Source organism: Pseudopipra pipra, chromosome 4 (genome assembly GCF_036250125.1).
Source record: "Pseudopipra pipra isolate bDixPip1 chromosome 4, bDixPip1.hap1, whole genome shotgun sequence".
NCBI classification, from domain to species: domain Eukaryota; kingdom Metazoa; phylum Chordata; class Aves; order Passeriformes; family Pipridae; genus Pseudopipra; species Pseudopipra pipra.
The window spans coordinates 43,325,506-43,536,762 of NC_087552.1; the positions used below are offsets into that span (position 1 = coordinate 43,325,506).

The 211,257-nt window shown below is 36.8% G+C and overlaps 2 protein-coding genes and 1 long non-coding RNA gene across 14 annotated transcripts; 1 reads left to right on the forward strand and 2 right to left on the reverse strand.

Annotated features, from left to right (window-relative positions):
• Positions 1-13,670: 13,670 nt before the first annotated feature.
• PDLIM3 (PDZ and LIM domain 3) lies at positions 13,671-38,476 on the reverse strand. Of its 3 annotated transcripts, XM_064652698.1 has the most exons (8): positions 38,126-38,464; positions 32,404-32,555; positions 30,770-30,854; positions 23,943-24,010; positions 20,424-20,687; positions 17,648-17,775; positions 16,429-16,540; positions 13,671-15,607 (listed from the first exon to the last, which is right to left on the reverse strand). In XM_064652698.1, the coding sequence occupies exons 1-8, from the start codon at positions 38,216-38,218 to the stop codon at positions 15,418-15,420; spliced, it is 1,092 nt and encodes a 363-aa protein (XP_064508768.1). In that variant the 5' UTR covers positions 38,219-38,464; the 3' UTR covers positions 13,671-15,417. The 3 variants fall into 3 exon arrangements, with proteins under 3 accessions (XP_064508768.1, XP_064508769.1, XP_064508770.1); XM_064652699.1 differs by lacking the exons at positions 20,424-20,687; positions 23,943-24,010 and adding an exon at positions 24,454-24,641 and having other exon boundaries at positions 38,126-38,476; XM_064652700.1 differs by lacking the exon at positions 20,424-20,687 and having other exon boundaries at positions 38,126-38,456.
• A 13,500-nt stretch (positions 38,477-51,976) lies between these two features.
• On the reverse strand, positions 51,977-208,083 carry SORBS2 (sorbin and SH3 domain containing 2). 10 transcript variants are annotated; one of them, XM_064652658.1, is made up of 28 exons: positions 140,154-140,222; positions 132,239-132,288; positions 125,445-125,537; positions 124,832-124,858; positions 123,712-123,836; positions 122,176-122,778; positions 114,460-114,939; positions 109,571-109,715; positions 107,089-107,264; positions 101,138-101,204; positions 100,014-100,058; positions 98,637-98,823; positions 95,520-95,634; positions 89,013-89,096; positions 86,865-86,921; positions 82,694-82,746; positions 81,839-82,026; positions 78,082-79,641; positions 75,069-75,160; positions 72,398-72,444; positions 70,991-71,105; positions 70,766-70,894; positions 68,824-69,027; positions 63,506-63,700; positions 60,799-60,906; positions 57,290-57,339; positions 54,797-54,873; positions 51,977-54,005 (listed from the first exon to the last, which is right to left on the reverse strand). In XM_064652658.1, the coding sequence occupies exons 1-28, from the start codon at positions 140,198-140,200 to the stop codon at positions 53,944-53,946; spliced, it is 5,181 nt and encodes a 1,726-aa protein (XP_064508728.1). In that variant the 5' UTR covers positions 140,201-140,222; the 3' UTR covers positions 51,977-53,943. The 10 variants fall into 10 exon arrangements, with proteins under 10 accessions (XP_064508728.1, XP_064508729.1, XP_064508737.1 ...); XM_064652659.1 differs by lacking the exons at positions 60,799-60,906; positions 63,506-63,700; positions 86,865-86,921; positions 89,013-89,096 and having other exon boundaries at positions 54,797-54,903; positions 75,069-75,157; positions 140,154-140,172; XM_064652667.1 differs by lacking the exons at positions 60,799-60,906; positions 63,506-63,700; positions 114,460-114,939; positions 122,176-122,778 and having other exon boundaries at positions 54,797-54,903; positions 75,069-75,157; positions 140,154-140,169.
• On the forward strand, positions 58,187-59,211 carry LOC135413259 (uncharacterized). Its single transcript, XR_010430152.1, has 2 exons — positions 58,187-58,473; positions 58,970-59,211. It is a non-coding gene; the product is annotated as an uncharacterized LOC135413259 (long non-coding RNA).
• Positions 208,084-211,257: the final 3,174 nt, after the last annotated feature.

Sequence of the window (211,257 nt, forward strand, 5' to 3'; positions counted from 1 at the left end):
GTTGTCTGCATACCCCACAAAAAGATACAAAGCAGAATGTAATGCAATAAAAGACAGTAAGGCCAGATTACTGTAACAAAGTGCAATGCTCTTCTCTTTTGTACTTTGTCAGTCACCCTAATAATTTTTGAACCTGCTAATTACTCTTAGCCTATAGAGACAAGATATATCTAAAAGATAATTCCTTTAAGTGTCATGGGAATGGATAGCTGGAAGGAAAGGAAGAACTCAGGTTAATCCCTCTGCTCAGGGAAAGGTTGCAGAATAAACAGAATAAACAGGAGTTATTTGTTGCTTGTCCTTCAGCAGACACGCTGCTTTAGAATTTACCAATTCATCAGTGTTTAGGAGAAAAGGAAGACAAGGATGAAAAGGATAGGAATAAATACATGTGGATGGGCTTAGAGGGCATAAGAAATAAAGCCTGGAATTAGTATTAGGTATATATAAAAACATAGTCCATTAGTTGCTTAGTGTCATTATTTCTTAAAATCTAAATGAATGTTTTTCCTTTCCACAAAGCATTCCATCTTGATACAGTTTTTTGAGATGAGATACTAAATGGATGCCATTGCCCTTAGACTAAACTTTAATTTCACTTTGAAGTGGATTTACAATGTATAAATATCTCTCTATTAAGTGATTCCTGGTAAGTAATACAGTGATACCCTTTAATCTGTCACTCTTCAGCTTTTCAGTTTGGAGTTCTGTCATTATTCATTTAATACCGTGCTGTGCTAACCACTATTTTCCTTTTATTATGTCCTTCACCCTTGACTTATTTGACTGACACTGATTCATCTGAGGAAGATGATGATAGCAAGGAAAATGTAACTATTCTGAAAGAGAAAGCAAAAATACTTACACACTAATATTGGTGTTGGGTGGTTGGCCTCGTAGATGAGGCAGCTGAGATCTTTCAGAATGGAAATCTGTTCAGAAAAGTTAGCTGCTAGAAAGTCAGCACCTTGTCTGGCTGAAGTACCGGTGATGCCATGGCTCCCACAGGAAGCTCCAGGATCCCTGTCCTTCACACCATATATGCTTTTTCTGAATATTTAAATTACATGTTCTTCCTGAGCTACTGCACACTTTCCTTCTCTGCCATGTGAGTTGTTACAAGAAAAATCGCTTTATTGTTGATTGAATTGCTTACTGCTGCATTATTCAGGAATGCAGCCTCAGCAGACTAGGGGGTCTAGCTGTACTTGGGATTGCAAAGAATTAATTAGGTCTCTGCATGTTTTTTAACTAAAATTTGCCACTCTTGTAGTATTAGTGGACATACTATTTCAGGAAAAGCCAAAACTGCATTCAATCCTGTATGTCAGGAAGCTTATTGATGATAATGCTGAAACTCTGCTGTCTGTAACAATCCCTATACCGGTACTGGATATAGAGGTGTACTAGTAAACTAACACAGGAATTTCCTTTTTTTTTTTTTTTTTTTCCTCAACACATCTCATTTGAGTGAGTTATGTTTTTACTTTTTCTGTCACATTTTTAAGATCCTTTCCTCAAAATCCAGACTTACAAAAGAACATTTAAAACTAGCGATTCATCAAAATAGCGACTAAAATTTTCCTTAACTTTTACATTGCAAATTTAAGGAATATTTGGGGTTTTTTAAAATATATATAATATAATGCAGTCTGCTATTAAGTATTCTTACTTGCTTTTGCATGAAAAATATTTTGATTAACTCAGTTATATTATAAATGGGCAGTTCAAAAAGGTCTTTTTTTTCAGTCGGGTGGTATGAAAGGAGGCACATTTGATCCTAACCTAAGGCATTCTGCTGATCTTTGCTGATCAAAATCTAAAACTGGCATAAAAAATTAAGAACAAGTGATTTTTCATCATCTTTCTGGATCTAAAAGCAGATCTGCTACAATCATAATAACTTTGAATGTGACAAAGTAAGCTGCTTTAATTGGAGTTCTTGTTTTGTGTGTGCTGTCTATCAAAAGTGATTAGCACAGCTGTTTATTGCTGTATAAAATAATTGAATAAATGAAGAAATGAATTATTGAAAAAAGGGTAAGAAATGTATGAGGAATCTGGCTTTCAAATTCATTCCTACTCTCTTCTGCAAATTCAGGTTACTTTATAGGGCTATATGGATCACAGAGATCTTCGAAATCATGCTATACAGATGTCACTGAAAAACTATTGGGTTTTATTAATTTCTGACTTGAAAAATGTAAAAAGACCAGGAATGTTCCTGTTAAAAAACATCTGGTTTTCCTTTATGTTTATGGAATAAAATTGGCTCCCTCTGCTGGCAGACATAACATGAGGTAATTTAAGCCTGTGAAGCTTTTGAACAATGGCACTCAAAAAGGATCCTGAACTATGAACATGTCACTGTGCAATGTTAGGAGAGATTTGTAGAACACAGTGCATGTATATAGGTAGATAAGCATATTGCTTTACAGTTGTGGTGGGCGCACCTTGGCTGGACACTGAGTGTCCACCAAAGCCTCTCTGTCATTCCTGTCCTCCATGAACTTCTCCAACATGAGTCCTTCCCACAGGCTACAGTTCTTCATGAACTCTTCTAGCATGGGTCTCTTCCCATGGGATGCAGTCCTTCAGGAACAGACTGCTCCAGTGTGAGTCCCCCACGGGGTCACAAGTCCTGCCAGCAAAGCTACTCCAGCATGGGCTCTTCTCTCCATGCGTCCACAGGTCCCTGCCAGGAGTCTGCTCTGGTGTGGGCTTTCCACAGGGTCACAGCCTCCTTTGGGCATCCAGCCGTTCAAATGTGGGGTCCTTCATAGGCTGCAGGTTGATACCTGGTACAGCATGGACCTCCATGGGCTGCAGGGGAACCTCTGCTCTGGCACTTGGAGCGCCTCCTCCTCCTCCTTCTGCACTGACCTTGGTGTCTGCAGAGCTGTTGCTCTCACATATTCTCACTTCTCTCTCCACTTGCTGAAATTGGTCCTGCACCATAACTTTTTTCCCCTCTTAACTTTGTTAGCCCTGAGGCCTTACTGCCGTTGCTGATGGGCTCAGTCTTGGAGCTGGCTGGCATTGGCTCCATTAGACATTGGGGAAGCTTCTGGCAGCTTTCACAGAAGCCATCACTTGTTGCCCCCTCCTCCACCAAAACCTAATCATGTAAATCCAATACATCATTACTAATGGAAAGTAAGAAAGAACCAAAACTAATTTTTTGGTACACCAAAACTACCAGCACTGATGGAAGGAAGTATGACCTGCCATTTATACACTTGTGTAAAAGGGAAAAAGAATGGTATATTGGTCTGAGCAACCTTCTTATCAGTGTAATTGTTTGTATTATTGTTTTATCAACAGAATAAAAATTCATGTTCCAAACTAAATACTTTTATTGGAAAAAAACCCACAACTGTGTGGGAAGTAGGTTTCAAAATTGAAAGGCAGGTACTGATTGTCCATTATCACTCTGTGCTCACACATGCAGTTACGATGGATTCGTTAAAAATATCCAACATAAATTCCATGGAGAGAAATTAGAACTAGTATGTAAAATTCTCCACTACTATTTCCCTCCTAAGAATTTTAAAGACTATATTCATTTTTGGTTCATTATTCCTAGGGTTAACAGAATGGGAATTGTAAACTGAATTTGTTACAAATATGAAGCTCATAGGTCATAGATTTTAAGAAATGTGGTAAGACATTTTGCAAAGCATATATAATGGCCAGTCTTCGCAAGCGAAGATTTGGGAAAGGTCATAAACCCTTCGAGCCTGCGCAATGGATTTTTTTAGGTGAGACACAGCGTGCGCTGAACTGAGCCCACCCTTTAATCCTGAGGTTCATCTGCCGGGGCCGAGCAAAGCTTGGACAGTGGCAGTGAGGTCCCCAGGACGTAGCTGGATTGCCATACAAGGCTGACGAGCTCCAGCTGCCCAGGGGGCCGGGAATTGAACCCGGGTCGCAGCGGTGCGAGTCCTGCACTCTAACCACTAGACCACCAGAAGCAAAGCATATACTTCCCCGCTGAATTACAGTACTTTATGTAGCTTCCAATGGAAAGCTTATCTTCTGATATTTGGACTATAATCCTATAATTGGATTTGCTAGTGTAGATTCTTGCTCTCACCCAGAGCTCTATTGAAATCAATTTGACTTTACAAGGATGCAAGTTCTTAAACTAAAACTGGACAGGGTGTACCACATTTTTTTTCATTTTTGCAAAAAGTCTAGTAATTTTTACAGTGATATTCTACAAAAATCCAGTAAGTTTCTCTTAATTTTCATTTCACATAATTGAATGTAAAGAACCCCAAGACTATACAGCTGACATCTTATTAGGTGCCATGAAGGGTATACTTTTTTAGATTCTAAACTGTTAACAAAGCAAATAAAATATGAAAAGTGAAATTCAACTATAAAGGGCAATCCAATCTCTTTAATTTTTGAAATGTCAATATAAAGCTATAATAAATAGTTTATTTATTGAGTCTGATGTTGTATTTTTATTTACATTTTCATCTTATCGCTTAGCTGGAATTTTAAAAGATATGTTTAGAAAGCATACCTTCTAATGAGCAATTTGGCTTGCAAATTGACTATATATTGCAGTGGTAGGAAGTGCATCTGCTCTAAAGTGAATGTCAGTGTATGTGTTATCCAAGTTATGCCACATGTGGCCAACAGTGAAACGGCTGTGATTGTTTCCGTTTAGTAGAATTACAACTTGTGCTTTATTTCATCTATGTTGTCTAAGAACAGTTTTAAAAATATGTAATTTTTAGTTTTGTTGACCTCAAAATGACCAATATCAAGCACTGTTCAAAGCCAGGCCACAAGCAGACTGTTAGGAAGTGAGTCACCTGTATTTACCAGCACGTCATCTCTATTTACCCCTCTTCCCCAGTTTCCTGACAGCCATAACTGCTGCCATGTTCTCCAAGAGGATATCCTATGAATTCAGCCTTGCTGTTCTGCCTGAGGAAGCACATAATTGCTTCTTTCTGCTGCTCTGGATTGAGTCCTGCTGCAGTTCCTGGCACGGGACAGGATCATCAAGAGAAGCATTAGTGTTGGGAAGGTCCCTGAGGAAGGCGGGACAGCCCTTCTCCGTCATCTTTTTTTCCCATCGAGGCCGGTCCCCACCGGAGCCTGCTGTGGATCACTAGCCCGAGAGCCCGCAGGGTGGCGGAGGAAGGCCGGGAAGGGAAAGCACGGAAAGGCTTTGCTGCCCCGCCGCCGTCAGTGCTGGAGGCAGCCCCTGAGCATGGCCCGCTCGGCCCTCTGAGGGCCTTATCTATCTTTCTCTTTCTTTCTTTCTTTTTTTTTTTTTTTCTTCTTTCTTTCTCTCTCTCTTTCTTTCTTTCTCTTTATTTCCTTCTTCCTTCCTTCCTTTCTTTCTTTTTCTTTCTTTCCTTTTCTTTCTTTCTTTCTCTTTCTCTCTCTTTCTTTCTTTCTTTTTCTTTCTTTCCTTCTTCCTTCCTTCCTTTTTTTTTCTTTCTTTCTCTTTCTCTCTCTTTCTTTCTTTCTTTTTTTTTCTTTTTCTTTCTTTCCTTCTTCCTTCCTTCCTTTCTTTCTTTTTTCTTTCTTTCTTTCTTTCTCTTTCTCTCTCTCTCTTTCTTTCCCTCTTTCTCTCTTTCTCTCTCTTTCTTTCTTTCTCTCCCTTCCTTCCTTCCTTCCTTCCTTTTTAAAGCTTGTATGACAGTTGATTGGTTGACGTTAGAGATATTTCTTGAACCCTATACTGCATAAAAGCTAAAGATCTGGCAGGATTTGTTGGTGGATGAACAAATTCAAACTCAACCTTTTTCTTTCACATTCAAATTAAAAATCTGTAACATAATGACCTGGGACGTTCCTTCTTCCACCAAGGCAGGAACAGGGAAGAGATCTCTCAGGAGAACCCTTGTTGCACAGTCTCGGGCTTCTGTAATATAATTCGTTAACATGTTTAGTGATGAGAGATGTTGAAGAAATTTGACCTTTTTAATATTCAGTCATGGGACTTGTCATTCAGTGCTTATGCTGAAAGTTTACACGTGTTTATAGCATCAGAGGATCATAGTTTCGCAGACTGACAAAGGCATTGATAATTGCCTATTTAAACATCATTTTTGGCAGGTAGTTTGCAGTTATGTAGGTAAGAGAGTTAAGGTGTGGTCATGACTCTCAGTCTGTAAAAATGGCATGGCTGTAATACTCAAGGTCGTCAGGATCTCTGAATAGTTCTAACGTGTTTTTGCAGAAGTACAAAGTTAGTGAAACCACTTTACACCTGTCAAGGACAGCTGAGGAGTTTAGTGTCTGGAATTAGGCCAGCAGTATTACACAACACCAAGAAACACAAATCTTATATTTAGCTGCTTACCAACTGAGAAATAAATTTATTTTTCTTTTTTAATTTTTGTGGCATCATAAGGGGAAAAACAAATTTTGGGTTATGTGTGCAATCCATAATTAATAGAGCATAAAATCTGTCACTGTAATAGGTCCCGTTTACAATTTCAGAAAGTTTTATGGATCCTATTCTAAGATTAGTGGCAACATTGTCTCCAGAGTTTTTTTTTCAGTGCTTTTCCATGAACAGTTTTGGGAATGGCTATTTAATAGTTAATGGTTTTGATCTTTGTTTCAGGCATTTCAAATTGTCATTAAGCTATGCTAGCAAATCAAGTAGGATTTTTTTTTACATTGGGCTGTTTAGTCAAAAATAACTTACAAAATGTTTGTTAAGTTGTAAAAAACCATACAGTACCATGAAAGATCTGGGAGACAGCAGAAGGCTTTGCTTTGCTTCCAAGCAATTCAGTAGGAAGAAGAATGAACTAGTGATGCAAGAAAGATTCACCATTTGAATTGAATAAATGTAAAATTAATTTATCAGTGCCTGATATAAGCCATCCAAATTGTGGAAATTTCTCAGAATATTGCATCTTCTTTTTTAGTGAAGATACAGCCATTACGACCAGTGAGTTCTGCCACTGATACATGCAGGAACTGAGATACACATCAAGTTAGTATTACTGGAAGTATGTGTGTGAATCTCAGTCAGAGAGAGTTAATCCTGTTGTATGCTAGCAGTTTAAAGACTTTCAGAGAGCTTGCTGGACCAGGACTTTTCTGGCCACCAAGGCCGGAACAAGGAAGAAATCTCTCAGCAGAACCCTTGTGACATAATCCCAGGCTTTGTGTACAAGTGGTGGGTATCCCATGTGTGCCCCAGGAGATGGTTTCAATGTTAGTTTCTGAATGGGACAATGCAGATGCCATTGTGCTTGTGTGGTACCTAGGGTCCCACTTGTCTCATTCCCCACCATTTGCCTTAAGAGCTGAGGGCTGCCGGATCACTTCTAAGCCGGGAAGTGCTGTAGCAGGTGAGTGTGGAACCTAATGTTAAAGGTTTTGGTGAAAAAAAAGAAAAAGTTGTGGGATGGAAGTGTATAATTGCTTGGTCACTTCATAGAAAATAATTTCTGCTTTATGGATAAGTGAATTGGATGTGGAGCTAAAACTTGAATAGATAAAGTCAGTAACTTTTTTTTTTTTTTTAATAAAGATTATTTATTCCTGGCCTCAGCAAGAATATATAAACTGTAGAACAAGTTCTGATAAAAGAGAAATTTCAATGTATTTTTTTTTTATAAATCTGTAAGTTAATACTTTCCCTTACTTCTTACAAGTAGTCATTTTAAAGGGGAAGAGACATTCTCTGAAGATGAAGGTAAGTTGTTTTTTTCTTGAAGATCAGAGGGGAATTGTCCTTTTCCCCCTTCTTTTCTTTTTTTTTAATTTTCTTTTTTATGATGATTCCAATAAGCTGATATGATTAGAGGCTAATAGTTTTAATAAAATCAGAATTGGTATCTATTTAAAAAGACGCTGAATACATTCTCCACCCTTATAAATATTACGAAGCTACTATTTATTTTACAAAACCCTTCAACATCATCTAATGAGAAGCTTTAGAAAAATGGCAGGCATTACTCTTTCAGTATGAAGGTGCAAGAAGTGCCAAGGATTACTAGTATTTTCCTTAATTGGTGTTTGACACTGATTGTCTCTTCCCTAAAAATAACTTTCACAAAAAGAGTCAGCAACAGTTATTCACTAACTGGTTTTAAAAAAAAGGAAAAAGAAAGAAAAGAGGAGAGATGTATCCGGAAACAGTCCGTCATTCTCATATCTTTGATATCAGATGTCAGTCTGTCTTGAGAGTACATGACTCAGGTCTTTATAGCCCCGTGAATCTTCTTATGAAAATATGGGCTAAATATGAACAGCTAATGGAATTTGTCTGTGTCCCTCATTATGATAGAAATGTTAGCATCAGCTACAGGGACAGCTGTCACTTCTTGATTATTGTGAGGCGACGAGTAGACATGTTCCCAACCTTTGAACAGGTGCAAGCTAGACAGGTTTATTGAAACATGATAACCATGATTATACAAGTATGTGGGGCATTGGGATCTGACCACGTGATCATAGAGAGAAAATCTGCTAAATATTTGGAAATGTCAGTTTGGTTTCTAACTTGAAAAGCAACGTATGAGTCAGAGCTGTCAGTTTAAGTAAATTGACCTCTTTGGGGATGTCTGAAGTATGAAGGGCAGGGGCATTTAAGATATAAATTCAAAAGAGGATTCTGTTATCACAACTGCTGCAAACTTACCCACTTTCGTGTAGGAATCTGTATGAGTGTAATTATTCATATTGTTCTTCTCTATGAATGAATTTTTACCATGTATCCAGTATCCTCTGTTATTGGTGAGTTAAATATAAGGTCAGACATTTAGCATTTTTGTCTGACCTTGGAATGTTGGGAAAAAAGAGATTGTCCTACTTTCAGATCACTGTATTATCTTTTGTATTGTGGTGAGAACATGAGTTTGAGCCCTTTCAGCATTCAGGAGGCGGCCTTGTTTCCACGAAATTTAATTGCCATGAAAAGCCTTTTGGCAATAAGCAGTGAGATCCAGCGCAGCACTGCGTTCTGAATGCCTTGAAGGTTTTGCCTTTTTTCCTTACATGCCAGAGTAGAGCCATGATTGATTTGACAGCCTGTTATTGGCCCAGATGCTACCAGTGTAAAACATATTTTACTCAGTCCTTTCTTCTGCCTAGAGCAGGACAATAACTGTTACAAATTTTGCTAACAGACATCAAAATCCCCATCTGTGTTTAGGTGTGTTTTTCAAAGAACAATGTCAACAAGGTCATTAAAACTCCACGTTTAATAAGGGAACTGACCTCTTTGGCATTTTTATGGACTTGTAAGGAAAAACAGCACTGTGCATCAGTGCACCATTTCTGAAGCACTACACTTTCATACTCTGTCAAGGGTGAAAGTAGCTTTGGATTCAAAAAGGCCAGTAGTTCGTAAGCAAAGAGGAAGTATGTCAAGAAGGCAATTATCAGAGCCAGGTGGTGTGTGTGCTCATAGAGAAGAATCTCATAATGAGCCAGAGTGAGAATGGAAAAGGTTAGATGAATTATGAGTCAGAGAAGAAACAACTGATCATTTTTAGAATTATAATCCTGTGTTAGGATCAAAGAATCTCTCGACATCCCTGAGATTGTGTAGTCAAGCAGAAGTTTAAAGAACTAGCCCTGTTAACACAGTGCAGGATCCTTACCTGGTTTCTCATTTTTCCAATTCATTTGAGTTTAGGGAAGAGAGAAATTGTTATGAGCCAGCAAATAGATCAGCTGATAAAAGATTTTACTGGTGTCTTGGTGTGTAACTAGTTTTCACAAGTTTTGCTCTGTGTGTTCTTTCTTTCTGATGATTGGTTATTTATACATTTTCTTTCACTTTGTGATTCTTAGAGCTTCTTTATTTCAACCTCCATCAACTTTGTGTGGAAAAATGTTTATAAGGCATCATGCCACTTTCCCTTTCATACTGTAACTGCCTTGCCTGCTGAGTCTGAATTTTAGACTGTGTGCTACCAATTATTTTTTTATTCTCAGTACAGTGGCTGGTATAGTTGTACCACCTCTGCTTCTGAGTGTTCTTGTAAGATATGCTTTTCTTATAGGAAGAGTTAAGGTAGACAGTGGGAGAATTTAATTTTGAAACAATTATAGTTTTCACCTCCTACATCCTACTTCTATAAGGTTTTGAACTGGCTTGCTCAAACAGGTGCAAGAGATCCAGAGCAGTGAACAGGGGCTCTCTGTAAAACTGACCATGATTTGGAAGGTAGGGGTATTCTTGCAGTAAAAGGAAAATTAAATTGAGGCAATTTGCAACAGTAAAGCAGCAGAAATGAATGCAATTCTTGGAAAATATTAGAAAACCAAAATAGAAGTGTCTTAGTTAACTGTCTCATATTTGGCAGTTTTATCCCACTCTCAACTTTCTTAAATCTGCAAGATGTAAAAGTAAAAATGTTAGAAGTCCAAACTCCACAGGATAGAGCAGTGGTGAGAATTATTTGTGACACTACTAATGAGAGATATTTCATTCCAAAATATGATTACTAAATAGATAGCATTCATTTATAATTGCTGAATTGAATGAGTTCAATATATAAAAAGGTTATTTTGCCCATAAGTGGAGCAAAAGACTGTGATTTGTTCAATCACAGATTCTCTTTGGGATCTATTCCTTCTCACAGAAAACTACCTATGCCTGTGCTTTCTGTATCTGCACAGTCTGCAAGCACCTTGTAATTACCCTGGCTGCAAAGCTAGTGCTGGGGCACTTAGATTCCTTTCTCTATGCAAACAGACTGAATATTTTTGTGCCTTGTGACTGAATATTTCTGTGCCTTGTGCTGCTTGTCAAATACTTACACCCTATAGGCTTTGCATAAAATCAGAATATTGCTCTTTTTTGTGATACAGAAACTTGATTTTGGCCTGAATGTGTAGAGACAATTTGGCTGCATGTATTACCTGTTGTTTTTCTTTTCTTTTTTTTTTGTTACCATTGAACATATTGTTCCAGTCATATCTCTTTAGTATATCTGGTGTAATTATTATTTAACTATTTAACTTTATATAACTGCTGGTTTAGCAGGATAATTAAAAACCTCTTAAATCAAATATATACTAAAAAGATTAAAAAAAACAAACCAGAGAATGAGACATCTGTATAAATCTGGTTTTGAACAGTGTCATGAAAAGAAAAACTGTGAAAACCTTGCAAAATATTTTTCCCCTCAGAATCCTATTGGTATTTAGTGAATATTTTGTTTTCTGAGTAATAAATAATAATCTTTAACTATTCTACAGTTTCTGTGTTTTGTGATTTGTCACTCTAGCACTCCTGTAATTTTGTCAGCATGTGAACTGTATGAAACAGTGTTTCTTTCAAGTTTTATTTTGGACAACTGTTCTAGCCTGTGCCAAAGAGAGCATTTTTTCCAGAGTAATGTAATATAGTCTTTCTAGACTCTCCTAAAAGCTCTACTGGTCTTTGCCCTGGTGTGCCAAGAGAGGGAGGATTAGGTAGGGTGCGTGTAACTAAAACCACTCACTGAGTATGCTGAAACAAATGTGTGCTTTACCATATATAGAAACAAAATCCTTTGTGAACTCAGACATTGTGTAAATCATATTATTTATCCAGCATATGCTGTGGAGGCAAAGATTTTAGTTGGTGCCACTGACCATAAACTGAAGACTTGTATGCATTTTATTTCAAAACTTCATGCATTAAAAAAAAAGGAATAATCTGCGGAAATTTCTTGTTAACAATTTCAAAAGAAGCTATCTGAATAGCTTTCTTGGATGACAGAAGTTAAAAAAAAGAAACAGAAACAGGCAAATCTGCAGAGTACGTTGCCTTTAGAGATAAAATTTGCTGGATACAGGCCAACACATGTGTTCTATTTCCCACCATTTTATTTATAAATGAATGAATGCACTAGGTAAATAATGGTCTTGTCCTTGTGTAAAAGCCCCCTAAAATGGAGTTTAAATCAAGTGCATGTGTTTTACAAGCAAGTCAGATCTGCACAGCTGCACAGTTGTTCCCTTTGATATGGTTTATAGAAATTTGAACCAGAAGTCTTGATCAAACAACTCTGAGCATTGAAACCTCTGAAACCGGTTCAAATTCTGAGGTTGGATAAACAATTGGTGATTTAATTTCTGTTAAGAAACCTTTCCTCTACAAAACTTGCAAGCAATGCTTCAAGCTTTGTGTGCTTTAGGAGGCATCGTGATGCAGTAGAAGGAGATCAGTTGGTACTGAGGACCTGACATCTTTGTTTATACATGTTTCAGGGATGGTCTGTTCAGTTCTATTTTGATTCTATGGATTGAGTTCCCATTACTGGTTGATATGCATTAGCAGTGCTCCCAGTAAACAAATTCTGGTAGAATTTCATCCTAAATGAAACCACTTTGTGCACTCTGAAGTTGTTGTGTGATGTGAACCAAAACACAGTCAGTGGAAATAACACAGAGTTTATTTCAATAGCATACTTCTGAACTGAACAAAAGTGCTAGTCTAATTTTTTAAGTGATGAAATGTGGTTGAAAAAAATGAAAGAAGCTATTTAATTGATGGAAACAGTGTAGTTTCTTTTAACTGCTTTAGAGAACTTTTTTAGGTTCCAGATTGTTGGCAACACTGAATTACTTGAAAGACCAAAAAACCAAATTTGTCATGTAACAAGTGATACAAAAGTACCATATAAATTAATATGTGTGTTTTCAGAAGCAATTCTTGGCTTTTTCATGTGGAGTATTACAGTTTCATATAAGTTTTTAGCATCTCCCAGAACAGCCCTGCTGTTTATGCAGCAGTAGCATAGCTGAGGAAAGCTTTTCACACCTGTTGATCAATATCTGAAAAGTCGAGATAACAAGCATATGAGGTCACACTTCCTACCTCTCTCTCCATCTAAAAATAAATGCCATGTCTGCCTTTGGCTTGTAATATGTATAAGAAAAGTCCAGATGCAGCTGAGAGGCATAGTAGCATCGAGCTATCATGATTGAATGGCTGTGTCATTCCGAAGCCAGAGGATAAAGTGGGTTGTTCTTCAGCTGGACACTTTGTTAAGGATTTGTGCCATGAATCACTGAAACCCTACTGAGATAAAGAATTCGGCCTTGAACATGCCATAGAAAGAATTCTATCTTCCTCTCACATTTAAAACTCTATATTCAGTTCTCCCAGACTGAAGTGACTGTAGGATGAGATTTCCTATTTTTCTCTTCTATCAGGATCAAGGATTTCAGAATCTGCATTAACTGAAAATTGTAGTTTCCTTTATGTTACATTGGTGTAAAGGTTTTCTTATAGGTCAGTACTTGCAATTAGATAGGCTTACCTTCTAATTCTATCAAAGTCACATCCAACTTCAAACACTGTGTCATGATGCAATACCACTGAACTTCCCCCAAAGTTTTAGGATCAGGTCACATTCTGTGACTTCCTTGTAACATAACAGTCCTTGTATCTGCATTTCCAAGAGTTTTCCCACATTTGTAACTGGCATGTTTGGCGTGTTAGAGCAGTTTTAGGTGTTTAGTTTTGAAGGCACCTGATCTCATTCTGTTTTAGAAAGCCCAGGTTATATACTCAAATGCCTAATACAAAAATTGCCTTTTGTTCTTGCCAGGGGTTTGATAAGTCTGAAGCAAACTGCTCTGTCAGGGTGAAATGCCAAACTTCTGTTATTGTCAAGTCACTTGACACTCACACTTTCTCATTTTCCATACCATTTGAAAAGAAACACAGAATATTTATCATATGTAATAGATTTATTTTTACCTTTAGTTACATACAAAGACAGAAACATTAAACAAACATTTTAAAACACCAATGACATTTTAAGTTTGTAAAAATAGACATTATGTGCACTCTCACTTCCAAAAGGATTTTCATATTTGTGTGCTTTATTAGTGGGAAAATATTAATATTATACATAGCCTCCATGATACCTGAAGAGCAGAATTATGTTTTGTGCCCAAAAATATTTCAGGAACTAACCTTGGAAAGGGTGCAACACTTTTTTGTCTGCTTATGATATACAAATGTAAATAATAAAGTCAGTGACACACTCATTTTTAAAACTTTTAAATTCTGAAATAATACTTTAAGCTATTTTGAAAAGTCTTTGAATATGTGGACGTTATATTTCAATCTTTGGGACTTGTGAATTTTTAAAATAAATTTAAAGTATGGACAGCTTCTTATTTTGATTTCATATTCTACTTACATTTTAAGCTTCTTATATTGTAGAATGGGAAAAGTATATGAAGTTATTTTTTGTTAGTCTTGTAGACTTGATAAAAATTTTGTAGATTATTCTACTTTAAATTGGGTTCAAAATACCCCAATAAATAATTTCTGACTTGTGTTGGTATTATCTGTAAACGCTAAGGTTTGGTTTGCCAGTTAGGTGTGTTTATGTAGCTGGCAGCTACCTGAAAGCAGTGTAGCCCTTGACAAATTCCAGGAATTGATGACAAAAATGTATTCTTTCAGCCTTTTTTTTTCCTTAGGACTTCACTGGTTTTTTTTGTAAGAGATCTTTCCTTTGTATATTTTAATTAACAATTGTTTTTAAAGTTGTCCAAGCTTTGATTTTCCAGCAACAAAGATATTATGATGATGTTTCCTCTTTTTTTTTCTATTATGGAAATTAAAAGATGGAGATGCAAAAATCCAGTATAATTTTCTGCAGAAACGTTTTAAAATTTACTTTCAAACTCAATTTGCAGTGAGTTTCTATTAGAGTGTGGGTTTTTTTTTCCAGAAAACAATGTATGTGTGTTCATGCCTCAGAACAATTTTTTTGCTAAGTTATGTGAAAGATGGTACCATTGCAAATCATTAAGACAACATAGAATTTTTGTTTTGCTTCATACTAACCAGTCTTTATTATACTAGCCATTTTATTATGTGACTTGACATTTATTCTTTATCACAGTTGCTGAATCAGAAAATTAAGGCACTATAACCCCAAATTCAAAGCAAAGTAAGCAAAATCTATCTGGGGTGCACATTAATGCTGGTTGAATAATAGACATGAAGCAGACATGAACAACTGCTTGTTTTGTACTATCCATGTAAAATAGCTGCTTTTTTAATGACCTGTCAAGCCTCTACATTTGCAGACTCTAAGACTTTGATGGTGTTGGTGTTTGCATAGATATTTAATTTATGTTAGAAATAATGTCTTGTTTACAGCACTTATGTATATGTTGTAGCATTCATGTTTCACTTTTTGTATTCCAGGACAGCTGTTTCATTTTATACTTCCTTGACTTATATTGACAACTTCAAAGACAATATTTTAGCAGAATTTTTCTGGTATAATATGCTACTGCTAGCTAATAGGGGCTTCCACCTCCCCCAGAATCCCTCAAGGGAAGGTTTAAAAGATGCTACTTTGGATTTAGTCAGAAGTCCTGACACTTGTACTGCAGTTCTAAGCTGGAAATGGCTTTTTGTGTGCATGCATATAATTGTGTGTTAACCTAAGACTAGCATTTTGGGTAAACGGTGACTGTTTCATATCCCTCTGGTGGCCTCATGCGAGCTCGGGCGTGAGCTTCACAGTACAGTTGGCCCTCCACAAAGAAGTAACCTTTTTGTTTCAGGTTGAGATTGCAGTCAGAGCACACAAAACATTCTGGGTGCCGGTATTTATCACGTGCCTTCACCACTGTTCCTCTGTATGGAAACAACGAAAAGAAAAAAACCTGAATTAATTCATATGAATTTTAAAGTGAGAAGAAACTGAAACAAACTGGTCAAGGGACCATCCCTGCCCATGCCAGGGAGGTTGGAACTAGATGATCTTTAAGGTCCCTTCCAACTCAAACCATTCTATGACTATGATTATGATACAGTATTACACAAAGAATGTTCTATGTATTTATTTTAAGGTTGTTCATCTGATGGTTTTAGAAACTACTATATTATTTAAGTTTGGATGCTGAGTTTGAGTAAGTGACATAAAATGCTGTAGAGTTGATCACATAGTTTATTAGTGCATTGGAAAATTAAGAGTTTAAAGAAACATGTTAGTTTGGTTACAAGACAGAAAGTACATCCTAACCTATCAAAATAGTGACAAAATGAGTTTCAAAACCACATTCCATTCTTTAGTGATAGTGTTCTCTGAGTTCATAATTATCTGTCTTCTTTGCTGAAGTTAGAACTTTCAGGTAGAAATCTCGTATTTTTAAAATAAGTTCACAGAGCTTTCTGGATACTCCCAGTGGATTGGGAGAAGGGTGCTTTGCACTACCAAGAAACTTTTGAGAATTCACAGCATGAGATAACACAGCACAGATAACTGCTAGTTACGTTATGTGTGTGTTAATGGTTGACTTGCAAAAGGTCCTGGGAAATCTCAATTAAAAACTTTGACAGTACATTTTCAAAACTGAAATAATCTGTATCGAAATTGTTGAAGGTATAGGTTAACAATTACAGATTTAGAAATTTCTTGAGCTAGAGATTTCTAAAACTAAAAAGAAAGAACTTACAGAATCCCATTCCCACACTTGTCACACAGTGGCACTTTCTGGACACCAGGCATGGCAGTAGGTGCCTTTGTTACAGGGGCTTTCACACTCCTTGTACCCACAGGGCGCCCATCTGAGAAACAAAACAACCCAGTTATGTATAGGCTGATATAAAAGCGTCTGATGCAGTAAGTACTTTTCCTGTAAATATACTACTGGATGTATTTACAGGCTTTCACTTATATCAACAAACAATGCTGTTTCACTGTAGAACTTTTGTGGGCCACATTCCACCTCTCTGGAATCAGGAAAAGTGTTGTGTAGCCGTAGCCAAAAAGCAAGTACAAAAGAGATCGTATATGCAGTGCTCCCCGTCTCATGGACATCATCTATTTCTCTGGTAGTAGGTCTTGAATATAGCAGGAGAGGGAGGAGGCTTTACATAGCAACATAACAAAATCAACACCTATTGTTAGAAAGCTTCTTATTTATATAAATCACCATACAAAAATAGGAATTATTAGTAGCATGATATGAATACAAAATAATAACAAAATACAAGAGAATGCCAAGCAAAATCCCACAATTATATATATAGACAATTAGACGTATTTATCCCTTCTCTGGTAAATATTGAGACATAAACATTAAAATTGTAAATATTTATCTCTTAGGTTAATTATGGTTTTATTTTACTCTTTATGCTTATCGTAAATATAACAAACTTGCAGTTTTTAGGGATTTTATTTTCAAAATGTCTTCATTTAAAGGAAATATGACTGTAAATTATATTATCCTCTTCAATTTTTATTTAGAATGAAGACAGAATTGGTTTTAGGGGGATTTTAAGAGTTTGTTTTAATTCCTCTTTTCCTGGATGTGGAAGAGAGCGTTTTCTTTCTTGGTGTCATGAATATAAGGAGCTTGTCTCAAAAATCCTCTCATATAAAACTTTTTATCATTCAGTTAAAGTCAACTGTACATTAATGATCTTAAAATATGAGAAAAGATTCTGAAAAAGGTGATTAACACCTCCATTGTATTCACAGAGGAGATTGCTAGCCATTCAAGCAAGGAGGCAAAATAACAGGAGACCTGTGTGATAATTATAAGATACAGAATGATTAAGGCTTTCAGCAATGCTTATATCTCTGATATCTCTCACTTTATTCTTAGATTCCCCCTTCCCACAAACATTTTAAAACTATTTGAACAGGTAGAATATGTCATTATTAACCACCTTCCTCGGAGACTAAATTCTGGAGCACCTTAAAGGAGCCAGATTGGCGCGGCTGACTGGGCTCCTCCTGGTTGGCATGGAGCATCTTGTACACGTCAGACTGAGTCACTGAGTTGGGAGATGGGTCACTGTAGCAAAGGGAGGAAGAGCAGATAAAGCAGTTTAACAAATATAATTTTAAAGCAATAGTTCTACCAGGCATAAGTCTGATTCAGGAAACAAACATAAAGACTGTGTTTCAACAACTACTGAAGGACTTTCTTCCTGGTAACATTGCTTTATATAGCCTCCTTCTTATCTAAAGGAAAAAAATTAAATCAGTGCAATTGTTACAAAAATAAATCTACAAAGTCATGAAAGTATTTCCATAATTACAGTTCTGGCTCTACTGACATTTGGAAATAGGCCATTTAACTTCAAAATAGTTTCATTCCTGTAGTCATCTGCTGTATTACCAGGTGCTCTTTGGTAGGGTAGCCAGAAGTTCCCTTTTCACATCACCTGGCCTCAAGAATGTTGTTAAAATCACAGCTTATACCTTTACATAAGATCAGCCAAAACCTAGGCAGACAAATCTTTTGGGAAGATATGACTTCTAAGTTGGCTCGATCACTAGATAATACAGTGATTATTTTGTTAAGAAAATTGTTATTTATTTAACTTATGGAGATGACAAAAAAGAGAGAAAGAGGTATTGTACAGTAGGAAGCATTGTAAGGTGAATACTGACAAATGGAAGTTCCATTTCTTGATTTAATAAAAATGAGACATGGCTTACTTTAGTAATGACAATTTTATGCTGAAAAGATAAAGTAATTTATTGTCCAAACAATAGTTGATGGTTAAATCTCAAATGACCTGTAAGATGAAGATTTTACTAAGAATACCTCATGTGATTTTAAACTGTGCTGAATGTCTTGAATTGTTCATGATAAATGACATCCTAAGTAGTTGAGAGGAAAGGTAGATGACTCTATGCACTGGCAGGAATTAGACTGAATGTGCGGCATCTGTAAATTTCAAACTACTACTGGGGCTAATTAGGAAGGTCCAAATTTACTTTGATGAAGTCTATTATCTTACTGCTATACACACAAATATTTAAATATTTTGTTTAAATTTCCTTTTGCAACTGACCTTCTACTGTCTGCTAAATCTTAGGTAAGTTGACACTTGAACTAAGCAACTAAGTCCACGAAGAATTAGACTGAGTTTTGCTTTAAATAGTTTATTTGTTTACCAGGGTAGCATCGAAGCTGCCAAATGGCCCAGTAAGAGCAGCAGCAGTTGGGTAGTGACCCCCCTGTTGCTTATGTGAATTGTTTGCATCTTCATCCATCAGTAGATTTCTTTGAGCTGTCTTTAAGCTGTTGAAGAAACTGCTATTTTCTTTTCTTGCCAGATGCTTTTAATGAATAAAAGTAGTTTCGTTTTTACATTTCTTGGCAATGGTTAATTAAACTCTTGAATTGTCTCCTCTTAACTAAAATATTTCTAAACATCAAACAAGTGATAATGCAATTACATACAGAAGGCAAACAATAAAAAAAACGGACACAAATGTGTGAGATTACATTTCTAAATGCGTACATAGTGAAAACCAATCCCACAACAAAAGAGACATTTCAAATGTGTAGAGAGTCAGTTCTCAAACTGTCAGTGTCACAGGCAGTGTGAAATCTGATTACTTTGGGTTTAATCCATTATTTCAGAATAAAAAAGGAGCAAATTTTTCTTTTATTGTTCTCTAATTGTTCTGATTGAGGTTAAATATTCAGGCACTAGAGTAACTTCACTCTGCAAAGACTTCATGAACTATAGTTTTATTTTCATCAGATAGGGTGAACTTAAATACTTCTATATAAATATGGCTTTTTTGGTTAGTAGCAGCCAAATTCTTCGAGGTGTGAAAGAAGGCTCATTGGTGCCAATGATTATTGCTTATTTAAAATATTAGTAACTAGCTTTAGTTTACACCATAAATATTATGAATTATTAACTTAAGTACCATTGTAAAACAGAAAAATAATTTACTATTATGCAAAAGTAAAGATAAAGCAATGTGACTGGTGAATGATCCCTTGGAAAAAATGAAAGTGCCTTAAACCTTGTATTGTATAATCATAATTGTTATCCATATACATAAGGTTCCTACCTGACTTTTAGTCATGCAATGCATAAAATTCGTAAGTCAGACATGGATTAGTAGGCCTAGAGTAAATTCTGTCTCTTTTTGTGTGAGAGCTAGTTGTACTGAATGAGTTGTCCTGAATGAGAATTAAATATCTGGAACACTATAAACATCTACAAGATTTCCTAATCTTCCTAACCTGAAATTAAACAGTTGAAATAAATTTTATTTAATTATATTTTATTACTTATTAATAAGAGAAAATTATTAAATTGTTATCAGATAAGTAATTATAATAGTAATAAACAGTTTTGATTTTTGGAGGAAATCAAAATCTTGATTTGGAGTGGTCAGCCAGCTAATAGTCCAGGTAGTATAATCAGTTTTTATTTATTAGCCACAATTCAAAGATTATTACCTATGAAATATTTATTTGTAAATTCTGAAGGACTCCTTTAATACTTTGGGTTAGAAAATAGAAATTACTAATATTTTAATGAAAATATTGTATGTTTTTAAATAACTTAGTTTCTCTCTAACCCTTTCGCCCTTTTTCATAGAAAGAGTGATATTATTAAACCTTGTGATTTTTGGCATATTTTAAATTTGTATATTCATAAATATGAAAGATACTGCTCTAATTACCTTATGACAGGTGATTCCCCCAGAGCTGTAGAAACTTGGCCTTGCAGTGTTTCCATGATATTGTCATCTGAGTACAACTGCATAGGTGTGTTAAACTGAGCATGTACAATCTTGACACCGGGAAGCTCCATTTCCAAGGGAATGTTAGGGGCCATCTTAGACACTGCTTTCAGCTCTGTGGGGCAGATAGAGCTAACGGTGCTAATTGAAGAGGGGGTACTGCGTCCACTGCCACAGTCCATCCCTGAAGGAGTGCTGCATCCGCTGTGTTAATAGGCACATTACAGAAGAGTGTGCAGTGTGCATTGGATTATAGAGAATAAAGACAAAAGTACAGAAATACAGTGATGTTAACAGGCCTGAAAAGCATAAATGGAACAGACGCAGAAAAGCAAAAGTATAGAAAGCAGAGAAAAGCAAAAGTATGCGTAGTCATTGAAAAGAGTTTTCCTGCAAAAATTATCAATGCCAGTTATAAAGCAGTCCTTGAAATTCTGGCATGCGTGTGTTCTTTAAAGATAGTAAAAATCCATGGATAGATTGAATAATTCAGAACATAATATCACTTTACATTTGTAATGCTAGGTTTTATCGAGAATTAATTAAGCTCCCTAAAATGCTTTGTTCTAGGTGAGTCATTCTTAACATCTATAAAACGGTAGCATACAAAGGTTGTGTGAGTTGTCCATGCAGTGATAGAACAAACACCAGCAGCACTGAAATCCCAGGCACATCATTTCAATTCTATACCTCACAACTATCTTAGTCCACAGCTGAAAAGACTACTATAAATTAGTGTAAAATAATGGGTGTGGCATTTTTTAGATTTCCTTGAATTCTACAATAAGATATTTATTAATATTTTTAAATTAGTTTAATAATTAAAAAAATAATTTGTTAATAATTACAAAGAAGAAGAGATACTAAAGCATCCAGGCTTACTTTTGCTTTTCTAAATCACAGTGTTTCCAGTAAAATGTAAAGTGGTCCTTCACAAGAACAATGGGCATGTATTCAGAGAATTATTTTTTCCTACTTTTGAAGTAGATTTTATAATTAATTTATATATAAAAAATAAGATGTACATTTTTAGAAATATTAATTTTGCTTGACATTACTGAAGTGAAGTTACTGTGCAATTCAACATACCTGGAAAAATATTAGCAAAAAAAATGTGGACATTAGGCCTGAAGTCTTTCTGAGTGTCACTGTTTCATACAGTTCAGTCTTCTTTCCATAGTACCTCAGAGGCTTTGTTTGTTACAGGGTATTTCTTTGCTGTTGCTATGTAACAGCACGTAACCAAGGCTTTTACACAGTCATTGTTTATCATTTATGTGATATTTGGAGCTGTGAGACAATAAATGCTTCAAATACATCCTCCAACCTTCCTATCAGAGTTGTGGTTAGTTTTTCCAAGCTGATGATTCTGTGTAAACCTGGAAGAATGCTCTATTTCCCTGTTTAATAGTACAGTACTCTGCTCAGTAGCTTCTCTCGGGTGGAGAAGACAAACCAAAATTCTGCCTTTGATTCAGAGGGGAATTTGTGCAGGACCACTTTCTTAAAATTTTAAAGGTAAATACACACTTTACTATCGAAGACAAGTCAAAAAAAAGTTTATTCTAGAAATGGTAGGCAAGCCTTAAGGCAAACTGTAATTGTGCATCATCACCTAGCATGAGCCAGCCAAAAAATCCACACAGGGCAACATACAAATTTACAGTATTTTCTTTTAGAAGAATCAGGATCACCTTTAGATCCTACCATAGAGTAAGTTTTGTCAGTGCCGATAGTGTTAATAAATGGAAAGCAGCAGGAAAAGACTAGGAAAACCACAACTCTTGCTATGAGCAGCCAAAGTAATGTTAAACCATGATAAATTATAGGTAAATAATAAATAAAATATAGTTATGTATTAAATGTAATCTCCAGTTAGTTTTGCCAGAATAAAGTCAAAAATTTTGGCCAATGTCCAACCCATTAGTTCAAACCCCAGTCCACAATCAGGTTTTCTTTTAATCAAAGTCCTATTTAGCCTCAGCTATCTGTCCTAAAAGCGTGTTTAGCAGTGGGTATGTATTGAGCCAAACTGATGAAATAGTAGCACCCAAATGTTGTGACAATAAGGTTTCACAGATGTAACACCCTGTGTCAGAGATTCTGCAGTTTGCAAGTGCAGACCTCTCCAGTGCTGACAGACCTTGCCCAACTGCAGTTCTGAAACTTGTTGCATCGCTGTCAGGGTAGTTTTTGCAGTTTATTTTCCTCATCTGACATGCTGGAAAATGGCTGTTTACTTCAGTATTTTCATGTAAAACAGTGTGTAATTGAGGTTTCTGAATTAAGAGATTAGGCTCTTGATACCTTCATTTGAATTTTCATAAATCCAGTAGGCACATGTAAAACCTTTTGGGACCTAGTGGTCCCAAAGTCTGTTTTGGTACAGTCTGTAAGCGCTACCTACAGTGAGAAGCTATGGATGTTTGCTAAGGACTGTTTTGTCCTTGGGAACCTTTTCTCCACTGTGGTGGTGTTCTACATTGATAGTTCTTGTTAGCAGGATGGGACCATCTCCTACAGTCAGGTAACTGAAAAATTTAAGACATCTCTCAAAACGGATGATCAATATGAGATTGCCCTTTGTACACTGGAATCATTTGCCATCCTGTTCTTCTGGTGTAGTTTGTCAGACTTAAATTAGTATAATTAAAATGCGGGCATTATAATTTTTCAGAATTAAAGGTAGAACACTATTTCCACTAGTAAAAACTGCTATTGCTAGCAAGGATAAAGGGTCACATTGCAATATATTGCAGCCCTCATGCCCTTATGAGCTTCCTTGTGCTTTTAGCCACACAGTTTGAATTGGCTTTTCCTCCTCTATATTTAATAATGTAAACAATAGTTGGAAATTTCATCACCAGTTATGACAGAGGATTATTACATCAAAATGATGGATGTAAATGTGTAAGATTTTCTGCATTGGAGTTTTATATGTCTGTGACATCAGTTTTCCTATTTTAGCTCAGCATTAGATTGTTTTCTGGAAAGAGATCTGCTGAAATGCAAATTTAAAATCTCTGAATGGCCTAGATTATAATCTGTATGAGTAGCTATCTTTTGTTTAGCAAGCTAACAAATTATATGTTTTTGCATTTGGACAGAAAAAGTTCACAATGCCAAAGATCTGTAAATATACAATATCTGGTGCTATGCTGTAAACTGAATCAGGTTCATGGATACAGTTATTTCAGACTCTTATCAGTATAACTGAGATGGAAGTGTAGACCCACTTTCTTTTGGAAATAGAAATTTGAATGCTAAGCCTGAGCTCTGTGAGTCAACCATTTCATTTTTTTTTGTCTGTTTGTTTTTAGTTTTGGTATTAGGTTATCTAGTACTATAAGTAAATTTCAAATGTATCTGTATGCTTTATTAATGTCAGTGGTGAGTATCCATCCATTAAAAAAAATAACACCATGCATCAAATCCAGCACAGCACTCAAAGTTTATAACCTGCTTTGGCCTGAGATTATGAAAGGTTTGGGCCGAATATTATGCTTGTGTTCGAAGTAGTTCATATCCTGTAAAGAAAAAAGGGTTAAAATAACTTTCTTTGGCCTACAAATGCTGATTTCTAGTTAAAATGAAGCTAAAAATGTTTTAAAGGTTTAACCATGAAATAGCCGCGTTTCGTTTGTTCATTCCTGGTACTCAAAATGCAAACGCTGTAGTGTTCAGGAACATTCAGAGTAAAGTGCAGTTACAAGAGGGAAGGTCAGAGGGTAGTGTTGCAGCCCAACGTAGAGTCCAAATGCTGGCTACCTGCAAACATTGCTACAACAGAGCTGAATGGATAGTTCTCTGTGTTGGAAAAAATTGTTTTACTGATCACCGTTTTTTAAATTAATGAATAAACTCCTGATTCCCAGAAAAAACAGCAAGAGCTGGACTTTTAAATTGAAAATGGAACAGATAATGAAATACCACAAATGACCATGTATTATAAGTAAATGTTAGTACTCACTTTTGTGATGAGTTAGGAATGAGACCCCTCAGTTGTCCATGAAGCGCGTCTTGAATATTGCCAGATGAATAGAGCCCAATTGGAGAATTATAGGAGGAGCTCACTACCTGTCTTTTGTCATCAATATTTGCTGCTGCAACAAAAGGCTGGGCCCTTCTGTTGTGAGCTGTACCAATAGGCTTGAATTCCTGTACATGATAGGCAGACAAAATACACAGAGCTACAATGCACACCAAAGCTAGTAATGAGTAAAACTGACAACACACGTATTGTTAATCTGCATTTTTTACTTTTGCAACTCTGTTATTTTTTAACTGGTGCAAGCATCCTATATTTTTCCATGAATTTTGTATATGCTACTTAAGCTATATGCATTATTTTCCTGCCTCCGGGCAAACAGAAGACTTAGAATAAATGGGAGGAATGAATATTATAGTGACTTTTCGTATTGTTCTTGAGATTTTTCACTGTTTACATTCTGTCAGAAACATTTCATGGATAGTTAGCTTGACTGCTTTGCTTTAGTGCTAATCTCTAGATTCTGCATTTTCATCACATACTGATAGAGGGATTCCCAAAAGTATGACTTTTATTGTAAGTGTCTTGCCTAGAAAACACATGATTTTAAACACTTCTTTTAACAGAAATAGTCTTGAATGTACCTCAGACTGAGAATGTTTTTCTGAACAAATTTCATCTTTGAAGTGTACTCGTGCATCAAAAATTGTGATGCTGGTATAATTAAAACGTAATGTGAAATCATCATAAATAAGTAAAACCCAGAAATGGATAAATTTGAAATCATTCTTCCTATGTTTGTTTATTTCTGGAGTACTATTTTTTTTTTTTAATTGTTGGCCAGGATAATTTACTTCAGTTGTGGAATCCATAAGGGATAAGATCTGGAAGTAAAATCTCTGATGACCTTTCAGATACTTAAAATCTTCTTCTGTAGTGGTTGGCCAAGAATGATAAAGGCTACCGACTGTGTGAAAATTCACTTATTTGTATTGTGCATATTTAGTACAGTCTCTTTTGAGTCCCTTTCAGCTCAGGTCCACCCCTAAGCCTCAGAAGTAGACTTCGAAAAAGTTAGCCTTGTCATCTGCTAAGAGGTTATTTTCATACTACCTTAGTGGGTGAAGAACATTAGCTGCTGCAGTCTGTCCAGCTGCTGTGGCCCTGATGTCCTGCAGCACTCTTTGGAAACGGTGCTGTGAGAGCACTTGAACTTCCATGCATATGGAATAAAAAGCTTTTGTTACTAACAAATAGGTGTCTACAGCCTGAATTGATATTTTCTGGACCTTGCAATGTTAAGATAGCACAGGTCATTAATACTTCAATTTCCATTTAAATCTCTGCTGGTTCTCTGATTTGGCTTTGGTTTTGAGTGTGATTGTGTACAGCAGTTTCAGAAATATATTTAGGATCAGAATAAGGAAAACTCATGGATATGTAGAATGTGCAACCAGAAAATGCAAACAGTAAAAAGCAGTTTTATTAAATGAAAATGTTTAGCAGCATTGCACTGTAAGAGGCTACTGAAAGCAGCAATCAGATAAATGACCACAAAGATTTTACTGGCAATTCCTTCTTTCTGTCTGATAGAACTGAGTTGCAGTTAACAAAATGTATTAGTAAATGGAAAGAATAGTGTTTAGGATCATGGCTACTTAATGAAAGATATTAATGTCAAAGTATTTAAAATTGATTTAAATCCGTATATGATTCAAAATGAACAAAACCGACTGATAACATTGTAATTTCATCCCCCTTTTTCATTTCCTATTGAGAAATGAATAGAAGATGAGGTACCATAATAGCATATTAACAATGTAACAGTTGTGAAACAAGTATTTGCAGTTAGTCAGACTTACATACTATTTTCTTTATAGCTCATCTAATCACATAAAAGGTCAGTGACAGAACATACAGCAGCAAAAATAGTCCAGCTCTTGTGTTTGCTATATCTCATCGAATCTGCAAAAAGTCCTCTTTTAGTTCAAAAGCTAAATGAGAACTGAAAGTTGTTGAAATTCCTAATCAGGAGTGTTTGAGATTTACGGTACTTAATTTCTTAAATTTTTTTCCAACTGACTGATGTCCTTTTTGCATTGATATAGGTATCAGGAATAGAATTAATGTAGCTCCCAAAGTCTGTAGAAAGGCATCCAACACAGACCATATGATGGCATTCATTGGGGTAATTGCTGTAGCAGAACACAAATGTGTACATTTTGGAGGTATCATGTGGCTAAAACCTTGATCTTTTAAATGCTGTTAAAAAGAGGGGGTAGGTCCTCAAAACTAGCTAGGACAATTATATTGTTTCAAAAGTTGATTTTCAGTGGTAATAGACTATAAAGTTACTTTTTAGAAGAGTGGCTTGTATTTTTCTTAGACTTTTATCTATATGCATAGTGTGTCTCACAGGAATGTATAATGTCCTTCAGGGCCAAAAGTCTAGTCTCACTGAATAAAATGTTCAAAGGCAAAGATAGATGCAAATGAGAAAAGCTCAAATAAAAACAATTCAAGATATTGTGGTAAGGAATATAAAATAATTTTCAATCAGGTTAAAGGGATTGTAACAGAAAACATTTACAGGTCATCATGTTATTTTACATTGACAATATAGGATTTAAAAAATAATTTTATAATTATAAAAATAATTTTATAATTTGCCATTTGTGAAAGATTATCTTTCTAATTATATTCATTGAGAACTGCATGTACTAAGTCACTTTTATACAGAATACAATGTGATTGTATTAGTAATTCTTCAAGTGGTCTGTTATTTCCTATTATTTATCCATCACACTATATGTTGCTCCAGACTAACAAAGTTAATGTGGCTGTTTTTTATGTGGGAACATGTAGCTTTCAAGAGTCACTTTCAGTCAGCCACTTATTGCTGTAAGTTGGAATTGTTGCCTCAGTTTCCTCTTCTAAGGGTTTAAAAATAGTGAGAGCTTTCATTGGGCTCTGACAATTGCCTCTGTCAGTCTCCAAATGACTCTTGGGAGATGTTCAGCATGATACAGAAGTTTGCTACTGTATAAAGGTTCCTTGGTCCATAGCTGTAAGTAGGAACAATTTTTAGTTGTCTATCAGTTTTCACAAAACCATCTCCAAGCATCTGTAGAAAAATTTTCATCCACTGAAGATACAGTAAGTGTTCTTTGGCCAAATAGTTGGCCAAATTGCTGAAAAATTTAAAAGAGGTTTTACACTCATTTTAACTATCTTTCATTAGCCTACAAACAGAAACTAGATACTTATTAAGAATATTGGTTAAGTCTTCATCTGGTTTTGCTATTTAGTTGGCTTATAATGCATTTTAAATGACTGACATCTCTTAACTTTCTTAGTGAATTTTAAAATGTCTATCTGGCAAGAGTTAAAAAGATCTGATTACATTTATAAGATCTATGACCTTTTGAGCAATTTTAATTTTTATAGAAATGGAGGAAATGTAATTCAGTGGTTTTCCATTTCTGTACATCAGTCACAGAATCACAGAATCAACTAGGTTGGATTCAACCTATGACCTTGTCAACTAGACCATGGCACTAAGTGTCACGTCCAGTCTTTTCCTAAACTCCTCTAGGGATGGTGCCTTCACCACCTCCCTGGGCAGCTCATTCCAATGTCCAATCATGCTTTCTGTGAAGAACTTCTTCCTAATGCCCAACATAAATCTCCCCCAGCACAGCTTAAGACCATGTCCTCTTGCCCTATTGCTGGTTGTCTGGGAAAAGAAACCAACCCCCACCCGCCTACAGCCTCCTTACAGGGAGTTGTAGAGAGTGATGAGGTCTCCCCTGAACCTCCTACACTCCAGGCTAAACAATCCCAGCTCCCTCAGCTGCTCCTCATAGGACTTGTGCTCCAGGCCCTTCACTTGTTGCTCTTCTCTGGACCTGCTCCAGCACCTCAACATCCTTCCTAAACTGAAGGGCCCAGAAATGGACACAGTACTCAATATGTGTCTTCACTAGTGCCAAATACAGAGGCAGAATCACTTCCCTGGACCTGTTGGCCACACTGTTCCTGCTACAGGCCAGGATGCCATTGGCCTTCTTGGCAGCCTTGGCACACTGCTGGCTCATGTTCAGTCTGCTGTTGATTAGAACCCCCAGGTCCCTTTCTGCCTGGTCACTCTCCAGCCACTCTGTGCCCAGCCTGTAGCGCTGCAGGGGGTTGTCATGGCCAAAGTGCAGGATGCGGCACTTGGCCTTGTTGAACCTCATCCTGTTGGATTCAGCCCATATATCCAGCCTGTCCAGCTCCCTCTGTAGAGCCCTCCTACCCTCCAGCAGATAGACACTCCCTCCAACTTGGTGTCATCTGCAAATTTGCTAATGTAAGACTCAATCCCCTCATCCAGATCATCAATAAAGATATTAAACAGAACTGGGCCCAACACTGATCCCTGGGGGACACCACTGGTGACCGGCCGCCAACTGGATGCAGCACCGTTCACCACCACTCTCTGGGCCTGGTCCTCCAGCCAGTTCTTAACCCAGCAGAGAGTGCCCCTGTCCAAGCCATGGGCTGCAGCTTTTCCAGGAGTATGTTATGGAGAAGGTGTCAAAGGCTTTGCTCTTACATGACCTAGACAGCACAGGTTATGCAAATATTTGTCATCTGGAATTAAAGAAACTTTGTACTGTTTTCCTTACTGATATACAGTGCTGCTGGGACTCCCGTTGTGACTAAATATGTGATAAAATTTAATTTAAAATTACAGCAATTGTAGAACAAAAGGCTATATTTATTTTTTTTCCACAGGGAGGTCAGAGTGATGGATGCTCTTGGATGGAAGAATTTAATCTAAAATGGAAATCATCCCAGGAATGGTATAGCATATTTGCTTGCAAGCATTTCTACTTGTCTGGTGCGTACTATTTATTAAATATACTCAGTGCTCCTGATTTTTCTAGGAAGGAAAGAGAGATATACTAAAATGAAAAGGCTGGTTTTAATCTAGGAGAAACAGTTTTTCTAATTGCCAAATGGAAACTGCTTTTCAGTAGTCTGCCAAGTAGCACTCAGTGAAATCTTGTGATCTATTTTAAAGTAACTGTCCTTTTTAGGAATGCAGCTTTCATGCAGAGGGATTACTCTTCTGTCATACATGCCTGCATGGTTTTCTCTATAGCTTTTTTAGTGCATTTGTTCCATTGCTATTCATTTAATGTGTATCCTACTATTCCACAAAAATAGGCATTTAAAATAGTTTTGTTTCTTCATTATAGTATCTCCTGCTGCTGAAGAGACTATGTTATTTCTGAATAAGTTTGCTGTATCACTTAATGCAAGTTTTTAGATTGGAAAGAAGAGAGAGAAATGAAACACTGAAATGCCATGTTTGGAAGTGTCTCTGGGAAAACTTTGGATTGGTGGGAGTACTTATTGCACAGGATTTATTGACATGGAGTCTGCACTTACATTTTCTAGGATAACACAGAATAAATACTTTGACATACTTGCTTTGAACCTGGAGTTTTAGGATCAGCAGAATGCTCTTCCCTCCCCCCTCTTGGGAGAACACCAGATGTTCGTGTATGTTAAAAAGGAATGACAAATAAATAAAGGACTAGGTGTAGGCAGTAGCTAGCTAATTAGCTATTAATGGTACAGAGACTCTGACTCATAGTAGCTCTTCTTTTTGAGCTTGAAGAGAGAGGAGGATGTCAATTGAGTGGATTTGCTTTGGTCATATACAAGGATCTAGACTTTGTTGGTCAGAAGTGGTGAATTTGCTTGTACAAGACCTGTACATGGATCTTGTACAGATTCATAAACTTCAGTTCTCTGGTATAGTATAAAAATGTATGGAAATAAAGAGATCCAGCATTAATAGATCTCTCTATTTAACCATTACATCAAATTGAATTATGTGGTCTGATGAGTTCATCTCTTAGGTACTTGGCATTTATTTCTGATTGAAGCATTTCCTCAAATGATGAAGAATCTCTAAAAGAGTTAAAGCAACTTAAACTGTATCAGAATAAAAGAACATATTTTATTTCCATAATAGAATGATGGTGATAAGTACAGTCTTAAAGAAATATGATAATGTATTGTAGATTGTTAATGTTTTGTTTCAGTTATAGCTGAAAAATCAAAAACATTCTGTCAGATATAATGGTGTTCACATATGTCATATTCATGGTGGTCTGTATTAGCTTAAACTGGCAGATAATGGATGAAGTTCTATTCAAAGAATTTTAATGACCACAAGGGAGATAATTTATAATGTAAAATGGCAAATGGAAATGGTTAGGTAACTTTTCACAATTCATACCTGTGGTTCAGCTTCCAAATTTATCTTGAAGGGATGTGCTCTGCCATCTTCTGAAACTTGTGGGGACCATAATTTAGTTCCTGCCCTAGAAAGAGAGAAATGCAGAATTTAAATATTTTGAATTCCTATAGGGTTGTATATGTCCCTATGAAATATAATGCAGCTTGGAAATGTGCAGGTTTTTCTATGCTTTTTTAATGTTTTGACGTAAAAAAACTTTGATGATATGTAATCAATATATATAAAGAGTATTTACTTTTTTAAAAATTATGTATGCTATGAACAATGGGAAGCAAATTGTTAATAGTTTCCAAATACAAAGGGAAAGGGAAAGTACTGCCTTTCTGACCTGAGCTGACCAAACTTTTTAAAATTTTACTTTTTTAATGGTTGATAGAATGAATGTTGGGTCCTCAGAATATTTTGCACAAGTAAGTGAATATGATAGCAATAATCCTAAACCAGGAACTTCAATTTTTTTTTGTGATAACAATATCCATGCAAAGCCTGCTTTTAAATGTAGAAGTGCAATCTAAGTATGCAAAGTATGTGCAAGTGTAAATCAAAGTGGCACAGAAGATTCTTTCAGTCATGTAGGCAGGGATAACAAACACAAAAATACCAGTCACAATTCTGTTTTCACTGACAAAGTGAAATATGGCAACTAATTTTATAGTAGCATAATAGTAATGTTAAATACTAATCTAGTACTGTTTGTTATATATACACTTATCACATCTTGAAAATGGCTTCCCAAGATAGTTGTTAAATGGCATATATCAGTCTGTAACAGAACCTAGAACTAGCTGTGGGAGTTTTTAACCATAGTGTGTGCTCTAGTAATTAGACAATGATCCTTTCAAAAACAACTCCACCTTCTGTAGTTGGAAACAAATATTGTGCTCAGCTGTAATAAAGAGCTGTGCTTCCTTGAAGGCCTCAGGTCAATCAGGGCCATCCTAATTTGGAGAGAGCTGAAAGAGTGTGCTAAATGATTCTGATAAAAGGCTGAGCAAACTCAGCTGGAGATGTGAAGCTGCAGGTTGTTTCTCTTCCTGGCTCTAGCTGAGAGAAATGAACACAAAAGTTTCTGGACTCCTGCAGTTTAGGTAGGAGAGTGTTTCTTAGTTTTGTTTTGAATGTTGATTTGCGAATCCTGTATCTGGCTTAATATGTTGTGACCAAAAGGATTTGCTTTAAACTTGCTCTTTTGTCACCCTTTACGAATGCCTGACGTGATGTTTTCCCTAACTGGGAGGATATACTAGCAACTTTGTGCTTGGGAGCAGGAGGCAATGATAAGCACCTGCAGCTGAGGAAATATTGGAGTAGAGTGGTCACTGAACAAGTGACAGCTAGATGCTTACTGATGGTTCACATAGGATTTATGGAGTCAGCAGAGTCATGTGGCAAGTAACCTGAGAGAAACAATTTTTTTTGTACCTATGAAGATGAGTTCTGGGGAGTCTTGCTTGGCCTGGAGCTTGTGGGGTGGGTCTGGTTGCTTGTAATTTTAAAGACATAATGAAATTCTTCAAACTATTTTAAATAGTTACACCATATAATAATTGTAATGTATAATCAGTTGGTTGAATAGTATATTCTTTCAGAAATAAGCAGACATGTACACATACCTCTCTATTTTCAAACAAAGCTGATGTGTAGCTGCTTTAATTCTCTCCTGGGCATCATTATGTGTCATGTTCTCTGTGCCTAGACCATCAATAGCTATAATAACATCACCAGGGCACAGGTTGGCAGCTGAAGCCTTGCTTCCAGGTGTAATCTGAAAAGACCAAAATGTAACTGCTTAATCACCAGGCATGCCTGAAAATTGATAGAGAAAATAAACTTCACCATGCTTCCCTATTTTCTGTTGGATGAGGAAGGCAGGAAGTGGGCCTGTAAACAACTATATGATTGCCTACAAAGAAAGTGAATTCTTAATTTTGCCAGACCCTCTGTAGTTCTTTTGAAAGATCATCAAATAAATGTTTTATTTATCATAACTTCAAATTAGATGGAAATTATCTTTACACTTCTGCATAAGTTTCCACTCTGACTTCTGTAGTTACTGTAGGTCATCTTTGAATCTTCTTTCTTAACTGCCATATATAACTTGCTTGAAAAAAAGTTATATTTTCCCCTTAACACCACTAGCAGAAGAAAAGAGCCGTTAAGAAATTGTGTTACTTAATGTTCATGGGTATGACGTGCCACTGGACTGAATAATATAGAAAGCAATGTTTAAGACAAGTACAGCAGTTCACGGTTTCTGTTAGCCTGGCCTTTCATGTTGTATTGCCAAATAATCAGAAATATGCTAATAATACTAAAATAATATTTTTCTCTTTATTCATGTCTAATTCAGACCCTGAACTCCTTAAAGTGCTTATCTTTCAGTCCCATTGCATTTAAGTAACAGTGTCCCTGATCCTCCAGGGTGATCCATGTGGTGCAATTCATATCTTATGTAAATGTACCACCATTCGTAGAAATAGCCCTCAGCTTATCTTTCTATGCTTGCCTTTTTTTTTAATCTACTTGATAATCTTCTGCATGACTGTTAAAATAGTTGAAATGCAACATAATTTTGCTTTAAAATAACTCTTGTAGAGAGGCTATGACCTTAGACATTACTGAAGCTTGTTCTAGAATTGCAGGTCTCTATGTACAAAAGGGGACTTCTCATACCACCACAACACTTACACATACCACATACACAGCAGGTCTTAGGTCACTGAGTGGGATTTAGGTCCCTTAGTTGTGTATTGCCATTTTAGGTGACTTTTGATTATCTAGACAACAACATGAAATTAATGGATGTAGCATGTAACTCTTCTGAAATAGCAGAACAAAGGGGACAGACCGATTCATCCAAAGTAACATTAGTTGCTTATTTGTAAGTAAATGAATCCCAGTGTGAAGGACAAAAATGTCAACATAGTGTGACTTACGAGAGCAGTTCTTTTATCTGTGGCACATATTAAGTAAAAAAGCTATTGGAGAGAATTTTTCTCACTGTAGGATCTGCTACAGCAAAAGCAAGTGTTATCTCGATTATTAAAAGTGATTAAGGAGGACTGGAAAACATGCTGTGGAGACATTCTGTAGTTCTGGTGTTTCACAATTTTCCAGGAAATGAGGAGATTAAGCTGCCCAGTGTACCTCCAGCATGTTCTGAACCCCAGCTTTGGTGAAGCTGGCAGACTTGTCTCTGAAGGTGACAGTACTATCAACGTAAAAGCCAAGTAGAAACATTCTTTTTGATGAGAGTTTGCTTTGTGGGCTTTTTTTCTGCATTCCAGCACGTAAACTTATTTTTGATGTCACTGTAACAAACTGCAATGCATATGTTATTATCAAGTCAAGGCAGACTTTCCAAATAGGTATTTGTGGCCAGCTGGAAGCTTTTCCACCCTCACCCTTCAAAAGAATGGACTAATATATTGTGGGCTTAACAAAGTGTTAAGGTGCCTGAATAATCTGTTTGAATATGAATCAAGGAAGTTGCTTATAAATTCTAAGTCTGAAATCTCCAAAATTGTCTGTTTCTCAAACTTCAACAGCTGTAAGTGTAAATGAACGGCATCGGGACCCCTTACATCACTGTAATAAGGCAGGGGATTTAGAAGAATGATCATGCTTCTCCTTTACACTGGGAATTGTTCCTGACTTTGCTTGGCATGTTGTGAAAATGTCTGCAATGACAAACTGCAGCGGAATTCCTAGTGTTCCAATGTGACTGTTGATGCTCTAATACCCAAAATGGGCAAACCCAGCCATTCTTGGTTCCCTCTCAAGGGTAAGGTAACTTGTATAAACCTTATATAGGTTACTCAGTAGATTATGCTTTTTACATGTCACAACAAATCATCTGCTGTATCTGTGACACACTGCAGCAATGTACTGAGATAATGATCCTGCCTTATAAAGCAGCATATCTGTAACAGCTGTGCTGCTAGTAGGACCTAACCTACTCTGCGTTGATGGTAAATCCCCTGGATCTTATAAGTTGTCACTAGCTGCATATATACCATTTATATGTTTGAATGGGATTGCCAGTTGGTGGGAGCAAGGAGGAGAAGGGCCAGGAGTCTGTATTTCCTATTATTTGGCTGAATTGTGTCTCTTGGGCCTTAACACCTTGATGGGGGTGCTGAGCATTACCTGCCCAAGACTGCTTGCGTGCAGAGCTACCTGCCCTCATATAATCTTTTCCCTCATCTGATCTTCCCGGGTTTGGCAGAAAGAGCCAGTGTTCTGCTGCTAGAATTGAGCAGGAGGAATATGGCTGGGTGTCACTCAATATGTTGAGGGGGGGAAATCTTGACTGTTGCTCATAGGGAAGCGGGACTGACAAAAGTACAGTGGCCTACATTTTATAGAAAGAGGCCGTGTTATTCATTGCAAGATTCCACCATATCATGGGTATAATATTGATATTGTGGGTACCTCAATAATGTAAGTGTTATTAAGGGCTTATTAGTTACATATTAAGTGTGTGTTGTGAACACTTAGAATTGTGTTATGACTAGTGTTTGTTGCTTGCTCACCTGGGCAGGTGAGGTAGATTCTACTGTTGCTTTGGGAAAATTTTTGTCTTGCTCTTCAGGACATGCCTGTATGGCATGCCTGTTACTCCTGTATCTTAGGTAGCTTGGATTTGGATATATATAAGGATATGTGTTGATCACTCAGATGTTGTCACAGACTATTTAACCACATATGGGTCAATGTCTCCTACGAAACTGAAGACAACCTTTCTGCATCTGATAATAGATTTGCAAAGCTTATCAGGTTACAGCATCATAAATTTTCAGGCTTTGTGTTTTCTGAAGAGAGCTATGAATGTCTGCAGAGCGAATAAATATAAAATTGAGTTAATATGAATACTAGCATTGTGATTGGTAAAGGTCTATATTAAAATAGAACTTAAATCTCGAGTTGATAATATTTCACCATTCCCTCCAAACTTTAAAAGTCTCAGTTGTTCTTGCAATGCTTTATGCAATAGAACTTAAATTCTAGGATTGCATTCCTCTAAATGCTTAACCCAAAATTTTACATTATTCTGGTTAGAATAAACCAAAACTATTCAGTTTGATTAAGCTAAGGTTTTGATCAGTTTCAATAATGCAATTTCTTTGCATCTGTGCAAAGTTCCAAGTATTTCAATAAATGTTTCCACTATTCTTAGTTCATTTGTTGTTTCTGACCATAATAGAATTTAAATATGTCTATTATAGTCCCCTCTTGTTCTTTCTCTTTTCAGGTGATCATGGTCTGTGGTTTTTGCATTTGCTTGAAACAGTCAAATTTGCAGATGAGCTATTGAGGTGACATCTGTTCTTTAGACAGGTGGATAGTCTCTTATGTTGTCTGTCTCTCTTGACAAGTCCTGCTAAAAGCTTTCCTTGTTGAACAAGGACTATAGCCAACCAAACATAACACCTGTCCAATTATTTTATTCAAAATGTATTTGAAAATAATTTCTATTTATTGTTTAATGGCAAATATTTTTAATTGTTTTTCTTGTCAGGACAGTTAAGCCAAACGTGAACAGGTTGCTGGTGATATCTTTTACAAACAGAACACTTATGCCCCAAGAAGCAAGACTTACGAATCTTATGAAATGTTCTCTATTTCTTAAGGGGTATTGTATGAATACTTATTTAGGCACTCTTTTAAATGTATGCTGTGGCAACAAAAATATTAATTTTAAACAATTCTACCATGGATATACTTGAATTTGAGCTAAGTAAACTTAACCATGTCGGTTTTTTCCTATGCATAATTTCATTGTTCTACTTGAAATGTGATTTTGAACATTTCTGTAGTATGCCAGAAACCAATGGCTTTTGTCTTGTAAGGCATTTGGTAGGTATGAGTCAACTGCAAAGTAATTTATTCCTTAAAAAGTGACATTTATAGTAACATCCTTTGTTATTGCAGTTTTAAACTTCATTGTACTTAATCTAAACACAAAGAAAATACAAACCAGACACAGCTAAAATATTTTTCATTGGAGATAATGGAAACTATTTTTCTTTTAGAGGACCATAAAAGGCAATGAAGGCCTCAAAACATTCAGAGATTTTTTTTTATTAATCAATGTTTTTATCTCCTTTTTCTCCAAAGGCTTTGCTATGTCCTATGACATGTAACTACATTCAGTCAAATATAATAGCATTCTGATTTACTTCTGTTCAAAATACATAAAATGTTTTATGCTTTAACTTAATTTAATCATTTATTCCAGATTTATAAATTTTTACTAGTTAATATGTGAGAAGTTGATCCTTAAACTTTCTACAGACTATTGTTTGGAAGCATTTTTACTGCAAGGCATCACCAGTAGTATCCATCCATCTTCAAGGTTCTTGACGCTTGCTCAATACCAGGCATAGTGTATATAGTGAGTCATAGTGCAGGGATTTATTTAAAAAAAAAAAAAAAAGCAATTTGGATGCTCGTGGAACACATACTTGGTGTGTCTAAGGTCCTGAAAAGCAGCAAAAATATAGGGAGAACTAATTCTGGTCTGATGTGCACTGAACACAATTTTCAAAACTATCAAAATATGTATCCTGTCTTTTGAGTAGATCCATGTCTGTAGATGCAGGGCAGCTGACAGTGTGTTGTATACTACATTCATTGAGTAACTAGTTTCTTAAATTTGAGATATTAGTTAATATATTGAAATCCATGAAAAAAATGAAGGATCAGATTCTTGCTCTTAACTGGGGGGGAGTGAGAGAGGTAGGTAAACTTTCATTTTCTAAATATGACAGAAAACACCAAATAACTACCTCTTTCATATTCAGGACTGGACAACTTCCTCATAATTCACTGATTTAATGTTTATGGGAGTGAAAAGCTTCACATATGTAAAAACAGGTGCTGTTGCCTTTGCTGGCAATAATCAGAACTTGATTTAATTAGATAAGAGTCAGATTAATTTGCAAAGCACAAACTTCCAGACATGAGGAGCTGCTGCCAAGCAGCCTTCACCTCCAGTGATCTGAAAGGCTAGTCGTGAAAAGGATAAAAGTGAGGTCTTGTCTTTAAACAGCTTTGAATGCCTGGGAAATCATGCCAACCTTTTTCTGCTGCCAAGGCACTTGAATTTAATTTTTGAGGCATAAGTAGAAGTGCAGTTAAAGTATCTTAGGCGAATTACAGAAGCCTGTCACACAAAACTTGTAAAAACTGTTAGCATTTCAGCTGGCTCTCTTCAGAATTAGCAGCCACTCGTTAATCTACTCACAGTTTTGTCTGAACTCCAGAAAAGGGCAAAAATCTACAGCAACTATTAAATGGAATTAATAGAAAGGAAATGGAAAGAGTACATACCCTGGTTATGATTAAGGGTTGATTAAAATCTATTCCTCCCGAGAGCCTGAATCCCCAGGGTGACGGTCCTTGGAGAATAACGTTTTGTGGCATTGTGGACAGTTTTTTCTTGGTTAGTCTTCTTTTTTCCTTAGGTCTTTGTGAGGAGCCGAGCTGTAGGAGGAAGGTTGCTGTCAGCAGAGCACCTGCGTACAGGGCAGCCGACCTTTTATACCTCTTAAGAAGTTTTACTCATTCCAAAGCTGTGGGCACTGCACTTTATCCCTTCGGATGACGTCAGCCAGTCCCTCTGCTTCTCCACCCACAGAGGGGAGTATCACACTCAGACAAATAAAGTTTGAGTGCTGGAAAGTTTACAACAAATACATCAGCTTTATCTGCTGTTTCAACGTCCTCCTCAGCCAGACAATCAGTAAGCTTCAGGATGCAGAGTCTTTCTGGTTTCTTAAAGCTACCCTATTGCTCATTTGATATCATGCTGATTACGTTGCTGGTGCTTGATTCAGCCATGCAATGCAGTGCTTTGACTTTGTACGTGACTCTGTTTCATGTAAACAGAAATTCTGATAAGGAAATTTCCCTTTCAAAGTCTTGTTTTACATCTTCTTTGTAATGTAATAGTTTGTTGCACTAAAAAGTCCTTCCAGCCCTCCAGCTGCATTTTTTTAGATAGTCACTTGAGACCATGGCATGCACCAGTCCTAATGCCTTGAAAAATCTGGACTGATGTCATGCATATTTCTCATACTGAGGAAGAGAAATGCAGTATTAGGTGATGATGTCTTTTTTTGCTTTAGAGAAATGTTAGCTTTTTAAGGTAGTTGTCCTTTACTTGTGGCTTGCTAGTAGATAGTAGTGTTCATCATGGGTTTTTGTAATTGTGTTCTTGTCCAGAATATTTCAAAGACCTTCTCTATTTTCAGTGTATTATTTCATTTCCGGATTAGAACAAAACCAATGGTAGTGACTATTCCAAAGTAAACTATCAGAAAGGATATCTGTGTCACAAAAAGTTTGCAGTGTGACAGTCGTCGTCAGCTTGTGGGGGTACAGCCTGCATTAGGAATGTGAAGGCAGATAGGCACATTTAAAGAAAGAAGGCAGGTGTTTAGGTCAGTGGTATCTCAGTCTCGGTAGCTCAAATATTTTTGTATATTTTGAAGTTCAGGAAAAAAATCCACTAATTCCTTGTGAGTACTGTATAAACTCTGGTATGTCCTAACATGTTTTGAGATTGGTTCAGTATATGCCTTCAATATATTGACACTATGCGGTTTATCCTGATGGATTACATTGTGTGTGTTCAAGGTCAGAATTTATTACCAAGTAGTACTTCAGTTTCTTTTCTCCTCCTCCTTGATAACTGTTTCAAGTGAAAATCCCTCTTATATTTGCTACTCCTTTTTTTATTCCTCTTTTGCTAGTAAATCCTGTAATGTGTTTTGATTTGTAGCTGGGAATGAAGAACATATTAGATGTTTTCATTTAAAGAGTTCTTTTGTGTGTAATTTGCATTTTCTTTTTCTTTGAGTATTGGCAATTTCAAATAGTCAATCCTGCAATGCACTTCAGTAGAAAATGATTGGAAATGTAAGAATTTCAGTATCAGGTCAAACTCAGATCATAATCAGGCTCTGAGTTTCCAGTGTCAAAAATTATAATTGTATAATAACTTGTTCACTGCAAAGATTCCTTTCAAGTTCCCATGATTAAGTTATTGATTTATTTCTTAATATGCAGACTTTTTTTTTTTTTTTTTTTTTAATTTTTATTTTAAGAAACTCAAGTTTGGGGTTGCTTAAGTGTCTGTAAAGTTTGTTCATGTTTCTTTACTATACTGAGATTTGCTCATATGTCCCTTTTAAACTTCTTAGATTCATGTAAGAGGAGGACATGTTTAACCTTTTTCTGGACAGGTGATTGCTCTTAATTTCAGTGGAAATAGTACGCATATATGAAACTGAGCTCTTGCTCAATTTCTTTTTTTTCCCCCCTGCCTGGTTTAATGGAAGGGTGACTTGCTCTCCAAGGTGCTGTTGCTCTGGAGAGCAATTGTTAGATCTTGTTTTATTTATGTTTCACAGATTCAGTTTTTTTTTTTTCCTTTCTTTTTAGAATTACCGAGGGGAAGAAAAATAAAAGATTTGAAAGGCGATACTGAATTGATGCTTCTGATATAGGGCTGTTTCCTACTTTCTTTTCAGTGACTGCCTTTAAGAAAGTCCCTTTACCCATTTACATAGTATGTGTACATTTTTTTTGGTTTATCTACCTAGAGCACTTCTGTTCTTTCATATTGTACCAAAATGATCAGCTGAGCTGGACTGAAGCCAGAGTCTTTTATCCGCTTAAAAGCATATTCCTTTCAGTAAAATAAAAGCTATTTTCTTTTCTTCTGCCTGGTTTTAGGGCATCATATCTTCTTTCATAATAGTTGTAGGTATGAAAATAGATTTTTTGTAAATATGTAGCAGTGTGACATTTTTCTTTTCCTTTTTTTTTTTTTGTGTGCCATTGAAACTTCCATATAAGAAAACAAGTATTTATTTCATTGTACTATAGGATCATTGGTGTTACAACTTTTTTACCTGCAGATATACATCCTCTGAATTTAATGGACATTCTATGAATGTATGTATAAAGTAGCTTCCTCAGAATCATAATGGAGTCTTTTGGTTTGTAGTATGACTACCCAAATGTTTGAAGTAGACTTTTGCTCTTTAGGTTGATATTTTGTTTGACTTTTTGCCAAATATTATTTTCTATCCAATGCAATGGAAAAAGTATAACCACTGTTTTCCATCCTCCCTCCTCCCCTGAAAACTGGGGGCAGGGAGGGAAGCTGTGTCAGATTTCTTCATGTCATTAAACTTTTTGGGATTTGGGAGCTGGGGTCACAAATTAGGCATTGGAATAGTAGCACTGTACACTAATCCACCATTGCATATGATGCCACCTCATTATCTTTGGACAATCAAACTCCTGTGCCCATGGCATGATGTCGTTTTCCATGTCGCTAGCAAGAGGCATTCTTCCTAACTCACATCAGATTATTTTTGGATGTCAGTTTCCTATTTTCTCTCTTAGTATTGCCCTGCCTCGATGGAAGGAAATGTTGTTTTCCTGTCAATTTGGCAGACCAAGAGTTGAAAAAAAAAGTTGTAAGGAGCAAATGTTTTAAACCAATTCATCCTTGTGACTTATGGAGTGCTCTGTTTCAGGCTGCAGAATTAGAATAAACCCTGGTACAGGAAGAAACAAACAAACAAACACGCAAACCCTCTTCAATGTCTGTATTTTAAGCCATAAACCTCCTGTCTTATTTCAGAACTTAGTCTATAACATAATAAACTAGTGGACTAATAATCTATAACATAATAAAATATTGGTCTAGGCCATTGTTTGGGAAGGTTACACAGTAACAGCCTAGGATACTAAATGGAGCCTGAAAATCACTTGCACATGTGGAACAACATGTACTGAAACTGGATTTCCAGAGGTGAAAGGTCAATGTTCCAAACTGCACAGCCTGTTTTCTATTTCAAAACTCATGGGTATATGGGAAGTTTTCTTATAATAAACACTACTTATTTTAAAACAGTTTCCCAAAGCAATAAGACTGTTTATGTACAGACTGTAGTTTTTCCTAATCGCATTGTTAGGGAGCAGGAATGGTTAATAATTTGGATCCCAGTGAATTTTCATGTCAGCTTTTGGTTGGATGCCTGATAAATTAGCAGTACCCTTAGTTTTTCCTGGCAAAGAAGAAATCCTCTCTCCTTTTCCTTGTAAGTGATATGACAAGCAGCTCTGTTATTCGTCTCTTGCATCTGGCAAAGAAAGGAGAAGTGGGACTCTAGTACTGCACTCCTCTCCCAGGCATTAAAAATTTCCAGGCTGTAAATACATGTGAGGTGGAGAAGGACATTCTTACAAATCCTTCCCACCTGCCCCAGCTTTGAAGCAGTAATTTAGGTCAACTGCCCTCTCATTGATAACATTTGGTTATCATTTTCACATCGCTCTGGTACTTTTCTCTGCTATTTAGGTTCTGAGTAGCAAACTGCAACTGATAGGCATTTTCTTAAACTTTTCTGTATGCAGGTCAAGAAGCCAGTAATGTCCTGTTTGTTTGGTTTTGGGGTTGTTTGTTTGTTTGTTTTTGTCCCCTCCCCCCAATTTTTCATCTGTCAAAGGTTCATTTGTTCTGAGAATACTATAGAAACTGAAGACTTAAACCTCACTTTTTTTCAAGAAGCTTCCTACTTGACAAGTGGGAAGTAGGTGTCTTAGAGCCCTTTGAAGCCTACATTAAGGATCTGTTCTAAACTAACAAACCAGTAAGTGGAAAGTAAATATTTCTGAAATGTGCCATTTCAGAACTGTTTCATAAACTTCTAAGCAAATTTCAAAACTTGTTTAATTACAGATGTGCTTGGTTTTCATTTCTGCTTTCATCTTCTCTGTTATTTGTGCATTACATGTGTGATTTTTTTTTTCTTGTTTTTCTTTTAATTTTCAAAAAATCTAAAGGAGCAGTGGAGGACACATAAAATAATGAATAGTGTTCAAAAAAAAAAAATCCAAAGAATATGTTGAATGGAATGAGATGCTGATCTCATATTAAGGCATTGAAGTACTGTTCACCTTAATTTTGAAAACTCATGTCTATAATCTATATTTGCAACTCTGTGTTTGCAAACTGACATATACATGTATTGACTTTCAGTCTATGTTGCTAAGATTCTGATAACTGCACTGGTTTCCTGAAGTGTTGCTTCTGTCATACTAATTCTACTTTGCCAGTTTTACAGGTGATTACATATTATTGTGACTAGGAACGAAATTTGTTGTCCTTCATTGGTTTGCTTGTGAGCCTGATGAAATGTCAGCTCATATTTTAATTATGGTTCCTGGCAAAAAAGGTATAAAGCACTTCTCAAATTTTGTGCTTTATTGATGCACTTATCTAATTTCACAATTAATTTTATGAGAGTTGAATGTTTTCTGAAAGGATATGTTTTCCTGCTGTGTATGAAAAAAGGTTTTCCCTTTTGTTCTGACAGCCTGTAGAAGTTCTGATGGAGAATCTTAAAGGTGACTGAGGAAGGAGTTGTTTTTCTTTTCAGCTCATTCACTCATCAGTGGTCCTGCTCCTTTTAATAGCTACAGTCAAACATCACCTCCAAATTTGGCAAGCTGATGCGTTTTTGAATTTAACGTTAAAGCCCATTTTGGCACTGGAAATGAAGTAAGCTCATTCCAAAGGAGTAAAGTTGGAGTGAAGTTAGCAAGGCTCTGTGCCAGCAGGTAAGTCCAGTATGCTTCATAAATTAATATGCTGGCACTTACATATTTTTTTTAACAATATAAGCTCTCTGATGTGCTTGCCATTCAACATTACCTGAACAAATAATGCACAGAAGTTGTTAGATTTCTCAAATCTCTTTCATGATGCATATTATAGAGCGACATTCAGGAAAGAGTCAAAATACTTCATTAGATGTGTAATGACATGTACCTACAAGAATGAAAATATACTTCTTCAGACACCCAGCAAAGTCTTATTTTGTATTTCTACAATAATTAGTCCTATTTCTTGATTTCATCTGTGATTTTATGCATTTAACTATTTAATCTTTAATGCTACGTGGAAACTTTAACCTTGTCTTTTCAGGAGAAAAGCTTATCATATTTACTAAAGGAATAGTGAAGGGATCAAGTGGGATCAAGACACTTGTTCTTTCTAAATTTTAGAGGTAAAAGGTAGCCATTTACCACTAGATTATTATCAATGGCTGGTGATAATTTTATGAAATGAGTTTTTCTCTGGTAGTGGCTATGAACAGGCATGAATGTGTGTTCTGACAGCTTATTGCCCCATAGACCACTGACAAGCAGATGTTGCTACCTTGCTTTTCAGCCCTGTTAGAAGCAGACGGGAATGCTTTTTGGTGGTTTTAGTAGTTTGTCTGAGATGCTTTGCACCAGTTGGTGTTGTTTCTCCACCCCAGGCATCTTGGGAGGGCAGAGACCGTAGAGCATTGACTATTGTTATGCTTTTCTTGGTGTGTGAGCTGAAAATGGGAGGTGTGCTTTTGTCCGTGTAGGCCAAAATACACGTATGAAAGCTTTTAGTATACCAGTGGTAGCTAACCATACATCTTTTCTTGTGCTGGATTGCATGATCCAAGTCAAGTATTAGCAATGCACAGAAGAGAAGAGGCTATCTGACAGTCTTTCTGGAGGAAGTAAGGTGATGAGGATCACGGAAATGGGCAGTGGAAGTGATGGAGATAACATCAGCTCTTTCAAAGTGGTATGTTATATTGTAATTCAGAAAATAGCAGTATTTTCAGATACTTAGAAGCTGTTGGCTGACTGTGTTTCAGGTATGACCCACTCAGCTTCTGGTGTGTACATCTTGTTTAGACATTGCATTCTTTCTTTTCAGACATGTATTTTGTAATTGCTATTCAAGTCTCATTTGTGGGATGTGAATTACTGCATCCACACTATTCTAAAGCTGACCCAAAATGCTGTGGTATGTTCCTTCTAAATTAGTTACAATTAACCTTTTTCTGTTCCTCAACTAACCAAGATAAAAGGTTACAGGAAAATAAATGTGTTGAGATTACCTATGCTGCTACTGGAGAAGGAGCTGATTCTATTCAGTAGCATTTTTTGTGACAAAAATTTCAGAGAATTTTGAAAACCTCAAGATTTTAAAAACAGATCCATAGTATAACCTGTGTGACTAGAGCAACCCATTGGACAGGAGGTAGTAGCAGTGCTTTTTGAATAGATTAGCGTTTTATCTAATAATTATTGGGTGACAAGAGAAAGTTTGTTCTTGGAGTGGTAGAACTGCCAGCTCAAGATCCTATCTATGTCCCCCCCATGGAAATACTTGTGTGTATGTTTTCTCCCTTCTTCTAGTTTATTTTGGTCAACTAAAGTTTATCTGGAAAAAGACCGGAATTGAAATGTCAAGAAAATAATAGTGATTTCTTGGTTAAAAAGAAAATGCATATGCCTGTACGGTTGTGATTTGCACTTTATTCCTGTTCTAAAACTTTAAAACTTTTTTCCCTGTCTATATTTTTAAATTATTATCTTCTGACTTATTGAGAATGTCTTACATTATATATAACAGATAATAAAAGTCTGGGAATGCTGTAACTATCTACAAAGTACCATTATGGAAGGGGGAAGAAAGGTGGGAGACAAAGCTGCTCATCATGTCTGGGGCTTCTTCTGAAGTTTTGCCCAGTTTTCATTCTGAGCAGTTCTTTTTAGTCCATGTCTTTATCCTGGGCTGTAAAATAGAGCTCTTTGATAGGGCTCCTCGGATATAAGAGAGCAGAGCAAAGTGCTTATATGCAACTGTACTCCAACAGTGTGAATGCTGTTGAGAATGTGTCTGGTGTTTCCCTTGGGCTTGCTACAGGTTTTTGGAGGGATGTAGGCAACAGAAGACTGTAAGGATTTGGACTATAGTCCATGGTGGTTCATCCTGTATCACTGTAGTTAACAGGATTTTCCATCAAACACTGTTTGTGAGCTTGTGTGCATTTGTGCGTGTGAGAGAAAGATATCTTTAGTAATAAGTATTTACAATTTTTCCATATCAGTCTACTGACCCAAGACCTCTATCTGGGAAGCTTAGAAGGAAGGGAAAACAAAAAAAAGGTCATTCTGCCTTAAGCCTGAAAGAATACATGGATTCTTTTTTCTAAATACAGAGCAGTCAAGTGTTTCTTCAAAGCATGTGTCAAACTTTTAGATCAATACCTTGACCTATTTTGTGGTTCCCAAGAGATGAGACTTCATACACAAACAAATGAGGAGATCACATGTGAGATCACATGTAAGGCCACAGTCATTTGTAGTTCTAGTGCCAAGCCTTCTGAGTACTTTTCTTTTAGAAACGGGTATCAGAATTTTTTTTAATATACAATTGTTGTTTTACATTCCATAAAGTACTGTGTTCAACATCTATTTTTCATTCAACTTGTGGCTGGGGTTTAGCATTTTAACAGCAGTTGCTATGGAAGAGTTAGCCATGTTTATTGGGTAATGACAAACAGCAACAGCTGAAAGACAAATATTGTATTCTGTTTTAAGTATAAGGTGGGCCCTGAGCCAGAGATTAGCAGCTTCAGAATGTAGACAGCCACAAAGCTGGATCCTTGGTCCTGACACACGCTGTAGTTACTCAGGCGTAAGGCTTAAATGTAGCTTATACTGTAAGTATTTCCACATTAAAATTTTGATTTCTTTCTGCTTGTTGAAAGGACACTGGTGGCTTGTCCAAGTCCATGTTTCTTAACAGCAAAAGCAAATACCAAATGGAAGCAAATAATTATGTGTTTTACACTTTGTCCTGATTAGAGTTTTTGCTTGCTTTTGTTCAGTGAATGTAGGGGTAAGTGCACAAGATTAAGAAAACATTTACAAAAAGTGGCTGTATCATGAGAAAGGATAAACTGCAGCAGGGACAAAACCAGCAAAAGCTTAACTAGGGCAAACTTCACATTTTATCAACATGTAATTAGTGGATCTGAAATGGTAGATGTGACAACTGTCAGATATGCATATCTAGTCTTAAAACTGGTATTCCTGCATCCCCTATTGCTATAATCCAGTATGTGGGGAGTTAATATAATTCATAACATAGCTGAGAATTTTTGCTTTTGAAGTTTGCTGGTATTGTAGAAATCCAGGCCAGAATTTGAGTGTAATTCCTCCATGGCTTTTCAAAGGGTAATCTCACTCTAGAAGGTGAAGACAGGTAAATCATGGTATTTACAGGTAATGCTTTGAAATGTAAGCAAATTCTCCTAACGAAATCCTCTGGAAATAAAGACTTGGAAACTGTCTTGCTTACAATCCTTGCTACCAACTCCCTCCCGCCAAAAAATGCCTGACGAACCAAACACCAAAAAAGCTGAAAACTAAAAGCCATTCAGAAATGCAAGATAAGTCTCTCTGAAGGCTGTTTTTTTTTTTCCTTTCTTGCTTGTTTGCCTCTGGGGCTGACAGGGAGAGAAGGTGGTAGAACAGGAGGGAAAAGTAGGATAGGTCGCCCTTCAGGGAGGGCATTTAGGAGGCCCATACATCTTGGAGGATTTCAGAAATTGCTTGACTTCTGTCAGGCTTGCCATAGATGTTTGTATCTTCCTCTGTTGATCTTACTCTTTTCCTAGTCTGGTCTGACTGTAATAGTTGCCTTTCTAAGGCTTTCCTGGGGAGTTATCATTTGTGGAAGCACAGGATGTGTGTGACAGAGGAAGAAGGTTGACAAGGTTGACTCCACAAAATAGGCCAGGTATCCTTTTTCCAGGGTCTGAAACAGCTCTCCCTGGTCTTGTCTGCCTCTAACATCCCAAACATCTCCCCTCTTTTTCCTCTAGTAACCACCCACCTCTCTGGTTTTGGTGTTTGGGTGTGGGTTTTTTTGTTTGTTTGTTTGTTTTTTGGTTTGGTTTGAGTTTTTTTTTTTTTTTTTTTTTTTTTGAGAGGAGGTGGTTGAAACATCTGCTATTTCTGTATCTGAGGGACAGGATGTGCCTATGAATGTATGTTTATAAGTGACATAATTTATTTTAATCTAGTGGGTTTTTTTCCCCCGCACTAAAGCAATGGTTAACACCTTAAAGGATCAAGGACCTCTTAGCACAAGGCTTTCTGTCTTGAAGATTCCTGTCTCAAAGACTGCACTGTTTGTGTCCCTGAAATGAAATAGATAAACAAAGAAAGTGTGTGCTGCAAAAAAAGAAAAAAGTTTGGATAGTTAGCAGTAATTTCAGGATGCTGTGCATGGAATTTATCAGTGATGCGTGCAACTGAAAAGTCAGTTTTCTGTAACAGTTTAAATACCAGCAGTTTTGTAATTAAAGCTGTGACAATCAGAAATTATTATCTGATACTGACATAAGTTTGGCTCAATTGCTTTCTCTGACTACTCTTCTTTAAAACTCCTTTTGACTTAAATGGTAGGTACAAAAATTATGCACCCCTCTGTAGCAGTATGCTTGCTTGAGAACATAAGTATGGATTGGTGGCTAGAAGCAAGTTTTTCTATGTGTCCTAGATGATTCCCTGTGGTTTTGATGGCATATGGCTTTCATACTTTCTGCTTCAGATGGTGTGTAGTGCTGCTTTGTGTCCTGTACCTTAGAATTGGCTGCAGGAGCAGATTAAGCGAATCTATAAATAGTTTCTTGAACTCTTCCATGGCATAAGTATTGCTCTTTACTACCCCAGACATACTGGGCACATTAATGTGTCTTCTTTTATGGTGTAAGGAGGGAGGGGTTCATTCTCACCTGTTCAAATGCTTCTAGTTACGTGTGAAAAAAATCCCTATCTATAACAGATGAAATTGTGGTAGTGTAAGGAAAGCCTCTGGTGGGTATTAAACCAGCTGGTATTTGTACATGTTTCACATTACAGTTTGAAGTATCAACCCGGGGAAGCATGAGTTGGGTCATTGCATGCTTGGGGTTTATCTAGCAAATCACAGCGACAGAAGCAGTGTGATGACCCACTTAGAATGACATGTTCGATCTCTTCAGTGTTCCCCATCTGCAGTGCCGGTTCCAGTTGTATGCTTAGCTCAGTGTTGAGAAAAAAAATCTCGATGCAAGTGACTGAAGGTTTGATAATTTTAATATAGCAGTCTATATCTTTGGTTCTTAAGTGGCACTTGTAGAAAGTCTTGAAATAAAATTACTCCATTTTATTTTAATGTAAGACAGCCAAAAAGTCTTGCTATTTAAACAGCAAACTACTGTTCCAGTCACTCGGAGCTAGAGCTCTGCACCTAAAGTGGACACACATGAATACAGGACCCTCTTGCAAAGGGAAACAGTGGCTCGTGACAGAAAGGTGAATCCCCTCCTTTTCTGAGGGAAGTATAAAGAGTCACTGTGTGTAACTCTCTGGTAATTCTTCACTGGTAGGAATAAATAATTACATTATTCTTGGGATGTTTTTAAAGTGGTTTACTGATTTATCTGATGAATGGAAAATGTAGGAGGATTACTTTGCTATTCGTTTATGTGGGTGATGAAATAATGGTTTCCAAGTTTGTTATGTGTTGGCAGCAGGAAAGATAAATTGTTGAGATGTGAGCGTCTGTACTGAGGATAAACCTAGCAACGCATTTCTGGTTGTCAGTCAACACTTCCCTCCCCTACCCTGGTGTCACTTGTGATGTAATGCCATCCTGCTGTAGCAGAACCCTCTGTGCTCCTGATCTGTAATTAACTGTGATGTCACTATACAAAGGCTGCTTAAAAAATTGCTATAGGATAGTTGTTATAGGCATTAAAGCTATTTTAGTGAGAATGCTTTCTACTTTCTGGAAATGTAAAATAGTCTGTTACCACAAAACTTTGCTCCTTTGTGACCCCTGAGGAAACAGAAGTTAAATACTCAAAGGCATAATTCTTAATACATTACACATGGGATTTGCATTGATGCAAATGAAACAGGAGCTGGGAGTCCCAGGTGCAGGTGCACAGTGTAACCAACCAGCACTTGCCAGTTAGGTACTAGAGAATGGAACTGTCTGCTCTGCTCTGTCATGGGAGCTGTTAAAGAAGTAGTTTCTGCTCTCTGCCTGCACTCATACTTTTCAATATAACAAAACCAACCCAAACTGGACATTCAGTTGGCTCAGGGCTTCTCTCTTGTTCAGCTTTAGTTTCAAGCTAACACATAAACTATTACCACTACTGTGGGATCTGACTTCAAAGGAGTTTGCTGTTAACTGGAGCGAAGGCAGGATTTCACCATGTAACTATTAATGCTGTAAGGGATTATACTTAGCAATGACCTAAGGTCCTTCTAGAGCTACTGACTTCATGCTTCCAGCTTCCCCATGGGCTCACACACTGCTTTTTCAAATGCACAGGAAGCACCTCGTGTTCCTGTCCTGGTTCTGTATATCAGCATTTAAAAGGCAACTAGTAAATGCCAGACATTGCAGAATGACAACATGCTTTGCTTTGGTGTGGGTGACAGAATGTGAGACCTGCTAGGGTGACCCTTTGCTTAGAGACATAGATCACTACCCTGAACTGCTCATGCATTAGTCTCCCTGGCTTGTTGGTATGTTATGGGCTTTCTTGTTTTAAGAAGCCTTTACCTCAACAGCAAATACACAGCTCACTGCAGAGTAGGCACTGAGACGAACTGGTTTTTAGGGATGCTGTGGTTTTGTTACCTATTCATCTGTTATGTAGCACGACTCTGTAACAGGCTTGATTTTATTGGACTGGCACTGACTTTTCTTAGTCTGCTAGCACAGCTGCTATGTCATAGCATTAAAAAAAAAAAATCCTAATAGAAATTAAGATGCAGGCTACATGGGCTGACAAGCGAAGAAGAAATTGGTTTGATCTCTAATTTTCAAAAAAAATCTGTGAATATCTGAGACTTTTAATTCATTTATTCTGGTCTCTTCCTAAATATTAAATTGGCTGGCCTCTAATTCCCCAGGTCTCTCTACCTCTGGCCTTAAGGACAAAGCACCACCTAGTCCTGTAGGGTCTCCTTCATGAGTTTATAAGGGCCTATACAAGGAAACTCAAAAATCCTTCAGTTTGTTCCTTAAATAGTGTAGTTGGGATTTCAGCAGACACAGTAGAATTGAATATATTGGTTTGTGTGGATATAACTTAAATATTTCTCTACTTTTTGTCCTGAAGCCCACGCTGGGTCACCGAGCAAACAGAAAGGACAAACCACACAATGTTTGATTGGTATTTGCTTGTCAGGCTGCAAGAGGAGATGCATGTGGTGACTTTAAGCAAACTTAGCATAGGAAGAACACATTTACTTCAGTGATACTAAATTAGGCCTCATCCAGATTGAAAGTGCTCTCAACATTGACGCTTCTTATACTGACGAAGGAGTTCCTGCTGGAGTTTTAACAGCAGTCCCACTTTCAGCTACACACAATTTATTTAGAGGTGTTGATGGTTTTCCATTTTCCAGCCCAGCAATCGTAAAGACAAAACTGAGCATGAATTGGACTCAAGGAAATGGGTTATTCCTGTCCAAATGCAGGTTGCTGTTGTACTGGATTTGTCAGTGGTAGAAACACACCACACACAGCATTTCAGAGGGGACAGCCTGGCAAGGGCAGCCAGTGTGGCATGGTGAAGCAGGACCAAAGAGCTACTCTGAGGCACTGGCAGTAACTGTGTTACCAGTCAGTGAAAAAAAAAAACAAGAACAACAAAACCCAAACAACACCACACCACCCTTCCCCCCAACACACAATCCCTAGAAGCTGCTACTTGCATATTTTGCCTCTTGTTGAGGGTTTTTTTTGACAATTGTTCCTTGACAGACAGATATTCCAAGTGTAAGATGTTCCCCCAATATCAGTGTTTTCCTTAAATCTTGTTCCTATGCTGTCACTTTACATGGGAGTTCTTGTTTTGCTTTTGTTGAAGGATTAGGATGTGGGAACTTTCACCAGGCATAATGAGTTTAACATAATGGGTTACCATTGTGTATTTTACCTTTGTGCTTCTGGAGTGAAGGGTTGTTCTGGCAACAGAAGAATTATCTCAAGTTATCACACGCCACGCAGAAAGTCCATAACAATGCTTTTGCACTCAAGTTGCCTTGGGGATAATGACATAGAAGTGGACCAACTGAGAGCCCTGAGGCCAATGCTAGTTGCCCATATATATAATTGGTGTATGCTTGATGGTGGGGTGAAAAAAAAATACAAGGAGAAACTATTTGCATACAAGCTTGAAGAGTTAAGCACTTTGCAATACTTAAGTAATGTATTACATGTATTTTGAGAAATGATGGGGGAAACAGTTGTGTACTCCAAGCAAAATTTATTAGAAGTCTATTCAAGAAAAGAAAAACCACAGAGACCTTTTGCTTGTAGGAATTCAAAGTCAGTTACCTGAAAGTCAGGTATGAAAAACCTGCATTTTTCTAAAATCAGATACAGAGTAGAAACAGTACTTTTTAAATATCACAGGCAACAGATATTTAAGTCTTCAATCATAAATGGCATCAAAGATAGGTATTAATTTCACAGCAAAGCTGCATGCAGATCTAGTTTAAAATTGAAAGCCTTTGAATATAAAGCTTTTGCCATGAAATCTGCAATAATAAAGGTATGCTGCACAAAGATGTTTCTTTACCTTTGTCTTAATGACATTTCTCAGTAATAAAGACATATGTACATTTAGATTTGGCTGGTAAACCATATTTTAATTAATAAAATTTTGCATAAAATGCTATCTTACAGAATTGCACTATCCAGATGTACTTATGGTAAACAGAGCAAGAAAAGAAAAATGCATTGAAATGTTCTGTATGTAAAGAGGGCAAAGATCAAATAAGGAACTTTTTTTTTTTAAAAATCAACAACCAAATGGCTCTGTACAAAAAAGCAAACATATGTACAAAATGCTACAGAGACTACATACATTTTGATAATTTCGATCCTTTACCCATGAGAAATGCAGCAGAAGCTTTTGCCATCTATAAGGTGCTGAAGAAACCAAATCTGAATTTTTATTTTATAAAGCCATAGCCATTATCGTCCTGTGCCTTAATTTTATTTGCTAATTTTATGCTTACCTTTGCTTATGGAAAATGTATGTTTTCAAATACTTTGTTTCATTCAGGAAAAAAAAAGAAAAAAAACACCTCTAAAATGTATCGGTTTTAATACTTGTGACTTTTTTTCCTGTCTAAATTCCTAAAAAGAATGTGTAACTTGGGTTTCATTAATATACATATACAAATATAGTGAAGTAAATCAGTACATGATACTTGTGAATATTTTTCAGGTGGCTATGTTAGGAAAAAAACCCCAAACCCAACAACCCATTGCACTAACACTGTTTACTTTCTGCTTATTAAAATTCCTGATATGTAAAAACACTAACCTCTCACATTTCATGTTGCTTACTATCACAACATTTTGATTGCAACCATTTAGTATCAGACATCAGTAGCAGGTTATTATTGTCTATGCTTATACCACTGTCTGTCTCTTCCTTAAATCCTCTTTCCCAAGTCTTATTGCCTTTTTCACTTCTCACCTTTTAACAGAAAACACTACAGGTTTGTTAGGGGAAAAAAAGAAAAAAAGATTTAGCCAATACCATTGCACCCGTTCAGAACACTTGCAGTTCTTCCATTTTTCACTATGCTTGCTTGAGATTTTACAATCACTGTGCATATGTTACAGCATACAAGTGCAGGCAAACAATCTATATTATAGTTTGTCATACATTGTAAACCAGTACAATAGGCAAACCCGTGATACAGCAAGTGGAAGCAAAAAATGCTGCCAAGCTAGTAAGAATGTGGAAACTCAAACAATTTTTTTAAAAATAGTAAACAGCAACTTTCCCCTGTATTACATGCATGCTGAAAAAATCCCACCAGACTTCACGGTAGTACCACAAATGTTCTAACCAAGCATAGTTTTTCCCCCCTTCCCCCCACCCCCCATGGCAATTCCTCTGGGTACCTGTCATCAGGCTTTTCCTATTGTGTTTCACATAAAAAGACTTTAAAGCAGGGAGTGTTTAAATGCTGAAATGATTCCTCTTGTCTCAGAAAAGCTTAGTTATTCACTCTGTGGTCGTTGCTGTAATACTGCTGGAACGGTTTGGCGGGTGGGATGGGATGAGGATGAACTAGATGGCCTCTATTTGAGACTGCAAGCAAGAAAACAGAAGGCCAGCGTAGCATGTTTTCTAGCAGCTTTATGCAGATGTGTTGCAGAGATGCAGCATAAATAAGTAGAAAAAAAAATTTCACAGCCTCTTGACATAGTTTCCAGGGAAAGTACCAAAGAATTTGGTTCTTCTCGAGGTTCCTGAAATTAGAAGCAATAAATGAAAGATGGGAATAACAAAAGAAATTCACTATGTAAGCATGGCCTTAAAATTTTTATGTTTAATATTGCACAAACAGAAATATCTACAGTTTCTTATGATATAACTTCAAAAAATTATTTTTAATTTCATTTGTGAGTTGTGAGTTTTAACAAAGTATAAATGCAGGGAGTGACAAGCAAATGAAGAGGCATATTTGATTAAATTGTTAGGTCTTGATTAAAAGCTGTTCTAAAATTCTTGGTACACAGAAATAATTTAATTTCAACAACATCAAGTCTATTTAAATAATTTGAATTTTTTTAAATGCAAAGGACTAGTCAGATGATTAAGTTAGCTACATGTATATGAGCGTTTATGAAATGATTAAGCTACTTTACCTAGGCCTGGTTATGAAATCTTTGTTTGTTCAGTAATACATGGTTCTCACAAGTAGTCAATTCTTTAGATGTATTCATGTGAGCAAGATTTAAATTACCTGGTCTTTATGAAGAGAACAGTAATACATAGGCCATTTTGTGTCATAAATGACAACAATGCTGTACAACAAACTGGAGACGTGTCAATTTGTGTCCACCAATTTCAAAAGATGAAAGGACAAAGTCACCCACTAATTTCAGTGGATTTTGGTTGGGATTTCTCCTGATAAAGCCAGGTTTAGGTTTATTACACTGAATAACAAAAATTAAGTTGTTTAAAAGCCACTTAACAAAGAGGGTAGCAAAGGTTAGGGGGAAAAAAAAAAGAAAAAAGCAACCAAATTAAAACATACCCACAAACCATCCATCATCACATTTTTCCATCACATCAATGACATCTCCCTCTCTGAGCTCCAATTCATCTTCATTCCTAGGAGTATAGTTATATAGAGCCTGAAACCTTAAATAGGACAAATGATGCATTTTAAAAAGAAGTAAGAGTTCCTTGCACCTTTGCTGAAGTAAAGGAGCTGGCTTAAACATTAACTAACAACTAACACTTCTTGCAAATAGACGGGAAAAGGATTTATTTTGCCTGATGGACTTGAGAGTTAAGAATTTACAGTAAATTAAGAAAAACTTCATTGGAAAGATCTGACACTAAAGACTGGGTTTGCTCCTCAACCAGTGGCTTTGAAAATAGATTTATTTCTTTAGCATTATTTTACAGTTGAGTCACCAAAACTGAGGACTATTAGAGGGGAGCCTACAGACATATTGGCACTGTAACCCTCCATGATCAGCATCTGAAACTGTGGCTCTGACCTTAAGCTCTCTGAAGCAAGTACCACCAGCACAAGTGAGGTGTCTGTGGAGGAGGGTGCCCAAGACAGCAGCTCACACACAGTCACTGTAACTGAGGGACCTCCCTGAGCTCCTCAGCTGCAAGTGGTGTGGCAAGCCTTTGCTCTGATATAAAAGAGGTGCTCTCCTCTATGGAGAAGGTGGAGCATAATTGCTATTTGGAAACATACAGGGGTAACCTGTTCCCTGGTTAAAGAGGTTTGAATCAAATCAGGGGACAAATGCATGGAAACTCAAACAGTATTCAGACACCGACCTGTGTCTCCACCTCGGCCAGGAGCTGCAGTTTGCAGATGTTAGTGGATAAATGGAAAGAGGTATGAGATTTTTTGACAGCTTTTAATTGAGGTTTTTTGAATTGAAAGAATGGCAATAAACTCTCACTAGGGGGAACTGAAGGCACTTGGGCTGACAGCCCACAGAAAGATTGCTGCATAAGCCCCTGAGTCCTGCAGAGTCAGAATCTGCTTTTTTTTTTTTTTTTTGTAAGCAACTGTGCCCCATATATGACTGACTGCATATAAAGAAGCAGGGTATAACTGCAGAAATTGTACAAAGGAAATAGTTTTAATTTCAAAATACTGAAGCAAAACATAATCATATCCATTCCTTCCCTCTTAATAACAGTTCACTGAGTTTTAAACCTTAATGCCATTACACTTCCCCCAATAAAAACAAAATAGCTTGCCAGTTGATGTATTGGTACTGAGTATTTCATTTAGCTCTGTATCATTCCAGCAGTTTTCATGGCTTAAATGAGATGTTTATTTTAGTAAAAAATTGATGTTCCTGAAAGTCCAACTTGAAAATCCTACATATAGAGTGGTGCTAATCTAAGACTTTCTTAAGTATGAAAACTCTACTATCATTAACAACACTGACAGAATACATATTCAAAGCAAAGAATGGTTCGTTGGCAATTTAATATATATAAATATAAATCTATATATTTAAATATATTTCTGTTTTTAATTTTAGGAATAAATAACTTTAGTCATGAACTACTTAAACAATATCAAACAAAATGAAATAGAAAATTATTGCTTACAAAACTGAGTTAGGTGCTTCAGTATGCTCAACAATACTAACATGAGCTTGTAGTTTCAGTGAGATTAAAACTAAAACGTCCTATTTTAATTATATATTGTCTGTGGCACAGCTGTTTGGTAACTTTTTGCCACTCTCTTCTGTCTTCAAGTGACTAATAGGTAAACTTTAAAATATTTTTAGATGTTAAGCCTTAGCTACATTTTTGAGAAATTATCTAATAGGGCATATGCTGAAGTGCTCTGATGCTAGAGGAAGAATGGCTACTGGTTTCAATGATCCTTGAAACAGGACCCAAATGCAAGACTTGAGGAAAAAAAAATATCTTGAAACAATCTTGCACTGAACTTGCATTTTAACAGTCAGCACTGAAGTATCCCAAGCATTTAAATTGTTTGTGAAAATGACTTGAGATCTAGGGTCTTCTTCAGTTTTCAGAAACACTTTCCTGTATCTCATATTTGAATTGCACTTGCAAATCACACCAAAAAGTGTGAGCCTGTGTTCCTGTGATCAATATATCGAGGTTTTTTTTTTTTCTCTATTCACATCCAGAACTGTTTCTGAATAATTTGCTTCAAGTCAGTAAAGCAGATGAATCAATGTTAAATCTTAAACTGTCATTCTGCTGAGATGTAAAAATGGAGAGAATAAAGAAGAGTCAAATTTTACTTTTACAAAATTATTACTCCTTTTAAGTATAGATGATGGGAAACTGTAAGTTGTCATGTCTGTCTGCATTTGATGTAAATTAAACAATTAAGGCTTTGCCCTCTGAGACCTTCTTCGATATCTTCTTACATCATCCATTTTTCTGTAAGCAATCTCCAAAATCTCTTCATAATTGTACTTGGCAAGTTAACAAATTATCTGATGATGTGCTGGCTATTGCTTAAATGCTAGGTTTTGGTTTAATAGATAATAAGTATACTTACGGTTCCCCCCCACTGTGTATGTTTTCATGAGAAAGCACAGGGCGCTGTGGCTGAAATGAAATGATTTGAAATGTAATAAAGATTTGTAGTTTAAGGTCCAAATAATTGGATAGGGGTGTGACACACAGTTGCTCAAGAGTTCATATTCTACCTTGTGTAAAACAACGGCCCATTCTGTTCCCCCTCCAATAAATTCCTAAGAGACATGACAAACAACTAAATCTTGGCAGGTTTAAAGATCTGATTTTTGGAAGCCATAATAACAACTAAACAAACTGTGAACTTTATCAGTCCATTCTATTTATAGTACAGTATAAAGTTGGAGTAGAACCTTTCAGCCTCTTCACTGTGAAACAGAAATAACATTAGAAAAATCAGATGCAATGGCTGAACATCATACATTCTTTGCATGAAGTATATTTTTAGATAAGCGGAAAAAATCTCCTATACTTAATGGCAGAATCCAGAATATTGATAGACAAAAACCATACCGATTTACATTACACACACACAGAGTACTAAGTTGGCAGGCATAACATGCTAGGCTTTAATTACTTCTGTTTCATCTCAAGCCATGCAGGCTGTTGGGAGTCGAAGAACAAAAAAAATACATTTAATTGTGTGAAAATAACAATTAACACTTTTACTTCAGCAGAAAAAGTAGTTTGTATTTCCAGTGCAAAGCTTTATGAAAGGAACTATGTTCCTTCTTAACGGAGCATTACCCACCACTAATATTCAATAAATCTGGATGCAATGGAAATGAAAAATATTAACCTCCTACAGAAACCATATCCTGCTCAGAAAGTTATTGACTTATACTGATTAGAATCTGGCTGGGGCCAGAAACAACACAGGAGCAGGTGCTTGGGAAAGCTCTTGATGTGAGCGGGGATCATATTTGCTGATGACTGAGGATGCCTTAAGGTCATGATGTAGAGACAAGTCCGGGAACCATATCTGTTTTAGAAGTGTGGATATCAAATATTGCTCATAGCACTTTCTTTCATGAATTGAGCAAACTGTAACCTGATCTTTAAGCCACGGAATTTGTCTTATTGCCCCATGATTCTCTCTTGATTTGCTTATTTCAGTTCACTCTTGAAGATGATAGAGTCTTCAATGAGAGAAGGCAGCAGTAAACAGCCCAGAGTCTGATAAAAGAAACTGAATAGAAGAACACTGTACATAGTTTGTTTTTTGTTTGTTTGTTTTTCTCCCTTTTCCCTCTCAACATCTCCAGAAGACATTAAAGAAGTTAAATTTCTTTTCATCAGTTTGTATGTGTACATGCAGAAAGTATTGTGAACAGTCTACACTTTATCTTTACAGTCTATAGAGTGCAACTTTTAAAAGGTTCCTAAAAATGCAGGCAGGAGAATTACAGACTTTTAATTTGTATTATTGAATGCTAAATGGGAAAGAGGTTTTCAAAGTAAAAAAAAGAATTTTCTATACTCTTTACTGTCTTCTCTCCCTCATTTAACTCTCCTCTGCTGGTGTACAAAAAGTTGTGTAATTTTTATCAAAGAATCCAACAGTAAAGATCGTAAATTAAATAGTTCTTAGTTAACCTCTTTCAATGGCTGGCTTGTCAAACAAGAAGAAAATAGTCCATTGGGCAGAATGCTTTGTATTTAGACTGGAATCTGACCTTATTTTCTGCTAATCTTTCATCAGGTCTGTAACTGAGCTGACTGCCACAGATAGTCAGAGATGCAAAAGAACTCAACTAAGGTTAAGGATTTTTCCTAAAATGAAAATCAACATCCTAAAGAATGCTACAAATGATACAATGCTTTGAACATAATACCGAGACAGGAAGAAACTGGGTAGGTCAGTATTATCTTCTTTTTCTGCATATGCTTCATAAAATGAATTAACTACTGTAGAAAAAGATAATAAAAATCAAGGTGACTAAAGATTTTCAACTGTATGTTACTGCCACAGAGAAAACTTTGACAAAATGACAATCTTGTGAAAATAGGGTGAAGTAAATGGTGGTATGTCTGAAGAGAGGGACCTTGGAGTTCACTCACTATTTGAATACATTCCACAATAATACCCCAGCCAACATCCAGAAGCTTTCAACCTGTTTTCTTTCCCTAAGATCTCATTCCCATATACAGTTACATTAGCTAGATAGGGGACTGTTGCAAAGACTATTTCTAGTTTTCAACTACTCCTCAGTTTACTAGAATATCCTGTTTCCTGGAAAATACTGCAGGATCTAATCCCAAAAACATTAAATGTGCAATCAAGTCAATGGTCCCAGTTGTATCCCTGATTTTCATGCATGATTAATACACCCTTGCATACAATAGTTCCGTACAGTCCTGAGCATGCAAATTAGGTGCATGATTTGTGCTCTTGTAGTTTTGGAATTAAAGTAATAAATACATTAACACATTGACCAATACACTTCTCTTAACATACTGGTTACATGTCATTAATCTGGAGGAACATGCAAAATTAATATAGGGCTTAATCCCTTTTTTATGGATCTCACTCCTAGTTGGACATTCTGTGAGATGATGTTGGTCCACTACTACAAGAATCCTGGCCTTCCTATCTATGATTGAACTGTCTTTCTTCATTGATGAGGAAAGCACTGTCCCTTCATACCTGGTAGTAAACACAGGCTTGCCAAAAAGCCAAGCTTTGAAAGTTACATAAACCTACATATCTTAAACTAAAATTCAAATTTTAAAAAGGGAGCCACCAGAAAGATGATCACCTAAAATCAGCAGGAACAGTGTGGAAAACAGTTCATCCTATTAACTGCTTTAAGAGCCATATGTTAAGAAAACAATGCAAAGAATAATTCAGTCCTAAATGAAAGTAAACTATAACCCATAAATTCTCATTCTCACAATAGTTTAGGTTGTGTAAGTTTTTTTTTTCCTTTCCATAGTGCAGATCACCTTTTTGAGGAAAGTCCATGCAAACTCTAAACAACCTGACTTTCTGGCTAGGTAAAATTGTTACAGTTATGTTACAGATAGGAAGGGAAAGGCTAAAGGGTATAAAAGGCTGGAATGACACTGCTTGGATAAAGAGAACAGTATTGAGTGAACATCATACCACAGCAAAAAAGCATTTTGAAAAATAAGGACATGGATTCAAACCTAAGAATTCAGTCCATATACATGCAATAAATTTTTGACTCTTGGAAGCTGTAATTTTAATAAACTAGGAATGCTTTGAAAGAGAGGAGTAATTTTAATAAAATCAGGCTAAATATAAAGAGCTTTGATCTCTTACATCTTGTAGCACTGGAAATACCATGCAGTACTGCAGAGATACAATACACTAATGGATTTATATAATGAGTTTTGGCACACACAGACCTGTTGCCTTTACTCAGACATAGCACAGAAGCACAACAGAAAGAAAACAGAGCATACTGATAGTATTGAGACACTTGGGCAAAAGCAAAATACTGCTAGACACTGAGCTCCTTGTCCATGGAAATGCTGTTATTGCACACTGGGCATCCAGTACCATACCCTGTGTGAATAGCTGTGACCTCTGACAGGTGAGCTGCAGGATCTCTTAGTCATCACTGGGCTACGAGGAGGTTTACCCATAACAAATCTCTCTCTCTTTAAATTAGCCTAGAAGAACCACAAAAACTATGTCAAGTGAGAGTTTAAGAATGAAGCATCATGGGATTTTTGTTCCTTCATTCATACATGCAAACCCAACATGCTTTTCTTGATAACAAAAAGCAATGAGTTACAGGTAGAAATAGGTACTATTAGTACACAGTATTTCTATTGTTGCTACTGTATCTTTTTTCCAAGTTTTGCTACTCTGGCACATGCCCTTACATGTAACAGTTATTCCACATGTACCCCTGAAACAGCTCAGTTGGTAACACAGAAAAGCTCAACAGTATACAACAAATGTTGTAATTCCTTCTTGTTAAACAGAACACTTCCCTTAAATTTGCATTGAGAAAGCAAGTAAATACTTGGTGGAATGTACTTCAAGAAAATATCCTCGTTTTGTTAGCATTGCTATAAATCAGAAAAATATTTGTCAGAATTCAGTTCTTAAGGGGTGTGTGTTCAGCAAATGTGAATTCTCAGGGGCAGGGGTGAGCTGGGGGGAATGTGAGGGGAGTGGAGTGATGACACTGAAAACCTCTTCTATGGTATTTGTGACTGTTTGTCAGTAGAGTGTGACAAGATAGAAAAACAGCCTCCTCTTAGAGGGGTGAATAACAATACCAGCAACAACAATAACAACAATAAAGGATACCAAGAGAGACCAAGGAGCTAGAAAAATGTCAGCATTTCTCCTTGGGACATGTTTTCAGAATTCTTCTTTTGGAGGACACCCTCCCACCAACATGGTGCAAAGTGACATTTCCCACCCATAGCTCCTTGTATTCCACTGTCCAAATCCCTGGTCATGCTTTAGATTTGAGCCACATTCCAAATATATCTATGTACGCACATATACGTATGTATATGCATGCATTTTTACATCAACAAAAATTACAAAAGTATCAGTTTACAGCTTCAAGAACTCTCTGAAGAACCTCCCTTCACGTATGAAATTTGAGTCCTCAAAATATCTTGTGTTCTTTCTGCTGTGTCAGTAGAGAGCAGACCTTAATGATGGGCAACATGCATAAAGAGAAGAGGATAGGAACTGTCCTGTCTTCTCAAGCCCAGCCTGGCGACTAAGCAGCAAGAAATGATGCCAGCCAAAACCTGCTTCACTTATTTTAATCCAACTCTCTATCTTGGCAATGTAGTCAGTGTTGACTGCTGTGTTGCTTACCCTTGGGAGGAAAAGATTTATCTCATTTTAGAAATACTGTACAAAAAAATCTGTCACTGGTAAGAGTGCATCTAATAATTTTGAAAATTTTCAAATAGGTAAGTATATACTGATTAAGTTTATAAAGGAATCTGTTCCTGAGATTTAAAAAATAATCCAGATTTGAAATGGTTTGAAAACAATAATTAAGACTGAGAACTCTCTAACAAAACACCAGACCTTCCATTCTTCTGGGTACTCGGGTTCTTGTGTCTGTAAGATGGAATCATCCCCCTTGGTTAATTAATGTCTTGCCTCCTGCCTTGTCCATTTAAGAGCAATACACTGCCTAGGAGGTTCCCTGGGGCAGATATTTTAACTCTCAAAACAGATATTCCTTCTGTTTATTTTCAGCTGGGATTAACATACCTTGCTCAAACAAGAGCAAAGAATAAGAGGGTCACCTAAAAAGAATTTCAGTGTAGGTGAGGAATTTTCTGAATTTTGCTCCTTAGGCTAAGCAAAAGCATCAAAAGCACTGCGCCAACTGATAAATTATTAAAAGTTGCAAAAACAAGTGCAGTACTCTGTTTTACTCTTTCTTTGAGGTGGAATGTACCTAAGCCCATGACAGATTCATGCCCAGGAAAGAAGCCTTATGTCTCTTCCCTGTATCCAAAAAATCCCAACAGATGTGGTGGATCTTAAGATTTCCTTAAGTCCATTATGTCTGTGTTTTCTGTGAATGCACGTTGTAAGACAGGACAGAGTAAAAAAAAAAAAAAAAAAGGCAGGATTTCTGGCATAGATGTAATGATCAGCCTTCTAGGATAGCTTCTTTTTGCATGACATTTTCCCCTTTTTATGAGCAAATGAATTCCCTGGAAGTCAGCACTGGAAATTAACTTTGTCTACCTAGAGCGACTCAGTTTTCATATTTCTGCCACAGAGCTGCAATGATGACACAAACTGTAATCCTGAAGAGGGAATAATCTTTGTCCAGTCCTTGACTAACAGAATTGGTATTTAGAACACGACTCTGCAGTGATGCTTTACTGTGAAATTTATGACTGTTCTTCCAGGCATTGCCTTGAAATTGAAAACACAAACAGAAATGTTACCTAGTTTCTGCATACTTGAATACAATTCTGTTCTGTTCAATTAAATGAGTTACTCTGTTGTCCTGGTATTGACTAGAAATTGAGTTGAAGCTTTCTGCTTCCCTGTCAGTGGTATCTCCTTAAGCCATTTCATTGTATCATAATAGTTACAGTTTTACCTTGTTTCATTTGAAGAAGGCTTATTTTAATACTCCATGTGTTATGTTATTTAATATTAGTAAACAAAACAGTACATTTGAAAAGATCAAACTCAGTGTTAGCCTTGCAGTTATTTAATATACATGAAGATTTGCAACAATCCATAATCAAGAGGTGCAGTTACCTTTAACTGTGGTGAGTCTTTCTCTTGCTGATGTAACGGTTTAGAGAGGAGGGGAGGTGGGAGGGAAGCAATAGACAGGTATGTTGGAGGAACGGAGTGGAAAGTAGGTGCCTTGGCAGAGTGAAGTGGAAGATTAGAAGAAAGGTGGAAAGGAGGATCAGAGTCTTCTGATGTTCCCACAAAATGTAGAGCTGGCTTAAATGTTTAAGAAAAATGAGAAGTTGTGCTATAAAACCAGCTGTAAAGGATGTCAAATGCTCAATAAGGAGACATGTAACTAATCTGAACAATCACAAATGTCATGCTAATTTTACTATTATTCAGTCTACATTTCTGGAAGAGATTTCTCAGAAATCACAAAAATGTTGCCATTTGTGGCCACGGATTTCACCTCTATTCTTACGTTTTTCTCCTGTGTTTTTCAGGTCAAATAAGGGTACAGGTAGTCTGCAAAATCTTTCTAATTAACTAGTTTTACACTTGGCCAAAAACATACTGTCCTAAGCATCTGATTTGCATGTTGACAGCCAAAGCACCTGCCTGAACAGTCTGTTGAAGTGCTGGACAGGAAAAAAGTCTCTTCTAAAACTTTGCCTAGAAACCACACAAATAGCGGTATTGTGGCATTTAATGGCCAGCACACATTTGGGATAGTTCAGTGATGTGCTGTCCCAAAGAGGAACTGGGGAGGGTTTCAGGAGGAAGCATTTGTCTAACTGCCAAACATAATCTGATTCGTTATTATTAGTCATGTTCTCGTAACAGAGCCTGCTATAAATATATCAGCTGGTGAAGTGACACATGTGAAGCACAAACCGCAGGATCTCTGCAGGAGGCACGTCCCTCCCTCTGGAGAACTGGGGCCTTCTGGCTCAAAAGGGGCAGCATGTAATGGGACAGTGAGGAAAATCGTTCACTGGCTTTTTACATCAGAAGCTCAATGGCAACCAACAAGGACAGAAGGACCAGCACAACTGATACATTACAGAATTTACAGCAGTGCATATGCTTGCTTCTGAGAAGGGACTATCCCTTAACACTGACAATTTTTAATCATAGAATGGTTTGGGTTCAAAGGGACCTTAGTGTCTAGTTCCAACCTCCCTGCCATGGGCTGAGACACCTTTCACCAGATCAGGTTGCTCAGAGCTCAGATTTGTCGAATGCAATTGCACAAAGCTGTGCCTGTGCACGATACAAACATGTAAATATAAGAAAAGGCAGAGAATACTTATACTAAGTTATCTGAATAGAGAACCCAGGTATTTCAGAAATTAAAATACCTTATCAATATTTGGTGAATTGTATCCTTCATAATAATCCATAGAACCTCCTCCACTTGCTACTGGGAATTCTAAACTGTCATGTACCAGATCCTCCTCTATATAGAGTCTTGTCAGTTCTTCTGTTGTGTCTTGTTCTCCTTCGTAGAAATCTGATTCTTGAGGCTTTGACTGATCCCCTATATTAAGTGACAGATCTGCAGTAAAGATTTCCTCTTCATTTTCAGCATTTGTAGCTAGCACTCTGGACATGGAACCACCTTCATATGGTGAAGGGATGTTACGGATAGCGCCAACATGTTCACCTTCTCTTGTAGTATCTAACAAGTCTCTAGGTACTTCAATAACTAAAGGGTCAATTATACCTCTCAAGTCTTTATCTTTTCCTGATTTGGTATTGTTGCTGCCATGCTTATATGCTATGTCATGAGATGAGTTGGCTGAAGATGATACAGAGGTAGATACAAAAAAGGACAGAGGAAGAGCTGTAGAAGAGCTGAGAGACACTTCTGTATTTGGAATAACATGACCATCCTTAACTTGGTGAATGCTATTACCTGGGGATATTGCTACAGTTTGAGAGGTTGACAATGCCAAAGAATTGAGTTCTTCTAAGTCACAAAGAAAACTGTCTGGAACTGATGGAGAAGTTAAGTTGCATGTGCTTGAAGGCGAAACACCAACAGTCCTTGAAAACAAGTCACTAGTGGCAGCCTGGAGAATCTTTTGATCAATGTGTGACCAAGAGGAGGAAAGTTGTCTGGAAAGTGAGGACAGTGCTTGGGAAGGCAACTTCAAAAATAAGAACAACATGGGAATTCAAATAAATAAGCATGACAGAGAATTAGGATATATGTAAACTGAAAAAGAAAAATGTCTGTGTGATCATCTGGATTACAGGGTACAATTTCAGTGACCATGGGTGTCTGAAATCACTACTACATGAATCAGAACAGCAGGAAAGACATTTGAAACATGAAACTGTATCAGGTTTTGGCTTGAGGCATAAATGTCAGGCATTAAGACAGAACTGAATCATTACATTCATGAAGGCAACTTGCATTTGATCTGCTAAAGTTATGTTATTTATGGTGCTCTGTTAGTGAGCCTGTCACAGGTTATTAAATCATACAATTAATATTAACAAATTTTTCCCCGAACTATTACTATTATTTTGAGAATAGCACTTGCAGAAGTACATTTCAGGTGTCATTAAGTATTTCTTTTAAAGTATAAAAACTGAAGTGATTTCCAATTATTCAAATTTAATACTTCTACTTTTTCTTAATACTTCCAGGTAAATGTTTAAGAAACATCTTTAATATATTGCATACTTTTATTAAGGCATGAACAGCTACAGAATGCATTTTTTTTTCAAAAGTAACCTTAGTTCCAAAATGACATCAACATTTGTGAAAGGTACATTCAATTCAAACTGAATGTAGGCAGTCAACAATGCTTTTAAAATAGTGACAGCACAGTATGCAGCAGTATATTTTGAGTATCTGTACACAATATTGATTGAAGTATCCTTCTGGTAAAAGAAACGTCCTTTTCTAAGAATGAGAGACTGGTGAGTCATACGTACACAGCATCAGTAGATATCCATTGCTTCAGTAAATACTGAAAATGCATTTTTGTTACTATTAACCCTCAAAATTAAAACTGAGTGAAAAATATTTTTATCTCATTGTTACAACTATCCAGAATAATTAGATGTAATCTCCAAGTTATCTGGACTACTGGAGACTTTAAGTATTAATGTGCTATTTCAAAAGTCTAAATTAATGTGGCAGAATAGGAAGGTTAATTTACTTACCTCCTGCTTGAGTTTTCTTGAGGCAAATAGCTTTATTTTATAGTTAGACAACCTTTGTTACAGAGTCTTCTGTAACAAAGTAAACAGTATAGACTGATAACAACACAGCCTGCTAAAACAGAGCTAGGCTGTTACAAGCAATACTCAGTCTCTTTACCTCATCTTTCCTCTCAAACAAGAGCCTCTAACATATGGTATTAAGGTCAATAATAATGCAGAAGAGACATTGCCATTTTTTAGTTTCCCATGGCTACAAGCTTGCACTAGGTCTAAAGATACAGATGGACCAGGCAAAGCCAAGGACAGCAAAACTTGCTCCTGACTTGTATTGCTTATTTATTTTATTGCCATTAGGCCAGAGAACTTTAGTGCAATTGCTCTAGCAATCTAGTGATATGTGGTAAGAAACTCCAAAGGAATAGGAAAAGTGGTATCAGTAAGTGTGGTGAACTCCAGAACACTTTCAGGGCTCCTGTAGTTCTTCAGGAACAACATGTCTTCTTACATGGTATTGCCATTTCTGAATACAGTTTAATTCAGAAACAAGATGTCTGTCTAAGAGTTTCAGTAGAAGTTTGGAGGTTTTTTTTTAAACTTATGCTAGAACCCAGTGATGGCATGTTACAAGGAAGGCTTCTTCCAATTTAGTCCCCTACAGAACTAATTTAGTAATAACTAAATAATAGTGGCAGCACGGTTTTGTAATATGGATATAAATGCTCTAAAGCATCACCTGTGCTCAACAAGGGTTATGGGGGTTACACAAACACCAGCTTTAGCTGCAGGACACCTTAGAGACAAGCCTGCTCTGTAGAAAACGGGGAGAAGCACCTCTGAACACAGAGAGACATCTCTGGAATATGGAGCACCTAAGCTGCCTCCTACTCTTGATTTGCCCTCAGGTACCTCTGGGTTCCTATAACAATAAGGGGCCCTAGCTTATCAATACCTCAGCTGGCAGTTTTGTTGGAATGGAAGAGAGAGGATCTAGTTCTCTGTTGTGAGATGTTCTGGAAAACCAGAAGAGACCTGTTCTAGCAACTGTCCCAAACCAGCTAATATTGTTTACTCATAAGCAATATTTTCAGAGGCCACTGTTGCCTATAAATGACATTTTTGGTAGCTTTTTACAACCCCAAAGTTGTAAATAAGTGTGGAACTTATTTCAAAGTTGAAGCATGTAAATGAGCACCAGTATTCAAATATAGGAAAGTAGAAAAGGGGACAAAATCAACTGAAACAGAGATTAATAGCAGGATAAGATATTTATAATTACACACAAACCCCACTGTCCAGTGCTGAAGAGATAAAGAACAAAGGTAAAGAGGAAGATTTAGAAAATTTTCCATCTCGAGCTTTCAAAATCATTGATACTATGTTAATGCTAATCACATTTGTATGCAGAAACTGTCTTAGTTTCTGTCACTGCCAAAGATGTTATGCTCCCTGCACAGGTGACTGTGAAATCTCACAAGTGAATGATAAACAGTAGCACAGGAATCTCTCTGCAACATTCTGTAGTACAACTTGTGGTGGTTATCTAGACTAGGAAGGAAAACGATTCAGAACCTATGACACACATTTGGTGTGAAAAACTAAAACTTTAAAGGTCTGAATCCAAGTTCATTGGCAATGTGAAGACAATCACCTTACTCCTAAATGAAACAATACTGTCACTGTTGTCCCACCTCAAAGAATGTAACAACAGCCTCCTTGTTGACTGTAAATGGCGAAAGGAGGAAGGTTTTAGTACAGAATCACTAATAATTTTTTTGACTTTGAAAGGCACAGAACTGATCTTGGCAAGCTGTGTCCTGCATGCTTATGTGACCGTAGGCTTCTAGTACAGCTGTTTTATGGGAATGTCTTCACACTGCACTAGGAAAAGTCTACTAGATATATACTTAATGCTCAAATTCTTGCTAAAATTCCCGAATAAATTTTTTCTGTTGACTTGATTTTTCTGCCTAAATTTTGCCTAGCCCTACTCTCAGTAACATAATAGCTAATGAAGAAAAGGCCATAAATCCTGGCACAATGTAAGACACACACGTGGCTATTAAAATACTTTATTAATAAGATAGTAATGCAATTCTACCTATGCAGGAAAGAAAATATACTATGTTTAATGTCTAAGTTATGTATTGTATTAAAAAAAAATTACAAGTCCTTTTAAACCCACTCTAGGGGTGACAGCAAAGAAAAAAAATCCTTACCTTAGCTGAACTTAAATGGTGTATTCTGTCACTAGAATAGCTTTGGGGGATCGGAGGATCAGGATAGTCATCAACACTTTTTGATGCATTCTTTTTGATGACTTCTACATAGGAAACAGGGAAGATGCCTTGTCTGTTGGTTCCTGGTATTTTACCTTCATACCAGTTTTGATCAACTCGCTTGAGAAGAATTACTCTGTCTCCCTGAAATGCATTATGAAAATGAGTTATCAGCACATACACTGTAAGTATATTTTGTGAATAGCAGGTATTATTTTAACACACAGTATCATTTTCCCTGCAGTGCAGTTTCCCATCAGTCTTGAGCATCATCTCCATTTCCACATTTCTACTCCCATTTATAATAACCACGTATAAAACTACCAGCAAAATTCCAGCAAAATGAGGGGCTAGTCACGGACTAAAATGCTTTTCTTTTATCATAGGGGAATCTCATGTAGTCTCCTACTCTTGGTTGGGAGAATAACATTAACACTTTTCTTTGGAGCATAATCTATTTTAATTCCTGGCAAAACTACCAGCTAACACCCTAACTATAATATGTAACAGTGACTGTTATGCCCATTTTTCCTTCCAAGTGATAAAAGTTAAACAATAAAACCCATGCAAGCGCTTTGTTATCAGTAAAACTGAAATAAGTGGAGGTAGAAAGCTAAAAAATGAGTCCATGGGAAATATGAGAGAAAGAAGTGTTTTTCCTGGGCAGTGGCTCAGTTACTGGTTTTAGAGAGCTCAGCAATTGAAATGGAAAACATCAACTTTCTACTCAATCTTTCTCTGTAGTGAAACTCCATGAGCTACCCCCTTCTTTGTTTCACATGATGTGCCTTTTATCACGTGCCTTTTTTTAACAAATCCTTCCCTATTAATTTTGCATTCTCTTGGGTTTCTTTAATTTTGTTTCTGTAGCTGATAGAGATTCACTAAAACTATCTTTAGTGAGATGGAACAAAAGAAAACCAGTGCAAGTTCACTTTTCAAAAAAACCCCAGATTTGACTGTCAAGATTATGACCACCACAATAAACATGGAAGGTAATTTTAAAAAGAAATAAATCACTAAATTACCCTCAACCCATAATTTCTCTAAGTTCCTATTCCTGATTGTTTTTTAGACCTCTTTGACATTTATGAATTTCTAATGAGTAAAAAACACTCATTTTCAATAGTGCTGGATTAAGCTCTAGGTCAGCAACAACTAACCATATTCTTACTTTTATTTCAAAAGAAAAACAAACCACTGAAAAGCTTTTATGAACTCTAATTCTTTAAAAAACCCAAATGTATGAGGCAGAACTTCCCAGTGGATAAGAAGTACATACTACTTACACATGAGTATTTAATATCTGCAATAATAAAGTTTCTCTATAGTGGTGATATTCCAGTGTCTCACAAACTTCAGAAATTAAACAGTTATTTTACTTATGTGCAATACAGTATAACTACCAGGATGTGCATAGGAATGGCAATAAAATGTTATAAAAAGCAGACTGTTATTAAATGAAATATTTGCAAAAACTGATACATTCACAAAAAATCTCTGAGCCTTTTTTCTGTATCTTTTATCTTCTGTAATTTTCTATTTATTCTAGATTCCTAATAATAGTGACAGCTAGGAATAATTATTAAAAAAAAGGAATGGATAATTAAGGAGAAAACTTGATATTTACGTGGGCAGTTAACAGATGATTGCATATGCTAATCTACCACAATCCAATTTACATGCACAACACATTTATGCTATTTTCAGGTAGCTGAGAAAGACTGCTAGCCAACAAGCTATTATGTTAGTAGTCTCTTACCATGACATTGCTTTGTGCATGGCAAATTATGAATGCTGCATGCACCAAAGCACAGTATTGATTTGGTATAGCAGTAGACACTTTCATGGTGTTTTGATGGAAGATAGTTCTAAACTGTACCTTTTTAAGTGATAACTCCACATTTGTGTCTGCACTGAAATTGTATTTGGCAACAGCTTCTCCAATCTCTCCAATCTGTGCAGGGGGAGGTGGCCTGGCAGGCTGTGCTTTTTCTGGAGGAGAAAGTTTCTAAGGAAAAAGAAAACCCACAGATTTTCATCATTTTCATGTGGTTTGTGGACTTATTACCCAAATTAATTAAAGGAATTAAAACAGAGAACAAACCTCAACATAAGAAATAGGGAATATTCCAACTCTTCCATGGTGCTCACCCTCATACCAGTTTTGATCAATTTTCCTGAGGATATAGACAGTATCTCCTTTCTTAAAGGACAGCTCTCTGTAACAAATTTATTTATATCAGATGTTTATAGCTTTACATTTAATTCTTCTACCTGCATAGTTCCTGAGATCTTTACAGTTTGGAACCGAAACAGAATGTAACAAACATTTGAAGAAAAAGTATCATGGTTGTGATCATTTACCAGTTGATCATTCCATATAAAATCAAGTGATTCACATTTATAGCTTTACATTTAGTACCTGTAAGTTATACAGGCCTGTTTTACACTTTGATTCCAAGGAAGTATTGCTAGTTACTACCAGAGCACTTAGTATAGCGTCTGCATGCAAGTATGATGTCTTTTGGATCACCTGTTTAAGTACTGCTTTTATGACAGGCATCAGAGGGATGTTCTTTATGAAATCAGTAGAGAAAACCAGAAAGTATATCCCATGTCTCTATGGCCTATCACTACCTTTTCATAGCAGAGAATGGTGTGCTTCTGCTCTTAAGAGTTTTCTTTCAAGACAGCTATTCAGAAGCCTGAAGAACACAGGATCATGCTCTCACCATTTCTGATATTCAGAGCCTGTGATACATTTAATGTTGAATACCAAAAAAGGGGAATAATTGAAATCACTAAAAATATTTTCAGATCCTGGCCTGGGAGATATTTGCTGCATCATCCATTTGGCTTTTCAAAAGCTAAGCTGCTGTTTGGATAATTCAGGTTCTGAGTTTTCTCCCAGACACAGCTAATGTAATTCTAGTGTCAATGTTGGGCCATATCTGATTATTGTTTAAATGCCCTGGATCATTGGAACAACAGCAGGAATGAAATACAGGCACTCCAACTCTCTCATATCCTAAAATTAGTGGTTCCTGATCTTGTCTTTCTTATGGACCACTGTTGTCTTGGTATGGGACTTGTCACATCCTGCAGAGAGCCTGTGTATGTTAAGACAGACAGGAAGGTGTTGAAGCATTATACAGAATTTTTATAACCCCATTATCTGTGACAGTATTTTAAGCACTTTACCTTGTGTAACCTGAATAGAATTCACAACAAATGAAAAGCATTCAGTGGGTGACCCTCAGGACCCGTGCTCTAGAAGGCTGAAGATGCACAGCCATTCATGTGTTCTAATAGATACAATGGAGGATATAATAATTTAAGACATTTTTACTACAACATAACTTCTCACACAGTTTGCTAATGCAGAGACTACCTGTGCAAGCAGGGTCCTCATTTCCACGGCATTTGCTGTTGAAACTGGCTTAAACATCAGTTAAGCTGCTACAAGTTCCAGAATCATGAATTCTTAAATGAACAAAAGTCTAGTACTTACTTAGAAGTCTGAGCTTTAAAGTCATATACAGCTCTAGCTGGCAGTTTCTGAAAAGCAGGCAAAGTGATTAATACATTCAGGTAGTATTACTATATGATAAACATGTTTCAACTTTTAAAAAGGTGACCAAGACTCAAAGTGAAAAGGATGTGCTTTACAGTGGTTCTTGCAGAAATAGGCAATTAAATATATGGCTTTCATTTTTTTTAAGGCAGTTATGTGTCTGAGACTTAGTTTTCTAAAAACAGAAATAGCAGCTAAATTTTAATACAGACTGCTTTTCAATTTTATGTGTAACAGAACTACCAAAGTAAATAAAAAAGTTAACTACGCCAATGTAACTTGTAGGCAACTAGCTTTTTAGGTACAATGTAAATTCACACATCTAATATTCTGTAGTATTCTAGATGCTTTCTCTGTTAAACTTGTTACCTTTAGGCTAATTTCAATTGCAAATACTGTATCACTTATATATACGTATATATGAGAAATTACTCTGACAGCTGGAAATTATTGGGAATATTTTGAATTTCTATAATCACATTCATAGTTTTAAGAAAGTCTGAGAAACACAGGACTGGAGTTGATCTCCTGAGTCATATGCGCAGCTCTCTTGCTATTACAGGCAATCACATTATATCACTCCTATCATATATTTATCAAGTTCTATCACAAAGTACATGCAAGCTCAATATTGTTTCAAAAACAAAGCTGTTAAACAGCCCTACCTCTCCTCACCTGTGCAGCTGAAACTTAAACTTTCACTGTTTTCAAAGCTCTGCTGAAAACACGAACTGTGATCCGGCCCAACAGCCTCCCTCATCTAGTGTCTGCAGCTGACAAGTAACCGTCACCAGATACTTCAGAGGAAGGTGCCAGAAGCGATAAACAGTATTACATGAGGGTATTTGGTGAAATTCTTCAGTGTTTCTCTGCAAGTACTTGCACAGATAAGATTGCTACATTTAAAAAAATTTCTCTCTAGGATATACTAGTGACTAGCATGAGCTGATTATGCTATTTCTGAGAGATGCTTCTTGTAAGGATGTAAAGGTGTGCATCTTTTTATGAGAGGAATAAAAAGGGACACTTGTAAATTTTGCATTTTTCTTTTATTCCACATGTTCTTGACAGGGTTCTCTCCCTACTTGTAATTTAATGGCTAGCAAATTTAGCATACCTAGAGCATTGTCTTCACTATAACAAAAAAGTCCCTAAAGTTATTGCAGGGGTCCTGCCTATTTGAATTTTGTAATACTAATACAATTTTCCATTACAGGTCTAAGCCTACATTTAAAAGCATTTTCCTGTTCCTTGCTGTTGTTAAAAACAGTCTTTTAGACAGGAGGTGATAGTCATATCAACTGTAGCAAAGCCCTTTTCACTCTTCCTTGATTTTGGTACAGCTGGTACTGTAACTACTAAAGCAAATAACAGAAGAAAGAGGATAGTATTAAAAGAACAGTGGAGCTGATTAAATACAAAATACTTCGCACTTTACAAAACATACTGGAAATAGAGAAGCCTTTCTTTCATCTTTTTAAATTACAGTGATCTTAAAAATGGCTTGTAATTTAAGTATTTTATGTATTTTCAAATTGAAAAATGACTCTCTGTGTCATGAGATTCTTTAAAAGGAACACATAACTCAGCTCCTGGAACATTTTTTACCTCTATTTTGTAATAAGCAGGTTTTTTTTCTTTTTTTTTGTTGAAATCAGACTCTTAATCAAATTGCAGCAATAAAAACATGTCAGTGGACTGTAAATGGATCTGAATTCAGTTCTAACTGTACCACCATTTAGCAAGGTAGATAGCCCAGAGCAAACCCTTAAATATTAGCAATTAAAATATAGTACCCTCTTATGCTGCCATTATTTTGTGCAATATTTTAATAAAAAACAATAAAAAATGTTAACAATTCATGGTCTGTAGATGTTGGTTAATTTAAATGTACTTTATGATTGAATAAAATCCCTGAAGCCTGTTTGGAGTGCATTTACAGTTACATCTATAAGTATTCTTAAGATACTAAATAATACATTTCATTTGTTAAAGTGTAGTTTTCAGTGATACTTTGTGTTACTTTAACGGTGGTATGCCTGCTTCCAAAACCTTTTCCAAAGCACTAATATGAGTAACCAGTATATAATTACCATCACCAACTGTTACAAACGTTAGTGTTTGCTCTTAGGAGAAGTGGTTTTGTCTAACACACCAACGACAGTGGTTTTCCTTTTCCAAACAAAAATAATGGTGAAATATAGATGTTTTGTATCAGTTTTAAACTACCAAGGCAGTTTCTTTGTGTGATGCTTTGGATCTCAAAAGAGCCTTTCCCCAGTCACATCTGCTCTTCTCTGTTCCAAACACCCTCTCTGGTCAACTTTGACAGAATCTATCGATAACTAGTAAATTTATGTTCATATCTATTTAATAGTAAATGGAAGTCCACAGCTTATTTTACAAAGCTTGATATTATTTTAATTTCTTGAAGTACTAATCCTCCTTAATGAAAAAGGAAGATGCTGTCCCATCTGATGACATGATAAGTAACTGTTCCTTTGGTCTGCATTATTACAGTGTCTTAAAACCAACAGAAATCTTGTCTCAAATATGTTACCGATTTCCCATATGGACATTGCTGTGTTATTCATTGTTGTTTCACTACCTCTTTGTCTGTAGTTCCTCTTCTCTCCCTTGGAGTAAATCGGCCCACATCAGTGAAAGCAGAAGAATAGCTTCCAGGAGACTCCTGGTCTACTGAAAACAGAAATGATGTGAAGTTACGGTAAACAAAACCATTCAAATGTGTAATGCTTCTTGGTTTCATTAGGGAGGTGAAAAGATATTGAAATCTATTATTTTACCTTTAATAGAAAGAAAAGCACATGATATGATGGTTAAGTGCACCTTCAAAGAAAAAAAAAAAGATACTAACTCTTAAGCAAAGGCAATGGCTGTCCTCTGATCCACAGTAGAAGAAAAGATATGAGAGAGGATCAAGAGAGCAAAATTATGCCTCACTGTACAAAGGGATGGACCCCCACTGGGCCAAGTGGAAGACATGACAGCAGTACTGGGACTTCATCAGGTTGCATGACACTGTTTCGGAATGCCAACAATATAAACACATAATTACATGCACAAAACATGATTCAAGCATGCTTCAATGAGAAAATAGTGAAGTAACATTGTTTCCTCCTAAGTGATCTAAGATGCATTTCTACTTTACCAGGGGCACATGTTAGGCAGCACAAGGGAATTTAAAAAGAAGTTATTTCATAAAAACAACTCTGTTTTAAGAGATGGAATACAAATCATTACTCACCAATCTATGTGGCAGACTTCTCTAAAATACAGTTTACCAATGTTTATTACGGGATGGTATCTTTTAATGTTTTAATAAGAATAAAATGAAAATCTTACACATTCTATAGCTCTGCAAGTTGCCAATGTGAAATGAAAATATAATAGAACTATTTCAGATCAGAGGATGAAATGAATTGCCTCTCAACTTCTGAGAACTACTGTTTTAGTCTCCTACTGTCACAGTGATATTTGCTAGTGAAAACGTGATAGATGTTTGTCTTCTTTGACTTCATTCCCACAATCTGTTCTTACCAAGTTCATACATTTCCAAAGGAGTACAAGTGGTTAAAAAGAAAGGAACTGAAAGCAGGTCATCCATTATATTTGGGTCTTACAGAAAAAAGATGTAAATGGTCTCTAGTGGGCTATAGGCTAAACCAAAAAAATTGAAGCTATTGATAAATACATTGGAGGCAAAAAATGAGATAATTGTATTATTTATGCCATTGGCTGCAAGCATGTCACTCCCAGCAAGTATATCACAGTCCCAGTTCTGGACAGGTTTCTTGATATGGCATGTGTTCCTGAATGAGGATCTATCTATACTCACTGCACAAACCTAAAGATACAATGCCTCCAAACATATCTATTATTTTTTTTCTTTATTCTCTAGCAGAAAGAGAAGGACATGGAAAAAGAGTGAAAATGCAGAAGCTTTAGGAAAAACAATTTCCTTTATTTCTCTACAGCTCTTTATGCAGCCAATATTGGTAGTTTTCAGTGGTTTTTTGCTATGACCTTGGCATCTCTGTGTGATGGTGGCTGTAAGAGACACACACAGATCCAACAAACAGGAAACTTGATTTGAAGTAGAGCTCAGCCATGACTGGTGCTGATGGAAATCAACGGAATATTCTGCTTTACTCATTCTCCACGCCACTTTAAGGATATTAATGTTGACAGAGTGCATTGCTTTCCTTATGCCAGGCTCCTTCACAGCTGAAGAAGCTATCAGAAGTCCACTGTAATACGTGACCAGTGCAATTCCAACAACCTTAGTCTCATCATGTAGTACTGTCAGCCAGGGTTAATCATGACCAGGCCTCATGGATGCGTTTTATAGCCCTTTTTTTACCAAATCTTTTATTCTAAATATGTCTGTTATAACTAGTTAAGAAGAGATGGTAACAGCTTGAATTCTGAGTTCTCTTGAGATACATATTTACTATTGTACTGCTTGCAAAAGTTACACAAAAAGATGTGAGAATAAAGGTAAGATAGGTCTGATCAAATATTGCTTAATTTACATATTAAAGACATTTTCTCTAACAGCCATTTGTGATTTCAAGAATAGCTTTGTAATTTCATTAAATTCTCAAAGATACTCTGTCAAAGGACTCTATGTCTAGAAGCAGAATTCTTAAACTAAGAAATGGTAGCATTGAAAAAGAGAAATAAACTACAGACTTGCCAAAGATATTAATCTAAATCATCTAGCATACAGTTTGTGCATTCCTGCTATGGATCTAGTTTGTTTCTTTTAATATTAAAAGGTTAAACTTTAAAAACACTTTAGGCTTGAGCAAATGTTTTTGAGAAAAAAAAGATGCAGCACAGCAACAAACAGCTCAAAGCAGTAACTTAAACTACAGACTGGTCATACTCACCCTGACAATTTCATTCAAGTTTTGATTATTGAGAACTTCCCTTTTAAGAGGATAGGAAATTTCTCAAAACTTCACAGATATATTAAAATTCTATGAAAAGAACTAGTTTTGCTGCCACAGAAATTGGAAATTTATTGTTTGAACAGTGGAAATGGAAACTTCCTAAAATGACCTTAACATCTATTCACAAAAAGTAATATAAAGCATTAGATTCATAAGAAAACAGAATCAACTTTCTGTGATACTGGCAGAATTAGCAGCATTTTAATCGCTTACATTTAACAAAATAACAACACATTTTAGATGCAAATTTTTTTCTTAATTAATAAAGGAAGGATTATCTCCATATTGTTTTCAGTTTGACCAGCATCTGCATCTTATGATGCATGAATTCCCTTTCTGTAAGATATTTTTCTTGGGGAAAAACCCCCACAATACTTAATAACATTACTGTAATTTATAGAACCAATAATCAATTAGTTGAAATGCACTGTTACTTCAGTTGTTCTGATTGCTGTAGTTTGTGAATAGATAGCAAATTTGTCTATCCTCAACACCTATGTGAAAATGACATTCTTCATTAAGAATTTTGTGGGATGAAAGCTTCTTATAGACAACACAAAAATGGAATGAGAAAGGGTGGGAAACACAGGGAGTAAGGCTGGATAAGTCAATCACAAGGATAGAGGAAGAAAGTTAATCCACCTTGGAAACACAGTGCACTATCGTTGTTGTTAGTTGCATCCATGTCTGGAAAAGAGGCACTAAGAGGTAATCTTCCACAATCATTCTGGTACAGTGGACAATGGATAGCACCATCTTGAGGCAGTGGATGAAAAGGCTGGTGCATGGGACTCTTTTTCAGAGCTTTAAGAGATGAATTCCTTTCTGGAATGTCTGGAAGCAGCTCAGTAATAAGTCTGTGTAATATACTGTTGTCAGGCAAGCTTCCCCGTCTTTTTTCAGCTTTAATTTGGTCACAGATGTCTTTAAGTGCAGAATCTAGTGCTTCAAATACAGATGACTTGCATTTTTTCTTTTCGGTTTGTTTTTTAGGAGCTGCACTTTTTTTCCTCCGGAAAGGCACTGGACTGACCAGGAATGCTATCTTAGAGAGGCCAGATTCTGCTTCCTGTCTCCTTGGATCTTCAGTGGTTTCTTGCTTAGCCCTTTCATGTTTTAGCATGGTGGTGAAGCGAGTGTAGGATGCTGGGCATCGCCCTTTGCAGGAGCTAATGAGATGCCTGTGGTGGTGGTGATGGTGGTGGTGGTGATGGCCTGATCCATAAAAGCTTTCAGATGATGTGAAGGAAAAGTGATCGAAGTCACTTTCACTACAAAAGGATGAACCCTCTATCTGGATAAAGTCACTGAGATCAGAAACCACTCCATCTTGATCACTGTCTGAAAAATCTATATGTGATCGTTGTGGCTCATCACTGGTCACTTCAATATGAATTGGCACCAGGGTTTTAGACTTGTAGCTCTGTTGTACCTGAGAGGGATGTCTGACTGGAGTTTCTTCTTCCAGCAAGGACTCGATAGAAAATCGCCTCTTTGGACACAAGCCATTTTTAGGAGGCTCTAATGTAGCAGTTGACAACATTTCATCACCAAGATTCGGCATTGATTTTGACTTCTGAATTAATTTTTCAAATTCAGATATTCTGGTTGGCACCATGTCTCTGGGCACCTCTTCAGTAGAAGACTCTCTCCAGCCTTGAAGAATACCTTTGTGCTGTTCTTTTTCATACTGCAGTATTCTGGACTTCACAGAACAAATCACCTCAGAATTCATTAAGTCCTTGCGATTGATGCGGTGCATCTTTTTGTACATTTTCAGGAAACCTGGAGCATCATGTGCAGATCTGTGACGAACTCTCGACCTACCACTACCACGGCCCTCAACATATGGGGAGTTCCAGTTCATTGAGCAAATTTCTTTGGAATCCTCCTCACATAACAGAGAGCCCATGCTTTCAGCCTTGGCCTGTGCATCAGGAAAGCTATCACGATCATCTGTTAACAGATCATCACAGCTACGAGATTTTCTCTTTGGAGAAGCATTTTCTTCTGTGCTGCTCCAGACTTCTGCATTTTGGCGAGTCATTTGCCAGCCATTCTTGTAGCTAATTGCCCTTCTTGAATCATTTGGAACAGCTAAATGTTGCCTGTAAGTGCTACAGTAATCTAATTCATTTGAGGTGTTTTGGTTGTGCACTGAATAACTTAAAAGGGATGGATATACTTTGCTAATATCCCCACCTTTATAATCCACAGAGCAGCATGGTAAAAAAGAGACATTGCCAGAAATTAAAAGATTCAGAAAGTTGGAATTAGCATCAGTAAGCATTAGAAAGACTAGAAAAGAAATAGCAATTAGTGCATCTATCAGTTTAGGTCAGTACATAGTCTCCTACAGCCTGGGACTGCAGAGCTAATAATTAAGTTACTTTACAGCTATAAAAATGCACTCATGAAAATTTGAACAATAAAAAGAATTCCTTATGAATTATGGTGATGTTATCCCCTCTGCAACCACCCCCCCCCCACCAGAGCAACAAAGAAAACAAGCACTAATACCAATTTTTAAGCAGGTCAACAGAAAATAAAAGCTGCAAAGGATTTAAAGATGAAGCCAAACAACAAATATAGACCTCAGTCAAATATTGACTTTTCCAGCATTCCGAAAGAAGCTGCTCAGAATTTTTAAGCTCTATAATGCTCAGAGAGTTTGCAGCATCTGTATTCTAACATAGTTAAGATAAAGATAAATCTTTATATAAGATCAATTAGGAAATTGCTCCCAGTTTTTCATAGCCCACTCTTTCCCTATGTGATAGCACTGAAGGGAGTGGTGCTTTCTACAGCTTATTGAGGTCAGAACAAGGCAGCTCAGGAATTGGATTACAGGTGTAAAGGAAGATGTATCAGTTTACTTAGCCTAACCAGCATGTAGAAAAAACAATAACCCTTAGATGGACTTCCATAACAAAGCCCAAGTTTTCAAGCAAGTTTTAAGATATATTTCTATGCGCATGCTAGATGCAGAAATCATGATGAGACAAATTTGGAACTGTGGTCTTTCATAATTGCACTGAACTTTCAAACACAGTCTCAAATGACATTCAGTTCAGGAAGGATGCTTCAAACAGCTCAATCTGCTTTCTAGAGAAAACTGAATCTGGATCAGAAATCAAAACACTTGACTTCAAAATTCATGCTGATCAAACAGTTTTTAGCGTGCTCTTTCTTTAAAAAATTTGTTAATTTCAAGAAAAAATAACATTCTACAGGTGTCATAATGCTGGGAGAGAATGGAGTGACACAGTTAGGACACCTTCTGAAAGTTAATTAGCTATGGTAGATATTCTGAACTGAAGGATTTTCAAACACAGAAAGTGTTTAAGTGGAGTCAAATGTACATGCAGGTAAACGGAGTTTATAAACTTTTTACTCCCTGGCCTGGTAACCAAAATGGATAAGTTTTTATCCACTTCTAAAATTACTGCTGTAACATCGGGTTTAAAATACATTTGCTTTCCACCACTTCTCTCTTACTATTCCTCACTGCTTTTCTTTGTCTCATACTGCTTTTGTCTCATTCTGTTGCAGACCGGATATTATGTTCTTTTCAATGGGAATTTACTTTTACAGAGGTTTGCTGATTTATATAGCTATAAAATAGAGCAATTAAGTGAATAATAATAATAATAATTTCAGCAGAAGGAGACACATTGTATTCAGTGTTACTCCATATATGACTTCCATCATATGTTTTACTGAAAGCCTATTGTCTTTCTAAAAAAATCTACCGAAATTGCCAAACCCAAATGAACAACTGATTCTGTGATCTCTTTTCTGAAGAGATGTGAAAACCAGTAGTAGAATGGTGAGTTATTTACAAAAAAAGAAGCTAATTAGGTTGTATCAGCTGTACTAAGTACTTCCAAGGATTTACAAAATAAAAAATCAGACTATGGATGTTTGCTTGATTAACTTAGGCCCTGATAACTGACAATGTCTAAGACATCAGCTATAGATTTAAAAAGCCTACTATCCCGGAAACACATCTTTAGTCTTAAAGGTCATTTGTCTTGTACTTTCTCAATATACTAAAACTAGTTTTAAAATCACAATAACCTAATAAGACAGTAGTGGAGTTAATAAAAAATTATAGGTTTATATATTGTGGTAGAATTCACAGTCTTCATTTATTCAATTTTCTTTTGTTAGAATAAGCAGTTGAAACTGTTACTTATTACAAATCCAGCTTTTCATCTTAAAATGACACACATAAGAATAAACAAGTTAGCCTTTCATGAAAGGCCCAAAGTTGTTGCTTCATATCACATCTCCTGAGGAAATGCACTGAACAACAGCGGGCAGTTGCATTTGCTACCCATGTATTGTACAACACATCATCAGAAGTTTTCTGCTAACAAACACAGCCTCCTCTTACCTTTTGCTCTGGACGGGGAAGAAGGAGATGAGCTAGTTAAAGGCTTTCTAAGGGTGGTACATGGGCCTTGTATGTCTGTACGGCCCAGGTTAGATCTGTTTGCATTCTGATCACTGTGTGCCCTCTGATGACTTACAGCAGGTTCTGACTTCCTTCGCTTTCTGAAGTCACTCGCAGTACTTGCAGAACTACAGAAAAAAGCAGTATAAGTAGCAGTCTAATTCTGAGATCACAATTTAGGATTTTAAAAAGTAAGCTCATAATTATATTATTGGTTCATAAATTAAAAAATGCCAGAACAAATACATCAAAACCACGTAAAGTGATGAAACACTGGTCTCACACATCTTACAGCCTATTTCACAGAGAAATGATAATTCGTTCGTCACCTGACTGTTTTAAAGTTTTATGCAAAAATACGATGCCATTTTCTTTGAAATAAATGCATCAAGTTTTTTTAGACTATTTGCTGGAACTAGAACTTTAGTGCAAAGATAGGGAAAAGAGACTGAGAACAGTTGGGGCAGCATGCTCAGGGAAACAGCACTGAGGGTCCTGCAGGCAGTAAGGTTAAATGATAAACTGCTGTTGAGACAGAAGCTCAGGAATGTTAGTGGAAAGACCCAGAACACAGTATAGTTTACTCTGAATGTAAAGAGTAAGTCCTTGCAAAACTAAAAATCTACACATCAGTATCAAAATACGAATACTTTCTCCATGCATCTCTATTTTGTCAGTAGCTCACAAGGTGAGTGTTACAATCTGACTCTTCACATCTGCTGATTTCAGGGCCCAGAGAAGACCCTTAAGGCTGGATAATCTGTGACTGCTGAAATAATGTATAGTATTTCTTACCTACAGGGCCTGTCCAGGCCTCTGTCTGTTGAATAGTGATGATATAAGGAAGCCTGTGAAAACAAATACATGGACCAGTTATATGTTTGTATTTGAAAAAAAGAGTGGCAATTTTTGCTTATCATGTTTGATTACTCTTTGTTACTCTGTGACAAATCCTATAAAAATGGACCATGATGGTTAACATCCTGGGCACTCTGGCATAGATACAGCGATATTTCATGAGAACAGTTATGCAGCTTTCAAAAAGCACTGTTAGATTTCATTTCCTATTCTACTTCGGTAATGTTTTTTCCGTTAAAGCACCGCTAAATAGTGATCCAAAATCATAGTTTTCCATGCACTTTTCAAAAACAGATACAGAACAGCTGAAACAAACCTTTACTATAGAAACATAAAAATCTGAAAATAATTCCTTCATGTGCAAGTGAGGTCTGCAAAGCTTCTCCTCCCCTTGCAAAGTTACTCACCAAAATCTCACAATCAATTACAGCCAGAAACTTTTAATTCCTATTATGTTTGTAGCCACACCTTATAATCCTGGTAAAAACAGTTCTTATCATAGAACATTAGTCACTGCTCATGGAGTTACGGAAGTAGCTACTGCACGAACCCTGGAAGATGGAATGGAGTACTGCTCCATAATTTTATAATCAGTATAAAGTCAACCATACATGACTACAAATTTTAAATCAACCATTTCAAGCCTTCAGTCAGAATACTACACTCTGGTAACTAGGTATGAATCTAGAACAAACTGCACAATCCCTGAGGTATTTCTTCTAGCAGTGAGGTTCAAGAGTTAAACTTATTTCAAGCTCCTGGCATGTCATTTCAGAGCTAACCCAATGGACTAAAACAGAACTATCATATAGATTTCTAAGCTGCAGGAAATATTTTTCCCTTTATAAAGAGCCTTCTTGACTTTTTCTCTGTATGGAAAAAACTTTGTATTCAAGGACTGCAGAGGTAATAGCACTCATGGCCTGTACAAGTGCTTTCTTTTGTTAGTATAGTTTTTTTTTTTCCCTCAGTGATTTGAATTGCAAGTTCATGAATTGCAACTTCACCCGGACTTGCTGACTGACACTTTGGTATACCTCTAGAAGTCACTCGTAGTCTAAGAATACTTGGGAACAGATTTCATAAGACCGTATACTTAAATGACATTCAAGAGTAACTGTTTAAACTACTTTTACAGGTGGGAGACTATAAAAACAATAGTTGTTCAGTTAGAGTTGTCAGTCGGCTTTGTTATTTAAGACCTGCATCACATACCAAGTGATCCCATTAAGACACTAACTGAAGCTTTAATTTCTGTATTACACTAAAATTTATTATACTGTGGGATGGGGAGAACCACATGAACACAGCACAATATGAAACAAATGTTATCTAAAACTTGAGATAAGATAATTCCAATTTTCTCAGTACTTTTAAACCCTAATTTAAATCACATCCAAACCAGGTAAGAAACCTTTCAACTTTTGGAAAGAATGGCAGCTGAGGTGTAAACAGTTAAAAGATGCTAATAATTCAAAGACTTCCTGTTTTATTTCTCAATATTTGGAATGTGTATGGGGTTCATGACGAGTGCACTACTGATCACCTCTTCTGTCCAAACTAAGTATCATGCTATTTGGTTTTTTTTCAAATACATTCTGAGGAAGGTATTTATTCCTGAGTCTTTAGTGTTCATACAGTTCATATTTTCAAGCTTTTCTTTACATCTTCTGAAATCTGAAAAGTACTTTGTGACAACTCTCCCACCACTATTGAAATTCAATAATTTTAAGATATATAGCCAATATTATGAGGTCTGTCTACTATAAAACCATAGAAGTCAGACGCAGAGTTGCTCACACCAACAGCCAGTATAACCACAGTGAAGCAAAGGCCTCAGGCCAGTGTGCTTCCCTACGCTTCCCATAAAACATTGAGCCTGTTCTGGAAAACATCAGAGTCTTATTTCAAAACTGACCACAACTATCTTCATCTTGATCAGTCACTGCCATGGTCTGGAACCAGTAGAGGAAGGTGATCTCTGTTAGGACTGTTGCATGAAGAGGCATAAACATTGCAGGTAGATTGTCATTGTGCGTTTTTTTTGTGCAGGTGCCAACCACTTCCACTATAGCGGCCAAATGGTCATGAGGCAGGGATTACTTTCCACCATTTGTAGTGGCTTCAGGGCTATAAAGACCATGATGTAACTCCCAGGGGTGGAACAGATCCCCACTGCCTCCTATGGAAGGCAGTGGGTAAATCACACAATGGAAACCACACCAGAGGGAACTTCTTTATCCACAGCATTCTCCAGGCCATAAACAGTGTGTTAGTGATCAGCCTAAGATGTCTAGAAATGTGTGTCACGCCGAAATTGACTGCTGGGTTACTGTATGGCTTTTGCTTTTCATCCTTTAAGACTCTCCTATCACCTTGAATATAACTTGCCCTTTTACCCTTATTTGACGCCACCTTTGAAGTTTTTACTATATGAAAGACACTGTATGTTGCACATTCTACAATACTAATTTTTACCACGGGCATATGTAATTTTTTTATAGAGTGTGTGGAGCTTATACGTTCTACTCCCAGGTAGAGTTTCACGGATATGGCAGGTAGGGAAAGGTGAAAGTAAACAGTGGATATGATTGTTTTTTACTGCTTGTTTTACTGCTTGTAGCTGTCCTATCAGCTCTTAGGTATTTACTTACCCACTTTCAGGTGGTTCAACTGAACACATCTCCCCTACTTCCCCATCTCCAAAGCTAATTAGTCATCTCCCAGAATATTCAACACTGCCCTACATGAATAAAAGCCACCTGACAAAAATAATTTAATATTGGAGATGACAACTCCAAACTACCAAATACAGACTTCTTTGAGTAGCTTGATTTGGTTTTACTAAAAAAATGAGATATACATTTAAATGTAAGCCTATATTTTAGCCATTTTCAGGCATCAAGGCTTTAACAATGACCAAAAGTGAAGTTAGAAAAAGAAGCCAAAAGTTGTAAATAACAAACATGATTGTTTGCCTAATGGCTCTAATACTTTATCAAGTTATTTTGAATATTGTCCTCCCGCCCTACCCCCCCAAGAAATACTAAGTTGCTGTAGACTTTGAACATGATTTATAATATTCAAAGATTATTAAAGTTTCAAAATTAAAGACAGAAGTTTTTGTAAGTTAATTAAAAAGAAAACCAATATTACTTAATAGCCATTTTACCCAGACCTACTGAACATGGGAATATTTCAAACAGTCATGTTAGGGCTTTTAAATTGTCTTCCTTGATATACAGAGGACTAAAAAGAACTAGCAAAGGCCTAGAAGCTTATTGTTTCAGAGAACTGAACCCAAATTTCCCAACTATGAGTTTTTTCTAAATATATAGAGAGCTTAAAACCAAACCAGAGTAATTTGCAAACAATTAACAGTTTAAGACCACAATTCGAGGTTAAGTTTTGGAGAGACTACAGAAGATGAGAGTGAATCACGAATACAAGCCACCACATGAAGCAGAGTTGCCATTATAGGAGTCACTGACTTTTGCCCTAATGCTGTAAAAATGGGGAGGGAGTGGAGAAGGAATGAAAGCCTGAATCTCTCCCACTCAGAGTAGGGCAACGACAGCCCACTAACTGATCTTGATGAATTTTATTTGGAGTAGCAACATTCTAAATTACAAGAGGATTATTAATTGCGGTTTTTACCTGATTAGCTCCGTAGCCATAAATACTTAATTGGAGAAATGACAGCTTAGCCACAAAGGCTTTCACTTGACATACAGAATTTGAAGTCAGATATTTTAATTAAAAAATACTACTGTAGTGATGGATTAATTGTGCAATGCACCTGCCCAACTCTGAAAAGTGGGAATTTGTCAAAGAGTTAGAGACGTATGGACTGTTGTGTAATTCTGAGTGTTAATCTCTGAGAAGTTTTGGGGATAAGGACTCACAGTTCCTAGGATAATAAGATCAACATCCAACTGCACTAGTGATCTGGAAAGATATGAAGACAAAGATACAATGATTGTGAATTAAAAATGTCTCATAGCTATCAGAAGGAAACCACTAAATTTTAACAGACTTAAGACATAAATGGTGAGCATTCCAACCCTTCTTCCCAAGAGAATCATCCGAAAAAGAATCATTCATTTACCTCATTGGAAACACCAGAAGAACTCTCTTGAAAATAGTCCAAAATCTTTTTAGGTGGCTGCATCATAAAAGCAGAAGTGTAGAGATGAAATGGAGTAGAAACAATGGCAGCAAGGAATGAAACATATGGAAAAGGTGACACAGTTAGAAACTAAGTGTTGACAGCATCAGATACAAAGAGTGACACACACGGGGAGAATGGAAGGATGAATGTGTTATATTTCTTAAATTATCTTAAATGTTAGTAACATTAGGTGGTAAAATTTACAACTGGGATAGTTGAATAAATACCAGCAGTTTTTAATACTGATGAGACAGAAGAGTGTAAAGCACTAGAGTTACATTCTGCTGGAGAAATCTCAATCTATTTTATCTTAACGGTTATCATTATCAATAAATTATTGTTGACATATTGTTCATCAGAACAATGTATCTGGACTGTTTCTGCCCACCTAGAGGGAGGAATGACAATAGGGCTTGAATGGCTGGATAAAGGGAGATAAAAAGTAATCAGTGAAAATGTGATACATTATAGACCACTAGACAACAAAGTAAACCCAGATACATTTAACTTTTTTTTTTTAAATTTTCGGATGGTATTCAATTGGTATTTTTTTTAAAATGTTACAGTTAAAAAATTAAATTTTTAAAAGAGTGTATGCAGTTTTGCTTTCTATTCTGGTCTCACTGAAGTAGCTGGGAGTTCTGATTTTGGCCTATGGCTAGCTACAAAAAGTGACTAAGGTATCTGGTTCCAGAGTGCCCTCCATGGCCCTGTGTCAACTGCTTAGGCTCCTCATGTAGCCTGGCATGTCACTAATTAGAATTCTGAGGGGCCTCCAGAGAATTGTTGGCTAACAGGGAAAGAAAAGAATGGGAATATTTTAAATTCTGACACTCTCAAGTTCATGTCTATTTGGAATTTTCTGCCTGTGGGCAGATGCTTTTGGTTTTTTAAGTAAAAAATCACAGTGAGAATCCTGGGGAACTAACAGAATACTTAAAAAGACTGAGCGAATGATTGGGTTTACTTCCCTCCTTCTAAGGGGATTTGAACTCCTGTTTTCCACCTGTCTGGATACTCTAACTGTCCCCTTAGACAGTCTTCTGGGATGAAGGCATTTGTTATCCTATTCCTAAAGATGTTAGAGTGTACAGGAAAGAATTTGATCTTTGTGGAGTGAGAGAGGGTGTGTGCAAAAGGAAGAGCAGGTGCATCTTCAACCTAGTTCTTGAGACACTGTGCAGGGAGGAAGTGAAACCTAGTTCTCAGTCTTGCTTCGAGGCAATGCTACTGTTTTACCCTTGTAAAAAATACACAAACAGCCTTTGGTGCTTAGATACAATTAAGCCTGTGGTATTTGCAGATTTGCAAGTGCCTAGGAAATCAAAGGTGAAAAATGGAGATATTTCTGATTTTTAGGTGTTTCAACCAGATGGAACTCTTCAGGTTTATAATTTTAAACACAAATGTTTGCAGTAGGACTAAGGTAGCATCTGTTTGCCCAAGTCCTTTTATCAATACTAGCTATTTGTGAAAATTGGAGCAGAACTGAACTCTGTCAGTACAAGCAGGTGTCCAGCCTGAAAACAGAGCAAACCAATATCTCTGTGTTCAAGTGTAAAATATGTATTCTGCATGTATGCATATAAGAGAGGAAAATAGGGAAAAAAAATATCAGCATTTACTGCCATAAGAAATTTGTATATGGCTTCCTACATTTAAATGTAGATACATTCCTTCAAGTAAAATACATTACTTGTAACTTAGTATCCCTAAAGCAAACTGACATGTTTTTCTGTTCTAAAAGATTGTTCAAAACTAATCCAGTCAAATGCAAAAGATTTAAGGAGACTAGAAAAGTCTAGACTAGAAAGTACTCCTGTTTATCATGCAATTTATCTTGTTATTACATATTTACACATACTCTATATTAAAGCTACTAATGCCACTGCTCTGGCAAATTAAGAGTCTATTTGAAAAAAATATTATTTCAAAAAATAAATGTGATGAATTTATTGCCCTTTCTAAAAAACCACCTCATATTAATTTTACTGCCATATACTTGCTGAATTTGGTAATTTAAATTCCTCATCATAAAAATATTTTTTCCTAATGTGTAAACATTAATATTCTGTCCTCACTTACCGGACGTCCAAACTCCAGTTCTGAAAAGAATTTATACCAGGGTTCGTTTTCTAAATCTATGTCATCAGGGTTTATGCGATCAGTCTGGAGCAGTTGTGAAGGAAAAGGGAAGGAAAAGGTACACACTGAGCAAAGTGCCAGAAATGCCATGTCACTTTAACAACAAACAGACAAAGACAAAACAAATATGGGGAAAGAAATGGAATAAAATCAAAGAATGAAGATGGTATTTAAGACAGGGAATATTCTTGTTCAAGAGCTGACATTGACCGGTAGCTTTAAAACTTTTATTTTTGTTGATGTTCTTCCAAGCGCTGGAACTTGTTAAACATTTTAAAATTACACTTTTAAAGCTAAGAGGACTCTTTGACTTTTCTTTAAAAATAATTGCATTAGTTAAGTAGATTTAATTCTACTAAAGATTCCTAGTTAAGAAGATGGTTTAAGTGATTTTCATCTCCAGCATAGGCAAGAAATTGCCCATCTGATCAGCAATAAAGACATAACTTTATCTGCATTGTTTTTGGTCATTCCTCGTCTTCTCACAAAGCATGTTAATTCTGGATCTTGCTGTCTTGAAGCAAGCGCTGAGCAGAGATAAGGAATATGCATCATGCAAGCATCATCACTATGTTAAAAAGCCACTTCAGCATATGAAAAAGGAACTTGTATATTTTAAATTGTATAGTCAAAACTTAGGGAACAAAAAAATTATGCATTCCGTACTATTTGTTGCAGCAGTACTGTGTAATACTTTATCTCATATAGCCTTGTTGACTCAATGAAGCATTTTTTTCCCACAGTGAAAAACATTGTTTTCATCTGAAAATTCTCCCAGCTAAGGGATAAAGTAGCAATTGATAGCATTAAGGAAAGTCTTCAGTGAACAGAATAATAATTGACAGATTTATTCAAGTAGCATGAAAACATGACAGTGCAAAACAGTTCAGCTCTCAATGGGATATCTAATCAACTGTAAACCTGGCTGCATTAATTACTTTCTAAATAGCTCCAGTTTCTTTGCAGGAACCGATGTAGGCTTTCATGCAGCACAGAATTACAGTGAACTGTTGGCTTAAAGATCTCTGAAACAGAGAAATTCTCTTGTTAAAGACATTTCTGAATTTAAAGTTGGATTCTCCATAACTGTAATTATCAGAACTCAGACACTAATTATTGTGGGACCTAGAAGGCAGTCGTCAAAGAAGACAGGGCGCAGCATACAGAATAACACTGGTAATCAAATCTGTAACACTTTTTCCTCCGGAGCCAAGCTGTCACCAACACGCTAAAACAATCACATACAGCTATTTCTGTTTTCTGCAACAGATAACATTGTGCTCTTGATCATTTCAGACAATTAAATATCTTACAGCACTTTACTTGCTGACTTTGATGTTACTGGGACAAACTCTCCACTCTTCTCTATTGAAAGGCCAACAACCCTTCAGAACTACCTTGGTGCTCACATATCTATGAGCTGTTCATGCAATATCTGGACCCTAACTGTTGTTCTACACACTTATCTTCAAAATATCCTTTCAAGAAAGGGAAGTAGTGGGAGTGTGAATGGAGTGGGAAGTGAATGAAGCTGATGAAAAACTTGCTGTGCTCCACAGCAGGGTTAGGAAGTGAAGCTCCTCTGGAGTTTTGCCCTTTTATTTCCACCATCCACAGCTGTAACTCAGCAGTATTAATGACAACTGTTTGAACTCAACTACAGACACCTAAGTCTTTAGTGGAGAAATACCACTGAAATTAGTTCCATGAACTGACCACTAAAAATTTGTGAATTTAATAGAGACTATGATTACTTTAAGAAAAACACCAAGATTCTCTTCTACAGAGATATGAAGGCATGAGAGCAAAACATGACAGACTCACAATGCAGAAGATAACTTTGTTATATATCAATTTGATTCCCATTACAGAGTAATTGTATTCAGTTGAATTGAATTCTTGGCGTATTCAAAGGTTTTTCGCTTACCTTAAAAAAAAAAAGTCCACAATTTAGATCTGAATAATCTGAGAAAACAGTACTAAACAATTCTTTTCCATCCATTCTCCAATCTAAGGTACAGTATGTTGAAATATGGCATGTTTTTATCTTTCTATTCTATCAATAAATTAATTTTCACAGAAATGTTAATATCAACAAATGGGTGCATCTACATTAAATAAATAAAAAAATCCCTTGAAATACATACAGGGTTGAAATTGTGGAGCATTTGGCACTACAAATCCAGGCCTATTGGCATTACTTTCTTGGATAGCAAGCATCAGCCCTGTGGGCCTCAAGGTGCCCAGAAGAGCAGCAGCCCCGCACCCACACACTGATGAACTGGTGTCTCTCCTTGCAGGGAGGCAGAACGGACTGTCAGATCTGTTGGGCTTCCACCCAGCTAGCCAAGGAGACAAAAAGGAGTATGGGAGTTGGCTCCCTTTTCATATTCAAATACTCTCACAATTAACTGCAAGCCTTAAAAGCCTCGTATAAAGCTAGAAATAGTGTATTTTAACTAGTTTCTAAGTTCTTCAGTTCCTCTCGTGTGGTATTCTGCAAATAAAATGAGATTGTAAGGAAGTGTGTAAAACTAACTCCATGCACGCAAGTCCTAATTTAATTCACAGCTTAAACCGCAGAGGGCAGCAAACAAAAAGAAACTGAGCACTAAAGTCTGCAAATTCCCTGCTGCCTGGCAGTTCTAGAAAGGACTCTGCATTCCCTGTTCTACTCAGATCAATACACAGGCAATTGATTTCGTTTGGCTTTTGGATTCAGTTTTGCTGATGGACCTTTTTCTATTATCTCCTCTTCTAAGAGACTTGAATCCCTTTGCCTTAAAAACTGCAGTTGGCTTAGTCTCACAAAATATCTCCCAAACTACTGGAATAGCAGGCAAAAGCAATAAAGGAAAATCCATTTTTATGACTTGTCAGTCAAACCAAGTCATGTTCCAACACTATCCTTCATCTAGTCATTTAGTAATGTTTTGATTACTTGTTGAAAATATGCTACCTAAGACCACCAAGTAACTTCACTCCTTTTGCATAAGATGGTCAACACAACACTGCATCAGCATACTCGAGCATAGAAGAATATGGTCCTTGAAAAAAATTACATCTGCAGTGTCACATGAAGCTTTGCTTGTGCTTGATTTGATACGCACAAATAGACATTCACAGGTAACAACCGAAAGTGTGCATTTAAACTTGTGAGTTAAATGGTTCTTATATGCATGGTCAAATCAATATTTTGCATTTGCAAATTCAGACACCACACTGAAGCCCATTTAGAACAATGGGCTGAGATGCCTATTGTCAATCTGGTTTTGTCATTTTATTACCTCTAAAGAGTTTGCTTTTGCCTTTTTTTTTGGACTACTTTTAAATAGCTCCAAGTCTACTCCTAGACTGACTTAGTCTCTCCATATTTTTATGAGGAGAAATATTTTTTAAATGACATATTAAAACTTACCAAGCAGAATATTCTGATAACCAGCTTAAGATGTCAAAAGCAATCAAACTCACATATTATAAAGAAAATGTTGAATTTTTCACTACTGGAAAAACCAAACCAAACTAAAACCCAACAGAAGTACAGGCCAAGTCTATTTTTTGGTCTTTGACAAAACATTAATTTTTTTTAATTTATTCTGATCAGTAGAAAATTTGTATACTGAACAAACATTAAAAAATCTAGAACTAAAATTTAACCTTTCAGTTTTATCTGACTAGCACGTGTACTTCTATGCTTAGACTAAAACACCTGATGAAAACAGAGGCAACTATTGCTTGTATCAATTTTATGAAGTCTTTTTTTACAGCAACACTATGATTCTTCCTTACATGCTCTACTGCGGAAATAGAGAAATGTACATATATGAAGGAATTCTTCTCAGATACAAGGTAAAAACTAATAAATACTAAAATTTAACTTCATGTTCATGGGAGTAGAATTAAGTTATTATACCACCATACACTTATTTACAGAAGTTAAACATGCATTTTAGGAAACAAATCCATGGTTTGGATGACATTGGAGAAAAAGAACATTTAATTGAATTGCAGACATTGGAGATGGAAATATACATCAAAACAAGTTATGTACCACCTTACCAGTGTTATAATATTAGAAGAAATAGTAATGTTTTCTGGGTTTATTGAAATAGGAAAAAAAGGAGCTTCGTCACCATGTCTTGTAAGACTATTTAATGCCTTAATATCACTTATTTTTACCTGTAATCTCAAAAGACTAATCCCAAGCTTTTACTTTTTATTGCTGTTTTATACTCTTACATACACAAGTATAAAAGTTCAAATTATGGAAGAAAACACATTAACTTCCTGTTTCATGGCAGAAGGTTGCTACATGGTACAGCAGTTTGAAATTACACTCATCCTTTTTTACCCATAACGAAATTAGTGAGTTATCCCCAATCAGTCTATCCATTTAATGTTTATTACTAGGTCAATTTTTTAGATTTATTATTTCTCACATTCTTTTGATCAATGAGGATCTGCTGAATAATATTTCCCACTAAATTTTGCATTGAATCTCAATTTCTTATATTGTTCCCATGTTTCTAATCTCCACATTAATTACAACTGATTCTAATCTAGTACCTACATCCAAAAAGGGATCTTTCAAACCTCACCCGTCTTGTTTATTATGATATAAGCTAGCTGTAAATATTTTATGTTTCAATAGATTATTTTGACATCAAAACTACAATGTTGTGGACGTGGAAATTAACTTATTTCAGAAAAAAACCCTTAGGATTTGGAGTGTTATAAAAACTCCCTTTGATTTTTTGTTTTTGACAAAACTAATAAAGTATGAATTTTCAGTTCAGATACTATAAATGTCCATCTTGTGCAATACTAATGAACTGTATTTATTTGACATTTCATGTTTTTCTTAATACTTTCAGTATCATCAGAACAAATTTTTAGACATTAGAAATCAAATCTTTTGAGATTATCAAGATGGAAGACTTAAGTAATCCTGACACAGTTGAGAATTTGGAGTTTTCATCTGAATTTGGAACCAATGCACTGTTTTGAGATGTTAGCTTTTCCTACACAGACAGAGAAAAAAACTTCTGACCTGCTCTGCTGATCATCTTGTAAGTTGTTAGTTTTGCTTTCTATATCCCATTCAACGAACACAAGGGAAGCAAGTGCTTTAGTGAAATCAAGTATTTTGTTTTTGTAACATGGTTCAAAGAAAGTATCTAAATACATAAAGCATCTTTATCAACAGTGGAAATTCCATACTGATAAAACTGCCTGATAAAATGCCTTTTAAATAAAATTATTTGTTAAGTTCATCTGCACAACAGATATTAAACCCCATTTAATTATATTGATTCATTAGCAGTTCCTACAGAAATGCCAGTTTCCTCTGAAAAATGTATCAGTTCTTCGAGAACTTAATTTCACAGAAAAAGAGCTTGGTGTTTTTATGGCTAACAAAAATCAGACTACTGCAAAGACCACAAAAAGAGAGGAAAAGGTGTTTCTCACTGTTGACATACTACATATTCTGAAATTCAATTATTTCCCTAATTTAATTTAAACTGGCAAAATAAATTCAGTGAACAAGCATGTAATACCTAAGCAAATAATAATCAGTACCGATTACATAAACCTCTTCTTTAAAACTGGACTCTCTCAACCACTTCAACCTCAGAGTAAAAGACAAAGAAAAGAAAATATTGCCATTGATACATAACAGTTTTCCTAAAATAAGAAAGTCTTAAGACAGAATAAAGGTAAATTGGAAGGGCTGGGTGAATGTATCTTTCAGGAAATGAAAACCTCCGTTGTTATTTTGCAAGCATTAAGCATAGCTTTATCAGACATGCCTGTGAAAAATTCTGTAATTGCAATCATTATTCAGAAAGCAGGAATAAAGTCTTCTAATTATATCTTAATGTACACTCAGTAATCAGAGAGTAATTGAGGTTGGAAAGGACCTCCAGAGGTCATCTAGCCCAACCTGCTGTCAAAAGTAGGTCTGATCAGATCATGTTGCTCAGGGCTGTGTTCAGGTGAGTCCTCTCTCGGCAACCTTGACCAGTATTTGACCAAAATCTCCTTAGATGTACAATTAGGCATACCCTGAAAATGCAAATACTTTATTTTTATGCATTAATTAATCAGTAGTATGTGCGGATAATACTACTGAAAATAAGTGCTGGAGATGCATACCAATTTGAAAAAGCAGTTTCCATTAATTCACACTTCTGTTCATTATCCATGAGGTTTGCACAGTGGTGGTTTGTTTTCTTGGAAACACCAGAAGATATAAGTTTAGCAACTAAGCCAAACCCACATTTTCAACACAACCATCAGATAACAGCAAAGATAAATTGCTGCAAAACTGTATTTGAAAAAGGACCTTCAATATTCCTTAAGTAGTTATTATTAGTAGTAAATAATAAAAAGACAACCTCTCACCAAATCTCTTACTGTATTACCCATTTCACTTATATGTCTTACCGGTCTTTCATGTTCAAGGATTGATGACTTTCCTGGCTCATATTCAAAAATACTTCTTGGTTCAGAACGGAACTTGCGAGTATCTACCTTTCTGTCAGGAGGATCCCAGTCATTTCTAAACAACAAACACAAGCAATTGAGCTAATTTACTGTCATCACCATCTACTTTACAAGTTTGTGCAACAGACACCTGCAAAGCCCAATGAGCTTCAGAATGGTTACTCTTTCCAGATTTCACTAGTGAAATGTCTAGTATCCCAATCATCTTAACCAGTTTACACCAGGTATACTCAGTACAAGAGGAAAAATACTAGAGATGTCTGGCCTTTGTGATCACTCACATTTTTGTTATAACTAGTAGATCAATTTAAAAACTTCCCTGACATACTGTAACAAAATATCACAGCATTGCATACCACTGCAAATAGCTATACTTGTTTTGTGCACTATACTAATATAGGCAAGTGGTAGATATTTTTGGCATCACATAATATGATAATAATTCCATATTGAAAAAAAATATAACATTTTCTGAGACCAAAAGACAGTGTGAAAATCTATTAGATGGTCATTATCCTGATCTGTAGTAGAACTGCTCCTGAATATCCTTGCAAGCAGTGTACTGTTTCCCGAGAAACTTGAATAGATAAGCACGAGGAAGAATTTGGCAGTTGACTTTGGAACAGAAATGTATCAATTTTCTCTATAATTACAAATTTGCTTTCAATTTAATAGTGCTAGGCAAAGAATAAAAAGTAACCCATGCTCCAATATTTTTTTCAATCATTTACTATCTTATATTACTAGATACCTATACATTTTTGGGGAGTAGTTAGGTAATTACAGTGAGAGTTACCTTTTCATGGCAGTTTTTGTCATACCTACCTACATTGTATTTGGAAAACTGTAGCTTACATGTACTTTTATTTAGCTCTGAGTAAAATGACCCACTAGTAACTCAAAGGATGGAGTAAAAGGAAGGGGAAAAATTACCAGCTATTGTCTTATTTACTGTAAGACAGAGCACATACTGATTAAATTTTATCAGTTCTACTGGCCTTTCTGATGTGACCTGACATAATGTGACCTGCCTTAAAAAAATCTATGGGGTAGCTTTTGTTTATAGCATACATGCAAGTGCAATTTCTGGGACACGGACACCTCTATTTATAAAGAACCCTATATTTCAAGGGAAGTAGATCTACATGGCTCTGTTGTTTACATTCACAGAGGAAAAAAATTACTATCAGAGCAGAAAAGGTATTTTTTGAGAATGAACAGGAAAATGGAAATGTTCTGATCAAGTTGCATTGTACTGCAAGTCACTGAAGAAAAAAGGATGCTACTGAAATTGATTGAAACTCAGTTCACCTAATTTACAGTGTTCAGCCTGTAATCCCGAATAGATTGTATTTTTGAGCCCAAATGTTAATACAAACCATATCTTTGCTCTCAGCTATACATATGCGATACATATGGACCTAAGCCTCTTATGTGAGATTTCAAATACTCAGGCTTTATAGGCAATTAAAAACTGAATCTACCAATGGCAGGAAAAGAGTGATGAGCTACAGCTTTTGACAGTGGACAAAGCATAACTAACGTGTTTGGAATCCTCTTGCCTGGAGAACAGAGATTTCCACTGCCTTTCTTATCATGCAGGGAAAGACCAAAGGAAGGCTAAAGAGCAAAATTCAGTGCTGAGCAGTTATTTTCAATCTTGACAAAAGGAACTTCAACAGGCCTCAGTTTCTGTGAGCAAGGCATTTGGCCTAGCACAGGACAATGACTCATATAACTTCAGAGTTCAAAGTTAAGTAGATTCACATTTTGGTGCCTTGCTAAAAAATCTACACTTCTCCTATGAACTGCTAAGAAAATTCAAACGTCATGGCCTTTGGGAGGCAGCTCAACTCTAACCTTTAGCATTTCCTCTTGACAATCTGCCCTTGGCAACAGGGTAGCCAAAATCAGTAACCATCAAGCAATCTCATCTTCCTCTGCAATATATCTGCTGAATTACATTTTGAATTGCCACTACCTACAAAGTTTTCAAAAAGCCATAGTTATGGTCTTAATTTTAGACACCTAGTATGGTCTTTCCTCATAATATTTTATCCAAACTACTTACTATTTGAAGATGCTTAATATAATTAAATTTCTACATATAAATACGTTTATAATGTTTGAGCTGAAAAAAATGGGCAAATTCTGTTCTGTTGCTTGAGTGTAACCAAGACAGGTGGGCTTGTAGGCATAAATTGAAGAAAAAAAATTGACCCTTTTAATATATATATATATTTATATACACACACATGCACACACACACGTAAATGTATAATAACAATGTTGTATTAACATTCAGTATTAATGAATGTAAACACTAAAGAAAAAGGTTTTTGCTTGAGCTAGTATCCAGAGATATGCTGAAATCTACAGTTTGTGTACAGGTCACTTGCATGGTTTTAGCAAAAGGATAAGCACTTATTTCCTGAATTATTAATTATTAACTTTTTCCAGATTGGACTCTAACCACAGGGATCTGGCTTTGTGCAACACATTTGGAGCTGGAAAGCCATGAGAGACCTGAAATACACTTTTAATCTGTCTACACTATCTTGGTCTACCAAAATGGAGGTTGAAAAAAATGCAGATATAAAGTACTTCTGAGCTGTGGGGAAACGTGTGTTGACTGCTACACTCTTACAGTTTTGCTCTTCCTGGACTTTCAATTTATATCATCTTTTCGATCCTTTGTTTTGCTGCTGGATACACTAAATGGCGTTTCCTACTCAGAAACTAACTATTGAAGACAGCTGCTAGAGCACAGACTAAATCAAAACAAACAAGACAATCCCATTAATAATAATAAAAGTGTTAAATGCTCATGGTCATACCACTCGTAAGAATAAGCACTTCTTCAGCACTCTGAAGAAATGACAGCACCATGCATGATGCCCAGACTACGGGTGAAGATTACCCCTCATCACTTGACTGTCCCCTGAATAAAGCCCTTGAAGTCATATTATTCTATAGCTGCTATTTTATCCTTTGTTACATTCTGTAATTGGAATACCATACATACCAAGAACACATTTTGAAAATATGCTAACTTACTTTTCTGGTGTAGACCTTTGCCTCAGACGATGTGGTGGTACTGGAGGTGGCACATGTGGGGGTGGTAAAGGGGACGAGACCTTAAAGGCATCGGAGCTACTGTCAGAAGCACTTTTAGACAAGGGTCTGTACGTCTGTGTCTTTGCAGCTGGATGTGCCTGAGCAGAGAAGGATGGACTGTAGCTACCTAATATAAAACAAACCCAGAACAGTCATAGCATGAGAATGTGTTCTAAAAAAACGCAACATAGAATGCGTTACAAGAACCCACAATAACTCAATAAAGCTGCAAGGTTACAAAATGTGTAAATGCACCTTCAAAAGTACATTGTTGTGTACTATGTAGCCCATTAGAAAACTCTGTACATATTTCTATATAAAACTACAAACACACAGACAAAGTGCAGTATAGTTAAAATAAATTCATTATTAATTTGACTGGAAGAGAAGTTAATGGGTGTATATATCCGTCCATCCATCCAGGCTGTTAATGACAGCCTGTAATTAATCCCCAGGTTCATCCTGTCAGGAAGAGAAGAGGCAGGAAACACACCTTTTTTTCATTGTTTTAATAATTAGTTAGTCTGGGACAATGAGGCAATAGCATATCTTGAAGAGGAACACAAGAATACAAAGAGATGTCAAGCCACTGACTCATAACAAGTGCTCTCAACAGCACGGAAAAAGGCACTACAGAGAGCATGTCAAAAATTGAACTGGAAAAATTCTGAATGGCATTTTTGCAGAAGGCACTATGGATTTTTTGCACATAGTCTATTCATGCTTTCATTTTTGTTTATATTTGTAAATAATTTTACCACATGCTTATAATCCTCTGAAAGACACAATGATTTTATATCTTAGATGAATGTCTTTTCTTGAGGCTAAATAACATCCATGCCAGCGCCTATAGCAAAAATGGTCAAGATCATGAAACAGAATCAATTTTATTAGGCACTCTTACTGCATATTTTTAAGGTGTTTCCATTATGTCCTTTTTATCCTTTCATGTCAGTAATTAGCGTTTGCATTTTCACACAGTAGTTCCCTTTCCATTTTCATAAGGAAAGGCCGTGTTACTCACAATCACTAGTGAAAAATAAATGCAATGTAATCAAGAAACTACAGTATTACAGTGTTTTCCATCTGCAGTGAGAGGCCCACAGCTGCAATTCATTTCTGTGGTAAGAATTAAACTAGAATTAAACTAAAATTAAACTTGTTTCATTTGCGGGAAAAAGGCATGAACAACTGAGATCAAACAAGACAATAAAATGTGTTTCTACAAGCATTATAAAAGCAAGCATGAAGAGTTATCTACCCCATTACTTGCTGACATTAACAAAAGACTAATTTTGAACAGGGAATAATTCCTACCAGTACCGTATGCATATGCAGTATTATAAAAGTCTGCGTCGTCATCTACAAAAAGAAATACATACATTACAGTAGTGCCATACACGCCAGTTTATCCCAGAAATGCAGCTTTGTTTTTGCAAAAACAGACAGAAGATCAGAGGCACTGAAGCACTGTATTTCTTTTCCTCATCTCATAAGTGTTTTCGGAAGACTCTCTCTCTCCCCATTTTACTTACCATAGGCTGTTTTTACCATCTTATTGCTAGAATGGCATCTTCTGGTCATGTTACCCACATTGGATACTTACTAAGTTAAAACCAAATTGCAAATTATAGATTTTTATTTGTTCTTTTTCCTTCCCCAAGCTCAATTTCTTCCTTTTGTCAGCTTTCCTCTGCTAGTGACTGTTAATTGTCGTTCGTATCACAAAAATCAAGCCCAAATATCTACGATGTGACTAGTGTTCAAAATAGGTCTTGTAAGCCAACATTTTCCTGCCTACATTTCTTATTCTCCCACTAACAGTCTGTGTAACCATACTGAATGTTAATTCTACCTCAGACAAACGAAGTCTCCTTCCTTCTGGAGGTGTAATAAGCACTGTTGGCATTTATATAGTTTCTTGGCATCCTTGGTGACAACCATGATAAAGGACATTAACTTTAAAGATACCAATGTCACCAAAGTTCCATTTCAGCAAAACCAAGTAAGATATTCTAGGAAAACAATTAAATTCAAGCCCAAAATTTATCCCCAAACCAGCCTGTGCTGTTCTAGCACTGGAGCTCTCCAAAAGGAGATTTACAGTGGCCAACTTCTCATCCCTAAAACTGGACATGAGGATCACTTCACTGAGCTCCCCAGTGAGATGGTAATCATGCTGGTTGCATACCTATCCTAATAACTTTAATTTTATTTAGGTCTAGGAATAAAATAAACCCATTAGAAATTGTCAGCCTACACCAGAGGAAAATAGCTCTCTCCACAGTAAAAACTATCACTGAATTTATGAATTAGATTTGATTCATTATCTGACACTTGGTGAACTCTTGTATTTTCACATAGCAGAAATTCAAAATGCAGAAAAATGCATATTTTAATATGAATGAAAAACCATCTAGACAAAACAAAAACATACTCACCAGGTTTATGAACCATATGGATTTGCTTGAACATTGTCTTGTACCAATCCTTTGGCCTGTCAACTGTCTAAAGAAAACACAGTTTTAACAATTAACAACAAAATCAAAATACCTGTGTGTACAGATATGAGCAGACATTTAATGCTATTCTGGACAGAAAGTCTATTATATTTTGTTCTCTATTTATTATAATCATTTTCATACCATGTATTTCAAATGGTGTATTTATGCTTTTCATCTAGGAATTCCTGTAACAAATTCTGGAAGACACTGAAGACCAAGTTAGTCTTGGACTCTGACCTTGGGAGGGTACAATGGTTAGGAACACAGGAATTAATATAACATCAACAGTCTTAGTGCCCTATATGTGACAAGGATGAATGCTAGATTCTTTACAGGAAAATAAAAACACCTCAGCAATTACGATTACAAGCATGTAAGAAGGGCTTCTTTTGAGCTCCTGGCAATTTTCAGCTTAAATCATCTTCAAAATCTAATTGTTAAATAATGCAGAAAGACTCTGGAATGCTACTGAAAAAAGAATTAAGATCACACTACATTTAAGAGTTAATGTTTGGATTGTAATTGAACAGTAGTCCTTTTATCAGTTTTAAATGCCCTTTCCAGACAACTTCTTTTTAATTTATTTTTCTGTTTCAATAATCACTCATTAAATGATACTTATCCTTACTTTTGCAAACTAAGTAATTCCGAAGTTCCCAAATTCTGCTCATATCAACACCTGCTTGTGCTTCTTTTCATCTCTCACCCTTCTGCATTTTCTCTTTTGCAGTCATTTTCTTTGAGGTAGGATGATAATATTTCAGAAAAGAATTAACTCAAAGGCAAATATGTTTTCAGTATTTTTCTCCTTAAGTTTTACTTGTCTCTCAGTAGTCAGAAAAGCAAGTACTTTAATGCAGAGAATCAGAGAATGCTTTGGGTTGGACAGGACCTTAAAGGTCATCTAGTTCCAACCCCCCTGCCATGGGCAGGGACGCCTTTCACTAGACCAGGTTGGTCAGAGCTCCATCCAGCCTGACCTTGAACACCTTCAGGGATGGGGCATCCACAACTTCTTTGGGCAACAAAAAACCCTCAACTCCCCCGAAAACCAACCAAACGAAAAATAAAAAATTATTTTCAAACCTCATGGTGCACAGAGATAATTCGAAAGACCTCTCTCGAAGTGCATTATCTTGCAGTAGCTAACACTAAATCTGCAATCACTTTGCTCACTCCTTTTTGCCTTGAAAAGCGAAAATCTACAAATTCTTTCCTACAGAGTACTGGACAGATCTGAGAGTGATCACCTGGCTCCATGTCATCTTTACTAAATCACACTTTTACCCTAAATACTTGTTACAGCTACTATACATAATGCATCTGTTTTGTTAACAATGGTGAGCTCTTACTATTAAGGGACTAGCAAAAATGCTCCCATATCTTGAGGACTCAATATAAGTTCTCATAAAATTGCTATTAAATAACATTTTAGAAGTGTTTAAAACAAGAGGTGACAGTCAGTTGAAGAACTGGGAAATCTGCTGGGTAAGAAAAAATTTAAGCAGGGGATTATGCTTTTTATCTAGACCTGCTTGCAAGATAGAGATGAAGGAGATACAGCTTTGTCTCAAGATAGGTCCCTTCCTCACCAATACTGCTGAGTTCTGCCAAGAGTAAGATATTCAGAAGTGGATTTGGACCATTTTAACATTGTTTCCCTAAAGATATTAAACATCTATACTAGTGGAACTCTGGTAAGAGTAATTTAGCTGGATTTGAAACAAGTATGCTGTTTGGTGCTCCAGGATCATATATACTCAAAAGTTTACAAGGAAGTCCAGGAGGTCTGAAGGAATTCACACTGATAGGCATAACCTCCATGCTACTCCTCATTTCCCACAGCAACAGAAACCTGCAACAAACAGTCCCACGACATTGCAACTGCCTTTCTGATTGTATTGGGCCAAGAAGAGTCTTTCAATCAGTGGTAGGTGAATAGATAGCAAATAGTGCATAAATACTACTACTATGCTCCTACTGTTTGTCAAGTCACAAAGGTGCATCGATATCTCTTTGCTGGATCCTTGTCATGTCCTCCATAAATATACAAGAGGCTCCCACATAGCGATCAGGTATGGAGAAGCTCCCACATGACCAGAGAAGAAGGTGTCCCAACACCTTTCTGGATGAATATTTCTTTCTCTCATCATCTCCCTCCCATCCCTCTCCTTGGGGTTCCAAGCCGCAGCCAATAATCTGTCTTTAAATTATAAGGCAGATATGATTACTTAAGAAATACATTAATTTTGAAGTATATTTTCTCAATTTATATTCACTAATCCCGCACACCAACATTGTTTGAGAAATTAACAGTATTCGCAATGCACCAAGCCATTCAGATGCCATCATGCTTTGCATACATTATAGCTGATGCAATTAAATATTGGAACATGGTACCATCATATATGAAAAAACAATCAGCCAAATAGCATGAAGAGGAGATCAGGAGTAACTGCAGTTGGTTCTTAGGAGAGTCTGTAATTACTGTAGTGTTGTAATTATCCATCAGGAAATATGCAATTAAAGGAGGCATTTATGACTTTCACTGGAACTTTGGTGGTTTTTTTTGGTTTGGTTTGGTTTGTTTTTTTCCCAAGCTGAAATACTACATCACTAAGTATCAAAAAGAAACGTGGTAGGACTTTATTCTTTTTTTTTTTTTTTTTCATTCTTAGTAAATAGAGGCCTTTTCAGTCTACAGATTAATTTTGACAGTTCACAGAATCACAGAATGACAGAATATGGTGAGCTGGAAGGGACCCACAAAGCAATCATTTTGGATAAACTAAAACAGCATAGTCTTACTGCTTTCCATGAATCTGTTTTTCCCTTAACCTAGGACCCTGTTGGTAGTAAACTCTGGTGGTGTGTGAGGTCTTAAAGAGCACAGTTGCCTGTCTCAAACATTGCCAAGGCCACAGAAGGAACTTGCCATAAGATAAGCCACCACAGTAGGAACTTGAGATAAACACAGAAAGGAGGTGCTAATCCCAGGCCCGGCAGAGGTGAGGTCTGGTTAGCACATCCTGGTTAACCCATCAGGAGAAAAATTCCCACTGTGGCAAACTGTGGGAAAGGAAGCAACAGCTCATACACATATCACCTCAAGTCATGGGAACAGCATGTGTGACCATCCTGTGGATACCCAGAACTTGGACTGTATAAAGGTGGTACCCCCAGAGGAACAACTCTGGGACTCCACCACCAAGAAGCCCAGGGTAAAGAAGGACCAACAGGATGCCGCTGGATCCATGGGTGGTGACTGTGCTGCGCTTGATCTCTCTCTCTCTCTCTCTTTCTCTCTCTTATTCCCTTCCCCCTCCCACTCTTTTCTATTTCTTTCTATCTCTCTACCTCACATTTACTGTTACATATAATCCGTAATATTGATTTCAGCATATGGTCTTGTTTGCACCTTAATTCATGCAGAGACATCTCTCACTAATTGGATCATAACATGGGGTCATTTGACCGCTTTTCTGAGCGAAGAGCATCTTACCCTCTCTTTTCTGAAGACTTCATTTTTAATTTTACCTTCTCTGGGGCAGGGCTTGGCACAGCAGCAGAACTTAACAATGATCTGAATTTTCAGATTTGTACTTCCCAGACCTGGCAGGAGCTGAAGTGGTATAGAAGGAACATGCTAACATGGGATGAGCATTCTGAGAGAATGGAAAGCTCTCATTTCTCTCTCAGCAGCTTTGGAGGTTCGGAGAGGTTTGGAGAGGAGATCACTCTGTTTTCCTTGGCTAAACAGCTGTCACAAACTATGTTCCGAGAGTAGAAACAGACTTGTAGGAGATAACCACAGCTTGAAAAACTGCTCTGCTTCTGAAAAGCCATCAAAGTCTGGAATACAGATTCTCTTGAGTTCTTATTTACATGCTTAACTTTGAGCAGCATACCATTTAGGAACACACTGTGTGTGTGTTACCTATCACCCTGATTCTGCATTTACTGCCTTTTTTGATACACTGTTGCCATTTTTGCAAGGATCGAAGAATAAGAAACTTAAACCGCATGAAATGATAAATCCAACTAATTTGAAAACTTATTTCTCTCTCCAGATGGAGTGAGGCTAAACTTTCTGGGAGAAGACTCCTATTTGGATTACTCACTGACCTCGGAGAAAGAGAGGGTGATTTATCCTACCTTCTCCTGTTCATGGAAAACGCAGTTTTAGCATTTTGCAAGGCACAGCATATTTGAGTCTTTTGCTGACAGCTATACCAACTTTGTTCTTGCATGATTGGGGTACACAGGGCTCAAATACACTTGTCCACATTTAAAAAGTAATCTCAAATCAGTATCTTGAAAACAATTTTACTACCAGCTAAGTCTTAAGGAAGTAGAATAAGGACACAAAATGGCATAACACACACACACACACACACACACACATGCCAGCATAATCTTTTAATTTATATCTCACTGTGAGAATTATTTCTATAACACTGAGATTACAGGCTATAAGATATTTTGAAATTGAAACATAACAAAACCCAGCAAATACAGTGGAAAAATGTCGTACTTCAAATTGCATTATATTTTCAGGAGAAAATCTGAGAGACTCAGATCATACAACCTGAAAGTTAAATATAGGTTGGAAGAATGCTAACTCGGTTAGGCACACTTAAGGGGGACTTCTGTTATAATCTCATATAATCTATATGCACTCTATTAGAAAAATCTACTATTTAAAAAGTACAAAACCAATTACTATATCCATTATAAATCATAGGGACTATTTACTTAAAAAGGGGGCAGGAAGCTAGAGCATTTTGGAAAGAAATTTCTTCATTTTTAAAAGATTCTGATCTTATTACCTTTTTATGCCAAAATAAAGCAAGAAATGCCAGAATTTCCCCCACATTCTTAAAAAAATTGTCCCGATCTTACCACTTATTCTGATTTTTTCCTATTGCTTTTCTCCATCAATTCCTGATTTCCCCCCTAATTTTTCAATCCAGTGAAGCAGTTCTTGGCAATACAGCACAGCCCCATATGTCAGAATTGGCAGAGAGGACATATCCAACAGCTGCTACATCCTTGCACCTCACAAAGACTTCACCTGCAAGGGCTCTGCTGCTTTCATCCTGGCTCCCACTCTTCTTACTCTTTCTCCGTACAGCAGTTCTTCTCTGGCTGGGAAGGCCAGTAAGCACTTCCTTCACAGACCTAGTGCAGCTGCCACTGTGCTCTCTGGAGCAGCCAGAAGAGGCTGCCCTGACAGCAGAGTGGAAAGAATGCTTCAGCATAGTGAAAACAAAACTCTTCAGTTTGACATCCTGGGACCACTCAAGCAGTGACTAGCGGCAGATGATCAAATTGGGCTAGTTACAATGAAAGGGCTTCCACGCTATTTGTTTATGTGCCACTCAAGGGCACAATGATTATTTATTGCACTCCCACGAAAATGCTACTCAGATTACTTTCAGAACAAAACTATTCATTTCTGTGCTATCCTGATGACACAAGAACCACTGCCCAAGAAATGCAGAAGCATAATATTTTTACATACACACACATATGAATATATGAATACTTGCATACACATACACATAAATATATACAGTATCTATAAACTTTATTTTAGAAATAACAAAACAAATGCAATCATTATGTATCTCCAAAAGGCAAGAACTGAAACAGAAGAAAGACACAAAATTTTGGCTACTTCTAATTAAAACTAGAAACATGAGGTTGTCTAATTATGCTCCCATCAGCATTCTCCTTTTCTGTCAACACACAATATTATATTCATGAGCTCGCTGATTACGCACACTGTATTCCACATTATATAAGAGTGGAAGAATGTGAAAAACCCATTACCAACAATCAGTTCATTGTATGAGTTCATACACAGATTTCCCAGAATTTCCTACCGTTCTAATTGCTGTAGGGATTCCAGATTCATCTACCGGGCCAATCCCTGCATAATGTGGAGCTTTAATTACTGTAATTTTTTTTTCTTCTTCTGAGGTTCTACAGATTGGTATTGTACTGGTGGTGGTGCTGCTGCCAACATTCTGAACATGCTGTGAGTATGTCTCTGTGGACTCTGTAAAGATAACATGACAGAATATCATGTGATGACACAATAATCATATTTGGCAGTTAAAACACATTTGCCCATTTCAGTATGCTGTACAAAGACTGACAACCTTTATCACATACATATACAACATTTTTAAAAGACATATCATCTTAACTAGGGCTTTGCCCTACTTAGTATTACATTAATAAAATTATAAATTTATATAATGACCAGACAGGCTACTCAACTCAGATCTTATTAGATTAGGAGTACTTTTTCACAACATCTTGCTCACAAAAAAGAGAAATCCCCCCACAAATGCAGCAGAATCTATTGAGAAAGGCACAACAGCCTTTCTCTTATAAATCAAACTCTTGCACCTTTCCTACTCATTCCTTGGAAACTAGTGACATAATTTCAAAACTTCCACTCCCTCACGTTTAGCAAACTATAGAAAATAGCTGCCCTGCAAGCATATCAAACAGCCCTGCACAAGAAGTTATGCGATATGTGCTTAGAAACATTAAGTTTTGATGCGTGAATATTTGTAAGAAATAAATTTATGTTGAAATGTTTATGTGCCTCTACATATAATCCATAAAAATGGACTTGAGTAAATTGGCACCTGTAGAGCAATCTGATGATCCACCTACAGTGATTCAGGTGAACTGTGCAGGCTGCTACTGGTTTGTAGTGACTTGCAATATTTCTACCCTTCTCCTTCAAATCTACCCTTATAATTAATGAAATTAATATCTCACTATTACCATTTCCTTCTAAAATTCAGAGTAATTTATTTGACAAAAAACACCTCAGTGCTGGGATGTGATATGAAAATTTGTACTGCTGCAGATTATGCACTTCTTTCCTGTATACAGGAAGAAGAGCCCTACTCCTCAGGCAGCAGGTTTCAGTAAATTAGTGGGCTGATGTGACAAAGCCTCTACTCTGCAAGAGCAGGTACAATGAGACATTTCCACTGCAGGATAAATGAATGCACGGAGTAAAAATATACATTCTAACACCAGTGGTAACAACTACAATTGCCTTTCACATGACATTAACATCCACTGATTATTCTAAAGAAAAATAAATTAATTGTAATATGAATCAACAAAAGGAGGTCTGGTTACTGAAAGCTCTAACTTTAAACTGAGTATTTCTGCTCACTCCCACTGCAGAGCTGGATTTGGCATGGCTGTTTCAGCTACTTACTCAAGTCTGAAATCCTGTAAATAATCCAGTGCTCCACATATATGGCGAGGGGCAACTCCGTGTGGCAAACAGATATTCAGAACTTTTTCCCAAAAAGCATGATGTTAAATTTAGAAAACATTTTGGATTTGATCCTTCATTCTTCATAGGTCTCAAACTGAGGCCATCAGGGGGATTTTTACATGAGTAAGGAGAATTAAATCAGGCTGTTACTGTGCTGTTACTGAACTTCAGCATCATGCAAGAGTGAAAGTCATGGGAAAATACACATTTCATGTATATCCAACCACACCGATAAGGCCTTATATCGTTAGACTGGGAGTAGTCAAAAAATCTAGAATTCTGGGATGTGGAGAAACCCATGTATACAGTTTTTGTACTTATCATGATGATGATAGCAGCATTTGTCTAAGCTGTAAATCTCAGAGTGAGACCTGTCACCTAATTTTCCTGCAAGCACAACAAAAAAATAAACTCTAGGATCACATTCAAATTATTTTGCATGTATAATCTTATCTGAATACGCAAAACACTGGTAGAAAAAGCAGCAAGCAAATGACTCTTCTGGCAAAACTCGATTATACTGGCAAAGAGCCTTTAAACCTTTCTAAGGCTGATAATATTTGGTTTGGCTTTTTTTGTTTAGTCTTTTTTTAAAATAACAATGTCCTAAAAAAATACACAAACAAATTTTAGATTGACATGGCTTTAGGTATTCAAAAGCCCAGAGCCCCACCTTTATTGGCAGTATTTCTACTGGAGTTTATGGAAGTTGTGGGGAGGACCAATGTACAAAGCTGGCCCTCGGGTTTCTTAAGGCAAAATCTGAAGGGGCTGTACAGGCTGAGCTATTTTGATAGATTTCCTTTCCTCAGTAAAGCTAGCAGAAAGCTGGCAAGAGGTTACACTCACACACCTAATAGCAACCCCAGTTCAGGATCACTACTGTATCTAACAATAAATGCTATTATTTTTTGCATTTATTTCCCAAGGTAGATGAATAGACAATACCTTCATTATGGACGTGAAGCACTCCACAATTGTTTGCAGTCTTTGCCACATGAATTGGAATATGCTGTGTAATGTATAAAGCAAATATTCTGTGTGAGGCTTACCCATCATCCTGCCATGCTGCATGATAACAATGTTGGAATTGAGCGAAGCTGGTGGAGGGTAAGCTGAAGAAGGGGAAAAAGGCCTTTGAAAGTGACTCACTGGGCTGGCAGCAGTGCCAGAATTCCCATTCACTGTGATCTGAGCCTGAGAGAGACAAAATAATAACCCATTAAACTACACACAAAGCCCTCCGACTGCCATCCCAAAGAAAGAGTGATGCAAGACTGTCGTCCACGCAACAATTACCAGTTGTCAGGTACATAGCCATAATGGCATCTGCATTCACTGAAACACAAAACTTATCACAAAGGGAGCAGAATGTGTTCCTTATATACCTTGTACCACCCCTCTTCTCTCCTTGTATGTGCTGTCTGTGACACATGCTGTCATAGGAAGGTGACAGAAAGATCACAGTCAGGGCAATGAAGATGGCACAAACAAAGTTTGCAGGGGTTTGAGAGCAATATAAAATGAAGATGGCAGTAAAAGTTCCTCTCGTGTGAACAAAGGCTGTCTGCCAGAGATCCTCACACCAAGAGACATACTCCCTTAATGCATATGCTCAAGCACTATTGATATTAATGGGAACTTCTGTGCAGATCGAAGGGAAAAGGCCCATTAGGACTAGCTAAAAAGAGTGAGAGAAAGTTACTTTAAACAATGGAATTCAGCCACAAAACAACAGAACAAAATCAAATACATAAAATGGGAAAGCTAAGCAAACTGGCAATAAAGCAGCAAGCACCAAAAGCCGTTTAGGCTTTAGTCACAAGAGGTACCTCAGAATCCCTACATCTGGTCTGTAGCACTTTTATGAGGAGTATTGCAAGAATTAAAACTGAGATATTGAGAAAGCATTGAATGAAATAAGAGGGTAGTGAATATTTCAGCAGAAGGAGGAAAGCTCTCTGTAACATCTCTGTTAATGCAGAACTCTTATTTAAATCTGAATAAATTTAGAACTATGTAGCAGCCGGCAGCCAAACTGCTCAATTTTATGTAACAAAGGAACTGAAAATGTAAACAAGAGACTATCTGAAGCAGCAAAGCATAAGGATAAAATGTATCAAAAGGCATTTTTTTTTAATATATGAAAATAAAATGGTTCATGACCTTTTGTATACATTTGTATTTTGGAGATTACTGATTTGAAATTTTTAACATCTTGTCCTCCCATAGCTAAGAAAGCAAAACAATTTCTGGGTCATATGCAGACATGTGAACTCCTAGATACATTCAGGGATTTTAAGGATGCCTTTTTTCAGAAGTGACCTGGAAAGTTTCTGTTGTGGTGATGTCTCCATTGAAACTTTTGTGTTTACATGTTTCTTCTCTTAATGAAGTCTAGAACCGAAATGTAAACTAAGTTGTCTTTTCTCACACAATTCTCCCCTCAAAAAAACCCCTTGAAGCTGTTAGAAAAGCTACATAACCTCAAAGATAGCATTTCAAGAGGTATAAAGGCATGTTTTCAGACCAGGTTTCAAGATGAGGCCAGTCATCTCTCTCCTGCTGCAGGGGTTCACCCATTTTCTTTTCCTATATACTGTCTTTTTGAGAAAGCTTGTTTCTAGGAAAGGCAGGGCACAACTATGTGCAGAGCCTTATGCCTTCTCAGTCATTTACTATGGCTTTTGTTTTTCTGAGCAGAACTAGTGCAAGTTCTTTATAGATTGGAAATTTACTCCTACGAATTTCTGTAATTAAAATTCGAGATATTCCTGTGAAGGACTTTACCAAATAGCTCAGTTAGACAGTAAGGCTCACTAAGTAGTACACAATATCACGAAAACAGGATCCACAAAAGCAGTTGACGGACAACAGTCATAAATGTGGCATGTTCATATATAATATTTTTGGGTTTGCTTTTAAAGGCTTTAGAGAGGATCTCAGCTCAGCTATGACTTCTTAGTTCCTAAGGACTTTCTCTCTGAGGAAAGTTTCTGTGAAGGTAGCTATTCAATTTATCTGATGCATCTTGCATTGTTGATAGGGTTAGCTACAAAAGATAGTTTTGCAAAGTTTCAAAGGCTTTTCCTTCTGTTGGAATCATTTGGAAGTTACTGACATTTCAGTCTGAGAATGTGATGCTTTAGTTCCAGGTGACAGAGCTTATTCCCAGATTTTGAAAGGAAGTGAAATCCTTTAAGATGCCTATTCATGAATTAGACCTTTTACTTTCCTAGGTAATCTACTTTGTGGGAAAATAAGACAATACAGAAAAAAACCTACTTCACCAAAATGCACCTATTTTCCAATTTTCTGGGAAGATAATCCTAATGTTTCATGATGTTCCTTTCCCTAGGCACCTCCATTAATTTTTTCTCTAGTATACATAACCTGTTCTTCACTGCTAGTAGAGAGCCACCTACTTCTGCTAGATAATCAAGCTCTTGTAAAGATTCCTCCTAGGTATGAGGTTTAAAATTCCTGTAGGCTGCCTGAGCATTAGAAAGAGCAGCTCTCTGGATTTCTGAATTAGAACAGAGAAAAGCATCCATCTGGGACTGGATCTGCTTTCTAACTTTCCCTCTGCTGAGACAGGTAACAAGGAGAAAGAGGTCCCATTACGGATGTCTGAGGAGTTCTGTGCAAGAATGCTACACAGCACACCACTGACTTCAAGACATTGAATTAGGCTAAAATCCTCAGGATCAATTCTTGAAGATCAAAACAGCTACAGAAGAAGAGGCAAAGATCTAATGTGTACAAGTTTCCATTAGATTCCATAATTTCAAACTACATAAACAAAAAGAACCCATGAAAAGTACAGGGAAAATGTCCATAACTGGAACAGAATCAGAAAAAATAGTTTCCAAAACCAGCTGTTCTCTCATTTTAACTCCAATTCTAAGCACAAGTCCAAATAAGAATTGCAATTCTCATACTTCAGGTTTTCAAAGAATCTGTGACTAAAGGTATTGCAAATTAACCACAGATTTATGTTTGGCTCTGCCTTTTCCTTGGAATATTTTGCAATTTTGCTCTTCCTGATACTGCTTCTTCTTCTTAGAAGAGTTGGTTTAAGACTTTTTTGCCTAAGCTCTCATTAAGAAACTCAAGAGTAAAGAAACATCCCCAGTGTGGACAGAAAAGTCTTTGAAAGTGGGTACAGTGCTGGATGGTCCAATCCTATATTACTTTTATCATTCTCTCAGTGGTTTTCATCTAAAAAATCAACAACAATCTCCTTGGAGAATGAAGATCATTACAGGAGCAGAGCCACTAGCAACATATATGTGTGTGCCACCAGCTTCCCCATCATTTTGTCATTTCATGAATGCACTTATAGCCATCTGGCCCTCCTCTACAGAGGATGGGAGATGAAGACTTTCTATACTGCAGAGTTGGGTCTTGCCAGCAGTTTAATTTCTGTGGGGCTCTTAGGATGTAGGGCTTTTTGGGGATTTGGTGGGAGACTCATCCTTTCAGTTTGTCCATCAGTGGTGAACAACTGTTCCGCTCATCCCTGCCATGTCTACAAGAGAAAGCGGTGGTCAGATCTGAGTATTACATAGCCTTCTATGTAATAGTCTACACAAAAAAGGAAAGAAGAACCAAGTGTTTGCTTTAGCTTGCAAAAAATGGTGCTCAAAGAAAACAAATAGAGGTAGCTATTTTAGAAGTAGGTTAGAAGAAAATATAAATGTTCCATGCTTCCCATAGCTCGTAAATGGTCATGCTGTGACCGTGTCTGACCAGTCTGTACTAATAATGGTATCTTTGGTTACAACTACTGGGTTGTATGCAGAATCATAGTACCGATACTAAAAAAAAAAAAATGGTTTCAGAGCTGTATTACAAGAGTTGGGAATTACAGCTTTTACATGCCTCCTATCAATATTACTTTTTTAGCAGCATCCAGAGCACTGAAAACAGATCATTGACTTTCCAGGTGACTACGTGAAAGGTTGGGCTCAAAATACTTTTTGTAAAATATATATGAAGCTTTAAAAATATATGCACTGTTTGTTCTTTTCAGACTTGAAAATTACAGTATGCTGAAGCATTTGTACAAAGTTTGAACACTGGTGTGACCCGATAAAACTTTGGATTCAGAACATCTCTCTGTTTTGCAATTCAGCAACAAATTGCTCAATTTAAATGAAGGCTTTGTTCTGACTCATTTTAATCATGTGGATAATCTCAAAAGAAATCAGAAGTGATCTGGATTTGACCCAAATTCCATATCTTCTTTCTACACATATAAGAGTGTACTGAGATACAGAAAAGGGAATGTACGTGAGGTGTCTAACTGCATACTGTTTGTTTTCCTTGACTTAACAAAGAGAAGAGGACAACTGGGTAATACAAGACTATTTATGAAGTTCAGTCCTATAAGAAACTGTGCTTAGGAGAGTAAAAGGTTAGTTAGAGGAGAGAAAACCAGTTTCATGCACTCGGTGGTCACAGCTGGGGAAAAAACTGCATTAAATGTTGCCAACATTTACTATGAATTTACAAATTACATTACTGATATCTGTATCTCAGTATAAACCAAAAATGGTGGTAGCCCAAAGGCTACAAACATACAAATATACAAGCCAGTATATTGCTAACAGTATTTTAAATAAATCTCTTCAAACTGTACTTGCTTGCTTTTGATGCATTTGGAACAGATATTTATTGAACTTATCTTCTTTTACTTTAAGCAATGTGTTTGATACACACAAGTGTGTGACAACTTAATATCATTTCCTACTGCCAAATCTGATACGCCAATGATTTTTTTTAAACAACTGTTGCAAAACACTGTCAGACTGCATACATGGAAAACTACTAACAAAACACTTGTATGTGTAACAGGATAACAGACAAGTTCGAATTCTGTTCCCCTTTGACAACCTGTTTGAACAAAATGGATGAGGAAAAAAGGAAGCATAATTACATGAGAAGTGGCAGCAGTGTTGGTTAAGGTGGTGCCATCTGACACAGCAGACATCTGGCTCAAGGTTGGGGAAGGTGTTTCAGAGCAGTCAGTAGTATCATAGCTACAAGTCTGCAGCTCATCTAGAATGGCTGTGGAGGACTCACTCACTGTGCGGGAGGAGCACTCACTCATGGCAGAATCTGTGCTTACAGAGGCTGTTTCATTCCTGTGGATAATACTTTCAGAAGCTAGGTATGGGCATTTATATGAAAATTGTGAAAGGGCTGGGGTTTTATAAAAATGTGAAGGCAAAAAATCATCAAGCGTTGGCAAAGAATATGGTACTAGATGGGTGCTACTGTCTGGTGAGAAAGAGGCTCTGTTAACTGGTACCACAGGAGAAGGAAGAGGCAGTGGAGAAGCTTCTGTTGCTGTTTGTCTGTGTGTCTGTGAAGCATTTACCTCCATCACAGGGGCAGTTACTTTCTGGTTTCCAAGCTGAGATTCGAGGAAAAAAAAATAAGAAAAGAAACAGATTACTAAATGAATAAAAACCTTTTCCCTTTGGCTCTTGCTGGGTGTAGGAGAATTACAAAAGCGTAAGTTTTTCAGCCACCCGAGGAAGTTCACATTCACATGGATTAGGAAATAAATCAACCACGCTCTATATTAGACTAGGAAAACATAAAAGAAATGAATGCATAAAATAATAGTGGAAGCAATGCCAGAAACCATAGTGTGCTGAGTATGAATAATCATAATGTACTGCAAATATTAATGATCTCCATTGTGTATAGAGAAGGTTCACACTATTTTATACTTCACATAAATATGAGGCTAGAGAATGTCATGTCCATTTTGTTTTCAAAACGAAAAATGTATCTGGAACTCTGATTTCCATAAATTACTCCATAAGTTACTCTGTTTTTTTTTTTTTTGTCTAAGACAGGTATTATTTTGAAATTAACCATAATATAAAGATAAGCAGGACTGCAAGCTAAAAGAAACACTACTAATGAATGTTCCTATGATCTGAAAGCAATAGGCGGTGGAATTTTTTGCCTCTTGTGACTGAATACATCTTCTCCACTGCCTCTCTAATAAAAATATTTGGATGATTTTAGAATTTCCAAGCACCCTGGAAGCACCCTGTCAACCTACTCTATAAGGTGTATGCATAGGAGCCTTTTCAACATTAGAGGATACAAGGATTGTTAGGGTAACTGGTATAAATCTGAGAAACAACAAAGACTGGGATCAGAAGGACAGGGATGACTTCATACTGGAACAAAACATGCTAGTTGTTTGGATTCAGCATAGTTCCTTAAAAGTGTAAGGGAACAGCCTCATGAGTGCTTCTGAGAGCTGCCACACAATGTATGAGTTTTCTGTTATTTCAAATGAGCCACAGGGCACTGAGTTTAAACTAGTCCTGCAACTGGTTTTTTGCATCTGCAAATCTTTTTTGAATTAAAGATACATGAAAAGCATGTTGGCATCTAATATTTGTTAAACAGCTGCACAAATCCTTCTATACTGCCTATTAACTACAAGCTTTCAATCAATTCCTGAATTATGTCAAAATACTGCCTACTTCAGCACTAATGGTTTCACTTTTGATAGGGCTGAGGAAGTCTGGAATAGCTGCTGCGAAAGAGTGTTTGGGAATTTAAATTTATGTAAAATAGAGGACAATAAGATACCATGTGTAGTAATTACTACTTGAAAAGCAACATTTAGTCATAGATATCACATTGTTACCAGTAATATAGTTATTTCCTATGCTTAGACTAGGCAGATGTCTTTAATCATTCAAAAAATGTTTCAAACCATCAGATTAAAATGCCATTTTGGTATTTTAATCCAAAATCTGAAAATATCTTCTAAAGCCCTTATGGAAGACTTGGAACACGACCCAGATTATGCTACTTATGAGAGGTCACTGGGGGTCCAGTTGCATAATTCTTGCTGAGATCAACTAGAATTTACACAAATAACCTTGATGAGGTCAGTGGGACCATCCCTATGAATAAGCATTTCAGGAAAGAATCTTAAGTATGTGAACAGATATCCATCACTTGTTCCAATTGATTCAAAAGAAATCTTTGGCATTAGTGGACCTCTAGGGTACACAAAAATAGCCAAAAGCTGCTGTTAAAATCAGCAGTTAAAACAGTGAAGAAACTTAATCAAACAGCTTAAAATCCAAATCTTATTCACAGCAATATTTCAAATCTACAATTGAACAAACCCCCTCAAACTTAATCTTTTCATAGAGGAAATCTGAACAGATTAATTCTTAATCAAAAATATGAATAATTGAGTGTATAGACTATAAAAGGGCATAGAATTTTTAGAGAGATCTAACTTGCCAATGGAAACATCAAAAGAACAATAGAATACTATTAAAATTAATTTAATGAGAAATTAAGATGGCTAGACAGCATAATATATCAGGAGTTTAAGATGTATGCATTTACATACACATATAAGAGACAGTAATTTCACTTCACAGGTACCTAAAGGGAAGGCAGAATCATATTCATGATGAATTTCATCATCTATGTAATAATTCAAGATCTCCAGCAAAATACACGAACCAGGAGATCACGGTGCAATTATGAGTCAGAGCCAATAAGAAGCTTTGAAATTCCTGAGACAGGATATCCTCTCAGCATTCCCAGAAGAAAAGTTATATATGACTGAGCCAAAATATGTGAATTCATCTCATATTGTTAAAATAACAGGAATTTTTGAAGAGTTGAGAAATCTAGTAAACCTTCTGGCTTTGAACTGAGAAGATTTCTTGCATGCTTGAGAAAAGAAGGGATGGACAACACAAGAACAGATATTCAGGGTGCATCCAGAGAGCTAGTGAAATTGAGTTTTTAAAGAATTTAATTCACTGTGTTTGGCAAATAATAGCTGATTTTATCAAGCCAAATTCTTAAAAATAATATAAAGTTATTATTCTTACAATATGGGTAGAAGGAATGCAGAAATTCTAGGTACTAATTCCCAACATGAAGCTTCTCAGCTCTGTAGAGTAAAACTTCTACTCTGCCTGGTTATAGAATTCTGTTGTAGGTATAACCATTACTCTGGGAAAAAAGTGGCTTAAATTATCATTTAAAACAGCATTGTTTTTGAAAACTGATTTACACCATTTTAAAAATATGCAGTCTTGGTAAATTGTAAACAGATATAACTGGCTACTACTAATCCATATTTTTCACTGCGAATGAAATCTCATATATATCACAGTGAAAAAATATGAGAAGGACAAGGTGAATGCATTTCAGAAAACGTTTAATACTGGTTCCATTCAGCAAGCTTCAGATTAGGTTTGTTATTGATGTAGCACAAGAAATGCTAGCAGCAGTCACGCAGATTAAATGCCAGACAAGGATTTAATGAGATTGATGAAAAACTAGTTAGACTATGTAACTATCTTGGGTTGTGAAGCGACACTTGAGAAATAGATTAATGCCATCAGTCTTGAAGTGAATTGAAGGCCTCAAGTGCAGCTTTCTGATGGTCCTCGGCAATGCTTCCCTTCCTTCAAATAGTAAAATGTTAGGCCTGAAGAACACACTTGCTACCCAATTCACATGAAGTAGACAGGTGACCCTAATATGGGTTTCAAAACCAGTCATCTATCATTTTAATGCAAGATCTGTGGGGAGTGGTATGAAATTACTAATGACACCAAAGTACTGGCCTTGCTTCAACAGTCAAGACACAGATAAGGAGACTCAGAGATAAGTGAATAAACCCATTTTGTTAATACATAGAGTTTAGTAGTCAACAATCAAATTACACCTATACATTTGCACAAATGGGTAAAAATACCTCTATTTTTAACTGTTAAAAGCTGATGTCAAATCTCCAAACTGACACTGCAAATTCTATTTCTATGCCCATTTTTTTACCTAGCCCTCTTATTCAAAACTCACTATATGGAGGTGGAGTTCAGTCCTTGTTTAAAACCAGAATACTGATGCAGAGCTTAAAATGAAAATTATGTGCTCAGTTTTCTTTGCTTCACATCTGTCCCCAATATTGAAACCTGTCTTCTCTATCTTCTATATCACTCTACGTATTGTCAATACCTAATAAACAGTAATGTACTAAAAAAAGTGATTCAGAATTTTTTTTATTCCAGGTTTATTTTCCTTGATCTACTTTTCTACAGCTATAAGGCTAGGAAAAGAAACACTGCTATAGTAGTTTTTATTCCTCCGGGACATCAGGACTAAAACAAGTGTTCACTCATCTGAGGAATTCAAATAACAGGACAAATGTTTTGCATCCTCAATTTCAGAGAGCACTATTTAGAACAACAGGCAACTTAGGAACCCAGAAACAAAATAAACACAAAAATATCAAGTGATTATTTCTGAAGATGCAGCTCAGAATTCTTCATTAGTTTAAAACTTCTTGTAAGAAACTTGGACATCATCTCATACTAACAAACACTAATTTCTCTGTTAAAACAGATTTGCTTATTTCTCCTGTATCTGCAGTATGGTACAAAGCAGCAGCATCTCTTGAGACTGCAATAATGTAAAAAAACCCTATTATTGAGTAACTTGAATGCTTCTATTTTGATATATACTTTTAAGGGGTTTAACCTTTCTCTGAGTAGGAGTGTTTATAAAATGTCATTCAGTGAGTCATACCACACTTCTGCTTGCTCCTAAAGTTTCAACAGACAAGCTCTGAAATGAAGTGCAAATAGGAGCACAAGATACATTAACTTGGACCATATAAGCTCTCTTTTGACTGTATATTTCCAAACTTTGTAACATAACAGAAATGTATATGTTCACTACACACAGATATCCACAGATGAACAGTATTTCTCATTTGCCATCTCTTAAGAAGTGATGATTAGCTGATCTTGCCTCATTCTCCTCCACATACATAAACCCAGATGCAGAAGGAGAAATGCAAATTTCTGAGTGTACTTGTTTTTTTAAAGTTTCTGTGGCAGCTTTGAACATTGCTAGTAGGCCTACTTTACACTCTGAGAGTGTCCCTTGAGGATACATAAAACCTATGATCTGCAAGTACAAAAGTATTTTAAATCATGTACCAAGTCCTGCAGAGCTTGCAAATCTAAAACAATCTTAAAAATGAAAGTACTATCATGCATAGTATACTGAAAGTTTTCTAGGTGAGGAAAAATTGTGAATTGATATCATGAAATATATATATATGATATACCATGATATACAGCACTAAAGGGAATCATAATTTTTGGCATTAGTTAGAATACTTTCAAGGTTTCAAACCAAGATCTGAGTCAGAAAATAAATATTTTTACACATACAGCTTCAGCCTTTATTTCTAACTTTAGCTCACGGTGTCCTCGTTTTGGAACCTCCCCTGATGCAAAATTTTACACACCTCACATGCTGATTTGTACTCTAGTTTTAGATAGGTATTTTAATACAGTCAGCAAAACCTACTGGCTCCATGACTCAACTGTGATGCCAAATATATGTCTTCATTAGAATTTATTCCAAAGTTGAACATCACGGAGGATGTCAGCTGAATTTTGCAGATAAGAGACCAATAAAGGGATACAGCTTGAAAAGTTGGCTACATTCCTTAATGATCTTTGTGATAACTGAATTTTTTATCATTTTATTCAAAGCAACCCAGTTGCCAAATTTCTGATAGTTCCTCCCACACAATGAAACCAAGAAGGCAGAAAAATAAGTGTAGAATTGCCAAAAAAGCCACAGCTACTTTTCTGATCTTTTTCAGCTCATACCAGATTCTAAATTAAAAAGAAACTGAAAAATATGTTTTGACTTTTAAAATCCTAAATAAAAGAATGTAGAAGATAAATTTTTAGTCCTTCTGATTAGACTTTGAATATTTGCAATTACTCTTGTTTATAAAAAAGTATTTCCCCTAATCCTTGTTAGCTGTCATACAACTACTTTCTGATTGAGAGATAATTTGATTTATCTGAGCATTTATAATGCATCATATTCTAACAGGCTGAAAAACTATTTTTAAGTGAGGAGATAACATAGCCACAGAAGTTGCATTGACCCCACCTACACACCTACACCTGTTCTACTATCAGCATCCCCCGATGCCCATATTTAAAAGACTTGCAAGCCTGTCCTTTATAATCTTCCTATCTATTAGAAAAAGCTGTTGCTCTGCTTTCCTTTCTGTCTCTGACATGATTTCTTTACTGTGGCTCTTGCTTGAACTGACTTGTTCTACCTGACAAAAATCACTGAGTAGCAGACTGGTTCTTCTAAAGGGTAAAGCAACTTGTTTTTCTCAAAATGTTCTTAATTTTATGCTGCCTAAAAGAAGGGTTTAAAATGACAGTTTTGTGTCTAGTCTTGAAAAAGACAAATATGATTAATCCTTCTGTGTTCCCACTTTTTAATGGAGTCAATTCAAAAGGAGCATTGCAGACTGCTGCCATATATTTTCACAGAGCTTTGTTCTGATCAAAATTTTTACTTGGGACTTGAAGGGGAAAACAGATATATTACAACTTTAAAACTATCTTATTGCTAATGCAGATACTTGAGGTTTCCAGAGTAGAGACCTGGTTGAATGTGATGCTCTGAAAGAACAACAGTCTGGGAAAGCAGATGTGTTATTACTGTTGAGAACAGGGCTGTCAATGGACTTTTCAGATTGCAAAATAGTGCCATATTTAATTCAGAGTAGCCTCACTGCTTCCAGCAGAACTAGATGAACACAAATATGCCATGACGGGATCCTCACTCAGACAAAGCTTTGAGGCACATATGCTTAGATCTATAGCAATCTCTACCTCCAGCTAAAGGCTTTCCAACATAGATAAGCTGGTTTATTAGTAGATATACTAGAATAATTAACTTTTTATATAGCAAAATCTTAACGTGACTAAGTAAAGCAAAGTAGAAATGACAAATTTTATTCAGAGCTCTCCTTTTGACTAGTGTGTATTCACTGCTGCTTTATTGGTCCCAGGCTTATTTTATTTGACTCAGTGACTTTCTGAATGGTGATAAACCCTGCTCAGACTCCTCTGGTCCTATGCTGTGTGCTTGATACTCCTATTTCTCCTATATGAGGTCAGTACAGCTAACAAAGATTTTTCATCTCAGTAGGCATAAAGGGAAACAGAGGGACTTAAAAGTTCAGTGCCCTGTGATGTTTCATATGGAGGTCGTTGACAAAAAGATTTTATCAGCCCATTTTCTTTTAAGAGCGCAACTGCACAGGACACATGGCAGTGCCTAGCCTTGCAGAAAGCACCCACTGACACAATTTACTTTTTGTGGGCCTAGCAAACTGGCAGAGCTGCACTTGTAGAACTCCACCCCACAACCAACCTAACCCTTTTCTATCCATACTCGATCCTTCCAGCATCTATGGCAGCATAATGCTCTAATGAGACCCTCTCTAGGAAGAGCCACTTAAGCAGGTGCATTGTCTACAGTGCACTCATTTCCTATAGTGCATTTGACCTCCATAAAGTACTCACAGAGGAACAAAGTCTGCCACCCAGCTCAGCTAGATAATTAATCTTTTAAAAATAATCTTCCAAAAACTTCAGGTTTTGTTCATTTCTGTTTGGATCCATATGACAGGTAGTTTTACCCAGAAAACATAGGATCTAACTTTGATAATGTAAGTATAACTAAACAGATGGTTATTAAGTGATTCACGAAGATCTAAAATAAAAGATGGAAAAATTAAATATACCACATGGCATTCTGCAGCCTGTGAAGAAGGAAGAACTGTAGACTTTTGTCCCAAATCCTTTGAAGACATCTTTGAAGTGTCTGGAGAAATACTAGGTGGATGTTCTTGGATTTCAGGCTCTGCTTTATTGTCAGGGGAGGAAGCTATCTGAATGGAAAGAGATGCTGTGTGTATCTCAGGCATGGGGTTACAGGCAGGTGAGACAGGCCTTTGTGGAAATACTGGCTCTTCAACAGGCTCGAGCTGTTGCTGTGAATTACAATGAATGCTACTTGCTGGGTCACGTGTCCGGGTTAATTTCAGGGTAGATACCTTACGTTTTTGAGACTGTTGCCTCTGGCCTTGATGGAAAGTAGTACTTATACCAGCTACTGTGTTTGTGCCTGCACTGGAGTTTGAGGTCAGTGGTTTAATGATTTTTTGTGCATAGGACACACTTGTGTTAGATATTTGAAATGACATTGTCTCCTGAACAGACTTCTCATTAGTGTAATAGGCAGTATCTGTGGGATGGTATTTAGCTGGACCAGCTGTTACTGCCTGGAGATTAATTTCATTCTTGTGATTAGTTACTCTTGCTTTTCTAGGGGGTGGCAGAGGTGCCTTAGTTGCCAAAAGCATCCACACACAGCAAAATAACATTGAAGAAGAAACAGAAAGAAAGTAAATGTTAGCAGGAGATACAACGCAGTTTGACTTTTATCTTTAAATAAAGGAACTGGCAACGTAAGGGCCTTCATCTCAACATCGCTCAATTCAATGGACAATAAAATGGTCAGATTCCCACCACCTTTTCCTGTGCAGTGCTGTACAGCTTCTGTTTAGAAAGCCAGATGTTCCATTTGTTCAGAGTAAACTGGGATCAGAAGGGGGCCCACAATCATCTATTTTCTTTTAAAAAATAATTCTTACACTGCATAAGAGTTATTACTGTGAAATTGTTCAGGTAGGTAAGTACTCCATGATATTAGATCACAAGCTATTATTCACAGGTAAGATACATATATAAAACACACAGAGCCTCTTAAACCTTTGAATTAAAGTAGTAACAGAGACTGTATTAAAATTGGTAAGTTGATATTTTTTGGACAGATAAATATGTTTCCAAGTCTGGTTTTTACTTAAGCATGCTCCAATTACATTGTTCTGCAAAACAGGCAGAAGCATTTTCTACCTTATAATTAATAAACCCTTATTCTCAGATATTTTGATGACTGGTGCATTTTTCCAAGTGTAAACTATTAATAAATACTCTCTGAAGTCTCGGAATACTCCTAGAAAGCTTTTACTTGTGTATGACCTACTTTTATTTAGATGTTTGTCTTGCTCATTGAAAGCAATTTCTGGTAATTAACCTAGAGGCAAACAGCCTGTGTGGAGAATGCTTTATTTATGCAGTAAACCAGTTTGTAATGACCCATATCTGGAAGACTTCAGGACAATGTTCCATAGAGGTATCCCATCTATATTTGCTGTCCCCCCAGAAAAACCCACACACAAATGGCATAGCATGAAACTCAGTGTGTTCAGTTTTACCTGAGTTGGTGATTTTTTATCCTGTAGATTTGGCCGCACACTCCTAAAACCTTTTGCTGAAAGAGATGAACTGCTAGCGTCTCCATTCAGTGTCTCTCTACTTCCATTATTGTAAGATCTCCAAGCTTTTGTAAAGAAAAAAGAATCAAACCATTTTTTGGTGTGTGATTAGTAGATGTCTATATTTCTCTCAACACAGCAACTCAGCTACTAAACAAACTGAGGAAAACTTTAGCTACTACACAACTGACACGACTGCTGTTATTACCATGGAAGTTAAAAGAACACAGAAAAGCTGCCACTCTACAAAATATTGGTCTTTAAAATTTAGAAAATTCAAGCACAGAAAATTCTGCTGGTAATGGCAGTTTGCGATCTCCCCACAACTTTCATAGGACTATAGATTTTAACCTTGGGAGTACTTTTGGGATACTGGTGCTTCAGCCCCTGTACAAAGCAGGCTGAAATACTTTCACAGATTAGGTTCTCAAACTTCACAGCTGTGTTGGATTTTGAAAAATATCGCAGCTCATATAAACTTAGTTGGTCATGGCAGTTTCACAAAATTTCACCACAATACCCAATTAGTTGTTCCACTAATGTATCTTATTGCCAAATCCAAATGACACCTCAATTTTCCAGCCAACCAACCAACCAGGTTTTTTTCTCTATTCTCAGACCTGCGATGCCCTCAAGACGTCGTCCAAACACAGAGGGAGATGCTGAAGACAAAATACTGTAAGAAGCTGGGAAAATTAACACATTATGTGAGCAGGCTGCTAAATGAGGTGGGCAGAACTTGCAATCCTGAGTAAGACACTAAAAAGGAAATAGCAAGTACCACTGAATGGTGTCACAGTGATAAAGCTAAAGGTGGCAAATTAGCAGTCTGTTTTCTCCCACACAATTCATTTTCCTGACAACATATTCTGTGTTATAGGAAATAACTGCTTTCAAATGAGACCTGAATTTGAAGTCTTAACCACTAGCAATTATGATTACAGTTTCAGCAGCACTTTCCTTAAAGAATGAGGAAGTATAGAGTAATGAAATCAAATAAATAGAAGATTGTCGTAACTGGTATTGCACTGATGCATAAATAACACAGTGTTTTATTTACCTGAATCTGGAGACTGAGAATCAGACCCTGAAAAAGAAATATCCAATACTAATTTGTGCTAGAAATAAATTAATTTTGCAAAACCATACAGGGGTATTGATAAGAAGCAGTTCTGCCTGTCTACTGAATATTCTGTGTTTTTATTGTTTTGAATATTTTTAGGAAAATATGCTTGATAAATGATTTTTTAAAAGTTAATCTGGCTTCTGAAAATAATTTTACAACAACATTCAGATTCTTTTCCTTAGAGAAGTGCTTTAAAATCAAATTTCAATATAAAAAGTTTGAAATAAACAAAACCTCTTTTTCATGCTATATTATCTTGAATAAAAAACAAGTGATGTGAGACCCAAAATATGTATCAAGGGAAAAATTAATTTATAAATAACTGATTTTTCCTCAGTCTTCCTATTTTTTTTTTATTAATGGCTACTAAGCATTGACAGAGAGAAATTAAGACCACTTTTTAAAGAGCATTGTAGAAGTAATAGATCCGTCAGAGGAACAGAAAATATGGTTACCCTTCTCCTCCTTTCAAAGTAATATGGCAGGAATACATAACACTATAAAAAAAGCCATATAGAAGCAGTCTCTCGCTGGTTAGTGGTTATACCTGAGGCCAATAGGTTTGGAGAACTCTGAACTCTCTTCACAGCTGTTAATGTGACAGACATTGCAGCACGTTTGCGAGCACACCCACCGCTATCTGGAAGCACAAAACAATACAGACAGCAGCCCCAGACAAAGGGAGAAAGCACATGCAACAAATCACAGTGTGAGATATGCCAAACATATATGAAAATAAGCATGCAGTTAGGGAACTGCTGCAGAAATGTGTGTATTTGCAAGTTTGGCAGATTAGCAGAATACATAAAATTTCACAAGCTTTAAACAACAATAAACCTCACAGGAAATAAGCAAAGAAAGTAATATTTAATACTTAATCCACTAGGAAAATATACACATTCTGTTACCTAAAAGACTGCTTAATTACAGCTAATTAGTAAAAACAAAGTAATGAAGATAAAGGATTAAGCATTCCAGAGTAATATTAATCAATAATCTGCACTGTAAAATAATTTCATTGTATGCATTAGGAAAGACATCATTCAAAAACTAAGCTTCTGTTTGATAAGCTGACAAAGTACTTTTGTTAAGTCTTCTGGATCCTTTATGTTCAAGAAACAAAATTACTAGGAAAGGCATATTTTTTTCTCATTTTGGTGGAACATCCTCGTTCTCCCTTTGCCCCTTTTTTATCTAATGGAAGATAAAACAAATATATGTCTGGAACTGAATAACATTGTGAGGGAATGACTAGAAATTTAAAGTAATTTCAAACAATGAGGAATGAAAAAAACCCCTTTCTTCCGGATCTTGCACATCTTTGTTTCCTTACTCTGCTCCTCTCTCACTGGAGCTGTCATTGCATTTTAGAAATACTCTGTTATTATAAGAAGACATCTTTCCCACAACTTAGCATTTTAGCAACTCTATCATAGTTGTACGAGCAAGATAATAAATATTACTCTATTTATATATTACATTTAGCTAGAATTTTTTTTGCTCTTCACTATAATAATTATTTTAATTTTCATATTTGATATTACTGAAATTTCATATAATACAAGTATTATAAAGGCCTTTTTTATTTCTGTGACCTATGACACGAAAGTTTATTAAATTATGCTTAAAGAAGACCTGCAACCTATTTCCTATGATAACATGAGCCACAGAGTCATCTTTAACCCACATCTGCAAAAGAAGCAAGCTCCTGACATTCCTTTGCTCATTCCAATATTCCCCTGAAATAGCAGAGCCCTCTGGCCACCAGTCCTGCAGGATACATATTAAGTAGTTGTTAACATTGGCAAACATCAGAGCCACTGCCTCAGGTATAAGCAGTACCAAAGACCCATTGCCAACTCCAAAGACTGAGGCAAAAGGTCAAATGATTTCAGTCAGCAGTAGTTGAACGCAATACACTGCCTGCCATCAATTACTAGCCTTGTACAAGTGAAACAAAGTCAATGGCTATCAAATCTTGCCCATTTGTTTTGGTTTGCTTACATAAATATAGAATGGCAACGGTAATTAAATTCACATTTTCCATTCTTGCGTTCCCTTTCCCCCACCATCTACATATACTAGAGGTAATTCCAAGGAGATTTGATGATGTGTTGATACTGAAGTTCTGTTCTAACCTGAATATTGGTAGACTTTGACAGCATACTGTATTTAATACAAGTTAACAAGGAAACAATTTTGTTATACTGTCACATTTTTTATTAAAACAAAGTGATACTTTTTTGTAGTTTTTCAAGAGCTACCTTCCTGAATTTCACGATAGAGAAACTGAAGTGGGAAGAAAGGAGCACAACAAGAAAGCTGACAATGCATATTTAATTACTGTAACTTCAGGAAATTCTGCTTCAATTTAATTTTTAATGTAACTGAAATGAGTCAGAGTTTTATACTGATTGGATCCATAATCTAGCAAAGTGTTTGAAGTGGCTTCATACAAGTTAAACAAAAGAGATGTTGTAACTTACTATATAGATAGATGCATACAATATTTACCCTTATATGTAGAAGCCTATATGCAAGTCTGTACCTCCATTAATTATCAGTAGCTGTACAAAATAATGAGAGCCAGTTAGTACTCAATTTAGACATAACCGTACATTGATACCAGATTGAGTTGTGCAAAATTTCTAATAGAATATGAATGTGTGTGCCAACATTTTTATGCATGATGGACTTCACCTTCCTATCTTTGTTCAGGCCAGGCTCCTGTTAAGTCAAGGACATTGTATCAGAGCAAGAATCAGAAGAACCTGCATGCTGCCTCAAAAGAAGCAGTTTACAAACTGCTTCCATCTGCATGGCCTTACACATTTAACTTCAAGAGGCTTATTCAAGCCTGTATTCCTTTTTCACAGTACATGAAATTGCCAGTAAATACTAGCTATATTCACCCAGATTCTTGAAGTCCAAATAACACCAAAAAGCCCTACGTCTGGGGTACAGAGTGTTAAGAAACAGTACGGGAGACTGATCTGCTCATTTCACTTGAAAACTTTAAGCAATTAATAATGCACAGCTGTTACTTAAGGAAAATATGAAGGTGAGGCAACCTATATAAAATGTATGCATATATAAAAAATATGTGGGCAAATATGTATACACATATTCACAATTCTTCTATCCTGAAAAATTGTTCAGGTATGAGCCCCGTCTTTCTAAGTACTGCTTTAATATAGAAGCAAAGGAGACTTGAACCAGCTAATGTCCGCAAGCAATACTAGAATACGAAGTTGGGCAATAACTCACAATCAAAATAGCTGCCTAAAATGCAATTCCATCTTCTTTTTCTCTCGCTGCCTTAATTCTGTTTCTTTCCACATTTAACCATTTTCCACTGAATTCATAATTCCAGCAACTGCTCCCACTACAGACAGCATCACCCTAAGCGAGCTGTATCTCCATTTGACAAATAGTCTATTCGTTGGGTCCTGCTCCAAAGTAGGACGGAGCCAATTCAAAACAACATCATTTTCATTTAAGAACAAGTGGTGGGTTTCTTGAAAAGACTGTTTCAGAGAGTCAGTAAAAACAGTGGCATAAACAAAGTTGGCAAAAATGAAAGGATGGTGACCTTGTGTGAAGAGGTGAAAGAGAGGAGCTGGGGCAGGAAGTTTTTAATAAGCTTTTGCAGCTCAAAGAAAAGAAAAATGGCATCCAAACATAATGTTTGCTGATTATTATTCTATTCACTGTACTTGCAAATGGTATCATCTTTCCCATTTTCTGCACAGCGTATTCAAGTTTAGAAGTCTTTACTTCTTACTCCGTATTTGCATTTTGACCTGAGGCGAATATATAGCCCTGAATCCAAAAGTCCAAGATAGACAAGGCTGCTGCCTCTCTGTGTCCCCAGGTCCAACCAGCAGGGAGACTGGAGAAGTGCTCTCAGCAGACACATGTATACAGCACGTACATACATGGCTGGACACACAGCTCCGAGCACTCACACTAACACAGATGGCACAATGGCCTCATCCCCCTCCCTTCTCTGGCTGAGCAGGATGAAGGTCCACTAAGGAGAATAGCACACACATACAGGGTGGATCCTTCCAGCAGTGGGGCTCAGACACTGAGTCTGCCACTCATTCCATGCCTGGACCACAGGGCACAGACTCTCCTAGGACAGCCCTGAGAGGGCCCTGGACAAGGGAGGCCCTCTCTTCCCTGGGACTCCTTAATTTGTGTTCCTGCCTGCCCTTGTGTCCCTGTGCTTTCTCTAGGCTTGTGGAAATAGGCCTTTGATGGCTCCTATGAGGGGCCTGGGAGTAGCCTGGTAAGGCAGGCTGTTACTTGGGTTTTCCCTCCTGCCACTGTTTCTCTGAACTCCTTTGTGGGTGTTCGGACAAACTTTTATCATATGATCTACACTGACAGGTGAACCCACTATTATTTGCTTCTCTGGTGCTGCTAAAAACTAAATGTTTTGTAGAATGCCTGGAACACTGAAGCCAACCTAATTTGCTTTAGCGACATAAAAGTGGTTTCACAATCTATTCAGGAACTCGGCATGGATCCAAGAAATTCTGTTCTTGTCTCCCAGACAAAATGTAAGAGATTAGTCCATGTGATGACTTCCACTAATAATTTTAACAAAAAGAAAATATTTGCAGTCTTCCAGAATTGCATACTTTTCACTCTTGGCTGCTCTTTGTGTACTTCATCTAATGCAAACAGTGATCTTGTTTAATACCTTTAAAATTAGATGCATTTATCAAGAATGATCTGTGTGAAATTCAGCCAAAATATTTACAGATGGACAGTAAGAATCTATTTTAGCCTATTAACTTGTATCCATTTATTATACTTCATTGCAATTACCTCTTCCCCAACGTCAGCTACGCATGCACATATGTATAATGAACAGTAAGCACATTTATCCTGCATTTTAATCAGATGTGAGCTTCATGGCTGGCTCACGTTTTCTGTCATTTAGTCAGTCAAGTCACCACGGTAATGATGCTCATCAACCTGTAAAATACCTGAAGATTTACTGAAGAAAACCCCTGTGAATAGTTTAAAATACTATTCTGTTGATGATTGCTTAGTCTCGGTTTAAAAAGGTACACATTCTACTAGACTACTATTTTTAAATTATGACAGCATTTGAACACCAAAAGGAAACATGAGCCCAAAGTACCTTTGGTACTTCTGAAAACCTCTTCTTACCTCTATTTCTTTGCTTTTGCAAAAATGCTTCATTGCCTTATGCTGTTGAATATTCCTTCCTAACATGTGGTACAGAATTAACATCAAATGGTAAGAAATGCCTCCCATATATGGTAGAGTATTGAAAACCAAAGCTCTTCAAAACATTTTCTCTGTAGACAAAAATATCTTCCACAGGGTTTGCTGAGACAGACTGCCAAGTCTGCAGCCACAGGGAACACAGGATTAGAGGAACCCAGTCTAAGCAGTAGATTTACTTTTTCTTTTTAAAGCTGCATATACACTAGCTTTGCCACTCCAGCAGTTACTGGCATCAGAGTGCTCATTTATCTGCAGGAGTCATTAATGAAATGCATATTTTTAAAGCAAACTAGTGGCAAATCAATAGTATCTGATAACCTCCAACTGCATCACGCACAAATTCCTGTTATGAAGTAGTGAAATAAAAAAAAAACCAAACCAAAACTGTAGCACTCATGTTCAAAAACAGCATAGTGTAAAAAGAAAAAAGAAAAAGAGAAACAACTAGACCAGAACACCATGCAAAACAGCTTCCACCTGAGTCACTCTCTTCCTTAATAAAGTGATCCTGTAGATAGGTGCAAAGATAGGTGCAAGATGTTCACTTTTGTACCTATTCACAGGTTATTTTATTTTTTTGTTACAGTCAGGAGACAATCTACATCAACAGAACTGATAGGAAACACCACATTTTTTGTCTACATGTTCTTTTAGTGCAGCTGGTAACATGCACATTAATATCAAGCATACATAAAATGAAAAATATTTTCACTGTGTAAGTGCAGAGCAGACTAAAGTTCAGCTTACAGTCATGATATCCTTAAGTAACTGGAAAGGATTTCAGGTGTGTTCAGGTCCTTAAAGTCTGTTTTCAAGGCTCCTGTGTGATCAGAAGACTCCCAATCCTCAACAGAAGACATTCAGCCACAGATTATTTAAATCTTATGTCTATCTCTAACCACCCTGGTTAGCATTTGAAAAATAATTAAGAACAACCACAACTTTGGGGCAAAAATGCACAAACTCTACTGAAAAAATTATTTTCTCTGTCTTATTATACTTACAAATGTCATGGTTTCAAGTAAGCCAATACATTTTAACTTCGTACTAACAGATCTGTTAAAAAAAATGGATCCTACAGAGTTCCAGTTGTTTGCGACAACAGGAAGCCACGAAGCCTGATTAATTCAGTGATCCATATAACGGCAACCTATACCATGGAAAAGGTAATCCCTTTGATTTAGAGCATGCTGCTGAAATTCAGGCTTCAAAGTAGTTCAGGTCCTCCAGTCCCACTTATCATGTCAGCTGTCATGGTGCAGCACTATCGTCAATGATAAAACCACTGGTCTGGAAAGGATGGATATGTCTATCCTTGCACCACAGTTAATCTGCAAACCAGACGGTTCACCTATGGACCCTAAAGAGCTGACTGCAACTGAAAATTTACACCTGACATGAGTGAGGTGAGGATTTCAGCAGTCTGCTTTCAAGAGGCCTATTCCCACTTTCAGCACAAACAGCAGCATTATCTATTGACTTCAATAATTCAGGAGCAAATATTAGTATGCTGTCATAGATCATGAAGATAACTTCCTATAGAGTACTTAATTTGGTCAATACATCTGTCACATCAACTTGAGAGAAAATACAAACCTCTGTAAGTACAAAATAGTTATCCTCACCTGATATACAAGTGTAGCTAATAATAAGGGCAGTGTTTATATGTCCCTTAATTAAGTGACAGTACAGAATGAAAATAAAGCATTTTTAAAGCATGTGCATTTTCTTAGGAAAATGTGATGCTTTAACACCATTTTTTCATAGATGCTATGTCCTTATGTATTTTCACATAAAACATAAACACACAAAACTGATATTAACTTAAGCACAGAAGGCTAAACATGCATTTATATTTCACGTATCCATATATATCCATACATAGAAAAACATGTATGTAAATTTTATATATGGAATACAAATGCGCATAAGCAGGCACACTATTAAAATATCCTGCTTAATTTGAGTACAGCAACAACTAAAATACAATTTGTTCATGAAAATTTGAATAAATTTGGGATTCTCTGCTCACAAAACAACACATAAAAGAAAAATCTCACAGATGCAGCATACCTGTGTTCATTTTGACACTGGAGGTTTTGCTATAAAAGTCTTCAGATTTCCTGCGGGAAATAAAACGATCTATTAATTTGCACAAGATAGGAATGTGTGGTACAAAATGGCAGCAAGGCTTTTGGAGGCGTGGAGAGAGAACCACTGTGATACAAATGGCAGTCCTATTTTAACACAGCTTTAATTAAATTGGTACTGCTTGTCCTTCCAAAGTTAAAGATGAGCTGTCACTTCCATTATAAGCCACTCTATTTTCAACTGTTTAGTATCTCTGTTGTAAACACATGCTCTGGGATAAAAAACTAATGATTAACTTTCGGTCTTCAAATTATAAAATAAAATTATTCCCATACAGGAACGTGGAAATATTTTTAAAAGCTGCTTATAAGGTTTATTCATTCCTTTGTGCAAACAGAAAAATGTAAAGAGTAGGTCTCTACAAGTATTTTCTAAGTAGCCAAAGTTAGCAGGTCTTTTTCAATGGTTTATAAGCAGATGTTGTTTTCATCCAGTGATTTAATGTGTCTCTAGAGACAACACTGACATTTGTAATGTTACTAGCTGTATTTCTATGCACAGAATCAGGGCATGTGTCTTGGCATCCACAGGAATCCATATCAAAACTCCCAATGGAATCAAGAGGTAGTGAATCAAGTCACTATACATCAACACGCTTTTTAATGGTTTGCACTGAAACAATGTAAAGTGCACACAAAGGCTGAATTTATTTAGATATCCTAACTCTATACAGTACTTACAAACAAACAAATAGTAAAACACTACAGACAAAACTACAACTGTAGAGAAAGCACAACATCCTACATTAAGAGCCAACTTTAACCTATGGATGTCACAGGATAAACTAGACATTATTTTCTATCTACTACTGGTTTATGGCATAGCTTTATTTTAGGATTAGGAGCTTTAATACCTCTTCTATTCAGGCTCTTTTAGAGAGAAAAAATAGATACAGAAAATGTTTCCAATGGCATTCTGTATACTGGCCAGTCTCAGCTGTATCATTACATATACACTGCCCACTATAATTTACTTCAGTAAGTGGGCAGACATGCTGGAGACCAAAATACTGAAGGCTAAAAAAAGTCATTCTCCCTCTGCACTATTCCCACATCAGGCCCAGAATAAAACAAAGGGAAAAATCAGAATTTGTAATGTAATATAGCTTCAAAAAATGAATTAAAAATACAAACTGCCTGGCTATGTTGAAGTAAGTCGGAAGGTATGCACGAGGGACTGTTTTCATAATGGGAGACTCAAGGTACTAATTAATACAAGTAAACAAAATACCAAAACAGAATTCCAGTTAAACTCTACAAGAAGTCTGAATAACTGTACCTCTCAGGTAACACGTATATTGCTGTATTCTCTTGCATTTACAACAAATCAGACATTCCACTGCTTGAAAAACTTAGTGTTCTTCAGAAACTATCTGAATTCTGCTGCTATTATGCAGTCAGTTTTGTGGGAAAAAAAACAAAACATGTTAAACTTCTTGAGAACTATGGAAATAGACAACTGGCAGTGAATAAAGTGTTATTAAATTATTTTTATTCTGCAGCTATCAGCAAACTACCTCTGAGAGTTTCCAAAAGATCTCTTAAAAATTAAGGCAAATTCTATTTTATTTTTTGATAAATGGTTTTTAACTGAAATTCTGGATTTTTTTCATAGCCACAGAATATTCTTACAGCCTCAAATTCCCACAGTGTTTTCAGTCTTCTAGAAGAGACACCATTTTCAAGCCTTCTTTTAGCTTGAAACTGAATCACTGATGGTACCACAAGCTACAAATTGCAACATGGTATTTATTTTCAGATCCAACAAGTACAGGACTCTTGGAACATTGCAAAGCCAAAATGATTTCCAACAGGTGGCTTTGACATATTTACCTAAAGCACACTTAACTCTTACTCAAGTTTTAACAGACAAAACTCAGTTTTAGCACCACAGCTTTGTCCTCCTAAGAGTTTCCCTCTGTACAGCTTAGGCTGCATTGCTGACACTCAATGAGGAACTGCATACAAAGACTAACATTTCCACATTAATCTAATTTTGCTGAAGAACAAATTAGTCTCGCACACCTGAAAAGTACGCATGTAAATAAGGCAACCCAAACTGCACTCATACCAACAGCAGGCCTTGTATTTAATATTAAAACTATTTTGAATTCCTTGCTTTTAAAGAGCCAAAGTACCATTCAAATACTCGATACCAGCAGTAGGAGCCAAAGGAATGCAATGAAATTAACAGCCATATGCCTGAAATTATTTTATTCAGCATTGTTTCAATCAGTCTTTAAGATCCTTACTTCAAGAAGGGGGAGAGGGGGTGGGAGCAAAGGGCCTTCTGAAAACTGTTCTTTGTGAATGGGTTTGCTGTATAGACACCTGACAGAGGTGAGATGAACATTCCACTGGAAGCATCAGACACTTCACTGACAAAATGGGTGCCCGATGATCAGCTAAGATCAGCTCTCAGACAGCTAACGCTGCGACGGAATGCCCATAATGACTGTGCAGACACAAAGCACTACTGAAGTGCATGAGTTTTCAAAATCAGAGACTGCTATTCAGTCACATACATCAGGCAATTTTTCTACTCAGCTCACACCTGATCTTACCACAGTCGCATTAGGTTACCATTGCTACATTTGGTTTTGCTAAATACATAATGTATATCCCTGTGCTATACACTACAATGATTACCTCAGCTCAGCAATACTTTGCATTACAAGAGACTACTGAAAAGACTCATGGGAATCTCACTGACACCTGGTCTATTTTCTCCAAGAGACCCTGATATCTACTTGTAGTCGCTGCTTCTGTTCCTGTAAGTTCTGCAGTGTGGGGTGCTGCAGGAAAGCATTCTGTCACCCCATCTGTTCCACATTCAGACAGAGCTATAAAAAGGGTTAGTGAGAAGTCAAGGAAGGTTTCCCCACCCTCAGTTTATTCATGAATCAAGATGCATGTCTTTATTGTTAGGGTTTTAATTCCCTTCTTGATCAGATGTTAGAGCACCTACAGCCACTAATGCAGGATCTCTAACACCCAATAAATCAACAACTAAGTAAATGTGAGAAAGCGCTTTGTGAATCAAAGCCTAAATGAGGAGTAACATGCTATTAACCTGCTTGCATCTCATTCAAATAATTGTTAATCACTGGTTTAACCACAGTCCAGAGCTACTTAAGGATAGAGGGCCATCAGAAGTTAGAATATTCTTTCCATGTAAAATTTTGGAAAGAACTGGGAAGTAAAGAAAAGCAGACTGGGGTTTTTTTTCTTTCTTTTTTTTTCTTTTATTTTTTTTAAGGACATGTAGAAACTCCAAAAATTATACTTAAAACTTTATTAATAACTCAACATATTACGAAATCTTAAATGCCACATCACAAAGGCATCCAAGCTCATGAATAATTTTCGGGGTCATTCTCCCTCCTGCTCTGTAGCCATGAAGTCTAGACCCCTTTGAAATCCCAGGCTTGCTAGCTATGTAACAACAGGGGGCACAGTCTAGAATGCTAGTTGCCTCCTTGCTTACATAGGTTTTGAAAGATTCTTAAAGAACAAGGTGATAAGTTACCTTGTCTGGTTTGTTTTGAATCAGAGCATAAAAGACAGGCTGACAAAGGACTGAAACATCTCTTATGAGGAAAGGCTGAGGGAGCTGGGCTTGTTCAGCCTTGAGAAGAGATGACTCAGAGAGGACCTCATCAATGTCTGTAAGTATCTGAAGAGAGGGTATCAAGAGGATGGATCCAGGCTCTTCTTGGTGGTGCCAAGCAATAGAACAAGAGGCAATGGGCAGAAACTGATGCACAGAAAGTTCCACTGAATATGACCGTGCACTGGAAGAGATTGCCCAGAGAGGTCGTGGAGTCTCCCTCACTGGAGATATTCAAGAATGATATGGACACAATCCTGTGCAATCTGCTCTAGGACAACTCTGCTTGAGTAGGGAGGTTGGACCAGATGACCCACCGTGGTCCCTTCCAACCTTACCCATTCTGTGATTCTAAGTTACCTGTTATTTACTCCTTGCCATTTCACACAAGATATTATAACTAGCAGGTTTAAGATGTATTTTTCATACAGGATTTATATTAATCCTAAAGTTAATTCTAGTATGTGCTCTTTATAGCTACCATCTTTTGTAATGAATTCTACTCCAAGGACCTTTGGTGAGAGGAGCAATTGGCTTATAACACAGAGTGCAGATGGATCAACAGCAGGATAGATGTGTGTGTCTGGCTGGAAAATGATAGATTTTCATTGTCTTAGGTAGAGAGCAATGCCCAGATATTTGGAGAAGGCAGAAGCTTTCCAGACTTGTGTGAGAAGGAGTGTCAGACTTTCATCAATGTTGTTTGCCAGTTTCACAGGTTGACCTAGAGAGAGTAATCTGAGAAAATATCTGCAAAGTTAAGAGGCCAAATCAGTCAGTGATTATTCAGTTTAAACATTGCAGGTGATCTACAAACACATATTTGTTAGCAGGCAGGATTCTATATCCAAATATGCATGTGGCAGTAAATTATTTTACCCCACATCATTAAGACTCTACACAGCACTCCTGCTCTTATCTCTGCAACAGATACTTCATATGCCAACTCATACATTCAGTGAAGCAGGTAAAAAAAATTATGAGCATTAGTTCTGAAAGGACAGTGAAGCTGATTATTTTATTTCTCTCAATTTTTAAAAGCAATTTTTTCAGATGTTTACTGTTAGCAGGATTACTAGGGCAATGAGAATGCAATAAGAACTTGATAAACACCACAATGTTTAGGCTGTGGCAACAAGAACTCACACAAAAAACCAACTGTCTTGAAGCTGCCTTGGGAACAGATATCTCTCCTGCCAGCCCCTAAGCAGAAGGAAGGCTTATATGCCAATATATTGTTTCTATGAAAAAATGTTTGATGGAGCATAGGTAGATAGTGTCTATAGCGAAAAATGGAGAAAGTATGGAAATGGTTCCTCCACGTTTCAATTTCATTACCATGCAACAAGAAGACAACAAAATGGCAGGGTGTCTGTACTAAGATCTAACACAGCAAGGCATATGCTAAGCATATGCTTAAGCATATGCTTTATGAAGGCCCCACAGAACTATTTCTGTGCTTAAACATAAGCAGAAATACTGTTTGTCCCAGATCACATTGCCTCACCCTATAAGAAGCTGAATACTCAGGAGCTGGATACTCCAGTTCTAATTAAATTGTTTTCAGATAGGTAATCAAAGAGAAAAACACAGACAGACAACCAATATCATAGTTTCTGTCATTTTAAGTTTTGCTTACAGGATTGTGAAGACATCCTCATGTTAAGTGTGGTGTTATTGTACACATGTTACTTACACACATTATCTGCAAATGTACTGATCAGGTCATTAAACAATAAGGATTCCTGAATAATTTGTACATGGCCATAAACTTCTACTGGAATGCAATAGGTAAGTCACATTGTATGTACATGACCAGGGAAATTTGCAAAAATTTGTAAACATACCAGACAAGGTAACTTATCACCTTGTTCTTCAAGAACCTTTCAAAAGCTCTGTTTTCTGGATCATCTGGATCACTATTACTAACAAACAATTTTAGGTTGATATCTAACTTACAGCATATCAGATATATGAGCCTATTTCCTCAGTATATACAATACTAACATTGTTATTTAATGCACTGCTAAGATTTTGTTTTTGAAAATCAGAAGTGGTTCTACTTTCTATGAGCAAATGTTCAAAGAGCATCAGATACAGGAGAATCCATCACAGGATCATCATTCTCTATAAGAACATAAAGGGACTGAACGTAAGGGGGAGGAATAAAGGCCCTATTAACCATTTAATGTAATCTTAAATGTAAGCTGCAAATCATAAGGTAGTTTCTATTCATGACAATTGTTGAAGTCTGAAGCACTTGTTTGGAGTGCTGTGGTCAGACTTAAGATCCAGAACTTGACAAGTGTATGTGAAAAGTGTGACTGTCTGAAGGCAGGGGAATAAATCTAACGATAAGGAACTTCTTTCCTTACACACTTTTCCTAATGTGATTTTTTTCTGAGAATACTATAAATGCAAGAGTAAGAGAAACTGGTATAATCCCTTTGTTTCTCGTGTTTCTTCACGAAACAGAGAAAGTTAACTATATGTCTGAAAGAAAAGCAAAGACTAAGTTTCTAAACTGTTCCTGACAGCAATCTTCGTTACTGCATACAGCAGCAGTAGAAAAAGGTCTAACATTTGTGTTTAAATTGTTAACAACTTAAGTCATTATCCCTAGAGAAAAGACTTGAAGCTTAAAATTTTGCCTGTTGGTAGCAGGATTTTTACTAGACACATATTTTGACTTGCTACAAACTGAAAAGCAAACTTAAGTCAAATTTCTGCACTTGGTTCTAAATAGGTACTTGCTGTCATCTCAAAATACTTCTCAGACGCTTCAACAGCAGAACATTTTCCTAAAATGTAACTGCAAGTATAAGAGGATACCAAGGAAGTTATTCAAGCTGACAACATTCTGTACATTTTACTGGTTATTTTTACAGCTGCAAAAGGAAGGAGGAGGACAAACTGCTGCTTTTATACTCTGCATCTCCTCCTCTACCAGTAGAGAAAATTTTGTTAATAATTCCAGTCGTGCTTGTGGTGTTTGTGATTTTTTAATTATTTTTATTGCTTAAATGTAAATAAAAAAAGAGAAAAGTTCCTTTAACTGACTAAAGGTTAAAAGAAAATTTCCATTAACTTGCTGACTGCAATTCACATTTCTTACCCTTTTTCCCAGGCATCTATTACTGCTTTTAATAATATAAAATTATAAATGTCTAGCCTTTAGTGGTGGTTATTTTCATTCCCTGCTTTTGGCTTCCTCTTTTGCTCTTGTTTTACAGGAACTGTGTTTGTTCAAATGAACTCATTTCATAGGCTGGAAGTGATTTAAGATCACTGTATGAGACCATGTCACTGAAGTAGATACGTAGTAGATCAGTGTCCCCACACATAATTACAAAAAACTCCACCATAAGACAGTGTGCCTAAAACGCATTATGCATCTTCTTAGCCCTTCTGAAAGTTCCCTTGTCAGGTACACTTAGATGCCACAGACACACCAATGAGCCCCTGACAGGTAGCCAGAACCCATATGGGAGATGGATGCCTGTGGCATTCATTTACATATTATTTCATTCAGGATGTGTAGCAAGGCAGTTCTGCTCAGGCACAGCTGTTTGGGAAAAGATTTCAGCATCTAGAACCCCAGAAGATAGGGGTCATTGTGGCCCTTAGCTTAGTACTCTGGTATACACAGTCTGTCCAGTTTTCTCCTTAATGGAAATATGTAGCACTGGTAATACACTAGCTTTCTAGATCACTCTTTGGAAAGGTAGAAACTACTGACACAAAAGAAGCCTGATTAGGAAGTGCCAATCATTTCATCATGGTGAAATATCTGTCTTTTAACAAATACAATATTTAACAATGGTATCCAGAATTCACCTGTCAAATCTTTTTGGCATTCTTTAAAATTTTATTTTAAAATTTTATTTCCCAGAAGATCCAAATATTCCCAGAATATCCAATTATTTCTTCATCTTTCTCAAAATAAACAACAAATATAATTAGAACTATGTTTCTGTTAAAAATACATCATTTGAGGGTTAGATTTGGGTTCATTAGACTGCAGTAGCTACAAAAGGTATTAGGAACATAAGAAAATTTTAGTTCCATCACTTGTTTCCAGCACTTTGCATATTACTGGTCACTTGAATACTTCAAGTATTATCTAATTTTCCGTTTTTATACAGTATGACCAACAATGCATTCTTGCTCTTTTCTACCAGGTACATAATATGCATCAATTTGAGACTAAACATGCATAAATCCTTACCTAAATAGAATTCCTTCCAATGGGGCTTTTTTTCCCCCATAAGTCATTCCCAACAGAATCTGTGGAAACAGTGTTAATTCATGAAAGAAAAATCCATTTCTGTTTTCCTCTGTTGGCATATTAAAGTATGCCTCCCTGAACTACTAGGTAATGTTACACCTAGCTAACAGAGTCAGACTAGTGTGTGGGGTGATATAAGTAAGACTCCTTAATATATTCCTCTAAGTATGCTGAAGCAGCAGCATTTGACTTGAAACTTTTTGTAACATGCTCATAAAACCAAAAAGAATACCTACAACTTAAAAGACTAACTAAGAAGATATTAACTGAAACATTTCAATCCTTATTATTTGCTAAGATAATAACTGGAAGGGATTGCACAGGAAACCTTTCAGTACCCCTACTGAGTACCTAAAACTTGTGGCCAATTTTGGCTAAATTTGACAGACATACAGAGGTCTTGGTAAGACTGAAAGCTTGCAAGTTCCATGAGGAATTCCCATGGAGAATACAGACCTTATCAAAGCCAAATGGGCAATATATTTTAGCATTATCAGATATAAGTGAATTCATGCAGGAAGGAAGAATTAGGAGCTCTGTGTGGATAAATGCACATATCTTATAATCCCAGCCACAAAACTCCCTTCCACACTGACCCCAGCTTAATTTGCCTTGTTAGATACCAGACAGACAACAAAAATAACCAAAATATTTCTGCTGTCTAAAAAGGTGCAGAATTGAACTCAAGCTTTTCCCATTATATTCATTCCAAGCTCTGCATGCACTGATGACTAATACAGTTGGAAGTCACTGAACAGCCTTGGTGTAATTCAGTTCCAAAGTGTGTTTCAGCATTAGCAAGTAGGAATAACTTTCTACAGCAAAAGGGTAGGTATCAAAGCCTGACATCCACAGAGGGTCTTAACTTCAGATCAGCTCTACTCTGGCCCTGGCCCTGCAGACCAGAATACTAATGCCACACCTACTTCAGTGACCTCTCAGCAGAGGAGTTATGTCAGGCTTCTTCCTTGAGTGCCATCTTCCAGTTTAGCTTTGTTGGTGCATCTGCAGATCTACCCTGTGAACCCAAAACGACATGAACTAAAGAGCAAGAAAGTGGGGAAAGATAGTAAGAATTTTGTTTAGATTAAGGAGTTATGAAGCAAAAGCTAGAGTAGATTTATTCACTGTTAATCTCAATAGATATACGGTTTCTTCAGTTCTGCTCCTCAAGGAACTACTTCTGGTCTTTCAATCTTCATGCCAACATATACTGGAATTTAGTGACCACCAGTTTAGCAGCACTGTACATAAATACGAACCAGTAAGACATTAAGAGTCGCGGCTGTCTTTTAGAAGAGTAAGTTCTTTCAGCTTCTGTTAAAATTAGGGCTTTGATGCCTCCATACCTAAATGACTGCTCAGTGAGAGGTTTCAAAGCAAGTCAAATGCTATAAACTTCTATTTTCTCTCCTTGCTATAAAGCCTTCCTTATACCATATTGTTTGTCTCATTAACTCCTAGCATATTTTGCCATTTCTGAAGAATCTTAGCACTACCTTGCATACCTGTAGTCCCACTAGACTTAACTGTTTACAGGAAAGAAGATATTTAATAGCAGCAAAAAATAATATGTGCTCTCAAAATAAAGAAAAACTACTTATGTACAACACATGAAAACCAGAATAATCAGCTTTGCAACCTTTAATTTGAATGTTTTGCTGATACTATATTTACCCTTTCCCAAGGGGCACAATCACCAATTTTTATTTCACGTAGCTTCACTCCTCCACATAATACACATCAAAATAATGCAACTTCTAGTGTTTATAACATGAATACATGCACGTCAGCTGGTTTCAGACCTACTGAAATCTAACTTGCCTCAATACTATACACCACAAAAAACCCCAACAAACTAAAATTCTTCCTAATATAAATAGCCAAAGAAAGAACTACTAGCCACTGTGGTTTGAGCACAGTTAACTCATGTAATTAAGAAGTGTTATTACTAACTACCTGTATCTGCCACCTGACTTACAAAAGTTCTAGACATTTAGTTAATATTTAGACTGTATGGTTATCTTTCTCTCTCCCTCCCAATTCCTAATTGTTCACCAGCACATTTAAGATTTCTGCTACTGAGAACATCCTTTACTTATCCTAGAGCAAATCAGTCTAAATTTAGTCTAAAAGCAAATTTAGTCTAAAACTAAAACTCACAAAGATTAAGCAGAGTGGTATAGGAACAATTAGGAGAGATGGCATGCAAATCAGGGAAAAACAGTATTTGACAGAAACAGCTGTAAAAGAACAAGCAAGCACGCAACAAACCTGAATGATACTGCCTGATACCTGAGGGGCTGACAAATTACTCAAAGGCAAATGTGAATTTACAAAGCAGCTCAGAACACACTTAAGAATATGAAGGAGAAAAAAATGGTTCTTTTCTACATGCCTATCATACACGGCTATGCAGTGCAATGGAATCTATCTGCTGGCCACGCACAGGTGAGAGCTTTCCATGCTCTTCCACAATAATATACAACACCCACTACCACAGAAACAAAGCGGCAGGGGCACAAACCAGAACAAGTCTTCAGTCTCTTAATTTCCTACTACCAGTGTAAACTGTGTCAGCAAATGGAAGAAGGATACTAAAGAGTCTACTGCTGACTCTGTTCCTTATCCAAACCTATTCCTGCATCCCCTGAGGAGATCCAGTTTGTGTTCTGGTTGAGGCCACAGATTTGCAGAAACAAGCAAATATAAAACTATTGAAATAACTGTATCTGCAAAGAGGGAACAAACTGAAGCAGCAAAGGTGTTAGCTGGCATTTCCTATCATCAGTCCTCACAATGCTAATGTAATTCCTTCTCATGTCACCTTCTAGATTTTCTTTCCTTCTAAAAGGAAGAAGAAATACTGAAGTCTCATTATCTGGCATCACAGGGACACCCAAATCACTTTTCTAGAGCCATTAGACAAACCTCTGCCTTTTCAGCTCTCAGCCCCAGATCCCTTCCTAGACAGTTTTATCTTCATTGGTTTAACTGACTTTACCAGTTTTTCTGCCACTACCCTCCAAACCAAACTGCTCCTTCCCCTGCCAAAAGCAATTTGTCACAGTCTACTGCTCTTATTCCCTCAGTCTTCAAGCTATGCAGCCTTTTCCTCTGCAAAGATTGGTCTATAGAGCGTCTGAAAGAATAGCAAACACCAGCACCTCATTTTCAGATTGCTGTAGCATTCATTGCAGTATCAACTACATGAATAATATCACTCGTCCCCAATACTACCCCTGACACTTAGAAGCATTTGAATAATCAGTTCTAATTTTCCATTCATGTGCACTGGGAATAGATTTTCAGATTCTGTTTTTGCCAAATCTCTACTGCGCACCTGCAAAGAGATGTTTCAGTGGTGCACAATTTTTGAAATGGGAGGGGAAAATCACATTCCTAACAAAGTTGTTTTAAAGTTTATCACTGTATACCACCCAGTGAGTCCAAAATTTGCTAAACTCTCGGTGACCAGAATTTTTAATGCAAAAAAATTATTATATTGTAGAATCATGACCTCTAAGTTTTGGCAAGAAACGGGATCTTAAAACAGGAAATTATGACAATAGTCAAATAGATAATCAGTCTGCTCCAGCTAGTTAACAGAGACCAGAAGTGCAGTTCTAAATGAAATGATTGAATAGATTTAAGACATGGCTTTTTTCATTGCTATCACAATATATTGCCTGCTTTGCTTTCTAAACACCCAGTGAAAATTTGCCAAGGGTACATTCCCAGGAGCACTGATGCCAACAGGATTGAGTGGGTTAAGTATTGGTTCCAAATGCAATGTTATATCGAGGTTATCAGATTAATTTAAATGTACCTGTGGCAGCCCCAGTTCTGACACCATCTCAAGTGCTATTTAGGGCTCATTGTTCTGCATTGTAAGTGTCACTCAACTAATTCATGGAGTGTTAGCACATGAGATGGTATCTGTTTCATGAAAACATGTAGATCAATTACATGCCTTGCTGTAATACCAGCTATTCAACCTCAAAAAGTGCAGTGTGAATAACAAAAAGAGGATAGATAACGTAATGCAGCACGGCAGAATATTCTCCTTCACGTGCTCTCCCCAGTTTACTTAATATAATTATTAAAATTATGTCCTCAGCTTAATCTGGTGTACGTAATATTTTAATGCTAGTTTTACAGTACTAGGCATTTTTAGGATTTTTTCTTTTAAACTGGCATTCCCTTAGCAGATGTTCTCAGTTCCCACACACTTAATTATACTTTTATAACTACAGCCACCTACCATACAGCGCATTGCAGTGTGTCATTTCAAAAGCCACTGTTACTTGCTCATTAAATTCCTCTGCTATGTAGAGCACAACTGATTTCAACTGTATGCCAATCCACAAGCACATGACAAGGAGACAGGCTTCAGCTTTAACACATGTATTTCATGTGAATGTGTAGAAGTTAACACGGAGGCATGCTAATTTTGTTTAGGAGTGTTCAGAAGAAGAAAATATCATTAAGGTAATGACATTCCATCATTTTAATTAATACACTGACTGTTAAGTGGCACAACAAGTTACAGTAATTTTTCCTCTAAAGAGCTATTTCAAATAGCTTGAAAAATGGAAATTTAACTGCAAACAAATTCTCACTATCAACGAATTACAGAGACTGAGAAACATGGGTAAGACTTACCTTTTTGTTGCTTTCACTTACAACTGTATAAAAATCAGAAATTTTAAACAGGATTCAGAAGTTCCACATACCGATGAGAGATGGGAACAGTGTATGTTTCAATACTGTCATGGCACCCTGTCACCTTCTCCTTTCAGCTTAGCCATATGAAAACCCAGAAGATTTTTGTCAGTAAGAAGTGTCAGGGTGCTCTGGCAGTTATGGTTTCCACAGCAACTTTCTGGGATGTTTCTCGTCACTCCTAAGTTACTTGTAAGTTACTGGGCAGCAGCCCAGAGATCCTCACAAAGGAGTACAGCATCTTTAAAGTTAACATTTCCAGATTTTTATGCAGACAGAAGAGTAATGCCAAGATCTGCAGAGGCAACAGGCAAATTTTCAATTATCTAACAAATGGTGGTCCTATATAGAAGATTGGTAAAGTTTTAAACATCTTTTAAAAGTCAGGGGCTATAGGCATGAAAATATGGTAACTGTGGGACTCAGCAGTAAATTCTACACCTGCTTTTTAATGATTTTTATATTTAATAGTCTGCCTTATTGCAGCATTATTTAGAACTTGCTATTTCACAATCATTCAAATCCAAAAATGCATAAATAGTCACATGTAATTGTATGGCAGATGGGTAGAGGAGTAAGCTTTTTCTTTCTTAAAGAACTCAACATCTAAAGGACAAACATTAAATCATATCTAAGAAATTCAGTGACTTTTATTTCACCTGAACTTTCTGAAGGAAAGGGAAGAAGGTTTAAACTCACACTGTATTTATTTTTAAACACACCCCCTTTTCCTCCAGTAAAGAATTAATACTATCTAGTCTTAAAATTTCCTGAAGTCACAAAATAGCTATCTGTGAAAAGCTGTCAAATTAATAAAGCCAACAGACTGAGAATACAATTACTTTTTCATTCCTTACAGCAGTTGCTGGTGCTGCTTGCTAAACACAGCATACAAGAATCCAGACACCAAAAAAAAGAGGTATTTTTAAAATGTAAAATGCTATTTTAATATCTCCACAAAGCCATCACCTTACAATTGGTCCCAGGGCATGTAAGTACTTCACCTGATGATCAGTAAAATTTGAAATACTAAGATGTTCTTTCTCCCAATTAAATCAAATGGTATAAGAGTACTTCCAATCAAAAAATGAGCTAATTCTAAAAGTCCATGCTAAGCGAAGCAAAGTACATAGAAATCAATCTGCCTTTGAAAGGAATTTTTTGATCAAGACAAATTAGTGTTCTGATTTCTATTTCAAATAATTAAAAAGTATCTACTTCTTGAGAAACTAACAGGTTTAGAGAATAAATGACCTGATGCACGTCCTGTTGTTTTCTTCCTATTCTACATTCTTGCTGAAATTCTCTACTTCCCTTCTTTCTGTGCTATAATCCTTTTCATTTGCAGTTTTCAACAATGTCTCTAACCTCAGTCTCACTTTCCTGACATCTTATCCTCACTTCTGAAGATGATCTCAGATAATTTTTCTCCTCTCTAAGTACTATCAGTGGCATGGGTTCAGACATTCCTAAATAAAGTCACTTAATCTCAAAGTTGTATCTGTGAACATCTCTCTGTTTCCTAGTATTTTGGCTATAATTTCATCTCATTCTGTCCTATCCCTTGGAAGCCTTCCTCTCATATTCAAAATCCCTTTTTTAAGCATTATCTCTGTTGCTTAAGAATGGGCACTTCTGATAGGATTATTGCTAATCAACACTATGTGTATCTCCCTTGTAAACTTGATGAGGTCAAAATTATCATCCAAACCCAATGTTTTGTAGAAAAATGCTGTTACATAGAAAAATGATTGTAAAAAGTACCAATTCTAGAGTACCAATTCTAGAAGATGGTTTTGTGCCTAAGCTGCAAAATTGCTGAGAGATCGTGTTTTGAATTTATTTGTTTGTTTTCAAATTACATGTTTGATTTCTTGGCTAGTCTAAGCTTTTATTTAGAAATAAGTTAGTTTACAGTAAATTGTTTCAGAAGAGCAACACAAACTAAGCGTTTCAAAAAAATATCTTAATCTGGTCTTTCCATTCACAGAAATTTGACATTGACATTCAGGTTTTGATTTGCTTAGTAAGTCAGGAATGCTTCCTGAAAATTCAGAACAATTCCTGTAAAGCAAAGTAATAGGTTCCCATGCAACTGCACTCAACTCTGTAGCTCTGCTCTATGATTCACCTCAATTTAACTACTGACACAGGAACAATGCCCTGCCTTCAAGCATCTTTTAATTTAGTATTAGTTACTTTAAAGAAACAACGAGGCAACCACCAGATTCTACTGAAGATAAGCTTTGTATTTTTCTCCTAGTCCCTTCCGCTATATATCTATAATATACAAATTTTGCTCTTATTTAGAATAATTTATACCTCCTTGAAACCAGCTGCCTCATGTTCATACTTCCTCTTTAAAAACTTTCTATAAGACTTCCACCTGTGATACATTGTTTTCAATCTAGTATTTTGATATATCACTTCCCCATTAGTTGCTTGGGGAAGGGTTGGCTGCTTTATATGCATTTTCTAACTAATTTTTAAGTATCTGTCACACTGTTTTCAGTAAAATTATTTTATTATTTCTTACTCGAGATGTGCTCACTACTTTACAGAACTGGCTGTCTCAACACAACCACTATAATGAAAGACAGTACAACAGATAAATCATTCTTGCTAGAAATTTTTATATCACATGGTAAGCCAATGCTAATAGCACAGAACAGTGAGCATTTTGAAAATCAACACTGTCATTCTGAACACTCTGAACTATGTAATTCCATAATTCTGTCTCCCCAAGTAACTATTATGTGTGATGGGGCCCTGCTCTTCTGGAGATTGCTGAACACCTGCCTGTTCATGGAAAGCAGTAAATTTATTCCTTGTTTTGCTTTTTTTGCATGCATGGCTTTTGCTTTCCCTGTTAAATTGCCTTTATCTCAACCCATGAGTTCTTGGGCTTTTACTATTCCAAATCTCTCCTCAATCCTGCTGGTGGGGGACTGAGTGAGGGGCTGTGCGCTGCTTGGCTGCCAGCTGCAGTTAAACCATAACATGCATTCTTAGTTTGCTTTGACAACAGCCATCAAATTTGATCCATTAGTAAAAGCAAACAACACCGCTGTATAACATTACTACTGTGGTGTGAAGCCTTGGTATTTTAAAACGTTGATTCCACCTTACCAAAGACAGTAGAACACGCATCAGATACAGAGAAGAACACTTTGCAATTCTTCAAAAAGTTATCACGGTGGTAAAGAAGTAAACTGTACAATCAAATCTATATTGTCAAACCTGTGTTACAGACAAACATTTTGTGTATTAAATTGGACCACAGATGCATAAAAATATGAAAAGAGGGTAAAAATTGTGCAGAGGATAATAATTTTTTCCAAATTTACATATGCAGTAAGTACACATTTGAAAATTAAACCATCAGCAGTTATTAAAAATGGCTGTCCAGATGGAAAACCTGGTATAAGAGGTTCCTAAGCTACTATTTTTTGGAATTCAGGGGAAACACTGGGGAAAGGACCACTTCAACCATGTCTTACACCTACTTTAAAACACTCACTTCTAAGGTGAAGTCACAGACACTGTATATGATTAGATGGAAGCACCAGCATTCTTGCTTTGCATATACTGATGCTTGTTTGGAGTTGTCTTACATCTTCCTCACAATGAAAATAATGGGAAAATTTGCATTTGCATTTCACCCTTCAGCATTCTAGGATGGAAGCAAGCTGTTGTGCTGCAGTGATAACAGATGATGAATTTGGTTTTACACTTTTTTTGGAGATGGGGGAAGAGGAGACTGTACAAGTCATACTGAGTCATACAAGTCTTTTTCAGTGCTCTCCTACTTTTGTCTTTCTTTTTAACTTCTCTTAATCCTAGGTGAAATACAGCTGCAGGACAGATTCCCTTTGTGGATGTCTCTGTGCTCTAGTGCAGGACTGCTCCACATTGTCTTCAGTTGAGTGACATTAGCATAAACAAAAAGTAGAGGGGAAGATAAGACCCTGTGAATATATATCAGCAGTGAATTAGTAACCAAGGCCATTTCATCCAAAAAACACTGAGTTTTTATGAAGTACACAAACTCTGAAAGAGCAAATGCTTCTGAATATTAAGTGAACCAGAACTGTAGGTTTCAAAAATGATTAACTGCTCCTTTGTGTCCTTGGCACACCTATTTTATATTGAATATCCTATTGTCTCTCATGACCTCAGTGCTGGTTGGCAAACACAATCCATCCTTCCGCTCTATCCAGCATCTTTAGGGACTGGATGATTTGCTTCAGTTTAGCAGATTTTAAAACTACTGACACCAGATGAAGCTATGACCTAGTTAATGAGTAAGAAAGACATGAATACGCATCTCAGTCATATCCTCCATCACAATTAAGTGGCTGTAGAAGGCTGCTGTGATATACCACATTTCTAGTAACAATCAGTCAAACCTCTTCTACATACCTGCCCTTGTCAAAAGCTGCCCAAGCATGCATAAAGCTTCTTCATTTCCATAAGCATATGGAACCCAATGCTGCATGTTATACTGCTCCAAGGAGAAACCCTGCACTTAGTGTAAGCATGCAGCACCAAGTCCTCTACTTTTCTGCTGAAGGCAAGCAAACTGTGCTTAAACGTGATGATCTGCAAAGTTTTGCACAAGAGTAGGGTATCAGCCTCATTTAAATGGTTCCCAAGCACTGCTTAAATGAACTGAGAGTAAAAAGTGAGTCATCATAGTTACTAAATGCCTATTTGGATAATATTAGCAATAAAAGAGAGTCCTACTCCAAACTGAAATGTAACATTTTCTTTAACACTCCTGTAATTTTTTCTGTTTGTACTCTGGTCACAGCTCGTTTCTCTATCTTCCAGTTTTGGAAATAGTGAAGAATGCAAATACTTCCTGCTATTCCCTCAGCTGTTATAAAGCAGTGCAGTTCAACTGAGGTCAATAATGCCCTTTTACTCTAGTTTAGGATCCAACCCCTTAATTATCGCACATTTACTGAAAAAATGTTTCAGAAAAAAAAAGACCTGTGTAAACTGACATTACAGACTACATAATTTCTTTCACCACTTATGCCACTGAACATAATACAGCGTTTCTTGCTTTTGTTTTGTTTTGTTTTGAATATAAGCCTATAGAGACTATGTAACTACAAACTACTACTACTATGCTTCGCTTACAGGTAATCTCCACATGGCTACACTTAATGTTCTTGGCTAAATCACAGTTTGTAGTGGCCTGTCAACATTAATGGAGAATGATATATATATATCGTTTTATTGCCATTCAGCAAATGGAAGAGGACAGAACAACTATTACAATACAGAAGTTTTACCTTTCTATCTACAGAAAGCCAGTGCTGAATGTACATGTGACATTTTGAATGCTGCCATATGAGGATTTGTTTGTAGAAGCATCACAAAGCAGACCTGTTCAGTGGCTCTAAAATAATTTTTGGGTATTGCCATTTCAGATAATTCACAATTTTTTTTTGTGATAAATACACCTACAAGGGACCAGCATTTGTCTAAAATTTTCATACACAGAACATGTTCAGTGATTTAATACAAGCTCTGTAGTAAATTTTATGCAAGAGTCCCCAAAGTATCACCTTATTATGAAATTCAAGTGACTTGTGTCAAAAATGCTGTAACTATCAACACTATCAAAAAGCAATTCTATCACCTTTTTTCCCTATGCATCACTTCAGTTTTTAGTACAGTTTACAAGAGCAAAATGCATTGTACATATCAACAATTATCAAATCCATGCAAATTTCTTATGCTACTTCAATCTTTTCCCAACACAGATATACTATTTCCATATCACCAAGTATATCTAATGGCTTCCTGACTTCATGAAGACGGTCTGATTCAGACTATCTCAAAGGAACAAAAGCTGTCACTCCTTTCCCCCCAGTAAATATATAATTCCACAACTAAAGATTTATATTCTAAAAGAGTGAACACAGTGAGCACAGTTGCAGAAGTAGGTACTTGAAGCAAATAAGCAAGATTCTTGCATTGCTGTACTCCATCAACTTCTGTGCTTTGAAAACCTAATCATAGCAGCTTATGTTAAGAACTTCACCTTTATGTTTAAAATATAAATTATCTCCTTTTAAGAGCTAACCATTACCAGCCTATCTGAACCAGGTCCTTGAGGACTTTACTAGTACAAGCATTATTTTACTGAAGCAACGAAGACCAATGTTGCTACCTCTTACATAAATATCACCACATACACAAGTAAAAAGCACTTTTTTTTTTCAAGCCTTGAACTAAGACATGGGAGAAAGAAGAGACCTCCTCTCCACTGATCTCAATTTCTCACCTGTGAAAATTTTTTCACTATATATGAGTTGACATGCTATTCAAGCAAGTTGCTGTCAAAATTCCACACACTATCTACCAAGCTAGAAACTTGAGATGCTGAGATTCAGAAAAGCAGTCCTACCTTTACCAAAATGATACTTTTGAAATTTTTCTTATAAGAAGTTATGCACCACAGGACTTTGAATTTGTAGTTCTTCCCCACAGTGGCTAGAAGTTTATCAAGCCATTTGCTTCTTTCTCCAAGGATGCTAAGCTAGGTGAATATAAACCTAAATAGTGGTGAGCTGCCACACTCCGACACATCTCAGTTAACTATGTTTAGCAACTATTTCATTTCACACAGTTTTGTATGTATGACTCACACACATGAAAAGGATGGGCATTACCACTGACAAGTTGCGTTGTTTTCCACCACTACTGTTTGGCTGCTGTAGAACATTTTGCAAACCTCTGTCCCACACAGAGCAGACTTCCTTGAAGTATGACGGCAGGAAACAAATCTGGGTGTAGCTGGACAGGCACTCATTGTTTTGAGCTTCCACTGGATGCAGAGTTAGCAAGTCACTCAGAGGTCAGAGCTGTCACAACATCCCACTAGCTGAGAAGTGCTACTCCATTGCGTGTTTGATTCATCTTTGCAGCTCTTGTAGCTGCTTCCAGGCAGACAGACATGGGAAGAGTTTAATAACAGAGAAGGCAGGCAGTGGTTTTCTGAGTCATTTTCTCTGCACTGCTTTTGATGAGACATTTTAAAAGGCATTTGAGAGGAGCCCGGAAAATTCTTTCTGAGAGCAAAAAGTGGCAATTTTGAGACATGAGCTAACTCACAATAGCCACAAGCAACAATGTGGAGCACATGCTAATGAACTTTTTGCTACATTAATATAAGGTGTCCTTTCACAAATAATCTATAAAGGATGTCAGAGTAAATTAAGCACAAGGTTTTAGGTACTGGACTGCACCTCAGGGTACCTGGACCCACTTCTCCATGTGAGAACAAAGAATATGAAGTCTGGCAGTGTCATTTTGTTAAATACATGAAACAAAATATTCTGCAAGGGAACAAGAAAAAAGTGCCTGCCAGAAATTTTTGTATTGAACTTTCTGGAATTTTATGTACATTTGGCAAAAAGAGACAGGTTACCAGTCTTAAAAGTTTGGCTCTTTATTAAAAAAGTTAACATTCCTTAAAACTTAGTGCAACTGTTCTTTTATAGGTCATTAATGCCAAGCAAATGCAAATGTGCATGGAGGTCACCAGACTTGGGAAGTTGCTGTTACAATGGAGGGATCCCTCAAACACTGGCGAATAGGCTGACAGGAACCTCATGAAATGCCACAAAGTCCTGCACCAGGGGCGAAACAACTCCATGCAGCAGATGTAGTTCAAGGAGAAGCTCTGCAAAACAGGACCTGTGAACCATGACAAACATCAGGCTGAATGTAACTTGACTGCATGCCTTTAGAGCAATGATGGCGACCTGCATATGAGCTACACTAGCAAGGGTATCACAGGTAGGTAAAGGATATTGGTCATTTCCCTCATATCATGTCCTAGTAAGGCCAGATTTCTTCTTGGAAAGGAAGTGAAAGGCGAGTGAAAGGACAAAGTGCAAGAGACATGTTGCAACACATACGATTATGAATCTTGTGTTTGCAAAAACAAGCTTCACAAAAGTAGTCAAGCACGGGAACAGGACCAGCCATGCAGTCCTTATCCTTAGGGACAGTTAAAGCTGAGCCACACAAAGTCTTGTGTAAACCTACTTCAAGATGAGTCATGCTTTATGCAAGACATTGGACTACCTGATCTCCAGAGGTACCACATGATCTAATTTATCCTGTGACTGAAGTGATTCTTTTCACGGTTCTAGTGAAATGTGCTACTACAGTTGAGTCTTTCATCTGTTATTTAAGACATGGAGCCCAAGCAGAATTTAATCTTACTCAATACACAGAAGAAAACCTGTTAAAGTACAATAGTGAATTTTTTTTACTCTTGTTCTTACTCAATTTTAGGTGCATGATAATATAAGCAAGTACCCTAAATGTATAGACCAGTTTTAATTATACTTCAGCTCTTCATAGTGAAAAAAAATTTGGAAAAAAACCTTTTATTTCACCAGCCATTAAATGAACTTAACTGGCATCTTCTGAGTACTCTTTTGAAATCATGGGGAGATCTGCAATGAGATGTCCTAAGAAAACGACCTTGATTATCTCACCAAGAAAATGGCAGTCAGAAACAAACAAGCCTGGGAAGAGGAATGGATTTAGCCATTCCCTGGAGTGCATCCCTGAACAACTTCTCATTGTGTATCATCAGTAGAGTAAATGAACCTTGCAGAGGCAAAGGAACTTTGCATTTTCTGTAGCTCAGCTTTAGAATATAAACTGCCATGTTTCATCCGTACTGGGATCTGTTTATAGTGTGTTGACACAATTTTATTATGCACAAGCTCATTTTTGGCACAAGCTTAAGTCTACTGTAGGTAAAATGGTGATTTTTTTGGGGGGCTGTTTTTGCATTGGCCTCCTATAGAGGTGCCCATGAAAAATCATGACAGAAAACTCAAGATCTGTGATTAGAGACTAACTTTTTGATTCATTATTTCTGGCCTCTGCAACCACATACAATCCTACCTGGACCAGTCTGAGCATTATAGGAATTTTAGTATTTTAGCCTTTCTGGCAGAAAGGTCATACAGACATATTCAGCCAGTAAATTCAAAAAGATTCTCATTCTTCCCTGTAAAGAAACATAAATACATTGGCCATGCTTACACATCGGCAAATAGCTTTTGAGACTCTTGTTCAACAGCTATAGCTAATTTATTACTTGGCAAATCCATCACATCATGTAAACAATTCACAGAGCACACAGAAAGGCAAATGGTCAGGAATATGACAACCGCAGCTACCTTCTCACTGTACATTTTCACTGAGCATTTGTGATGAAAGAAGCTTGATTGATTTTTTGCAGTGACTATTTTCGCAGGTTCTTAATATAAGTAGCAAAAAAACCCCATCACGCAACCACAAACTGGTAGCTGAAAACAGATCCAAGGCTTGAGTCAAGGCAAAACATGACTAAAACAGGCCTGAATTTGTTCCTTTCATTTCCATAGACACATCTAAAGCTTAATTCTGAAGCAAATTTTGCCTCTCTTTTAAAAGAGCCTGTTTTCAATGGGAAATGTGTGTGTGTAATGTTTTTCCAATCTGCTAAAACAACGTACCAATTAAGATTAAAGGACAACCTAACACAAAAGAGGCTATCACATACATTTGAAAGTAGCAAAGACAGAAATAGGCAGTTTACCTACTCTTCCTGCTCCTCAGCAGAATTGTCCAATGCTTTAACTAACAGTTCCTCTACCCACCAGATGGGATCAGTTTGCTCCTCAATGTCTGACCTAATTTGGTTTTTTTTATGGGACCTATTTGCTGCTGTGTGTTCAGTCTTTACATTTGTGTTCTTGTGTTGTAACTAAGGTTATTGCTTTTTTAAGAGAGAGAAAAATTAACATCCAAAGGCCATCCCAAATCTCCCTGACATCTCTATTTTTACACCTATATTTTGCTCTCTAAAAATTGGTGGAAGAGTCAACTATTGCAAGGACCTACATTCCAAGAAGTTATAATGATACATATATTTATTAATTTGTTCTTGTGGCATAAGGCTTACACAAATACCTTCCTACGATTTTCAAAAGCTCATGAAAATTGACATGAATGGCCGCTGGAAGGACAGGCACTTTTAGAATTTCCCAGTGTGTGGCTATCTGCATTTTTAGCTAATTACAGATCTTGAAATAGTAGTCCCTGTGCATTTATAATGTTTCAGAATAAACCTTTGTGGAATCACAAACATACCCCAGGAGACTATTAGTAATTCTCAAAAGTTTTATTCTGTTCTTGGGCTCTCTTCTGAATTGGTCTCCCTAACAAGCACAAACTCATGTTTGACACAAGTGCACTGATCTATGTGCAAGGATGAGCATGTGGCAGGAATCATGAGCTGTCAGCTATTCCCTGTGAAAGAACCAGAACTTACGAAGTCCAGACACTGTCTTTCCAGTTCTCCAAACCCAGCCCAAGAGGAACAGTACTATGTTTGTAACTTGCCATTCTTGTGGGAGAACCCTGTATCTTTTCTAGGTCCAACCTGCAATACCCCTTTGAACGAGAACCTCTACACCACCACAATAAATGTATTTTGTTTTTCTCTTCCAGCCCTTGCTAAGGCCTTGAGATGCAAATTTAGTTTCTATCCTACAATTCTGCTGAACATACTTTGAAATCCATTGTCATTCCTCAATCTGGAGGTGCTTTCCTCTTTAAAAAAATGAAAGTTATTATTTCAGTAAGCAGGCTACACACTCAGCAGAAAGGCAACCTAAAAAGCCAAAACATATTTCACACCATTCTAATTTTTTTCTTCTTTGTGGTATTACCATCTCACAACCATGTAAGGTTTATAACAGAACACTTTCACTCGTGCACACAATCTTTCTCTCATTTTTTCATAATTAGGCTATAGCTAAGTCCTTTTTCATTATGCTGACCTAGAATAACACATTAATTCAACATAGTTGTAGTCCCTACACAGAGTCCTTCTGCCTTTGCTGAAATTCACTGTGCTCCTTTTAGGTTCTGTCTAAATTTCATGGTAAAAATACCTCAGTAATCATTCCGTTGGTTGCTTTCCAATTCTGACTCAAACGTGCAAACTCCCCTTTAACTATTTATCCAGTTTTTGTAACTCACACTGATGTTACCAGTCACAGTGATAACAACATTTTAATTAATTTAACAGACCTTTTCACAGTAACTGATGTTTGGTCCGTGTTGGGTTAATTTCTTTCTTTTATAGGGCTCACTACTCTCACTTAACACACAAACCAGCCATTTTTTCTGATCAGCTCCTGTTAAGGGGTATACCAGAGTGGACAGTGTTCTCCCCCTTCATCAACTTCTCAGACAGCAGAACCCAATAGGATGATGGTGGAGAATTAAGACTCCTAAAAATCTCATGTTAAGAAAAAATAACATTTGGACCTTCCTGGTACTGGTAGCATACACCTAGATATCATAGTTATTAACTAGCCAGATGTAGGTCTGTCATACTGCAATGAAAAATATGAAATAATTCATCAGTATATAACAGACACTCAAATCTACCAGGAAGATCACATCATAAAACTACAAGCAAAGCACTCTGTTTTGAATCTTGCATGATTCTGCCAGCATGATTAATTCTACCAACTACAAAAATAAAACTTTTTTCTATTTTCAGTCCATTTAGATCTAGATCTCAGCACTTAATTAAAAACAAGAAAAAATTTAGGCAGGCTTTTTAGAAAGGCCTTGTGCTATGCAATTATCTTTTTAATGGAAAATTTTCAGCAGGGATCCCTTGTCTTTGGACTAGTCCTGTGAGTACTAAATGCCTACTAATACTATGCGTGTCTAATTAGATGACTGTGGGTCCTATTCAGAAACATCCCCAGCCCACATATATGAAAATAGCTTTTTGTATGTAAACAATTGTTTCATGAGATTCATTAAACCCTTTCATTAAAATCTTTTCATCCTGCATGTACTAAGAAGAACTGTTCAGATCATATTTGAGAAAGGTATATCAGAAAGTACAAGTCCCACACAATTTTAAAAGAGAAGTATGTTTTGAATTTTTACTTTCTCATGAAAGAAGAAACTAAATCACTGTAGAGGAAGGCCACAAGGCACCAGAAGCAAGATCAGTAGCCATGTTAAGATATGTATGCTTATTATTTTATAATCTGCTTTCCTTCCCAGGGTAAATATCAAATAACAGAAAAGGTACTAAATTCCGAGTACTGCAGAAACTATGCAGTGACACCTGACTTTGCTTCAAATAATGGAATAATTTACAACTACTGAAGCAATTTCCAGATTTTTCCTTTCATGGCATCCAACCACTTCATGAGACATTTTTCATAAGCAATGCAATGCTTTCTGACACACTGGCAAAGAGAGGTGAGCTGAAGGGAAAGGCCTACAGCCTGCACAGCTCAGGTAGCAAAGTACCCAGACAGAATATCTCCTCTCAAAGGCATAGAAGCCTCAGCTGATATTAGTGCTCTGTCTACAGTCAACAGGTTAGCAAAGTCATATAGAGCTTTTGGAAAACTCCATAAAAGAGTTTGGCGAAATAAACACCTGAAGAAAAGTACAAAGATCAGTGTTTACAGAGCCATAGTGCTGTCTGCTCTTTTATATGGGTCCGAATCATGGGTCATTTACTGCCACTACCTGTGTCTCCTAGAACGCTTCCATCAGCGCTGCCTCCGTACAGTCCTAAACATCCACTGGTCAGATCATGTGACTAACACATCTATTCTAGAACAAGCAGCAGTCACAAGTATTGAGGCCATGCTGATGAGAACACAGCTGCATTGGGCAGGACACGTCTCCAGGATGCAGGACTACCGCCTCCCTAAGATCTTGCTTTATGGTGAACTTGCCACCGGCTGCCGCATGAGAGGAGCCCCAAAGAGGAGCACAAAGACTCCCTGAAACAACATCTCAGCCTTGGCCATATTGATCACCATAACTGGTCTACTCTGGCCTCCAATCGGGAGATCTGGAGACACACCATCTATGACGCTGCTGATGCTTTTGAGAACGCACGCAGGATCACACCAGAGGAGAAAAGACAACACAGAAAGAATCGTGCCTTGCAGAATACACCACCTAAGGAGTCTTTCTGCTGTGCCTTTTGCAATCGGACTTGTCTATCTCACACTGACCTCTTTAGCCACCGGCGCACTTGTAACAAATGTGGGTAGAGTCCGTCCCAAATTTTCGTTCGCGAAGCCCAGCCATGATGATGACTGACAGTCATCTTTGCTGAAAATCCAACCTTTCCTAATAGGATAGGTAGGCAAAGAGGGTACTTGAGAGCTGGATGATAGAAAAGCCTGAAGCAAGTTTCCTCTGCTGTCTTAAGACAGATGAGGCTGTTACACATCTGGGAAACCGTATCTGAAGGATGCAGAGGTCCAAAAATAACCTTTGATTTTCACAGGTTCTCAAATGAGGATACTTTGTACTAATCCTATGTCATGCTGCTATGTTACATTTTGATGCCACAACATTACAGTATCCCTACAGCACTGAGGATGCATCAGTTGTGAAGAAAGAGCAACGCAGGATCGTCTTGGGCTTTGTGCACCTTCTGTTTGGTGTCTTGCAGTCCCACTGTGGTTGCCAGTTCTTCAGGTTTAACATGAGGAATTTGCACACAGAATAAGAAGGTCAAGGGTGAGCTTTGCTCCCAACATGTTAAATAGAACCAGCAGCTCAAGAACTGTCTACTTATCAATTTTAGCCTTGAATTATATAATTATTCTCTACGACATAACAGTTTTCTGACGTGAGAAAATATGCAAGAAGTTGAGAAATTAAGAAAATCAAGGTAAAGGAAAACTACTGCCATCAGATATATTTTTTTGTATTGACAGCAGTGTTGATTGATGTATTCCATGTTACAGACATTGCTACGGTGTATTTAGTAGACATAGATCTGTGCATATTGTGGAGAAATTAAGCTGATTTAAATGCCTGAAACTGTAATTATGTCTAATACCAGGTCTGTAGCAGGTTTCCATTCTTAGTTTTCTCATTTAAAAATATTAGGGCTCTAATTCAAAGTCCTTAATATATGATCATAGAATCCATAGTCTTCTGTAAGATATAAATACAGGCTTTCCTGTATAAGGATGGAATTATTCCCAAGCTATAAGTAACCATGTGCTGTAGAAATCTGCTAGATTTAGGCCTCAGAAAAAAACATCACATGAAACAGATTTTTAGCCCAGATTTTTAGATATATTAGAAAGCATACATTTTCTTCTTGCACACAGTCAACTGAGCATGGTTAGCTTATCTTTAAAGCAACCTAAACAATTTTTGGCTAGTGTAGGAACTGGAAAAGCAGCTTTAACTCTGCAGTTTTGCAGTGGAGCAACTTCAGGGATATTTTTATACTTTCTGCTTTGTCAAACATTTTGTACACTCTATTTCTTTTCTTTAGTTCATTCCAAAAATGTCCACTACAAATGTTTTTTCCATATCTAGACACAAAATGTTTCTTTTCTAAGAATAAACAATACTTCAGCTTACAAAACTGTCAGTCAAAGTCCTTGACATGCACATATCTTTATATAGAAAAAACATCCAAAGCCTTCTTGTCTGGTATGCGGTTACAAAGGGGAAACCCTATAGGGTGGGAACCTATAAAGTCAGACTTCCCTGCCTACCTGATTGGTCATACTCACAGAAATTTCAAGTGGAAACCACAAGATTATTTGTCCTTTGCTTCTTTTCTCTGTTTTTCCTGTTTGCATTGAATGAGAAGTCATGTATATCTTTGGCCTCTAATATACTGAATATGGTTGCTTATGCAAAAGAATCCTGATCATACCACATTAAATTTGCATTTCCAGCTGGAGTCAGAGGATTCAGCCATACTAAAAGTTGTAGCATCACATGTGGTGGGGGGAGGGAGAGCTTGCAAATTAGCTGTCAAGTTGAATAAGAAGAATAATAATTCAAGAAGCTGGCAGTTACCATTTGACACTGCATTACTGATCATGCCTTATGGTAAAGATTAAATTATTTTAATATTTAAAAAACTGCATCTACTGCAGAATAGAGCAATTAAAAAATTTAAAACAAGTCATCTCTGAATTCAGAAGGGTGCAAGAGTCTTTCAGAGTAATAAAAATGTTACACATTAAAAAATTAGTGATTTATTTTAATGCTATTAAACATTTGACACATGACACAGCCTAATAAAAAAGCCAGATTATTGTGGGCTATTTATGTGTTTACAGCTATTCTCTACTGACAAACAACTACTATTACTAGTTTTAGAAGGGAAGCATCTAACATACACAAGGAAATAAAGGGAAATTATACCAAATGTTGTGTAGACTCTTATTAGATTATTTTTCCCAGACCCTCTCAAACACAAACTCCTTTGTTACTGGTTTGCATGGTTTTGCCTCACTTCTGCTTTACAAAGTATATTAAAGGTTGTATTTATGGTAATAGGAAAAGAAGACAGCAGATGTAGATAAGGGTGCCTGACTCATTTGAAGAGCTGACAAAAAAAGAAAATAATTTTCTTCAGAATGTCCCCCCACCTTATTTCACACACAAAATATCTGCAATACCAAGAAACTCACATCAATGACAAGGTGACAAGACCTTAGGGCTGAAAAGGCATGGCTTGCTAACATTTAATATTCTTTGCCTTTGATAAATTCCAAATGCCAGATTTTGTTGATACGTTCACTTTAATCCAGCATCTTCATTTGTCCTTCTTATCTTACATATGGAATTGCTCATTATACATTTAAATGCCAAGTTCTGTAGACACTTCATTTATGCTGACTGCTATTTCAAATTATAAAATGTTAGCAGAAAATATTTAATGAGAGGAGCAAGCATCCTGATGGCTACGAGAACAGACATTCCCCCCCTCCCTTTATCCTCTGCAATGGGTTAAGTAACAACACTAATAAAATATAGATGATGGAAAACTCAAGCCCTTGAGAGAACAAGATGAAGGCATCATATAGTATTTGTGGGAACAATGCACATCAACATAGCTCTTTCTACATATCTAGTATTTTTGTATTGCATACAAGTATTTCACTAGCCACTCAAGGAAGAGAAATAAAACCAAAAAGGACTGTTCACTTAAAAAAAGGAAACAAATACCTATACATTTAAGAATTGAGCATTTTCTTGTGTGTCAGCTTGTGTGTTTTAAGAAACAATGCGGGGATCACTTGAGCATTTAGGTACCTTTTTTTCAGTGCTGCTTTCTATAACTGATGAATGTCATAAATAGAAGTTATGCTTGAGAGAGAAACCAAGGGGAACAAATACACAGACCACTGAAAAATTCTTGCTGAATAAAATGAAATTCAGAACACAATTTCCAACAAGAGTAAACAGATAAGCATTTGACTAAGATTTTGCTAATAGTATCAGAGGTACAGTGCTGTCTGTTAATGAGACAGAGCATTGAGAAGTAAATTCTCCTTAACAAGAGATATATGTGTGAGTGCCAATACCCGCTATCTGATTTCTTGCAGAATTCCCAGGGAGGCCAAGTATGTAAATACAGAAACACAAAATGAGAATAAAATCTTTACATGAGGATACCAAATCACCTGAAGAACTCAGACATATAATAATCATACTGCTGAGTTTAGCACATCCAACTTTCTAAGTGTACGTTTGTAACATTCAATTGCCATTGCTTACAGATCTCAAGCTGGCGTCACTCCGAACTCCCAGGTTTCGAAAGCATAGAAGAGCACAAAAGATAATTTAATCCTGAGAGTAGCAAGGCCAACATTTTCCCATGCACATCTTATTAACTCAGGTATGGTGCCATGTTTACATGTTTTCTGTTCCGGAACTAGCACAATTCTACACGGCTTGTTCAGGTTACCTGAATCTTCACTGCACATGCACTTTTCTTCCACAGGCCCTTAAGGAATTTTGGATATTTCAGGCTCACTGTTCTATCTAGGTTCCATATGGAATACAACAGTCTGAATTTCTACACCGAAGTAAATTATGACTTGGACTCTGGCTATAGACCATTTTGGAAGCAGTTTGTCCGATGTCATTCAGGGAAGAGTGCCTCTCTACCCTAAACAGTCTGAGCAGCCTAAGAGGCAAAAGCATGCAAATGCGTCATAGCTAAATTGTAGAACTCCTTTTTCTCTTCATTTACATTTTTTGTTAAGGCTAATGATGCAGATGTTCAATGTCTAGACAAATTATTTACTAAGATTGTAACATCAAAGGCAAAGCTATGAGCTTGGACAAGTGTTTTTAAAACAATCAAAATCTATGGCTCATCCATCTTCTCACACCGCAGGACTTTTTGAAGCAAGTAAAAATTGTGCACCTCCCTGCACAAAGCAGAAATACCAAAATGTGTGGGAATGTAAACAAACTCTATTGGATGATTTCATGGATTGATACAGCAAGATTTTATCTTAGAGTTTCTAATTTGCACTCCTTAAAAAGTATAAATGAAACGAGTTTGTGTTTAACAACTATATGCAATATTCACTATAGTTAATTATATGACCACAGTCTCTACACGAACCCTGCAACTACAAGCATATAAAACATTTACAAATATTTTACAAAAAGAAATGTGCATTATACAAAATATAAACAGTACAAACAGTAAATGTACACACAGCATACCAATCTCAGACTTGCCTGAAAGATCAGGACCAAGGCCATGATTTACCTACTACAACGAACGTGGTGTTCAGAAGACAAAGCCACATGTAGCATAGTACTGGAGCAAAGAAACTGAAAGTCTGCAGTTGCCTTTGGGAAATCTCTGGATACAATTATGAACTCTAATTGAGTTTTTAGCACTTTTACAGTACTGAATGAGCTAAAGTATTACATATCTTCCAGACCAGGAACAACACTCAGTCACTAGCACCTGATGGCTTCCATTTAGCTGAGAGCATTCAAATCTCATGGTATGGTTAACCCCAGGATTAACCTCTCTTTGACTCCAAAATGGCTAGAGATAAAAGTGATGAATAATGTTATAGGTCACCTAATGAACTGGTGAAAAGAGTCAGACTCATTTTCAGTTGCTTTTTTTACAAAACAAGAACTCAGAAAGAGGAGGAGGAATAAGAAGTTTGCTAAAGAATAAAAGAAATCACAAATTGGAAAAGACAGATAGTTAGAAAAGGGCAATGCCAGCCATAAACCCTAAGACAAAAGTTGACTGGGGGAAGAGTTGATGAAGAGGCCAGACCTGCAGACATTTTGGCATGATCTGTATATTTCTAGGCTACCTCTGCACCCTTTTGAGAGAGGAAACATTTAAGAACTTCACATCATGGGATGTAAACAGAGTAGTATAATAAGAGCCTTGCTAGAGCCCTGCTGCTGTAGCACTCTCTGGGAAACTAACAGAAGCCTACACATGCTCAACAGTCACCCCTGAGAGCTCCTCAAGTGCATCCAGCTGGGCAGAAGAGTTACAGCCAAGGTCTGCCAAGAAAAAGCACAGACCTAAAGCTTCCACTCAGAAGGCAGTGAGGAATAAAACACTTAAAACATCAGCAAAAGCCACAGACATTACCTATTACTGTAACAAGCTCCAATATCTCAACTAACAGCACACATTCAAAGTACACATTCAAGTCTGAATATGGGGAGAAGAAACACACAGAGAAAGATAGTGTCTGGGTCATTTTGACTGATCTACTAGTTTGAAAAGGAGGTAAGAATCAAAATCATCGACACAAACTAAAGGGAGGCATGCAAATGGAGGCAAGTTTTTTTAAAAAAAATATATTTTTTTAACTTCTTGAATTCTATCATTCTTGAGCACTAAGAATTTAACATTAATTCAGCTCTAAACTCGAGTGTGGCATTAAGAATTTTGTTTGAAATGACACATTTCCACCAAAATTAATTTATTAAATCCCTGTCATTTCAGGAACAAAAGCATACTCTAAAAGTTCCATCTAGTTTATTTCAAAACTATCCATTTGATTTGCAAAAGTATCTCAGAACCGAACTTGTGAAAAGATTGTTTCAGATTTAATGTGTTAGAATAAGTCAGCAATTTCTCACAAAAAATAGAAATGAAAAGCTAATGCACTACTCCAGAGTTGCTCCCATGGTTTACTGTAAGTTATGAACATAACTACAACATATAGATGCCTCAATTTTTAACATCAAAGTTGTTCTGTTCCCCCAAATTTGAAGCAACCTCCTTTGAGATGACCAGGAAGTTATCCCACAAAGATAAAAGGCATTTCAATGAACTATATCTTGCCAGAATCATGTCTTATTAGAATACCTAGCATATTATTGCGTCTGTTCTGTTAATCACTTGAAAAGATTGTTCAATCATGTCAATTTAAACATAACTTGTCAACAGAGGCTATTTTGTACAATAGGAAATGGAAACGTGCAGCTTACTTGGACATTTTAAGAGTGGTATGTCACTTCACTCTTCAGCTTTTATTTTTCTTTGTGTTCGGGAACATAATGTGTGTTCACTCTGTGACTATATAGGATTACAAACTGTAGTCATTTCCTATCGACCAGTTCATTGTGCAGATCAAAGAATGTCAAGGTCATATTTTTATGCCAAACCATAGTTATAGCCCTGAAGGTAGCATGCAGTGCTTCATTAGCCCCATTGAATTGTACAGAATGTTACCAATACCTAGATGAACAATCTGCTTTAAATCAATGCAGTATCTGACATACTCTTTCTGGAATAAAAATGAACTGAGAAAAAATAATAATTTAAAACACTGATATTTTGCCCAATAATTTCTTTCATAATTGAAACACATATCCTTCCCAGACTGGAAGGGTTGGGTATGATTTTGGGATAGCCTTGACTCAGCCCACAGATGAGTATGTCTTGGTGCCTAAAGCAATGTACCCTCATTGTTTTTCAGATGACTGTGTGTAAAAATAAGTGATAAAATCTGCATACACACAAAGAAAAGTCACATATAAATTCCATAGTTGGGTAAACATGAGAACTAGCATGCCAGAAATTATATAAGCAATCAGTATCTCATATATGAAATGGTGCGTATAATTATAGGCTACATTTGAAAATGCATCCTGTGTCTTCTGTATGCTTCTATGCTCCCTGTCTACTTATCAGGACCTCAACTGCTGGTCTTTGCAAAACACTAAGCATGAGTGTCTATATTCACTGGTCCAGCTGTCATGAGTTTTGCCTTCCAGCTATCATTCTCAGATGCTCATCAGACACACTTATTCCAATTCAGTCTACACAGTGAGTGGTTCAGCTGCTGTCCACAGAGCAGAGTTTTTAAGCGGCAGCTGTTGGGTAGTCATGATACTAAGTCCATATTTCTAATGAAAAAGACATTCTTGCAGAAAAAAATTGACACATCTGCTTTCAGTTTTACAGGGGTTTTAGTTCTCACATTTTTCTGGTTGTAGTGGGTATCCAGTCAGGGTCAACTCACTACACTGGTACAAAACTGCAATGTCAGAAACTTTTTACACAGGCATATAGTATTTGTTTGACAGACTGTGCAGTTCCAGTATGTAATTGATATTCTTCTAATGATAAACAAATACTTATTACTATTATCTACTAAAGGGCACTTTCACCACAATAACAGTCTCAACGCTATGCTGTACATAATTCTACTTAAAAGCATATTGAGGACACTATTTTGTGTTTTTTTTTTTTTTTTTTTCTCCTTGGTAAAAACTAGATAACTCACATTCTCTTTAAAGGTCAATACAATTAAAGCTACTTATAGATGCCATACAGTAAGTGTATAAGGTCTGGAACTACGTTACCCTCCGAATTACTGTCCTACACAGAGATCATCTCTCTGATCACAGCAATTGCAACTCCACTGCAAAGACAGTAAGTTTCAACTGAAAAATTAATTAGAAATTAACTATTTCCAAAACCACTGACAGAATTGGAGGCCTCATAACCAAATGTTCACTTGAAGAAATCAGAAAACTGTTAACAGATATAACTGACACAGAAAACTCTTATTAGATTCACTTCGGTAAACATGAAAGGGAAGGTAAACCTCGCTGTATACAGCACTAGGCAGCCAATACTTCCAAGAGAAGTAGGTTCCAGATGCACACAAGAAATTCTAAGATCTGAGGCATCATCTAATAGGCACTTCATGCCAAAACCAAAGGTGCTTTTCAAGTGACAGGAAACTCCAAACTTCTATGCCTCTGTTGCCAGGTCCAGAACAGGCCAGTAAATAAAATCCTTGCCATTACTATTAAAAAGCAACAGGCTTTACACTAACCTGTTATGATTGAACTTATAACATTGACAGACTAACAGTATATTCGTGTTTCCACACACACATTTACCTTTTGGCTGTAAAAGCAAATCCTGAGTATGACACCAGGAACTATTAAGTATTTCCCTAGGCTTGGAAGAGATGGCAAGCTTCAGAGTAACTGCTGTTTTTTGTAGTACCCAAATCCTATCCACAAACGCAACAAAAATTTCCAAACACAAATCTCTGCCCTTACTACCAAAATTCATGCAGCTTCTGCATTTTCTTAGTCTGTCTCCCAGAGAAAATCTCAAAACCTGTTTTGAGTGGCATCACTACTAAGTTACAAAGTACGTATTTGCTGTTACCTCAGTTAGTTTGACAAGTAGAATAATATTTGTAAAAACTTAATAAAAACTTTCCCATCCTGTGACAGAATACTTTTTGGAAATACCTTTTTTTTCAACAACCACAAAAAAATTTCCCACACCCATTTTTTTTTAGCCAGTACCTTATTTGACCAGGTTTAGTTCTGAGAACATCTTGATAGCTTGGTGCACTAGGAGAAAGTTAACACAATTAACTGGAAAGCACTCAGAAATCAGACACAACAAGATGAAAAGCACTATGCAAAAAGTTGGGTTGAGGTTTCTTGACCATCTGGGAACAATCAGTTAAGAAAGAATTCTCAGTGGCTTAACACTAAAGCGTGCTAAAGCACTTTTGGTCTGGCTTGTTTACAAGAACCTTCTGCTAATATTAAGCCTGTGCTTGTGTTAAATCAGTTACCAGACTGCATGCATTTGGGGATCTGAGTGCAAACAGCTAGGTTGCTGTCACAGACCACACAAAGCATTTGTGAGAAAGCATCTAAGGGTTTGTGCATATTGTCTTTAGTCCAGCCAAAGACAGTAGTTACAATACAGTGCCCTTATTAAAAATGAAAAATTGCAGTCTCTTCTCACTTGTTACTTAAATGCTGAACAGGGCTGGCTACTGCTGGGATCAGAAGCATTGATCAGTGTGGGCTGTTGACAGTTACCCAGAGATCTTAGCTAGCACTTCAGTGTCTTTCATGTGTGAATCCCCTCATTTTTGAACTCATCACTTTACTAGCAGGGATGAAACTACTCCATTAAATTTTTAAAGCTGACCAAGGGACTGAAATGCCATCAACAGGCAGCACTCAAAGCCATGAGACCACTCTCAAACAGCTTTCTCCTTCCATTGCCCCTTGACAAATTTACAGAGGCAGAAATTACTGCTTTCTGTAGCTTCAGTAGTATACTAAGCACTATTAAAAAAACATATCCAGAAAATGGTTGACCTAATTCCAATTTTTCCATTTACATTTAAAGCTTTGAAGGAGGAGCCACAGGCTACAATGCTTAATTTTATCTTCATTAGTTTGCAAAGATAATTTTTTGGGGTTTAGAGACTAAGCACAGAAATTAACTTCCTTTGAGCAGTGTTTCTTGTTTTTTGGAAAAGGTCAGCTCTAATTTTAAAATTTCTTTCTAAAAAGAAGTCAGATTGCCCTATGATTAGTGCTTACTGCTATGAATCTTGATTCTAGATTCACGTTATGAATTCTTGATTCTAGAATTAAGACTCAAAAAAAAATTGATTGTAATTCTTCCTTCCGAAATCCTGTAACACAAGTAAAACTTTAGCATCCATCTAGAGAATGTCATACAGCTGATAAGTAAGTCCAGACCACTGCTGGCTGAAGCATTTTCTCCCTTCAGCTTATCCATACCATCTTATACATTTACACTTGATTTTATCTAACTGTGTTCAGTAAAGACACACTAAAGCACTGTAGCTTCAAAATGAGACAATTCCGAATGAGTCATAGTTCTACCCCTCAGTAAGAAGAGAACAATGTTTATTGTAAACATTCGAGGTCTTATCCTGAAGTTACAGAACCAAGTTTTATTCTCAATAGTGACTGATTTCCAGTATATCAAAAAGAAAATTATCTCGATAGGGCCACAATGTAGCCAATTGGCTATAATACAAAAAGCCTAGGCTATAATTCATATTTAATTTTCTTACCTGGATTCTTAGATGCTTCTTGTTTGTTACATTATCACAGAATACTGTACTCAGACACTAAAAATGCAGAGCACAAACTCTTTCATAAGTTAACCCATTTCTCATTATCTAACCAATTTCCCCATACTTGCGTTTACTACAGGCAAAAAATGATACTTAAGGATGTATGAGGATATAAGATACCTTCAGGCATCTTAATCTACCAATTTAACAACAGAGGCTTCAAAATAAATTTTGACTGAAATATCTAAGAATGATGGAAAAATATACTACATAAATAAAACTGCTGCTCTTGATGAAAAACAACCCACAAGGAAAAAAGTCTCCGTGCAAATTTATTCAATCATGCATGCCTGATGTGTTACTACTACAGCAAATTACCCACAAACAATTTCTCCATTACTGAATAGACTCAATTCATCTACCAGTGCTTAATAAATATTTGATCCTAATTAAATCTAATGATTTTCTCTGCTTCTGAGATGGTACTGCAGATCAACTTTTTTTTAGCACAATATCTGATTTAAAAACAAACCTAGTATGAATTCTGTTCTAAGACAAGTGAACATGGAAAAAAAAATGTGTTTTCTCTGTAAAGAGATTCTAAAAAGGGAAAGTTAGTTATTTAAACTGTGTTGCTTTCCAGACAACTACATTAGATACATCCCTGTCACCAAAAACCTGTAACCAATAACCAAGAGCCAGCCACTTAGCACCCCAGAGCCACTTGAAATCTAAGTATTTATACATAAAATAAATTCTCAACATATTCTATATTTGAGTACACAATTACAACTGAAGAGGTAGCTTGTTATTTTAAGCTGCTTTGCCAGTTTTTCTTTAAATAAGGAAGGAATGTTGGAGTTTGAATGTTTATTTTAGCATTCACTTGCAATTTTTAGTATTCTGTTCTATCAGGATATTAGGGAGGTTTACTTTTTAAATATTTCTACCATTGCATATAAAAAGGTTTTTTAATTTTCTTTAAATCCATCACATTCCATAACATTTTTGTTTGCTTGTTTGTCTTTTAAATTAAAAGCTTTGTTCCACCTTTGTCAAAATTTATCTGTTTTCCCTTAGGAGTAGGGAGGCTATCATTAGGAAGAACAAGTTCATTTAACCAAGCTAGACACACAGGATTTAGGGTGGCCAGCACTGCTTGCTGGAGATAGCAGTGGGGAAAGAAATTCCAAGGCCTAAAGCTCTTTTTTCTATCAAAAGAAGTGCTAAGATACTGTTTTGAACGCTTCCCAGGGAAGTGGCTCTGGCACCCTGAAATCAAATATATTCCAACGAGTAAAGTATTCTGTCATGTATGAAACTATTTCACAGCCATTCCTTTGCTGTTATTTTACACCTCACACTCAGGTTCAGAACTTTTCTTTTTGAACCATTACTGATACTTCCCTCTCTCAAAAGTATTGACAATTTTTCAAATTGTGGAATGGATTTGTCTGTACATAGCTTATTTACTAGCTATCAGAAAAAAAGATCTGCCTCCTTATTTGGCACTAATTGGTAGCCCCAGCACAGAAGGGGTTTGCATGGTTCCACAGATAAAAAGTTTCTCCTCAGACATGCTCCATAGTGGTCTCATGCCAACAGAAAAGTATCATATGCTTCTGTGAACTCTGGTGCTGCCCAAAAGAACTTTTATTTTTGGGAACTCAATCCTCTTCCAAGAGGGTGTATTTCACACAGATTTCTCCAGCCAACCAAGGAAGAAATGAGAGGTAAACATTCCTCACTCAAGCTGAGCCCATAAATGAAAATTAGATTCTAAATCACTTACGTAAAGTAATACTGGCAGGAATGGGTGCTTAAAACTAGTTTAAATGAAACATTCTAAATTGTTTCATCAGACACCTGCAGGAATCCTAATTTATTTTAATGTGTGCATCTAGCAATTGCAGAAACAGCACATTTCAGCAATATTGCCAGTATCAGCATCTAGGACAAGGCAGTTAAAACCTTCAAAATAAAAATGAAAAAGGAATTAAAACAAAATACTGTATCTTCTGTACCTGGAACTAACCTACCTTCTGATCTGGGGACAATTGAAATGTCTTTCCAAGCTTTGGATAGATATTTCAAATTTAAGCAAAGCTGAAATTCTCAGGTAATATCAAGAGAGACAGAAGTGAGACTACATGGCACACAAATAAATACTTGTGCACGAAGTGACAAGAGATGGCAACAGAGACTACGGGCTAGATTCACTGCATTTACTTAAAGATGAATGATTTCCTTAGGAAATCCTATTTACTTGAGCAACCCATACAGGCACTTTCAAGGAGTGATTAAACCTATTCTAGATCAATTTTCTTTTTGACTTAGCTGCTGTTGACTCCATATGTAATCTCAATTCTGGCACATTAGTGAAGAGCCTAAAGTTCAGTGGGTCTAACTTGAGTCTTGATTCAATACTAAATTTCAGGTGTATCATTTAAAAATGTTATGTCACAGAACTATTAGTCCCTTTTCAAGGAGCATTCCAATGGTTTGAGTTACAAGCTCTAATGATTTTGAAATTCTACTGTGCATTTGCCCCAAGCATAAATGCATATTAACATTAAAATATGATTCTTGAAGAGTTGTCATTTCTTTGAAGGGTTAATACAATAGGTTTCAAGTTCCTACATCACTTAAGTACCGTCAAACTATTTCCAGTCAGAGAATTTGAAATCTTTGCCTTAGTTCTCCCTGAACACCTGTACCTTTTTAACCAACAATAAAAAAATATTTCACAATGACAGCATCTTCCTTGACAGACTGGTGCTTTTAATAATTATCTACTGCATTGCTGGTTTTGCAAGTAAACTTTTGACAGGAATGCTGGACAGGTAAATGGTAGGCTAACTTGCTTTGTGTAGGAGAATCCAGATGCTTTTGCCTCCTTGTGCACAAGGAATATGGTTGTTTTGTGCATAGGCAGCTCAACTGCAGCAGGACTACATATCCAAGATGTGGTATAGTTTTCAGAGTTGTGAATTCTAGTAAGAACAAGAGCTCAGAACAAAATAATAACCACCTGAATTCATACAAGAAAGTGTTTTGCTAATAAATGGAAACAATATGAAAAAGTATTCTCTAATAAAAAGGAATTCATAAGGTAGAAGCTATTACATCATCAGTAGTGCTGCTGCACTTGACACATGAAATGAGGTATTGAAATTAAAAAAGTAATAACAGTAATTATTTGTACTTTAAAAATAAATATGAGGAAAGCAAGCATGTAATTAATTTTTAGCCTTTAAGAAACAGGAACTATCAAAAGACAAACCTTTAATTTTGTGAGACTTCTTTTAAGAGAATGGCTGAGACAATCTCTTGGACAGTAGTGTAAGTGTTTATAGGCCAGAATACCTTAAAAACCTACCCCTACTCTCTAGGATAAGGTAGGGGTCTACACCATAGAGTTTCAATTTTTTTTTTTTCTTCACAAAATTGAAAATTAAAGCTAGCTTTCTCTAAATAAAATGCCCTCCACAACAACTACTAATGACTTGATTCTACAATGAAATCCAAGCCTATTCCCTCTTGCTAGATGCACTTGAGATCCTGATGGGATACAAGTCATCGCAGATACTAACCCGTGGAGAACTTAAAAAAACAAGCAGGAACAATGTTGGAGGAATCTCCTTCATTATCTCAGAATCACAGAATCATTAAGATTGGAAAAGACCTCTAAGATAATTGAGTCCAACTGTTAACCCAGCACCACTGTGTTTACCACTAAACCAAGACCCAAAGTGACACATCCACACATTTTTCAAACACTTCCAGGGATGGTGATTCTAACACTTCCCTGGGCAGCTTGTTCCAATACCTGATCACCCTTTCTGTGAAGATTTTCTCCTAATATCCAATCTTTATGGTTAAACATAATCAACACCGCCAAATTGCTTCTAATTTGTTGGTTTTCAGATGTTTCATATAATTAATACATTTTAAGTCCATATTTTTTTGTGTCACTGTTCATGTAAAGTTTTTCACGTACTTCAGAATGTAACAGCTTTCTTACTTATTGCATCCTGTTTCTAAACTCTCCAGCATTTAACACTGCAGCAGAAAACAGTACAATTGATATCAATAAGCAAATTCCACATGCACAGTACAAGTTTTAAAAGTTTTAATTATCAGTATTTGACACTACTTTAAAGATGATGTGTGAAGTCACTTCTGTGTTTAATGAAAATGGTATAATAAAATTTGATATGTACCCAATTTGTGTAAGGGATTCCCAAAAGTCCATATAAGCTATGAATATTTTATATTCCGTGAACACTCTTGATTTTTAAAACTCCAGTGGCAAAATTATCAAAACAGTAATTTGCAGTTTGTTCTCCAGGTTTTACTGTACAGCAAAATTTAATTTGGTGTTTGAAATGTACTACTATCTCTGCATTTTTAAGTTCATATTTAATCCATTCTTAACCCATTCTGCTTTTTAGGGTGATAGAAGGCATGGTGATGATTTTTTAAAAAATAAAATAATGGCTAACCTACCATTGCATTACTGAGCTACATATCAAGAAACTATGCAGCTAAAGACTGTCCCTCCTGGCTGCCAAGGCACTGCTGACTCCTGTTCAACTTGTCATTGATGAGGACCGCCAGGTCCCTTTCCATGGCACTGCTTTCCAGCATCTCATTTCCCAGTCTGTACGAACATCCGGGGCCGCCCCATCCCATGTGCAGAATCTGGCACTTCCCTCATTGAACTTCATACGGTTGGTGATTGCCCAGTCCTCTAATTTGTCCAGGTCTCTCTGCAGGGCCTCCCTGCCTTCGAGGGAGTCAACAACTCCTCTCAGTTTTGTGTTCTCTGCAAACTTGCTTAGTATCCCTTTCAGTTCAGGATTTGCTATAAAACCCAGCTAAAATTTTGTTAAGGAAGCAGCCTAAGCACGCATTTATGACTAAACAGCAGCCTTGTAACTAACGTAATATATGGGGTAATATACAGTTGCCTTGAAAGAAGCATGAATGGATACTCATTTCTGCTCAGGCAACTGGGAAAGCTGCCTACTGTGATGAATATCCTGTCACTTACCACATCCCTACTAATTTTTAAGGAGCTGTGATGTAAGATGTCAGTCTAAAGCAGGTTTTCTTCCGTATTAGTTCATTCACAGTTCACCTGAGCAGCTTAAAAAAGGCACTTCATATTAAACACTTTGATCATTCTTCATTCACAGCTGCAGAATTAAAAACAGGGCAGTTCAAGAGTATGGGAAGATGTGGTTTATCTGGGAGATTTCTCTACTTCAGTGTGCTTTTACTGACTTTCTGTAACCCTGTACCTTGTGACTGATTTGTTGTTGCTTGTGCTGAAACGGAGAACGGAGTTGCACTGGCAATTTTATCTTTGTGTAGGTCAATCAGTAGAGGTCATCAGCACCCAACTAGATCCCACCTGAAGAGAACAGAGGGATAAACATACCCTATATGAAATCAACTTACTGTATATTTCCTTAAATACAGTCCTTTGGGAAAAAATCCTCCAAGCAGAATTAAAAAGATATAGTTAAATAATGGACTCATTTTGGCAGAAGAACTACTGAAGAGGTGTCTGCCTTTCTAGTCATTCCAATTCCAGTGCTAGAGTCATGACCTTCCCAACTAGTGTAACATAACTTTCTATGAAATCAGGTCATAAGCTTATCATTGAAATGAGCTGCAGAGTACTGCACAAGCACTTACCCTGTGCAAAATGAGCTTTTCCTGATAAAGCAAAACTTTAATATTAAGAATGATTACTTTTGAAACATAAGCAAAAAATATGGGGGAAAGGGGAAGATTTAGATACAGTTTTGACAGAAGAGAAAAATAAAACATAGCCTTGTAATAGGCTTTTTTTTTTTTTTTCATAGAGTCATAAAATGGTTTGGGTTGCAAGGGCCCTTAAAGTTCATCTACTTCCAACTCCCTGACATGGACAGGGAACTTTCCACTAAATCAGGTTTCTCAGAGCCCCATTCAGCTTGGTCTTGAACACCTCCAGGGATGGAGAGTCCACAACTTCTTGGGCAACCTCTTCATGTGTCTCACAGTAAAGAATTTCTTCATTCTATTTCCCTTTGTCCTATCACTACATGGCCTCGTGAAAAGTCCATCTCCAGCCTCCTTGTTGGCCCTCTTTAGGTATTGGAAGTTGAATAGCACCAACTCTCTAATCCCGTGTTCACAGAAAAGATGCTCTAGACATTTGATAAAAAAACCAAACCAAACCCCGTGGGACTAAGTGGAAGTCATTAATGACTTCAGGTGAGAGGAATTCCACAGCTCAAGGAAAGTGAAGAGCCTGGCTTCCAAGTTAGTGTCTCTACAGCACAGGGTACATTTTCTGTGCAATGCTCTGGTACCCAGGTCATCCAAACATGTGCAAACGCTAAGGACAAGACAAGGTCCCACCACTATGTGCCAGCTATGAAGCACCTCATGCAGTACCCTGTCTCACAATGTAGAAAAAGCCTCTCAGGTTGAAGATGTTCAGATAGTAAAATATACAAAAAAACCTATTGCATACATGTAAGGAGGTTTTGTATTACATATTTTAACTTCATATGGTTGCTTGACCTAGGTAAACCTGGTATTTTCTGCATGACAGTCATGGTAGCATACACCACATAACAGTGATTTCTCTAAATCTTCAAGTCATCTGTTCTTTCAGAGGTAAAGGTAAAAAAAAAGTCATGTGTGGGCCATGCAGTGGCCTGAAGGTAAGTAACTCAGTCTAACTTTTAGTGAGGACAGATAATTTCCCATGTTTCATCCCTGTCTATCAAAAGAGATCAACAAAGCTTTCCTCAGAAGGCAATGACAAGCAAATATCAGAACCTGCCCGTCTCTTTGACAACACTGTTCTTTCACACATTAAAGCAGCCATGGAGAATAGCCCAAGTAGGCTAGAGTTATCATTTGTTAATACCACCCTTATCTTCTGCTATAAAAGCTGACAGTATGAATTATATAAAAATGCTACTGCAATCTAATCTTATTACTCAGGAAGCAGATTCTGTTAAACTGTACAACTGAGGATTCTTACAATAAACACTCATTTATACTCAATGGCATATTCAGTGGTAAGACTACTGATCTGAAACTACTAGTGTATACTACATCTGAAGGCTGTGTATAAACCAGTAAATTTTTTTTTCCATTTCCTCCAAAGGCTACCAAGGACAAGTTACACAGTTCTGAAGTTAGCTCGACTTATTCCAAGATCCTGCCTTCACCACATGAAAGGTGCATCTCCTTTCCCTGGCACTTCTGATTCTCCTGTGTTATGTCTACTGATCACCTGATGCAGGATAAATAAGAACTAATACTGCAACTAAGACCAAAAAGTAACACCTGTTTTTGCATATATATTTTCAGTTAGATAAGTGCTATATTGATTTAAAAATTATTTGGAAAATGGAGGGATATTTGGTCTGCAATTCATATGCACTTCATGTGCAAGGCGGTTCAAAGACTAACAGTTCATTGTGCCTCTAGCCTAATGTCCTTAATTGTACCCTTAAAAACAAGGAACTAGTCAGACAAACTTGTCTGAGACCTTGGTATCAGCTGCCAATCTAGTACTTCCACCTAGGTCAGGACTTCATCATTTCAAAGAGTTGGCGCACTGAGGAAGCTGAGGAATGACAACTGACTAAACACATAAGTTGCTTTACACAGTGATCTAGCACTGAATAATTTGGAGAGACAGTTTGTCTTAATATTTCAACTTATACCATCTCCTGCCAGATTATTCTAAATTTTTTTCTAATATAACGCTCTTCAACTTTCAGTTTTATACAAACAGTAGAAAAGATTCTGCTCTTAGCTACATAACCTTTACACTGCTCTAGACGCTGAACTTCAATAATATCCCTACTGCTAGGCAAGAGCACAAGGAAGAGATTAAGAAATGGTCACAAAGGTGAATGAAGGTATTTAAATAAATTCTGACATTAAGAACATGGACAAACTACATTACTTATCTGGAACCGGAACTAAAATCCACCTGTTACTTCCAAAGAATGGTCTGCCTTATTTGTTACAAACACTACACTCTGTATCAAAAGCTCACCAGGAAGCCAAAACAGTAACAAGTTTTACATTGGTATTGAGTTCTAATGTGTCATTGCTGCATCAAAGCTACTCCCAATCTCTAAAATACAGTAACAGGAAACATAATAAGTTATCAAATAAGATCAAATTTGAAAGGTAATTTGAAATTAAGATGCAAAGTTAGCAGTAGAGATTGAGTTCAAGTATGCTGGCTAAACAGAACAAATTCCTCACAAGGACTATTTTCATTAGCAGTGTATCTGTCAATGTGAAAGGGAATACTGTTGAAAAATAAATATTTTCTAATACAGGGTCAGGCAGAAAAGAGTAATGCTGCACCTCTGAGAACCAAGCAATTGAAAGCTTACACTGACAAAGTCTATTTTGTAACAGCATCCCTATTCACCCAAGCATCCCTGAAGCATCTGACAAATTCCTTCAGATATGATACCATGTCTACCATAAGGCTGAAATGCCCTCACTTTCAGAGAAGTAAATTCAATCAAGATTGAAACTGGCTTAACGCTTGTGTTCACATAGAGTTAAATGTCCATTTGACAATCACTAAAATATTTGCACCATTAAAAAAAGTAAGACAACTTCCAGCTTCCTTCCTTTCCTTCAATTAGGCTTTCCTCACATATAACAAACTTTACCCTTTACACCTACTGATGGATTTATAGGACTTGCTATTGGCGTTGCTACGAGGTTCCCTTAGAGGATACAGGTGTATCCTGAGGCACACCAGTGGCTGGCCTTTCCTCATCTCCGCTGGGCAGCCTCTAGCATACCAGTGTTCTCCAAGGCACAGCTCTGGAAACCCACTCTGAAGCTTTCAAGCTGACAGGCAGAAAACACCAACAGAGCAAAACAGAGAACTGTACCAAAAGTCTTAATGAAGCCAATGAAGTTCTCCAGCCTTTCAGGCAACGAAATTGCATCCTGGCAATTAATGAGCAGAATGTTTGATGGTACCATGATGGTGGTTTGGCACATTTAAATAAAGCAGTTAGCAGTAATGTCTCTGATAAAAATCTTGATTAGAACAGTATATTATTCTTGGTTCCAAGAAAATTTTTTCACTGGAATCTTAGTAGGCAGGCATAGCAAATATGAAAGTGAAGGAAACCTTTTAAAGGATTAAAAGAATAATAAACATGTCCTCACTGGCAGTTGAACTGTAAAAAGCAATGAACTTGTAACCCAAGAACCAAAACTGTCACTGAGCATTGACCAATAATGGTAATGCTGGAGAATATGACGAAGTCAGCACCAAAGTTAGGGCACTGACTTTCCTCTAGACTGGATAATCTAGAGACATAGTTTGACATCTCATGGTCCCTCAGCATGAACACAGGCAAAGAATAAAGTATCGAAGTTGCAATATGCACCTGCAATATAGATGAGAAAATGCAATATGCATTTGAGCAACAATATTTTAATAGTGAAAATATACCTCAAGTTCATCATTAGTTAGAAAAAATTTTTTAGGGAAGATTTTTTTTAGTTTTATATTGCACCCTTATGACCGATTTTCTACTTCCTCTATTTTTTTAGCTATGATATCCGTGGAATGATAAGTACCGTCCAAACAGCTGAGCCTTCACCACATGCCCTCAAATAGTTGTGTCTTGTTATGGCTCTATCTAGTTAAGTTATTTTCAGCAAAGGTCATCAAGTTCTGAAGTCCATTAGAAAACAAGAAAAACAAAAAATCCCAGTATTTGTCAGTTTTATATCTATCACAGCCATCAAGGCACAATTATTCTAAAAAGATATTTGATGAGCAGCCTGAATTAACTGTCAAGATAAATCTATTCTTATGGAGAAAAAGATTTCTGTTGTCGTTGTTGTTATAGCTTGTTGTCCTTTTCTCTTCCCATAAATCCATATCCATAGCTAAATCTATGCTCTAATTCAGAAATCAGATAATTCTCACGCAGGTCATTATGTTCAGAAATAAGCCTATTTACAAAAGCCCAAAGACATCTGGTTCAAAAAATCTGCAAATTTTGAGGTATGACATATAAGTGTAATTCTTCACGCTCTAACCGTACCTGCACGTCTTCCAATTGAGTGCTAATCCAGTGAGAAGTTTTACCTGTCACAATTAAACCAATATGTATCTTGTAAATATGTATGTGAATTTTGAATTGTAATTATGCCTCGTAGATTGCCTAGAGAAAAAAAAAAGTCCTGTATTTATGCCACATAAAATGTTTGGAATGAAGTGCAAAACAAAACCATCCTAGCTTCAATTAATACACCTTCAGCTGGCTCTGACAGAGCAGTTTAAATTTCTTGCTCATTCCAGACACAGGAAAGGCCAGACCAGACTGGAACACCACGAGGTCTCATCTCAGGAGATACTGCTTTGCCAGAAGAGAATTGTCTGTGTCAAATGGACTAAAGCGTTTAACTGACTTCACATAGACCACATTGCTATGCTATCCTAAACCATGTGTGATCATTAATTATCTGGATTAGACTGAAACTAGCAATCTAAGCCTATATGTCCTACATATGCTATTATCTGGGGTTTTGCCCTGATTGCTTCCCCACACATTCTTCACAGTCAAAACATTTAATAACTAAAATGCAATAAACTATGGTTAGTAATTCTGTAGTGACTTTTATCAATGCCAGTGTGAAAGGCACTTTGCCATTAACAGCATAAAATGAAATAGCTGTCAAAGAACTGACTTAAAACCTAAGCTTTGACATGTTACAGTTCATGTCAGCAGCACAGAAATATCTGAATGGTCAAGCCAGCTACTATGGTCTAAACTGAATGATCTTACACTGAACTTTGAGCTTGTTTTCTTTATTTCCACTTGCCCACAGCAGGACAGTGATTTGCATGGTTCTCCTAGCAAACTTGGTATTGAGCATTAGCACAGGTAGAGAGTTTGTAACACTGAATACTCAATTACTCTGCAAGTGCATAGAAGCAGCTGTTTGTGACAGTTTAATTGGCCCAGACATAAACATGAATCTTTAAAGCCTTAAGAGTATGAACAACCTTTGTCCAGGCCACTCTGGTTTGTCAGATAATTGACAGACAAGTTAGTAAATTCAATGAATAAACATGTTGTAGTAAGTAGTTCAACCAGTTGACTAAAAGGTCTTTCAAACTTGCTCCGTTGTGCTTGCTGGCCTGTAAAGGACTTTCTTAAAAGAGCCTAGATTTTGACTGGAAACAGTTTTCCATCTCTAAGCAAACATTTTGGTCAAGCACGTATTATTGCTAAGAGCAAATATTAGAGCATTGATGTCACACTATTGCTTTTCATTCTATCTGGACACAAAGAATACAAAGATCCAAAAATTTAAAAAACGCATGCTCCTTACCCATGGCACATAACAGTATTTTCAATCTGAACTAAGTTGGATGGTTTTGTTCAAATTCTGATTAGACGTTGGCACTCAGTTGATTTCAGCTGTTCTACACATTCCTTATTATTTATATGTATTTTAATACCTATCCAGACAGATGCAAATTTTCTTCACTAATCATTTGGTTTTACAACCAGACACTTGGCGCATCTCACTACAGAAACATAGGCACTATAAGTAATTTGGATGAGACTCCCTAGATCACAGGAAGACAGATCAACACCATGCTGACCTGCCGCCTGTCACTTAAGTGTTTTGCTAGAAAACCACCATGCAGTCAGCTGCTACAAAGCAAAAAACCACACAATTATTTCCAAGCCAGTGGATTTAGGTTTATCCTATTTACATAAAGGAGATAAATCAGATGGGGTGGGGAGGCCAGTGTATAGCAACCTTTGCCCTAGAACATACAAACTTCACAAGACATCATGTTCAAAGTAATTCAGCACAGCCCATTTGCAATACATCTATATGCTTTTTAGGAATTCAGATGTTTGCCTAGTTACACGTTTTTAGCCTTTGAATTCCAAGGTTCTGGGATTTTGTTACGGTTTTGTTTGTTTATTTTTAAAAAGGGCAATTGATGATGGTGCTTTTCAGAAGCATCACTGTCAAGTCAAAATTGAATTCCAGTTCAAACAGTAGATTAAAGTGTGCACCTGTTCAGTTGTAATGAAGATTCTTTCATAGTACACAAAGCCATTACTGTAAAATGCTTTGCATGAATGTATTATTAGCTACTCCAATAGGTATCACTATGAAATGGTAATACAGCTTAAAACATTCAGTTCTTGCATTACAGGTAGGCTTTCTAGAAACATGCCTATAGATACAGTCAGAACATACTTTAAGGAAGATTTTTCAAAAGCTTTCAATACTATCTACATTCTGCTTCCAGACGTCATTTTTAATCACTGTTTTCGTCACAGGAAAAAGCAGTGTCTTTCAGTAAATTACAATGTCCCCAGACTTTAAGCCACAGAAACGAAGTTTTTTGTTTAATGCATACTCACATTTCACAGCCTCATTTTTACGAAGACTTACAGAAGTTTTAGTCTCACTTTTAAACTGTTACTTTGGGCCTGAGCTGTAACATCCCAAGAATAATCAGCTTCTCTTTTCAGCACTGGAAGGCTCTGTGCAGGATACAGAGGGAAAGTGGGAGCCAGAAGGTGATTTTACACGTTTGGAGATTCAATGGACCTCTGAGAGCAAGTTTCAAGTGCCTTTATTTGGCTAATCATCACTGTGGAAAGATTAACTAGCTAATTCTGTACATTGAAGGCTAGCAAAACTCTTGAAAAATTCCTTTCACTGGTCAGAACTCAACTGTAGTGAAAGACTAAGTGTTACCAAGACAGAGGAACTGGCTCTCCAGATCAACTGTCCCTTTACATGAACAAGACAGCTTACCTTCCCACTCTCACCTCCTCTGCTCCCTTCCCTCACAGGAAGCAAATAAGACAACAGCATATTATTAGATCTATTAACTGTTTCTCTCTGCTGTTCTTATTTCAATTTTCTTTGGCTTTGGAGAAGAAATCCACTGCTTTCCAGAAGGTTCAGAGACCTGTTACAGATTCAGGGTCACAGATACAGTTCTCTACCGCATCCAGCTGCACCTCATCTCTTAGCTCACTTAGATCTATCAAGATGAATCACACAAGTAAGTGAATCCTATACAGGTGCCTCATGGTGCACCATGGTGCACTTGCAAAGTTGAGAGCCTACTTGCACAGAGGAACTTGTTGCTTGGACTTTCAGCTTCAAAGGATGGAGCCGCTACTACATTTGTCACTTGTTTCTGCAGAGACTAGGGAAGATAGTCATGTTAAGAGTCTCATTTGCACCAGGATAGTTCCTTTCTAAATGCATTTGTATCAAATGACTTTGTTATAGGGAACCTTTCTGGGGAACAAGTCACTAGCAGTCTCAAGTATGGAAGCAACCTAGGTGCCCAAGTTACGTCCAGCAGTAAAGATGACACAGCCTTCTAAATTGCATTAAATATTTAGGGACATAAGCCACTAAGGAAACACACCAATTCTCCAGACACTAATACTATGGAGATAAATGCAGTCTTACATACATAAACTCATAATGCCTTACGTGAGCCAACCTGAAAACAGATTAAAGCATACCTATTAGATTACTGAGAACAAGACAGTGCTTAAAAGCACGCTTTTGTCCTTAAAGTACAAGCACACAGGTGGGGAGAGGTTGGACCAGATGACCTCACTGTGCTTCCTTCCAACCTTACCCATTCTGTGGTTCTGTGGCCAAGCAGGGAAATTCTCTATCATATATCATGCAACTTTATTACCAAATCAGTATTTTTCAAACTTGACTTAACACAAGTTAGACTCAAATGTAACAAAGCTTGAGGGAGAAGTGAAAATTAAACTATTCATTGTTTCATATGCAAAAAATACTTGCTTTTGACTGTGAACTTTTCCTTTTTTTTTTTTTTTTGATGGAAAAGGAATGATTTCAAAGTTGTAGAATCTGAAAAATGTTAATCTAAAAGACTGGGGTTTTTATCTAAAAGACACTGAGTATTTTAGAAAGGTTAAGCAACCAGCAGCTTCGACAATATATTTAAAATTATTAATTCTGACAAAAGATGCTCATTGCTGTACTTGAGTATTAATAAACTAATTAATTTTACTCTCTTCCCCCAAACCACAGAATAATGATGATGAACAGAGGCTACTGTGAGAACCTAGGAATCCTGCCAGTTCCTATTTCATTTGGATATATCAAAAGGTTAAGCACAGTCTAAGCTCCAGAGCCAACAAAGATTCATTGCCACCTTGCATTACTGCAGATAGAAGATAATCACAAGGTCATAAAAATTCTATACCTCTAAAGCAGCTAGTTACATACAGAATGACATCACAAACTCTTCCAGAGCTATCTATTGCCATCTGAGAATGTCACATGGCCAGGTAAGTCCAATGCAGACACAACTCACAGGTCTCACATATGAATGCACATACAAGTCTGAGGTTAACGTAAGAAAGAGGTGACTGCATGATGGTCTTTTACTCAGATTGATTTCCTCTATCAGCAGGTCTTGCTTTCCAGTTTTCAAAACACCTTTTTCTGCTCCAGCATTGTCACATACTAAACCCATGCAGTTTCAACATAATATTATGATCTGCTGATACACTCAGATCAAAGATCAATATCCTATACAGAACAGTCACCATAAACCCCATTGTCATCAATAAGTGAGCTGAAGACCACACAGCGGAAGCAACATTGACACGTTGTGACTAAACCGCATACTGATTTAAGGTCTTTCTAAGCACAAAGCTTTTGACAGGATACCTAAGCTATTATGATCTTTTGTTTCCTAAGGTAACAGTTCAGTAATAGTGTTGGAAAACACCTATACTGGCAAGAAGAAAACATTTTCTGAGACACTTCGATGAAATTCTATCATAAAATGCTTATAGATACACTTGCCTCCCACCCCTCTATTTGAGCTCACAAAGACAGTAAGGAGGAATACATTTATGTAACGAAAATTGTTCTAATTGAGCCTTTTTTCTTCACACACAAAGAATTAAAACCAACAGTGTTAGGCAGTCTCAAATTTAATAGGTTCCTTGGGACCATATCATTAAGTAAAATGAAAAATCCAAATACAGAAGTTTATTTTTTTCAGTGTAATTGACACCCCCCTTTTGGGAAGTGAACAAAGACACACTGTCAAAAGCAGAAAACTGCACAAAATGTTACCATTTGTTCCCCATGAATGCTGAGGTATACTTACTCAATGAAAGAAATTCCACTTCTCTCCTGAGATTTCCTCCCTTTAGCTGAATTTCGTGCCAAGTTCACTCAGTTAAAGATTGGGTTGTGTTAGCATGCCGGATACAAGTTCCTGTTAGTCAGCTCTGTTACTCAGTCAAAAATTAAGTGCCAGGTATATAGTAACTTCAGTGTTAGGAGAATTAAAATATGATCACTAATAGACCATTATTGGCCCTTACTTTAAACAGTTCAAGCATTACTTTTAATTGAAAATACTTGGTACATATTTTTGTCTATTATGCAGCCTAATCATGTGCAATTTCTCCTCCAGTTATGTTTTTGGACATGTTAAGGGATCACAGATTTCTAAATTGCTCTGAAATGACTTAAGTTCCTTCAGAAGCTTCAGGTTTTAGGGAAGTAATTTTCAGGTGACAAATTCATCAATATAAGACAAGTATTCTCTAAACTGTGGTCAAAAGAACTTAGGAAGGATAGGGTGACTGACCTACAGGACTCGGGAAGCAGCTTTATATGGGACAGTAAGACAAGACTAGGAATGATCTTAAACCAAGAGGAATATAATTTCAATAAAAAAATGAGAGGGGAAGAAGAACAGAAACTATCTCTTTTGAAATAAAGTATTCCTGGTACTGAAATTCCCATTGTTCCAAGTGGATACCTACATTACAGTAGCAGATATCAATACTCTCAAATATCAGAATAAAACATTATGGTAAACTTTGCAACTGAACCAGACTTGGGTTTATGTTTTATGAAGAACTGTTAAAGAAAATTCCTGATTTTTTTGCAAAAGTTTCTGTATTTTTTAACAAGAAGATATGCTTTATGAAATGTATAAATACACTTCAGTTTTTCTCCTTTTATCCAAAAATACGCTGGAAAGCTTTTTACTACAACTTAAGTGAATTGGAAAGTCTCCAGACAGCTGTTATGTAAAATTGCTGATCTGTTTTGTTTGGGTTTTTTTTCCTATGAAAATATAATGTATAACTACTGTTTAACATTAAATATTCGACTAATTTTAAATATTACATAGGGTTTTCAATATATTTTTTGAAACAATCTGATATTAGGGCTATAGGAAATCCTGCAAAATGAACTATGAGGAACCAGGGCACACAGTGTGTTAGTACACAGTAATTGTGGTAAACCAAAGCATAGCAGCATATGTGATCAGATGGACTAGGTATATATAGGCTGCCATCTAATGCTAGCCAACTGCTTAGAAAAGCCACAGCATAGAGCAAAAAATCTTTTGCTCTTCCAAGATTTTCTTCATTTTTATTGTAATAAAGAATAAAAATAGAAGGTAGAGGACAAAACTTTCTTTTGTTTGGGTCAAACTCAATTAATATTTTATAATCAAAGAAAAAAAAATTGTTTCAAGATGTACAATCGAACCCAAAGAAATGGTAAGCCATAAATATCTTTAACAGAACCATTACAGAATTATATGATCAATTAAAGACTACTGACAAGTATGCTTACTGTCCTATGAAATAGGCACATCACCAAGAAAAAGAAACCATTGTATTAGATAACATCAATCTATTTTATCTATACAAGATGAAACTAGCAAGCAATGAGACATGAATGAATTGTTGGTAAAGCTTATTTTTAAACTCTGACTTGACAAATTCTTAAGTTAATTAAATACAGAACATTCAAACAGGTAAATAATTTCAAGACAGAACAGTCACCACTTATGTTTTAAAACATTTAATGCCTTCATTACAGCAAACCAAAAACAAAGTACTACATAAACAATTAAACACCCACTTACACCAAAGTACTATTTTGAAGTTTGTAAAAAGCAGCACAGTAATGCCTTAAGAGATTAGTCTTTGTACTTGATACAGAGCATGCAGCAGAACTACTAGCAAACAGAAGCTGGTTTTCTCGGAACACTAATTAGAAACTCAAGAATGCAAGTCATTAGGGGAGGAAGAAAGATAAATCCTTAAAAAAAGTATGGCTTACCAGACAGACGAGTTTAGTTGTGTCTCAAATGCAGCAGAAGTAAGAAATTTCTGTATGTGTAGACCTTGTTGATTTAGCCCTTTATGAAAGTTTCTCTCGAGAAATTAATTTAATTCACATGCAAAAGTCTGGAAAAGAAGAAGAGAAAGAGTCTGAGCTGCTGACTGATGTTTTTGTTCTAAGAACATTTGAGCTATTTTCAGCAGCAATGGGCTTGCCTACTATCGAAATGAAAATGCAATACAGAATAAGCAGCCTCCCAACTCAGGCCAAAGAAAATCAGGAAATCCATAGCAAAAAAACTTTGTTCATTGTCCAAATTTTCATTTAAAGAAACAGAAAGCACAAGGAACAACAACCATTGATGAACAAAAAAATAAAAAAAACATGTTAAAAGGAAATCAGGGACCTTGAAGACTATTACCTTTAGTTCAGAAAATGAACCACCACGGATATTTTTTAATGTGAAAATCACCTTTTGAGTCTGGTTTTATCTGAAGATGTTTTGCCTTCTTTACACAAGGGTTCATCTGAGATAGAAGTTCTTCTATTTGCATTTAAGTCCATCATTCACGGACAGAACAAATCAGTTTACCAAGACTGAAGCCAGTAGTTTGTTTCTAGTTTGCATTTTAAGTTTTCAGTTTCAGCAACAGTGCTATATGGGAAGCTTAGTGACCTGAAGCTGCTGTTACTCCATTTTTTTCTGCCAGAGCCATTCAGTGACATGATAGGTATCTCCCTGTCCTCCTCTGTCACATCACTAACCAATCAGCTTACCCTCCCTTAGTGTAAAAATACTGGGAAATGGAAAGCATCAGTACAAATTAATGACTCTAGGAAAAGACCCAAAACATCCTGATGGGTACATAAAGGCTAATTGCTTTGCAGTTTAAGACAACACAGATAAAATAAGTCAGTGGAAAATCACCAGGTTATTTAATTTTTTGCAGCTCCTTCTGGTGAAAGAAGTTTCCAAGAAATCCCCTATATAACTTTCCTCTAGATATCTCAGCAATTCTGACAAGCACAATTTCCATTTGCTTCATCAGAAAAACTTCTCATACATCATCACACTGTTAGGCACTGCCACTGAAAATCTCATTACTTCTGTTCAAGGAAAAATTATGAGACTTAGACTTACTCTCTGCTCAAAATCTAAAACAGGCTGGTGTGGCAAGATTACAAAATGTTTCAATATCTGTTACATTTCCAATCAATTCTACTTAAGTACACTCATTTGGAAACATTTTAAAACACTATGGGTCACCTATTTTCTGTTCTATTTGTGAACAGTAGACATTTGGAAGTTACAGTGACACATTAAACAGGATGCCAGACACACAGGCTATTAAGTATACTATTAAAAGAGTAAAGCAAAGCTCGTTGTTACAAACAAACATAAAAAGCATACTTTTTTTCCTGAAGACTCCCATAAAAATCATTAGCTATGAAACATTTATAACAATAATGAAAAAGCTGCTGAGTGTGAAAATATAGCACAAATTCTTTCTGGGTTAGCTCAAAAGCATCCTTTCCATTTGATCTCAGCTATTTTTAGTGTTATTGCAGTTAAGAGCAGCTACAACAAACCCCACAAACTCTAAATACCAACTTGTTAAATTAATCATTATTGCTGCTTCATTCCAACTCTCTAGTTTAAGACCACCATTTTACTGCAAAACTAGTTCAGAGAAGTTAAAAAGCTCAGTTCATATTTAATTCGAGGTTCATGAACAAAGAGATTTAAGGACTCCAATAGCTTAAATTTCAGATAATGTGTGAGTTCTAGCTAGCTTGAGAGCTATAATGGACAGGTGAAACATGCAGTATAGTTTGCAAATAAATAAAGACCTGTGGTTACAAGCTAAATCAACAAATATCCACATGTCAATTACTAATACTACACAAATACAAAACTAGAAGAATGTGTTAAAATAATTATTAGCAGTACCAACTCACCACTGAAATAATATAACACACAATGCTTTGCAGTGCAGTATCTCTTTTCTGAGGCTTTTTCTCAGAAAGCAGATTTACCATTAGCTGATTCAACATCAGCACTTAACCCATTTTGGTACCTTGTTTCTTCATGCACTCCCTGCAACTCTATTTGTGCATATTACTGTTTACCAATTAGTATTTATAGCATTTACATAAGCACTATTTCAGTATATACTAAGATAAGCTTTAACTACTGGATCGGATCATCTTTATCTACAGGAAACATTAGATGCCAGAAATATCATATATACCATCTAGGTCTCAAAGAGAAATATATCTGTACGCTAATTAGTAAAACAAATTAATATGTCACTACCACCAAGATTGTCACCTTATGCTTTTCAGAGACTGACAAAAATCTCTTTCATTTTATGGATATCAGCAACATTAAAATCAAGAATATAATTTCTTTAGTGGCCCACTGCAGTGCAATTTAATCAATTGCTGGTATTAAACAATTCAAACATAATATAGAAGTGTACAGTTCACAATGCTAATGTAGGTACTTGGTTGCAGGTCTCTGGAAGCTCTATGACCACACACTACAGCATGGAGATTCTCATAAACCAGAAGAAAAAGTCTTCATAGATAAGAGATACCAAAAATTGTTTAAAATATTGATAGACGAGAGAGTTGCATACCCGCTTCACTGCACAGGTTCATATAAAGGAAATCTCACCTTTTCTAAATCTAACCTTTCAAACACAGTTGAGTCCCTGAAGCTTCAGAGGGAATGGCTGAAGAAGAATCTGTTTGAGAAGTCTCTCTGTACATTTCAAGATAAATACTGCACAGCCTGGTGTAATGACTATTTTCTCCTTGTATTATTCTATTCATATATTTCAATAGTAGTGCAATACCTTCTACTAATACGATAATATGTCTAAATGAATAGCACATTACCTGCCTGAGAAAGAAACAAGGAGTATGGACAAGATTTCTCTCATTTTTTTCCCAAATAACCATATTTCTTGAATTTCAACAGAACTAGGACAGATAACATTAAATGAATTTAACATAGGAGAATAGAAGTACAATGCATGCATTCTGCATTTGCAGAAGTCTCTCTTGAGACCACTTCAATCTCTGAAATTAGTATTTTAGAGATTACAGATAAAACTATATACAAAAGGAAAGGTATCAATCACGTTTTGTCCCAGACTTCAGCTAGTCTTGCAAATGTCTTAGACATATATGAACTTGAAGGATCTTACAAATAAGACATTTTTTCAATGTCCGATGTGTGCTTTCAGTAGCTTCCACTGTTGAAAAGCAATGTAGCTATGAAAAAGTGTGGCCATTCTCCTGGACATGATGGAATACCTTGTTACACATATGTCATATACAGCATTACTTGTGGTGGTTCCTACATAATGTAACATAAAAAACCCCACACATGAATCCATGTGCTAACTGAATCTAGTGCCAGGAATGCCTATATTCAAACAAATGCATCATATTCCTATAAAGTCAAAGGATGAAAATAAGTGGGAAAAGACTAACCTCCAGCAACATCAGTTTAATTTCTAGAGTTCACACAGATGTTAGCATTTAAAGTTTGGCATCATCAAATGAGTTGTAATCAGCTTTCGCTCATGCTCAGTATGAATATGCTCAGGAATTAAAGGGTGACAATGGTCACAAGTTGGCCAGAACATGTACCTGAACAGTCTGTTTCTTGAGAATTGGATTAAGGTTCATTAGTCAACATCTCATTTAGAACATTTCTGGTCTATTTCACTCATATCTGACACAAGATATTTATAATTATCATAAAACTACTAAAAGGTTATTTATTGATGGTCAGTTCATACTTTTTCTCCTACTTAATATATTAGGAACAATCATGTGTTAGCACAGGAAACTTGGTATAAATTTCTCACCAATAATTTCTCACCATTTTTATTTAGAAACTTCTTCAAAAAATTACAATAAAAAATATGTCAGCTTCTTTCTCCTATTCCCAAATTTCTAGTGCCTTGTAACCATAATGGCTTCTTAAATTCTCACTAGATCACTATGCACTGATCAAAAGTCATGATAAACTTCCATTAACTACAATAATCAAGACCTGACTGAGGACTAAGAGATAGGAAACTTTTAGATAGGAAAGGACTGCAGACAGCTGTCTTCTACATCAACAGTTCTTGCCCCTTCCCCTATAATTAAATGCACTTGGCATCCTAGCCAGGTTACTTCTCAGTACTTCTTGATGCCCAATATTGTCGTGCATACCTCAGCCTCCTGTTACGGCAGTAGCTTAAGAACTGTCATATTAGAACAACAGCACATGTAACAATGACTACAAATGCACATGCAGTTTTCTTTAGTTAGATATGTATAAAAAGGCAGTTTGAAAATTTTCTAGACCATCATATAAAATAGAACTCCTAAAAAATCCTCAACATTAAAACCCCCATATAAACAACAAATTCTGAATTTCGTTCTCTGCTACATTTTCATTAGAGCTACACATCAAAAAAGGTGGATCATCTATTGAAAAATAAACTGACTTAAGCTTTCAGAACATAGGATTCAACATTTCAAAAAAGAATATGTAGGCAATCAAGTTACTGTGATAGCTACATTTAACACTTTCCCAACCCTAAAGAAAATAACTTACCTCAATAGTGATTATGTTAAAAGAGTTCAAAGATTCTCCCAAAGAGACTACAAAGTCTTGCTCTTACAACCTATCTGTCCAAGCATCCCTGGCATTAGAGTCAACAGTCAAGACATTTCAAGAAGTGGGAAATTATCTACAAGCTTTGGGGACAATAAATTACAACCTACGTGGTACAGAAGTGACACCTACAACATTTATCACTGCTTTGTGGCTTCAGAATTCCCACACTGAAACTATGGTTAGAGAATTCTCATCTTTAACAAAACTTTCAAAGGACACTGAAGTTTGCTTAAGTTCATACTCTGGAATTATTTTCTTTTTTTCTTTTATTGCTCTGTTATAGCCCATTGGTTTTATGTTTAAGAAATTCTGTTCTCCAGCATCTCAGTGTCTCACAAAATAACTCTCCACATTAGAAAACACTGGAGTGCTCCATCCTGACTAAAGAGGATTTTTCCATAATTTCCTTCAAATTATCAATGGTGAATGGCCAACATCACTGACATAATTAGGTTAATAATAAACTTACTGAACTTTTCTCTCCAGCTTTGGTATAGGAGTGTTTCATCCCTATACAACTCATCAGAAAACTGGGAAGACCAAAAAGAGGAAGCCTGGGATTGTGGTTTTTTTTCTGACTTGTGTTTCTCAAAAAGCACTCAAGAGCCAGCCAAGAGTTATCAGGCAATTTCTGATCCAGCAGAGTATCCAATCAGCCTTCTGAATTTGTCACAGGAGTGTTTTACTGATAACTCATGCATTTGAAAGACATGGATTAAGACATCAAGTACAAAGAATCGTGCTGTCACTTTATTAGCATGAACTGGTCTTTGTGCAAAATGGCAGATGGTCGATGAAGACTTGACTCTGCTGCTCTTCTCCAGAGCAGCAGACCTGCATTCTCTTTAAAAAGTCACCAACTGTCTTTAGCTATATTCAGTTCTCATTTTTGACTTTGCAATTATGTAAGACTGAAACCACTAGCCAGGTTTTTTTTTGTGAAAGACATTTTGTAAATAAGCAGCTACGCTATAATTTTTAGCGTGTTTAATAACACCATTATATCATATTGAATCCATTAAAACTTATAATGCCTTTGACTGAGCACCAAATAAATACATTAAAACATAAGGATAGTCTCGACATTGAAGTGAAATCCCACGCATTTAAAAAAAGTATACTATTGAAAGCATATTACCTAAATATTTAGAGCCTCATAGTCATCTATTACAATCAATTCCAATACTTAAACCAATTCCATATAAATGGCAGCAAACCATATAACTGCTCTAATACTGATGTGAAAAGCGGCTACACTCACTGTAGCTATCACTTGAAACTGGACCAAGAGGATAATATGCCTGCCTATTTTGCTAGTAAAACTAACATCCTCTGTTTCAAGAGTAAACAGTTAAAAATGTACTGGGAAATAAATATGAAAAGGCCTTTTCAGGAAATGGGGAACAGAAGCTTATTGTTAATCTCCCTCCTGATACACACCGCTAGTCCATTGTTTCAAGAACTTTGTACAAGGTTATTTGTCTTTTATGCCCATTTTCTATTTGAATGTGTTCAACTACTGTGTAAGACTGTGGGTTTTTCTGCAAGGGTACTGGGGGCATCACAGACATATAAACAAGCTAGGACTCTCAATCTGCAATGCTCATTGTGACTTACCAACTCAAATGACAGGGTCTTTTGAGCCCAAATTCAAAGTGACAATTTTTAAAATATGTGTTTTACATATGCCCAAATTTCTAAGCATCTGTATGACTTTTAACAGTAAAGTTACCTAAGTTACCAAGCAAGCAATGTCTCACCTTCAGCACAGTGAAACCACCATGGTTACAGGTGTCCTGTACAAACTTGTGAGGCACAAATATCCATAAGATTTTCTCAGGTTATTTTCCCTCTTTATTAAAACCATGGAAGATGCTATTACCACACCAGATGTTATTTTTAAAAAACACTGTACTGATGGACGTTAAAACATCTGCCACGGATATGGAAAACCTGGATTAAACTTCCAGAAGGATTTACAGTCACATCTCCCACTTCCGTGACACAGAACACTAAGTGTCATGCTATTGTCTGGTCTTTTGAGGACACTGGACCATCTTTTATAGAGTAATCACATAACTTCATAAGGCTCACAGAGTTCTCTCTTTAGCTTAATAAAGGAAATTTACCAAGGGAAAAAGAAAAATTAAGCAACTGCCTCTCCTCCAGTTACCCTGAAATATTTATATCCAAAGAATATACTCTGAAATATTAACACCTTCCCAGAGTTATCCATAGATAAAACTCTGCTCCCTTCTCAAGGCTCTGGGGCCATGCATGCTCCTGTGTGCTGCTGTCACTCTCAAGCTAGCCAGTCCATGCAAAGAAAAAGAGATCCACAGAAGAAACACAAGTCCCAATTCCTTCCTTCCGCTTCACAAAGATTTATGTTACAGAGCACATAAGGCCTAATGCCATTCTGCTTTTTCTTAACCCACCAGATTATGGCCAGGCCAGCTTTACACCTCCGCACTCTGTATTGAGCTTCTATTCCAATTACCATGACTAAATCCACAAAGGAATTTAGGCTTTGCAATAATTAACACAATGGTGTTCTGCCAACTTCCTAAGCTGACAATTTAGTAATGGAAAAGTAAGGGACCTAAATAAAAAACAGTCCTTAGCTTTACCAATCTAGTAATTTTAACATTTTCTGCTACTTGTAGCATAGAGAATAGGGAACAACAGACCTACTGCAATTGGAGCTTTCAGGTACTGAACCCTAGGATGGAGAGAATGGTAACTGTCACCTCAAATGAGTACAAAACCTCTCACTAGAAGTCAAACAACAGTGTAGAGAACCATCTTTCCTTAAATATTCCTTTAGTCAGTTTATTCATTTTACTAGTACAATCCACCTAACTGAAAACACAGCCTAGAGACATAAGCAACCGTGCTAAGCCTTGAAGGCATCCAGCTATGTGTAGAGAAGTTTTCAGCATTTTAGAATACCAGGTAATACTGCCAGAGTCTAGTATTTTTCTGATATCTTTTTTCCCCCCAACAGTCTGATCTCAAAGGCAATATCTGGTTTTCAGGACAACCCAACATTTGTATTTGGGTTTCCTACCTCTAATAGCAACATAGGATAAATATTGACATCATAAAAAGAGCTGAAGTCAGACAAAAGCTCATTGAGATACAATTGCTTTGGCAAACTCTTAGTTTGCTGCTCACAGCTTCACATAATCGTGACAGTTATCAGTTCTTCAGGGTGCAAAGAAAGTAATTATTTCAAGAGCTCAGGTACTACCATCAGCAGACTCAAGTTACTTGCAGCTATGCTGCCTCCACCTTTGTCCACCTTCACGTTGCTTAGCAGTGAGAAAAGGTGCTGCCAAAATGCCTGAGCCTACCAAGCCAGCTCCTGCTTCTACAAGAACTCAACTAATGCTGGCACTGAAACCTGAGAGAAGGGCTACAAGTAACGTAAGAACAGCAGAAAGGAGAGTTACGGCATCCATCAGCACAAGGTGTTGAAGCAGATCCATTATAAGACCAGTATCCTAATCAAGGCCATAGGCATCATGAACACTTGATGCACACAATGACATAATTGAATGTATCACTGGAAAAACACGCCATCTGGCACATCACAAGGAATCCCTGACCATCAGTTCCTGAGAGGTGGAGTTTCCCACTCCCTATGACCTTCCCAAGCATGCCATGTCTAAGGACATGAAGGCTATGTGACAAACACAGCAGCTCCAAGACCTAAAATGTGCTTTTGCCTTGGGGGTACTGATGAATGAAAGACTAGACACGAGCTGGCATTGTGTGCTTGCAGCCCAGAAAGCCAACCTTATCCTGGGCTACATCAAAAGAATCGTGATCAGCAGGTTAATGGAGGTGATTTTGCACCTCTACTCCACTCTGGTGCTTTTACCACACACTCTCAGGTCTTCGCAGGAGTTGTTTCTCTGAACTGGTTCTGAAGAGATTTTTGATGAGATAGAAGTGATAGGCTCATTATTCATGAAGAGTGTGAAAAGAGATAGAGAGCTGGCTACAAACCAAGCCCTATCAACTTGTAGGAAGTCACAAACTATTCTGACTTTGAATGCTATTAGAAGCAGCAGACAATTTGAGTCCGCTTTCCTATGATCCCTTCTATCATCAAAGAGAAGGGATCTCCAGGTCATCTTGTTCAACAGGAAAATCAACAGTAAATGTATCATTCCTGATAGACATTTGATAAGTCTGTCGTGACATTTGATCAGTCTGTTTCAAAAGGCGTCCAACAAGAAAGATATCCCAACTTATGCTGATACTCCAGTACTTAAGTTATCCTTACCATTAATTGTTTTTTTCTAGCTAGGACCAAATCGTCCTTTCCTGTAATTTAAGTGTGAAATGTAGCAGTTCAGGTGATTTAGATACACACAATCAAGCTCAAATTCCAAACACACACAACAAGTCAAAGCAGAACTAGAGCAGCCCAACTGCCAAGCTACACCTTTTTTATATTGTGCATACAGCACAGCAAGTTTGAGAGCCTGCAGGCAGGTAGCCATAGATATCAGTGAGGCTTAGCCAATAGATTATGCTAAAGAAAGCAATATGACTTAAAGAAAATACTATATTAAATTGGGACTCCAATCAAAAAACTCTTACAGATTTAGAAGTCACCTTATTCAAGAGTAGAGCTGAATTACTGCCATGGACCACACCACACATATTCTACTGCCCCAATCAGCTCAGTGGGCACAGTAAAGCTGTATCTCACCCTTATACTTCCAATCAGCTAGAAGTGGCCAGTCAAGCTTGTGGCTTGATGCTGTTGCAAGCACTGACTACAGCTACGAAGTTAGGCCTACACAGAGAGACAACAGATAAATTACACACAGCACAAACTGATTCCTGCAGAGAAGTTCAAAAGCTCTGAGACTGCAAGAGCCAGAACGGAAAACCCAGGGCATCAGAGTGTGATCAGCATCAATGTATATCTTAGCTAGAAACATTAAGGTTCTCAAGGTTTTATGAAACAAATTATGACACCAAAAATAGTCTTTAACAGGTATCATTGTTGATGATTCTCAGAGAGATGCAGACAGTAGCTGCCTCATGTTTTCTTTCCCTCCCACACATCAGTAGATAAATGTAAGGACCCAACCTGTAAGCTCAAGTGCAGTTGGTCAGAGAAGTATCATCACTACAAGAAAGTTATATGCCACAGAGAACTTGCAACTGAACTTTTGGATTTGAAAATCTTGGCACCCCAACTGCAGTATTACTGAAACTGGTAATTTTCAGACAATCGAAATACAGACAGTTGTAACTCTGAGGACATGTAAGTTACATAATTATGTTAAGAAAGGGAATAATATAGCAGGAGGAAGCTGTTAAGTGAGGTTTCTTTTTGTTTTGTTTTGTTTGTTTGTTTGTGATAGTAAATCATGTGGGCAATTTCTCTTCTGTAATATGATGTATCATCCTCAACAGGAAGTTCCTAAAGCAGAAAACTGATCTCCTTCTGTTCAACTCTCTTTATTCCTGAAGATCATAATTTCCCCAGAAATTCCTCACACTAGTAGCTTGGAGGCAAGGGAGGACTTGGTTTCTAGGACGTTCTTCAGCTTCCAAAGGTGAAGTTATAGCATGCTGCCAAAACACCCCACTGGATACTCTATACCCCACTTAGTCCTAGCCCACTAGGGAGAAAGGCTCAGGAAATCAGTGCTGAGCTTGTGTTTGTTTTGTCTTCTTGTTAACAGAAGTACATTTGTCATGTAGTCATTTATCATGTATTGCTTCAGCTAAGTGAAAATGAGAGCTCCTCCACCGTTTTTGTTTGCTATTTGTGTTCTCCACAGCACCGTTAATTTCAGAGCCAGCTCTTAGTCTGAAACACTGTATTCACGCTTTTCTTAGCTGGGGAAAGCCAAGCTGATGTTTGTGATGTTTAAGGCAACACAGGATGTTACAGTTGTGTTGCCAGTTAATTGCTCTGTTTTGCCTTATCTGTAGGCCAAAACTAATTTTTCAGCTAACAGAACTTGATCCTCGTTTAAGTGGCAAGTACAGCAATGAGAAGAGCAAAGTTGTTGTGGGTGACATTACTTAAAGGATTTTTAAAAATTTCCTAGTTCTCCTCCATCAGTACACCTTCACTACTGATCAGTGAACATCATTAATTACTGAAGAATCCAAAACTGCAGCCATGATTTTCACCAAAGGTTTTCTTCCTGAACAAATAAATTCTTCCATAAGGAAGATAGTCTACAGACATGATTCTAACATAAGACTTCCCTTCCATCTCCACTTCTGGTAGCCAGTGTAGTATGACCACACACATTTTTTCAAGATGCAGCGTATACTTAAGAAAATCAGGCCTTTTAATGGATCCCAATTCATGTAACAAAGGTCAGTGCCAACTAGAAAGGTGGAGAGAAAAGTCCTTGAAAATATTCTCAAACAGCAACAAAGAGTTGGAACAATATGACTATATATATACTTTGCACACTGGGTAAAGGAAGGAGCACCTGTGTCCATACCATAAACCTAAATTCACGGCAGCTGAAGTTACACAAAAGAAGACTTGAAGAGCAGAAATGAAAACATCACAGTCACATTCAGGGAGTTTTTAAGATACGTGAGAACTGGAAGCCAAAGGTAATATAATCTGAAATAGATATTCTATTTTGTATCACTCAAGTTTTTCACTTATTAGGTAGTTTCCTCTCTTTGAAAAATAAATATATGGAAAGGCAGATTTCCCTTCCTAGAAATTGTTTACTTCCTCAGAACTTTTACATTCTCTGCTTTTCGAATTCATTCTCCTATTAATAATAACAGCTCAAAAGACCCTTTTATGCCCTCAAGGCTGTTCAATTTTTCATGACCTTGATGCAATTACTGTTCAAAACAGAAATTCTCAATTCTAATCCTTAGACAAAGATCACTACAAGCAACAATAGACTAACGAAGCTTAAGAAAACTGAAGGATGAAGTCAGTGACTTGTGGTATCCTCTTTTTCTAAAATATCTTTGAAAGCTTTACATATATCAAAAACCAAAATTGAGACATTGAAAGAGAACTTTTCTCTACAGAATTTACACAGGATAGTTAATCACAGTTTTCTATTTTACTTCCTGAAAGAGAAGGTAGAGGTAAAAAATTGTCAAATTACAGCTTTGTACATAAAACCATCAAAAGTAGACATCAGATATATTTTAGCAGAAGTTTAATTATTACAAATTTAGTGTCCAAAACACATTAAACTGTTTCTCTGTTTGTGTTGCCTTGCCTTCTGCTATGAACCCACTGACTTAAAATTTAAGCTCATGTACATTTGATGCCTACAGTCATTAAACAAATTGCTCTTCCGAACATTAGAAAAGCGTTTAATGTTATTTTTTAGTCTTTGTATTCTGATGATTGACAGTTTTCTGAAGACTAGAGTTTGAAACCAGAGTACAATAATGGGGGGGAGGGGGATCACTAATAGTTCTATGTAGTGTCTGCAAAGCTTTTGGTTATTTATAATAAAACTAGCTAACGAGAGATGGTTGGCATGAACTAAAAACACATAAGTCAAGGACACAGGTCTAAACTGTCCCTAAGTTGAGTAGTTAAAACCATTTTAATAGTACTTTTAAAAAGAGAAATAGCATTGAAATATAAACAAAACAAACCTCTAAGCTGTTATGTGACCCACACCTAAAGAAGTCAACACACAAAATATTTTTATGATCCAATATTGAAACTTGCTGCCTTTGAAATGACTACACAATATCTCTATTTCCTGATTCCTCTTCTTCATGAAGCTAAGGTGACCCCTTACCTTGATTTTGATGGTGACATTTCAAACTTGCAGGTGTGTCTGATACAGACAGAACAGAAGGTTAGATGATGAAACACCAAAAAAAACATTGACCTTGATTTGCAAAATCTGGTTAGCATTTGTCGGATCCCAGTTTGAAATGCACAGCATAATTTGAAAGTAACTTCTGATGTTCATCAAGTTTTAAAAGGCAGAACTATTTATCTATCAGAACATCCCAAAAATATGGTGTGCGTATAAATATGTAAAGCCATTTCCAGTAATAAATATACTGTAAATAAGGTTAGCAGATTCATTCAAGATGCTGCCAACCTTTTCAGCACAGATCTTACTAATGATAGTAGGACTTAAATGCCTATGCAAATAATAATAATAATAATAATAATAATAATAATAATAATAATAATAATAATAATAATAATAATAATAATAAATAATTTATTTCAAGTGACACAAAATAGACACAAATGCAAAACTTTTTTCATCTTTTATTTAAATCTTTCCAATATTCTTCAAAACAAATTTACAGGCATTTTAGGCTGAATATAAAACTAGAATAGCAAAAAGCTGGATGCTAAGGCCTTTTCCCTGGCATTTTAAAAGCACACAAATTTACTGTAACTATTTTTAATGAATTCAGGGAGGATTCCTATCTTTGCCTTCAAAGGGAGAAAACAGATGAACAAAAGCTTCCAAAAATACCAGAAAATAATAATTTCATTTGTAAGCTTTATTTTGCTAAACTTATCTCTTCGAACAAACATTGAAATAAATTCTAAGTTCCTTTTTTAGAATGTATCTTTTTAAAGAATACTATATACACCCAGGTCTGAGGTAAGTCACAGAAGAACAACTACCTTAAAGTCATGACCTTGCTTATAAGTCTTACTCAGACTAGATTGTTACAAGCTCAAACTTGAATCACCATTTCAGTACTTGCAGCAGGAATTCTCATAATTCAGGCTTATGAGAAATAAGAAATTAGATTTCACAGTTTTGAAAACATAAGGGTAAAAATTTAAAATTGTATATTGTACTCCCAAAAATGGTAGGGGCCTCAGAGTATAGTTCCAAACTTATCCCTAAAAAAGTTCATTAAGAAAACTACTTGCTTTTGGGCAAAGAAAAGCTAAAAATCCTTTTAGCTCTTTAAAAAAGTCCTCAGTAAAAACTATCCACATGTCAACACTAGAGAAAATAAGTCCAAAATTCAAATGCAGTGGCTTCTTTTAAGAAGATTTAATTTACATGTATTATTATCTTGTTTTTACAATGTTAGGTATTGAGTGTAAAACTTTCAGAGCATTATCTGCAATTAGTTCAGAAAAACACACTTTTAATGAACATGAAGCGAAGCTGTTCCTAAATGCACTGGAAGATAAAGTCCATAGAAGTCTAACTACAATTTATACAATATGGAAGATGACAGGACTACATTAATTTGACAGGACTACCCACAAGAAAGCTTGCAATGTAATCAAGCCACTCCAAGCTTCCAGCTCAGGTGATAATTTGAAAATCAAGTAATGCACTGAGAAATGGACAATTTCCATAACAGATTTGCAGTCCTAATCCACGTGTATATAAAGCAAAACATACAAGATATCCCACCAACATTCTAATAGACAAAATTGCCTCAGTTAAAAAAAATTGTTACAAAACCAAAGGACAGCAACTAGAGAATTGTCAATGAATATAAAGACACAGCAGAGGTAGATCACTCAGTGTAAATAGCAGTTTCATAGATTGTTTGAGGTACTGACTTCAGAGTCAGACAACCAAGTTCCCCCTCCTACAATGGCCAGCTAAATTGAGTACCATAGCCTCTTCTTTTATGAAGTGTTAGACTTCCTACCAAGCTACCTACTGCCTGACCCCTATCCTCAGAATTGCATTATTCCATTGCTGGTGGAGGACTGCTAGAGTGAATTGCATTTCCATAACAGGTGGTCACATAACTGTCTAATTGAAACCATGGGCCAAACTTCTAACACTTCATCTAAAACGCTTATGAAGAGCCAAGACTCAACCATTTGCACCTCCCAAGAACTAAACACAACACAAAGAATTAAACCACAGAAGGAGATCAATTTGTTTTCAAATCTGCAAATTTCAATTGGAACTCCTAAGTGTCCATATGAAGACTAAAAAACAATTAAAAAAATTAAATCTGTGGGTTGCCCTGGCACACTGTGTATAGGTGAGACATCTGACTAGAATGCAAATGTGACCTTTCTTTTTGCTTTCTTAATAAAAAATGCACAAAAAAACCTGGATACTCAAACGTGAATTCTTCAAGGACCCGGCTCATGTTGCTTCAGGCTTGTTCCCCCTTCATTCTCATAAGCGTGTGTTGTAGCTTTTCCTCAGAGAACTGACTTCACATAATTTCTGAAGTCCGATTTGCAATTTTTTTTTGGTCCCCCATCAGGAATGCTATTGTTTAGGCCTCTTGGCAACACACAATTTACCTACAGTGTCTGAGCCCACAGTTTTAAGTAATGTGCATTCTGATTTATGCAAGATGCACCTCATGAGACCAGTCTATTTTTTTTTTCTTTGAAGCCACCGTGCTTGTCCTTACCCCAGAACAGGGGTCCTGTCTCCTCTTGCAACCCCCAAACTCTCAACACAACTGTAAACAATATCTGCTAAAATGTTCCCAGATACATTTCATCCATTCATAAGAAGCAGTACCCTTTTATTAAAAGAACACTTCCCAAGTTCATCTACAAAGCTACTATTTGCTTTTTCCTCAGACATCTTTTAAATTTTCACTTCTGCAACAGGAAATGAGGAAAACACTGGTATGATAGTCAAGCAGTGGTCAAAGCCATCTGTTTATAAACCTGCTCTTCAGTTTACCTTTACATCAGGTGTGTTCCATCTTTTATGTACAGAAACTATTGCAAAGTGAACTTGACCCCAATCCTTTCCCTGCATGGTGATCATCTAATATTGATAAAAACAATTACTTAAACACAAGAGTTTCTTTCAAATAGCAATTCAGACTACAGTCTTTTTATCCATTCATTAGGAAATAATTCATCTGCCATTTCTCTTCTGCTGGCTAATGACACAGAGAAATAATGCAATTACTATTACCTTGCTCACAAGAAAAGTACTGCCTCAAGCTGGAAGGCATCCTCGTACTGCTTCACTATAGTATGTGTTGAATACAACAGGTGCAGGCTTCCAAACAATTTTTGTAGATTTTGCTGTCCTGACAAAGTGTGTCCTGAATCTGGCCTTTGCTCAAGACCGTAAATCAGTCATCTCTGAATCAAATGTCACTGGCAAAAGTACATGAACGTGTAAATCTACAGCTATGCAAATAAGGAATTAAAAACCTCTCTCCTGTACTTGTTTAAAAGTAGAATGATAATCTGCAAGGCTCAGATTACATGATCCGTATCTGTAAAGTGACCCTTACAGAAGAGGTCTCTTAAAAGACTTGAATTTGCCTGATTATCTGCATGTATGTCAAAACAAAGCCTTTGGTTTGGTCTTTATTCTACTGTCAAACCTGCCAGCCTCTCTCTTCACTCTCACACAGTAGCACTTCATTTGATTAGCCTCTTTTACATTTTACTTATTCAAAATAAACCAGTCGATTGCATCAGTCATACTGAAATAATGATTTCCTCCAGATTCCTAACAAATACAGATTTTTCCAAAAGAAAAACAGTGCAATTACCATGAATTTGATTATCTGGGAGAATGTCATTGCTTAGAGTTCCCTAGAACTCTAAGCAATGACATTCATTAGAAATTCACTAGAAACTAAATTAAATTAAATTAAATTTGTGCTGGAAACCGCTGGCTTCTGTCATAATTTGCTTATTAAAATATGCAAACTGCATAACTGGCTAGAAGGAGCAGCGTGATGTACCTGATCAATATACGAATTAAATTATACATACTGAGTATATATGATGCAATGTATGCATTAGCACCCCTTTGGGTTTCTACTGCTTGCTTGTCTCTAAAATCTTTACTATTGTTTGTCTCTAAAATCTTACTATTAGTAGGAAAAAAACCCAGTGTTGATACCTAAATCAGACAATAACTCCTTAAGATTTTAAGAAGTGCAAAGCACCAAATCCACAAAAGTCAGTAGTGTGACCTCTATATTCAAAAGAGAATTATTTATTACATATTTCATCTAGCCCAATCACTAGAGCTTAGGATTGCCTCAAAAGCTACAGTCTGTTTGAAATTCAAACCTTCCACAGATGTCTCATGATGTTTAAAAACAGCAGCTGAAATACCAAGCCAAACCTTGGGCCATCTAATTCATTAACCCATTCCTTATGATGGCCCAGGATGACTGCTTCATCAGAGAGAGTAAAACATACTGTGCTAGAGATTCACTAAACAACCTTTCTGAACTACTACTCTTCATAATTCTCACCAATCAATAATCACCTCATACCAATTATTTACTCTCACTTATTTACCATAGTCCAAGGTACTAAAAAAGCTCATATTATCTGCTCAACAGAATGGAGAATTTGAAGTTCTCAAACAAATACGAAATTCAGTGAGAAACAGGCGTTCAGTATCTTACAAATGTCGTTTTGCACCTGCTTGAAAACTTGATGCCAATAATATCTTGATTTTAGATCACTTTTACTTTTACAAAAATGAAAATATTTTTGGTTTTATAACTGTGTCTCATTTTTTGTTACTAAGAGAAAATGAACATTCAAAACCAGAAAACATTCAAAGCATGCAGTTTAACAGCCTACCCCATGCTTTGTTCCATTGCCTGAATCACTACTTTTTCCTTGTGGTCACTTCAAATAGTGAAAATACTGCTGATATGCACAGAGACCCTCTGTAGTAACATGTAATTTCTGGTTCATACTTTTTTCAGACATCAGAATTGATCCAGATAACTGAATCATGGACAGACTCCCCACCCCACCATTTGCTAAAACTAAACTTTGAAAAATGTTAACTTTCAGGAAGTCAATCCCACTGATAAGATACACGGCTTTGTTACACTTGGTAGCACTCAAGGTGCGCTATGGTGCTGAAGCTTTACATTCAGGCTACAGTTAATTCAGAGTCCTCAGACAACATGGCATCATGTTCAAAAGAACACTCTATGGATGTCATGCTTCTGACATAGTTCTCCCCTCTTCTCAGCATGGACTACACCGCCCAACCCTAAGCCTCTTAGGAACTACCTTTCAGTCTTCCTGTAGTTGAACTGGGACATCACCTATTGACACTTCTCAGAAAAATAAAATAAAAATTCAGTAAGGAATCAGACCTGTCGCTCTTAAACTATTTGAAAAAACAAAAAGATCCTTCCACCTACTTTGACCTTCAGCCACAACTACTGATTTCTGATTAGCATAACTTGATCCTATAAACAAATGCAACCTTCAGAAATCAATGCATTTTACTGTTTTTACAAACATTGATGAATTTGACTTTCAGCTATGAGAGTTGCAGTTACTGATTCCATTTCCATTTGTTCTGATCACACATCCCTGCCTATTTTTTGGGTCCTGAAGAAGCAAAAGAATAAAACCACTATGCTTGCAGACAAATTTAATCAGCCACTGCTGTTAAACTAGGGATAGCTTTTAGTTACCCATAAAACAGTTCAGCTGTACACTGCTTTAACACTTGTACACAAAATGCAAGACAAGTTCTCTAAAAAGAAGTAAAGCTTTCATTATTCTATATCTCAGCATTATTTAAAAGCTATTTTCTGAAAAGGCTAATGAAAAAGTTTACTATATAATTTGATCATAGAAAAGATTGAGAGGAAGAATTTTTGCTTTTTCTGTCATTTTTATTTTTTCCCACCATCCTTTGAGACTCAGGATCTTCAGCATCACTTCTTAAAAAGGTGCACTATGCTACTCGAGTTACTTAAGGACACAGAACCACATCTGTGCTATTCAACCCCCTGATGGTGGTTGGTGAGGCTTTTAAGGGTGGATGAGTCAGAACACTATCTGTATTCAGTACAGAAAGTTGAAAAAAAATCAATCTATTTAGGGAAAGAAGTTAGAAATAACAGAAGAAAAGGGTCCGCCTTTGGAATTTCCTACTTTACAGCAGCATTAGCTATGACGTATCACTCTTATGGAACAATACACCTGAACAGAAAAATACATTTCATGCTTTAAAAACACTGAAAGCAGGAATAGATCTAAAAGTTGGTCATCCAGCATGCCTTTACTCAAAGATAATGTGCTGCCCTTTTAAGTACTTACTTCTCTCCTTTTTCCCCTCCCATACATGAAGTTTTCCATTACATCAGTGCCTTCAAAAGTCTTTTTTGCTTTTGTTTTAGCCCTAGAATGTTAAGAAGCTTCATAATTTCAGAAAGGCCAGCTTTTGTCAAAACATTTTCATGTTTGCCTGACTATTTGAAGAAAAATGAACACAGAGTATCTATGGTACAGTCATCCTTTAAATAGGAAGTTAGACACTACATACAATAGTAGAAAAAGAAAAGTCGAACTGGCAGTACTAACATGCTTAATGTAATATGAAATAATGACATGGGAAAGGATCGATATCACAGCAGTAGGACACAATACCAAAGTATACATTTACAAAATTCTAGTTTACAAACAAGCAGAAATTGACAACTTCTATTTCTGTGTTTGTGCAGACAGCTTCACTGGAGCAGAAATACTGTTCCAACGTCACACGTGACGGATGCAGTTTGTGCAACCTCATAATTGATGCATTATATTCAATACCTGATCCTTGTGGTACAGAAGTGACATTCAACCATTCCACAGTGTAACATCATACAGTGTACCCTAATTCGATACCTGAGTGTCTTCCCTGGGCACATACCATCTGTATTCTTGCTCACAGGTTGGTTGTATATGTAAGTATGAGAATAGTCCATAGGTTGTGGGTAGATAAAGGTTACTGCGCTCCACACACCCCATGGCTGGCTGATGCTTATCACTGTGTGCTTAAAGCTAATTATTTTAAACAAACAACGTACCAAAAAAGCTGTTACACTTGATTCTACCTTCTTTGGTCATCCTGGTCTCTTATTTCTATTACTGTTTGCACCTGCTCCTATGATACTGCATTTAAGGATTCATCTGCCTGCTTTTGCTTTGTTAGTATCCCGTTTTATAGTGACACATGGACCCAGAGTCACCTTCTAAGGTCATCTGTCAAAAAAATTATTTGAAGTGACTGTAATTTTAAAGCATGACAGCTGATGTTATTTACATCTCTGCTGACCAAGAGAGAGCCTGACTTTGCATAACCTAAAGGCTTTCAAATAATGTATAATCATCTCTTGATAGAAACCGTGGCTCCACTGAAACCTGTAAAACTTCTAGACTTCAACAGGAACTCAATATTACCATTTCTAGTGCAAAAATACCCAATTTGTCTTATGTCATATTATTGTCAAGGTCTTCTTGTAAACCTTCTGTTTATAACTACAATTCACCACGATACGACAAACGTCCCTCTCACTGCATGCCCCCTTGAATTCTACATCACTGACCCAATTCTAGGCCTTTTATACCTTACATCATGTGGAATTAGTTCATACTGGATACGCTCATTACTTAGTTCTGTTTCTTACCTCTAACTCATTTAAATTCTTCCTCTGCACCAGATTCTATTGCAGCACCTCCATGTCCATTACTGACAGTCACCGATTTGATTTACAAATAGCTCTGAGGGGATCAGATGTTGTCAAAGAGACAGTAAGGAAAGAGAGGGAAGCTGGGAACTGATATGAGAAAAACAACAAAAGGAGAAAAGCAGAATGGAAAGAGTACAGAATATTGGTTTAAACAATAGAGACTAATAGGATGCACCTAATGGGTGCATACTGTTTAGTGATTAGTCATAGCTAGTCCTCACTTGTTTTCATAACACCTTAAATTCGTCATACTGAGATTATATCCACCTTGAACTACAAGATCCTTCACTTTTTGCACATTGCTTTATTCACGTTTTTTATTGTTGTAACAAAAGCTGTCTATCTCTTTGTTTAAGGCTTACCAACATCTTAAATACTAGCTCTGCTTGTTTATAATTTTCATCATAATAACAGGCTCAATCATAAATATTCATATAGTAACACACTGCAAATGCACATTCCACTTTATAAAACACAGATAAAGGCAGTTCTCTAAACCACCTACTGTGTGACCCCTACACAGAGGTATAGAAAAAGAAGTTAGGATGTGCATTTGCCAAAAATCAAAATCCTGGAATGATTCAAGTAAGTTGGAGCTCTCCTAATAGAAAAAATGCATAGTAGCAATCCAATTATATACTGCAATGTCTCATTTGGGGGATTGTTGCTGAACAAGCTTGTTCAAGTGCCTTTGCAGGATATATACAGAAACAACACACTGGAATTTGGCTCCTAGTTACACAGCACTGGTTACTAATTTAACTATAAAGATACCAGACTTCAAATTCTTGATTTTATGCCCACTCAACTGTCCAAACAAATGGCTCATTTCAGTGTGATTTAAAAATCCACATAATTGTTAAAGAAGACTTAAGACCAAAATATCATCTCATTTTCTATAGATGCAAGGTGAATCAGAAAATTTGTTTCAGTTGTCAGAATAATTTAATGCATTTCAGCACTAGCTAATTCTGAAATTGCATTACTGCATAAGAATACAGTTGGTAATCTGGAAAATGCTAATTTTAATAGAAACGTTAGTCCAGAGGGATTGCGGTTTTATTGACCTAGGTCTAACTAGAGTTTTCACCTCTAGAGCAGATGTGTTGTGATTAATAACTATTCAGAACAATTAATTTTGCACTGAAAATCTACAGCACTAACATACAGTGCCTATTAGAAGACCCCTCCCATTACATTTGTCTTAGTGTTTTTATTTTCTCTACCTTCAATAGACTATGTCAGAATCACTGATTGTTCAATAAAAGTTTAACCGTCTTGTGCTATTAATGTGCTGGTGCTCCATGTGGAGTGCTCGTTTCCTTCCTTTTACTGAACGCCAAACGGAGGGACACAATGGGTGTGTTGTGCTCTGTCTAGCACGGTACGTGCGATATCTTTAAAAAGGAGGTGTGAGCCAGCTATAATACCACTACTCTTAACAGCACAAGTACCACAAACTAATCAGCCACGGCACTGGGGCATGCAGTCCATTGAAAGCTGGTGAAAAAGCTGTTTTTTATTATGACCTACATACTGCACAGCAGCAGTTGGACAATTTAAATGTAACGCTGAGGCTGAACACAATGCATGGAAATCCACTAATGATGAACTCAGCAATGTACAGCTTTTCGAACGTGCTCACGAGTTCTATGATATTTTATTTCACCCATGCTATCCTGATGGTAAAAAGCACAATGAGAATCCAAAAAAAAAAAAAAAATAATCCTTGCCTTTTAGTGTAGGCATAAAATTGTATCAACTATTGGAAATATCCTTCTGAATCAGCAACCATATGGAACACACCATATCGAAACACTTAAGGAAAACGCAGTCAGATCAATGAATTCAGCAACCACTCTGAACCAGCCACTGACCAAAGCCAACCTTTCAACGCACAGATACCTAGAGGAGCATATTTCTCGCAGGAAGTTGCGCTCAGCTGTGTCTCACAGAACCGCACTCAGGCGTACCTCTCTCCCCGCAGCCGAGGCGCACAGCGGCTCCCTGTTGTGGAGGAGTCCAGCAGCAGCAGCTCCCACGCCAACCTGCCGAGGCGCAGCCAGGAGCCCGCAGCGGGAGCCCGGCCGAGCCCTCGCACACCTGCTCCTCAGCAGCACCCGCGCCCCGGCGCCAGCCGCGCACCAGAGCGGCGGGAGGAAGGGCGACACCCTTCTCCTGGATCCCAGGCTCCCGCTCGGAGCAGCAGCTAGCGAGCTGCCGAGACAGCACTGCAGAGGAACCTTGCCTTTACAAGACAAAACCCCGATCCGCTGCCTGACAGCAGATATGCAGCATTATCGCCCCGCATTCCACCTCCTCCGAGCAGCGGCGGGAGCGGCAGCAGCGAGCCTGTCAAAATGGCAGCTCGCGGACCCGCTGGGGCGCCGGAATTACTCACTTATATGCCCGCTTCTGCTGTGTCCCCCGACGGGATTTTTGTTTATTCCCCGGTACAGCACAGCATAATATGTCACATTGTTTCCCATAAGCAAAATGGCTGGTCCCCTCGGCACCGCCGCAGAGCGCTCATTGGGCTCCCCCGGCTTGCCGGAGCCATGGCAACAGCCAACAGCCGCCCGGCCCGGCCCTGCCCGGCCCTGCCCGGCTCGGCCCTGCCCGGCTCGGCCCTGCCCGGCTCGGCGACCCGGCACCGCGCCCGCCCAGGGGCCGCCGCGCCCCGGCCCCCGCCGCGGCCCGACCCCCCCCGCGGCTGCGGGTCGTGCGGCACCGGGCACGGTGGGCACAGCGAAAAGGCCGGAGCAGCGATGGAGCACCGCTGCGAGCGACCCGGCCCGGAGGTTGCAAATTACCGTGAGAACGCCTTCAGTGAAGCTCTTCGGATGCACCAAATTTAGGCGCCGAAATTATTTGACAGGGCACAGCACTCAGGGTAAATGATCGTCTTTATTTAGGAAGTAACCATCAGGGATAACCATTATACAACAGTCAGCTGGTTTTCCAACAACAAAGCACAAGCCCCCACTCGTTTACAAAAAGCTAACTCCTGACATTATCACAGTTCCTAGTGTTTATAAACACATTGCTTAATTTTAGTAGGTTAAAGGTTGCTGTTTATTAGATGACTTTCAAAGATTGTGCATTGCAATCACCATGTAAACCCATTTTATCCTATTTAGAATAATGCATTTATTCATTTCAACTACAACTAGGAAGAAAAGGAGATATTTGTGAGCAATTTAAAACTGCTTATAAAACACTCCTAAACAGCTGTCATTAGCCTGTATCTCAACTGCCAGGAGTCAGAAATAAAAGCTAGAAAGCACATGCAGCACTCTTCAACCTAAAGTTCTCAGAAAATCATTTAGAAGCATTAAATATATCTAACCAAGCATACTGCATTTCATAGACAAGAGTTCTGAGTATTGGTCAGAAATTACTATTCCTTAACAGGGATTGACTTAGTACATAAATCATGGCATTTCCTTGTTCAGTGTCATACTTTTCTAGGACTACAGCAGGTTTTTCACCTCTGAATACAGCTTGTAGACAAAGCTCTGCTGCTCCACCACTCTAGGTAAATTTGCTGCTCTCAGCATGCAACGGCAGTGGTGTCACCATTGCGTCCCAGGCAGAGAACTAAGGTCCACTCTGGGGGATTTTACACATTTCTTCCTTCAGAATCTTTACCCTCTTTTCCTTTTGTAAGGGCTCGTTTCTCTGAAAGTGAGTAATGAGCTCTATGAAAGTGACCTGGGAGGGGCTCACCAGGAGTCAAGTAGATAAATTCTGTTAAGATTTCTGAGATGTCAGAACTGAAACACTTCAGTACATTTAAATAAGGTGCTTCCACAGTCTTGTTTCTTCCTAACTTAGGCTTCTTTAAAAAGATGGGTAGATGTCCACATCTCTCAAAACTGCAGCTGGGGCTAAAAGTCTGTGCTAGCATGAGGTAAAAGAACTCCCAGCTCCCACGACTCAAACACATACTTTCTGTGCTGTGATTACTGTCCAACAGTACCTTTTGATCTAAAAAGGATGTCTGGTGATTTGGCAACCCAATTCTGTAGCCTTTTTCTGGAAAACATTAAACTATTGAAGTAATTATTTACATACTAGGTGTTAAAACAAAACCAGCCTACATTACAAACAAGGATACCATTTCACCATGATTGGTTCACTACCTTTTTTTGTTAATAAGCAACATGAAACAGACTGTACATCCAGTCTCTTGCTTCTTAATGCATTGATACAGTTACTGACCCTAAAAAAAAAATAATTAAAAAATACTCTTCAGTAAGGGAAGACACAAAGAGATTTTTTTATCACTTTATTGCATTAACTGTGGTTACTATCATAATACTCTCCACAGGTAGGCTAAAATAGCTTTCAGAAAAGCAAAGGTAATGAGTTTTTAAATAATAGGTTAGAGCTTGGAAAGGTTTCAAGATGTTTGCCCATATCTGTGTATCTATACATATACAGGCATCTTAACATACAGTGGAAGCACAGTATTTTCATAAAAATGTTTTTGAAGTTTGCTTTTAACAAAAAACCTCTTGTAAGATCACAAGTTCATAATTCAGTCTTTAGGGATCTAGAACTGTCTGTAATGCAGGTACACTTCCATCCAGAAAAGGGTGATGGAGCTTTTTCATGCAGCACACTCATAGGACTTAACATGAGTCCTATACATGCACATGCCACCTTCTCTGCAGTTTCATAAATGATTAGGCAGAAATTAGAAGAGGCTTAAACCAAGTGAAGATTATGGTTCCAATTCAGCAAACAATTAAAACACAAAGTAATGTGAGAAGCTAACCTGAGTTTACCTAAAGGCTCCACAGAAGTCCTAGAAACAGTTTCTGATGCATGCTCTGCAGTCATAAAATTTCTCCTGGAAAAACCCACTGAAATCATAACATCAAAAGACCTGAACTGGACCCACAGTGCAGGTGCAAGACAGAAAAACCTCTTATAGACCCCCAAAGCTCAGTTACACTGGTATGTCTGTGTTTCTAGGAAAGCTCCAAAACCAAGCAGCTGAAATAGTGGCTGCTAGCCTGCTCCCCTTATATAAAAATTTAAGTGCAAGGCATAGAGTCATACTGACCCTACAAGGACTATTTAAGTGGTTAAAGATAACCACTTGCCTGCTGTGTTAGAACAGAGCTGAAAATAGAACACATCATTTGGTATCTTTGCTCAAATCCTACTCCCACGTTAATTCAAATGAGCTTCCTGATCTCACTTGTAGTACCTGGAGGACAGTTGCTCACATCAAAACCATCAGAGCTGAAAGAAAACTAGAATTCACCAATTCTTCACCTTCACTAACAATCTTCAGTTTTGAGACAGAAATAACAAGCATTATTCTCAGCCTTATCTAAAGATAGATGCTTGTATCAACGGACCATTCACTACTGTAATTTAGCCCTTCCTGCTATTTTCCTTCACGAACTAGTTTCCAGCTGTCTCAAACCAGCTCTACAGAATATAAAATATATATCTCCATCAAGGCAACATTTAATTCTTAAATTAACTGAAGGATTGTTATTTGCATACAATTCATTAAAATTCATTTTTTATGAAGAATAAATTTGCATTCTAAGAACATTCTAAAACCATGAACCATAAAAAAATATTAAAAGACATTGTCCTCCGTGGACAGGAAATGTCAAAAGACCAGATCCTGGTTAGGAAGCAATTACTATGTTAAAATCAACATTTTATTTATTGCATTGCATTGCAATTGTTCCTACAT

Bases quoted from the DNA above. Each gene is read 5' to 3' on its own strand.
- PDLIM3 (XM_064652698.1), bottom strand. From the start codon at position 38,218: ATGCCACAAAACGTTATTCTCCAAGGACCGTCACCCTGGGGATTCAGG. The intron at 17,776-20,423 runs GTAATTAGAGCA...CCTTTGCTACAG, and splicing joins GGGGAATCACCTGTCATAAG to TGACCCATCTCCCAACTCAG. The intron at 16,541-17,647 runs GTGGTTAATAAT...TTTGTTTCTCAG, and splicing joins GAATTTAGTCTCCGAGGAAG to ATGGGCGCCCTGTGGGTACA.
- SORBS2 (XM_064652658.1), bottom strand. From the start codon at position 140,200: ATGACTTATGGGGGAAAAAAAGCCCCATTGGAAGGAATTCTATTTAG. The intron at 54,874-57,289 runs GTAAGTATACTT...CTATACTCCTAG, and splicing joins ATACACAGTGGGGGGGAACC to GAATGAAGATGAATTGGAGC. The intron at 54,006-54,796 runs GTATGTTTTAAT...TTCTAATTTCAG, and splicing joins TGATGATGGATGGTTTGTGG to GAACCTCGAGAAGAACCAAA.